Source organism: Rhinichthys klamathensis, unplaced genomic scaffold, assembly GCF_029890125.1.
Source record: "Rhinichthys klamathensis goyatoka isolate OS25496 unplaced genomic scaffold, OSU_Roscu_1.1 h1tg000235l_1, whole genome shotgun sequence".
Classification (NCBI taxonomy): Eukaryota; Metazoa; Chordata; class Actinopteri; order Cypriniformes; family Leuciscidae; genus Rhinichthys; species Rhinichthys klamathensis.
The window spans coordinates 189,774-478,131 of NW_026606758.1; the positions used below are offsets into that span (position 1 = coordinate 189,774).

General features: G+C 37.8%; 8 protein-coding genes and 1 long non-coding RNA gene across 10 annotated transcripts; 5 read left to right on the top strand and 4 right to left on the bottom strand.

The window, feature by feature from the left end:
- Positions 1–27,903: 27,903 nt before the first annotated feature.
- Positions 27,904–93,176, bottom strand: srbd1 (S1 RNA binding domain 1). The gene is made up of 20 exons (XM_056265521.1): positions 93,021–93,176; positions 92,474–92,762; positions 89,868–90,119; positions 89,526–89,692; positions 87,341–87,458; positions 87,095–87,233; positions 84,260–84,356; positions 83,925–84,087; positions 78,363–78,466; positions 77,086–77,193; positions 76,840–76,997; positions 74,956–75,046; positions 74,763–74,870; positions 64,161–64,252; positions 58,415–58,497; positions 41,366–41,472; positions 39,768–39,935; positions 38,886–39,032; positions 31,452–31,636; positions 27,904–28,440 (listed from the first exon to the last, which is right to left on the bottom strand). Exons 1-20 carry the CDS (start codon positions 93,086–93,088, stop codon positions 28,148–28,150), a joined length of 2,937 nt encoding a protein of 978 aa, XP_056121496.1. The 5' UTR covers positions 93,089–93,176; the 3' UTR covers positions 27,904–28,147.
- A 1,491-nt stretch (positions 93,177–94,667) lies between these two features.
- si:ch211-117n7.7 (Monoacylglycerol lipase ABHD12-like) lies at positions 94,668–101,887 on the top strand. The gene is made up of 13 exons (XM_056265517.1): positions 94,668–94,828; positions 95,574–95,659; positions 95,755–95,848; positions 95,976–96,095; positions 98,090–98,120; positions 98,201–98,246; positions 98,353–98,482; positions 98,628–98,665; positions 100,582–100,670; positions 100,968–101,050; positions 101,196–101,274; positions 101,366–101,499; positions 101,733–101,887. Exons 1-13 carry the CDS (start codon positions 94,743–94,745, stop codon positions 101,758–101,760), a joined length of 1,044 nt encoding a protein of 347 aa, XP_056121492.1. The 5' UTR covers positions 94,668–94,742; the 3' UTR covers positions 101,761–101,887.
- A 4,099-nt stretch (positions 101,888–105,986) lies between these two features.
- On the top strand, positions 105,987–121,469 carry tm9sf3 (transmembrane 9 superfamily member 3). Its single transcript, XM_056265516.1, has 15 exons — positions 105,987–106,208; positions 110,798–110,993; positions 111,316–111,438; positions 114,606–114,766; positions 114,927–115,004; positions 115,111–115,242; positions 115,484–115,650; positions 115,856–115,950; positions 116,103–116,233; positions 117,203–117,342; positions 117,500–117,568; positions 117,653–117,799; positions 118,019–118,102; positions 119,411–119,487; positions 119,616–121,469. Exons 1-15 carry the CDS (start codon positions 106,116–106,118, stop codon positions 119,681–119,683), a joined length of 1,761 nt encoding a protein of 586 aa, XP_056121491.1. The 5' UTR covers positions 105,987–106,115; the 3' UTR covers positions 119,684–121,469.
- Positions 121,470–122,530: 1,061 nt separating this feature from the next.
- Positions 122,531–127,459, bottom strand: prdx3 (peroxiredoxin 3). The gene is made up of 7 exons (XM_056265524.1): positions 127,360–127,459; positions 126,712–126,829; positions 126,483–126,624; positions 126,100–126,235; positions 125,746–125,849; positions 125,415–125,580; positions 122,531–122,854 (listed from the first exon to the last, which is right to left on the bottom strand). Exons 1-7 carry the CDS (start codon positions 127,393–127,395, stop codon positions 122,804–122,806), a joined length of 753 nt encoding a protein of 250 aa, XP_056121499.1. The 5' UTR covers positions 127,396–127,459; the 3' UTR covers positions 122,531–122,803.
- Positions 127,460–128,064: 605 nt separating this feature from the next.
- On the top strand, positions 128,065–132,569 carry sfxn4 (sideroflexin 4). The gene is made up of 14 exons (XM_056265523.1): positions 128,065–128,150; positions 128,265–128,330; positions 128,532–128,594; positions 128,697–128,723; positions 129,226–129,280; positions 129,425–129,450; positions 129,574–129,627; positions 129,707–129,769; positions 129,948–130,016; positions 130,419–130,509; positions 130,646–130,761; positions 132,037–132,122; positions 132,214–132,331; positions 132,446–132,569. Exons 1-14 carry the CDS (start codon positions 128,112–128,114, stop codon positions 132,521–132,523), a joined length of 951 nt encoding a protein of 316 aa, XP_056121498.1. The 5' UTR covers positions 128,065–128,111; the 3' UTR covers positions 132,524–132,569.
- A 1,800-nt stretch (positions 132,570–134,369) lies between these two features.
- Positions 134,370–138,036, bottom strand: dennd10 (DENN domain containing 10). The gene is made up of 9 exons (XM_056265522.1): positions 137,785–138,036; positions 137,272–137,468; positions 136,590–136,669; positions 136,233–136,381; positions 135,892–136,003; positions 135,361–135,461; positions 135,164–135,271; positions 134,991–135,085; positions 134,370–134,837 (listed from the first exon to the last, which is right to left on the bottom strand). Exons 1-9 carry the CDS (start codon positions 137,822–137,824, stop codon positions 134,670–134,672), a joined length of 1,050 nt encoding a protein of 349 aa, XP_056121497.1. The 5' UTR covers positions 137,825–138,036; the 3' UTR covers positions 134,370–134,669.
- Positions 138,037–139,370: 1,334 nt separating this feature from the next.
- eif3s10 (eukaryotic translation initiation factor 3, subunit 10 (theta)) lies at positions 139,371–168,902 on the top strand. Of its 2 annotated transcripts, none has more exons than XM_056265504.1 (22): positions 139,371–139,538; positions 140,256–140,446; positions 140,992–141,128; positions 141,339–141,502; positions 142,075–142,274; positions 142,533–142,741; positions 142,901–143,072; positions 144,585–144,689; positions 146,585–146,683; positions 146,794–146,910; positions 147,104–147,289; positions 147,378–147,725; positions 147,834–147,938; positions 148,091–148,204; positions 148,446–148,568; positions 148,757–148,910; positions 149,111–149,292; positions 166,027–166,106; positions 166,207–166,697; positions 167,042–167,174; positions 167,707–167,870; positions 168,246–168,902. In XM_056265504.1, exons 1-22 carry the CDS (start codon positions 139,490–139,492, stop codon positions 168,437–168,439), a joined length of 3,717 nt encoding a protein of 1,238 aa, XP_056121479.1. In that variant the 5' UTR covers positions 139,371–139,489; the 3' UTR covers positions 168,440–168,902. The 2 variants fall into 2 exon arrangements, with proteins under 2 accessions (XP_056121479.1, XP_056121478.1); XM_056265503.1 differs by having other exon boundaries at positions 139,372–139,538; positions 166,207–166,712.
- Positions 168,903–173,638: 4,736 nt separating this feature from the next.
- On the top strand, positions 173,639–178,876 carry emx2 (empty spiracles homeobox 2). The gene is made up of 3 exons (XM_056265525.1): positions 173,639–174,556; positions 175,928–176,112; positions 177,575–178,876. Exons 1-3 carry the CDS (start codon positions 174,166–174,168, stop codon positions 177,740–177,742), a joined length of 744 nt encoding a protein of 247 aa, XP_056121500.1. The 5' UTR covers positions 173,639–174,165; the 3' UTR covers positions 177,743–178,876.
- Positions 178,877–189,190: 10,314 nt separating this feature from the next.
- LOC130099729 (uncharacterized) lies at positions 189,191–258,107 on the bottom strand. Its single transcript, XR_008808443.1, has 3 exons — positions 257,976–258,107; positions 253,848–253,939; positions 189,191–189,580 (listed from the first exon to the last, which is right to left on the bottom strand). It is a non-coding gene; the product is annotated as an uncharacterized LOC130099729 (long non-coding RNA).
- Positions 258,108–288,358: the final 30,251 nt, after the last annotated feature.

A 288,358-nucleotide genomic window follows, 5' to 3' on the forward strand; every position in this document is an offset into this window, starting at 1 on the left:
AGATTTGCGCATAATTATAAATTACATTTTCGGTTTGTTTCTCGCCAAACTCTACCCTTTGCCTTCAGAACACTTGGAATATACAATTATTATTTGACAAGTTTGTATCCTCTTTTAAAAAAAACTTGATTAAAGTCACTATTCTCTTCCATTAAAAGAATAAGCAAGAGCAGGGCCGTGATAAAGCTTTAGATCAAAAAGGTGAGGAAATTACTATTGAACTTTCATTTTTGTGAGAACTATTATTTTTTTATTTAATTTTTAAAGTCATTTTCATCATTATGTCTTTTGCTGGTTTTCCAATCAATAATGCACCCTTTGTGGTCTGCTTTATACTTTTTTGAATTAAATAAATATTTTTATATTTATACAAATTAGCAGAAATTGTATTCTGTTCCTCACACATAGCTATTAGGCCTATATAGATTAAGAGCACTTGGAATATAATTCATGAATTGTATGGACTACATTGATGATACTTTCAAATGTCCTCTTTTGGAAGAAAACACTTTATTTAGAATGACAAGACATAATAATGAAGACAGCATTTTTTTAAGTGAAGTATCCCTTTAAAACAGACTCGAGCCTGATTTTGATTTTATGGCCTTATAGACAGAGGAAAGAGTAAACCATTAAAAGCTATTTTTGTTTTAGGATCCATCTGCTGTCTTGACCAGTATTCTCATGTGGAAGGGAAGCTTATGTGACTGAGGTTACATGGGTCGTGACACACAGTTGCAGGTGCATCTCAGCCCTCTGTGGTCAAAGGTCAAAGGTCAGAGAAACCAAAACCAGTTACACCAATTACTCTGTAAACCCATCAAATAGTCTTGCAAGTCTTGCTCTATGCCACCTAGGAATCTATGTAATTTAAGAATTAGTACATAATAGTTCCACTTTGTCTCTTTAAAGTGTCACTGAACACAAAAAGACCAATGGTATTACGCTAGCAATAAAGAAACCCATTAACACCCCATTAACATGGGATATCCTGTGGCGGTTAAGCACAATTGTCAACAACTGAAATCACATTTCTAACAATAGCAGATCTGCTTGGATTAGAACCGAGAATTCAAAGATTTCACCAAAATGTTATATTAAACTTGTTTATGAATGGATGAAATCACCTTAAACTCCATTTCAACAAGTCTTTCTGTTTATCAGAAAGAATTACACCGAAATTCCGACTGAAATGTTTATAGTTAAAGGGATAGTTCACTTTGAAATTAATTTTTGATATGTTTTAGCTTACCTCAAGGGCATCCAAGATGTAGGTGTCTTTGTGTACACAGTATTTTCAATTTTGATATTTTTAGGTCAAGCCGTTCTTGTCTGTCAGTCATATAATGCAGGTATATGGGGTCCACCTCAAAGAGCATACACAGAGAAGTCCAAATTAAACATGATTTAATGAGTCATAAATGTAAGTACTCATTGATGGCCTAAGACACGAAACGAGCGGTTTGTGTGAGAAAACGAACAGTATTTATATCGTTTTTACCTCTTGTAAACACAGCCAGGTCCAAGTGATCTGACGGCGCCGGCGGTTCGGTCTTTTCCGGAAAGCGCCAGAAGTGAAACATCGCGCGTGTACGTCACTCATTGTTTACACAGAACAGAGATTGTAGGTAAGACGGCTAATTAAAAGGGTACTAATTTGCGCTTATTCGGGATGTTTAAACCGTCGTAAAAGAAAACAATTCCAAAAAAATAAAAAATAAAACAATTGTATGAGTGACGTACACGCGCGAGAGATCACTTCCGGTGAAAAGACCGAACCGCCGGCGCCGTCAGATCACTTGGACCTGGCTGTGTTTACAAGAGGTAAAAACGATATAAATACTGTTCGTTTTCTCACACAAACCGCTTGTTTCGTGTCTTAGGCCATCAATGAGTACTTACATTTATGAGTCATTAAATCATGTTTAATTTGGACTTCTCTGTGTATGCTCTTTGAGGTGGACCCCATAGGACTGCATTATATGACTGACAGACAAGAACGGTTTGACCTAAAAATATCAAAATTGAAAATACTGTGGACACAAAGACACCTACATCTTGGATGCCCTTGAGGTAAGCTAAAACATATCAAAAATTAATTTCAAAGTTAACTATCCCTTTAATCACAGAATAAGGCTGTTATTCTTGAGCCAAATTTAAATCACATTAAGTCTTTAAATAACAATATAAGCAAGTTCATGCTAAATTCAAGCATATTTTTTGTAACATGTTCCTAAATAAGTTGCCAACATAGTCATTGCAACCACCTAAAAATACAAAGTCCTAATGATGTAATGCCATAGCTGAGTAATATTTTTGGCACAAGAGCAGAGTTCAAAAGCTTAAGCCTTTCGCTAACGTCCTCCAAGATAAATCTGTCAGCAGAGCAAAGCGAGCATGACTGTGTGCGAAAGGTCTACTGAAAGCCGTTTCCTTTTGAACAATAAGTAACTGTGTAGAGAGTCCCGTCTCTGGTACATCTAGCGGGTCCCTTTTTTCTCACCTACATCTGTAGATGCGTTTGACAACCCGCCAGTCTCTCATCACGCCCCTCCATCGTCCCTTTTTCTAGTTCTTCCCATCACTTTTACGTCTCTATTCTCCCTCACTGACCTGCCCTGCAGAACACTAGAGGATCCATTAAAGTGCATTTTTCACATTCCTGTGCTGTCATCCTCACCCTGCTGTTTACCTTGTCTTTCAGAGGAAGTTCTGGCCTATCAGCCTCTGCCCACCCTCCCATGAGAAGCTGTCAGTGAGAGTCTTCAGACTGGTTTCACAGTAGGTGCTGTTCTCACCTGAACAGGTAGTCATTAACTTCTCGCCATCACTCCAACACACGACAGAGCTCCGGCCTGTCAGCACCCTTAATTCGGGAGCCTAAAAGCTCTCTTAGCCTCTTTAAACTCTGAGATCCTCAAGTGCTTCTAATCCCGAGTGAAACTTTTGTAGACATATGGCAAGGTAATTAGATAAGCCTATCGTGTGTTTTTTTTCTACTCTCGAAACATTGTTGCCATTGTGCGTGTTCGACGAAAACATTTAATATGCCAATCATTTATGCCAAACATATTTAAAAACTCAGATACAAGCCAAACACAGACATTATTATTCATCTCGTGTAGACATTGTCTCTTGCTATGAAACAGACACCGGGTTTGAATAATTTGACTGGGAAACCTGAGAACAGCATGTACACACTCATATACAGTACCTTCATTGTACAAATATGTGTTTCCAGACGTACATGCGCTCTTTAAATGATTTGGCTTGACAAAAAGGAAACACTCTGTCTCGTTTCCTTGTTCCTAATCGGTGACAGTTAGGTCTAACAGGTCTTGCAGGCTTTGCTGGGTCTGTCTTATTAAGAATTGGTTGCCTTTTGTTCGTCTTTACTCAAAACGATCCACCTTCAGGCTCTCCTCTCACCTGCATTCAGTCGGTCACTGGTCTTGTGTGTGTGTGAATATGGATGCAGTCATGGTAGATGTTACACTCAGACTAATGTCAGCAAGAGTTCATCCAAGCCGATGAGAAAAGCTGCCAGAAGAGTCAAGTCTGAACACACTCTGATGCAGGAAGCTTCACACCCTGACATGCCGCTCAGACAGTCTTTCAGGTGCCCAACAGGACATCTAGTTTCCAAACACATGTTAGCGCAGACCTCCAGCAACTTATTTTCTCAAAGGCCTCTAGTTCAATGAAGAATGAGTGACCTTTGATTGACACGTCTCACTTTAGCACATATACAGTGTGCTGTTGAACTCCCTAGAGACTGCTTTCTTCATCTCCCTCTACTGGTGACAAAGCAAAGCACAAACACAATCATCTCCAATAAATTGTTCTATTTGTACAGCCACTGAAAGCGCACGCATTTTGTTTTTGCTAAATATCATATGCATTGCCAAACCAACCAAAAATCTAACACATCAACTCCTGGCCAACCCAAACATCATCATGTTGAAAGGTGAAAAATGTGCAGAATAGCATTGTAAAGCATGTAGTAAAAGCATTTCTAATAGGTTATAGGTTTAATTCCTAGGGGAAAATTTGCTGAATTCTGTGGAATTAAAATGTTACAAATGTTTTTTAAAAGAAGTCTCTTATGCTCACCAAAGCTGCTTTTTTTTGTTACAAAATACATAAAAAAAAATAGTAATAGAAATAGTAGAAATATTGTTACAATTTTAAAGAACTGTTTTCTATTTTAATATTTTTATTCACATGATGGCAAATCTGAATTTTCAGCATCATTACTTCAGTCTTCAATATCACATGATCCCTTCAGAAATCATTTTAATATATTGATTTGGAAAAGCAGTCGTGCTGCTTAATATGATGCAACTACCCAGACATCAACATAGTCAATCCAGATCCGGTGCCGTGCAATCCACGTGTCGTGCACCAGATCTGGGCCGGATCTGGGTCGACACTATGTTGCTGTCTGGATATGATGCATTGTTTCCAGGATTCTTTAATTATAATTTTACATAATTCTATAATTGTATTTATTTACTATCAATTTTGATCCATTAAATTAATAATAATAAATAAAAAAAATCTTATACTGACCACAAACTTTTGAACAGTCGAATGAACTAAAATGTGAAAAATGTATTTAAATCCTTTCTACCGAATTCAACAGAAAATGTGATAAAAATCCACAGATCGCACATCTGGGCCTGCTGAAGCACACTTTCCAGGGAAAAATATTAGTCAGATGTTATTGACATTACCACATAATGAAACATACTGAAAACAGCTATTTGAGTGTTCATTCAAAGACATAGGCCAGCTGTATGAAGTGAACTAAGAAGATAGTGACTTAAAACACTACATTTCACTCAATTTACTTTAAAATGATTTTAAAGTAAATGATGATTTTAAAAAAAATGTCTTGCTGTGTTCAACATGTTTGACGAGAAAGAAAACTATAGAGTTTGAGGGAAAAGGAAGCCAAAATACTATTCCAACAGCACACATGTTTAGCAAACTCTCATCCTCTCTGTTCTTCCTCTCCAACAATGGAAGTCTAACGAGTGGGAGGAATAGAGAAGGAAGAGATTTGCTAGTAAAAATAAACGGGTGAAATAAACTCTAGCTATATTGGTGTAGGGTTGCAGCGCTGAGAAACGGGAAGCTGCCTCGCAGAGGCTGCGGACGCTAAAGTGATGAGGATAATCACATTTCTTCTGAAATCAATCCACATAAAGACTGTAAACAGCAGCCAGAAGATGATCACAAAGGGTTTAGCTTAGTGGAGCATGTGTATAAAGCATCATCATGTGCTTTTTTTATGCAAAAAACAAAAAACAAAATCAAGATTGCCTGATTATATGCAAGAGTTTGTGATCTCATTGTCTCTCAATTAAAATGTAATAAAGATAATTAAATAAAACATAATTACTGACATTGAGAGTCAATTACATATTAAATATTAAAGGCTCAAATAAATTTAGCTTAAAAAAAACTTAGTTACAGTATATTGTCAGTATAAGTTACATTTTTATAGAACAGTTATGCTAAAGTTAACTATCTAATTTATTCACCCCCATGTCATTTCAAACCTGCATTACTTACTTTCTTCTTCAGAGCACAAAAGAAGATATTAATAAGAAAAAAGAAATGTTTTTATCCATACAATGCAAGCAAATGGGGTCCATAACAACACTGGACCCCATGGACTTTCATTGCATGGATAAAAAAAAAAAAAAAAGTACACAGACATTTTATTCAAAATATCTTTTGTGTTCCAAAGAATAAGTAAAGTCGTACACATTTGGAATGACGTGGCTGCATTTTCATTTCTGGGTGAACTCTTCCCTTTAAACCTGTGCCAAATAATATCTTTAACTATAAATACATGCGTCTGAGTAGAGCTAATCCGTGCATTGATGTTTTGGCAAGATGGTGTTCATGCGAAATGAGGCATGAGGGGATGTGGGACCAGAGGAAGTATCATGTATCTGTGTGTGCGTGAAGGTGAGGCAACACACCCCTCCTCACACCTGAATAAGCCTGAACGCCGCTCCATCCCCAGGTGAGCTCCTCAGCAAGGCGCCTCTGGTTTCACTTCTCTTTCTTTGTCCCTCACTCGCGCCAAATCTCAAGACCCACTCGCTCACCTGCCTGACTCATTGTGTGTGAATGTGTGTATGACAATAGCAGGCCTGGCTGCATCTCTCCTCAGTCACAAAGATTTACACTCCCTCTTTTGAGCCTGGGAAAGGAAGTACACCTGTAATTCTACCCCGAACTCTCAAGGTTACACGTTCAGTTAAACCACTTCATTTCTGCTCTGGATCCGTTCCTCTGCCCTGAGCCTAAACCAGGATCACTACAAACTGTACTCCAACTCATGGTACACAGCATACATAGCATATATGTTAAATAACAGTGTTTTAGACTAAAAACCACTCAGTATACAGCACAAAGCCATACAAAAGTTTTTTACACTAAATGTCTGATAAACACACGGCACACATCCACACAACGCAATGTCATACCAGGCATACTTATATATGACAGCATGTTTGACATATCTCATAAAGAATTTTCTTTTTCTTTTTTACACAAAATACTTAAGGTTCTTTGTGATTTCATTAAGTAAAAATTTATCTTCAGTGTTTAATTGTTTTTTGTTTTTGGGTACAGCCAACACTGATACTGAGATGTTGTTTGTCCACCTCAGGAGGTCAAGCTAAATAAGCCATTTTAGTTTATTTTAGGATTTACAACCCTTTTACCAAAATATAGCAACATGTCTAGATTAAAACAGTGTGTGATCTAATTATTTCTCACAATAAACATTAAATTAACATGAAAATTTAATAAAACATATTAATGATTTTTTTTATCTGTAAAATATTCTAATAACATTTAGGAAAACACAGCAGAATGGGTAACAGGGTTGCAGATTTAGCCTAAAATAAGTTTTTAACCAGTTGGAGTTTGGCCCACATGTTAGTATTTGATCTTTTTTCTTGCAATAAGTTTGATAACAGAGTTGATTTGTCAGGTTTGATTAATACAGTCTACACAATGCTTCACAATAAAAACAGATAAAATATGCAGGCTGCTTACTTCCTACCACGCTGTTGAAAGGGTCCCATGATGTCTCTACCTGGGGGTGTCACTGTATTTTATGGAATGCTCTTTTTTTTAAGGGGGATGCATATTTCAAGGTTTGGTAGGCCTACGTTTGCACGACAACGATGTACTAAAAACGGAAACGTTTTTCTTGTGCGTTTTTCGTATAGACGACAACGTTGTCAAAACGATCCCCCTTCACATGGATCCGCGAAAATTATTTAAAACGCTGTATTATGAATGCCATCCAGTAATTAGTGATGTCACTTTGTAAAAAAAAAAAAAACATCACCGCATCACTGACATCAATGATATCGCAAATTTACGTTTTTGTAGTTTGCACAGAGATAATAATGGTATCGCTTTCACAAAAAAAAAACTTGCACTTTGAAACCCGATTTCAAAGTTTGCGTTTTCAGTTTAAATGAATGTAATTCAATTGTAATTTTCCATACGACCGGCAGTTTGCAACAGAACAACCCTCAATTCCAACTTGTTTCCTTTAAAAACATCATGTTTATGTTTTACGCGGTGTGAGAAAGTGACATAAACCACGCAAAATCCGATTTGAGCGGTCAGACATTGAAAGGATTTCCAGAAATGCAATTTGAAAAGGATTTCAGACCACATGAATGTAGCTCAAAATGGCTTTTTAAAAACTGCATTTCATGTGATTTTTTTTTTGCTATTCACACCTACTAAACATGACCAGATTCCAATCGGATAGCCTATGCATAAAAATCAGATTTGGACTAAAAAAATCAACAACAAAAACCCGGAATTATTAATAAAAAAATATTTAAATATTGATTAAATTAACCTTTTGTTTTTTCCTTGAGTACTAGCCTATATAAGTAATTTTTATGTTTCATATAGGCTACTACTCTGGGTAAACTACATTTTCAACTGGCAAACAGTTGCATAATGTAATTTATCCTGAATATGAAACTGCATTCATGAATTTAAAAAAAAATATTCATGAGATACAAATCCATTAGATTACTAGACTCAAATTTCATACTCCTATGTTCTGTGAAAACTCAATAAATGTATTCCGTTTTCAGGGAAAACTCAGGTAATAGTAAACTACATTATATTATATCATATTATATTGAACATTTAAACTGCTCCCTCTTTCTGAATTTCTCACCTGTTGTATGTGGTTCTCTGTCATCTATACTTAAATATATGTCAACTATACTATGCTGTGGCACTGTAAGTATCCGCACAATCCTACAATCTAGTATTTCCTTTTATATGAAAAGTAAAAAGATATAAAGAAAACATGATGTAAAGGGAAGAGCGTGTGGGAGCAAAGGAAACTTTTTAGAGGGTGTAAATTGAAACTGCCATTTGGAGGCATTCATTTCCTGGAGTATTTGAGTAAATATTATGAAGATATTTCTCAGTGTTGGACAGTCAATTCATCATGGCTCAAAAAAGTTCAACTATTAGCTCACTTGATTCACTTTGTCATACTTAGTCATTTTGAGTTTTAAGGCGGACAGCTCTACTCCTTGCCAGCCAGTTCGGCTGCACAAAAGAAAAAAAACATTAACACCCTCAACTTTTCTCCATCACGGGCGGTTGCATGCCAGAGGCAAAGAGAAATAAATTAACGGCAAGATGAAAACATCTAGCATGACAGACACGGCTAACTTAAGCAGTCAAATCTCTAGCACACATTACACAGGTGCTGAGAATATTAGCATTGGCTACACACTGAACCTGCAGAGAGCCTATGGAACAAGGCCCGAGAACAGTAGGGTCTTCTTGACGGAGCTCTGGAATTACTAACATTGGTGGCTCAGTCAAGTGATTTTGTAGATGTAGTATTAAATTCAGAATATTATCTATTAAGTTCGATAAATCTGGAAATGAAAATCACATTCTCATAACACTCCAGTGGAAACGGATTCTTTAACTGTAATTCCAACAGCTAGATGTTCCATTTATAAAGTCTCTCATGGGAGTCTACAAGAAGCGATTCATTGACTGCACAGCGCATTACTAACCATCCATTGCACAGAAATATGTTTTATCTTTCTTTTTCAAATCTATTAAAGCCAATGACATTTACTATTCTATTAAAATAGTATTAAAGCCAATGACAATTGAATTGATAATAAATTATTTTTTTATTTAATTCTTTATATACTTCCAATTTAAGGAATTAAAATGAACTGAGATTTAAAGAAATTTCATGTAACTGAAATGTGTTTTTTAATTAGAAAGAAGAAGAAAAAACTTTCGGACAAGGCTTTGTCAAGCCATCATTTAAACCTTTTAAGGAAATTTAAAAAGTCTTGAAGTTTGAAGGTTTATAGAAATGTCTCCTATAGAATTATGTTTTTTTTTTTTTCTTGATTTATGAAAATTGTAATTCAGTTAATTATACTTCCTGTGTATCCAATTCAACTTCCTGTGGGTCATGGCCAATTCCATTTAAATTCAAACTCACAAAAAGTATATATGTACGTCTAACCATATGTGTAAACACTGAACCACTTGTAGGGCGACACTAGGAACGTTTCAGTAATAGACTTCGTGGCTCTCTTTCTAGCTGCGGGTAACACTACACTATTACTTTTCAGCTACAGCCCAGATCTGTAACAGGTGATAGATGAACTGCAGAATTCTTTTTGTCCTTCACATTTAAGTGCTTGTCAGATGGGATATGAGGCACAGAGCCCCATCCACACGAGGAACAGAAATGCCTCAGAGTCCATCTCAGACAAGTTTTTATGGAGCTCCAAGCCCGAGCGGGGCGAGGGAGATAATTGGCCGATGGATATTTCAGACGCTCAGCTCTCGAAGTTCCAGCTTTCCAGTTCTCGGCCAACCGGAAGTGAGGGCTTCTGGGATAGATTTATACGGGTTCTGGCCTAAATTGCACATGTCAGGGTCGACTCTCTCTAATATTAATATTAATTCCTTTTGGAATGGAAGCTGATTCTGGCAAGACTAGCACGTCTGGAGTTCTAAGTAGTTTTCCATGAGTCTAATGTAGAACTGAGGCTTTGGAGATATGATGACAAAAACCGCCCCTCTCTCTTTCCCTTATTCTTTTTTTTTTGTGTTTGTCTTTTTCCTTTCTCACTCTCAGTCTTTTCACTCCACTTCACATGCTTTTTATAAATGCCACAATTTCCTCAGTTTCTTCACAAGGGTCCACAAAACATTAATCTGGACTATTAGAAATAAGACTCAAATCTGCAGCTCTCGCTTGTTATTTTAGGAAAAATATACCTTTCAGAAGGAAGAAAAATAGCAATGGCCAGAAAACAGTGATCTGAAAAACAACGGTGTATTCCAAGATGTCTAAATGCGAGCAAGTCCTCAACATAACTAAAAATCCTAGGCTACACATAGTTACCATGCGGAATTTCCCTCATCACACAAATCTTGATATACTCCGGTATGTGGTGCTTTTTGTGTTGTTCAAGTCTGCAAAATTGGAGGTCCTCCAATTCCTATCATCACTAGGCTCAACTCTTCTGATAGATCATTCACTGCTTGGTCGGTTTTGACATTCCTTTTCATATAATTTTAGTTGAAAATATGAGATCAGTTGACTAAAAATATAACGTAACTCTAGCTTAAGCTACGGGCCTGCTTCTGATCTGTCCCCAAGCAGCCCGATCACTCATAAACACAAGCGCTTTGAGTTCGTTTACAGTGTACCGGCAGCCAAAGACATCATTATACCTGATCCCACGTGTGCCAAAAAGTGCTATTCAGGCTTAAGGAAGGAGGCCTGTACTATCGCAAGAAGCAGGACCGCACACTTACTTACCACACAGTGCGAAGATTTCACCAGGTCCCTTATAGGACAATTAACAGCATCAGCAAAGCACAGTGGCTGCTGCCAAAATTCAGTCCTTGTTTGCATTGGAAGCCATTTGAAAAATGCTCATTTCGTACTCTTGTTCTAAAGTGTCTAGACCACAGAACTCTTGGGGGTTACTTGTGTTTTGCATGCTCTAAATTATTTTCAGCACATTGAGAGCAAAACAGTTGCCTTTTGATCCATTATGTTTTGTCATCGCATATAAATTTGGAGGATATAGAGGGACTTTTTGGTCATATGTTAACAGCAATATCGATCTCAATTTTTAAACCAATTCCATGCACAATAGCTGTGTGTGACAAAATCCAAACATACATTGCGTCCAAACAGGTGATGCAAACAAGTTCTAAGTCTGACCTGAGCCAACTTCAGGAATCTGTTGCTTTAAAGGAATGCAAACAGCCTTGCTCTTTTAACAGAACAGTCAAATCCACTTTGGACTCGCATAGATCTTCATTAGGCTTCATTAAACTCTCCTGTTCTGGGGGAAAAAAGCCTTCTGCGCGCACATTCTTGTGTTGTCCCTTTTGCTTCCTTCGCAGGCAGGATGTGAGTTCAGCTGGGAGCTGATCCTTTGCAGAAACAATGGCTGAGATGCACGTCAGACTAGGCCAGCTGTGTCTCCAGCAAAGTACCAGGGGAAATGCAGGAAATGATGGGCTCCTGATATACAGAACTACTGTGCTCTACATTGAACATAGAGAGCAAATACACACCATAGATTCATGTGAGAAATGATCAGCAATCAATATCTCACATTACAGTTTATACTTTGTGTGGGCGTCTCTCACTTTGCTAAGACCAAGCACTGAAATTATATTTAATGAAATGATAGCTTAATGGGGTGCTGCCTTGTTTGTTTTGCTTAAATATTTGAACATCGATTTCAATATTTGAACATGGCCCTTACATCTGTCATATACTCCAAGAAAAATAAATTCCCTGGTATTCTTTGCCATTTTACAGGAATCAAGAGGACAAACAAAAACATCTGGAAATAGTCATGAGGTAAACAAATTACCCAACATTAAATATTGTATGCAGCAATATTTGTTTTTATCTCGAATGTCCTGTGCACGTCGAAAGCTTGAGAAACCTGTTCTCTCCAAGACTGCAAGTTTTCCATGGGAAAACTAATTAAGTAATTTAAAAGAAAATGGCAAAAGGAAATGGGAAACAAATTTGTAAAATGACACAAAAAAACATGATAGATTTGTGTCTCTTAAGAGTCATGAGTTTGAGAATTGCCATTTGCAAATGTATGAAGCCTTTTATGATCATTCATTCGTTTATGGATATGTGAATCATATTTTGTCAATAAATAAATTGAGATGCTACTTCAGCTCCATAGTATATGGTTGTCAGTCCGGTATTTAAGTGCTTAATTTGTGTTCACAGACAGCTCTTAGGAGAGTGACAAAAGCATTACTACCGCACTCACACCCGTAAATTAGAGAATTTTCACGCCTCATTCTCTATTACCTCATTTCCACCAAAAAAGAACTGGTTCAGAACTGGTGCTGGTTCAAAGTTGGTTAAACTTGTTTGTTTTTCCACTGACTAGAGAGCCCAGCGAACGACGTCGTTACGTCACTGTGTACGTCGCCATACGTCTTAGCTTTCCCATTCCCGTCGTGTTGTTGGTCACAATAACCTCGCCCCCAGCCCCCGACGTAAGCATGACGTGGTAAAAGAACGGTTCTAGTCTAGCAAAGAGTTGGTGCCGCTTTGGAACCAATTTTCCTGGCCCGAGAACAGGTTCTTTGGCTGTCGAAACACAAAGAACTGGTTCGAGAGCAGGCACCGGCTCCGAACCGGCTCTCAAAATGCTTTGGTGGAAAAGGGGTATGTGAAAACATACTGTGTAAAACTAAAGCCCCGTTTACACGAAGGGAAGATGCAGATATTTCCCTGCGGTTTGGCCTCTCATTTACACGAAAACCCAATTTTTATCACAGAAAACGATTATTTCTAAAAACTCCGGCCAAAGTGGAGATTTCTGATAACGCCGATTATGTGTTACCGTTTCAACTGGGAGCAGGGGCGGATCTACCGGGGTGGCATAGGGTGGCAAATGCCACCCTAAAAGAAAGCCTTGCCACCCCTGCTGCCACCCCAGTTGGCAGCAACGAATTAAAAGTTATGGCCAATTTGACAATTTACGAACGCGAATCTCCAATGTCCGACTGCAGTGAATTCGCTCCGTGCATAATATGACGACCGTTGACGTTCGTACTTTATTGTGTGGGCAAATACTTCCGGCGAAAACGTCCGCGGTGATCTGACCGCGAGAGCGGGAGACAGCGAGAGCAAGAGACAACAGCGACCGAGTTCCATTACCAGAGAGATAAGTTTTCAACCCGACCAAATTTTTAAATGCATATCATTTTCAGTGTATTTCACCTGTGCGTTTCTATGCTTTATATTACTGCATTTATTTTGTGCAAGTGAGATGAGTAAAGAACATCAGTTTCATATATCATTATCTGTCTGGTGTTTATAAGCAGTAGCCTACAGTATTTTACTACGTGTAAAATATACACAAACTTAGCTATATTAAGTTGTTTGTGTACAGTTAAAAATATAAATGTAAAATATGTGATAATAATATTGATCGAGCAATTGATGTAAGTAAGTAAAAATACATGCGCAGAATTAAGAAAATATTATTTAATATTTATGGAGATAAATTTTAGCCTATCATAAAGAAAACGTGTGAATGTTCACAGGGTATTTTATTTAACAACTCTAATCGTAGTTGTAACTCTATATTTACAGTAGGCATAATTGTCATTGCGTATGTATGCAGCATGAGTCCAATACAATCTTCTGTTCGTGAACAGTTGTTTTTCATTCATTAATCTGACTAACGTTATGCATCCGTGCATTTAATTGCCATTGGCTCGTGTGATAGTAATATGGATCTTAGAAGTATTTAAATGATATAATTGATTCTATAAATTATATATAAAAAAGGGAAAAAGGTCGGCACACCTTGGCTCCAAAAGTTAAACGCACCCCTGCCTTTATACTCACACAGCACAGGGCTGGACTGGCCATAATATTATAACTATTATTATATAGTAGTGTAATGTAGACAGACACTATCACAACTAAAAAGAGTTTTGAGTTTTTCTTTGTTCAATTTGCACACTGCATATGGGTTGGAGCTCTTTATTTTGAACTCTCAAAGTGCACCAGATTGATGAATTTAACATTAAAAAGCACAAAATTTTCTTACGGGGGAGCATGCCCCCGAACCCCCCTAGAGGGACAGAGGTGCACTCTGCACTCACCACAGATTTACCAAAATCCTATGGGAAAAAACGGTATTGCTATCCCAATGCAGCTTATAGCTTGTTTTAGGATTCATCACTGTGGAGTATAGTTCAACTTAGTAGTTGTTTCATCTATTAACTCTAACTCAGTGGTTTTTATAGGAGTTGGTATACATTCGGTTGTGTTTATGATTATATGTAGTGGGCCAGTCTGGGCCAAAATGCCCGGGCCGATTTTTTGTCCCAGTCCAGCCCTGTACTCACAAATTAAATTAAGTACATATACGTCTGCCATGTTGCCACCCCTCAAAAATTCCTGCCCCCCTCTTGCCACCCCATAAATATTTTTCTAGATCCGCCCCTGACTGGGAGAAATGGGGTTTTAGGTTCTCAAATGTCACATTCTGAGGTTTCTGATTGGCTTGCATGGCTTTATCCTTCTCCTTAATAAAAGCCCACAGGTTTGGCATAGTTATGATGAAAATTGTTTTTTTTAAAACGATGTTGTGTGCATAATGTTATTATTGAAAGCAGGGGGATATTCGTTTCTCTAAATACACGGCTATGTGTAAATGTGGCCAAATAGTAGTAGAGAATTAGTTGTCTGTCACATCATAGTCTCTGTGCTGCACACACGCTTGTCTTGTGTGTGTTTTAGTAACTTAAGGCCCGTTCACACCAAGAACGACAACTATAAAGAAAAATATATAGTTCTAAAAATCGTTCCACACCACGCACAGCTATAACGATAACGGCACCGAAAACGCTATCATTGGAATCCCTTTCAGAATGATTTTTTTCCCCCAGCTGATAAACGATAAAAACATTGACAGCCATCATGCTTTAACAAGCTTGAGCATTTAAAACGGCAGAGCGTGCTTAGCTTTGTCATCTTTGCCCGCATCAAATGCTGCACTCTTTGTGATTCACACACAGGTGTGAAAGCCATGGTGAAAGCTGCTGTCTTGCTGCGTCAACGTTCATTGTTATGGACGCCATCTTTGATATTCACTTGAGGGGCGTTTATAGACGTTTTCGTGGATCTGTGTGAACGGGATTGTTTTGACAACATTGTCGTCTGTACACAGAAAACAGCAAAGAATATATTTTTTTTGGTTTTAGTACATTGTTGTTGTGAAAACGTACACTTTGTCACTCTCACTAGGTTCCAATGTCCAAAGTTGTCCAATATTTCAAAAGCTGGACCCAAACCCGACTGTCACATGTTCCACACTAAATTGCTATTAACAAGTCAATAAACAAGTTGCGCAAAAAAAAAAAAAAAAAAAAAAAATGTCTTACCTAATTTTAGTAGGCTAGCTGTCGTCTCCCTTCCTTGTACCTGACTGATTGTGATGCATTTACAATCTTCAGACAAGAAACTTCTATCCATGTTATTCGTCTCGTTATTCCAAGCTTAATCCACTCATTATTTCAGCTTCAAAAGTCCACTTTATGTCACGGTGACGGATGACAAATGCGACTTTGCAGTTTGCATTTCGACTCGAGTTAACTCGCATAAAAACTTATTTCCCGGCTAACACTTTTCTTATCTTAATTTTACAAGTTGCAAGTTACAGAAAACACACAAGCAGTGCTGACTGACTCTGATCACGGCCGGGTGTTCTCCGAGCCAACCGAAAACACACTTCTTTGGTGACATATTGCAGCGCAGCCGATGCACAGCGCTTTGATGGGCATAGGTTACGGCTATCGCTCTACAGCTGCGCGCGCGCCCTTCCGAGAGAAGTGCCCTTTTAGGACCGTATGGAAATCCCGGCGCATCTGACGTCATACGCGCCCATACTCGAAAAAAACTTTCCGAAACTTGTGACAACCAGGAAGGAGTATTTTGACAACAGAAATACTAAATCAAACGTACAACTTAATTTTTGAAACTTTGTCCATGTTTAGCATGGGAATCCAACTCTATAACAGTGTAAAAAACTCACTATGCATGAATAGCATTTCACCCCCCTTTAACGTTACTCAATCTTATGCCGCGTTCCAGGCAACCTGTAACCCGTGTTTTTCCAACCTTATACCCGTGAAAGTGCACTGGAACGGCAGTCAAACCCGTGACTTCCCACCCGTGAACTCGTACTAGATCGATGTACTCCCAGTTACGAGTTCTGACGTCACATAGCCCGCAAAACCATACAAAACAACAATGGCAGCCCCTACGGATGCAGTGTTTCTGCAGGCGGTACACAGTGAGAATACACTTTAGGACAATATAACGTTGCAATCAAATTAATAATAATATAATAATAATGATAATAATACACACAAGATTATGTATTACAATGTTATGTGTCTGAAACAATAAGTATGTATATACACACACGATTATGTATTACAATGTTATGTGTCTGAAAAAATAAGTATACATGTATATTGCGTGACTGGCCTGGAATGCTACAAAGTCGTGAGTCGTGGTTTGAAGTCGTGATTTACGTGCTCAAAAACCTGCCTGGAACGCAGCATTAAACAGACCCAGGACCCGAAGTAATAGATCGCACCTGACCCGGCTGACCATTTAAAATATAGACCCTTAAGGGTCCCGGGTCCTCCGTGTATAGGCTACCTCTAGTTCCAAGTGATATTTAAAGCTAGCAACAAAAAAGCATTGACAGTAGTGTTAAGTAATAGTATATGTTATATCAGCTGCTGTGCAAACAGGACGGTTTGACAGTCACTCCTGCTTAAAAACAGAAGAAAAAAAATATTATTAAGTAGGCTATAGCGTCAGTTCTGGCAGGTCACGTTAGTCAAGCTCGCATCAGCTGACTCTCAGCTGATACACTCTACCAATAGGAATACTACTAGCCTATCACTGTATAGGCTAGTATCAGCAGCTATCGTGTTTTTCAGGAGCAATAACCCTTCTCCATCCCCAGCTCCTCCTCTCATCCAGTCACGATTTGGGATTCTGATTCCCCTTGAATCAGAATAAATTCTCAAATTATGTTGTAGGCTACTTTAAAATCTTGAATTAATGATATCTGCAATACAATCATGTTGGTTCTGTTCTGTTTACCCTAAGTAACCCTATTGCTGCTCTCATCCATGCTAGGCTGCATGGATGCGCAGGGAGTTCTTGCCCAGAACAGAACCATACCGCCAATCCAAACTGTCTGATAATTGTCGTTCGTATTTGACGATAGTGGTCCTGACAGAATTGTGGATATACACAGAAAAAAAAATATTTTGAAACAATTTTCACTCAGAATTAGCGAACTAAGTTTCTAATTAGTAGAAAGACTTGAAGTAGTAATTTCTTACCCCGATAGTTTATAACTTTATTTTTTACATTGTAGCCACTGACTCAAAGTCAGAAGTCTGCAGATTTGAGTCGATGGATTTTACATAAAATTGCATAGTGTATAATGGGCACTTATTGTAAAGTTTTATCTTCAGATTATGAATCCATCCAGTCCAGCCTTGCAATTACAAGTTAACACCAGTTACACCAAATCGGGTCCATCGGAGACGTCCGATAGATTTCTTAGGCGTGCCAAAAGAACACCACAGACAGTGTTATCACCATGGGGAAATCTCAGAGTAAAACTGGGAGTTGTGAAAAATATGATACACAACTCGCATAATAACTTTGACTTTTTGCCCTTTTGAACTATAATAACGATTGCTCGTTCAGTGCCATTGCCGCTGACGTTAGCAGCATTATTTATTTGCTATCATCAAATCATCAATGTTTTGCCAGATGAGAAGTTTATCTGTCTTTTGACTCTTTTAATTCATTTTATAACTGTATCATATATCTCTTTTCATTTCTTTTATAAATGTTTTAATTTTCCTTGCTTTTATTTTTTGTTTATTTTAATTTCTTTCTGTAAAGCACTTAGAATTGCCATAGTGTCTGAAATGTGCTATATAAATAAACTTGCCTCACTGCTGTTGAGTCTTAATATCTTAATATTGGCCCCCGTGAAAAGGCCCCAATGAGTCACCCTACGGCTTTGCAGTTTTTTAAACGTGTCATGCTCTTAAGATGCATTACAGTGTTGTGCTTGGCCCGAGACAAAATCAGCTATATGCGTTTAGTGTAAAACTCTGGCTCACTCAGAGCTCTGTTGAAGGCTCACTGGCCTAGAAACTTCTGGCCTCTGTCTTCGGTCCTGGAGAGCATGGACATCATACAGTACCTGGTGAGTGTTAGGTGGAGTTTCTAAAGTGTCATTACTTGGCCATGTTGATGGAACAAGCCAGGATAGAAGGACATAGACACAGGACACAAGCAAATACAAGAATCTTTGTCACCAAGACAGGCAAAAATAACCTGAACTCATTACAACTCACAATGTCTTCTGTTAAATTATTTTTAAGCAACATTAACCTTTCACTTGAGAACCATCAACAAACCAGTACCATAATATTTTTATTATTTAATATTTTTGTATGTTCATATATTAAAATATTTATCAAAACTAAAGGCTGGAATACACTTTGGAAATATGATTTTATCATACACTTGCCAAATAGAGTAAATGGTTACTACACTAAATGACTGAGGATAACACACTAACAGACTTTCAAGTTTTTATGAACAACAAACTCACATAAAAAAACATGAACCTTGTTGCAAGACGCCTGTAAAATAAAAGTAAAAACTGTTCTAAAAACTAGCTCAAAATATGTTTGATATCCTACGACTGGATGGAATCATAGTCTGAAAACAGAAAATATGAGTATGTGCCCTTCATACACACTACTATCTCTGACGTTTGCCAATTAGCATTGACTTATCCAGACTGTAAATCACAACAAAAAATTTGTATAGTCAGCCTTAAGCAGTGTTGGGGAAGTTACTTTTAAAAGTAATGCATTACAATATTGCATTACTCCCTAAAAAGTAACTAATGTTGTACTTTACTTCTTCTTACCAGGCCTTCTTCCAAGTCTTGCAGGTGTTTTTTTTTTTTTTTCCTGAGAAGTATTTTGTTAACGCACCAATGCATTCAACATCACATAGGCTATATAACATAAACCTTAATGTTCTTTTGAAATTTACATTTAGAATATTGCTATGCAATGTGACCCATACAAACCATCTCTTAACATTACAGGTTATATTATTTGAACTGTACAACTTTATTAAAAGTTGAAGGTAATGTGTTTTGTAACTATTTTTAGTCTGTTCACGAGCATAAGTGTGCCTGTCTAAATGACTGTTATGGAAAAGAGAAAGGATTTTAATTCAGTAGTTTAAAAAAATTATAAGCAAATTAATAATACATGTAAACATACGTTACTTTGTACAATGCATAAAAAAATATAGTAAATAGTAAATAATGCATTACTTGTTACATCAAAAAATCGGATTAAGTGAAAAAAATTACCTGAAAATGTCTTATTAAAAAAAAAAGACAACACGAATAAAAACTATAAACCTGTACTTGAAACATGTTCGGACTTGAGTATGAGGTGTTTTTTTTTGCCAAAGGGGTCAGCATGTTGTTCATCACACCTTGAAGTGTCACATACAGCCTGAACTCTGATCCCCACAAAAATGCTATATTATACCTGAAAGGTCCTTTCAACAAAATGAAATGTAAACAAGGCATGTAAATCATGTGACTGCTGATATAGTACATATTTTTGATGTCACTTGCTTTGAAAGGCAAGAGTCTGCCTAAAACTGACATCTTGCATCTATTTGACAGAGCAGAAACACCAACACTTGCTCTGAAAAAACACTTTCTTAAACCAGTTGCACAGCTAACTGTCAAAATGACTGAAAGCTTTCGATGACAGGCCTGTCTCCTCTTGTTCCTGAATTGCTGGCCATTGGGAAAAATAGATTATCATCAGCTGTCTTAAAGGTGTCAGGGCCAAGTAGCACTACAGTTAATAGACTACCTCCTTCCTTCCTACTTCCCTAAATGATCACACAGAGAAACAGACACCAACCCACATACACACCCACACTAAGAATTTCAAAAAATATATAATGTTCTTAGCCGATATAAATCACCAAATTAATCTAAAAGCTTCCCAAACTGTTAAGAAAACAGTATCAAATTTTACATTTAACCAAATCAAAATGGAGTTTATTGTGGGTGTCAAAGAGCTTTCATCCTGTCCTCAAATTTAAAATGAAACGGTCATAAATGCTTTAAGACTTATTTTATTTAAGAACAGTGCATTATGAGGTTTTGTGGAAGTGTGACATGGGTGGGAGTGTGCAGTGTGATGTAGTGACAGCATTGGAAGAGTGCAGACGGCTCGTCTCAGGGCAGGTCTGCTTTCGAGAGCCAGTGGTATTGTTTTAACAGTAAATCTGTCATAATGTGACAAGGCAGTCTGACATTGATAAGGTATTATTACTACTCATTGTTTAGAAGTCGAATATCTTAAATGAAAGGTAATTACTCAGCAGGTTTTATGTCCTGGCAGCCACCATCAGCATCTCAGAGACACGTCAGGACATGTCCTCCCCTGTCATTACCAATGCTTGCAATGAAGCTCATTGCGAACTTATTAAATAATGTCATATGTTAAAATATTATAGCGGTGACTTTAATAAATCAGGTCTCACCTAGGTCTTTAAGTGTTGATTAACAGTCATTTTAGAATCAAGTTAAATATGAATTTGTATGTGATTGTCAATTTGTTAGGAGTGAATCAAACATGCTTTTAGGCCATTAACATCAAACAAAATACATATTTTTTTATCTTGATGATTCAACATAAATCTCCTTAAGGCCTCTCTCATAATGGTAAATGATGAAAACTATTATGAGCAAATTAATAATACTAGGGTTAGGGTTAGTAGAATAAGTTGACACGTAGTTGCCAAGTTATAGTCAGTAGAATTGGAGGACCAACAAAATAAAGAGCTAGCAGATATTAAGCAGACATTCTACTAATACTCTAATGACAGTTAGTTTACATGTGGCTGCAAAGTTAATTACAGTAAGTAGAATGTCTAAAGTGGACTATCGAAATAAAGTGTTACCCTATTATGTAACAATAAGACACCTACTGTTATTTGATCAAAATTAATACCTTTCTATTTTTATACATTTTTAAATGTAATTTATTAATTTGATGTTAATGAATGAATTTTCAGCAGTCATTAATCGAGTCTTCAGTGTCACATGATCCTTCCGAAATTATTCTACTATGCTGATTTGGTGCTTAAAAAACATTCTGTATTATAATTATCAATGTTAGTGGAAACCGTGATACATTCTTTTCACAATTCTTTGATGAACAGAAAATGGAACATTTATTTGAAATGAAAATATGTTTGTAACAGTATACATCTTTACTATCACTTTTAATCAATATAATGCATCCTTGCTGAATAAAAATATGAATCTCCTTAAAAACAATAGTACTGACCTTTTTAACGGTAATGTAAAAGTATTGACGTAATTTTTCAGATTGTTTAAAATGTACTTGTTTGTTTACTTAGGAGAGCAGTTTAATTCCATGTAGATTCAATAAGTTAGAAACATAGGTGTAATAGAACAACAATAAAACAATAGGTTGGTCTTTTATTTTCTTATTTTTCATTGTTATAGTTGTAATGGTGTATGTTCAACTTTAGACCACAATATTGCATGTTTCTCTGGCCATTATAGTGTTTCCCCCCTCATGTGTACCTCTTTTCCTTCCGGTGGGTGAAAATGATCCGTGGATATGAAATATGCATATGAGTTGAGAGACGTGAAAAAGTCAGAAGGTCTACAAGAAAGTCTCACTGATAAAGGTTTCGCATATCATGGGACCAGTGAGGTGAGGGCGAGTGGAAACACAACTTCCTACTCAGGCCTGTCAATCACAGTGAGCAAGGGGCCTACACTGATGACCCAAGAAAAGGAAGAGGTCTACTGAGTCCACAAATATTTCTGATGGGGGATTTCACAGTATTGTTAGGAGGAAAGAGACAGCCTGGTAAATAATACTGAAGGCCAAGAGGCCTGAATCAACCAAACTTTAAACGATTTGTGTTGGTGGAAGTATTAAGGTTAAGTCTACATCAGTGCCAAAGTGTGTGTGTGTGTGTGTGTGTATGAACAAATATATATATATATATATATATATATATATTTGTTCATACACATATACACACACACACACACATATATATATATATATATATATATATGTGTGTGTGTGTGTATATATATATGTGTATTGTATTAAAATACGTTTTTTTTGTACGTTGTAGCTAACATTCTAAGTGAAATGTCTCTCCTCACATTTGCGTAAATCACGTTAGTGAGCCCACTTTTATACCCTCCCCCTCCTGAGAGTGAAACACCTGGACCGCTGTGAAAATATTTGGCCTGTAAAGGACTCACTGCTTCAGGGCCCCATCTCAATAGCATCCTTCACTCTCATAATCAGTCTAAAGACATTATCCACTTAGTGGAGATGAGCTGAGGGGCTACAGGGGATACCAGGGCTGGGTAACACAGTTAGTCTAATGGCCGCCAAAGAGGGAGCAAGATGACTTTCAGTTGGCTTGGAGGGCAGGGGGGCTCTGGGGAGACAGGGGCTTCTCATGGGCCTGCTAATCGAATGCTTGCGTTGAGGTTTTGATATCACTCTCATTTGGGGACAACAGTTTTTATAAGCTCTGTTGACAAGGTGCAGCCTAATGCAAACAGCCATTCGCTTGCCCTTAGGCATCCAGAGAAGAGCGAATGAGTACAAACTGGGTCTGAGAGAATGAAGTTGTTTTAATGGTCTGTGTGGCCAAAGCACTTGAAGTTTTTTAGAATTACTCTATGGGGCCGCAGGGAAAAATAATACTATATGCATATAATAATAATTATAAACTGACTATATAATCTTATGCCAGGATAGTTAAATAGGGTTAACTTTATTAAGAAGATTTAATTAGAAAATGACTATTAGCTACCTTGTTATGTACATGGTGTGTGTGTGTGTGTGTGTTACCTCGCTATATACTCTGTGGAGATATATATATATATTATATTCCTTACTCCCATTTCATCAGGAGACTCATCATTTACTTTTCACTGTCAACACTTTTAACAAGCTAAAACCTATTATCATTGAAGGCATCACATATACAAGTTTATGGCCATCCACTCTCATTTACAAAACTAGACAAGTACAAACCATCTTTCTCCCAACGGAGTGATGGAACTCATGCAAAAACTAACAGTGGGAACATAGCAAACTCTCTAAAGGGACATATAAACTCCCAGTCTCTCTTTTGCAGTAAAATTCCAATGCCCCTCTTGATGTTTTTCTTCCGTAGGATGGAAGGCTAATTAGATTTTACTACAGCCATACAGCAATATTGCCTTCATGGGAAATCCACACAACTAATATGAAGCTTTTACAAGGCTTTCAATGATTCAATCATGAAGTTGTACGGTCATTTGCTTGTACACCCACTTCATGTCATGACGGCAGCAGTGGGTGCAGTTGGAACACTTTTCAAGTATGGAAGTTGTGTGTGGTTGTGGAAGTTGTGGGATACGTCTTTGATTTACTGAAAAAGAGAGAAGTGTTCTGCTCTTGGCTGGAGGAGCTGTTATATGCAATTAAACAGTATGAGTCTCTTTGACACGTCTATTTAAATGGTTTTCATTCTCCAGTGTGGACTAAAATCCCTCAAATCCAAGTCCAAAGTTTAGGATGTTGAATGTTCAATCTGACTCAGCCATTTACATTTTTTTCATTTAGCAGACACTCTTATCCAAAGTGACTTACAATTGAGCAATACAACAAGCTCATCTTAAAGGAGAACTCCGGCGCAAAATGAACCTTTGGTCTAATAAAACATTGGTACCTAGTCAACCGTTCTCTGAGATTTGTTTTCATGATAATCGAATGTAAAGAGTTTTATCTCTAAAAACTGTTTAGCGTATAATGCTAGTAATGGGGGCATTTAATAAGTAAAAAGAAATCGCTAGTTTATACCACTAACAAGGCTCAAAATAGCCCCACACGAACACAGTTACATAATGAGGGTCCCTACATGCAAAACGAAGCATTGAGAACTTTGTAAGTGTACAGACCGTTTAATAAGAAGATAAAGATAAAGACAGTCCACTTTGTGTATACAGACAGGAGCCATCTTTGGAAAACAGTCTCGACTAATCAAACCTCGAACGCCATTCATACAGTTCAGAAGTTCACTGAACTTCATACAGTTCAGCTCACTTAGCACGTCGTTCGTGGTTTGATTAGTCGAGACTGTTTTCCAAAGATGGCTCCTGTCTGTATACACGAAGTGGACTGTCTTTATCTTTATCTTCTTATTAAACGGTCTGTACACTTACAAAGTTCTCAATGCTTCGTTTTGCATGTGGGACCCTCATTATGTTACTGTGTTCGTGTGGGGCTATTTTGAGCCTTGTTAGTGGTATTAACTAGCGATTTCTTTTTACTTATTAAATGCCCCCATTACTAGCGTTATACGCTAAACAGTTTTTAGAGATAAAACTCTTTACATTCGATTATCATGAAAACAAATCTCAGAGAACGGTTGACTAGGTACCAATGTTTTATTAGACCAAAGGTTCATTTTGCGCCGGAGTTCTCCTTTAAAGAGGCAATAAACACAATAAGTGCTAATAAAACAGAATTTCAGCCATCGTTCAGGCATTCATTTGTCTGGTTGCTAACATTTCTTCCCTAAAAAAGAGCAGATAACAAAGAGGTTTAACTGCTGGCATGCAAGTTACTTGTTCACACCGGAGAGACACTAAGTTTGCTATGGTTACCAATATGTCAATCATTGCAGTTTCAGGAATGACTCCAGAACTCTGTTCACACTCTAAATGATAATTCAGATCATAGGCCCCATATTCGATAGCTCCATGACTTGTGCAGTTGTTTGTGATTTACTGGATAAAGATTAAAGAGTTAGTTCACCCAAAAATTAAATTTCTGTTATTAACTACTCACCCTCATGTCGTTCCAAACCCGTAAGACCTTTGTTCATCTTCGGAACACAAATTAAGATATTTTTGATGTAATCCGAGAGCTTTCTGACCCCCCATTGACTGCAACTCGGATCTTCAAAGAAAAACAGTTGTTAAGGGGGTCAATAAAATAAGGAATATCTTGATTTTTAATTAGCTTATTTTAACGGTTATTGTCATTTTGAGGCTCCCTTGGACGTTTCCTGAGGCCCCCGGCTCCCTGATTAAGGAATCACTGATTTGGGGATTAACTTCCGCATTTAAATACTAATGTCACTCCCAAAACTCTCCAGTGTGTGGGCTTGGTCCAGTGGTACTTTGTCCTGGGTTTTTGCATTCATCACGTTATTAGTTTTGTAACACATTGTTCTCCACATATAATCATCGCCGAAGACATTGTGTGGTTAAACCAGATGTTTAAATGACATCTAAGCCCTATGCTTTTCTTAATTCAGCTAATGAAAAAACATGTAATAGGGAAAGATTGAGACATATTTTAACAAATAAAGTGCAGCACGTCCACATAAATCCACACGTTTGTTTTTTATCTAACTAAAACATTTATAAAACAATTTTTTAGCAAACCAGTTAAAAAATGATAGTGAAAAATAATTCAATGTTGCCCAATATTAGACAGAATTATTGAATAAAAACAATGTAAAATCCACTACACCTGATCATACACTGATGCTTCAATCCTTCCACTGCAGCTCAGTTCTGATGAAACTTCACTGTAATACAAAGCAATGTCCCCAATGCAAATATCACACACTCATTTGGAATTCGGTCCCTGTGGTTTGTTTTAAGTGCTCAGGGCACCTCAAGTTTCTTATTTATCAATTTTTTTAATTTGTGTCATATAAACACAAACAGATTAGATAATAGAGACGAGGGAGCGTGGGATTAATTTTGAAGGGGCTCATTAGCACGTGGCTAGTCTAGGATAATTAGCTTTCGTTTTTCCCCACGGCCTCTAGTCATATTGCAATGTGGCAGCTGCTTTTACACCCCACCCCCCCATTCTCTGCCTGATAAGTGGCTGTCAATCAAATAGGCCTGAGTTTAGCAACATCTGTGACTAGGGCTGCATCCTGAGTGGTTCATAGCAACAGCATCCATTTGCTATAATAGTGTCTGGATCACTGTCCTCTGAGACACCCTCTTCAGTCATCAATCATGTTGCACTAGAAAATAACTACAGTATAAAAGCAGGATAAAGAAACACACCAAAAGATTATGTAAAAAGAACAATATCGATAATATTTTAGTTGTAACTTAAGTAGTATTACAGTCGTGCTCAGAATTAATGGCACCCCTGGTAAATATGATCAAAACTGGCTGTAAACAATAAATCTGTATCGTTTATCCTTTTGATCTTTCATTCAAAAAATTGCCAAAAATCTAACCTTTCATTGAAGTAAAAGAATTGAAAGTGGGCGGGATATCACATTATGAAATAAATGTTTTTCTCCAAAACACGTTGGCCACAATTATTGGTACCCCTAGAATCTTTTACGAGTAAAATATCTCTGAAGTATATTCCCATTAATGTTTACTTTTTTAGCACACCAGGGTGACTAGGAACATGACATTGTCCAACCATGACTTCTTATTTCACAGGAGTTTAAATATGAGGAAACACAAAGGCCAAATTGAAATGAGTAAAACCAAAGAATATAGTTCTGATGTGCATCAAAAGATTGTTGAGCATCACAAAATAGAAAGTGGCTGTAAGAAAATAGCTAAAGAATTGAAAATCCCCATTTTGACCATCAGGGCAATAATTAAGAAGTTCCAATCAACTAAAGATGTTACGAATCTGCCAGGAAGAGGACGTGTGTCTATATTGCCTTAATGGACGGTGAGGAGGAGAGTTTGAGTGGCCAAAGACTCTTCAAGGATCACAGATGGAGAATTGCAAAGATTAGTTGAGTCTTGGGGTCAGTTATAAAAAAAAAACCTACATCCCCACATGTTGTGTGGGAGGGTTTCAATAAAAATCCTCCTCGCTCAAAAAATTCTAGGGCTATCAATAATTGTGGCCAACGTGTTTTGGAGAAAAACATTTATTTCTTAATGTGATTTCCCCCCCACTTTCAATTCTTTTACTTCAATGAAAGGTTAGATTTTTGGCAATTTTTTTAATGAAAGATCAAAAGGATAAACGATGCAGATTTATTTTTTACAGACAGTTTTGATCATATTTACCAGGGGTGCCATTAATTCTGAGCATGACTGTATATTAAATATTATTTTGATTATTATTATTAACTGCAGAAGAAATTCAGATCCATTATAACACAAGTTTTAAAACTTTAAACTAAATTTTAAATTTGAGAAAGAAAAGGTTACTGCATTTTTACACACACAACAAAAAGTATTTTAAGGACAAATTTAACTTGTTAAATTAAGATATTTATATGTTTCATTCTATTTTTACTAACTTAACGACTGTCAGCTTAAAATGAAGTAAATATTCTCCAGATAATATTTTAATTATTTGCTTTGGATTTAGTTCATAATGCAAACACCAATTTAATTTTGAAAACAACATGGCTCTATATTATCCATAATATATTTTTTAAATATATAACTGCCTTTATATTTTAGGAAGTGTCCCTTGCAGTTGGAATCATCATATTTGGGAATATCAAGACATTAATCTCAATTATAATCCTGTCATGTTTTATGAAACATAACATCTATTTTATTGAAGGTTTTGAAAACTATAGTAACAGCAGGTAAAAGAACAACAACAAAAACCCAGCATCTTTGTACAAGAACAAAAGATTGATCTAATATTATTATTTGCTGACTGATTAACAAACTTGCTAATGTGCAAATAAAAACATTTTCTAAGACATTTTCTCATTCAGCACAGTCAACACAATTTTAAATTTTCATTTTATTCCACACATGAATAAAATGACACATATAACACACATGAAAACAGTTAACTACACTTGACTACAGTAAATCCTCAATTATAGTTCCTATCTGAGAACCCTAATGAGGTCCAGACTGATCCGATTCCTCTGAAGATCCACATTCATGACCCGTACCTCTACCCGCTCACCTGGGCCGAGAGCTAGGCTTCTTCGCCTCTGGTCAACAGGAAGTTTTTCCGGCGTGATGAAACGCTTTGGGATGAGACCAGAACGGCCCACTCCGATGTCCACAAAGGCTCCAAATAAAGCAGTGTTTGTTACACGGCCTGTCAGCACCATGCCACCGTGCAGGTCATTCATGGACACAATTTCTCGCTTGAAGTCTGCCTGCTCAAAATCTATTGAGGGCAAAAAAAGAAAATAATTAGGGTAAGTTGCAGTCACATTACTAAAATTTGGGTAAAAAAAAGAATGATGCACAGTTCACACAAAAGTCAAACCAAGCGAACAACTTCATAGGGAACTTTTTCGCCCTCACGCGGAACACTTGATCACTTGCGAAATTCCGCAGAGCAACGGTAATACAACTGCCCCGTTAGAATCAAAGATGAAATTCAGGAGAGAGAGAATACAGATTTGGTCTATTTCCAATAACTAAAGGCCCGTTCACACCATGATAACTATTAGCGTCCACACCAGCGGATGATATCGTTATGTTTATTCTAAGTGTGTGCTTGTCTGCCGCTTTAAATGCTCAAGCTTGTTACAGCAGGATGGATTCTGATTGGCTGTCAATGTTTTTATCTTTCCAGCTGGATAAAATCTTTCTGAAAGTGATTCCAACGATATCGTTTCTCTGTGTCGTTATTCTTATAGCTGTGGTGTGAACTCTGCTATTCTTTAATATTGAGAATGATTTTTAAAACAACATCTTTATCATTATGGTCCTTGGTGTGACGGACCGGGCCTTAAGACTGACATAGCCTAGCCTTGCCCTTCTTCCCTGCTTCAAACTGATGAAAGAACTCCAAAGCTAGACATTAGAAACAAGCTTTGGTTAATAATGTAAAACAAACAATATTACCAAGCCTCTCAAACCTCTTCTTTCCAAGCCCATTTTGTCTGATTTTTGGGGTGAATTTCTTTGGGAGGTGCTTTTTACATAAACATGGCCTCTCAGCAGGCTCTGCAGTCCAGGAAACATTCATCTCTGATTATTCTTATCCACCTTACCTAGAGCACCGCTCACATGGCAGTTATTTATACAGCTGGCTACAGAGCAGAACCCATCAGGCTTCCAACCAGCGGAAGAGAGCCTGCAAGCCTTCTAATGAGAAAGCTAGCGTCCCATCTAGTGCACGACACAGACGAGATGACATCTCATCATCTGGAGTATCCTGCACTAATGGTCTCGATCAATAACGTTAAAAAACACTTTATTCAGATATGAGCAAAAGGTTGTTTTTTTTTAATGCATTTTCAGGTTAAATTATTTCTTAAAGGTCTACAAATAGATTTTTTCTTCCAGCAGAGTCTTAATTCAAATTCGACGAACATTGCCATCATCTTTTCAAGTATTGAAATAAAACCTCCTCCCCTTCAAGAAAACCTTTCTCTGAATATAATGAACTTTGTTCCCCTACCCTGAAAACGCGTTAAGACATTCATCTCAATTATAATCCTGTCACCTTTAATGAAACATAACATTTACTATCAACACCCGCAGAAGGAAAACAATGTCTTCTCAGATGTCTGAACTTAACATAAAAACCAGAAGAGGCATTTGTTGTTCGGTCGTTTTTATTCACTCGGAGAGTCACTGGGGGATTTTAGCGCTGGGATCAAGGCTACTCTGCTTTCCTCTTTACGCAGCTTTCTCTCTCATTAATGATATATATGTCGGCAGGTCTGCTTTAATAATGCGGGTCTTCCCCCAAATTACGCGGCAAGACTTCAAAAGCCTGGAGCGCCGCCCAGTCATCTCACAGACAAGAGACGGACTCAGGGGAGACGGGAGGGAAATTGTTAGATGGGAAGGAGGAAAAGAGAACGAGATGCCAGCATTGTCTATGATCTGCGTAGCGGCCATGTTGAGAAAGTACTTTGATACTGCGGTTTGTGTTGTGCTAAGTTAATTTCAAAACCTTCATCTGTGTGTTACCCTAAGGTACAGTCCATTTCTGTTTTAAAATGTTGCCACAGGCTATACGATACGAAAAACACAAGTTCAAAACATATGCATTGTGTTAAAAAGCCAACAGCTAATGTAACTCCATAAATTTCATAAAAACATATTTTGAACAACGATGAAATAAGATGCGCAAAAAAACTGATTGGTTTGTAGTTTTCAGCAATTTTACTAAAAACTTTAAAGGAACACTCCGACTTTTTGGGACTTTAGCCTATTCACCTTATCCCCCAGAGTTAGATAAGTCCATACATACCTTTTTCATCTCCGTGCGTGCTACAAGTCTGTTTGACGCACCCACCGCTAGCCTAGCTTAGCACAAAGACTGGATGTAAATGGTTGCAGCTAGCATACTAATCCAAATAAGTGACAAAATAACGCAAACATTTTCCTATTTACATGTTGTGATTTGTATAGTCACAGAGTGTACAAAAAACAAAGTCACATGAGACACAGACATATTTTAACCCATATAAATACTGGGAACTATATTCTCTGAAGGCGAAGCACTGCTACTTGGGCGGAGTGATAACCGCAGCACCTGAGATGCGCTCTCTGCTCCTCACCACGGCGCGTCTCAGGTGCTGCGGTTATCACTCCGCCCGAGTAGCAGTGCTTCGCCTTCAGAGAATATAGTTCCCAGTATTTATATGGGTTAAAATATGTCTGTGTCTCATGTGACTTTGTTTTTTGTACACTCTGTGACTATACAAATCACAACATGTAAATAGGAAAATGTTTGCGTTATTTTGTCACTTATTTGGATTAGTATGCTAGCTGCAACCATTTACATCCAGTCTTTGTGCTAAGCTAGGCTAGCGGTGGGTGCGTCAAACAGACTTGTAGCACGCACGGAGATGAAAAAGGTATGTATGGACTTATCTAACTCTGGGGGATAAGGTGAATAGGCTAAAGTCCCAAAAAGTCGGAGTGTTCCTTTAAGTAATTTTCGCAATTTCAACAAAAACTCATCTATGTCAGTGAGATAACATTATCTAGGTGACAAATCAGCAGTTTTCAAGACATAACAAATGAATGTACAAGATTAATAAATGTGACTGTGGCAACACAGCACTGACCCGGAAAGGGGTTAACTTACGTTAACTTGCTGGGCCAGTGGGTAATCTTTTTTTTTAGCCCTGCAAATATCTTTAGAGACATAGGTTATACTGTCCTCTATAGAGAGGAAACAGTGTGGGCACGTCACAGATTGATTCTTACCCTGACGAATGTCAAAGCCAGGTGGCTGAATGAGTCCATCCACAATGAGCTGTAGAGTCTCAGGTGTGGTGTCCAGAAATTTGCCCAAGACATCCAGACCACTGCTCTGAACACTGCTTTCAACACTCTGCCTGAGAACAGCACTGCCCATCTGATCCAAACTGCCCCCTATTTGAGACAAGAACCTGAATGAAGAGAGCAAGAATTGAAAATTACTCGCTTGACAAGTGAAGAAATAAATTACGTGCATTTTGTTTTTAAGGACATTTCATTTAAAACCTGTAAACTTTATATCTTATTCAGAAACAGTCCACATAGGAACACATACACTTGATTCAGATATTGTGGTAAGGCAGTGAGGTTTGTTGAGGTCCATGGGAGGTGGTGTCTTAATGAATGGCTTTTTAATAGCCCTTCCCAGAGCCCAGCACACGTGGAGGAACTCCCCCGACACCGGCAAGGAGCCTGAAGGTCGACACACGGAGTGGAGGAGAGCAAAGACTGGGAGAGGAGGTAGATATGGGAGGGGAGGTGAGACTAATTATACCCTAAATCTTGATTTCTAGAGTCCCAGAGATGAAGACTCCGTCTCCCTTAATAAATCTAACCGCCTTGTGAGCGCCATACATTAAAGGAAAAGGTTAGTAGCAGTGAAGCAGGAACACAGACCAAACACAGCCAGCGAAAACGATCCAGACATGGCCTATTACTTGGCACAACCCATAATCTCTAGCTCAGGATGAGCCAATATTTTCATAATGTGATCATGAACTGCAACACGGAGACAGTGCTCAAACTTCAGCTTCATACTGCGTTGCATAGTAGGTCAGTCTGTAAGGGCCATATACTCTAAATAGAAAACTGCTTATGTGTAAATGCACAACATATGTATGGGTGTGAATCTTTAGGCACATCATGATTTGGTTTAGGGAGTTGCATTCAAATTATTGATTACAAATAAATGCCCAGCGCTGACACTTCCAGGTTCTAAAGGTTTAGTTTGTGGTTCAAAGGCTACCCATATATAACAGTATTAACAAATATTATTAAATAATTTACAGATAATTTACAGAACATGCTTAACAGATTTAAAACCAAAGGTCTGCTTATAATAATCACTAAAAGACACATGCCGAAGAAACTGGAACAATCTGTAACTAAAAATATTGTGATTTTAAAAATTAAATTCATTGCAATTTTAGTGCCAGAATTTTCAGATCTCATAAAAATTATTATCTTCAATGTTCTGTCCTATGTATGCTTTTTCAATCAATAAATTGAATTAAATAATCAGATTAAAATTTGTATGCATCAATGCAGAATAATTTAAGATAATTCATAACCATAAGAAATGTTCCCACATTAAAATTCTGCCTTATACTGATTATGTTTGTGTTATGGCCAATAGCCAATAAATGGTCGATAATAAAATTCTATACAATGTTGTCTAAAAAAAAAAATAGTTCGGTCAAAAGTGAATTTAGTCATCACAACATTATGTCCCCTGTGTAATTTTCTTTTCATCATTGATTTACATGTAAATTTACGCATACTAAAAAAAGGCCAGTCCATAATTCCTCATATTGCCTTAATACAACCACTAAGTGCGTGCATGAATACTGCTCCCTTAGAGCATGATGCAAATGAGCTGTATAACCTCTACAGGGACACACATGTCCTGGAGTGAGCAACAAGCCTGTAGCCGGGGGGTCAAGCTGTCCAGAGGTGGCTGTGGAATGCTGGGGTCCTGGGCATTCCTGGAATGTGAGTTTTGGCAAGAGGAGGGGGCGGACCTGCTGAGCCAGCTTGCTGATGGATGGCCATCGTCGTGACAGCCTGACGCCAGCGCAGCTGTCCTCTGTGTGACTGACAGGGCAGGTGGGTTTAAGCCCCACCCATTTCCTGCTGCAGAGAGAGGGCTTGACAGCAACAGTGACAGGCAAATCTACCAGCACTCCTTCTTTTGTATGTACTCAGACAATTTCACAATTCGCACACAGATATACAACACTAATACTCATACATACAGATCATTGCTGCTCCTCGACTCACTCCTTTAAAAAAGTGTATGACTGACAGGAAGGATGCTGATAGCATGCAATTTTAGACTGTGTGTAGAGAGCATTATACTGTATGTTTGCTGAGAGTGGCGAAAGGTTGTGTAGAATATGGAGATGGTTTGGGTCTGTTGGCACAAGTTCTTTCAAGAATATTCATTAATGTTAGAACAAGGTTAAGAACATGTGTATGCGCATGTCTACATTTACATTTACATTTATTCATTTAGCTGACGCTTTTATCCAAAGCGACTTACAATTGCTATATACGTCAGAGGTCGCACGCCTCTGGAGCAACTAGGGGTTAAGTGTCTTGCTCAGGGACACATTGGTGTCTCGCAGTGGATTCGAACCCGGGTCTCTCACACCAAAGGCATGTGTCTTATCCACTGCGCCATCACCACCCATGTGTCTATCTACACAATTATTAGTGAATGATACCCAATGACAGGATGGTTGCCAGGGTGTTGCTAGGGAACTTTACATAGTTGCTAGGGCATTGCTATGCAGTTGCAAGGGTGTTCTGGGTACTTTTTAGGGATTTTACACCTGTTTTATCGTCCACCAGGCAAAAACCATACGTTTAACTTTAACAAGCTGCGAGATTTGAGTTATCATGGCTTAGCACAAACAGTGTTGGATGAGTTATGCACCAAGGTATACTAAGAGTTAAACCTGCTAAGAACGAACCCAAACCCTAAAAATTGCTGACCATATATTTTCAATACTGACCTGTGAAGACAGAAGTTCAGTGCCAAAAGAAGCCTTTCATGCTCACTTTGAAACACCTAACAGTTCTAGAGCAGAACTAGATCTAGTGAGACAAAAAATAATCATAGACTCTTTTGGGCCTTTGAGTAATGAGGTGATGAAAAAGCAAAGAGTAACAGACACGAACACACACTGTGGATGAATTCCAGCTTGTCTCTCAAGTAGAAGGTTTGATGAAAGAACTGCAGAACAGAGTCATTCATGTGGTATTGCATGTGGCATTGCATGTTCTGCAGCCTCCAGTCCAGAGCAACAACAGCACTAATGGTCAAACTTTGACCATTAAATTTCATAGAATTTATATACACTACTGTTTAGAAGTCGGTATGATTTTTGCTCAATGTTAAAAACCATACATAAAAAAAAAAAAAAAAAATTTCCAACGGAAAATTAATTTAAAATTCAGACTCTAGCTTATAGTGTCCTGCTTGTAAAGGACTTCACACATATACCTGTGCCCTGTACTTGAACCAATTTCAACAAATTACTCAAGCACTCATATTGCCCAACAGCAACTACCCATCATCCTCCACTAGTACTTTACAGATTTCCGTGATGTTGGTCAGGGACACTGTGCTTCCCTCCAGCTGTCCCTCTGGAACGCCAGAGTTGGCACAAGGACAGAATGGAGATGAAGAGAGAGAGAGGAGGGTGCAGTGCTGAACTCTGAGTGATTTATGAACAGTTACAGTGTGAGTGTGGCGGTGGTGGGCGATTGGCCCAAGGGCTCAGGTTTCTGGAGGGGGTCTCAGCTGGGCTTATGTTTCCCTCTGGTGTGTTAGTGTTTAGGGGGTACCAGGGCTTCTGCTCTTTTGGATCCAGAAGAGTGGAGTCGGCCTTATTCTCCGGACATAATGAAAAGCAGCTCTGCCGAGGAGCATTGTGGATGAGGCCTCTGTTCCCCACACCGTAAGCTACTGGGTGGGCCCAATGATAGAGGCTATCCAGACACAATGAGGCTGCTTTAGTGTGTGGTCCCCTTAGCAATAACCCTGAAGTTAATTCTTTATCATCAGTGAATGTGAGAAATTTGATATCAACCCTCAGATGATTCAGTGACTGAGAAAAATAAGTTACTAATGCTACATTGAAGAAGATGAAGAAGAGCTATTCACTTCTTCAGATTCATCTTGGCAATACTCATAACGGCAAAATGGATCTGTGTTGCTTGGTTGTTGAAGACAGAAAAGTACTCAACAGCCATAATTTACGTTAAACCTAATGCAATATCTAACCGCAACACATTTGCTATAGATTTTCAGAGGTCTGTTCTGCACACAAAGCTATCATATGACTTCAGAAAACTTGGAACGCTGTGCAACAGTCATATGGAGCACTTTTATGATTGTTTATAAATTTGGACCTTGACAGCATCTGTCCTCATTTACTTTTATTATATGAAAAAGAGTGGCCAGGATATTCTTCAAAATATATTATTTTGTGTTCCACAGAAGAAAGAGATAGGGCTTTGAAATGACATGAGGGTGAGTAAATGATGACAACATTTTTATATTTGGGTGAACTGTTCCAATACACCACTTCTGATGCTGTTACAAGATTTTTGGTACTTTCCTGTCGAGACTGTTTTCCAAAGATGGCTCCTGTCTGCATACACGAAGTGGACTGTCTTTATCTTTATCTTCTTATTAAACGGTCTGTACACTTACAGAGTTCTCAATGCTTCGTTTTGCATGTAGGGACCCTCATTATGTTAGTGTTCGTGTGGGGCTATTTTGAGCCTTGTTAGTGGTATTAACTAGCGATTTCTTTTTACTTATTAAATGCCCCCATTACTAGCGTTATACGCTAAACAGTTTTTAGAGATACAACTCTTTACATTCGATTATCATGAAAACAAATCTCAGAGAACGGTTGACTAGGTACCAATGTTTTATTAGACCAAAGGTTCATTTTGCGCCGGAGTTCTCCTTTAAGTCCACACCACAAATATAATGATAATGACACAAAGGAACGATATCATAGGAATCAATTTCAAAACAATTGTTTTGTGTGAACAGGATTTAAATGTATAAAAAAAATTACAAAAAGAACTTACTGTTGATAAGCACTTCCTGCGGACTGGGGTGTCAAACACACTTCTCTTTTTAACGTAATCAAAAAAAAAAAAAACTCCCACTTGCGAGCTAATTTATTTTAGGTGCGGGTAGAGTGTCTTGGTTTCATATGTTATCTCCTGAGAAACTATTTTGTGCGGCAGTAGTAGGGACACACTGCCTCGTCATTTCTTTTTTCCCACTTTATAACGGTTGGCAACCTGCGTTAAGGTGCAATGTAGAAGTGTCAACCAGATTTCTGGCGATGGATTATTTACAATATTATCATAGGTGTAGTATTAAGACATCATTGTTTGATTTTTCAATTATCATGCTTATTGCCAAAACCAGTGTTTTGTGACAGCCCTAATCACTACCTTCCTCTACGCTCTCGCAAAATGTAAGCACTCTCGGTTATTGGCTATAATAACATAAATATCAAGCCTTAACCAGTCTAGAGTGAAGTCAGAGCTTATTTTGTTATAATTTACATATCCAAACATTAAACTTTGTTTCACAGCTAATACATAAATACTACATACATAGATGGACAATCAGGGGGTCAGCGCTACATATTGTGTATGTGTTTTGTGTGTGTGTATGAGTGGGAATTGGTGGGGCTAAGGGTATCAAGTTCATCACATTAGAGCAACATGATCCGCCATTACCGTCCACTGGCCCATGCTTCACAAAGCGCCCAACGTGGAACAAAATCACTCACAAAATGGAGGAAGACAAGCTGCATGTTTTCACAAGCACAATGTGTGACTGATTTAAGCCACCTCCAGTCCCGACTTCACAAATATTAAGTGCAAACCAGTTACTGATGCTGAGAGGGGTGCATTTTTATTTAATTTCTATTCTCATTAACTGCTGCATTGATGTATAAACAGGGCCGTGAATGAGAATGAGAGGGGAAGTGAAAAAGAGATGTCCAATAATTCGCAATGGGAAAGCGAATGAGCTGGTGAAACAGAGGACAAGAGTGATGAACCCAGTTCAGAAATGGGTTACAGATTGTTGGGAATATGTCAAGCTTGTCATCATCATTATAAAGCCATCGCTCAGACGGTTCTGCTCGCATCATTAGCCTTATGATTCCAGCCCTGGCTGAAGCTCGCAACATATTTGATACAATTTATTAGCAATACCCAGAATTCCTCCCAAGCCCCCTAGAAACCCTTGTTTAAAGTCCGGTACATTAGCTGGGCGCTACATTTTCAACTCAGCACTGCTGGTGGCCATGTTTAATCAAATCTGTTACTCCAAGAAAAATATGCTTGCTCTCATGATGACAATTGGAGTGGAGAAACGTCCATTAGCACAGCATTTGGTAACGATAGAGAATGGTGATAATACAAGGGACTGCAAAGGGAGGCTTTTCTGCCTGGTTTAGTCGGAAATGAAGCCTAACGGAGAGAAATGAAAACAAACAGAAGAGGAGGAGAGGAGGGAGGATATGACAGGGTGATTATTCCCCCACTCCATACCCCTAAGTGGCTTTATTAGACCTCTGACCCCAAAAGGCGCCTCTGATGACAGATCAGGCAGAGAAAGAGTGGACAGACATTTACTCACACACGAGTCACACATGCATATACAGTGGGGTCCACAAGTCTCAGACCACCAGTGAAAATACGTCTATTTTAAATCTATTTAATTTATTATATTATGTTCTATTTATTATTATGCAATATAATTTGTACTGAAAGCATGTTAATTGAATTACAAAGATTAAATAAAATATCTGTAATAGAATTAAAACAGAATGACAATATAGATAAACTATACTATCTTATACTGTATATATATATATATATATATATATAAAGGTATATTTTTAAGTCATAACTTTATTTGTTTTATTTTCTTTGTTTATTTCCAGGTTTAAAAAAACAATCCCAGATTTTCAATGTGGTCTCAGAACGCAAATGCACACATACACAAACAAAGTGACACAAAGTGTAATTGCACTAGTAGTACACACACTGTGCTACACCTAATGCCAAAGTATGACATCAGCTATGGAGGAAATTAAAAAAGTGAGTAATAGGCAGTGAATGAATGTCTTGTTACTAAATTATAGTTGCCATTCACCAATAAATCCTCCAAATTCCACAGCCCTCGGATGCCATGCCCACGGTTCATATTCAATTTTAAAAAACCTCTTTCACATGCGTGCACTGATTTTGATTTAACTTGCAGCTGTCATGCACGCAAGCACATCCAAACCACAGAGCATCCGTGCACTGCGCACATCTTCTGGAAGCAACAGGCACAAGTGTCAGATTGGAGTAGTCTAAACAGACTTGAGCAGCACAGCTGTGGAGAGAGCGTCATTCACTGCCAGAGAGGCCAGAGAGTGCTGAGCACACGCTGAATGTGCTTTTCATATGAGCGGCAGCAGCTCGCACAACTCTCACACTGAGCAACCCCGATGCTCCCACTTGAGGTAAACACTCGCTACCACTTGGGTCAATCCTTAAGCAGATTCAATAATCATCTGCTGTAGTACAGTAATGTGATAGGTCAGTGCCATGCTCTTTTCTCACCTCAAAGCGATGCTGTATGATTCAGGGTGGATGCAGGTTTGGTCCAGAGGATTAAACCCGTTAGAGGTGCTATCAGAGCCCTTGACTTTTCTCTTCTTAGCTGTCTGTTTCTGAACCTCAAGGTCTTCGTTCCCTCTAGAGCAGATACTGTATAAAGCACAATTACAAAAACATTAGAGTAAAAAGGGAGATTGGGGTAAGATGTGCCACTATTTACTTGCTTTCAACAAGGAGAAATGAGATGTTTCTGATGACATCATTATAATACATAAGGATGAGATTAGAAGATTATCGACTGGGATTAGAACTGTCTATAACAAATTACCATAAAATTATAAGTAAAAAAATGTGAGACAACTTGACCCACTTTGCCCCAAATATATGAATTTAACTGAGAAAATAAGTAAAATAATTCACTAAACAATCACTTTCCAAAATCTTTTGTGTGGCACATTATTTGCATTTTCATCAATCAGCCAGAAAAAGGTTTAATATTCAGAAAATGTTAATGTAGTGAAAGGTTTTTTACATTATCTAATAACATTTGTGATATTAATAGTGTTTGTAATAGTGTTTTAAGTTCATAGCATTTGGAGGCAAAAGTCGTCATCATTATTAGCCACTGGCACATCTTAACCGAAGCATAAGACACATACATTTTTTTTATTTAATAATTCATGGCTAATGTTTAGACAAATAATTTACATCACTTTATACACAAGCCTTCGTGTTTATAAATATACTGTATGATCATGTGAGAAAAATAATGCATAATTATTTGTATTAAGGGGTGACATCTTATCCCATTCTCTCCTACAGGATATAAAGGTAGCTTGGTGCAAAAACATGTAGAAGTAGAAGTGGCATGGCCCAGCCGTATACCTGGGTACGGTCTCTGGGTTGATCCTGATGAAGCCGGCACACTGCTGAAAGCTCTTAGGACCGAGGCCTTTGACCAGTTTTAGCTGCTCTCTATTGAGAAAAGGTCCATTCTTTTCTTTCCACTCCATAATATTGCGTGCTCGCCCTGCATTCAGACCTGCTATGTGCCTAATAAAACAAAATAATACACAATTAAATTTGTTTTTATTACTTTTTGTCTGGCTAATATTGCTATTTTTCTCTGACATTCAGAAATGGCATCCTAAAATATATCTTATCTGTCACAATGAAGTTTAACCTGTCAGATATTACAGATATTTAGTTTAAAAAAGCCTACATTTAATCTCTCACAACTTCCTGCTTGAACGCCCGGTTCAATTACAGTTTGTTTTTAGAATTAGTCATTGCTTCATATGTCAATACCCAGCATTAACCACACATCCTGTATTAAGAACTTCACCTTAGAAGTCCACCCAAGGCTATGGAAATTATTTTTCATACTTATGTAATCCCTATATATTCACAAACAAGAAGTCAGATATTAGTAAAATATTGAGAACATTTTCCACCAGAATTACCAAATGGCTGCCTAAGATCTCATAATCTTTTTGACCTTTTCATACAAAACAGAAAGGCATTGAGAAGATTTTTTGTGACCCGGTATGGCCAATTCGAAGTGGCAGCTCCCCTAAAAGCAGCTATGTAAACATTGTATGTCATCACTTATAAATAACGGGCGAATAATGCTGGAGCCACGAACATGTCGTCTGGAGTTCTGGTACTGAGAGCTCATTTAAAGTCAGGTAAACAGATGACCTGTTCCCAGCCTACCTCACGAGCATTTAACCCTGCCTCTTAATGGGATCATATAGCTTTCTAGCTCAGAATAGTGATGTATGTGTGTCTAAGTACAGTATAGGTCATAGGCATAAGCCTACAGAATTAAATAGAGCAATCTGATCTTTGATAAATGTGTGCCTGTTTCATTCTAATGCTTACACGCATCTAAATTTAGCGTATTGATGAAATATGAAAGTCTACCTGCTTTCATCAAAATATTTTTTAAACTCGCTTAAGTACACATAACCTCTATAGTGTTGAAAGTATTTTTTTCCCCCAAGAATAAGCTGTGTAAATGAAAGCAAACGTTTCTAAGGCATGCCGAGGGGCATGTAGACATGATTCTTATTGTATTCTGGAAATATATTATTCCAAGCCACCTTTTTCCATAGTGCAAACAATTTGCAATTACTCACGAAATCCTACAAGGTATTAGACAGAGCGAGTGGATATAATGAATGTATACATTTCAGTGTTTCTGTAAGTTTATGTGACTAATATTCGAGGCTATATATCTCAATTTGTGTATATGTTAGGGAACAGCAATGTTTGTGTATGTAGATCACAATGTTTGTGTGTAGTGGGGAAGTGAAAAGATGTTACAGTTCGTGCGACTGAGTGTGTGTGTGTGTGTGTGTGTGTGTGTGCGCGTGCACAACGTGTAGGGTGTCAGACTAAACAGAGAGCTAAGCAATAGCGGGGAGGCGAGTGAGAAGTTGCCATGTTGTGACTCCTGCTGGAAAGTATTTGGTCTCTACCTCATCAGCGTCTCTGAACAGATGTTGATGTCCACTCCCACGAAGCTCACACACTCCTGCACCACCCCGTCCAACGCTGCCCTCAGCAAACTCTGCGACACGTCGTGCTGGAAAGAGTGACCAGTTTTAGAATGTGTGTTTGTTTAAGAAAGGAGAAGGAAGGGCTCTGTATTTGACCTGGGCTCTGAAATTAAAATCAAACACCTTGAAGGATGTTTTATCTAGTATGTTGAATTGAATCAAATCGCAATTTTGATGTATATTCAGAGTTCATTAAATCGCTACGGTTACTTTGAAAATAATTTAAACTTTTGACTCTGCGTCTTCTGAAATGTCAAGAAAGTCTACATCTATTAGATATCTCAGCAACAAATCATGCTGTCTCAGTCACTTTCCAAAAACAAGCCATTTCACAAGGCCAATGTTGTGTCACTGGCAATCAAACGGTAACCCTAAATACTTTGCGGTGTTCATGCTGGTATGAGGGGGAAAAGAGAGACGGCTGAATAAAAAAGCAGCCAGTGGATCGCTTTGCCTCAAGAGACACGGAGAGAAGGTCTGAGGCTGTTTTCATTGGAAAGCATCTGTGACACTTCAAAGTCCTCTCACAGGGGTTTTCCATTAAGTGCAGGGAATTGATAAAGTTAATCCAGCCGAACTTTTCACACTTTAGAGGCGGTTTTCTAAAATGGAGATGGAATTCAAAGCAAAGAAAACCGCAAGGCCAAATCCAAAACTGACCAAAATTAGGGGCAAGCAGGGAATTCCGACAAGCCTTTGTCTGTCTTGCATTGGGACCCATATCCATATGGAAGAAGTTATACCAGTGCTTTAGACCTTGTAAGACAAATGTGCAATACTTCATTTGGGAGAACTCATTACGATGAACACCTTCCCCAATTAGAACAAGATATGCATGTACTAGTTAAAGTCGACCATGGTGGCTTAGGGGAAAACTGGACAATTTCACTCAAATTGAAAGTTATGATGAAACCGAAGTAGCGACACTTTTCTTCCATATTGTGATGTGCATCAGAGTGAAACGGATTATCGAAAAAGAAAAAGAAATGTAGAGAGTTTGTTGACTGGATGGAGGCAAATCGGCTGAATGCGAGCTTAAGCAGACTAAGTCTGAATAAACTTTTTTTTTATGTTTAAAAAGTGAAACATGCATATAGATTTTTCACTTTATGCTGAATTTAAGAGGGCTAATCTGCCTAGTCATTCAATATGAAACTACATCATATAGGTAAAAAAAAAAGCAAAATGTAAACTTCATACTGTACATGTATGCCTCTTTAAACCTTTTCTTTTGAGTTCAACACACTGGAAAACACAAATGTAGTTAAACTACTGAAAAAGCTCATTGACTTCAATACCATCTACAATCTAATAGATTCAAAGCTCTTTTGTTGAATTGTTGATCATGTGGCTTGAATCACCTGCCCATTTTAAAAGAGTGATGAAAAACATGAAGAGCTCAGATACTGTATTCTCTCATTTTCTTTTTAATTAGGGAAAAACCCAACATTTAAAAGAGCAATGATAGTTTGTGGTGTTTTGGGAGTGTACAACATGTATTGTCAGTTCTGTGTACTTTTTCATGTGTAAATTTACAGTGTGAGCAAGTGCTAATACTTTCAAGTTGTTTTGCATGCGCTATTGTGTTATAGTGTTTGTGTGAATCTAAGAATCCCACAAGCCTCTTAAAACTAACTCAATAAGCACAATCAACCTACCAACAGTCACACACTAACACAAGAACAGGCAGAAATAACAAACAAAGACATAGACGATATATTTCCCTAATATTTGGACGCAGTGGTTTACCTTCAGAGAGTGTAAGTGTTTGAAATTGCAAAAACAATGGGGGAAAAGTAAAAGGTGAGTCTGAGATGGTGTGGATCGGGATACTTAATATCTTTTGCTTTAATCATTCTCTGACATATTATAAATGAACTAGCTTCATCAACAGACCAATTTAGGTGGTATTAGATAAACGTTTAGAGGATGACATTAAAGATATCCTTTTCTTTGGTTCCTATCTACATACATATATGGTGGATACTAGTCAGTCAATAAAGACTGACTGTTAGAATCCTTCCATGGCAATCATGTTTCACATTAAACACAAAGCAACACAATGTGCCAGCTGAAGAACTTATCCAATGTAAGAAAATACAGTACATTCAGACTGGGAAAATGTGGCTAAGAAAACAATGAGAATGTCAAAGAGGTCTGAGAAGCAGATGTTCAACACACACACAAAAGAAAAATCACCCTCAAAACAAATGTTGTTGCAGAGAGAAATCTGATCTTGTAAACTTATTAGCAGATCTGCCTGTTTGTCCACAAAACACATGTCCGTTGAGAGCAGGCACCAAAGCACTCTGAGAAAAGGTGCAATAAGATATACTACGAGATAAGAACACTTTCCTCCTCTTTGATGGCAGAATGAATTTTGTGGGCTGATTCTAAACAATTAATAAACAGGTAACATAATTAAAAAATAAAAGTTGAAATAAAAATAAAAAGGCAAGTATAAATGTAAAGGGTGAATAAAATAAATACCATTAAAATAACAAATTAATTGTACTCCTGCAAGGCAGGGTATCTCTTATAAAGATACTATACATCTTAAAGGGTGCATGTTTTCTTGCAGAGCACTGGTGATGATGAGGTTTTGATGCTTAGTCCTTCAAATGTCAAACAGAGTGATGGAATAGTATCGTATTAGATACAACTGAGTGAAGATAAATAGACATGGATTACACCAGCACAATGGTAACATCTAAGTGGGTTAAGGTTGAAAGAGATATTGAGTAACTGCTAGGTAGTGGAGTGGGTGAGCTGTGCGGGTTAAAGCAAAGAGAAGAATGCGTGTTTTGACCTGACAAGATCCGGATGACTGCCACTGGAAAAAGGATGTCTGTGTGATAAATACTGTCAGGCCGTATTCAATGGCGTAGTCTTATCCAAGCAAAGACATAAAATCATTCATCACAGTCTAAAAAAAGAATCACCCCATTCAATATCTTTATATTGCAATACCTAGTTATAATTCTGCACCATTTTCTTAATCTTTCAATAAACATCAATGGTAATGGTTTTAAACAACAGTAGCGGCATTGAGATCTTGAGCACTAAACATCCCCTGGGAGCAAGTGTTAGTGTGAAAAATGACAGATCCATCTTAAAGCTCTCACATGTCATGCACTCTTTTGCCTCTAGTGGTTAGTGCAGTTTATTGCAAAAAAACAAAAAAAGGATTTTATTTTAATATTACCTCCTAAATCTAGCCAGTGATACACAAAAGCTGGAAAAACAACTGTAATATTAGACAGCCAAAACATTTATTGCACAAAAACAGCCTTTATGTGGGAGAACACTATCGGCTGAAAAAGTCTGTCAAATTTTTTACTTTGTAACCCTAGAGAGGTGTGAAAATGCTGTACGCTATTGGAAGGCCTGTGTTGAATTGAAACGTGAAATCTAAACAATAAACATGAGAGCCTGAAGGCAGAAGCTGAGATATTCAAAAGCAGCCCAATCATTCCTAATGATCCTCATTTGCTCAGACACACACACGTTTGCAAACAGTTTAATGCATTTTTCCATGTGATGTTTATGGTGATTTCAAAACAGTAACTCATCAGACTTAACACATCACTGATGTACGCAAACAGATTATAATGCTAAAATCACAAACAGTTTGCTGATAATCAATAAATCAGTGCACGCTCAAGATACTTCTCACAAAGAACAACAAATAACTCCTACAAAACCTACTGCCGCATAATAGCCGGATGCAACCTGAGAAGTGTGTGGACAGGTTCCCATGTAGCTGCTCCCAAACCCTAAGGTTAGCTTTTGAGTATTTGGCAGCCGGTCGGCTGTATAAAGTGCCTTGAGCGCGGATGGAGCGAAAATTCTCACAGTCCTTGAGCAGCCTGAGAGAGAAAGACACCCAAAAAGTGTCGCCTCTGGGCAGTTTTGAGATCTGCTGATGGAATGCGCACTCATTAGAAAGCCATCAATCATCAAGCCCCCCCAGATCTATTTTTAAAGGATGTTCCATGAAGTTATGTGCTCGGGTACACTAATGTACGAGGTGGGGCGTCACCGCTGTGATATTAGCACTCACATACTGGGAGAAAAAGTCAAATGAACAGCATATAATGGAACAAGAGAGCGGCCAATGATCCGTATCAACTGTCGGGCCGTCTGGCACTGGAGGGTCAGGAGGGAGCGATTTAAAGGGATAGTTCACACAAAAATTTTGTCATCATTTGCTTACCCTCATGTCTTCCCAAACCTGTATGACTTTCTTATGTAGAACATAAAAGACTATATTTTGAGATATTACTTTTCTTTTCTTTTTTGAGTCCATAATATAATGGAAGTCAATGGGCATCAAACTGGTTTGGTTACCAACATTTTTCAGAATATCTTTGTGTTCTGCAGAAGAAAAAATGTCAGGAAAGAAAGAAAATTTGGAATGACATGCAGGTCAGCAAATAATGAAATAATTTTTGGGTGAATTAACACTTTTAGACTTTGAAGACACAACAATCACTGTGTACAAACAAAGCTGAAATTAAATATAAGCTGACGTAGTTGTGGACATAATAGAAATATCAGCCTAGACTCTTTCCAGTAGTTGCTGTTGAAAAAGGCTTCAGCTTTCACTCACATCATCTCTCCAATTTCCTGTCAATCCTACTGGATATATCGAAGACTACATAACCATTTCAATTAGTAAGTGTAAAACTGAGACGCGCTGAGCTGCATATACTAGAGCATACATAAAAGAAGACATTATCAGTGTCTCTTGTCCATACAATGGAAGTAAATTTTTCACCAAAACTGTTTGGTTATCAACATTCTTCAAAACATCATATTTTGTGTTTTGCTGAAGAAAGAAAGCCCTACAGATTTGGATTTCTCTTTTTTTTGTGAACTATCCATTTAAGGCTTTAAAAACATATCAAGCCTGTGGACAAATTGAACAAAGCTGAACACAAAAGTAAATATAAGTTGAGATTGTTGTGGTCAGATGTGAAAAATCAGCCTAGACACTTCAAATCCTTCCAGTAGTAGCAGTTGAAAAAGGCTTCGGCTTTCACCCACATCATCTCTCCAATCCCCTGTCAATCCTACTGGATATATCGAAGACTACATAACCATTTCAATTAGTGCAAAACTGAGATGCACTGAGCTGCATCTGGTAGAGCATACGTTAAGAATCAAACCAACATCTCCAGGAGGGCCTGAGAAAGACCACGCTTGCCTAGAGCCGATATTTAGCTTTCCATCTGTCTTCAAACGCGCACAAGCCGCACTCTCTGGTCTTCGTTCACAGTAGGAAGAGTGGCTGACAGCTGAGCTTTGACATGGCTTAGCGCTGTGTTAACCTTGAAGACAAAACAACCAAAACTCAATTAAAGCATTGGGGAATAGGTGAAGAAAAGTGGTGGGAGTTCACATAGTTTTTAAACCTGTTTGAACAGACACATATCCCGGACCCCAACACGCCAGGTATAGAGGAGGGGACGGGCCAATGGTAACACAAATACGCACTTACATTGCCTCACCAAGCCTAGCAGAGCCACGACGAGGTTTCCGACCCAAGCCATGCACACACGTTCGCACAAAAACATACTGGCTCCTCACACAAACCGCTGGATTAAATTCAGGTGCGAGGTCCTGTTTGTTTTGGATAGGCCCCAGCGCCAGAACAAAGTATGTCTGTCCACACTGAGCCCAGTTAACAGGTTTTTTTTTTTTTTTTTTTTACGAAATGCTGCCACTCTGAGATGTCAATCAGTTCTTCTCTTCTTTCCCCGCCCTCATGATCCAATGTAGATCTAACCAGCTGCAGGCTCTGAAAACACACTTCCCAGAGAGCTGAACACTCAAAGATGTTTGACTGAGGAGATTCCTTAACATACCTCCCAAAGCTCTGCCTCATGCGTAACCAGAGACCTACGTTTTCAGCAAAACACAAAAGCTCCAAACAAGGCATCTGAAAACAGTTGAAGACATACTGACAGCAGTGTAAGAGATGACAAAGACTGACAGAGCTGTTAAATCATCTTTGCATAATAGGTAGAAATTGAAGATATTTTTAAAAGAGCTGTCTTAACTGCAAGATCACATATATGTTCCTACTCTTTTTGACCAATGAATTTCCATCTTTCCGTCATTTGAAATAAATATTTTCTGATTCAGTCTGAGCCAGTTTGACAGATTCATAAGGCACTAATAGAAAACCATATGTTTAGGACTTTTCCATGATCTTTAGAGTTATTTAGACTATGGAATAACAGTTTTTAAATCCTTGTCATTCAATCCAATTAACTAACGAATAATTCAGAGATAAATCAGTCTACATATTTGACAGATTCATTGAAGCACTTGTAGAAAAATATATATTCCCATTAAGGGATTGGGGGTCAGTGAGATTTTGAAAAAAGTATCTTATGCTTACCAGGGGTGCGTTTATTTGAACAAAAATACTTAATACTACAAAATATAATTACAATTTACAATAGCCGTTTCGATTTTAAAACATATTAAAATGTAATTCATTCCTGTGATGGCAAAGCTGAATTTTCTGCATCATTACTCCAGTCTTCAATGTCACATGATCCTTCAGAAATCATTTTAATGTCCTGATTTGCTGCTCAAGAAACATTTTTTATTATGATCAATGTTGAAAACAGTTGTGCTGCTTATTATATTTCAGGATTCGTTGATGAATAGAAAGTTCAAAAGAACAATTTATTTGAAAATATTTTGTACATTATAGATGTCTTTAATGTCACATTTAATCAATTGAATGCATCCCGAAACAAGTATTAATTTCTTTAAAATAATAAACAGATCCCAAACTTTTGAACAGTAGTGTATCTTCACCATTGTAAATATCCTGGAAAAGTCAAGAAAATAATCAGTCGATTGTTATTACTGAATAGGTGTTTTCATTACGATTCAGACTGGTTTGCTAATGAATCAATCAGATCAATGTGTGAAGTGATTTGACAGATTAAAGAATAGACTACAAAAAATATAAATAACAAACGTCTATACAAGCTTAATATCTGGTCAATTAAATATTTTATAGTACAGCATTACTAGATCACTACAGAATATTCCATGACTTTTCCAGGAAGTAAAAAATATATATATTTACAATTCCCTGATGATTCCAGGTTGCCAAAACCTTGTGAACTACATAATAATTATTTAAAGCTTGCTTTGCTCCACTAAAAACATTGTGCATGAATTGAAAAAAGTGTTTTGGCAGCAAATAAGATGATGCAGTTTCCTGGCAGTGGGCTGACACTTTAACGACTAATTCTGACACTTTTCTCACCTACACTCTGTGCCATCTTTCCTTTACCTCAGGTGAAGCCTGAAGACCAGGTCTAGAGTCAGTAAACACCTGTCAAACAGAACATGAGCTGCACCCACACACATTGCAATACTGGACTCACCCACTAAAGTCATGAGAAAAAAACGTCTCGGGTTATGACTATAACCCTTGTTCCCTGAGAAGGGAACGAGACACTGCGTCGAGAATCGACTCTTTGGGGACGCTCCCTTAGCGTGCGCCTCTGAAGTATGAATGAAACTATTCCAATCCTGATTGGTGTTGCGTCATGACGTAACATGTGACGGCATAACCGGATGCATAAAAGCTACGCCGGAACAAACACAAACTAGCCTAGCGATGAAGCAAGCCGCTCTCAGGCCTTAAGAGGCGTGGCAGAACGACGCAGTGTCTCGTTTCCATTCTCAGGGAACAAGGGTTATAGTCATAACCCGAGACGTTCCCTTTCGAGGGAACTCTACACTGCGTCGAGAATCGACTCTTTGGGGAACGAGTGCCCACTAGGCCACGCACCGAAATAGGCCTGTCCCGGAGTGAAACTGTCTAGGCACTCAGCAAGGACTGAGCACGTGTGCACCAGGCGTACTAGGAAGGTGGAGACTGTAGAACCTAATAAAAGTATGTGGAGTAGCCCAACCGGCTGCCTCACAGATCTCCTGCAGAGGTACTCCCGAAAGAAGGGCCCTAGAGGAAGCCATGCCTCTAGTTGAATGAGCCCTCACGGCTAAAGGTGAAGGCAAATCGCGCACCTTGTAAGCCTCAGTAATAGCCTGAACAATCCAATTACTAATAGTCTGCTTGGATGCCGGGAACCCCTTCTTAGGTGACCCAAAACATACTAACAATTGGTCCGACCTTCTCCAAGAAGAGGACCTCTCAAGGTACACGCTCAGAGCTCTGACGGGGCAGAGCAAATGAAGCTTCTCTTCTTCTGCCGACACATGAAGTGGAGGATGGAATGCCTGAAGGACTGTAGACCGAGCCGTATTAGATGGAACTTTAGGCACATAGCCCGGACTCGGGTGCAAAAAAGCTTTTACTCTGCCAGGGGCAAACTCCAAGCAAGCTGGTGTCACTGCCAGGGCTTGGAGATCTCCCACCCTCTTAAGTGAGGTAATAGCCAAGAGAAATACCACTTTTAGCGTTAAGTCCTTAGGCGAAGCCGACTGCAAAGGTTCGAAGGGGGCCAGGGATAACCCTTCAAGAACTATTGCCAGGTCCCAGGCAGGAACCCTGGACCTAGTTGCCGGTCTCATCCTCCGAGTACCACGGAGAAACCGAATGACCAACTGGTGCCTCCCCAGAGGCCCATCACTCAATGGTGCATGGAAAGCCGCAATGGCAGCCACGTACACCTTAAGTGTGGAAGGGGAGAGACCCGCAGAGAAACGATTTTGAAGAAACTCCAGAACTGAAGCCACTGGGCAGTTAACTGGATCTAACTCCTGTTCTCTACACCAAGTGGAAAAAACATTCCACTTGAGGCCATATAATCTCCTAGTAGATGGAGCCCTAGAGCTAAGTATGGTTTCAACCACTCCGGCTGATAGACTAGCATCTAGGTACTGAACCCCCTCAGAGGCCAGACCCACAGCTTCCACAGCTCTGGGTGAGGGTGGAAGACTGTGCCCTCCGCTTGAGACAACAGATCCCTCCTCAGAGGAATCTGCCATGGCGGAGCTATCAGGAGTGATATGTCTGAAAACCATACTCGGGTCGGCCACCTCGGGGCAACCAGAAGTAAACTGATGCCCTCTTGACGGACCCTCTCCAGGACTCCCGGAAGCAGAGCGATCGGGGGAAATGCGTACAGGCGAAGCCTCGGCCAGGTCTGTACCATGGCATCCAACCCCAGTGGGGCTGGATGTGAGAGGGAGAACCAAAGTGGACAGTGGGACGTCTCTCGAGACGCAAACAGGTCCACTTCCATCGGTCCAAACCTCTCCCATATTAACTTCACCACCTCTGGGTGAAGTCTCCATTCCCCGGGCCTCAGCCCCTGCCTCGACAGGATGTCTGCTCCCTGATTCTGAACCCCCGGAATATACATTGCTCTGATAGACAGTATTTTCCCCTGGGACCAAAGAATAATCTGATGCGCCAGTCTGCACAGAGGGCGCGATCTGAGTCCCCCTTGTCGGTTCAGATAGGCTACCACTGACGTATTGTCTGATCGTACTAAGACATGGTGACCTTTGACGTCTGGGAGGAAGCTCCTCAGAGCCCTGAACACAGCCATCATCTCCAGGCAATTTATATGCCAAGAATGATGATGGTCCTGCCACAGACCCCTGGCAAAGCGGCCGTCCATGACCGCGCCCCAGCCAGTAAGGGAGGCGTCTGTCGAAACGGTTTTCCGGCGACATGACACTCCCAACACTAGCCCTTGGGATAGGAACCAAGGTTTCTTCCATATTTGTAGAGAACGAAGGCAACTGCGCGTTACTCTGATCATACGAAACGGATTTCCCTTGGGAGAAAACCCCTTGGTTTTTAACCACCACTGAAGGGGCCTCATGTGTAGAAGGCCCAAAGGAATGATGTTGGATGCCGCTGCCATGAGGCCCAGCCTTCTTTGAAATTGCTTTACAGTGATGGCCTGGCCTAGCTTTAACCTGGATACCATCGCCAGAATTGACTCGATACGTGCGGGAGACATTCGTGCCTGCATCGTAATCGAGTTCCACACGACTCCCAAAAACATCGTGCACTGGGATGGTTCTAGCACACTCTTCTTTGTATTGAGTCTCAACCCCAATTTCTGAATGTGGCCAAGGACGACATCTCGATGCCGAACTGCCATCTCCCGAGACTGAGGCAGAATGAGAGAGAGAGTGCTAGGCCGAACTGAAGAACCCGATATTGGTAAGCTTCGCCCCCGAAAGCGAACCTCAGGTATCTCCTGTGACATGGAAGGATGGAGATGTGAAAATAAGCGTCTTTTAGATCTATCGTGACAAACCAGTCCTCGGATCTGATCTGACTCACGATTGCAGGAATGGTTAGCATTTTGAACCTGAACCTCCTCAGAGACCGGTTCAAAACCCTGAGATCTAAAATTGGCCTTAACCCCCAATCCTTTTTTGGAACTATAAAGTACCGGCTGTAAAACACGGACTCCCTGTCCAAAGGAAGAACACCTTCTATGGCTTCCTTTAGCAGCAGAGTCTGCACCTCTTGTTCCATCACCTGAGCCTGCTCTGGAACCACTGTGGTCTGCACTACCCCCGAAATCCTGGGGGGGCAGCGCGCGAACTGCAGTCTGTACCCTGATTTTATTATATGCAGGACCCATGCAGATATGTTGGGAAGATGATACCATGCCTCTACAAAATCTACTAGGGGTACCAGCCTCTCGAGACTGGCCTCTGGTGTTTTTCGAGCATCTTTCTCGACTCCCTGAAGCGGAATACCGGCAGGGTGTAGTCGATACGGCTTTTGTGACCATAATTGATGCTTTTTCTTTATTAGAATATTTTCGCTGGAAAGAGATGCGGCCCGAAGCGTCGTTGACGGCGGGCAACATACATCGTTTCCTAGAGGGCTCCGCTGCAAGAACAACCTCGGTTGCCCTACAGCGGAGGGGACAGCCCTCAGAGGTCCTACCACTTCGGTTAGGACCTCTTCCCCGAAGCCCTCCTAGCCTGAATGACGTCCCTCAGGTCGCCTTTCTGGTTGGAGGACTTCGATTTTTGAGAGTGTTTCCTCTGTTGCCAAGCTCCAGGAGGAGGGGCTCTAGAGGAAACGCTCTCTCTCTGCTCTGCTCGGTGTGAGGAGCTGGCTGATGGCTGGGGCTGATCTTTTGGCCCCACCCTACTCGATTTAGATTTCGCCTTACGGGGGAGGTACTGCTGGAACGCCGCAGATTGTTTCTTTGCCTCCTGAAACCTGTCGACGACCGATGTAACGGCGTCGCCGAACAGGCCAAAAGGCGAAAGCGGCGCATCCAGCAGAAAGGATCTATCCTTCTCTTTCATACCGGATAGATTTAGCCACAGATGTCTCTCCGTGGCCACCATAGCTGCCATAGAGCGGCCAATGGCGCGGGCCGTCTCTTTTGTGGCCCGAAGAGACGGATCTGTGGCTCTCCTCAACTCCGCAATATCCTCAGGAGTTGGCCCCTCCCCCTCATCTAAATCTTTCAGGAGGTCGGCCTGGTATGCCTGCAAGAGTGCCATAGAGTGCAGACATGAACCAGCCCGACCTGCCGCCATGTAAGCCCTGCCTATTAATGCAGATGTATCTCTGCAGGGCTTACTAGGCAGCGCCGGGGTTTTTAGGGAAGATGCCGACTCAGGGGAAAGATAACCCGCTAGAGCCTCCTCCACTTTAGGCATCTTCCCATAACCCATATCCCGTGCCCCCATAACATTGCTATAATCCACCATACTGGGATTGGAGACACGGGATGAGTGCGGTTTATCCCACGATCTCGAGATCTCTTTGTGGAGATCGGGGAAAAACGGCAAACCCCGGCGCTGAGGTTGTGATCTGTGCTGCAGGAAACACTCATCAAGCTTGCTTCTCACTTGCGTTCCCTGCTCATCATGTGGCCAGCTGATGTTAAGTCTGGCCACAGCACGAGTCACAACCTCCACCAGCTCCTCATAACCTTGGCCGTGAACTGGCGCGCCTAGATCACGGTCATCCGCATCAATACTGAGCACATCTACTTCCTCGGAAGCAGAGAGCTCAAGCATTGGGACCTGATCATGGGCAGGAGAAGCCGCGATGCGGGCTCCTGCACCACTCTCAGGGGCTACGAGATCCTGAGATGAAGAGTGAGAAGGTGCCTCAGCAGTCTCAATCTCATCAACAAGATCCCGCTGCGAACCCCACGATCTCAATCGCCGCGCCGCCTCAACGGACGCGGGACCAGAACCATGGGGAACGCGAGCCTGACCGTGCTCAAAGCACGCCAGCCGGGAGCGCAGCACTCTAATGGGAAGTGCTTCACAGTCTACACAAGCAGCTCCCTCGAGAGCTGCTCGTGCATGCTGCGCTCCCAAACAATTCACACATAAAGCATGTGTGTCCCCACCCGTGATGAAACGAGGGCAAGGGTGCACACAAGCTTTAAATTGTTCGCTGGCCATAATATCAAACTTTCTGAGACAAACAACACCAAATAAGACAGACAGTTTTCAACACAGAGCGCTTGCTGAAGAGCGAAAGCTAGTTTGTGTTTGTTCCGGCGTAGCTTTTATGCATCCGGTTATGCCGTCACATGTTACGTCATGACGCAACACCAATCAGGATTGGAATAGTTTCATTCATACTTCAGAGGCGCACGCTAAGGGAGCGTCCCCAAAGAGTCGATTCTCGACGCAGTGTAGAGTTCCCTCGAAAGGGAACACACTTATTTTACTTTTCTTTCAAAGGTTTTCTTTGCTACGAGTGTGAACAGCCATAAGACGAGAAAGATAAAAATAATTGTTGACTTTACTCAGCAGAGGGAAAAGTCATATAGATAAAAGATGGAAAAATTAAAGCTAGATCAGACATGATCAGAATGAGTACATGTGTTCAGCAGAGCACATAACTTTTCCTTTTTCCCACGCGAAATTGGACTCAGCTATCAATCATCGTCAATCAGCTTCCTGTCAGTCAATACTTACACCTTCATTCACTCTCTTCCGTTTTACCCTGAGGGAACAGTCTCAGCAGGCTCATTAAAAAGAGAAGGCTGGAGTGACATCACTGGTGCTTTTTCTTTACACAACCTTCTAAACCATCAAAAACTTTTTTTAACCAATAGATTGCTTATTGCTGTTCTGAACACGCAATAAACAGTGTAAAAATACGATTATTTACTATATCTATGTAACCAACAGACTGGTCCCTGTGTGAACAAACATTCAAATGTAACCTTTTTTATAATTAAAAATTAAAGTACAACCTAACATGTGCATATTCCTGCAGGCGACCTGAAGAACATTTTTGATAAACACTGATTAACATAATAATATAATAATAAAAATGGTTTATTGCTGGTTTAAATGTTTGGACTTGAGAAACACAGAGGAAAGTGCACCAAGGAGAGTGACAGTTTCCTTAATATCTGGGGGTTTGTACGATGTTTTCTCTCACAGCTGGGTAAAATGGTAAAATGTGCCCTCTGGGACCTTTAAGTAGTTGGGAACCCTGAACACACTCCACCTATGTCTCAGTGATTGACAGTTAACTATATAAAGCTAAACTCTAGAGGTCCCACCCACTTTGACTAAATGGCATGTCATGAAAATACAAGCAACAATAGAGGGCGATGTGCAATCAAAAATAATGTGATGTGTTAAGGTGAAATCTTTAAAGGGATACTCCACCCCCTGCACTATTGTGCATTCCCACATGAAATGTAAAATGCTAAAAGAGAGGTAATACTGTGAAATGTGTGGGAACTTTTACTGTTAAATTGAAGTTGAATTGCTCACTTAAAGGGATACTCCACCCAAAAATGAAAATTCTGTCATCATTTACTCACCCTCAAGTTGTTGCAAACCTGTATGAGTTTCTTTCTTCTGCTGAACACAAAGGAAGATATTTTGAAGAACGATTGGAACCAAACAGTTGTTTGGCACCATTGACTTCCATAGTAGAAAAAAATATATACTATGGAAGTCAATGGTGCCAAAGTTCCAATCGTTCTTTAAAATAGCTTCCTTTTTGTTCAGCAGAAGAAAGAAACTCATACAGGTTTGCAACAGCTTGAGGGTGAGTAAATGATGACAGAATTTTCATTTTTGGGTGGAGTATCCCTTTAAGTGAGCAATTCAACTTCAATTTAACAGTAAAAGTTCCCACACATTTCACAGTATTACTTCTCTTTTAGCATTTTACATTTCATGTGGGAATGCACAATATATCTGTCCATATTTGTTGTTAGTTTTTTTTCTGTATTGGTCTATGTTATAAATACTATACAATATTAGATATTTAATTGTACATGCTCATTTCCCATATGTTTATATTTAAATAGCCTTTTCTGTCAACTAAATATATATTTATAAAAACACTAATAAATATTACTAATAATTAGTTAATCTCAAAATAAATATACATTTTTCACACTGTATCACCATTTGTAGCATATTAGAAATTTTATATCAGCAATACCATGAATTTAATTATGAGCGTATTGGTATCGACATAAGTGCTGAAAGACAATTAAGTGAACTTTAACATTTTATTTTTAAAGTAAAAAATATATATTTTTAATTGAATTCTAAACTGAGACACCCACTAAACAATCTAAAATACCTTTTTTCCTGTCACAATTAAATAGCTCTCAAAACATGTGAGATTATAACCTCATTTCCATTGAGGGATTGAGGGAAGTGGGTATATAATAACTCCCGTCAATGATTATAGTGCTTACGGCCCTACTTGAGATACGAAATAAGATCACTGTACATGGCCCAGTGTATTTGTCTACTCAACACAGATATACATACTGTAAACTTCTTTCTCTCTCTCTCTCTCTCACACACACTCTCTTATCACTCAGCATGTCAGTGTGGTGGAGAGGCATCTTGTGTTGCTCAGATTATGTGGCAGGGTAAATAAACGCTAAGTGCTGACAGACGTGCAGGGGGTCGCTGTGATGCAAACTAGACAACACTCACACTGTGCAAGGGGCAAGGTGAAGTGACCCTGATCCTCTGCTAACTTAAACCTTTGAGCATCAGCACATGTGCATGTTTTTTGGGTCAAAAAGTTGGCAGTGAGATGTATGTGATACGTGATATTGATCATTTTGCAAAGACGCAAGATGTTCTTTCCTCTCCTTATTTGGGAAATGGCTCCAAGGTTGCAGTGGAATTGATTTACAATTATTTTGTACAGTACTTTATAGTAATCTAAATTGCCCGCTCCCAGATTTAACAACAACTAAATTTAGGGTGCTTTCACACCAGAGCGTTTGTTTCAGACCCAGAATGCTGGCCCGATAAAGACTTGTTTCCTGCTCTAGCTGCATTATAACATTCGTAGTGTTTGCGTGTATCTTGACAGTTACAAATAAAGCGCCACAATAAGCTCATGAAGCGAATTTGTCAATCATCTTGATGGATGACGGAGAGGAAACTCTGACCAATAAGAGGACAATTTTACTCACATGTGACTTGCATAAATATTAATTTTATCAGCATTTATTAATCTTAGTTAATGTTAACCTCAACATTTACTAATATATTTTTAAGATCAAAAGTTGCATCTGTTAACATTATTAAATGCACTGTGAACTAACATGAACTTGAACATTTGTATTCACTAACATTATGCTGTAAGAATATATTGCTCATTGTTAATCTTAGTTAATTCATTAACCACTGTTAATGAGACCTTACTGCAAAGTGTTACCAAAATAAGGGTTTTATTTTTATTTATTTTAAAATGTTATTTATTCCTGTGATGGCAAAGCTGAATATTCAGCATCATTACTCCAGTCCTTAGTCACATGATCCTTCAAAAATCATTCTAATATGCTGATTTGCTGATCAAGAAACATGTCTTGATTATCAATGTTGAAATCAGTTGTGCTGCTTAATATTTTTGTGGAAACTGGTAGTGCAAATCATTTATTTCAACAAGAGGTTCTGCAGAGTTAAAGGGATACTCCACCCAAAAATGAAAATTCTGTCATCATTTACTCACCCTCAAGTTGTTGCAAACCTGTATGAGTTTCTTTCTTCTGCTGAACACAAAGGAAGATATTTTGAAGAACGATTGGAACCAAACAGTTGTTTGGCACCACTGACTCCAATATAATATTCAATAATATTATTGATCTGCCTTACTTAAGGTGGACGTTGACGCAATTTCTTTTAGAAACAAACTTTGTTATATTGTTTTCATGTTATCACTGTGAAGCGCTTTGATACAATCTGTATTGTAAAAAGCGCTATATAAATAAAGGTGACTTGACTTGACTTGACTTGACTTGACTTCCATAGTAGAAAAAAATATATACTATGGAAGTCAATGTTGCCAAAGTTCCAATCGTTCTTCAAAATATCTTCCCTTGTGTTCAGCAGAAGAAAGAAACTCATACAGGTTTGCAACAGCTTGAGGGTGAGTAAATGATGACAGAATTTTCATTTGTGTATCCCTTTAAATATCTTGATGTTTTAAAAAAAAAAGAGCAGCAGAGGGCAGGAGAGAGAAAACAAGTATGCAGGACAGCTAGTGAAAAAACGAAAGATGAAAAGTAAGAGTGAAAAGAAAAAAGAAAAAACTCAAATCAGGCCCAGCCTTGAGTCAACAAATGATGCTACTGGGAATCATAGTAGAATTAATTTCATGAGAAAAATGGATTACTCATAATATGAGACTGCAAAAGCAAACAGTCAGAGACAGGATTAGCTCACTAGTCCAGCTGACTTCTGTTTAAAACTGCTATTACTCAAAACTAAAAATCAGAGCCTGGCTTAGAAAGTTGGGAATGTGCCTACAATCACTTCGAACATTTGACTGCATCAAGAGCAGAGCCAGGTACAACATCATGTACACAGTATTATGTGAAAGGACACTCAGCTGTTGACAGTGTGTTTAATAAAGACACAATAAACATTACTGCAATAAAAACACTTAAATAATGAACTAACAATCCATTATTTTATTATAAAGCATGATTTTGAAGAGGAGATGTGACTCACCTGGTAGGTGCCAATACCAATGTGTTTGGGGTCAATTTTAATAAGCTCTGCTAAAGGGTCCTGAACACGCCTCCCAATAGACACTGAGGACAAAGAAAAGAATACAGGAAGAAAATGATCTCACCATTATGCAGTTAATGCTCAAATATAATAATGAATGCCTCAAGAGAACAGCAATATTTACACTTTAATAAACCCACAGACTCAATTAAGAATAAATTAAGCTCACATAAGCATACATCTATGCCAATTAGAGTATTTAAATCATGCAAAGGCCTGTGTGGAACATACTGCACTAATCACTTCACAGATTATATTAATAAACAAGATTTGCATTTACTGAAATATCAGGGCTTGCAACACACAACTGTGCTTGCAGTTTAAATGAGACCATATATGGTTAAATAGATGCGACAAAGGAAGGCCAATCACAAATGATTATGCAAATAGATGCAGAGAAAGACCTATCAGAAATTAATATACAAATTTTAACTTTTATCCATTATTATTGTTGATATCAATGTTGTTTATCAAATTATTGTTGATATCAAAGTTTTTTGGCTTTTAGTATGAATATGTTAGCCTTACTGCTATCTATAAGCATAGCCAAAAGAATGACAAAAATCACATTTTGAAGCATTCAAAACTTAGTAGGGGTGTGACGAGATCTCGTGCCACGAGATCTCGCGAGACTAAATATGACGAGATTTCTCGTCGAGTGAAAAAGCTGTCTCGCGATATCGCCATGAATATTTCACTGCTACACTCACATTCGCCTAAACTATCGTTTTGTTGTTTTTATATAAAAAAATAAAAACCATTATAATCTAATGTGAAAGTCTGCTCTGCTCATCCAGCACGAATTGCTGTTGCAATCAGTGCAGCACGAATCCCAGTTCACTGATCGCGTGACGATGGCGGAGCGGAGGATTCGTTGCGCAACAGACTAAACGTCTGATAAATGTCTTATCTTCTAGAATATGCGCGCTCAGCACCACTGCTCCCTATACGCGCGGTCACGAATTTGTAAGTGAAAGTAAAACACAAGCTCCCTGATGTGCATTGCGCACAAATTAGGCTGCATACATACAATAGTCCGTCTCCCAATACCCATCTCTGGACTGTTTATTTGCGGCTATGGTCTCTGTTTGCACTGCGAATATTGAGAGAGCACTGTAACGTATAAAGGACAACAGACAAGGGAGGCTCCGTTTCTGAACTTATAATCGGAACGCTGTAGAGACAAACGCACCAGCCTCGTTTCTCTCTACCCGGCCTTTTCCGAACTCACTGCATTAACCCTATAACTGCCGGTGCAAAATAAAACAGCAATTTCACAACAATTATAAAGAGTCTGTGTGCTAACTTTGATTATGGTTGCACTTATTGTTTGCACTTAATAAGACTAAGAGAAAACTGTTATTTATTTTTGTTATTTATACTGTTTTTATTTCTCTGTTAAATGTATGTAAAGGAGTTCAGTTAGGAGGTCCCACACAGCCTCAATCAGAAGTTCTGAAAACTCTTACATGTACAGTAAGGTCTGAAGAGACTCATGTGAAATCATACAGAAGAAAAGCCAGTCAATAAAAACCTTTTACAGTGCTTGAATATTGTTTTATTTCAATGCATTTGATAATTCATACTCATAAAGTAGACCTGAAATGACATGCATTAGAAGATTATTAGTTAAAACATTGAAAAATGCACCTGCATACTATTTTTCCAGTCATACATTTTGTCATTGAGGATTTCTGAAAAATTGTGCAAAAATCTCGTCTCGTCTCGTTCTCGTGAACCCAATCTCGTGTCTCGTCTCGTCTCGTGAGATAAGCGTCTCGTCACACCCCTAAAACTTAGTGTCTCTCACTTCCGCCAATATCAATGATTTTGATGACATCACTTGCACTTCAGCTACTCATCAGATTTTCTGTCCAATCAAATGCTCTCTAGAATCTGAAACGTCCCGCCCCCTACATTATAAATAGATGCTGAAGCTGCGGCTAAGATCAGGTCACTTGTTCACACATTTACTATTTTCTACATGGTATATTGCACATAGTGTGCTATATAGGGGATAGGGAACGATTGAGACAGTGTAAATATGCTTTCCATCGGGACGGAATGGCGAATGATGTCTGGTTTCATGTTAGTGTCATGCGACATCGCCGTATCGCGCACACAGTCTGCTCCGGTCCAGAGACCCGACAGAACAGAGCGGATCATATGAGTGAGTCGGCGCAGACCACAAAACATATCAGACCCATTTGAATTCTGCCCAGAATGCTATATTTTAAAGCAATATGGAGAAGATTAGGAGAAACGGTTAGAGATTAGGAGGAATCCCCTTTTCCTAGTAAATTGTCATACACAGGCAAAGACATGGGCAAACTAAGAGAGGTCAGGTCAAATAAGAATTCAATTAAAGACAAATAAAAACCCATTTCAGAAAAACTTGAATCTAACTTATACCAGGAAATGTGACCAGCCAAACACAATATTATAAAATGAAATGAACATAAGTAGTTTGGCGCACTTGTTCCATTAGCTTTATCTAGTCTTGCTGAAGGTCAGCAAATGAAAGTCAGATTTTCATCTTTACTCAACCATGTGTGCGAGAATCAGAGGGCGAGAAAGAAAGAGAGAGAGCGACTCAGACAGAAAACACAAGACAGAATGTGAGACATTGCGTGGTTTTCTGCCCAAGCACAACCTCCACATTACAGAGTCAGAGAGTGGAGAGAAGTGCTTTTGTGTGCGCTGTACAAGGCCTGAGCTGAAACTCCATCCCTTTCCAAATATTATTACAGGCAGCAATTTCCCACAGAGTTCAATGTGGAGACGCAGCGAGTGAGGCTTGGCGATCACGCTCCAGCAAGCCACCTCAAAACCTCCTTCAACAGTCACCTACTTCAGCGAGCACATACACCTTGATCTTTATAGAAAGCCAAACACTTCTGGAAACAACTGTCCTCAATCGAGATATGAACACCTTTCTCTACTGCAGGCATGACAGAGTAGGTCAGGAAGAGTCATATAATGAGAAATCAGTCAAAAACACAAATTCATTAACATATAAATGCCAACAATTACTCAATTATGACACAAGAAGTGCAAGAAGTTCACAAGAAGGAAGTATATTAAAGCCCCGTTCACAACGCCAACGACACACAGTGACAAAGCAACGTGATCCCATTCATTTTCAAAGAAGGGCTAGTGACTTCTGGTGACACGAGCGACAGTGACCTTTGGCGATAGAATGTAGGCATGTCAAGTGATGCAAGCCGCACGACAAAAGCTCCGAAATTTTTACTTTATGCAAATTAGCAGCGGATTTCACAAGCAACAACCAATAGGATTGAAGACTGTCAGTGGAGTCTCGAGTGCAGGTAAGACAGGACAGAGTTCTGGAGCGATTTCACGGTTTTATATTATTTGACTAACCACATACATGGACATAATAAAATGATGCATGTAAAAGAAATTGGCAGTCTTAGTGAGTTGGAATCATACATTGATTGTTTATGTTGTTAACTACATGATGCAGTGAACAGTTTAGCACTGCTGGAGTTCATATTACAGTTTTTCCCCTGCATTATGTTGATTATTAGGGACAAGATAATGGATTGAGTAAAATTCAAACTACGTTTTATTAATTTTTGACAGTATGAGTGAGTTGAATTCGTTGATTGATCAAATGTTAATCTGGTTAATAATTTAATGCACTGAGCACTGCTGTATTTTATATCACAACACTCTACAACTGCAGAATTTTAATTTCTTTTGCATTTTCTAAAGATATGGGAGTGGGAAAGCCCACACACCTTCACAGTACAGAGACTATAGCGACATACAGCGACAGTCGCTGGCAGTGTGAACAGGGCTGAAGAAGAAAGAAGGAAGTTACATGATTGCATGATCCTTTAGCAATCATTCTAATATGCTGATTTGGTGCTCAATAATGCCTAGTACACACTGCATGATTTTAGATTTTCACTCGCAGAGTTTTGTGGAAATCACAGATGAATGCTTGAAAGCGGAAGCAAATCGGTTATCATTCACGTGAGTGACAATCGAGTAGTGTGTGCTATCAAAGACGCAAACTTACAGAAGCACAGATGCGTCACTGAAATATTTCATGCCTGTGAAAAATGTAGCATGCCAAATATTTGGACCTGTCTGCGACTCTGAGTCCTGCAGTGTGCAGTGTGAAATGTGTTTTGACTGGAAATGACATTGGCCACGACCTACAGCCAATGAGAGAGTAAGGGCGAGGGAAATAAACCTCCCTTGTTATTATCAATCTTGAAAACAGTTGTGCTGCTTAATATTTTTGAAGAACCATGAAATTTAGAAAGTAAGCAGAAATCTTAAGAATTATTTTGTTATAAATATTATATATATACATTATTTATGCTAGTAATGTAGAATTGTGTTTAATGCGTAAAACACAAAGCACTGCACACATTGACACACATCCCACATAGGACGGTCCAATTTCTTACGCCTCTCATAAAAGCGATAAATATAGCTCCCTAGTTTGCGCTTGCATTTGACCAGAGGAAAATTTATGATTAATCCCATACTGATTTACTGCTTTTATAGAGGAAGTCTGGTATAATTCTCAGATCCTGTTTTTGAGAACATTTGAGTGATTTCCAAACTTTTCGCCTTGCTTTTTTATTTTTGTTAGAGTAGAGGGTGCTTGTGTGGTCTAAACACAGGCAAACCTTTTTACAGAAAGTTCTGTTTCATAGAAACAGATGGTTCTAGATGCTTTGATAGACTGTGAAAAACTATTGTTTCTTCTTCTGAAGCCCATGTATCGAAAACTGGAAAAATGAATGTGGCCTAAAGGAGACAGGGAGCCTGTTTCAGACTAAGGAGACAAGGTTGACTGAAATGGCACGTAAAGGTCTGGTTGAGTGGGAGCTGAGTTGGACTGACAGGTAAGGCGGTTGCCTTTGACGGGAGACTTGGAACTGGAGAATAAACAACCCCATCATTCAGAGGGACAGTTTTCATTCAGTGTTAGTACGTTAGTCCGAAAAACAAGACATATCCTGCCAGTGAAGCTTTGACTTTCATGTACACAAGTTTGTATGTTTGCAAAACCCTAAAACCAAAGCCTTGCATTTATATAAGCATCTTTACCATTAAATGTAAATAACTTAAAACACTAAACAAGAGATATTGTAAAATGTTAGGATTCTTTATTTAGTTTGAATTGTGTATATTGTGTTGCTCTGCATTGAATTTTGTCAAATGTGATTAGACAAAACTATTTTAATGTATAGTATAGGCTTTAAAAAATGTATTTTAATCTTTTTTACATCATAATTTTTTGTACTAATTTAAAAAAATATTTATTTATCGATTTGTTATATTTAATTATGTGTGTGTATAATATTTTTAATAATACTCTATTTATTTATTTATTTATTAGCACAAGCAGGCTTGGCAAATAATACAGAAAATGTTAAAGCCTTGTCTCATTTACAAAATCTGCCAATAACCTTGTCAACGGCTGATAAACATTTTCTGTTTTTAGTGTTTGTAGATAATCTTTTGCAAATACTATGTACAAACAAGTCTTTCTTTGATTTCTGTTTTTGTGTATGTCTCATTCGACATCTTTAAATTCCATTCCATAAATCTGCATTATATCAGACAAAAAAAAAACTAAAAAACTAAAATGGTCAATCACTAGTTTTGAGTGCGTGGAAAGAAGGAATATGTAAATTACCTGCACTCCTTAGGTTGGGATCCATGTCGGGCATCTCTTTAACAGCCTCAGGACTCACACTGTAGATGGACGCTCCTGCTTCATCTGTTATGCTGAAACAACAAAGACACACTGAAGCTGGCTTCCAAGGAAATCAGAGAGGTAACCTCATGAAGACCCCAGTGAACTTATGAAGCTCCCTCAGTACATCTAGGAGGCGTCAGACCAAAGAGTCCATTTAAATACATTTTCATAGAAAGCTTGTAGTTGATACAGCAGGAACCGAAGTTTAGAGAACACAGCAATGCATGGAAGAAATACTACAACACACAAACTCAGCCCTGTTTTCAATGGAAAATTAGATTATTTTTTTTTGACAAACTTTTTTCCCTGAGTTCAGAAGGTTATAACTGCATTTTTGAGGTTATAACTGATTTCTGTGCTGCCATCCTCATATAGAATGTTCTGTTACAAGTGTCATCCACACACATTTACAATCTGTACATGCATATTTTGAGGAATCTTTATTCCTTAGAGTAGTGCAAACATGATATTAATTACCAATGGTTATTTAAACCATCTGACAGCCCACATATTTAGCAAAGCACTAGCATCTTTCCAAGTACTCCCTTGGATGCACCTTGTTTTGAATCCCTGGTTTAGTGATTCTCACTTGGGTGTCAACTAGATTGACTCTCAACACATTTTCAGTAGCATGTGTATTGTTCTGCTTGCCACTCAAAGTGATTTATATTACACTAATTGCAGAGTGAGTCCCACCACAGGGAGCAGGGTGATGACCACATAGGCTCAAAGGTGAAAGAGTGCACTCGGTTATATTTCCATCAGTAAAGTTAACTCTACCTGAACCAACAAAAAGCCCATACCTGATAGGCACTAACAATAATTGCCACATAAACACAAGTTTAAAAAATGTAACCACTAACATACTGCAAAATACTACTGATGCACATATTAAGAGTTTTGAACCATTAATTTGGGCAATAAAATGTTCTAGTAATCTAACGGCCCAGGAAAATATGAAAATATGGGTAAATACTGCCATCTAGAGGACATAATGGTAAATGTGCTTGTCTACTATATTTATGAAAAACTAAATAAAATGTTAAACAGTCCTGCTGGAAAAGATTGATAATTCCCGGCTACTTTAATAACAATAATAATAATAATAATTGTTATTATTCAAATAATAATTCTGCAAATTGTTTAATACAATTAACAAAGAAATCTGAAAGACCTTTTTTTTTTACACAATTTTATTTTACATGCTATTATATAAGTTATCTTTTTTTCCCTTTTCTAAAACCTCAAAACCAGCCTTTCCTTCCTTTACAACTTAACTGCCTGGTTGGGCACATCATAAAACTGACCTCTCTCTGAAAACATCAGCAAGGATAAATGTCCTCCGCACATGATTATCACCGTGAATGACCATACAAATTAGGGCAGATCACCACTGCAGCCTCCATTACATTTTATTCCTCTCTATTGGTGCCTAAGGGCTCTTTGGGTAACTTTGCCAATTAGTGTCATCATACTTATGACAGGATGCAGAGGCTTTGTGACATGGACCACCAGTTTGACTGGTGTCCTCATTTTCCCAGATCCTTTCCTCTCCTCCCTCGTAGCCATGATGACAGGACTAACGAGCCCTGGCATATGACCTAGGGGTCACGGTGGAGCAGGTTATTAGAAAGATTATTAACTAATTAAGAAGGAAACGCATGCCAACCCTGATAAACATTCAAATACAACTCATAAATATAGAACCACGTTTTATTTAAAATACGATAAATAAACCATATAAATAAAACTAATTGTTCTTCATGAAATGAAAGGATGGAAAGTTATCTAAATGTCTCTTTCAGACATAGTAATAACGTCCACCGAGACAATGCATGGCCAATAAACATTCACCAAGTATTACGCCTCATAAGTTTTCTTTTTTAAATATAAGAATATAACCTTTTACACAATATGTTATTATAATTACATGAATTCTAATAATATATTAAGAATTATAAAAAAATTATAATAAACTTTCTAGTTTAAGAATTATAATATACAATGTATATTATACATTAAATAATAATACAAATTAAATTATAATGTTGTTATTATTATTATTACTAAGGTATTTCCTCTTGACTCGGGATGTTCACAGGTAATTAACTAGTCATTTTTGTTACATTTCTTTTTAAAATGTTTCTTTTTGATGCATATTGGGGTTTTTTTCCTGAAAAGAATATCAAATTAATACTCTTTTTCTTTTTTACTTTTCATGTAATAGATTACTTGGATTCACTTAATATGCCCATCTCTAATTTGAAGAACCTTCAAATAAATTAAATGTTCATTGAATATTCTATTAAATTCAGTTTATTTATAGTTTGTGGTTGATTCAGTTTATTAATTTCATGTCGGTCCTCATCAAACTAGAATTGTTTATTAAGTACTTAACGACGAGTGCTGAAAGACAGAAAAGGACAGAAAAGGAGAGAGCAGGTTTTTGATATTGAGAAAGAGAGGAACATGTCATGTTTGAATAAATCAGAAGGGCTGCAAGGGTTAATGGGTACGAGCCCTGAACCATTCTGACATGGATATGGATCACATCGACCAACCACATCTCTTTATTAAGGGGACGGCTGAACTTGTAAAAAGGCAGGCAGCAGAAGGCTGTGAGCACTCGGCCCAGCTCAAGTGGACACCACGACATAAGAACAAAGACAAAACCAGCCTGCAAGTGTAGCAGATGACTTGATGACCCTTGAGGTCTGACAGTCACTCACTTAGTCACACCCAATACACCCACACTTTGGGGACTATCATGTCTCTATGAGAGTCTCTGGGCAAAGTCATGGCCGGGCCCCCTCTAACTGGAAGTAATTGTGGTATTCTCTGTGTTTGTCATAATCCTCTAGGCTGGTCCATCTCCCCTCCCAATGTCCATGACCACTGGGTGACACCAAGAGATGGATACATACTTTGATACTTGCCCCCTAAACACATGTTCTAATTAAACGCATTCATCAGATCTGTCTGCGGGGTGAAAAAATATCATCACAGTATCTCCAAACCTGTAGATAGAAGTCCAATGCTCTTGATTTTACTGGTTACATTTGGAAAAATAAGACAAAATGTGCTGTTTTTATCTAAAAAGGTGAGAAAATTCTAAATGCTTCGACACAATGAAACTTTTTTCCCTGCAAATTATTAAGTAAATTAGCAAAACAAAAAAAGTAATTTATGCAGTAGAGTACAACATTTGCATACTACTTATTTTCAAATAAACTTTTCTGTTAAAAGTTTGCTTTTCAGGGCAAAAAGTTCAAAAACTACCCAGTCTTTATAGTTATGAGGTCTCTGTGAATAAATGTATCATTATGCATTTATCCTATGAAAGATAAACATTAAATTGGATACAAGAAAACAGTAATATTGTAAAATATTATTACAATTTATATTCATTTTTCAATTTTAATAAATTATAAAAATGAAATTTGATCCTGTGATAATAAAGCTGCATTTATCATTACTCAAGTATTCAGTGTCACATGACCCTTCAGAAATCCTTCTAACACGCTGAATTGCTGGTCAATCAACATTTCTTATCATCATCAATGTTGAAAACAGTGGTGCTGCTTAATATTTTTTTGTGGAAACCATGGTGATTTTTGTTTCCAGAATTCTTTGATGAACAAAGTTAAAAAAAACAAAAGTTATTTGAAATATACATTTTTGGAATATTATAAATGTCTTTGTCACTTTTGATCAATTTAATGCATCCTTTCTAAATAAAAATATGAATTTCTTTAAAAGAAAACACTTTTGAATGGTAGTGTATATTACTATAAAATTCTGTTTATTGTAATGTGCACTAAAGGGGATTTATTATTAGCAATATACCATTTTAAATAAAAAATAATTTAATCTCAATATATCATCTTCAAATGTGCGAAATTTACTAAAGCTGGTCTTTTGTCTTTCACGTAAGCTGAAACAAAAAAGGACATTCTTGTGAAAAAACATTATAAAAAAAATATGTTGGCCAATTACTCATAGCCAGCAGACCCAAGGGATTCCCAAAAGAGAAAAAACAATCATGAGATATCAGACCAATGCCAAGTCTAAACACTATGACATTTTTGGCCTAGAAAAGGGCCAAAATGGCAGGTGTCAAAGGCCGTCAGTCTCAGGCTCTGTGCTAGGGGGTAGCAAGTGCCTAGTCAGCGTGGAGGTGCAGTTAACAGCACATTCAAGCTGCCACCACCACACAAGTCTGAAAAGAGCAAAACCTCACAGTCACTCACGTCAAACTGGTGGCAGATGTTCATCACCCCCTCAACACCCCTTCCTCCTTTAAACACCCAAAGAACTGCGGCAGAGGGTGTCAGCTGTCCAGATTACTGGATGTTTTCCTGTGTGTAGCAGGCAGAAGCCAGTAGACAGGGTTTTGAATATGTTGGTGTCCAAGGCTTAAACTTAAGAACCTCATCTTAACCAAGAACATTTTAGAGATTCAATGGTTCACACTGTGGACTGGATCTAGCAATTCAAAGCACTCAAGTATAGCCCACAAAAAAGGATATTCCAGAGCTTTCCATATTATAATTATCAAGACCAGTTTCATTGGAAGCCTAGTTCATATATGCAGAAGTGGAATGGAGGTTTCTATGTTTTGATGTTGCTTGCGTTTTCTTTTTCTGTACTCCAAGGGCTATAAACTACAACCTAAAACAGCCTAACACAAGTAAATGAGGCATGAAATGTGCAACATGTCAAAAACTTTACTGGTGGGGATTGCTTCCAGTTGTTCTGACATCACAAGAGCACATTAGATTAGAAATTGACAAATGGGGATTTGGCATCGGAGTTTAAGGCAATGAAAACTTTCAAGCGGACGGCTTGCTTGATCTCACGCTTGGCTGCCACGGATCAATCAGCACTAGACGGATAGGGAGTGACATTGCAGTATTTATGTCCGTTCTTCTGGAAACTTCGTGTTAAATACAAGAAAGTATTCATAGTAAGCTAACGTGTCTGATAAACTCATAACATAGATGCCAAAATAATAAAATCTCTTAATATAAAACGTTTTTATAACATATATAAATGTAATCTCATTTATATGTATATTTTTTTTTATGTTCTTAGTCATTGTAGATAATACACTAGTGCTGAATAGGTTGGGGGTTTTTTTTAAAGAAATTAATATTTTTAATCAGCAAGAATGCATTAAATCAAAAGTGGCAGTAAAGCCATTTATGTTACAAATTATTTCTATTTCAAATCAATGCTGTTATTTTGAACTTTCAAATCAACAACAACAACAACAACAACAAAAAAACAGTGTTTCCACAAAAATATTAAGCAGCACAACCATTTTCAACATTGTTAATAATCAGAAATGCTTCTTGAGCGGCAAATCAGCATATTAAAACGATTTCCGGAGGATCATGTGACACTGAAGACTGAAGCAGTGGCTACTGAAAATGCAACTTAGCCCTCACAGGAATCAATTACATCTTAAAATATATTAAAATAGAAAACAGTTATTTTAAATTGTAATAACATTTTACAATATTACGGTATTTTTTGATAAAAAAAAAAAAAAAATCTAGCCTTGGTGAGACCTTTTTAAAAAAAAACACCACATATCAGTTAAATGCTATGTAACAAATTACTGTCATTTAGCAACCTTAAACAGCCCAGATTTAGGTAAACAAAGTATATTACTTGAAATATTTTGATTGTTTTTAATTCTGAACATGAAGTACCTGCAGCACATGTTCTGGCTTATAGCTTTATTATGAATTGGTCAATGTGTATTTTTTATATTCCAAAAATGATTGTATCTAGTTGGATATAATAGATCAAATAGAGATACTACTCATTTAAAAACCTGACTGCTTTACTTTTCGATGGCAAGATAAATCTAAGAGCAAATGTAAGATGGCATAAATAAAAGCCCCACCACTGCCAACCACACACAGACATTACCATACATTTCAATATATTAACATCAGTCAATCAAAATTCGGGAGGCTCAAAACAGTTGCTCATGAAGCCACTGGTTCTGGGTGTCCTCTGTGATGCGGACATCTATCCCTCAGTGAGCCATTAGCCGTGGGCCTGTGACTGGCAAATATTCCTCCTCATTCCTCACTGTCCTAATCACCCTACCCAGAATCCTCCTCAAAGGACAAACTTTCCTGATGCAAAATTCTAGTCATCCAAGACCTTACAGCAAAAAGTGATTTCACTTTACCAGGAGCAAGCTGGCAGTAAAGGGCAAGTATTAATATTATATATCTGGGCATATATATGAAATAAATATATAAATAAAAACATTAAATATATAAATATAAGCTATGCATAATAATAAACATAATAGATATTATATATTTTTTTCTTATATATGCCAATATATATAATATAATATACATACTTTACAGCAAGCTTGCACCAGATAAAGTGAAATAATAATAATAAAAATAATATTGTAATATTGTTGAATATTGTCCCTTCTAAAAGATTAAAATTTTAGAAAGCAAACGTTTCATTTAGACTGTTTCATCCATGCTGACATTGCATCTGCCAGTGTTAAGGAAATTGTAAAGATGTGACTATTCATAATTTACAGCAAGTGGTAGTTTCCTTCCTGTTAAGACTGAAGTGGTCATGCTTAACAACTGATCCCAGCAACAGAGTGTACTAAAAGAAAAATGAAAAAGGATAGATGAGAGAGAGCTCCTGTAATTCTGCTTTCTCCTGCAAAGTGAGTCTAATGACCAGAGACTGGCCGGCTGGTGGCAGAGAGCAAGCCTGAGGGGAGAAGGGTGGTCACTGCCACTGTCTTCAACCTTAAGAACTGACAGAGCTGTCCAATCAGTCTGTAGCTATAGCTCAGTATCAGGATCACTGTCCTGACAGTCGAAACACTACAGGCTCCCTCGTTAAGCAAGATACATGTCATTTTGTCCTTTAGGCGTGAGAAGCAAAGTCAGGGCCAAACAGCAGCAATGACCAGAGTCAGAGCAGCACCTTCTGAACATGTTTCTTAGAAAGGAAACACTATTTAGAATATAAAATTGACAAATAAGAGTGCAGTTGCTCTAAAATAAACATTTTAAAAACATATCAATTATGTATGGCACACAATACGCAATGAACCTCTAACCCAAATCTGTACAACATAACTATGACAAATCCATGACCAAACGTTTCTACCAGAAGCGTTAAGACACCATGTCAGCCAAGGTCAACTTTTATTGGGTCATCTTAGAGGCCCTTTGAGCATGTATTAGTCATGAGAATGCAGCATACACACACCAATATTGATAAAAAAAAAAAAACACACATACAGTGAGAGACAGTATTCCAGGAATCTCACACTCCCAAGTTCAAAGCTAATTATTTGTACCTTTAAACATAATGCAAACCAATTCAAATCATTGTAGCGGTCTAGAAGGATAAAAGCACCTGGCAGTAAAGAGTGCTGGGCCAGCGGAGGGCGCCACAGAGGGGTTCCAGGAGAGAGGTTCAAAGCATGGTGTAATCTCACAGCTAATTCATATTGGAGCGGACTCAACTGGGGCACAAACTACAGAGTGAAAGTTCAAAGAGAGGGCAACTCTTCGCCATTCGTGTGAGTTTCTCAGTGTACAACACAGGAATTAAGGCAAACTGTCACAAGAGACTAATAAAAAGACCTACACTATGTGTGCGGTGTACACAACATTTAAAACATTTGAAACTGATTTGGATATGGAAAATGTGTAAGCATTAACAAATTAGCCAAAATAATTAAGCAAGAACTGGGGATGTGTAGAACTTTGTGAATGATGGCTATTCAAATGCGGCCACAGATTGTGCTAGTATTTCTTAATTACTTATTAACAACATTAATAATAATATTGGTATCAAACAATATATAATTTATTTAAATGAAATATTATATTATGTATATTTAAAATTCACAATATTTATATTAGGCCTACATATTTTACCCATCTTATTTTGCAACAGAAATAAGTGCAAGATATTCTGTGAAAGACTCTGGTCCGATTCATTAGCCACTATTAGTAAATAACTAGAACAAGAACAACACAGTGCCGTAAATAGTACAACTATTAGCGCCATAAACCAGTGCGTTTATGATTATAATAATGAGTTAAAATAATATGATAACAAATACCAGTTTGCAACACCAAGCAGCATAACATGGCAGGTAAAATAACTGGAAGTGAATGACAGACGCATTCCGTTAAAAATAAAATAAAAATAAAGATAAAGATAAAACAACACTAATGCATTACTAACAGTAACGTCATTATACCACACGGTTAAATGCAAGTAAAGTCCGGTGTGAAGACAATTTGCCCAATTTCCTTAAAAGCACATCTAAGTTCCATTACAAATCACCAAAAAAAGGCCTTATTGTAGAAAGAACCAGAAGAAAATGTCAGGGAAGTCTGTGTTTATCCCAGTCTTACTCAAGTAACAACCCTACCAACTCAACAGGCAAGTGTCCCTTCATTTAAAGGGAGAGCACCAGGTCGCTGAGAGCCATGCAGCTCATCCCGCAGGCTCGTACCGCACACAGTCTGCCGGCACTGCCTGTCATTCCTCAGGAGCAGTCAGGCAAACGAAAGGAAAGGAGACGGCTAGCGGGGACTTCGGGACAGAAGGGAGGGAGCATGGGATGGTAGGGGTGGGGGCAACGGATGGTTTTATTTCTCAAGCTGAGGAGTAGGGAGACAGATAGCAGACGGTGCAAATGAAGCCGCTGATTTGATTGACTAGTGATGTACAAAGTGCACTGTGTGGAGACGAACTTTCAAAAGGGACTGAAAAAAAAAACAGTCCAATTACATATTCTCTAACAAACATAACACCTAAAACACAATAGCACAAGATGCATCTACACTTCTACAGTACCATTCAGAAGTTTGGTGTCAGTAAGATTTTTTTTTTTAGAAAGAAAGAAATTAATACTTCTATTCAGCAAGGACACATTAAATTGTTCAAAAGTAACAGTAAAGACATTTATATTGTTACAGAAATGTTTCTGTAAAAATGCTGTTCTTTTGAAATTTCTATTCATCAAAGAATCCTAAAATTTATATGGTTATTACAAAAATATGCAGCACAACTGTTTTCAACATTTGTACTGTAAATAAGAAATGTTTCTTGAGCTCCAAATCAGCATATCAGAGTGATTTCTAAAGGATCATGTGACACTGAAGACTGGAGGAATGACTGCTGAAAATCCAGCTTTCCCATCACAGGAATAAATTACATTTTAAAATATATTCGAATAGAATTAATAGTTATTTTAAATTGTAATAATATTTTACAATATTACTATTTTTAAATGCAGCCTTGGTGAGCAAGAGTCAAAAAAGTCAGTCAGGTCTATGTGTGTGTAAGTGTTCTATGGAATCATTCTTGTGTGTTAAGTCTCAAAGGCAAGTACCAAAAAAATGGGAAGTTTAGGGGTCAGAAAAGGGTGAAGTATTATCACAAAAATGTAATTATGAAAATATAAAGAAATAAAAATAAAAATAATTATACCATACACCACACTTGAGTTTGTAAAATGCGCAATAATGCTTTCATGTGTTTTTATACACGTGCAACCACTCCATGTTTCTTTTTCATTTACATTCATTCATTAAGTAGACCATTTTATCCAAAGCGACTTACAAATGAGAAATACAACAAGCCAGAATGCATGTCCTGTTTAAGCATTTCACGCAAAAACAGCAACTAGATCCATTTTTCCCCTTATTGAAACATTTAAGAGTGCAGTTTTAAAGTATTTATTTTAACTTGCACCCTGCTTCTACAAATACTTGGCTGTGTGACTACCAGGACAGGAAACAAAGTTCAAACTGTCTGGCACGCCCGTCGTAGCAGTCGGCGTTGCACTGCCAATTTTGAGATCTCAAATCTTCCACTTTCATTTTAGAATGGAGGTTGAAATAGAGCCACTTGTGGAGCGCCTTGGATGTCAATTTTGACGCATCATGCTTTGCTGAGAACTACTGAGGCAGACCTGGCAATCCATCTGAGCTGCACTGAGGGATGCGGAGAGCTGTAATGAAAACCACCATCAGTGTACACCATAAACGGCCACTTCAGAGCGGTTCTGGGCAGCTCTCCAGTCAGATCCAAAAGTCAACAAACACGAGTCTAGCTAGATGGAGAGAGAGACAATCCCAGATCCAGCCTTTATTTGGGTTGGAGGAAAACACGTCGGACTGGTTTGGTTTGAAGGGCGGTGAGAAATATTTGTTTTTAATTAGAGACAGTCAAACAAGGCCCAGATACCATTTAAAACCCGCAAGAGTAACACATTCCAGACCGGCACCATTTCCTTTGCTCCTTTTCTGCGTACCTTGCTTAAAAGTTGCTATTTTCACTCTTAGTATAGTTTATTGATGAACATTTTTCTAATTTAAATCTGAAATTGCACTAAGACTGTACAGGAGCCTGATGTGACCTCAAACAAATGCTGAGCTACTATCAGAAGAACAACATCTGCTGCTAATCTGGTCTGCTCTGTTTCTAAAAAAAAAAAGGGAAATGTCATACCAGTAGGAAACATCTATGGGGTTGAAAAAGCGGCGTTTAATTAGGTCTGTAAAGAAGGCTTCAGTCTCCCTGCATGCTTTGCCATTTCCTATGACAATGGTTTGACAGCTGTGGGAGAACAAAAATATCAAGTTAATCATAGATATTTAGAGTGCCTACAAATTACTCAATGTTATCATTATGATTGCGATACCTGTGTTTGAACATAAGATGGCGCAGTTTTTCTGCCTCTTTGTGTTTAGCAGGGCCATGGAGGTACACCACATCTGTGTGCAGGATCTGACCTGAGGAAAGAATAAAGAGTAGATATGTCAGGACAGTAGAGGACGTATGTGACTAGATTTTATGTGGAAATCAACTTAATACATCATCATCATCATGTAGGTACAGCAGACCCCCATTCATTTCCACTCCAATTTTTTGCCTCCACCTTGTTCCCCTCTCCTCTCAAGACAATACGGCTACCGTTTTCTGTCAGCCTGAGAGAGGCAGTCTAATCGCAATAGACACCTCAAGAGCCGGGCAGGTCATGTGACTACACACCCACAGACATGTCACAGTCAAGCTGGGTTTGCGTGTGGTGCTGCTGCAGGGCAGAGGGCAAATATGGCAATGCCACCTGACACACACCCGCCAGGCCGATCAGTCGCCTGGACGCGGGGCACACAGGGCACAGCGTGCAGCTCCACGCACCGAGAGGACACAATGGGCATTCTCATCACACCTGCCAATCAGACACTCTCCTTCATCAACTTTAAAATTATGCTGCACTAAACTAAAAGTAATTACAATTAACCGGCAAAAGTTCATTATGACTATATGGTCCATTTCAATACTAGACTATATTTGGTTGATTACAAAGATTTCAAAACATCAGCTCAAATTTACCATAACTATCCACTATTATTAGATTATTATTTGATTGTTAGTTGACAGCCAATAGAAAAACTAGAAAAATATTAGAAAAGATCAATTTAATAAACAACGATAAATTATAACAAAACATATCGATTACATTATTACAGTAAAAGCATCTTTCTTTCTTTTCTCCCAACACCTTTAGAACCAATTGACAAAAAGACATGCATGATATGGTATTGTTGTCAATTGTTCTGAAATATTGTATTATTGTGTAATAAAGTTTTTTTTTTTTTTTTTTTTTTTAGTTTTACTCTATCTTTTTTATATATATACATAATATATATATATATATACACACACAAATAAAGTTTGGAAGAATTATGATTCGTTATTTTTTTTTATTTGGGAAAGTCGTCTTCTATGCTCACCAAGGATTTTTGCATTTATTTGACCAAAAATACAGTAAAAACCATAAAATTGCAATATATGATTAGTTTAAAATAACTCTTTTCTATTTGAATACATTTTTATATATAATTTATTCCTGTGATGGGCAAGCTCAATTTTCAGCAGCTATTTCTCCAGTCTCCAGTCTGTCACATGATCTTTCAGAAATCATTGTAATATGTTGCTTTGCTACTCAAGGCTGCTTAATAAGTTTGTGGAAACAAAACCATTTAAAATGTTTTGTATAAGTTAGGTTTTTTTTATTATTATTATTCATCAAGGACACATTAACTTGACCAAAAGTGACAGTAAAACATTTATTTTGGTAAAAAAAAAGATTTCTACTTCAAATATATTCTGTTCTTTTGAATTATATATATCATGGTTAAAAAAAATATTTTTTAAATAATTCATTAAGAACAGTTCTAGAACAGAACAACAAGGACTGTTACTAATATGCAATATTATTGTGTGTGTGTGCGCATGGTCTTGTATATATGGTTTATGAGGACACAAATGTGTATAATGACATGGGTTTTACAATGTAGACATGGTTTATGGGACACTTCCCACTAAACTGTTTTTTTTTTTTTTTTTTTACGTTTTCAGTGATGGGCAGGTTTAGAGGTAGCGTTAGTGTATGGGGATCGAATATACAGATTGTACAGTATAAAAACAATTACGCCTATGGAGACTCCCTGTAAACCACATATACGCCCGCATATATCATTTATTCCAAGTTCATTCCACATTTAGTCAGGTGTCTTACTGGTAGGGGACAGGATTGCCAGTTTGCAGCCGTGGTGAAACCCTGGGTCCACTCCCATGATGACTTTCCCACGCACAGGACACATCAGAAGACGCTGACGCAGATTACGAACAAACATGGCAATGGACTCTTTTTCTGCACTAGCAGTCAACTTAGACCTGGGACAAGAAGAAAAAAAAAAAGAAGCAATGCATCTTTGTGTTCAGTATTAAAAAAAAGAAGCTTTACTATCTGGTGAGAACAAACCTGTAGCCTCGACTGAGAAAGGGCAGAATGAATCTTCTGTAGGAATCTTCACCAGCATTCTTCAAAATCGTCATCAGTTCTGGCTGTGCAAATCCCTGTGGCCTCCATCTGTAAGTCAAAAGGCAGATAAAGTCCTGATAGACAGTTTACACGCTCGTACAGCCTCCCCAAAAAACACTAATAAGTCTATTCGAAATCTGACATGATTGTGTACTTACTACATGGAAATAATGGTAACACTTTATTTTACAGTGTCCTTGTTACATATGTTACATGTACTTACCATAGTAATAACAGTAAGTTATGCATTATTACATGCAACTAACCTTCAACCAAATCCTAATCCTACCCAAACCCTATAGTAAGTACATGTAGTTGCTTAATATTACTCAGTACTTAAATATATAATTACACTGTAACAATGACCCCTTAAAATAAAGTGTAACCGAAATAATTACTTCTAAGTTTTAATGTGTAAGTTATCAAGGAGACAACTAATTATCTTTTTGAGAACAAGGTGTTTTTCATTGCAGCTGAAATATTCTTTTAATAAAAAAATCTATTTTGGCACAATGAATTTTCAATGTAAAATGTTTTAAAAATTATTAAAATAAATTAAATACAAATTCAATTAAAAAATGAACCCCTCAAATTGAAGTAATTACTTAAAAAAATTAGAAAAATGTTACATTACAATTAAAATATATATTTTTTAATTCGGTTATTCTAACTTATTAACTTGGAACTACATGTCAACTTACTCTCATTAGAGTATTAGCAGACTGTCAGGTTTGAGTTAGTAGAATAAGTTGACATGTAGTTGCAAAGTTAATTATAGAAACTAAAAAAAATTAAATGGACCATCGAAATAAAGTGTTACCATTTGTTCATGTAGTATGCTAAATGTTAATTATATTTAATGTAACTTCCAAAACCATAGAGCTTTTACATTTAGTTAATATTAGGTTGAGCTTACAATATAATCCTTTCTTTTTATATGGAGATAAGTGGGTTAATATTCACCAAATAAATTTAAACCAATCTTTTTTTCTTTACATTATCAAAAACATTATTTTTTAAGAAATGAGGTCTGAGGCATAGTGGAACGAGCTACATCAGTATCAAAACCTGTGTATAATCTTTAACACCTGGCAGCGTGAAAGTCACTTCCCAACCCATTGCCCATCAAGCAGGCAACGGCACTGGGCCAGACCACGAGGGAGAAAGTAAGAAGATGAGGCGTGGTACATGTATGAACACTGTGGGTGTGTGCTGACCTGACGTTGACGCACCACCTACAGAAGTCATTCTTCACCCAGTCGGGGATGTTGACCTTCACTGTCAGAATCTTCAGATTCTCCCCACGGTTAATGGCTAACGTCTGAAACAAGAGAGTAACCTGTAGAGACAGCCGACACAAGGCGAGGCACGGTAGTGCACCGTCGGTACCACCCCCTCCCGCTCTCTCCTAAAACAAGTCAGAGCGCACTAAGACGCACTCGTGTCGCACCGAAAAGCTCTGTGCCTCTCTCACTTTTCCCTTACTGATCTTCTAAGGGGAAGTGACATGCTGTGAAGCAAATAGTTTTAAGTATCTGACCTTTTCTGAGGAAAACCTTTTGAAAGGAAACAAGAGGGAAAAGATGACCCATCAATCTGGACTCCAAGCGGAAGAACCGAGCTGACAAATGCCACCAACCCCCTACACAAACACACACCCCACCACAGAGCAGGCATCCGCCCCCCCTCTGCACTGCTCAACAGCTAATGGCCCGATCAAGACGGGAATTAATGCAGCCAGAAATATGATGAAAATTATATTTCCATATTTTGGCATTTCAACACCCTAAGGCAGCTGTTTACTTGGGTTTTCTCATGCGATGTTTATCGCATTTGAAGTTTTGCATGTGATGAGGGAAATGTCAAAACAAATATCAAACTTTTCTCCATACTCTGTGTCATTTACGCCCTGTGTAGTTATTGAATATTTAATAATAATAATAATAATAATCTCATAATAATAGTAATGCATACATCAAATCATGAATCATGTGTACAATTACCACAGGACTACAATTAGAAAAAACATAAAAATACCCTACAATAAAAGCAAGCATAGCTTTTTATATTCATGGACAACATATTTCTACAAAAAAAAAAAAAACAGCTGTCAAAAACAGGCCGCACGCACAGATATCTACTAAAATACACTCTTGTTTGTCATATCACTCAGCCAGTATTAAAGCTTGTCACATACAAACAATGCTGATAAATTGGAAAAAAGAGAATGTGTGCAAAAATAAGGTTGTCACTGAAAAACCAAAAAACAGCCATTTCAAAAACCTATTTTTCACAGATTCAGTTTAGTGTCATATTTCTCCAGCTTTAAGACATGCTAGTCCAAGACGTGACATTTTCAAAACAGAGAAGGGGGAAAGTTTTAGTCTAAATATTCAACATATCATGTTCCTCAATAACAATGAAATCATAATTGGAAAAATATGAGGAATGTAAGCGACAGAAATGAATATTATTTTAAAGACTGAGCTATTCCGATTCAATATTTTTTCTCCAAATAAAGGCAAATACATTGCTATGGAAGAGAGCAAAGAGGATGGCCTCTACAAAAACAGAAAGAAAGGATGAACTTTTCACTTCCTATCTTTGCATGTACAGAAAAACAAACATACACAACATGGGGTTTAAAATACAACAATGATCATTCTCCATACAAAATAAACATGATCTCTTGCTTTACCGAGAGTTGCTTTGTTTTATAAAAACATCTGATTATTGTAGTCAATCTCTCATACGCTCAAAAAAACAAGCGTTTCTAAAAATGTGCAGTTCAAAAACATACAAATTTCCAGTTAGTAACAAATAAAAGGTGGTCTTACTTTTTATTTGTTACTAACTGGTGATTTGTAGATTTTTGACAGCACATTTTCGTGAATGTGCTGGAAGAAGAAATTCAGTTTGTATTTGTCTTTGTAAAAAACAAAAACAAAACAAATGTTTGGTTATTTTTTAACTCTAGAAATGCATGTTTATAGCATGCAAATTACTATTGGAAAAAATTATCAATCATTCATAAACAATCATTTTCATTACAGTTCATAAAAACTTTCAGCAAATTTGTTTTTGTTTAAAAAAAAAAAAATCTTTCAGAAATCATGTGATTTCTTAAAGATTTTTTTTTTTGTAAAAACAAAAACAAATTTGCTGAAAGTTTTTATCACAGAATCACCTAAAGTACAATCCCAAAAAACAGGACCTTCAGTTGAGGCAGAGTTGGACTAACAAGCCTCTGAAAAAAGTAGGCTAGACTTCTTGGATGAAACAATATTTTACATTTTCAGAAGGTAAAGAATGCCACTACAGTTATACAGTATATAAAGTATATAATTTGTCTCATTTGTTAACATTAATTAATGTATTAACTAACATTAATTTAACAATGTTATTTATTAATCTTTGTTAACAGTAGTTATTAAAAATACAACTGTTCATTGTTTGTTCATGTTAGTTCACAGTGCATTAACTAATGTTAACAAACACAACTTTTGTTCATTCTTAGTCCATGTTAAATAATGTAGTTAACTAATGTTAACAAATGAACCTTATTGTAAAGTGTTACCATATATACTGTATTTAAGTGTGTATATATATATATATATATATATATATATATATATATATATATATATATATATATAATATTTAAAGGATTAGTTCACCCCAAAATGAAAATTCTCACCCTCATGTTGTTCCAACCCCGTAAGACTTTCGTTCATCTTCGGAACACAAATTAAGATATTTTTGATTAAATCTGAGAGCTGTCTCACTCCATAGGCTTCTATTGTAATTGAAACCTGCCGGCCCAGAAAGTTAGTAAAAAAATTGTTAAAAAAGTCCAAGTGACTACAGTGGCTCAACCTTAAGTTTATCAAGTGATGAGAATACTTTTTGTGTGCAAAAAATCACAAAAATAACGACTTTATTCAACTATTCAACTTCTACTGTGTGGGCCTCAGAGCGAGTTCACGTAGTGTAACAGCGCAGCGCTACGTCAGAACGTAGGCTATTGGCCCGATGCTGGTCATGAGTGTGATGCTGGCCAATAGTGAGCCTACGTTCTGAGTAATTACTGACAGAATTTTCATTTTTGGGCGAATTAACCCTTTAAGTTAAAATAAAACGTTTTTAAGCTTAATTTGAAGTTATCTATTCTGAATGCTTCTGTCACCATCTTTTCATGTTTCGTCTTACAATATGTACAATTATTTATCTGATGATTGATTTGAATAAAAATGCATAAATTCTGCCTAATTTACACAAAGCACCAATGTACCCTCTGTTAATAATGGTGTCACTAAGACCAACAAAACCTTTCACCAACTGGTTCAACCTTTCGCTATGAACATGTGGAACCCACACGCACACACATTTGTCCTTAATACACTCTAACAACTGATGTGTTAAATTAAACAAGCAAGTATGTGTGTATACACATGCCTCCTGTCAAAACACATTCCACACTGTTCCTCAGCAAAACCACGAAAAGGTTCATTTTAGCCGGAGTGCGACAGCTCACAGATCACGGCAAACTCAAATTAACACTCACTGACAAACCACGTCAGCAGATTAACAACGGGTAAACTGTATGATTCACGGGAGATCTCGCCGGCACTCATTCACTCACTCATGCGGCCTCTCTTTCGCTCTTTGTCTCTCTCCCTCTCACCCTCACGCCCCGATCCCCCTCCTTCCTCACAGAGCCCATGAGCGTCTGTCATCATGAAGCAGTGTCTGTCAATCCAAGGCCTTTAATCCACAGGCACGTGGATGGGGACGTGTCACATATGTTAAGAGGGGGAGATAGGGAATGACTGGGGGACAGGGAACAGGGTGAGAGAGACGAATAGAGGGAGAAAAGGATGACTGAGTCACTCTGACATGTGGCCCACAACCAACTCTGAATAAGCGGGTAGCCATGAAATGAAAGAGGGGGAAGGGGACGCCATTGACACAAACATAAACAGTTAAACAGAGCTGACAGAAGAGCTTTGAAGAGTGGCACGAGGACTTGTGTATATGGAACAACACTGTCAGTGTGTGTGGACTGGAGGATAGCGTCCGAGTGTGTGCACATACACTAGCTGTCAAAGGTTTGGATACACCTACTCATCGTTTATTATGACTTTCGTACTATTTCAGTACATTTCAGCTTCTTCAAAGTGTCCACTCTTTGCAGAGACTTCATGAGCTGTGTCCTGGGATGCTTTTTACATAGTAGTGAAGTACATACAGGACACTTGTTAGCTCTTTACTATCCACTAACTCGTTCATTTACAGAGTGGAATTAAAATGTAGTTTTTCAAAGAAATTCAGATGCAGGCACAATTTAAATTGGTCTACAAAACTAGCAGAAGCATTTAGAAGAGAAGGAAGGTTTAAAAGATTTTTAAGATCACGAGAAACAACTGTAAGGGCTGGTTTCACAGACAGGTTAAGCCAGGACAAGGACTTAGTTCAAATAGGACATTTAAGAACCATTTATAAACGTGCCTTAGAAAAAAAACATTACTGGTGTGCATCTTGAGACAAAACAATGGCACTGATATATTTTAAGATATGTCAGTGCAAGTTGCTTTCAGTTAAAACAGCTCAAACTTGCATTTTAGTCTGAGACTAGCCTTAAGCCTAGTCTGTGAAACCAGAGGTAAATGTGGTTGTCCAAACTTTTGACTGGTAGTGTTAATAAATAGCCCTGGCATTTTAAGTCCTGGGCACCAATATTTTAATGATTCAGAATGAATCATTGTCTGGCCAACTAAGATTTTAGTATGGAGATGAATGTTATGATTGGTTTGGTGGTACGATTGGACACATGCCTTCTCCATCCAGAACACGCTTTCCTTTAACCCTTTACTGATAACTAATGTTATCTGGGTTACAACAGCACAACCCAAGTGTATTTTAGCCAGTGTTGTTATTGTTAAATAAAACTAAAATTAAGACTATTAAAAATCATCAAACAATGTCCAATGGTGCTTCATAGGTGGAATGTTAAGTGAAGGTGCTCTATGGTCACAAGTTCAACATAATTCAACAACAAAACACTAGATGACCATGGCAGACTTTTTCATTAAAAAGCCATTATTATTTCATGGCTACATGGAAAATAAGTTCTCTACGTACTTCGGCACAGGCCTTCACAACAAATAATTTTTGCTAATTAAAATGGGTAAAATCTAAAATATTTATATATAATAATATGTATAATAATAGTATATAATAATAAATAAATAAAGAATTCTAATGATACCAAAATAACACTGACATTAACATCGTTTGTTGTTTGCTTTTGGGATCTGAAGGATTATTTGGACCCGAAAACTGTTACTGTATGTGTGACTTATCAACCAGATGACAAATTAAATCATTTCCCCAGACCCACACAACTGCTTGCTATACCTATCATTTGCATCATCTTATCTCCACTATTCACATTGAAAAAAGTTAACAACAAGAGGACCAAAGAAAAACAAAACCACACCTTTGACCACGTGGCAAAAAATGTTGCTATCATATCTGACATTTTTTATTATTGAAAAAATATATCATAATGTTAATCATGCAGATAATGAAATAGCAGTTTTAGCATACAATTTTGGAACAGGCATTTGTGTAATTTGCCAAGAAAGAAATATCACTGCATGATATTTAAATCTCTGGATGAAAGGAAGATAAAAATAAAAAATTAAAAGTTTATAGATCTAAAAGTTTCCTATCTGCACAGTGAATCTGGTATGGCACAAGATAAGAGGTGACTATACCTGATGATGCTGGATACGCTGGACGTCACAGGTGAAGTCAGTATACAGGCTGAACTTGGCAATGTCCTTTGGTTTGCTCTTCTGATTTCCTTGCTGTGGCTGCTGTTCTTTCAGGGCTGTTTTAGACACTGATGAGTGAATGGTCACTGCACTCCTGTCACACCTGAGACCATACATGTATGCAGAGTCAAACATACACACATAATTGGGACTTGACAGGTTAGAAAATGTAAGGGGAGATGCATAAAAGAGCAAGACAAACACATAGATTAATAGGTAATAGAAAGATGATAATTAAGAGGGACTGGAGATATTGGGTTTGTTAAATGTCTCACAGTGACTGGACATAGGTGAGAGTCTCTTTGTCCTTTGCAATCATATCTGCCAGGATCTCCTGCACACCCGTGGCCACCTCATCCAGGGTCGACAACCCTACACACAGGAAGAGAAATAGCTGAAATCTCACATAACATTCACGGTTATCAGTGACCCTGCATTAACTTATGAGAACTGAATTTTTTTGGTGGAAAGTGTGGAATAGTTCCGACTCCTGCTAATTTATACAGCACAAATATTCCACAGTACAAATATTCCACATAGTTATATGGAAATATATGTAAAACTTGGAAATACATGTCACAATGCTTCTGATGTCACTCCCGTGATATGTCAATGTCAACTGCCCAAAAGCATGTGCAGACAACACACAGAAAAACTGAAGTCCTTTGCTGCCCTCTACTGACCCAATGTCTTTTATCATTCTTTTTATTTGATATAGAAATTAAGGAGGCAATGTTGTGACCATTAATCAGTTTCAAAAACTATTATTGTTAAATTAATGTACTGTACCCAAAAGCATTGTTAGCCAACTATGGTCGCAAGTTTTATTGAATTGTGTTTGTAACAATGGAACATGTGACCGACCACCATAGTTGGCTTTGGGAAACACACCCCTGCTTCGGAGCAGGTTTTATTCTGGGTTTGAGTGAGATTGCAAATCAAAACTGGACCAATCAGCTGTGAGCAAACGGACATACAGTATATTGGATGCAATAAAGCTAGTCCCCCTATATCTCTCGTTACAAACTAAAGCAGTTTATAGTGAAAAATTATGTAAAGGTCACTACAGTGGACAGCTATTAAAAAAGCATTTTCTTGAATTTGCATGGGTTTTGATGGCATAGTTGCACATCAATCTCTACAGTGGACCCTGGTGCATCATCCTATACATTGCAACCAAGTTGCAAGCCGTTGTGTGTCGATTAGCAAACGAAGATGGCAAAGGGTCAGTCAGAAATGCCAAGTTGCTCCGGAATATCCACCCATTCCTTCTATCCTAGGAGACTCTTGCAGGTAAAAAAAATATTGTAGCATCAAGCAATATCTAATGAGTCATATCACAGTTAAATTTTCCAAGTTTTGATTTTAGATTGGAAGAAAATTCTGATTAATCATCTGTCCACTATAGTATATTTGTTTGAAATATATTTCAGCTACAATTCATACTTATACTGTGAATGCTGTTTTTTTTAAATAAACAGCATTTTTTGACTGTAAATAAATGTATTTGTGTTTAGAATGTAAATTTCATTGACATCAGAACAGTAATGTAATAATGTATGTGACTTGTAATGCATTACTTTACTCATTTTATCAAAAACGTAATCTAATTATGTAATGCACGTTACTTGTAATGCATTACTTTACTTGTTAGATCAAAAATGAATCTGTTTACATAAGGCATGTTGCTTGTAATGCATTTCTTTACTCGTAACATCAAAAAGTAATTGATTACATAATGCACATTACTTGTTAGATTAAAAGTAATCTGATTACGTATTGCACGTTTCTTGTAATGCGTTTCTTAACATCAAAAAATAATCTGATTACGTAATGCACATTACTTGTAATTAATTACTTTACTTTTTAGATCAAAAATTAATCTGATTACGTAATGCATGTTACTTGTAATTAATTACTTTACTTTTTAGATCAAAAATTAATCTGATTACGTAATGCATGTTACTTGTAACGCATTACTTTACTCGTAACATCAAAAAAGTAATCTGATTGCGTTATGCATGTTACTTATAATGCGTTACCCCAAAACCGGTCATTTCAGATGAGATTGAAAAAAACATATCGCTAGGTTTTCTCAGAGGAGGGCTATGCTAGAAATGTGTCCATCTTGAACATAATCAGAATTATCAGCTACTAAGGGTAAATTGACATACTGGAACACTGGAGGCATCTGAGTGGTTTCCACAGTTGTAACTTGACAGACTAGAAATTTCTGATGGAAGCACGTCCTCATGTTCTGAAATCAAAGATACGCGAAGTCCAACTTGTATGAAGTTTAATTGCCTTTGCAATATTTCACTTTTTTTTTTGTATATATTTTATAGTTTTCACATGATTTTATATAATTGTATTAATTGGTTTGTTAAATACACACACTATATCTGTTTTATTATTGTATTGGGTTTAATACAGTATCTCTTCAGTTTAAACCATAAATGCATGCTGTCCACTCAAGTGGACATCTGAAAATCTCTTTGAAAAATGTGTAAAAAAGAAAAATTTAAATCTAGTTTTTCATGCCCTAAGAGCAATAAAAACACATAAGAAAAAAAAATCCTGACTGAGGTTATCATAATTCATGCATGAAAGGGTTAATTACTTATTATATTTATATTAAAGAAATTATAATTATGAATAATTTAAATAATATATTAATTTAATAATTACATTAATTGACAATTCATATAAAAATATTTAAATTAATATAAATATAGCCTATAAAAATACAAGCTTTAATATAAACTTTAATAACAGCGCCAGTTCTCTCGCAAGAAGTAAATCAAACTGATTCTCTCCATGTTCCGTGTGATTGGCAGTTCGATGCACTTCACACTTTTAGATGCATGGCATACACTTTTAGATGCATGGCATGCACTTCAGATTTAATCACAAACTCTGGATCAAACCCTGAGTTGACAGAGAATGTTTATACAGAGTGTACCTGATCTAAACCCGGCTGGATTTCTATGGTTTTGTCAACTCTAAACCTACTCTGAGTTTGTTCAACTAGCTTCATGCTACAGGCCTCTGGCGTACAAGCACCAAAATAACATGCTGCTTGCTGCAAGTAGTATACAGAAGACTGATACCCTTAGTGTTGGGCTGGATTGAGGAGTGCAGATCCAGTGTCTGAGGTGCCTGAAGCAGAGCCAGAGCAACAGGTTCCAGTCCTAGCTCCTTAGCTCGTCTGGCCTTGGACAGCTTACTGCCCTTTTTATAGGGGCCATACTAAAGACAACACAAAAGTAAATGCTATCATTACATCCCTCACAGTCAAAAACACACCAAATGATCAAAGTTTTAGTTAATAAGCTGAGAAGCTTGTTCTGTCTCACCACATGGTCTATTTCATCAGCTGTTGTGCAGTTCTTTAAAACCATTTCCAGGTCTAAAGTAAGAACTCCTTCCTTCTTTAGTGTTTGAGCCACAGATCTGCTCTTCTTGGCCACTGACCTAAGACATATGCATAAAATAAAGTTGATCCTGTTTGCTTTTCACTTTGCTTTCTCATTAGGAAAAGTGGCTAACTAATTGTCTATTACATTGTCAAGTTATACTACTGTTCATAAGTCAGTAAGATATTTTTTTTAAAGGGGTCATATAATGCCATTTTTGTACAAGCTAGTATGATTCTTTAGGGTCTAAATTAAAAGTTTGAAATATACTTTAATTAAAAATTCTCATTAGTATTGTAAGAAAACACTTATTTTACTTGGTCAAAAACAGCTCTGTTTTCAGCACGCCGTTTCAGTGCATATGACTGTAAATGATAATGAGCTTTGCTCACCCCGCCTCTCTGTTCTGCGCGTACACCGTTTGTAACTCAATAACACAATAACCATAACGCGTTGTTCAGTATAAACGTGGGATTATGAATTATATTGAGAACATCATACATAGAAAACATGCCGTAATGTACCCTAAGTGTAAACCTTAGACGCATTCATTGTGAAGCGTGCAGCTAGCGATTTGCAAAGATTATTATAAATATTAATATAAAGTTTAATAAAACGTTACACTCACTTCAGTTGTTCTAGAGGTTCAGCAGGAACACGAATATCTGGTACCGATCCTTTTTTCATGAGCAGCTTCTTAGCAAAACCAGCTCATACTGACCCTCGTTTATAAAGCAGTCTGGTGAGAAATGATTGGCGCAAACATGAAAGCATTGACGTTGCTCGTGTGGAATATTCCCTTCGAAAACAAACTCAGCCACTGCGTCTTCAGCGGTTCGGATTTAGGAACATTAAAATGACTGCTGTGTTCGTTATTACACCCAAGAACAGAACACCACAATCGCTTAGACGCCATTCTGCTCATAGACAGTGCTCCAGCATATCAACAATGACCGCGCCAGTCCGCGCAGACTATGATTGACAGCTGGGTCACGAGCGAGGGCGGGTCTGTGTTGAAACGATGCTGTCAATCAACAATCGTGGGAGGGGCTTCCGAGTGTGTGACGTCACAAAATCGAACGGCTCAATTTGAGGCAGGGGAAAACATATAAGGAGATTAAAACAAAACCACTGGATGGATTTTTATCATTATATGATGGTTGTGTACAGGCACTGCCAACACACATTTCAGTACAATCAACTTGTAAAAGTGCATGTACCATTATATGACCCCTTTAAATAGATGTTTTTGAAACATTTTATCTTATGCTAACCAAGGCTCCATTTTGTTGGTCAACAATACAATAATCAAAACAAATCAAGTAATAATGCAAGTTAAAATCGCTGTTTTCTTTTTTAATATATTAAGTGTAAATAGTTCCTGTAATGGCAGGACACTGTACTACATTCTTTAATCGTTTTTTATAATTACAATTTTTTATACATTTAATATTATTTATGAATGGTTCAAAAGAAAAGCATTTCTTTGAAATAGAAATATTTTGTACTATTGTTGTACATGTCTACTGTTTGACCAATTTAATGCACCCTTGCTGAATACGTTTTTTTTTTTTTGGGGGGGTTAGTCTCACTAACCCCAAACATTTGAACAACAGTTTATGAACAGAAAATGTCAAACTTAGTCAAATGAACCAAGTGTTAAAATAAGTTTTATTTCTGGCTGAAATTCTATAGAATCACCAGACTATTCCATGGAGAACAATTTTTTCCCATTTCGCAGCTTAATCTCTGCTGCCATCTACAGGTCACACTTGATTTCAGCAACCTAATCAAGGTAACTCAAGCCAAGTAATAGCCATATTCAAATATCAGCTTTTTGTGTCACTGGACTGGAGACAGACATCCATCTACTAAAAGCATTTTCATATAAATGAATTTGCAAGGAACCAGTCAGAACATACAAATAAAAAAAACCTCCGTCCAGTTTCTGCAAAATGATTAAATAAAAAGCTTTATCCAGCAACCACAAACCAAAACACTTATTCTATTTCCTTGAAAATCAAAAGTTTATTAAACTATATCAGATAAGTCTTAAAAATCAAACAAATATTTCCTTTCTGGTATCTCTCTTTTTTTTTTTGGACTTGTCCTTCCAGTGTCTTACCGTAACTCTTCAAGAGCCAGCTGCACATCTCGAACAGCATCTGCATCCATATGGTTAATCAGCTCCTTTCTATAGCGCACCATGAAGGGAATAGTGTTCTCATCCTGGAAGAGCTGTGCAATGTTCACACACACCCACTGCTCCACACCCGTCTTGTTAGCAAGAACCTAAATGGGATGAAAAAAAGAAATGGTCTTGAAATATTTGAGTTACTATTATTGTACTATGTGAGAAAAAAAAAGACTGGATTCACAAAATTGCAAATAATAATAATACCTTTAACAACACAAGAACAACACTGAGTCAATCGCTATTTCATGTTTCAAGAAAGTAATAACCCACCCGAATGGGATCCCAATTCATCTGTAAGTCTTCCACACAGGAATTGCCCGGTTTGAGTTTTATAGGTCTTCCCTGGGGCACGTTTGTGGTCTTCTGCTTCTTCAGAGCAGGTTCATCAAAGGTGAAGCTGTCATCTGGTTCCTCTTTTTTCATCTTGGGGAAATGTTGGCTGGAGGATGGACCCTCATCAGGCATATCTCTTGGGACAGCTGCATTATTACTGAACTCCCTGCTCAAGTTGATGGACAACCTCTAAAATAAGGCAACAGAATGAAGCAAGTAATTTGAGTACATTATATTAGAACTGCTAATTTGAAAAGTGCCTAACTAATGTCTTTAACTAATGCCAATGTCAAGCTACACTACCATACATCAGTCTTATGCTCACCAAGACGACATTTATTTGATTAACAATACAGTAAAACTATAATATTGTAAAATATTAATGCAATTTAAAATGACTGCTTTCTATATATTTAAAGTGTAATTAACTCCTGTAATTGCAGAGCTGAATATTCAGCAGCCATTACTCCAGTCTTCAGTGTCACATGATCCTTCAGAAATTCACAATTCTTAATATTATCAATGTTAAAAACAGTTGTGCTGCCCAGGGCTCTACAGTGCGACCATTTTGCTCGCATATGCCCCTAAAAATCGATACGTGCGAACCGGAAAAAAGATTTACGAGCACAATGTGCGAGTAACTACCTACCATAATCGAAAACGAGACGATAACTAAATAAAAACTAGTTTTGAATGACAAAAACTATGACGAAAATCTATTGACATTTTCGTCAACAAATAAAAACTAGACAAAAATGTTAGATAGTGACGATCCAGTAAGAACTGATGTCCTGCGTTTGTGGTAGATGCGCATATTTGTACTGTAACGTGCTGATCTACCCAGCGGCACACGGGTTGACATGCGCTGCATCTCATCGAACGTTAAAAAATGTAAATTTTACATTTTTTGAATAACTGTTCGTCTGTTATAGGACAACTTAGTTTGAATAAACAAGCAGACACTGATTAGCTACTGGCTCTACGTTGATTTAACATGAACAGCAAGACAACTAGAAGGGAATGTGCTTTCCATTAAATGTATCACACAGTAAACAAATCCTTAACTAACAAAACAAACAAACGTTGCAATGAACATGCTTTTTTTTAATAAATCACTCACAGTAAACAAAACCTTAACGAAAAAACTTTGGAATGAACTTTGCAATTTAGACGCGCAAACTGCGTGCCGGTGCGGTGAGACGTGCATGCTCGGGCAGATTCGGCTAAAGTCGGTCATCCTCGGACGCGGCGCCGCGCGCGCTGTTACAAAAAAAAGCCGTGCACACAGCCAAGCCAAATGGGGTCTTGCCGCCGGTCTTGCGCACCGAACGCGTCATTTTTGCCGCGCGCACCTTCGCGATCGTGCGGACGCGTCGAGTATAAACAAGGCTTTACTCCGTGTCAGCGCGCGCTCTGATCGGTAAAGGACGGTGCACAGACCTCTCCCGAATCATCTCCAGCAGTAGCAGCCTCCGTTTCCCTCTTAAGCTGATATTAGTATTTAAACATTCTCTATGATAAAACATGTTTGTAAAAAATATTTTAATAGCACGGTTTTGGCGGTTATAGAGTTCTAATGACGGTGTTCAACTATAACCGTCGGTCTCACGGTTATATAATAACCGTCACACCCCTACTGTATTGCATGTTCAAACTTTACAATCATTCATATTAACAGGTTAATAGATGTTTTCTCTGGGAGTATATGGGTTTGGACATTTTAGAGAAATTCTAAATGAATGCATTACAATTGAACTAAACCCATTATATTTTAGTCATCTGAATTGTGTTAGTTTTAGTCGACGAAATACAATAAGATTTTAGTCGACTAAATCTACAGTAGCCTTACTAAAGTGATTGTAAAGTGTGATTTATACTTCTGCATCAAATCGACGGTTTCACACTATAGTTGAACACAGAGAAGGAGCACACACGTAGTGTATATATAATAAATAGTTTGTTATTACTTGTTACTGTTTTTCACTGCGCTCCAAAATTTCTTTGTGTGCTCCTACATTTTTTCATTTAGGAGCACATGTGCTCCTTGGGAAAAACCTTAGCGTAGAACCCTGCTGCCTAATCTTTTTGTGGCTACATTATTATTATTTTTACAATAAAAAAAAAAAATAATAATAATAAAAACGTAAAAAAGACTTTTAAACTTTATAGTTTATACTTTACTGACACTATTGATCAATTTAATGCCTCCTTACTGAATTAAAATATTAATTTCATTCAACCCAAACTTTTGAATTGTAGTGCGTTTCTTATTTGTACAGAAAAAGTCAAATTTAGCCAAATTAACCAAGATATAAAATTATAGAACATAGAATATACTTAGATTTAGAATCACCAGACATACCAATGAAGTAAGTGATTTGAATAAATTATGTTTTTGTTGGTTAAATTATATTATAACTGCTGATGTGAGGGGGTAGATAGATAACATATAGTAATTAGTTATTTAGAAAAGCAGATGCTGTTATGCAGAGCAACTTACAGTACACTTATTACTGCTGCCGAGTCAAATACTAAAAACTTGCCTCTTCTTTGATTGTCACATGCTGGTGTGATTCAGGCTTCGGTAGAACTGCATCCTCAGTTTGATTCTCTGTATTAGTCTTCTCCTTCTTCGCTTTAGGAACTCGCGGAGCTCTTGGCTTCCTCTCCGCTTTAGGTTTTGGCTCTTTAGGTTTGGCCACCCTCTTGGTCACTTTTTTCTTTTCAGCGGTTTCATCTGTCCCCCTCTGGCGTCTTCCTTTAGTTTTGCCTTCATTTAAATTTGGCAACCATTCATCTAACTCCTCACTGTCATCTTTCTGATTGCCTGTTCTGTAACACGAAATTATTTATATTTCATCCAGCATTCAGGGAGAACAAGAAATAGAAGATCTTGTATTTTTACATAATTAAAAAAAAAATTCAATCAACATCAGTACCTAAAATTCAAGAGCATGTTTTCAACACTGTATATTGGCAGAGAGAGCCTAAAAACCGTTTTACTGCACAGTGTTGCATCTTAATTTTCTTGGAAGCTAATTTGAAGACAAAAAATGTGTTGGATTGTGAAAGCAAAGCAAAAGAACTCACATGTCATCAGAATCATCATCAGTCTCTGGCTCTTTATACACCTTTGCTGTTCTTGTTCTTCGAAGCATCTTTGTGTGGGAAAACTAAATTATGGACTAAATGACAGTAACAAATAAGAGTGTATGGGGAAATAAAAAGAATAACTTGGACGTGGATATGTTTTCAACCCAATCAATATTTCTATACATAATGGACGCTCATATATAGGAGTATAAAAATAATATGTTTCTCATATAACGACTTTCAGACAATTTGAGACAAAGTGATAAATATGAAAACCTGCCCGTCAGGTGTCACGTCAAAAATGTGCAAAGCAACGTTACTCAGCGCAATTCAAAAGCATGTTTACCGTTGTTGTGGTGATTGTTAACGTTAAATGTTAGAAACTGTCAGTAGAATCAGAAAGTCATTTTGAATTTAGCGCGCGAGCACGTACGTGTAATTTGTCTTAGCTAATGGTTCTCCAGATGACCAAATATTAAACCAGAGATGTTCACCTACAATAGACGCTTACAGAACTGTTAAAACTTACAATGTTTCTCTGACAGACATCAAACTATCACCCATTTCACGACTGAACGATGCTTTGTTTCCTCAGCGACGTCAGCAGCAGGAAGTGATGTAGTTAAGGCTCTCAAACGCTTAATATAATAAAGGTTCATCTTCATCCGTTTTTTCCATAGGTTTTTTCATCAAAAATTTTTCCATCAAAAATCTAAAATTTCATTAGAATTACAAGCTGTAAGCATTCTCTACTTTTAAATAAGCAATTTAATTAAATATACAAATTCACCATTTCAATTTGCTAAATGAATATAGGCTAACTTATTTGTCAATATATGAATGGCCTACTAGATATTTGATAACGTTACTTCTACACAAACATTGAAGTCCATTAAATGTGATGTGACTGTACATTTAATTTGTTCTTAGAACGTTCAAAATATCCAGATTATTTTAATGTTTTTAAAACGATTTATCTTGGATATGTGAACGCTAATGTGTAGCTAATTTTGTCAACGGAGCATTATTCAACTAAAATGTTTTAGAAATATAGCTGAAATATGTTTCAGAATGAATAAATATAATTTTTGTGCTAATGTTTTGAGAACATTGTTACTGGAAGAATGTTTGTTCATAACTTTGAGAGAACCTTGCCAGAACTTTAGCCAGCTGGCTGGTATGAAGAGAGGCAAGATATGTTTGATGAGTAGACTAGAGTGCTTTGTGCCAAAAATAAATAAATAAAAATGTAATATGAATAATGACACTGTAATCTTTTTACTGAGAATTTCAGCATTAAAATGACATTATAATGTAGGCTACCATGGTGCTATAAATCTAACCTAAACTGGGTTATTCTCCATAAAACACGCGTGTTTCGATATGTGTATAGTTTGCAAAGTAAAGCTATACAAACATGCACACTAAACATGCTTATTTGTTTTTGGACATTGATTTACACTGCGGAAATTTAATGATATCTTCTTCTGTTGCACTTTATTTTCATTACTGAACCAAGCATATCAAGAGCAGTGTATATTCATAAGTCACAAATGACTTGAGTAGGGGAAAAAAACCCGTTAAAAATCTGTGCACATAAGCCCAGTCTATGCTCTTTGCTCTTTACACCCATCCACTTCCGTGAGTTGCAGGGTTTGTTTGTCAATGATTGCCATAGTTGTGTAAAGTAACCATTGAGAGTGTTGCCTGCTCTGCAAAATGAAGAGAAGAATCAATAAATCTGAAAGAAAGTTTCAGTCTGCAGGAAGATTGACGAAACCTACGGATTTGAACGAGCATGCAAGGCAAGCCATATTTGTTGTTATTATGGAAGACATTTTCTGCCAATTTTAAATAAATCAATTAAATGATAAAAATGAAAACTAAAACCAGATTATCAATTTCATTATAAGAACACTGTATGCAAAATATGTGACAAAATTGACAATGAAATTAAATGATTTTCACTGATTTTACAGTGACAATGCATCATCCCTGTCAAATTGAAAAATAAAATGCAATTGGTGATTTGACGTTTCATTTTCACTACAATCTCGAGGCAAGACTGCCAATATTAAAATGAAAAGGCAAATGTAAAAGAGAAACTGACTTCTTCAAAAGTAATTCAGCGTAGACCTGTTTTTGTGACTACATAACAACTGCATAAAACTAACAGCAACAATATCAGGCAATGTCTAACAGTTTCATTAAATCCTGCTAATGCAATTGGTTGTAAAAGAGAATAACCTTTAAAATGTGCCACTATGAAAATTACTTTAATACGGCAATGTTATTTAAAAAAAATGTGTATAGGCAATACAAGACATTGTCGGGAATAAAACTAAGCTAAAACTTAGAAGGTTATTTGTGCAATTCATCAGACGTTCAGCAGAGTTCATACCATTGCAACACAAAACATTTAATATTTAACAACTACATAGTTGAGTTGAAAGCAAAAGCTAAATATTTGTCTAAATTTGTCTTCACCACATCTTGAATACAGCCCATTGGGTCAAAAATGACAGATTCTGTGAATGTTCTTTTCTTAAGATCTCAGTGGACTTGGACTAAAATGGGACTTCTTTTGATGTGCGTGCTTTCTGCAACAATACCATTTCTAATGCATCTCTTCTCTGGTATGCAATTACCCCCCACCAATATTGATGTGTTGTCATCTGTAGTGTTGTAGTTTATGGATTTTTCCTATAAATTCATTTGTTTATTTCTCCAGACTATGTTGACCTCAGCCAACCTTCAGATATAGGTCTCAATCACACTATAAATATCTATCTCAAACCCGAGGAGGGGGTGAGAGTGGGCGTGTGGTTAGTTTTAAGACACCTACATATCACATATATACTCAAAAACTATAAAACAACAATAACAACAAATATTGATGTTGTCAATATATTCTTTTTCTGTGTTTTTGCATTATACATAATTAATTTGTAGGTATACTGTACCTGAACATAGATGGAAGGAGGCACAGGGGCAGAATCTAGAGTGGTATGAGAAAGCTCTGGGGGATGGATCGCCAATTTTCATCTACCTCCATGGCAATGGGGGTAACAGGCAAGTCAAGTCAAGTCAAATATATTTATATAGCGCTTTTCACAATACAGATTGTATCAAAGCTGCTTCACAGTATCAATCAAAACAACTTAACAGTGTTTGTTTATTACTGGAAAAAGACATCCAAGTTTGGTAGAGCTGATCAGTGGTATGATGGGTCATTTAATTTGAATATCCCCAACTGAGCAAGCCAAAGGCAACAGTGGCAAGGAACCGAAAAACTCCATCAAGTGACCCGATGGTGTCCTAAAACTCCATCAGATGACCCAATGGAGAAAAAAAAAAAACCTTGGGAGAACCCAGGCTCAGTCGGGGCCAGTTTTCCTCTGGCATTTATGAAGTAGAGGCCGAATTTACAGTAACTGTAAGATAAAATTTATATGAATGCCTGGCTAAATAGATGCGTCTTTAGTCTAGTTTTAAACTGGGAGAACGAGTCTGAGCAACAAACAATATCAGGAAGGCTATTCCAGAGATTCGGAGCTAAATGTGAAAATGCTCTCCCTCCTTTGGTGGATCTGGATATGCTAGGAATGACCAGAAGCCTCGAATTTAGTGATCTTAAAGAACGCGATGGATTATAGGGCGATAGAAGATCCGTTAAATAGACTGGAGCTAAACCATTTAGAGCTTTATAAGTCAAAAGCAATACCTTGTAATTAATACGGAACTTTATAGGTAACCAATGAAGTGATGATAGAATCGGTGTTATATGATCATATTTTCTTGATCTAGTAGTAGCGGCTGCATTTTGGACTAACTGTAGCTTGTTTATTGAAGATGCAGGACAACCAGCTAATAAAGCATTACAGTAATCTAGTCTCGAGGTCATGAATGCATGAACTAACTTTTCGCATCAGAGACTGATAGCATATTACGTAGCTTAGCAATGTTTCTAAGGTGGAAAAAGGCTGTTTTTGTAACATATGAAATATGCTTTTCAAAAGACAGGTTGCAGTCTACTGTAACACCCAGGTCTTTTACTGTAGCGGATAAAGTAACAGGGCATCCTAATATGTTAAAGTCGTGCTGTGAAAGGTTTTGTGGACGGTTTTTAGAACCGATAAGTATTACCTCTGTCTTGTCTGGATTTAATAAAAGAAAATTACGCGTCATCCAATCTTTTATATCTTTAACACAATCTGTCAATTTGGATAATTTAGCGTATTCATCTGGCTGTGATGAAATATATATTTGAGTGTCATCGGCATAACAATGGAAACTAATTCCATGTTTCCTTAGAATATTACCAAGTGGCAGCATATACTGTATATTGAGAATAATAAAGGGCCTAACACAGATCCCTGCGGCACTCCATAGTTTGCCGAAGTTATGATCGATTTTTTTCCATTTAAGTAGACGAAATGGTAGCGGTCAGATAAGTATGACCTGAACCAGCTTAATGCTTGTCCTTGAACTTGGCAAGAAACCTTTAATCGACTTAAAACACAAGAGAACATCTTTTATTCTAAGACTTTTAATCTCTGTTCACTAAAGATTCCCTTTGATATGCTAACCATGCAGACACTATGCAATGTCTGCATAATTTCTCGACATTGATCAGTGGCCCTATACATATCTTTTACATACATTGAACTTGTGCATTGAACTTCACACTGCTTTGCACTTTACCTTAGTAAAAAACTGGGATGGGCAACTGCAGCATATCACTTAATGTCAACATTCAATCATTTTGCAACCTCACTATTTGAAAAAAAGAAGTCCAATGAAACCAAACATAAAAACTATAAGTGTGTAAACACTACCACAATATTATCAACTTTTTTACCTTAAATACAATTACCACACATGGATTTTGGCTAATACCACATTGAGTTCCTTTGTGATTTTTCGTATTTGATGAGGATATACTATTTAAAATTCTAAATAAATAGATTTTAAAAAGTGATACATTTTGCATTATATTGAAAATACATGTAAATAATTAGCTTTTGTCTTGATGCTGGCATGACCTTTGTATCCTCAATAAACAGATCTGCACCCCATCGTATTGGAATTTCAAACGTGAGTAAACTCACTTTTTTCATTATGTAGAAAGACTAAGAACTTATAGAGATAATGACTGAAGTGTCTTGGCCATACAGGTCTTGAGTGCTGTTGGATATCATGTCTTGGCGTTGGACTACAGAGGTGGGTTAAAATGTTGTCACTTCACTTAAGCCCACAATCATTGGAACTCATTTCAAATATGATTTTTCTATGGCAAGGCTTACTCAAATGTATTAAAATCTGTCAGGTTTTGGGGACTCCACTGGGGAACCTACAGAGGCCGGTCTGAGTACTGATGCCTTATACTTGTACAACTGGGTTAAGGCACGCAGTGGAAACAGCCTGGTGTGTGTGTGGGGGCACTCGCTTGGTAGTGGGTGTGTAGAATCTGCTTTTTTATTGACTTTTGCTAAGTTTCTACAAATCTATTAAAAAACAATAAAGACAATATAATATGACTAAATAAAATAGATGTATTTTCTACATATTCAGTATAACAGCTGTATGTTTCTTTTTCAATAGAGTAACAACTAATACTGCAGTGAAATTACTGGAGGAAGGTAAGAATTTGACTGATCGTATTTTTATGCTCTTATTTGTCTCAATGTCTTTTCAGTGTTTTTGTCTTGCTTTTTACTTTTCACTTGTCATTGTTGTATAGCTTAGTAAGCTTCATGTAGCTTTATGTGAGGCTGAAACGCAGATCTAAATGCGAGGGGTTTATTGAAAAAACATGAACAAGGCAAGAGCAGGATAACCAGGGAACACAGGTAGTAGAGACACAATATGTCAACATAAATCCACAGCAAACATCGGCTGACAAAGAACAAGGGAAACACAAGGGTTACAGTATACAAAAGGGGTAACAAGCTAAAAAGAAAAAACAATCAGGCAACTAATCAACATTAAAAACTACATGGCAAACAAACATGGCACCAAAACAGGAAGTAACACTAGTCTAAACAAGACATGGGGAACATAAAGCCCAACCCTCCCACCGGGAAGTCATGGACGGCCATGAGGTGGAGGTGGGCCTTGTAACCAAGGCAAAGCCAGCAGTTCAGGGAGCCAGGGCGGAGCAGGAAGAGCGGGGAGCCAGGGAGGAGCAGGAAGTGGGTGGAGCCAGGGCGGGGCAGGAAGTGGGGGGAGCCAGGGTGAAGCAGGAAGTGGGGGGAGCCAGGGCAGAGCAGGAAGAGCGGGGAGCCAGGGTGGAGCAGGAAGTGGGGGGAGCCAGGGCAGAGCAGGAAGTGGGGGAGCCAGGGTGGAGCAGGAAGTGGGGGGAGCCAGGGCAGAGCAGGAAGTGGGGGGAGCCAAGGTGGAGCAGGATGTGGGGGAGCCAGGGCGGAGCAGGAAGAGCGGGGAGCCAGGGAGGAGCAGGAAGTGGGGGAGCCAGGGTGGAGCAGGAAGAGCGGGGAGCCAGGGTGGAGTAGGAACTGGGTGGAGCCAGGGCGGAGCAGGATGTGGGGGGAGCCAGGGTGGAGCAGGAAGTGGGGGGAGCCAGGGCAGAGCAGGAAGAGCGGGGAGCCAGGGTGGAGCAGGAAGTGGGGGGAGCCAGGGCAGAGCAGGAAGAGCGGGGAGCCAGGGTGGAGCAGAAAGTGGGGGGAGCCAGGGCAGAGCAGAAAGAGCGGGGAGCCAGGGCGGAGCAGGAAGAGCGGGGAGCCAGGGAGGAGCAGGAAGTGGGGCAGCCAGGGCAGAGTAGGAAGAGCGGGGAGCCAGGGCGGAGCAGGAAGTGGGGGGAGCCAGGGCGGAGTAGGAAGAGCGGGGAGCCAGGGTGGAGCAGGAATTGGGGGGAGCCAGGGCAGAGCAGGAAGAGCGGGGAGCCAGGGCAGAGCAGGAAGAGTGGGGAGCCAGGGAGGAGCAGGAAGTGGGGGGAGCCAGGGCAGAGCAGGAAGAGTGGGAAGCCAGGGCGGAGCAGGAAGTGGGGGAAGCCAGGGCAGAGCAGGAAGAGTGGGAAGCCAGGGCGGAGCAGGAAGTGGGGGAAGCCAGGGCAGAGCAGGAAGAGCGGGGAGCCAGGGCGGAGCAGGAAGTGGGGGGAGCCAGGGCGGAGCAGGAAGTGGGGGGAGCCAGGGCGGAGCAGGAAGTGGGGGGAGCCAGGGCGGAGCAGGAAGTGGGGCCCAGAGAGTTGGCCTCAAGAATGGCTTCTCTTACCATAAGAGAGAGCACAGAGAGTTCTGAGACTAGGGAACATGAGGAGAAGAGACAAGATCCATCTACATTCATTCACAGCAAACATAAACTGACAAGGAACAAGGGAAAAACGAGGCCTATATCAGGGAATCAGCAATCAGGGAACTAATCAACATGAAAAACAAGGGACTACAAAAATGGCACAGAAACAGGAAGTAACACAAAAGTCAAAAGACATGGGGAACATAATTTACACACTTTTCTTGACTGCAAGAATGGAATGGTGTATTTTTCTTTATTTTGTATATGTAATTTTTTCTTGATTAAAAAACTGCACATTTATTGACAGGAAAACAGTTCGATGGAATAATACTTGAGGGTGCATTCCTAACCGGGGAAGTGGCACCTAATCAACTTTTTGAACACGCTTTTTCCTGGGTAAGTAACGTTGAGGATCTTAGAAATCATGGAAAAACAACTGGTCCTGACAAATGAGTTTCAGATGTTTTAATTTTAGATATTTTTATTAGGTATTTTATTGATCATTTTTAAAATGTTTTTAAAACCTACCTTTCACAACATTGTAATTGGGATTTTCTTACAAATTAAAATGTACTTAACTTGAACAATTTAATTATGATGATAATGAAGTTCATTCATACTTTACATGGACAAACCACACAAGATGATATGGGTCATTAATCTGTTTGGTCCATCTCTCTTTTTTCTCTCTAGTTTTATTGGAAGTTCCCATACATTCAGTTCTTCCTTTTCAATCCACTTAAAAACAACATTGTGGTCTTTCCAACTAATAAGAAGTATGTGACATTGTTTCACTAAAGTAATTAATATATATTTAACAATATGAGTAGAAATGTGATTGGAATAGAATGCCAGTGTAATGTTAAATATGAAAATTTGTTGTAAAATACTTATCTCGTTTTTCTTTTTCTTTTTTGATAGTTTGCAGAAAATTAGAACTCCTATTATGATTCTCCATGCTGAAGACGACCATTTAGTGCCATTCGCCTCGGCTCAAGAGGTTTGAGTTTACGTGTATGAAACTTAATTTACCTTATAAAAAATAATTTGGAAATACATATTTGTTTTAAATTACATTTATTCTGGTTCAGATTTACAGAATCGCAAAAAAGGCCCAGAACTCAGAGAACTCAGATGAGCGGGTCAAGCTGGTACCATTTGATGGATCGCTTGGATATCTTCATAATGGTCTCTATAAAGACCCTGGTTTGCCAAATATCATAAGGTGATGTCATGTTTTATTCATTTTTAAGATTTCAAAGCATTTTCATAGGAGATGCATGATACTAGGGGTAACATGTTACAAGTAAAGACAGCTCTGGAGAAATACTTTCTATAATAAGCAACTTATTATGAGTAAGCTATGCATTACTTTCTATAATGTTGAACATACATCACTTAATGACAGAAAATATTAGATAATGGCAGCAAAATTAATGCCTATGTTTATTATTACAGGGAGTTTGTGCAGTCGCTGAAGGCATGAGACAGACACACGAGGGGAAGGATTTACACCAAGAAAGAGCCAGCTAAAGCTGTAACTGGTTTTATAACTGTAAATTTAGAATTGTTGTAAACAATATGCATTTATTTGATAAAAACATTGTAATGTCGGAAGTATATTTTACAAAAGGACCCCCGTATTGGGTGAATTTACTGTCTTGTTATGAATAAGAAAATACAGCGCGGGAACTGTGTTAAAAAAGCGCAATGAACCGTTTTGACTGAATGAACCATTTTAGCGAATATTGACGTATAAACACAAGGAAAACAACGGGGAAAGAAATCAAATGTGTGCCAATGTCGTGCATTAGTTCTTATAGTGGCAGCAGCCTATAGCATACCTGCTGCTGTCTATCCTTAATGTTCATCAAACAACAAGAGAAAAAGAAAAAATCACTTTCTTCACTTTGATTGAATAACTTTAGTAGCTTTGAATCAATATTTAAATCATATTGTGAAGACTATGCAGTTTTTAATTTTTATTTCATTATTCAATTGCATTATTCATTATTCAATTAATTTTGAATAGGAGGCTATAGTGTCCACATTGTCACCAGTTGATTTTGAACTCTGGAGGACAGACTATTGTGCCTATAGAGGAAAGAGATGTTGTCTGCGGTTAAATACATTTCCACAGCAAGTTGACTATGGGATGCATTTCTATGAGTTCATTAATAAAGCAGTTCACAACACATAGGCTACCAATGAAGACTTTTAAGGCAGATTCCTTCATGAGCGCACCACACCCAAAGTCAATCAATTTGACCTCCATGGTGTCCTGGTTTACCAGCAGGTTCTTGTATTTGATGATCGACGGAAGCACCATGCTCGCAACAAACGTTAGCGTGATGATATGACGTGCTGTCTTTTCTTTAAGGCTTCCTCGGTGGAGCTCCATGAAGCTCAACAAGTCAATGCAAGACAAGGACTGTCGACCATGATGTAGTTGTCTGTGTTGTCCTGCCAGTCCTGGGGCCCTGGGAACGCTGGGGCCCTTATTGGTGATTAATGAGTCAATCTCCATGGGGAGGAGTTTGGGATAGCCAGCCTAAAAGAAAGAAATTATGACAGATTGAGGTGGTTTCCAAAATAAGGACTTAGCTCACAAAACAGTTTGCCTACTGAAAAATAATTTGTAGTATGTGATTAACATGAATAAGATGTTATAAATTAACTGTGAATCAATAACATAGCAGCTTACCACTTTGATGGCCCCTTCACTAAAATATCACGGCCACCTGATCAACAAAACAAAGAATTAACAATTAGCTTGTGCACAGAGGTCAGTCATACCATGCCAGTCATTGATCCGATATGGAAACAGATATGGAAGGTTTTGGCCAAATTTATAACACCACAACAAATTCCTAATGTGTTTGCACACTTGGTGAATAAAGCTCATTCTGATTCTGATGTCTGTTAAATGATAAACAATTGTAGTTAGCATGAAATACCCTTTTATATTTTTTTAATTTTATAATTTAGCTTTTTCTAATTCTCATAGATTTATTATTCTTATCCTTGTCGAAGACATCCTGCTCTAGCTGTTCCTTAGCAACAGGGACTATGACTTTAGATGTTGGATCTACATACTGTCAGGTGTCTGTCCTGTCTTGTATTGCACTTGGGTGTCTTTGTTATGTTGGGCCATGTGCTCTCGTTATTGTTTGATCCCTCCCCCTTGTTACCTGATTAGTGTTTGAGTTCTTCCACCTGTTCCCTCTTGATTTGTTCCCTTTTTAAGTCTCCTCTTGTTTGCAGTCTTTGTTGGATTGTTGTCATATGTTTTCCCAGTTTCTGTGTGATGGTCTTCGTGTTTAGAGTCAGTGTTTGTTCTTCAAGTTCAGTTTTGTTTAATGTCTCATTTATTGTGTTTTCCCCCTTGTGGGTTTTTGCTTTGTGCTTTGTTTTCTTTTGTTAATAAATCATCCGTTACTGCACTTGAGTCCTCCTTTCCACTTTTTGTAACTGTAACGTGACACATACCAAATAAATAAAATGAATAAAATATTGCATCCTTAAATTAGAGAGGTTCTTTATTTAGTGCCACTTTTGACTTGAAGAATCAACCAATAATCAAATACTTGTATCATGATGACATGTTTATGTGATTGATTTTTCCAACGATAATAAGTTTCAGATATAATCCACCCTCACTCTGGTAGTCCTTCTCAGCCTGAACCAGGTCGTTTTTAGAGGGAAGTGGAGAGTGGGCACTTCCAGTAACTCGTCTTGTTCTTTTTTTCCTCTCTCCCTCCATCAATCTCAGCAGCACCAACAGGCGTCTGATCAAGCCGATGAGGATGGTTCTCCACCATGTTGGTGGTTTAGTAGCAAGATTCGTACACACTCCATATCAAGCTCTTTGTTTGGTCGTGAACTTAGCTGTCCCATGATAAAACCGATAAAAACGTCATTTTGATATCAAATACTCGAAAACGTCAACCTACACAATGAGCAAGAGACTTTAATGGTTTTCAGAAGCTACTGAATATCTGCTCTGAATATGTTGTGAAATTTGATGTGTTGTTTAATGCCAAAAAGAGTGCTGTATTGATACTGTATGTAGGACAAAAGTGGACAAAGATCTTTGTTTTCCAGACTTTTATCTGTCAGGACAAGTGATGAGTGTTTGTAATAAAATGAAATACCTGGGTCATTACATTACAGATCAATTATCTGATGATGAGGATTTATACAGGCAGCGTCGCATATGCCCGAGCTAACATGCTGGTAAGAAAATTCCACAGGTGCACGGATGACGTCAAAATTAGACTGTTTAAAGCATATTGCACTCCTTTGTATACTGCTCCTTTATGGAATAAGTTTAAAAAGGCTAGTATGCAGAAGCTTAAGGTTGCTTATAATGACTGTATGAGGATACTGCTCAACAAACCTTGCTCTATAGTGCAAGTGACCTGTTTTGAAATGCAGGGGTCAGCACCTTTCAGGCATTATTGAGGAGACTCATCAACAAATTCATTTGTCGCCTGAATGATTCCCAGAACAGCATTGTTATGCTGCTAGTAAATCCTAGGTTTAGTGCCATACGATAACGATACCAATCATCACTATGGAAAGACTGGTATAAGTGTATTTTATAGAAATGCCGTATTGTAGTTTTTTTTGTAGCCTATATCTTTTTTTATCTTTTTGTATCTTTTTATCTCTTTGTATATGTATCTGTTTTATGTATGTTGCATGATATGTCTGTGCCTTCTGAATGGACCCAGAGTCTGGAAATAAAGTTGATGATGATGATGAATGCCATTAAAAACTGTAACATTTGTGACATCATAAAGGCTCGCGCAGTTGTGCTCTTTAAATGCTGTGTTGTTGTTGTTGTTGTTGTTGTTGTAAAAGGTTAGGCTATAGGAAAATCAACTCATCATCAAGTGAAAGTTGAGTTCTCAAAGAATCTCAACTACTTTGCAAGACAAATGCTTTTTTGTAATTAGGTCTTAGCCAACATGCTAATCTACCTGCCCCATTTCAAATAACAAACAAAAAAACAAACAAAACAAAACAAAAATACCTATAGGCCAGGCGCCAGGGTTTTCTGGGGGTTCACGAGGGAAAAGCAGGGGGTTGGTGAGTTAAAGCTAATAATAAATCCAGTAATAAAAATATAAAATTAAAATAAATCATTTTCAAATCGAAACATTCTAAACATAACACTTCATATTTCATTATTGTTATTTAGCCTACCTGTATGGCATGTGACCATTTGACATAAGAGAACCGTGAACATGCACATTTGTTGTTAAATTATTACCATTTTTTTGTTATAATTATTAACACAAATAATTGGGGGAAATTAGTTATTGTATTCATGTTAACTAAAGTTTTTGTTAAATGTTTTATTTTGACAGCTTGGTGAGGAATAACAAGGGTCTTGAATGAAGCGACGTTTAATAGCGATATGTTTACTGATTAGGCGTAACTTTCTAATACACTATTTGAAGTTCCTATCAATGAACATTCATCAGTGTTGGTTTTACATCCTGCTTAACAGCCTGCCTTTCCACCGCTTCTGTTTGCGCTCAGATGACGTGGCCATGGGTGGCGAACATAGACAGTAAAAGGTGGCGAAGCGGAGGGTTTTCTTCCTCAACTTTGACTCATCGCTCTCTCCAACGATAGGTCTAAGTTACCCATGTGATCTGTTCCCACCAATCAGCGGTGGACGCGCTGATCACTCGCCGAACAGTTTTACGACAAACTCGAATGTGAGCACCTCAAGACAACTACTGTCATAGAACCAGGAAGAAGGAAGGTGGGATAGCCCCCAAAAAAGATACCATTTCAAATCAGTCGCAGAATTTTCCCTAGAAAATCATGGGGCTCTGCAGGTGGACGATTGAAGTGGTTGTCTTGACGACTGTTTTTAGTTCATTGCTGCCAGTTCGAGCAGATGAACACGAACATAAGGTAAGATAAACTGCGGGCCGAGAAGCCCTCTGTGTTCGGTGTGTATAGTCTCGAGAGACGTTAGATATTGAGCTGGTTGTTCTGGCAAAAGTGCCTAACATCAAAGAACATAAATTAATCCAATAAACTTGATACGATGAATGATGTATTGTCCCGTGTCTATGTTAGAAATGCTAAGCACATCAGAAGCTACGTGGCTAGCTTAGCATCAGCTATCCTATTACATTATGCTGTTCAAACAGCAGGGCTGTGCTCGAAATCCTCGGTTTCGACTCCTCGTATGATGCATAACAAGTATAATGTTATTTTAGGCATAAGATATGTTTCGTGTGTTGTGTGCGTTTCTTTTGTGTATGTATGAGGTTATTCTGTAGGGTCTGCTAACCGTCGTTAGCTAAAATAAATATGTCCGTCTGTACACACACACATCCGGTTCGTCTAGGCTTTTATATGACCGATACATTGTAAAACATTGTTACATTTACATAAAAAGCAGCTTTGGTTGCAAGACTTTTACTCTGACGGAGTGGCTGTCTTTTCTCGGTGTCATGTTGGTGTCTGTATATTTTACAGTTCCTAACTATGTCATTAAATCAAAATATTTCAAAATAACAACCTATTTAAGCTAATGAAATCTGTCTGGTAACTTTCAATGGAAGGTTGTTTAAATTCATCACAATTATTGTAACGGTGTTATCACGTAACACACATGCCACTAACATAACTCAGAAATATTTAATAACATCTAAATATTTTTAGACTACAATTACATGGGTTAGGGAGATTATATAAGGCAGCTTGCAATTAACAAGTTTTTATTGTAGCATATTTGCACTTTTTACACTCTTTTAGTGTACAGCATTATAGTATAGTGATAATGTTTGATTTGGATTTGAGATGACTTAAAAGTCAGCATGAAATGAAAATTAACTTAATCTATTTTCTAAATGCGTCTTATTGTGAACAGTTCACATGTGCATGTTTAATAAAAAAATAAATAAAATAAAATACTTTGACCTCTTAATATATAATTAAAATGTCATAACTGGAACTCCGTTTTTCTGGTATCCTGAAGATGCTTACAAAATTCATCAGCATTTCGGACATTGGTAGGTATCACCATTGAATACAATATGAAAAGCATCTGTGGTATGACACTGATCAGTTTAGACAAGTTGATTTTGGGTGTTTACAGAGATCTAAATCTTCACTTTTATTGCAGCCCCTTAAACATCTTTCAGAATTTTACTGGTATTATTCAGCACTTCAGCACATTTCGTCTCAAGGGGGGTTTTTGGTGGATAATGTGCTGCTTTTTGTTCAAACCAGTGCCAATGGGAATACATCTGAGCATGGGAGACAGTGTTTAAGGTTTCATGGTTACAACCATGCAGTTGTCTTCGTCCTCTTATTCTCATTTTCATTATCCAGTGTCATGAGTGTTGCTGTATTACTCTTTTATTTGTTCTCTAGATTCAGATAGGATGGTGTAACACTACCTGATTTACTGGTTCACACCCTGTCTTTACTGTTTCTTTAGCCTTTTAATTCAAATAATTTAAGGGATAGTTCAGTATGAACCAACCACTTTCTTCTGTGGAACATAAAAGAAGATATTTTGAGAAATGTCTTTTTTTTTTTTTTTTCAATGAAAGTCAATGGTCTCCAAATCGGTTTAGTTACCAACATTCTTGAAAATATAATTTTCTGTCTTCCCACGAAGAAAGATACAGGTTTGGAACAACATGATGGTTTGTTTGATGACAATTTTTTGGTAAATCTTCTTTTAAGCATTCATTTCTCCATTCTTCAATCTGTATCAAGATTGTTTCCACACCAGAATCAATTACATTTCTATGATCTAATGATCTATTAGGCCTATGTCTAATCATATCTCCATTATTGTCATTTGCCTCAAAATAGGGTATTTCATTTATGAATTGGAAAACTTGTTAAAGATATAACAGGATATTAATAATAACCATCGAGAGGCAACAATAATCATTGCTTCCAATGGTCTGTGTCGTAAGGCTCTGCATGCTTTATCCTGTAAATGTATGGGAGCAAGCACATTTTAATCAAAACATTTTTTGTGCTGTTGCTTCTAGTACATCATATTGGTCACTAAACAAAATGTGCAGTATATTTTGTTTAATGTAGATTGAGTACGTAATACGTATAAATAACTTGAACGTTTTCTATGCTATTTATGTAGTTTTCGACACTGGAAATGTCTGGTATCTGCATTTTAGATAAATTGAGAATATTTTTTGGTTGTTTAAAATAGAGATTGCGATTGTCCTACGATTCTGAACAGACAACTAAACAAAATAACATGTAATTTACTAGAGGTTCTGATATAATGTTAATGGCTATAGTAGTCTATTTAAAAACGTTTAATTAATTTGAATGAAATTTTTTTTGTGATCAACTCTTTATTGTCTTTAGAAATAAAATAACATCCATTCAAACAAACAGACAGGGAAGGGGGAGCAACAGACATATTATCAATCATTTAACAATATGAAAGAAGAATTTTTTCTTTTATATATATATATATATATATATATATATATATATATATATAGTCATTCCTTTATATAATCCAATATGTTGGAAGAAAAACATTGCCATGCATCAATGGTACTAGGTTTAGCCTTGTTAATTTGTGCTGTTGTACTACAAGTCACTATTTTGTGGAGGTGAATCCAATATGTTTTTGCACACATGTGCGGAGTAAACCAGTTCTGTATTATTGTCGTCTTTGCAGCTGTACCAGCAAACAACAATGAACTTATACAAAAGTCTGAATCAATGAATTTTTTTTAATCGGTTTGAACGACTCGCTCATAAATACTTCACTTGTTTCATTACTGGATGAATTAGGATATTTTAACAAATCTCTTGAATGAATGATTCAGTGGCTACGTTTACATGCACAACTTTTGTTTCAATTGGACTGAATTGATGAATCTGAGTGTAGTGTTTACATGAATGTTAAACGTGATCGGGTTGATTTGCGCGTTTATTTGTCACAAGCTTCAAATCGGAATAGATTTTTTGACATGCGCACACTGCACGAATATACAGTGTTTCATGCTGTTTGCGCATAATAACTATTCTCCTTGGTTCTTTATTTGTTTTATACAGCAGACTTAATATTTATCCATTTCTGGTCATAATTTGGAGACCATGAACATATGAACCATTGGGCCGTGCTGCTTATATTTATAACGCTGTAAAAATGCTCCTCCCCGTGCCCAAAACCACCCGTCTGTGGATGAGAATCCGCTGAGTGAAAGGAGAATTTTAGAATGACGGGACACTCATTTATAATACACTTTATTCAACAGGAAGAAACAGCTCATCACGCTATTTCAACGTCATTGCACATGTGCAGTCCTTTCAGTTTCGATTTTCAATCCGATCAAGTGTTTACATGTCCTCTCGATCGGATTAGAAAAGGAATAAACCACCCCTTTCAATTGGATCGAAATTTCATTCGGATCGAGCTCAATCGGATCGATTAAGGTGTTTACATGAAAGCTTTTCAGTCCGATTGAGCCGTTAATCCGATTACTAACGGATTATTTGGTTGCATGTAAACGTAGCCAATGACAAATACATTTTTAACAGTCACTTGTTGTTGCCATCTAGTGGCGTAACAATGGAATTAATAGAGTCCTTTTGAAGCACCAAGTTACTTTCAAAATGTGATTTGTTCTATTTTTGATCGCTACCGTAGACCACAATGTTTACATCATCAGAGTTTTTAACTTTTATCCCAGTTCTTCTATGATAATATGAATATTTGTTACACAGAAATAATGATACTGTGTGGTTGAAAAGACTGTTTGTGAAGCTGTTTCATGATAACTGCTTTCTCTGGGTCAGCACTATGATTGTTCTTGTCAAAGGTTTCATAGACATGGCTGAATCGCTGTCATTTAGGAATAAGATCGATAACTCTAGATTCAACAGAGATTGATTAATTTGATTTTCAACTACCATGATTTTATTGTTGTGTTTTTACAGCATTGTATAAAAGTTGCTTACTTGTCCACTTGGAGGATGCATACATTTTATCTAAAGTCTTTGAACAGAAAAGTTTTAAATAGTGTAATATTTGGACAAATTAATTTTCTCTTTGTGAAGCATGTTTTTTTTTTATTATCTTGTTTTTCTTGAGGGTTTGGCAGCATCATCATTTTGTCAGTCTCACTTCTAAAACCTCTTCACTTCCAGCTGACTTCATCTTGCATTGAATGAACGGAGTAGGATCGTTTTTATGGGTGTGCTTGAGCCACACACGCATCCTGGACACCATAGAGAGTGTGTCTGTGGATTTAGACTGTTGTTGTTATTTACCCAGTTTTAATTAAAGGAATATGTTAGTTTGCAAAATGTTAAAAAAAATTTTAGGTGCAAAATACAAAAACAACAGAATCTGAGCCCTTGTAGTCTGAGGATGGAGCCCTCTTAGTCTGAGCTCTTTTAATTGGTGACATCCTGGAGTTGAATTAACATCACAAAGAATAGATGCTGATATTTGAAACAGGTAGCTAATGACTGTTCTCGTTCTTCTGCAGTACACTGATAAAGAGGAGGTGGTTCTATGGATGAATACAGTGGGCCCTTATCACAACCGACAGGAGACCTATAAGTACTTCTCCCTACCATTCTGTGTGGGCAGGAAGAAAACTATTAGTCATTATCATGAGACGTTAGGAGAGGCGCTACAGGGGGTTGAATTGGAGTTCAGCGGTCTAGAAATCAAGTATACAGGTATGGTCTTAATGCCTGTTCAACTGAACAACGGCCGAAATGCATAATTTTCCTGTTATCACTGTAAAGCTGCTTTGAAACACAATCTGTATTGTATTAAGCAGCACTATATAAATAAAGGTGACTTGACTATTGTGGCTAGCATGTTAACTTGTTCAAATGAAGCTTAAGGGCACAAGCATTAAATAGCATTAGATGTAAAGTACTCTGAATGTAATTTACATTATTTATATTTGTAGATCATTCATCCACATGTTTGATTAAGGAAGCTTATTGCTCTTGTGATGATTGTAAGAATGCAATGTGGATTTGTCTTTTATAGATGAGGTGTTGCAGACGACATACTGTGACATTGAACTAGACAAACCTAAAAAAGATGCGTTTGTCTATGCCATCAAGAACCACTACTGGTATCAAATGTACATAGATGACCTTCCCATCTGGGGTGAGTAAACCAGAAGCCAGAGTGATTGGCAAACCTAATTTTGAGATTTTATTCATTTTTTTATTTCTATAATCTTTCTATAATAATTTTTTTTATCTAATATCTATTTTATTTATATTATATTTTTATTTTCTGATAGAACAATATTCCTAATAGTTTTTGTTAACAATAACACTGTTCAGCTGAGACGGTATAAAAATGAGACCGCAATTGTGAAGGGTACAAATATATTTTTGAGACTAATCTGTTAGCACAAACAACAAAAACGACAAACAGTTTTCTGATGATCATTTTAATCATCAAAAAGTCTAGATGGGGTATTTGCTTGTGGGTGACCTTCACTGAAATGCGAGTGAAATCCTGCTGCGTTCATTGTGTTTAGATAAATTTTTTCTGTGCGAGTGTGCAGAGACAGGGTGACCAACTGCTCTCCAGGGTACTGTTAACTTTGTACACCTAGTTGATTAATCTTTGCAAAGAAATGAAAGTGGCATTTATGTATCTGGTCATTCTGGGACATCCTGTTCTGTGACAGTTTTTGATTGACAGAAAGCATCTAAAGAGTATTGATTTGTCCATTATGCAACATTTGAGGCTGCAGAGAAGGTCATGAAGATGCTTTATGTCATGTTACTCTGGCTGTGACTTTCAAGTCCATGTTCCATTACAAGCCCTATGAGGAGCATCAGGATGATTGAAAGAAGTGGTTTCAAAATCCAGAGAAAATGGTTATGGGTTATGTCAGCAGTGTATGTGCAGACTTGGAGCATGTCCACTCCCAAAAGAGACTTCAGATATAGCCACCATACTTATAGGTGCTCCAGAATAAGGCCTCTTTTTACATGGCATTTTGCACCCTACACATAATTCTTCACATCCAACAGCTTGTGTAAAGCCTGGAACACACCAAGCCGACGAACTAGCGCCGATGAAAGCCGACTGTGTTGTCGCCTCGCGTTGGGGTAAAAAGCTGCACTTGAACACACCGAGAGAACTACTGCCGACTGTTAGCTAGAATGCGCGTTCTGCGCCTGCGTGTAAATGAGACAACTGTCTATTTCTGCCAGTGTTGCCAACTTAGCGCCTTTGTTGCTATTTTTAGCGACTTTTCAGACCCCTTCAGCGACATGTTTTCAAAAAAGCGACTAGCGACAATTTTAGCGACTTTTTGGACAAACCTCAGTAACCTCCAAATGTTGCCAGTACTGTCCTGCGAGCGCGAGGTCTTGCTTTCTCCCTGTCGTCACTCTCTAGCTGCGTCTCCCCTGTTCAGTGAATGGCTGAGAGGAGCGCACGGCCGCTGACAGACGCGAATGAGCAGTGTTTTTCCACGGACTTATCACTTATCTGCTTTTCTTTTGTTTTATATTTAAATAATTTAGTTTGACCATTTTCATTTTATTTATTTTCTTGTGCTTATTACTTGTAACACTCACTATCACATAGCTTAGTTCATCCGGTTCCCTAACTCTCTCAATTCAGATAATGTTCCACATAGGCCTATAAAAAAATGTAATCATTCACTATATTATAGCTACTCGTTCTATTGTCTGACAACAACAAAATAGGAAATGAGAACAGCTTTATTTGACATTCGGCTATATTATATTAAATAGAGCATTAATTTAGAGAGAAAACGCACTAGGCTGACAGAACGCAAGTACGACGCGATGACGTAATTAATATGCTAATTGACGTATGACGTCATCTAGCGACATTTAGCGACTTTTAGGGAAGGCGTTAGCTACTTTCCTTTGAAAATAGTTGGCAACACTGATTTCTGCAGATATATTCGTCATTCAAAAAGGGAAACCGACGCTGCAGATACACATACCGTAAACAAAGCAGTGCGTGCTTACTGTTTTGAATATCAATCCTGCTAAACACTTTATTTATTCCACTCCGCTTATGTTAATATTGAAATATTCGCCAAGGAACACTCAGGTAAGATGACGTAACATAAGAACAGCCTTCTAATTGTACCGTTTTGACTTCTTTGCTCGCTGTTTTGCTATTATTCTCGTGCACTGACTCTTTCACTAAGCTGAACAGCCAATCAGAGTTTCCTCTTTCACCGACGGGCCGACGTCGATTCAACATGTCGAATCGGCCGAAACAAAGCCGACGAGGACCAATTTCAGCCGACAGTGCGGAACACACTGAGAAAACTTAGTCGGCCGACGCACAAAAACTGCCCGACGGCCGACCGTCGGCTTGGTGTGTTCCAGGCTTTAGGGCTTTTCCACAGCAGTTGGGAGACTCAAGTCAGCAGTCATCATTGTAGGGACGCTGGTACAGAAATGCCAGCAAGTTCTTTAAGATCCATTGTGAGCTGCCAAAATAGCTATATATTTTCTGGAAGCTTCCCATTTAATGACCATCTTCTCACTCCAAGATTTTCAAATGATATTGTACCTTAGATAATGCATGTTACAAAGCCATTACATTGTTCTAAAAAATAAAATAAAAAAGGAATAATAAACTGCCTGAAAGGGAAATCAGTTTATTAAAGTATTTTAAACACGTTTCCCACCAGGGGACATTTTAACAAACCATTATTATTCAACAGAACTAATGAAATTAAATTTCATTGTAAAACCATTTGTTCTGAAAGAGCAGTAGGGTTATTAAGTGTTCTAATAGTTGCTCATAAATTATTTAAGGAACTTTGATCATGGGAAGGGAAGAAAAGACATTGGGCTTTAACTGCCATTTGAGTGAGCTATATGTTTTTGAGGAGTATATGTTATATCTTTATTTTTGCAGATATTTATAAGAAGAGAAACTTTATAAGAAGTTTGTCTTGGTAGCTTGCTTGAGTGTTTTTCTTTTTGTTGGTTCTTCACTTGAAATGACAGCATGAAATGCCATTCACTCTGTACTTTGAAGCATTTCACATAAAACGATATTAAAGAGGAAATGATGTTCAACAGACTTGTCCGTTAGGGTTTGGTTGGATTGTAAAATGTTAGGCTGTGATATTAGTGGTTATTCCAGTAATTTTAGTAATTTTAATTTTAGAGTAAGTCATATTTTTGATAAAAGTATTATATTATTTGGATTTAATGTACTTGTTTATTTAAACTTATAACATACTGTTGACATACCGTAATGTGATATTTTTGCCTTCATTCTAAACTGAAGATTGTTTTGTGGGATTATTTAAGGTATTGTTGGTGAAGCTGATGAGAATGGAGAGGACTATTATCTCTGGACTTACAAAAAGCTGGAGATCGGATACAATGGGAATAGAATTGTGGATGTTAACCTGACCAGCGAGGGGAAGGTCAAGCTTGTGCCAAACACAAAAATTCCCATGTCATACTCTGTGAGTAAAGCTTTTCCTAAAACTCAGAAACCTGCTAATATTAACTAATACTAGGTTAATTAAATTGTCATTTAAAATCGAACTTTGTGTGGGAAATTAATACTAATGCTTATTGTGTGAAAGAATAATAATATTACAAACTTATTGCCAATCCTCACAGGTGAAGTGGAAGAAATCTGATGTGAAATTTGAGGATAGATTTGACAAATATCTTGATCCGTCCTTTTTTCAACACCGGGTAAATGGCACATATTGTTTGCTAACTCCTTCCCAGCTAATTTAAAATGTGCTGGGGGATAATGAATTTATGGAATGTTTTTTGTGTGTGGTTTTGCACCTGACAGATTCACTGGTTCTCAATATTCAACTCTTTCATGATGGTGATTTTCCTGGTGGGCCTTGTTTCAATGATCCTGATGAGGACATTAAGGAAAGACTACGCCAGATACAGCAAAGAAGAAGAAATGGATGATATGGTGATCACTTACAGAACATTTTTGTAATTCTTTATTACATGAGCCTTATTAATCCATCACCTTTTAAGTTACGCATTTGTTTTCTCTTGTATCTGTGATGAATTGGTTTATTCACAACCTCACAATGGCTGATGTTTTATAGCTTTGATAACAGCTCCAAGTGTAATGCTATGTTCCTCTCAGGGATGGCGTCTTCCTCTCTGCATTTTATCAAACTCAATGCACATTCTTTTTTCCTCAGGATCGTGATCTCGGTGATGAATATGGATGGAAGCAGGTTCATGGTGATGTGTTCAGACCGTCCAGCCACCCGCTGATATTCTCCTCCCTCATTGGCTCTGGGTGTCAGATCTTCTCTGTTTCCCTCATAGTCATCATTTTGGCCATGATTGAGGACTTGTATACAGAGTGAGTTTCACCCTTGATTAACAGGGCAATGATAAACTACGTGTATTGTTTAATTATTGTCTAATAATTAAATAAAGGCTACAATAAAAATTACATTGTTGTATAACCATTATATACATTTGGACATTTATGGAAAGGTGGGCTGTAAGGGATATTCACATTTTCTGAAGTGCTCATCATAGGAATTTCGTGTTTGCTTTTGTAGGAGAGGGTCCATGCTGAGTACAGCTATATTTGTCTATGCTGCCACGTCCCCAGTCAACGGCTACTTTGGTGGAAGCCTTTATGCAAAACAAGGAGGTATGCAAACTAATATTTGTAACATCTGCGATAAGGAAAGGTCCAAATGTCATTTGAACTGTATTAGCATTTAAGCTTTTATGGTAACGTATTGAAGGTGTTCTTGGTGTCTACAGACCTTTTTGTTTTTGTTTATTGCATTATTTTTGCAGGGAGGAGATGGATAAAGCAGATGTTCATAGGAGCTTTTCTGATCCCTGCCATGGTGTGTGGCACAGCATTCTTCATAAACTTTATTGCAATCTACTACCATGCCTCCAGAGCCATCCCATTCGGCACCATGGTGAGTTAGTCATCTGCCTTATACAGTGTGTAGTCTATACATGGCTATCTCAGGCAATAAGAAGTCAATCTCAGACTGATTTTACAACTGGGATCAACTGCTGAGTAGAAAAGACAGTCAACTGTTTTCACATCATGTGTGTTATTTTGGACAATTAAATTTGGTTGTGAACATGCTAGTGTCATCTAGTTTCAAGTCTGCTACATATTACACATGCAATTTGTTGAAAGTGGTTTATACCCCTATCATTCTCAAAATTATAGACCCAAAAATAAAAATTGTCAATAACTCACTTTCATATTGTTCCAAACCCATTAGACTTACCATAAGACTGGTATTCCAAGTCCTCTGAAGAGACATAATCGCTTTATATGGTGAACAGATTTAATTTATGCTTTTATTCACATATAAACATTGATCTTAGAGCACTCACATTTAATAACGGAATCTCAACAATACTTGATTGATTGCGCGAGGACAACCTCACTGGTTCTTGTGGAACCTCAAACATGTTGGTGTGACACGTGAGAATGAACCTCATTGGTTCTTGCGTGTCAAGCAAGCATACTTGAACTTCTGTTTAGTGTGCTAAGATCAATGTTTATATGTGAATAAAAGCATAAATTAAATCTGTTTATCATAATGGCGATTGTGTCTCTTCAGAAGACTTGGATTAAACTGCTTTATTCATAAGAATTTATTTTACGATCTCTTATTGAACATTTTGAACCATTCGAGATTTGGATGAATAGAAGGACAATGGAAGGACAGAAATCTCTCAGATTTCATTAAAAATATCTTGATTTGTGTTCTGAAAATGAATGAAAGTCTTGTGGGTTTGGAATGACATGAGCATTTTCATTTTTGGGTTAACTAACACTTTAAAGCATTAATTGCTTTGGTGCAATATTTGTTTCAAATATTATATATTATTCATATATTATGTCATTTATCTTCTTTTTTGATCAGGTTGCAGTGTGCTGCATCTGTTTCTTTGTAATTCTACCTCTGAACCTGGTGGGGACAATCCTGGGCAGGAACCTCTCCGGTCAGCCCAACTTTCCTTGTAGGGTCAATGCTGTACCCAGACCCATCCCAGAGAAGAAATGGTAACCTCAATCAGGATTCACACATTACAGAGTGTCTCAAACATGATCAAATTGATTTGAATGTAAATACTGTGAAGGTTTTCTATACATCAGATAAAATGATAGTTAGACTTTTATAAATACATTTGTCTTACTAAATGTTTCTCTGAATTGGCAGGTTTATGGAGCCAGCGGTTATTGTGTGTCTAGGTGGCATTCTTCCATTCGGGTCAATATTCATTGAGATGTAAGTCTGCACACTTCTGGGTACACACACACCCATAATGACTATGAATATCTGTAAGATTAAAAATCTTACATTTTCTTTCAGGTACTTCATTTTCACATCTTTCTGGGCCTACAAGATTTACTATGTGTATGGATTTATGATGCTGGTGCTGGTGATCTTGTGCATTGTTACAGTCTGTGTTACCATCGTCTGTACCTACTTCCTTCTCAATGCAGAAGACTACAGATGGTAAGGATCATTACATGCAATACTGTCTTTATGATGCTGTTTTGCTTATGTATTTTAATTTGTTTCCATCCTCCCAAGTATACTTGGGATCAGACCGCAGAGGCGTTTAAATTTGTAGGGACGTTTAATGCATCTAAACCAGATGACATCATGAGACTAAATGACAGTGCTTCTTTTAAGATTAATGTTATTTTCCTTTCTTTTTTTTCTTTTTTCCAGGCAGTGGACCAGCTTTCTCTCTGCAGCCTCAACAGCAGTTTACGTTTACATGTACTCCTTCTACTACTATTTCTTTAAAACAAAGTGAGTTTTAGTTTCTTTTCCTTAAATGTCATTGTATGAATGCTCAATTTAAATGTCTGTCATTTACTCACCCTCAGTCACTTGATTTCCTTTCTTTTATGGAACATAAAAAGATATTTTGCAGAATTTCCAAGCTGCTATTTTCTATAAAACATTAGCTATAAAGCGACAAGCTCCATAAAACTTGCAATACAATAAAAATGCTAGAAACTACATCCTAAATCTGTGTGTGAGGAACATACTGAAATTTAAGTATCTCTTTTTAGCATTTGGGTTACTTGTGTGCAATAGGTATGACCTGAAATTTCTGCTGAAAAGTTTACCCCCACCCCTCAGTGTTCAGCGCTCAGGTTTCACTCTCGCTCTAGCCGTTATTACTGCACGGTGTGACTCTCCGCTCAATATTCCTCTCTATGCACATGCGCTCTGCTCAGTTGCTCACAGCCCATGCGAAGGCTCCACTCATGTACAGCTCATGCTCATCAGAAAAGCAAAGTCCGCTCAAATAACGCATTGACATGAAATTTCTATGTAGTTGTACTATACCGGTACTTGTTTCGGTTTGCAATAGCCCTACTGTCCTGTAACATGGTGTGGTAGCCGTGCTGGGCAACGCTGGTAAAATGACGCTACCATCTCGTTCACTGATCCGCTTACATGCTCTGATAATAATAGCTTTGTAGGACTACACATTGTTTGGATAATTGGTCAAAAAATAAATCTATTAAATCTGATCCTGTTGCATAGAAATAATAAAGAATAATATATTGATATTTAATATTATTTTAATATTATATTTTCTGTCCAATTTTAGTGTGGTTATTTTATTTTATTGGCTTGCATTTTTTAAATTCAGTATCATTAAAATGATTTAATTTCATTTAAAAAATATTTAATATAAATATTAAAGCTAATTTAAAATAATAAAGAAATAATTTTTAAAACGCATTTTCGGTTTTCGGCCAAGTGCAGCCAGAATTTTCGATTTCGGCCCAGAATTTTCATTTTGGTGCATCCCTAAATTGCAAGCAAATTGTTTGAAAATTAGAAATTGTTTCTCATTTTCATTTAATGGATTTATTACCGTATCTTCCGAAAAATTTGTAGCACTTGAGTAGAAGTCGCACGGAGCAAAATTGTGCTGAGAAAAAAAACACAAGTAGTGCTTGAATTTAATAGCATTATATATGTTGCAGCATGTTTCATATGATAAAACTTATAGTCCAGAAAATATGGTAATTGTCTGTGTGTAGATCTAAATCTGTGGATCTGATACCAATGATTAGCATGTACTAATTTTATCTGCAGGATGTATGGCTTATTTCAGACGTCATTCTATTTTGGCTACATGGCTGTGTTCAGTACTGCTCTGGGAATCATGTGTGGTGAGTACAAGAAAACTGAAACACTTCTCTAGTACAGTGATTCTCCTTGTTAATCATAAGTGTTGCTATATGGGTAGGGGAGCGACATATTCTTATGATAACACAATGCATCATCTCTTGGTTTTTAGGAGCGGTAGGTTACATGGGAACAAGTGCCTTCGTGAGGAAGATCTACACAAATGTAAAAATCGACTAAAAACTCTGCAGCGACGCTGTGGATCAGCCGGCACTTCCTCCCGATTGACGCGGGCACAAAGTCTCCATTTATTTTGCAAGAAGAGATTGTGGTATCTTGTACAAAATCTAGTTTTCCATTTTCTCAATGAATTAAAAGTTGCGGCATGATGCGTACACAAGGGTAAAATGAGAGGTGTAATAAACAGGACTTTTTATTTTTTATTTTATCTGCTTTTTCGTTTTTCCCTTCAGAGGCAATGCAGGCAGTAAATGCAGATAAAGGGGAAAGAAAGTACACCTCAACGTTGCTCCTATTTCTTATAACTTTATCCCACCCCCCAAAACCATTGAACAGATCTTTATTGATGGAATAGTCTAGCTCTCTTCAGTGAAGAGGCCAAAGTGTATTGAGAGCCTTTGTTCTATTATATGAGAATATCAGAGATTGGGGTTTACGTCCATCCTCTTGCTTGTCTGTTTTGTATTAGTCGTACAATGCCTTCATTGTAGTATTGTTTTTCCAAAATACAGAAATTATTAAGAAAAAAATTCTTTCATAAATAGAAAAACCAATATGATGTGAAAAAGACAGGTTTTTTGCTCTACCTTTTCAGGGCATCTGTTGTCCTGTAGCTCAGATCCACAGACCCGCGCGGGACAGAGCTTAGCACATCAGATACAGTTCGCTATCCACAAGCATATTCTGGTGAGACCGGTGATCTGAAATGGTGGTTTGGTGGCAGATTGTTTTAATGGGATGTGTGATGTGATATTTCTTTTTCCAGTTCAGTTTTATGTTGTTGTTTGGGTTTGAATGAAGTCTCCTCGTAAAGATAATATATGGAGGGGGGTGGCCATGTATATAACCTTAATAATGTAACTGTAGATGTAGATCCCAAACGTATTTTGGTTGTACAGATTTATTAAAGGGTGTCTTTTCTTTCTTTTATGGACAGTCAGATTAGGTTTTTTGTTACTTTTTTTGAAGGTTGGGGTGGGCTTCGTGGCACAGTTACATCTTGCCTGATATTGCATGAATTTTTCACCAAATCAAATGATCAGATTCTATTTGTTTTTGTTGGTCATAATTACATTTTAAGTGACCCTCATCACTACCCTTTATTTGCATCTTGTAGAACGGTCTCAAAAATAAGTGCTTCATTGACTTTGTGCTGCTCATAGAGGAGATAGTCATCAGCTTTTTTTATTATTATTTTTTTATTTAAAGAGTTGAAAGGCTATTCATTGTCTTGGACAGCTGACTCGTGCTTATTTTTGTATCCATGATCTGAACCAAAATTGTGATTTGTCAGACACAATTTAGGCGCACATGCTAAATCTCTGCAGACATACTGTACAAAGTGAAGTTATTGTACACTTTACTAGATGTTTTCATGGTTACTAAGTGCAGACACACTTAGAGCTGTTGTTCTTATTTTTCTTGTTCCATTGTGTAAATACAGTATGTAACAAAAAAAAGTTTGAGAAGTGGCAAAGCCTTTTTCTAAAAATCATTCCTCCCAGTTTAAAAAAAATGATTTCTGGTTCTTCATGTCATGTTCCATGTGAAGTCTAAAGAGACATTTTAAACACAATATTAACTTGCTGTAAAAAAGGAGAAGAAAAAAAGAAATAAACATTGTTTTTGAGGTTATGTAGGCATGGTTTATATATGAAGGAAAAGTTGTCAATTAAAATTTTCTCCACAAGGACAGCTGAGTACTTGATGGAAGCTACAAGAATTACACACAGTCAGTATGTAATGATTGCACTTTTCAGTAGAATAAACAAATGGTGTGACGGCAGCTTCATCTGTCTTAAACATATTGTGTTTCTAAAAACTTGGTCAAGAATCAGTCAAACTCTAGAGTTTCTAAGATCAAAGTATTGCTGTATCGTTATTGTACAGTACCTTTTAGCAAGGACTGCAGTGAACGGCCCTTGAATCCTGTCTCCCTGTCTTTGAACAATAATATAAAGCAGGATTTCTCAACCTTTTTAGTAACAAATGCATCGTTTTAAACTCTTGCACTTACAAATGACAATTATTTGTTTTAACAAAAATTATGAACTCTACCATATCCTAGGATCATTGTTTTGCTGAGATACTTACAGGTACACTATGTAACTTTTTTGTTCAAAATTAACATAAATGATTTAACAAATGAACATTATTAAATTAATCAATACATCATCAATCCTTCTTCCAAAACGTGCTTTTTGTCTTACCCTGATTCACTATTTATATTAGAAGTATTTATATTTTAGTCCTGATGGGATGTTTTTTGTGGAAAATTGCGTATATACACGTCACTTTGTCATGTCTGTAAATAGAAAAACGTTGCTTCGGCTATTTGACGTGGGAGAGGGGGGAAAAAGCAGAACAGAGGAGAGTGCTGGCAAAAAGAGAACATGACAGCTCATAATAAAATGAGAATCAACACTTGGCTTTTCGGAGATGACAAGAACAGAGGGATTTGAAATGTTGTAAAAGCATGGAGATGGCGTTTTTGCTACTCAACATGATGTGAGTAAGGTATTTTAGTTAATAGATAAAATGCCATATGTAGCTCTCTAACAGAGTTCATTGTAAAGCAGTATCTATTGCAAAGGCTCATTCGTCTGCACAGTCACACAGAGCCGAAGCACAGCTAAAACAATGTTTTCCCCTGAAATGCACGCAGTTTTTTTTTTAAACTGCTAGAGAGCCAAAAGTTACATAGTGTACCTTTAAGGTATAATATTCTTTGAAAGCTGGCATGAAATCAAAATTGACCCTATTTATTTTCTTAATAATGCATGTTACTGGTTTGTTAACAGTTCATCCATGCATTTATTTTTATAAAAAAAATTTGACCACACAATATTTAAATGTCAACATTTCTTTGCTTATGTCAGAGAGTGAAGCACTTTGGATAGAAAGCATGTGCTATGGCAAAGAGACAAATTTAACAGAGCAGTTTTTAATAGGACATCTTAACAACATAAATCAAAACAGATTACACTCCCAATTAACTGCCAACATACTGATACATGATGTCTATAAATAATTATATTTATTTTGGATATGGATTATGAACTTGTTTCAGTTAAGTGCTAAGATCTGCAGGATCAGTCAGTACCAGTAGTTTTAGGGTTTTCAGTTGACTTTCTCAAAGTATTCCTTCGAGCCATCTGGAGTCGGCTTAATCTAAAATAAAAAAAATGTCAATTACATAATTTAAGTCAAAAGCAACAAACCTTACATTTCACACTATTATCTATGGTCATGATGACAGACCTGCGTAGTTCACATCTGGCCAAATACTACCCATTTACAATAATTAATGGACAAGTTTGCTGATTTTCAACCAGCTTTGTATTGTTACAGTGTCTGTAGTATATGTAAATGAACTATGCATACTTTTTCCTTCACGTAACCAGTACCCAGATCTATAATACATCTATAATGATAAATAAACGGAGATCTGGATGCAGAAAACATGAAGAAAGAGTTCATTTATGTATACTACTGACATTGTAACAGCAAACTTGTCCTTTAACTGCTTTAAAACTGTACACATTTAAAAAATGGTTTGATTTACTGGTTAAAGGTAAGGGTAGGCAATGTTTTTCATAAACACTTATTTTACTGGTTGAAACTCTTCACATGCTGATAACAATCAATAATAAAAGTGGTCTAAATATTAAATATCTTCTGTGGAAGTCTCAGGAGGACCAAAACATTTTCATCCAATGAATCATTGCATTCGGTCGGAATACAATAATAAGATGTTCTTCCTGCCGGTCAACATACAGTAGGCCTATGTGCAGGGGTTAAAGTGAAAAAAATTCCTGAGCCTGAACTTTTTTGGGGGGGGGGGGGCTTGTAGATGAACTTATCTTCAATGGCACCATTTATTTTCAAGTATTACAGCTGTATCTTAATGCCGTCTTTTTATGAATGAAAGCCAGTATCACTCATATCTACTGATGTCTCGATGAAAATGATTTCCGCCAAAATTTTAAACATTAGGCTTCAAAAAATATAAAAACCTTTAATTTAAGTGAACTTAAAACAATCCTCACTTAAACCCATAATAAATGTCATTTACCTGTACCATACAGAAATTGAATAAGGTTATAAAACAGTCCGCACATACATTTTAAATGAAATATAGATTAATCCTTATCAAAGCTACAAGCGTTCTTTAGTCGAGGGCAGTTAGTAATTTTCTCTGTTCTTTAGGTTAACTTTACTGACAGACAGAATTAATGGCTCCTGTCACTTTAAAATCTGTCGCTGCTGACAGGATCTCACGCATCTCATTCTCTCACTACTATTTACTTCCATTTAAGATTGTATTTAACTCATTTAAGACTGTTCTTGTGAGGATACTCGACAAAACTGACATTTTGGCATAAATGTGTGTGTTATTGTTCGTTCAAGCGCGAAAGAGAACTCGATACTGGCGCGCGTCTTTCTGTGCTTCTCGTGTGTGTGTGTGTGTGTGTGTGTGTGTGCGCGTGCGTCAGGAGGACATTCACTGAAAGCGCGTTCTCTTTTGTCTTGTCGCTCTCGCACATGAGTGGTTTAAAGCATTTGCGTGAATAAGAGCGTGATCATAACCCTAGCTAAAGGATGACTGAAAGAATGGATGCAGCGTTAATTGCTTAAATATTTTAACACAGCTGGACAAAAATGATTCGCATGCGAAAATAATAATTTTTTCCTCACGGCCGCACGCCGGAGATCCGGCACGGTGCCGGAATACTTTAAGCCCTGTATGTGTTTCCATACCTCCGCACACCCTGCTCTCGCGGACATCACACGTCACCGAGTGCCGCAAACAAACAGTAGCCGCCTTTTAGATTTCCTCCTGAACCAAAACAATGAGCTTATGCTGTGTTCACACCATAAATACCGTAATTAGGAGATGGCAACCCGTGACATTCTACTCGGGGTGGTTCACGTCCTCAGACTCGGATTTATGCATTTTTATGGCAACGCCGAAATGAATCCGCAACGGTCAGGTGGTACAAGTTAGCACTTTTTAAGTTGTTTACGTTCATTATTATTGTAATGTTATGTGCTTTGAGACATGAGGTAATTTAACTCTTGTCTCTTGTGACACTTTACAGACTGCTCTGGCTGTGCACGTTCATGTTTTGGAGGAGGAGTGGGTTTGGAGACGCTCTGAAGGGAGGGTGGGATCTTATGCTTTCAAAGTTAGCTTGCGAGTGAGGTTTACTCGCACAGCGACTACTAACTGGCCTCCGTTACACTCACCCCCCTAAACCTCACTCCCATCCGGGTCACGGCACCAATGTAACCCCTCCACCCGGGTCCTACTCGCCCCGCTCTGTGCGGGCCTCGAACCCGGGTCTCTGGTGTGAGAGTCAGGCGCTCTAACAAGGAGGCTAAAGACTGCAGCCTCTAGCGTCTGTCGCTAGAGCGCCTATTGAGATCAGAGGAGTGAGGTTTACTCGCACAGCGACTACTAGCCGTTACACTAGCCTCTCCGAAATTGCCAACCCTACCTTTAAATCTAGCTGGTTTAAGGAGTTGATGTACTATTTACATATACTAGCAACATTGTAACAATACAACACTGGTTTTAAAAAATCCTGTGTACAAATTTACCAAAAGTATCACTTACCCATTCAGAAGTTGAGGTATTTCAATTTTTAGAAGTCTTTTATGCACCAACCACATATTATGCAGTGTAATCATATCGTTCTTTGACACCAGTAAAACAGTAAAAGCTTACCGTGGGTGACTTTGGGGTCCAGCTGGCAGGACAGACTTCACCATGGGTTTCCACAAACTGGAAGGCCTTGACCAGACGGATGGTTTCCTCAACAGAACGTCCAACCGGCAGGTCATTTACACTCATGTGTCGGATCACTCCATTGGGATCAATAATGAAAAGACCCCTATAATGTGAAACATCATTTAGTGATGGATAATTTGCTAAAAAAGGCAAACTATCCAGCTTAGCAATGCATGAAAACAAACATACAGATACAGGAAATAAAACAAATGTTTGAGAATGTCTAAAATAAAGTAATCCAAGTACATGATTGATTAAATGACGTTACCTTAAAGCAATTCCAGGACCCTCAAGCAGGACCCCATAGTCTCTGGACACTTGCTTTGTGAGATCAGCCAACAGAGGAATGTGGATTTTCCCTAATCCTCCACTCTAGACAAACCAGACGTTAGTTGGCAAGCTTAACATTTGGCATGAATTTGATGCTAGTTTCCCAATCCCTTGATGCTATTTAGAGAACTGAGAATGTATAAACCGTAATGTGCACAATGTCAATCGTTGCACTGTCTGAACAGCCTGTATACGCTGTGTATGTTTAATTTCAGTCAACTAATCAATAGGGCCTGGTAAACAATGCAAAGTGACAACTGTATTTAGCTGCAGTGTGTACATAAGTATAAACCTTTCTCGGGGTGTTGGTCCAAGCCAGGTGGGTAAAGTGAGAGTCCACAGAAACACCGACTACTTGACAGTTTACATCACGAAACTCATTGGCTTTGTCACTGAAGGCGATGATCTCTGTGGGGCAAACAAAAGTGCTGCCGAGTGGGCAGAAAAAAAAGCAGCATTAAAAACAACAGTATATCGTTTAATCAATAATCCTAGAATGATGTAGAAATGTAATTACAATTGAGATATAAATAATGAGACAATCTTATGCATGAGTGAACGCTGTATTTCCACACTCCATAAAGGTTATTTAAAAATTATTAGTGTACTACACCAATGAACTTCCGTTAAATTGTTCCAGTTTATTGTGAAGAAAATGTACAATGAAAAACTTACAAATCTAGTGGGTAAAAGAAAAGGACCAGGTATTTGCCCTTGAAGTCTTCTAGGCTGATCTCCTTGAACTCTCCATTGAGAACAGCAGTGCCTTTGAAATGTGGGGCCTGTTGAGTGACTGATGGGGCCCATCTTGCAGTGGCTGATATTTACAAACATGCATGATAGATTAGCAAAGATAATACTATATTTAATTAAGGGCAAAAACTCAAACTCTTATAAGACTTACTGATTGAGAAGCAAGCTTTTTGTGCAGCAATGCAAGCAAGGGATTGTGGGGCCCTGATCACTGATGGTCCATTGTGAGGGACCAAGACATTCAGTCCATTAACTGCAGCTCTTCTTGCCTGTTGTGAAAAGGAGGGAGATAACGTTACACGAAAGAGTCGTTACACAAGTAAGTTAACTTATCGCTTTTCAACAGATAGCACCATCCCCTAACATCGTGCACATCGCGTACAAATATCTCAAACTATAAAGTCCTGCTTAATAAGAGGCGCTTTTCCACGAACACTGTAAAGTTACACTTAGGTAAACACATTTGTAGTGAGATTAGGTTTGTTTCAATTCTTTCATCTAACATAAATTGGATAATTTTCACGTTAGGTTAAAAATACATCAAGTAATTAAAAACAAAAAGATCTGCACAAGCTACATGTAACAATTGTTTATGTATTCTCCTGACAGGTATTTGACAGTGTACATTGTATAAGCTGTTTAAAGGTTAAATACCGTGAAACGTATCTGCTGACCAAACGACGACTAACAGAGTTTAACCAAATTACACTTGAACCTAAATGTAATTCAGCACTTGTTTCTCGTAATAATGTTTCGCAGCAGAAATCTTTTTTTATCGCTACTGCTAAATGAAACTTACAGAAGTCCTGAGAAGTCTCCCGATGGTGGCTGCCATCTTGCTAATGTGCTCAATGAATGCAGAGCGCAATAAAACACCTTGAGCATCAAAGTTGCGCACTAATTTTGCATTAGTTGCGCAGCACACGCACACCGATACAAGAAGTTGCTTAAATAATTGTTTAATAATACAAATATATAATAGATAAATTGGTGCCGACTGATAACTATAAAATCATGTAAAGCCTGACATAATAAATAAAAGTCCGAAAAATCTATTTTATAGGCTATAAGGTTTGCATACAGTGTCGTGTGGAAGATTGTGTACAAAACTTTTTTCAGCAAAGCCTAAACATGTTGATAATTTTGCCATATAAATTCATGTATCAAATATAAGATTTGTAGGGTTTATTATTCAAAACAAAGAAGTATTTAATTGAAATGGAATTAATTGAATTATTTAATAGGCAATTATGTGTCAAATAACAATACTTTCTGTCTTTTAACTTATATTTGATGGCTCTTTTACGGTGTTAGTGAAAAATTTGTCTTGGCCATAGACAGTAACAGTCTACTCTTGACGCGCTCCCTTTTTTTTCTTTCTTGACGCGCTCCCTGATCATGCCGGAGTGTAATTGGATGATGCCTGAGCACGTGACATGCGGAAGCGTCGCAGACTTTTAAGTATGTCTCATCTGCGTGACCTACACAAGTTAAGCTTTGTAAAATGAAATGAATTGATAATGCTTGTAGAGCCGTCATTAAAAAGCTAAAATGGACCCCAACTTGCAGTACTGGCAAACCAATGGACAGGTACTTTCTTGAATCTGTGTGTCGTTTAAAAATCACGTTTTGATTTATATTTGTCTTGTTCGTGAAAATGATGATATCAGCGACAAATAAATAAATAAATGAATCATTTTGCAGTCTTTTCTGAGCAGACTGCGTCTCTGGTTTAACATCCTTGACCCTCGTTATGTGTTGTCATCACAGGTGAGAACCAGCAGCATAATCAGCACATGTACATACTGTAACATCACATCAGTACTGTCAATTGCTTCTTATAGAATGCCTATATGAACAGTATCTCACGCAATATACAGGATGAAAAGAACGTTATGATATTTGTCCCTTACATATAACATTGTTTACATTTAATAGATGACAACATACATAATATGAATTTTCCTTTAGGCTGAAATTGAGGAGGCCCGGATACTTCTTCAGAAAGAGGGAAATAAACAGAGAAATGAAAAAGTAGGCTGCACAATATGTTTATTAATTAATTAATTAATTAATTCATTCATTCATTCATTCATTCATTCATTCATTTATAACACTATTCCTATCTCTTTCTAGGTTGCTAATGCCTGGTTACTGTCTCTTGTAAGTGAATGAATTTACATTTTTCAAGTAAACATGACAAACAAGTATAGATATTCACTGATTCTTCAGACACAGGACAAAAGAGGCTACAGAATTGAAATAATACATTATTTTGTATCAATATGTTCACTTCACATATTTTTAGTGTGATCTCTTGCTTCTTCTATTGTTTCACAAATGATAATGTGTATGTGAATGTGTAAAGAGTGCTCTGTGGATCACTTCAAAATGGAAATGTTTAAAAGTAATAGAGTACTTTTATGGTTTGATAGAGTTTTAGAGGCGGGAATTGATTGGATGGTTGAGGTTTGCTATTACTGTAATCTCATGTCGTCCCACCCTCGTGCTGAAAAACATGCCATCAGAGGGATATTATTTTGATTAAAGACTATGAGGACAAATACATTTTTAAAAGATAATAATGTGCACGGATAAATCATTTTTTGATTTCATGGTGACTTTAACATTTTTTGTCAATAATGTTGTTATACATTTTTTTTAGTCTTCTGTCCATGCTGATACTGGAGCTGTAATCTCACCAGTGTTTCGTCCTCAAGGTATAATAACACACTTGAGGTTTTGTGTTTTCTGTAATTTTGCTTTAGAGATATTTATTCATTTGTGTGAAGCAATTTGCATTCATTTGAATTGAAAATGTTCTTTTGCTTCTCTGATGACATCTACTTCTTGTTTGTTTTCAGGTTTTCTACCTATATCTGCTCCCTTGGTGAGTTTTTAATTTCAGAATGTGCTTACAATGTACTGGAGATGAGCAGCTTAAAATGTAAATTAGTGAGTTGTGAGTTTTTATAATCCACAAATGAATATACACATATTTTTGTTTCCACAGGTTGTTGCAAGTTTAATACCCCACAAAGGCATTAAACATGCTTTGTTTTGGCAAGTAAGTACATTATACATTTATGTCTTCATTTTAGTTTTTTCTTATCAACTATACATTTTTGTGACAGTTTTTGCTATAGTTTTTGCTTCAGGCATACTGTGCAGGATTCAACCATTCTAACAGAAATGCAACAGCAACTAAGGTAAAGAATTATATTTTAAATCAAATTAAAAACTGCTTTGCTTAGCAAACTATTTTAACCACAGTGTTAAATCCCAGGACGTATTTTCTTTTCTTTTGTGTAAGTGAGTAATAATAATAATAAGAGTGTTCTGATACAGGATTTGAATTGTTATATTTATTTAACTTTTTTTGCCTAGGATAACACAACATCAATGAAGCAGACAATTCTTATGGTTGGAACAGTTTCCTACTCAACATTTGCAGGGGTACGAGACATTTTTGTCACTGTCCTGTTTTCTCAGTCAATAAACCATATTCATCTGATGATTTTATGTTTGGAAAATTGTTGACACAGGTGTGTGAAACTCATGAAACCTGTCAAGGTTCAAGGGTCATGTCCGGGTAATATTTCACCCCCTGAAATTTAAAAGAAAGAAAAAAGATTATATTTAGTTTACAGAAAATTAAGCCTAATTTAGCACCATTCAGATTTTGAGCATTATTATTATTATTTTAATAATACACATTATTGTGTATGACAATTAGGCACACGGTTTCTCTAAATTTTAGTTTTTTTCGACACATCATTTGTTGTATTTTAATAGTACAGATAAATATTTTCTTTTGATTTTGGGGTGAAATGTGACCTGCATATGCTCTCTTTCCAGGCTCTTCCACAGATTATACTCCAGCGTTTTAGACTCTTCAGTGCTGTGATTGAGACCTTCTGTAGATCCGTGTTACCTATTCCTCTCTCAGGTAAGAACACCAATGTATATACACACAATACACCTTGCATAGTTACTCCATTTCATACATATTCCTGATCTAAAGTCTGCATTCTAGTGTCATAATAATACCATTGAAGGGTTTTGAGTCAAACGTGGTTTTCTAGCCTGTCTAGCTGCATTCAGTGTAATGGTGGTGAGAAGTGAAGAGTCCGACAATGGAATACAAGTGTTTGATTCTAATGGGAATGCTGTCGGAGTCTCAAAGGAAGCTGGTTCCAAGGTGAGACTGCAACAAAACCTTATTCCACCAAAGCTCCTTATCATTAAATTACTTAAATATATACTGATGAGCCAAAACATGACCAGTCACAGGTGAAGTGAATATCATTGATCATCTACTAACAAGGCCACATATTAAGGTCTGGGCAGATTAGATGGTAAGCAAACAATCAGTTCTCATTATCAATGTGTTGGATGCAGGAGAAATGGGTAGGAACTAGGAATAAAGAATTTGATGAGGGCTAAATTGTTATGACAAGGCGACTGGGTCAGAGTATCTTAAAAAATTCAAGGCTGGTGTGTTGCTCCTGGTCAGCAGTGGTGAGAATTTACTAACAGTGGCCAGAGGAGGGACAAACCACAAACAGGGTGTTGGGCGCCCTGGGCTCATCGCTGTGTGAGGGCAACGAAGGCTATCCCATCTAGTCTGGGCCAACAGAAGGTCTACTGTGCCACAAGTCACACAAAATTCGAATGATGTTTGCACTCTGCTGCGGATGGGACTGTGTAGCCGCAGACCAATCAGAGTGCCTATGATGACCCGAGCGTCAGAACTGGATCGCCTTGGGAAGGTCGCCGATGAGTCCCATTTTCTTTTACATCACGTGGCTGTGTACATGTGCACCGTTTACTTGGGGAAGTGATTGGACCAGGATACACTGTGGGATGATGACAACCTGGTGGAGGGAGTGTGGTGCTCTGGGGAATATTCTGCTGGGAAACCCTGGGTCTGGCCATTCACGTGGACGTAAATTTAACACATGCCACATACCTAAGCATCGTTTCAGACCAGGTACACCCCTTCATGACAATGGTGTTCCCCAGTGGAAGTGGCCTCTTTTAGCAGGATAATGCACCCTGCCCCACTGCACACATTTTTCTGGATTGGTTTGAGGAACATGATGAAGAATTCATGGTGTAGCCCTGGCCTCCAAATTCCCCAGATCTTAATCCAATTGAGCATCTGTGGGATGTGCTGGACCAACAAGTTCAAGCCACAACAGCTCCACCTCGCAACCTACAGGACTTAAAGGATCTGCTGCTAACATCTTGGTGCCAGATACTACAAGACATCTTCAAGAGTCTTGTAGAGTCCATGCCTCAGCAAGTTGGCGCTGTTTTGGCAGCACGTGGATGACCAACAGCATATTATGCAGGTGGTCATAATGTTTTGTCTCATCTGTGTATATTCTTCACATGTAATTGGTATTCGATGATGTCTCACATCTAATCATTCATGGATCATTTGGTTTCTACCATCATGTTTTGGTCTTAGGCCATAAAGGAAACAGCCATCTCAAGAGCGGCTCTCTTTGGCACCACTGCAGCTGCTCCCAGTTTTCTGCTGGCTCTCCTTAAAAGGTACAAGTCAAAACCATTTGCTTTCTGTTTTACAATTTGATTCTTAAAAGTTTTGATTGTCTAAATATGAAATCTTCTGTCAATGTTTCAGGGCAAAGTTTGTCCAAAGAAACCCCATGATAATCGCTCCTGTTCGGCATGTCAGTACTGCCATTATTTTTGGCCTGATGATTCCTGTGTCCTTTAGTCTTTTTCCACAGTTTGGCAAGGTAACACACATTAGATAACTGATGTTTGTTAAATGTTAATGCTGATTCATTATATACATTTACCATTTTATTTTGTAAATAAATTCAGACAAGCAACCTATTTTTTGTTTGCAGATAAAGAGGGAGAATTTAGAAGAGGAGTTTCAGTCACTTGAAAGTAATGGGGAACTGTTTTACCACAGAGGACTGTAATGTTGCTATTGAAAACTTGCTTATTTGAGGGCGACTGTTTGCTGACATGAAATGACAATGGAAACAATATAGAATATACTAAAAGTTCACTGCATTTCAACAAAAATTCTAAATGGTGTACATTAGAAGTATTAAAAACATGCACTCTTTTTTCCAAAGGATTTATTTAATTCTGTACTACTGCTTAATGACCACATTAAGAAGTACAGCTGTACAGGTTTGAATTCATATGAATTTAATAGCTAAATTCACTGCATTGAAATGGATTTGACTAAATAATAACACTTAAACAATTATACCTGTCCCTCACTCTGTTTGTTAGTGTCAATAAAGTTTCTGTCGCCACTCATGTATACTTTTTTTTGTATATTTAATGATCACACATGCATTTAAAAAAGTATCCAAGGAAACAGCATTTTACAACTCTCTGAAAATTATCACAATGTTTAAGAAATTAGAGATTAACAGTTTAAACATCCTCTTTTTTCAGTATATATTGCACACAACACATTATCAGAAAATCTTCTATGATCTATTATTTAGGCAGAGGATAGCCCTTGATAACAAGGGGTTTTCAGATTAAAGGGATAGTTCATCCAAAAATGAACATTCTGTCAGTAATTACTCACCCTCATGTTGGTCTAACCCCGTAAGACTTTCGTTCATCTTCGGAACACAAATAAGATATTTTTGATGAAATCTGAGAGCTGGATCACTCCTCCAGAGGCTTCTATTGTGATTGAAACCTGCCGGCCTAGAAAGTTAGTAAAAACATCGTTAAAATAGTCCAAGTGACTAAAGTGGCTCAACCTTAAGTTTATCAAGCGACGAATACTTTTTGTGCGCCAAAAAACTAAAATAATGACTTTATTCAACTATTCATTTTCTTCTGTGGGTCTTTGAGTGAGTTCACGTAGTGTAACAGTGCAGCGCTTCTGGGCTGTACGTCAGAACGTAGGCTCACTTTTGGCCAGCATCACACGCATCATACACATGACCAGCGTCGGCCAATAGTGAGCCTACGTTCTGCGCTGTTACACTACATGAACTCCCTCAGAGGCCCACACAGTAGAAAATGAATAATTGAATAAAATCGTTGATTTTTATTATTTTTTTGCACACAAAAATTATTCTCGTCGCTTGATGAACTTAAGGTTGAGCCACTGTAGTCACTTGGACTATTTTAACGATAGTTTTTACTAACTTTCTGGGCCGGCAGGTTTTAATTACAATAGAAGCCTATGGAGGAGTGAGACAGCTCTCAGATTTAATCAAAAATATATTAATTTGTGTTCCGAAGCTGAACGAAAGTCTTACGGGGTTAGACCAACATGAGGGTGAGTAATTACTGACAGAATTTTCATTTTTGGGTGAATTAAACCTTTAATAAGGAGATTAAACATAAAACATATAAAGGAATGCTCAAGTCAATATTATATGGAAATGCAAAATGTGGGAACAAACTTCCATCCCACAGGAATGACTTTGTATATTTAAATTAGAGTATATAATCATAAAAAGTACTCTTACAGGAATACACCTACAGATTGTTAATTAACATCCTGACTTTATGATTAGGTTTTGGCACTCAATAGTTCAGTAAAAAAGTTTTCAGTGGCTTTACATTCTGAATTTAATGGGACCCTCTAGAGCAATTCAATTTGTTTAACTGAACAATTACTATAACAGTATTATTATTTTACAGCTAAACAAATGTTAGGCATTAACTAGGCAACCGTCAGCCCTTTGATATTGGTGTGCAATTAAGAAATATTATAAAATTTCTAACAACCTGCCAATACCTTGAAAATACTTTCAGAGATATAAATATAAATTGTTCATTGGCTCAAGATCTAAATACTACCAAAAAGGTTTGATTAATAATAATTATTTACCTCAAACCTGTGTTATTACTTAGAAATGTCACATTCAACATTCGTAATTGCACCCATCATGTTATAGCTATGTGTTGTACTTCTATATCTTTATATTGTCCCAATAAAACTTATTTTCCCATTTACAACCCTGATATTAGAGATTATCCAAATGTTACAATTCATTTTGTGAATGATTCCACTTTGAAAGGCAAGTTCCTATCTCAGTGATTATTGTGAGGCATGCCAGTTGGACAGGATGCACTGATTGGTCAAATCTTCAAGAGTTGCTCAGCTGCAGCTAAGTGGAAGAGGAAGTTTTCAGTCGCTGGAGGGTAATGCCGCTGCTTCAGAGTCTCCAAAGTCAATTTGGAGTTGTCTGCTTCATCAGCAAGAGACATCAGATTACTGAGGATTTCTTTAGTTTTTACTGAAATATCCTGGAAACAGATTGAAAAAAAAAGGGTTGGATTAAATCTACAGTGTTGCAGGATTTCCAAGTCTTGTAAAATTGAAATGCTTCAAAAGTAGATTGTGCTACAGCTATATGACGTTTCTTTGCTAATACTTAGGACCTTCTTCTTATTACTTGCCTTAATAACCTGTGCATCTGTGCGATCAGTGTCCTCTGCAGCCTGGACAATGAAGTTGCCGATCTCTTTATGAAGTTTTCCCATAGCCATTGCCTCTGAAAAAACAAGGCATGGTAAGTGGTACATGACAATTCTACTTAGTCTCTATCAATCTGTAAAGCAAAATTTCTCACCTTTGGCATTTTGTGAGACCGTGATCTCACTGTCTGGTAGATTTACATACACATCAAACAGGTCTGATCGGTCTCTGACTTCAGCATCGACAAACCCTGCAACATACCCTACAGAGATAGTGAATAAGATCCATAAACATTGCAAGAGTGATAACAATAAATCTAGTTTTGGGAGAAGGACCTGTTTTCCCTCGTACCTGTACACAGCTTGAGGTTTTCCAGCTCATTATTATCCAGATGAACAAAAGGCTGGAGTATGGACCAGTCTTTTCTATGCCATACTAGGCCAGGAAGAGCTCTGGTTTTAAAAAGAAAAACACATTTACCACTTCCAGCCTTTTTAATGCATGACGGTTATCGTTAACATGCTCAAAAGTTTGGGGTCAGTACGATTTATTTTGGTTTTCTTCTTGAAATAAATTAATCAATCAATCTATGAGACCCCAATGGTTGACCGTTTATCCTTACATGATGTGCAGAAAGAAAGAAATAGAACCATAAGCACCTGCTGCTCTTTGTTACAGCACCACAGGACATAAACACTAAGATACTTAAATTCAATGTGACATGCAGTTTTCAACCTATTTTACTTCCATACTCTGACATTTCTAGTTTGAATTAATGTACATCAATGAATCATGCACAATGCGATTAGGAATGTACATAGTCAACTTTGATTTCATGTTAACTTAATGATCATGTTGTGCAATGAAAATGTCCATGGTTACCTTGTGAACTCCAGCAGCGCCTCAATCCGTGGGTGATAGACCACCACTCTTTTTTTCAGCATTAGTGCTGTGTAAAGGATGATGGTCTCCATACCAAATTGTGACACAACATCTAAAATAAAGATAAAAAAAATATAGCAAACTGGATACCATACATAAATGTCTTACAGAATTGAGATGCTTTCTTGAAAGATTTCTCAAATAACAACCATGAAGCCAATTGGACCAAATGGCTATGGTACCAAAAGTAAGTAAACATCAGATGATTTTAGCAGTTAATTTTTTTTTGCTTCATGTTGCCATAAGTGCTTGTAATGTTTATTTAAAGGTGCACCCCTAACCTTTTAAGGAGCCACCCAGGTAGGCCTTCCTGACGTCATAATCTTTGATAAGGAAGGAACCGTTCTCATCACTCTGGCATATCCCTTTGGTCAGAACAGCAATGTAGCCTTCCATCATCTTCACAGGACTTCCATGTTTAATATACATCCTGAGCAAAAACAATGTTAAAGATGCAACATCACAAACACACAAAAACTTGGTGTATGTCCTTAGAAATGATTTAATGACAAACAAAAGATGCTTAATGAAAGTAATAATGCTAAATGACCAATTATTGAAACTCAAAACAAAAATCTACACTCAAGTGGGAACCTCTACTTTGCGCACTAAATGGTTTTTACTTAAATTAAACCTACCTGTACAGAACTCTACTGAATGCAGCATATTTTTCAGGGTTGAAGTCCTTAGCTGTGACAACTATTGAGAAATGTGTCACCTTTGAATGAAATTGAGCAGTCAGTTAGCAAGCCGGCATGATTCTGATCATTTATTTAGATTAAAAATAAGTACCATCTGTCTACAAAGCATTCAGCACTTACGGTGAAAAGCATGTAATGAGACATACTAAGCTGTCAGATTTGTCACAAAAGAAGTTATAATTGCAATATATTATAGCATATAATATAGCAGTGCTTCTCCAAGGCCCCTTATTGTCCACAACAATATTCAAACAATATATACCCCTACCCCTAGTTTTGTTTTTTAAAAATATATAAAGGTTTTACAAGATTGGGAAAAGTTTTTAAAGGAAACAAACAGTTGTTGAGAGGGTAAATATTAGTGCTGACAAATCGATTAATCGCATCTAACATAACAGTTTGTGTTTACATAATATGTGTGTGTTTGTATATTTTTAAATTTATATATATAGGTGTTTGTGTGTGCATAACTGTCTATATGAAGAAAGAAAGTCATTCATTCAGGTTTGGAATGACATAAAAGTTGGGTAAATGAACAAATTGTTCATTTTTCGTTATTTGAGCACAGGTTTGATAGCTTTCAGGATGGCAGTGGTGTCCTAATTATGAAGTTTGGTACCTTTTTAAGCACAGTTGGCTCCTGAACCTCGACAGTGGTGATGTAGTACCAGGTTCTGCAGTACTGTCCGAATACAAACGTGTGCAGCACCCGATTGTCCAACGTCAGGCAACATTTTCTCAACAGAACCTCTCGCAGATCAGCACCAATGGAAGGATAGCACCAAACCCAAAGCGTGTCTGCATTTACATCTTTCTCTGTGTATGGGGGACAAATTCAATTACTGACGAAGTAATCAACTAAAGGGACAGTTTACCCAAAAATATTCTGTCATATGGCCTTTTTCTTTAGCAGAACACAAAATGAGATGTTAGACTCAGTCACCATTTACTTTCACTGAATCCTTTTTCCAATTTCCACTAAATGAAAGTGAATAGTGACTGACAAAAAAGTGCTGTCACTCTGCCTAACAACTCATTGTGTTTTCTTTAAGTTTTTTTTTTTTTGTGGGGGGTGAACTAATGCATACAATGTACATACAAATGTTATCTTGTCCCGTTATTTTAGTCTTACCAATAAGTCCAAGACTCAGCATCAGGTCAGATGTAGCCATATTCCATTCCTTGTCCACGTTAATCTGTTTCTAATAACTTACGTTAATGATTTGTGAGCAGTTATGTCTACAGCAGTTTGGAAAGCAGATGAAAAGGTTTTTCAGAGCGAACAGACACAACCCATTGTCAAATATGCCGGGACAGTCTATCCAGAAAACAATTAAAATGCCAAAACGGTTCTCCTTTCAAAATAGATGTTACTAGTGTTGAATCCAGAGTTTTCTTTTGATAGCCTAACGTTAGCGTTACGAATTATCAATTAGTTTCTAGTATATCAGTGTAGGTGAATCAGTTGTGGAATTGCAATAATTCCGGCAAGTATGTGTATCAAAGAAATATAAAAATAAAATGAAAACTTATCATGAACAGTGGCTCTCCACTACTGGTCAAGTGACCAACATGCCTTCTTCCGGGTTTTATTTCTCCGAGTTCAACCAAAATATTCAGAAACATACTGCCATCTAGTGTGTTGGTGCGTTTAAAGTTCAAACCATAGACTGTAAAAAAAAATAGGTTCAAACACTATAATAAATCCCAGCAGCATTGAAATAGAAATTATAGTAAACTATAGGCGTACTAAATTATACATTTTCAAATAATCAGAAAATATCACAAAACTAGGAGCAACTATACAGATGTTCCTTCAATGTCCAAATTAAACCTTACTCTTAAAAATTCACCACATGCATAAATATCATTGATTGATTTGAATTGAAGATTTTAGGTAACAAAGAGATTTAATATATCTAGTTCTAACTTTAATTGTGTCCGCTTTTTTAAACATTTATTTTAACAAGAAGAAAGAAGTGTTGTGAAATTTTACTAGTTTCCCTTGTTAAATTTTAAACAAAAGACAGAATTAGAGGTATACATGGCACGAAAAAAAAATCTGTATCATTTATCATTAGCTATGTTGTTCCAAACCTGTAAGACTTTCTTCTGTGAAACATAAAATAAGTTATGTAATGCTTGGCAGGCACATAATAAAAATTGTTCATAGAATAGTTTTAATTAATTAATACTTATACAATATACCATGCAGTATAATTGTTACTATGTGTTATTTAATTTAATTGTCATGCTTTAAAAAAAAATATATTTACTTTTTTTTTTACCCTTAAGTGTTTTGTATCCGATGGGGATACACAAATGTATTGAAAGGTCAAATTCAACAAAGTTCAACAGCCATCTTATGAATAATGTGAATAATGAATAATTTATAATCCTATAAATGTCTACAATAAAAGGCATCCGATTGAATTAGTCATAATGTGTCAAACTGTTCTTTCACATTCTGGAGGAAATTTATTTCCTTTTTTTAATGGTTGAAAATTTTACAGTTCCAAAGTTACACGGGCTTTCGTCAGATTCGTCTTGGGTAACATTTCAGTACTGATGAATTTATTTAGGCCTATATTTAATTAGCATGTTATTGCATCATGTCTGTCATCTGAACTGTAGATGAGCCCGTGGAGGAAGTGTGTGCGCGCGCACACACACACACACACACACATACGGGAACTCTCGTCTTCGTCGCCGGGGTGCAGTTCACGTGCGCTAGTCCTTTCTTGCTTGAGCGGCGAGAAGTCACAGCGCGGATGGGCAGGCAGAGTCAATAAAACAGCCTCGACAACCTGAAAACCGCCTGCTAGCAAGCTATAACAATGCCAGCCTATTTCCAGAGACCGGAGAACGCTCTTAAACGAGCAAACGGTGAGTGAATATTGTAACCTGCCGTCTCTTGGACTGTAGTCGTGAGTTAGCTGTTAGCTCGATATGGCGCGTGCTGGAGTAGCCATGTTTCTCACAGGCTCTGGTGAAGGCCGGATGTCACCGTTACTGGGCCCGTGTGTCACCTATGATGCAGCGTTTCAAATTTCCTGTATTCAATCATATCTACCTCGTCTTAGTGTACTCAAAGAGAGGACTGTATTAGAAATTAAGTGTAAATAATCGGCATACTTTTTAAGAACAGATGGGAGAGCGTTTTTGCGTGTTAGCAAGCTATTCCATTCCGCTAGCTTTTATCTCTGACAACTTTTGGTATCGAAGGATGAAGATAAATGACAATATGCGTGGAAAAAATCCTTACGACTGTAACACTGTAACAGTCTAACGCTTATTCATGAATAAAGAGCAAATACGTTTTCGTTTGGTCATAGTAACAAACAGATTGTGAGTGGAGTGGCACAGCACTGCGCAACCTGCCACCAGCTTGAACGTATATAATGGTTTATTTTCTCGGATATAGTCATATAGTCTTATAGTCAGCTGTAAATGTCATATTTGGGTTGAAGGCTATATTATACATAAATGAAATACTGCTGCAGTCCCAGTGATTCATTCCATTCTGGATGCAGTATATTTCATATTTAAACAAATTCCCAGAGGTTTGCAGGTCATGACAGTCTTTCTGTTTCTCTTTTCCAGAGTTTCTTGAAGTTGGTAAAAAGCAGCCAGCTTTGGATGTACTCTACGATGTCATCAAGAGCAAAAAACATCGAACATGGCAGAAGATACACGAGCCAATTATGCTCAAGTACTTGGAGCTCTGTGTGGACCTTCGCAAGAGCCACTTGGCAAAGGAGGGACTGTATCAGTACAAAAACATCTGTCAACAGGTTTGCACCCCTATTATACAAACAATATATTTTACTTCAGCTGAAAGTTATACATTTTAAAGTCGGAATGAAATTCACCCTATCAATTTTCTAATTGCATGTTAAAGATCTCATTGTGAACAATTCATCTTTGCACATCTTTCATTTTTTTTTAAATGCTTTGACCTCGATCTTCCAGTGAAAACGACAGACTATTCTCTGGTGATGCATATATGACTTCTCCAATCATTTAGTCTGCCTCCTTTAAAAATGCAAATGTTTTTTATTCCTTTTTCAATAATCTGTTACACTTGAATGTAATTCACAATATGGAATAAAAGATCTGTTGCTGCTTCTGTTTCATCGTGACTCTAAACTTTAGTTATTTTTGTCATAGTGCTCTTAGGTTATGTTTATACAATATTTCCAATCATGATGATTTTCAGTGAACTTTTTATTGTAGATTTAGTCTCAAATTTCTGTATAGATGAAAACAGACATGTAAATGATCAATTCCATCCTTCTTGAGGATGAAGTTACTGACTACTACTAATTATATGCTTCAGGTGAATATCAAATCTTTGGAAGATGTGGTCCGCGCTTACCTGAAACTCGCGGAAGAGAAGACCGAGACAGCGAAAGGGGAGTCTCAGCAGATGGTGCTGGACATTGAGGATCTGGACAACATTCAGACCCCAGAAAGGTACAGGAACCTAAAGGCCTAAACAGTTCCTTCCCACTGATGTCTCTATAAAGAATTTGTTGTTGTGTATTTTTACTTTTTTTGTGTAGTTTCAGAATTTCTTAACATCTAGAAATCATGTTAAATTTCAACATGCCGAAAGGACATCTACATTCTAATTCATTTTCATGAGTACAATCAAGTAAAAAAACAAAACCTTTTTACTTTTAGTGTTCTTTTGAGTGCTGTCAGTGGTGAAGACACTCAAGACCGCACTGACAGACTTTTGCTCACGCCTTGGGTCAAGTTCCTGTGGGAGTCGTACCGCCAGTGCCTGGACCTGCTAAGGAATAACTCCAAAGTTGAGCGCCTTTACCATGACATTGCTCAGCAAGGTCAGTGTACACTTCATATTATACAAAAACATATGTTTCTGGGAGTTTGAGCATATGGTACGGATAAGGGTTCATCATCTGTTGAGTTAGGGAATGTCGTTGCTTCCTATGGATGTAATTCAGGTTACTGTGGATAAATACATACACTACCATCCAAAATGGGATCGGCAAGATTATTTTAATGTTTCTGAAAGAAGTCTTTTATTCTCACCAAGGCTGCATTTATTTGATCAAGAATGCAGTAAGAACATTAATATTGAGAAATAGATTATTAACTATTAATCAAATATATTTTAAAGTAATGTATTCCTGTGATGTGACTCAGTGTCTAATATGCTGATTTGGTGCTCAAGAATTTTTTTTATGAATGCTTAAAAGGAGTTGTGCTGCTAAATATTTTTGTGGAAACGATGCATCTTTTTAAATTAAGATTCTTTGATGAATAAAAAGAACAGCATTTATTTAATATATAAAATTTTTTTAACATCATGAATGTCTTAACTGTCATTTTCAAAATTTACGTTTTGTTTGTACACTAATTTATAAAAAAATTTATAATTTTTCTCCCATAGCATTTAAGTTTTGCCTGCAGTACACCCGTAAAGCAGAGTTCCGTAAGCTGTGTGACAACCTGCGAATGCACCTGGGACAGATCCAACGTCATCACAACCAGAGCACCGCCATCAACCTGAACAACCCCGAGAGCCAGTCCATGCACCTTGAGACACGTCTGGTCCAGCTGGACAGCGCTATTAGCATGGAGCTGTGGCAGGTCTCTGTGCTCTATTGTAGGCACAAATGTTTCATAGAAATGTTAAATTCATAGAAATGTTGAATCTGATACATTCTAATATATTTAGTTGCATATAATTTCCATTTATACTGCTCCTTTAAACCTTTTATTTTTTTCAGTGCAAAGGAGAGATTACAGAAAAAGAAATAAAATACCAAAGAAATTTTGTTTTTGCTTGTTATATGTTGCACAAGCTTTGACTTGATGACTGATCACACTGGTTGCATTCAAACATAGGAAGCGTTCAAAGCAGTTGAAGACATCCATGGATTATTCGCCCTCTCAAAGAAGCCCCCTAAACCTCAGCTTATGGCCAACTACTACAACAAGGTGTCCACTGTATTCTGGAAGTCTGGCAATGCCTTATTCCATGCCTGTACCCTACACAGACTCTATCACCTCTCCCGAGAAATGCGCAAGAATCTCACCCAAGAAGAGATGCAGAGGTTAGCATCAAATAGGAGTGATTTTCAGCTTGAAGAAGAAATTGGATTAAATGCTTTGTTGAATTATTTTTCTGTCATTTTACTGTAGGGTAGTTTTCTCTTGTTCATTAAAACTTGAAAGTTTTTAATTGCTCTGTATATTGTACTCATTTCCCTCAGAATGTCCACTCGTGTGCTCTTGGCCACTCTGTCTATTCCCATCACCCCTGAGCGCACTGATATCGCACGTCTGTTGGACATGGATGGCATCATTGTGGAGAAACACCGCAGACTGGCTACTCTACTTGGCCTACAGTCTCCACCCACCCGTCAGAGTCTCATCAATGACATGGTAATAGCCCGTCTTAGGGCTGTGTTGAAAAAATCAATTCGCCAATTCTGAATCGTTTTTCATATTAATTTCTAAAGATCGATCCGTAACTCAGAGGATCGATTTAATAATAGCCTTACATTTTCGTCGGTGAACTTTAACTTGCCGCGACTGGAGATCCCTGTATGCGCATTGAAAGGCTTTCACTCAGCGCGCACATTGTTACGACAACGGGCTTTGAGTTAGTCATTAAACCGTTCATTCAACGAACACGTTCAAAAAAGCGGATTCATTAAAAGAGATGTAATGAAACAAGGTGTTAATTATTTTTAACTTTGAGTTCCACTTTTCAAGGCTCAGCTGAGCAGCAATGCGTCGCATGGGTAACGCTGAAGCTGATGCTTCACTCATTAGAGACCAATATGGCATTGATTCAATGCGTGACTCGCTGATTTTATTTCCTCGCGCTGTGGAATGCTGACCAGCGCTGCTGCTGACGCGCATTTATGGTAAATACCCGTGACGTGAACGCTAAAAGGATGATACGACAAATATTTCGCTTTCCTTTGACACGGCAACCTTTTTCACGAATACATATGACTTCAAAGACAGACGCAGGTAATCGCACGCGCTCTGCCGATCCCTCTCATTCACTGTCTGTGCGAAGCCTCTGTAGGCTACACATCACCACGATAAACAGTCTTGTTTGTTATCATTATGAACTTGTTTAACATTCAATACACATGCATGAAGTTCAAAACAAGAAGGGTATAGCCTTATAACAAAAAAACGTGAATATCACGGTTGCTGCGGTTACTTGCAATCCTCTGTGGTTGACTTGTCAGTAGCGCGGTACTACAAGATTGCGGTAATCGCGACAGCCCTAGTACTGCTGCTGATCATATACCTCTGCGTCCTCTGTCGTCTACACCAGTGCAAGTTTGTGAAAGCAGTTGTATCAACACTCTGGAAGGGGGATTGTTCTTTACAACCATCAATACTCCATTAATTTGCAGTTGAATGTCTATAATAATAGTATCAATATGTTGCATAACTACAGTCCTGTAATTCAGGTAACAGCTGAAAAAAGTCTTTTTTCAAAAACACTTATCTAAATCTCGAAGATCGAATCGAATAATAATCGATTCAAGATCTTGAGAATCGGAATCGAATCGATTCTTGAAATTTGAATCGAAACCCAGCCCAAGCCTGTCTATTGTCATACCTCAAAGGGATGGTTCACCCAAAAATATTTTTTTTTTTGTCATTTTCTCACCCTCATGTCACTCCAAACAATAACATCATAACATTTTGTTTATTTTTTTAAACACAAATTAAAATATTTGTAATCATATTTTTTTAACCAAAACTCTCAAGTTGAGTAAATGATGGCACAATTTTTATTTTTGGGTGAACTATCCCTTAAACGTTGTGGTTTCTTGATATTTGGTAGATCATGTGTGACAGTGTTGTTAAAAAAGATTTCAAATATTGCAAATTATACACTCTTTGTGGGTATTATTCTTGTCATAGGTGAGGTTCAACCTGCTTCAGTATATTGTCCCTGAAGTCAAAGAGCTCTACAACTGGTTGGAGATGGACTTCCACCCTCTTAAACTTTGTGGAAGAGTGACTAAGGTGAGTAGCACCTTAATGCATATTTGCTTTTGTGCCTTTAATTAAAGTAATGTGTTAGCTAGATTACATTTATATTGTGTGATTAAGTCTATTTTGGTTGTTTTTGTTTTTTTGATGATCTAAGAATTTACATTTCCAGAATAATGTTAACATGCATCCTTAAACCGATTTGGCTTATCACGATTATGAAATAGCAAAGGCTGCAAATTATTTATGCACAGTTTGTCATTGATGTACGGCTCTGTAAACTCTGCTCCATCTGAAAGCACTGAGTTTGATCACTTATACCGTGCAAAAAGCAACACGCGTCAAACACGAGAAGCATTTATAAACCTCATGTCCAACAAAAGACAACTTTTAATAACATGCTTTTTAGGGGTGTAACGATACACAAACCTGACGGTTCGGTTCGTCCCACGGTTTTGAGGTCTCGGTTCGGTTCGGTTCGGTTCTTTTCGGTGGGGTGGGGGGGTTTAGAAAGCTAAAATTGCTTTTATTTTTTATTAAACAGTGCTTTAATGAACAAATTGAGTCCTTGTCTTTAAATTAATTCAATTACAAGTAAACGTTTCTCGAAGGATAACAAAATTATCTGCTAATGCTGTAAACTACAGCCCTTACTTGCACATTACTATAACATTAAAGCTTAACAACAGAGCCTAGACTTTTAGTCTAAATGATATAATAATAATCAACACTCAAATAACAAATTGTATGAAAACATGTAAACTGCACATAAGGTAATTTTTGCATTAACATGTTTTTACTCTAATTTGTTATTGTTATATAATAATTTACACAGTTGCTGTTATTTTCATGACAACTATTTTAAACAAACATCATAAACAGGTTAAGTAAAATATAATATATAGGCTAATATATAGCATTTATTTAGTGAAAGAGTTAGCAAACCAGCAAGCTGTGGACACTGAATGACTTGCCTGAGGTAAATATAAAGCTATGTGAAAAACTAAGCGTTTTATTGACGTATTTCCGCTGTTGAAACACTGATTGAGTGTTTACACGAGTTATGATGCCTTTCAGTAAGTATACTGTATCTTTCAACATACCTTCGGGTGTCCATTCATGTTTATTCTGTAACTGAGGAAGAGATGATCGCGCTCTGCGCTGCCGCATGCATACAGTGACATCTGTCACGCCACATCTAAGAGCGCCAAAACGGCATTTATTGTTTGCATTTCGTGATCAAATAGACATAATTTGAAAGATTACACCTTGCTTATTATCAAAAGTAACAAAACACTGAGCTTATTGCGATTATATGTGGTTAATGGTGGTTAGGCAACAGCCCTGTATTCGTTGTGTACACATAACACATGAGGTGCAATGAGCCGGGGCTGGGCGGGGCAGCAGGGGGCGGGGCGTGTTCGGTTCGCCATGAGAGTATTGCGATACGTATCGTGAGTGGTGTATCGCGGTTTTTCGGTTCGGTTCAAATATCGTTACACCCCTAATGCTTTTACTCCAAACTCACTTCATAACGATAGTTGAGCATCCTTCTGTGAGATGATGCCCATAGGTATTTCCTGTAATGACGTGTGTTGTACTTCTACGGCTGGCATATTTGGTGTGTCTGCGTGAGAGAGCCCTCTGGCGTTCAGATGGAGCAGCATTTACTACCGATCATCCGTGCTGCACTGACAAACTGCAGCCTATCAAATCGTGTATGGTTTCATTGTGATTAATCGTGCAGCCCTAATTAAAACTAATAAGTGACACATTTTCATAAACTTAATTGTAGTTAAGAGGAAGAGTGATGCCCTTGTAAGACCATTTTGACACAGCAGTCTTCAATGTTGTAGTGTTCTTGAAATCAATGCACATTAAAGACATAATGTTCATGTAGTGTTTGTGTTCTTGCTGCTGATGCTTAGGTATTGAACTGGGTGAGGGATCAAGCTGAGAAGGAATCAGACCTGCAGCATTATGTTCCTCACTTGCAGAACAACACCATCCTTAGACTGCTACAGCAGGTTGGTGTGATTTATCTACCCCCAGACCTCAAATATCTACTTGAGGAATCATTGCATGCATTGGTCTTCTGCAAATCTTTAGTCTTGTCGTCTGTGTTTTAATGTATCAGGTGGCTCAGATCTACCAAAGCATTGAGTTCAGCAGGTTAGCCTCTCTGGTACCATTTGTTGATGCTTTCCAACTGGAGCGTTCCATTGTAGATGCAGCACGGCACTGTGACCTGCAGGTACAGTACATAAAGTTTTAGTCATCAAACAGTAATATCTGGCTTTCTTTTGTCTTTACATTTCTTAACAAGCATGTGAATATCTTTCACACTCAGCTTTTAATGCAAGAATATTAGTATAGGTGTTTAAATGTTAGAGGAGAATCTCCAAAATGTTGTAGTAACTTTCACTTTGTATTTATTAAACCTAAAGGTGCGCATTGATCATTCATCTCGCACTCTGAGTTTTGGCTCCGATCTGAACTACTCTACTAAAGAGGATTCTCCAGTAGGTCCATTCCTACAGAACATGCCCTCTGAACAGATACGAAATCAGCTCACTGCCATGTCATCCTCCTTGGCTAAAGCCATTGATGTCATCAAACCTGCCTCCATACTGGTAAGATAACCGTTAATTATCACAGAATATCTACCTGCTGGTCAGTTTCAGTTTTCAGTTTGATGATCAACTCCACCTTTTCCCCCAGCAAGAACATGAGGAACAGAGTCAACTGGCCATCACAGCCTACCTGAAGAATGCACGCAAAGAGCATCAGCGCATCCTCGCTCGACGACAAACAATTGAGGAACGCAAGGAGCGTCTGGAGAGCCTCAACATCCAGAGGGAGAAAGAGGAGCTGGAGCAGCGGGAGGCAGAGCTTCAGAAGGTGCGCAAAGCCGAGGAGGACCGTCTTAAACTGGAGGCCAAAGAGCGAGAGAAGGAGCGCATCATGCAAGAACATGAGCAGATCAAAAAGAAGACAGTGCGTGAGCGACTGGAGCAGATCAAGAAGACCGAGCTTGGAGCCAAGGCCTTCAAAGATATTGATATTGAGGTAATGAGTTTGTTAGGGAAGTGGCCATTGAGCCCAGAACAAACCAGAAAGTTTTATTGGCAAAATACCCTGGAAATTAAATAGTTATTTAAAAATTTTCTGTTGTAGGATCTGGAGGAGCTGGACCCTGACTTCATCATGGCCAAACAGGTTGAACAACTAGAAAAGGAGAAGAAAGAGCTTCAAGAGCGTCTGAAAAACCAGGAAAAGAAGGTACAGTTTCTTTACCCATTCATTAAGTCCTTTATTGCAAATAACTATGTTGGTAATTGTTTAAAATGTCAAAGAATTAGAGTTAATTCTGTGTAGGTGAGTAGATTACTGCCGAATATTACAGTGGTGTGGTGATATTATGCATATTCCAGATCGACTACTTTGAGAGGGCCAAGCGCCTTGAGGAGATTCCTCTGATCAAGAAAGCCTACGAGGAGCAGCGCATCAAAGACATGGAGTTATGGGAGCTGCAGGAGGAAGAGAGGGTAATAATCGCATACTGCTTTTTACACTTGAATATGATTTACCTTGCCCTCTCGTCAGTGTCTCAAATTCCCCGCTTACTGGAACATACTTTCACTTTAACTGTAATTTGAAGTATTTCTTAAGGCCCTACTTTTGTCATTGTCTGGTTTTAGTTTGATTCAGATATTATTAGCATCTATTATTATTATTATTATTTAGTGTAATTGAAGCTAAAGGTTGTTGTGCTCATCTGTTGCTCAGATAAGCAATATGAAGATGGAGCGTGAGAAGGCACTAGAACACAAACAGAGAATGTCCAGGATGATGGAAGACAAGGAGAACTTTCTGTCCAAAATTAAAGAAGCTCGAAGCTTCATCTATGAGGTAATTTTTTTTTTCATTTAAATCTCATTTATTCAGATAATGTTTTACAGATTATGTATTTGCTCTCAATGACTAGTACGGACAATGTCCAAAATGTATTAGATGAAAAGGTTTAGTTGCAGCATAAAGTTGTTGACGTTCAGGATATTGACACTTGGCTAAGCTTTGAGCAATTCTCATGTACCCAGGAAAAACTCAAGCATTTCCAAGAACGTATGGTTGAGGAGAGGAAGAAGCGTCTTGAGGAGCGAAAGAAGCAGCGCAAGGAGGACAGGCGAAATGCCTTCTATCTCCAGAAAGAGGAGGACGCTCAGAGAATCCACGAGGAACAGCTCAAAAAAGGTTCTTATCTGCCGTTCATCAACCTTCAGTTAACAATGATTCATTATAATTTAATGAAAAGTCTCTTTGCGGGTTCTTTTGTTTAATTTGCAAAAAATTATGGCTTCATAAAAAACATATCTTTGATGTCATGTTATGCATAAACTGTTTTTGCCACATGTGCTTGCTTTTGAATTGGTCTTTGATTTTGTGTGTTTTAGAGCGGGAAGAGCGGGAACGCTTGGAACAGGAGCAAAGAGAGGAGGAAGAACGCGAATACCAGGAGCGTCTGCGTAAGCTGGAGGAACAGGAAAGAAAGCAGCGTGCCCGACAACAGGAAATTGAGGAGCGTGAACGTCGTAAAGAGGAGGAGAGGAGGGCACCAGAAGAAAAACCCACCAAGGTAACTCATGTGAACCCTGCTTAAAATTTGCTTGTACGCCAGACACTACTAGGGCTGACACAATTCCTTGATTAAATTTGAGTGCTTGATTTATTTTAAAGAAAAGTCTTGATTTGCATTTTACGTGTCTATGAAAGGGCAGAATCCGTGAACTGCATTGTTAGACTATAGCATTGGGCTGGGCGATAAACTATATAATTGAGATCGCGATTCAAATTTACGTTGATGATAAGCTCTGGACATTTTTACTTGATATGATTAATCTAACAGCCTATCAAGACAGCAGAAATAAACTTTGTTGTGATTACACGCAATACAGGGAGCTTTGACCTCGCCACTAACGTGCTGCTTTAGCAAGGTTCCGTGAAAAAGTTATCAGCTTTTATTTTCCTTTTACGCCCCGAAGAAGATATTACGGGTCAGGGTTTCCGTTGTCCGGTAATTACCGGACATTGCCCGGGAAAAAAATGAAATGTCCGACAAAATTAAATCTCTCCGGTCAAATTGTCCGATTAAAATGGCCTAATAATCCCACCCCCTTAACACAATCGGAATTTGAGAATAAGCCTAAAATGTATAAAGCAAAAATACACCGACCGATCAGAAGGATTATTTGCCATTTTACAAGCATTGAGTCTGCAGACACCGCTCCTTATCGATGCCGTAAGCCTGCGACGTGATGCGCTCGCTGTCATGACAGCGCTCCGTGGCTATGGAGGATTGCATTTCTCCACAGCCCGCGAATGGAGGTCCTCATATGTGATTTTAACGAAATGTATCCAGTTCGGATGCTCATTTCGGTTAATTTTCCCGACCGACAACCACCGCTCGTTAATCGATTATTAACCGTTAACTGATAAGATTATAATATTGAATTGGCATTAAATAAGAATAAAATTAACGCGCAGGCCTATCTGTGACCCGTTAAAACTACAAACATTTTTATTTATTTATCAAAGGGTTTATTTTAACGTGCAAAGTGCAAACAGCAGCATACAGAACAGATCAACAACAGAACCTGGATTGAGATCAAATTTTCACACACCTGCAGCATTTCTAACAATGACAACAGAGAAAAACAGGATAAAATAGTAGGCTACAAATAAAAAATATAAAATTGGCCAACACTAAATATATTATTTTTCCCGTTAGACTAAGATTTTTCGTTAAATAAAAATAGCAGCCCTACCTCAGTCCTCACCGAGATGTTTTTATCTCGATGCGGCGCGGACACGGTTGGAAAAAACGAGCGCGTCGCTTCCATTATGAGCGCGCATACATGCGCGCCTACATTTGAAATGACGAACTTGAGCGCGCAAAAGACGCGATATGTGAAGTAATTTTTTAGGTTACATAGCCTGCTTCCAGTTTTCCTCAACTTGACTAATTAAGGGGCAATATTTGACCGGCATATCATCAAAATGTCCGTAAAACGAAAACTCTGTAAAACCATTTTTTTCTAGCGTAAACTCTGTTACGGGTTCATCAAGTTCGTTGAAATTATCGATCACTTTTAGTCAGTTTTGACAAAACTCCTCTCAGCTATCTCATCTTTTCGAAGTGACTAACAGCCTTTTCACCTGACCTGAATACTGCGTGGAGTGTGTGCTGATTCGATAAAACGGACTTATTAGGTTGTGTTAGGAGTGCTTCGGTTTCTGCTGTAAAACATGAACTCGCGATGCCTTGACAGTGGACAATACCGGCTTTTGTGACAAAACGTGTTTAAGGTTCAGTCAATCTTGACAGGCGTCTATTTCAGCTGAGAAAATTAACGTTATAAAGACACACCGGCAGACAGTATGGTGAGTAATAGGCCTGTCACGATAACGAATTTTGCTGGATGATAAATTGTCCAAGAAATTATTGCGATAAACAATAATATTGTCGTCCTGAGACCATTTACATCTAAAATAATGATAATGGCATAATAATGCAGGTACACCTTTTCCAAGATCAATAAACTTTTATTTCTAAAGACTATTTAACTCTTTAGGCGCCAAGGTTTTTTAGAAAAAATGCTGGATTTTGACATCAAAATTTCAAAACCTTGTGGCTTGAAAGGGCTTAAAGATAGAGATCTACTCAGGGTTCCCGCGGATCCTTAAAAAGTCTTAAAAAGTCTTAAATTAGATTTTTAAAATTTAAGACCATAAAAAGTCTTAAGTCTTATTTTTACTTATGAAAGGTCTTAAATTTTAGATGACACTTTGACTTAGACATATATAAAAGCTTTCCAAATTAAAACTATCTAATTAGCGTACGTATTTTTATTTATTTATTATTCTATCTTTGTGGATTTGCTAGTTCACGTGACATTTCGCGTCACTCGCGAGTCGCGGCAGCATAACTGTCTCCTGCACGCGAGAGGAGAGAAAGAGAAGAAAGGTCGTAAATGTCAGTTCAGTTGTAAGTTCATTCTTTATGTGCGTATGGTTTTAACTTTAACTGTTATGTCCCCAAATTAGTTTTTGTCTTATTTTTATATCATATTATGTTCTTATATTAGAATATCACATCAGAAAGAGTGCCGTTGTCCCGTGCACGATTCCAAGTGTGATATTTATGTTATACAACTGTTAAAGGAGTCATAATGTAGTATTAACTTTGAAACCCACGCTCTATTATAGTCATTTCATGCCCTTCTAAAAAAGAAAAATTGGAAAAAAATAAACAGAGAGCTCGTTTGACCCTTATTTCTGAATGCATTATTGTCTCGCGAGATCTGATGCGAGGTTTTGGCTGTCATGGACGGTCATTTTAATAATGCAAATGAGGGGCGCGTTGATTGGTGGCAGGAAGGAGGGGGCTTGACACCGCAGGTAACTTCAGCATATCATTCCAAAAAGAGATCATGGAGCAAGTTGTTAATGAACCCGATAGGGGTGGGGGAAAAAATCGATTCTTAGATGCATCGCGATGCGGATGTGGACGATTCTGAATCGATTCACAATTGTCAAAAATCGATTTTCAAAAAAAAATAAAAAAATTATATATATATTTATAATAACGTAATATTGACGGAACGCGAAAGACGGAACTCTGAAGCGCGGAAGTGCAGTGGCCGGACCGTCTGTGGCGTGCACATAACAGACGCGGACGCGATGGCTGAGCGCCAAATCCAAACACCCTCCTCGTTAAAAGCTGACGTGTGGAAATATTTTGGCTTCTGAAGTTGAAGGGGGAAAGGAGCTGGACAAGAGCCACACTAGTTGTAAGCTTTGTAGAGTAAAACTAAAATATTTCGGAAACAAGACACATATGAGAAGCCATATGACACGTTTCCAGCCAGAGGAGGAAAAACACTCGGCTGTAACGTTACCGGTCGTTGTTATATTATTAATTTACTACAAATATGCTGCTGCTAGTTCAGACACGCATGTATTTTCCTGTTGGTTCTTTGCAATGTTAATAAAATATATTGTACGTTAATTCTTTATGGGTCATTACTTTGTACTTTTAAAGCAAAGTAGCCTATTTATAGTCACACACACACAAAAAAAAGATTCTGATAATCGATTTAGCATCGAATCGCAGCCCTCTGAATCGTAATCGAATCGAATCGTGAGGTGCCTAGAGATTCCCACCCCTAGAACCCGACCTGGCCGCGACCTACGGGATTCAACCGTATATGTTTGAGCCAGACTCTGAACCAGAGCTGGAAACGGAAGAGGAACAACAGTCAATTGAAGGACGTCTACATCAACATGTCTCTGAATGGTAAAGACAATTTTTTTGACTGAGACATATACATTAACATCAGTAACGAGCTAAAACGTTTTTTTGCTATTTTCTCCCAAATAAGTTTAGCTTTAATTTAATGTAGATTACATTAACGGAGATGTAGTCTACTTTATTTTCAGCTTACAGTGGTTATAGAGATTAACGTTTGCCAAAATGTGTTTTTGCCTTTTTTGACGTTGTGGTTTTTTAGATATTTAATAATTTTCATCTGCAGACATGTAACGTTATGTTTTTCTTTGTTTATTAATTCTTGACTGTTTTTTAAATGTATCTAATATCTATCCTTATCTATTATATAAAAAAATCAATACAATGATATGTTGTCATTGTTATGTTGTATACGATTATATTAAATAATAGCTGTATCATTTTCTAGTCTGTTTAAAGTGGAAAGATGTGGCTAGCATTCGTAGAGTCCATTCCCCGTGTTTACATCACATACATTAACCGCATTAGTTAGCTGCTATTTACACAAAATATAGTAATAAAAACACAGTCTTACCGTTTCAAATTCAGGCAAGTCCCTGATTGTTGGAATGCCACCTTTTTCCAAACGTAGCTTTGATGCCAACTTCGCGTGATATTGCCCCAAATTTGTAAAAGATTCTTTTGTGAAATGTTTAGCGCAGACACCTAACGTTGAGCAAGTTGAGATGGTTGTTGGAACAGCGTCATTGAAAATAAATTTCATCCACTTGTCCCTTGTAGTTTGGTCAGTTTTGGGTAAAGAAAAAACATTAGAATGTGGATTATGACAGTCAACCACAGAGCAACTCACGTGTGCACTACGTTTCTGCATCTTTCTTGACTGAATATGATGGGGAGAGGGGCAGGGCGGGCCTCCTCTGCGGTGTCCATATATGGTATATCCGGCCCCGTCTTGACGTCAAGTCGGGGGAGAAATTGAAATCTCGTATTTGAGTGCGCGTGCACGTTGGCTAGTTTAAGAACCCTGGGGTAAACAAACGCTTCACTTTTGAATATCGGCATCCCGGCCAATGTATAATCGTTAGTCAATCATAACATACATTGATTCTCATGGAAAAGTGAAAATTGCACATTATGACTCCTTTAAATTAACAATAAGTTAACATTGAAACTACTTTTTAGACACAATATTGTTAATATTGTTTGTTTTCCCTTTATTTCGCCGACTATGATTTCAAAATGAAACCGTAGCAGAGTCTCAATGCAACCGACAGCGATGATTTCTTGACTGAAATCCGCGTTTTGAACGAATCACTTGCTTCTTTCCCGAATGAATCAGCCGTTTGAACGAATCGGTTGAATGAATGACTCCCTCAACTCACTTATTAAGACTGATTTGCCGCTGCGGTTTCATATTTAAAGTACCCTTTAAATAAAATGTTAAAATTAGAAATCATTTCATATTTAAATATTGAATATTGATTTAAAAATATATATCTCATAGCTTTATTTATGCAGTTGTAAATGGAGTGTAAATATATTAATGCCACTTCTGATGCAGCTTCTGTCACCTCTGCACTGCAAAGATGGATTTTGATTGAATGATTTAATTTGACTGGTAACAGTGGTACTGTATGATTATTATATAATTAAGTATTATTGTATAATTACTGTATAATTTAATTTGAATGATAGTATTTGACATTAAAGGTGATGCATAACTCTAAATAAGTTTAGAAAAAATGTCCATATATAGGTGAAAATGCCCCTGAAAAAATCAATTTAAGGTGGCAAATATTGCCCCTTAATCAAAATATTAATTTCTGTCACTGCTGTGAACCGACCACTGCATAGAATATGAAAAATATGAATACCTTCGTGAGTCAGCTGTCAACAACAGACCTAAACCAGCCATGGCACCAGCACAAAAACACAATCAGTAAAATATCATCTAGTTATTATCAACAAAACGTTGAAAATATCAAGATATATTTGTCAATACTGCACAGCCGTAATGTACGGTATTAATTTTGATTTCTTAAGGTCTTAAAAAGGTCTTAAAAAGCCTTAAATTTGACTTTCAAAAGTGTGCAGGAACCCTGCTACTGTAAATTAGAAAAATGTTGGGGATGACTGAAAGTTTATTTGGGGTGTAAATATACTCATCTAATTTGCATATTATGACTTCACCAGGGGGCGGCCCTCTTGGATTTCATAATATTCAGGAAATAGTAGATATTGAACTGATGTTTGAACTTATTTGCATGTTTTATTTTTTTTATCCTCATTCCAAATGATGAGAAAAGAGGAAACCAACAATAACAGGAGGAAGTACTAAATTATTACTATACTATATAGTAGTAAAACACATGTGAACAGTAGTCTAATTTTTGATCAGTTCATCAGTAATATTCAGGAAATAGTAGATATTGAATTGATGTTGGAATTTATTTACATGCTTTTTTTTTTCTTTTCTTTTTTTATCCTCATTCCAAATGATCGGAAAAGAGGAAACCAACAATAAAATAGGGGAAAGTACTAAATTATGACTATATTACAATACTTTAGTAGTAAAACACATGTGAGCAGTAACCTAATTTTTGATCAGTTCATCAGTAATATTCAGGAAAAGACCACGTCCACCCCTGCCACCCCCATCCCCGTTGGGCAAATGGTCAAAATGATCTGTTTGTGCTTCGTGAACACTCTCGCCTTGCACGGCGGCACCATTGCACGGCAAAGTCTAATGGTCTAATGTACCGGGAGAAGCGCGCGCGGCAAAGATGTACTGAGAGAAGCGCGCGTGGCACCATTGCGCGTCAAAGATGTACCGACAGAAGCGCTCGCGGCACCATTGCGCGTCAAAGATGTACCGACAGAAGCGCTCGCGGCACCATTGCGCGTCAAAGATGTACCGAGAGAGGCGCGGGCGGCACCATTGCACGGCAAAGATGTACCGGGAGAAGCGCGATCATTAGACGGCCGATCGTCATTTACAAAAGGCAAATATTCCCCTTCAGAGTCAGAATCGGCGAATAACATTTGCAACACATCCTCACGGACGTCACGGTACAAGTTTTTATTAGCCATTTGATGATTTTCTCTCACAAATCTCACAATTTACTCAGACGCTCTGAACTGAACTGCTTCTGCATCAATGACACGATCGCTCACTTGCTCTGCTGTTTCCTCCAACACTTTGAATAGGAACATGACGTCATTTTGATCTTGAATAGAAGTTTTACATGTCTGCCATCTAGTGGTAGGGAATACAATTTAGATATTACACCATATTAGGATCTACAGCCTGTTTTATTAAGTATGACGTCTTGTCGCAATTTTGCGACTTTGGCGCTTAAAGGGTTAACACTGAAAATTAAATCATTAACACACAAACTACTGTTAATTTACCACAAAAGCAAGCAGGCTACTGCATGCATGGTCTGGCATGACTGAATGCGCGCAAAGTGCGCTCCCTTAATAATTCCTAAAAAGCTGACAGTTCATCGCGATTTCACACATCTCCATTATTATCAATGAGGATGACTGCACAATGAATCTTTCATAATATCCACACTAGTGTTGTCAAAATATTCGGTACTTCGGTACCAAGTCGGTACTAAAAAAATGTAAACGTCACGGTACCAAGTCCCGGTGGTACCGAGTACCCAGTCAAACCCGGTTCTGGATGCGCATGCACGAAGGGCGTGAAGTTGCATCCTCTTCATGAAAGCGCTGAGACATAGCGACCGGCGGTGCTGCTGATGTGGTGTCTGTGTATATTAACCCTCTAGGCGCCACGGTCGAGTTTACTCGACAAGATGAGGCACTGAATAAAACGGCCGATTTTGTCAAATTGGGTGTCAAATTTCGTTCGACCTCCCCTCCACTGGATGGCAGACATGTCATACTTCATCCCCGAATCAAAAAAACGTCATGTTTCTATACAAAATGTTCGAGTTAGAGTGCATTGAATCAGTGAGATCAAAAGCGGAGCTAGTGTGCGAGTGAGCCATGTTATCAGATCCTCTCCGCAATCGCGGCGACAGTATTGTGGTGGAGACTTTGTCTAATGCCACTGGGTATGTTAGACGAGGTCGAAGTATTCATAGGACAGTTAGGAGACAACGTGGAGGCAGGGTGAGGAGTCGCAATGACAATGACAGTAGTCCGAGCTGTGCACACTCGGCGCGCGAGGCAGATCTGGCCGCGCTGCTCATCATCTCACTCATGATCTGTTTGAGTGAGCGTTTGAACTAAACAGGTCTTGTCTACTTGTGTTTGTATGTCATATGAATAATATATATGTGCCCCATACATGGAATCAGAGTGTCTACTGTATTTAGTAAATGGAAAATCTCTACAGCAAAAGGCAACCACTACATGCATTCGGTTTGTTTCTACCTTTTATTAGTAATAATTTACACAGTTTGTTTACTACTTACTATATACCTGAGCATTCAGTATTGTGCAATATAACATACAGAAGGTGATGGACATTTTGGGGGGAAAGAAGTGCTGCATTTTATCATTAAAACATGTGACTTTTCATGAAAATTCTATAATCCAAGATTGCCGCCACCATATGACGTCATAATATGCAAATTAGATGGGAAGATGTAATCCCTACATAAACTTTGGGTCATCCTTAATATTTCTCTAATTTACAGAAAGTCTCTATCTTTTATCACTGTTAAGATATAGCCTTTTGAAATTGAGATGTCAAAATCGAACGTTTTAGGAAAAAACCCTAAAGGGTTAAACTGCAAAACGACTATTTAAATATTAACCCTTCATGTTCTGCTTGTCTCTGTGTGAATGAACGGCGCAGACGCGCGGTTTCATTGAACGTTACCTCACACACACACACTGAAGCACGACGTGACGCTCGCGCTGTTTTCAGTCTCTGCTGCCTCACGATATGATGACATGATTTATGATTCCATTCATCTCCGAGAGTCACTTCATGAGCATTTTACTTAACCGTTTCATTTGAGAAAAACTATCGTCATATCATACACGCACAGAAACTCAAAGGTCTTAACGGCAACCCGTCAAAATAAAAGTCTGGTTTAACTTAAATAAATTGACAGAAATAATTATATTAGGCTACTGTACAATAGATTTAACTACGTCTCAATTAATTAAAGATGCTACTACTAATAATAATAATGTGTGCATAGAAGGTTGCTTATTTTTCACCTGACTTTTTTTATAAGCAATATTTCTCAATATAATCAATATTTTCGTTTAAACAGCATGTAGCCTTCAATCCCTTCATAAATTTACCATCATAAATAATGAAGTCATTGAATCGAATTGAATTGAATTTAATATATATATATATATTTTTTTTCAAATAGTTAAATAAATTATTAAAAAAAAGTTCAAACTGATTTTGCTGTGGTAGTACCGAAATTGGTACCGAGAACTAGAGCCTGACCGATAAATTGGAGGGCCGATATTATCGGCCGATTTTAGGCATTTTCCTAACTATCGGTATCGGCATTTATAATGGCCGATAAATGAATATTTAAAAAAATGCGGGTGCGGTGATTCATGTAAGGGTGGCGCTGCCAATAAAGCACCTAAAAGCTGTCACAAGAACTGGCAAAAGTAATGATTATGAATACAACAAATATAGCAAGGAGACATTTTAATTTTTTATTAATAAACAAGTGTTTTCAGTCAGTGTCAGCCAAAGATGAAGTTGACGATGCTGACTCGCGATCTTCAGTGAACGCGTGCCAGAGAGAAATGCACATTTCATTCGATTACATGAGTCTGTCTGTCTTTCGTTTTGAATTGTTCTGTTTAAAAGCAGACATTTCAATATAGATATATTTCAATTCTCAGGTCTATACGCTGAGTTTCGGTTCATGAGACGAGCTCCAGTTCACCCGCAGGCGCCTCCGTGTCGAGATTATCTATCGTCTGCTATTTACTTCTTATAAATTAAATCCAGACAAATGGTTGATGAAACATTGATTAAAATTAAGATACAATTAATACAAAACGAAATTCACTTTGAAACGAAAGGTTTTGTGCTTTCTGTTTGATGTCTATGTGAAAGTTTCAAAGCATATTTTAGTGCCGCTTTCAGAGCGCTCACGTCCGTGCTGAACTGTCGCGTCTGTAACATTGTTTTTCCTTAATGCGAACACGAAAAATAAATAAAATGAATATTTTATGTAGCCTGTGGAGACTGAGAGCCAACCCTTCTTCATCCGGTGGGTAGTAGCCTACTTGTGATTTGCGCAGTGTAATTCACAGAATTGATTTCTCTGCTACAGCCTCTGTCACGTATTGTGTGAGCTTGTGACTATTGCAAGCGCGCAGCTGAGAAGTCCTGATTATATTGTCTGCTATATTTAGGCCTACTTCTTATTTATTAAGGCAATTGGTTGATGAAACATTGATTAAAATGCGTGGCGCGAGCGATCTCCGACAGTAAACTGATTCTGCTTTGTCTAGGGTAAACAGCTCTTGCGACGCGAGCAATAACGGCCGCGTCCGGTGTAGACACCGTGTTAAAGCTCATTCTGCCTGATAACGCTACGTTACAACATCAAGCAATATTCCAATAATTTATATAATTATAACACTTTATATAGGGCCATTTTGCATTAAGAGTAGCCTAGTTTCACGTTTAGTACATTTTGCTTACTAATTATTTAAAATAGTATAAAAGTTCTGTACATATGTAATTAAAAACGTTTTCATTATGATATTAATAATTTTACTTTAGTAAAAAGATCTGAGTTCTTCCTCCACTGGTAGAGATTAGAGGAATTAAGAGTAAAAATAGAAGATAATAAGGTTTTGTCAGTGACACTTTTTATATATTTATTGATACAAGTTATGACTAAATTAAAAGACAAAGTCGTTAGTGAAGATTATGCAACAGTATTTAGAATATAATATAATATAATATAACATGCAATGCACACTAGTTTGGTTACAGCTCAGCTGTATAATTCTCATTCTATCATTCCCCCTGCATCCATTACATATCTGTGTCACACAAGTGTTTGATCACCACATTTGAGTGATCATTGCAAAACGTGTTTATAAAATCTATTTATTCTGTTTATACTGTGTAAAGTACCCATCAAAAGTTTGTACACACCAATAGGAAAGTGTCCAAACTTTTGACTGGGATACTGTACTATAATACACATAAATAATATTGCTACTGTATTATAATATACACATAAATAATATCGGCCGATATATCGGTATCGGGCTTTTTTTACTCCCTAATATCGGTATCGGCCCCCAAAAATCCATATCGGTCGGGCTCTACCGAGAACCGTAACATTTTAATGGTATCGGTACCGACTACTGGAATTTTGGTACCGTGACATCCGTAATCCACACTTTGTTTGTTATAATTAGAGGATTTGCCAGCATACAGAATTCAGCACTGAACAAAAAGTCCGTTTTGAGCGTCTATTAGTTTTTGTTTTATTCATAGATATTAGGGGTGTCACGATTCTCCAAATCTTCGATTCGATTGAATTTTCGATTCTAAGGTCATTCGATTCTCGATTTTTACATTTATTTTTTTAAATATAATTTTTAGAATATACTTTTATGCAATATAATATCTAACCTTTTTTCGAAATGTACTACACTACATTGTCAAATTTAAAACATTTATTGACAACAGTGTTTCCTCTAGGATTTTTTCCAGCCGTGGTGGCAGGACCATTTCGCATGGGGGAGGGGGCGTGGCCCATGAGTGATATTCCCATTGACCACGCCCCCTTACCCCAGGTGTTTAAACCTTTATCTCGCTATAAACTCCAGCAAGATAAAGTCATTTTATGCAAACTATAGACCTTTTATCTACAAATAAAGTATAATAATGGGAACAATGATCTTGAAGAGAGTGTCATTGTGTTACTGTCGTAACCGAACGTGACGCACTGTTTGAATGCTGAATGGATAATGACTGAGGAGAGATGAGTTTCCATTATCTTCAACTTAACGACTTAAATATTCATTTTTACCTCACATTAGGAAGCAAAAATATAAACTTGCATTGTACCTGCATAATGGATATGAATAAAACACGCAAAATTTACAATCAATAAAAAACAAATATTCCATAACAGAATGTAACCAAATGAGAACATTTTAAGGCAGAACTGCACTATGGAAGTTCGATTAATGGATGAGATTCAGAGTCATTGTTATTTGACGCTTAAGAAATGTAAAATGCTGTGGTGCAGTGTCAGTGATTAGTTGTGAAATCTTACTGCATAAATTTAATCAATTTAATCCTCCATATGAAAGTTTATGTGCTCGAATTATTTCCATTTATTAAACAATAGTTTAAAACAAGACTTTTGTAGTACTGATTGTTGGAGTCCATTAATCGAACTTTCATGCCTCTTATATAGTAATTATATATTACTATAGCCTGGTTAAAACCAGACCATTCTCAGTTGTAACTGAGTTATGGTCTGGCAAAGCGTCATAGACAAATCATTTCCAGAGGGGCGTCACCAACGGACGTCGCGGATAGACCTAAAACCAATTAGAGCGATGAAGGAGATGACGTATGCAGAGCGGTGGAGAAACATCTCCGAGTGTTGTTCTTTGCTCGGTTTTTAAGAAAAAGGAAACGTTCAAATCGCTTAAAACAGACGCGATAGCTGATTCGAACGAGTGATGTTCGACGGCGGCATCCATCTTTGAAATGTAGGCTACAAAATCTGCTTCAAAATCCCAGCGCTGTCGTCATCGTGTAAAGCCCGCCCCAACGTTTCTGATTGGTGCCTCGATTTCGGCGGATTGGAAATGAGCTTGAATGAGCTCTTTGCCAGACTAACTTTCAGAGCAAATCTAAATTTGCCGGAAGTTGTCTGGGTTTTCCCAGGCTTATATTACTATGTAGTATGTTCCAATTTACTAATGCTCACACTCGGTTTCTCTCGCGCGCTGTCGCTCGCACGCAGACACAATCTTTATCGAGCGCGCTCTTGGACACTCGGTCTCTCTCGAGAGCGCTAGATTGGTTTTACAAAAAAAAAAACTTTGAACGGAATGACGCATTTTAAATAACGCTCGATCGCGCGAATTTGATCGTGGGAAGCCAAAATCGTGATCGTGATTAAAATTCGATTAATCGTGCAGCCCTAATTACCACAAAAAAATATTATCCGATTAATCAAGTAAAAAAAATCCATCTTTGATAAAATATCCGTCAAAAAAAATCGACCGATTACTCGATTGCCAAAATAATTGTTAGTGACAGCCCTATATACCACTGTTCAAGCGTTGGCAAGATTTTTTTGGTTTGTTTTTGAAAGGTCTTATGTTGACTGAGGCTACATTTTTTTTTTTTGTCAAACAAGTTTAAAATAACTTGTATAAAATGTAATTTATTCCTGTGATGGCAAAGTTGAATTTTCACCAACTATTACTCCAGTCTTCAGTGTCACATGATACTTAATAAGAAATGTTTCTTTAGTACCAAATCAGCATATTAGAATAATTTTTTATAAATGTTGAAAAGTTGTGCTGCTTAATATTTTTTTCAGGATTCTTTGATTTAAAATCTTTTTTTAAAGAACAACTAGGGCTGCACGATACTGGGGAAATATATGCAATATGCGATATTGTTGTTGAGTATCACGATAACGATATTTCTTGCGATATAAAATTTCCCTAGAGAAATGCTATTTTTATTAAGGTTTTTTTTTTAAATCATTTATATGTAATGATCAGACTAAAATAAACAGGTAGGCTAAAATATATTCTTCTAATCTTCAGATATTCTTCTAATCCTCTTGTCTTTGAGACACTGTTATTGTTACGTGGCATTTCGTTAGCAGTTTTGATAGATGTGGGCTTACACTTTTTGAAGTCTTCATAGCCCTAAGGGTGCATTTCAGATGAGATGACTGAAGATTAGTTTCCTCTCGACGTGGCCACAATTTTTCCGCACGACTTATTGACACCGTCACTTATGTTCACATATCGCGTTTTTTGCACATGCACATTCGTTATTTCAAATGCAGGCGCGCGGCAAGCACGCTCAAAATGGAAGCACATTTTTCCATGCCTGCCTATGCCGCAATGAGATGAGAACATCTCAACTTTTCAGAATGCCGCAAGCTCAGCGCAGGTCATGAGACAAAAACCAACAATCAGCTTCGGCCTTTCCGAAACAATATCAAAAGCTCGGCCCAAACAGCTGATCATAGCTGTACAGGGTGGGTTTTTATTTCTCATCTCCATAAATATATCCAGAAGTAAAGCCTAATACAAGGGCTAGAAATCAATTAATCCTTTGCTGATACTTCTCGTCATCATGGAAAGCCCTCAGCGCAGTTCATGGTTGCATAGCAACGACAGACGCAAGAGCTTGTGGAAAGGAGAGCGGCGCGGCCGCACTTTCCAGGCGTTTTTAGACGGGATATGTGAACGGCCCCTTACACAGTACCTGCATTTGTGACACTCCTCTATTGAAGCCAAAATATTGCCATATTTCTGACGTACTGGCCAATCAGGATGTTCTCTGTCTTATGAGGCACAGACAAGGTCTCTCGCTCTCTCCCTCACTGCCGTGCGTGCGCTACACGACACGGTTGGAGCACAGTATACTAGAGATGCACCGATTGATCGGCTGGTGACCGGAATCGGCCGATTTTCACGTGATCGGCCATGATCTGCGACCGGCCGGTCAGTCTGACGTAATCTGATTTTATGCTGGTCAAATGCACTCGGGCGCCGCATGATTAACATCGCGCAACATCAGCATCACACGTGCACACGAAACGCGCACAAGTAGGAAACCTCATGAATTACGTCCGTTTCACACCGCAAGCGGGAGCAGCGCGTTTTATTTTTGTTTGGCGTGCATGTTAATCAATGAGTGCATTCACACCAGGAGCAGGAGCAGCGCGTGAGCGTCGAGCAGGGGCGTCGCCTGAGCAGCAGTTAAGCGCGGGTTTCGGGCGCCGATCGAGTCCATTTGTGCTGCACTCAATTTAAGTGAAAGCACACTTTTGATGGACAAAATAAATATGATTTCATCCAAAAAGTGCCCAAAATGCACAGAATTTGCATGTCTGGTGTGTTTTAACAAGAACTGAAGTAGGCCAGGCTATGTCAGAAAGAAAATGAAGAGACAAAAATATTTATAGAAAATTTACCCATTTAAACTTGTTTTTATTATTTCCCAATCGTTTCCCTGCACATGCTCCACTTGTCCTGTTTATGTTCATGTGGCTGGACATGTGTCAGATGAGAGAAGAACTGTTTGAGAAATATAACTTGCTATTGATGTACAAGTGATTGCAATAGGCCTGTGTGTGTGTGTGAGAGAGAGAGAGAAATATCTTTATACTGCAAGGCAATATTTATTTTATTTTTATTTGTTATTTATATATTTTATTGTCATTACCTGTTTTCATACAGAAGTTTAGTTTGCTAAATATCAAATTTGTTTTAGTTGGATATTGGATGTGAAAAGGAAATGGTTCTTCCATAACACTGCACTTTAGATGTGTGTGAATTTCCCACACCAGGAGTAATTTATATAATTCTATTTTATAGCGATTATCTGTTTTAAAAAAATGTTCTATGCAAAATGTTCTATTAAAGAGAAGATAAAAAATAAATATTTGTGTGTGCTGTAAAGTGGTTTAAAAAATGAAATCGGAATCGGCTAAAATCGGTATCGGCAGGTCAAACTCAAGGAAAAATCGGAATCGGGATCGGCCTAGAAAATTGTAATCGGTGCATCTCTACAGTATACGTGTTCTGTCTCGCATTCGCGCTCTTGTTCGCTCGCTCTAGATTCCGGGAGATTTTAACTAATTTGTGGGCATCAGGGAGCCGCTATCAATCTGCGGGAGACTCCCGGAACTTCCGGGAGACTTGGGATGTCTGAAATTAAATAAAGTAATTATCTAATTTATCGCACCTCTCTGCGATATGGATTAGGGCTGCAATTGTCGACAAAAATCGATAATAGAAATAGTCGACAATGAATTTCATTGTCGAAGTTGTCGCCAGACATGTTTTTTCCGACCGAGGCATCTCTCTTCATTACAATCTCTGCCGAGAGTCGCACATGCGCATTAGCTTCTCTGCTGAGCGATAACATACAGAAATGGCATCTAAAGTGTGGGAGCATTTTAGCCTGGATACGGCGAATAAAAAGATTAAGTTACCTGCATGGTTTGCACAGCAGTCCTTGCGTATCACGCCAGCACCTCGGTGATGCACGAACATTTAAAGAGAAAGCACGTCGGACAGTTGAATGAAACGGAGTTTGACTCGCCTCGGTAAGATTTAAATAACATGGAAGCCAATGCGCTTTGTTTTGGATGTACATTGTACATTTTATAAGCGTGTTTTCGGTAAAAAAAAAAAAGGATTTAACGTTATGCCTGACTGTGCCTGACAAAAGTATTTTAAATTACTGTTTTATTGCTGCTAATGTGCCTGCCCCTGGTTTACAGGAAGAAAATGTTTACTTGATTTTAATTTATTTTTTCTTATAAAACAAATGTGCCTGTCCTTTATAAAAATGATAGTTTCTTTATTTTTGTATTTATGTCTATACTGACCGAGCACTGTGCCTAATTGGTTTTAGACGGGGCATTTTTATTTACTTTTAGTATGAATCGGCCTATCAGCAGCAAAGTTCAATAAAATATGCATTTTTCATTGAAGTACCCCCTTCTTTCTTGTGTTTACTATCATTTTCCACAGAATTAAAGAAATCTCATGCTAAATTTGAGAAAAATTTAATAATTATTCGATTAGTCGACTAATCGTTTCGATAGTTGGTGACTAGTCGACTATTAAAATAGTCGTTAGTTGCAGCCCTAATACGGATATCGCATGTACTATTATCGCGATGACGATAATTTTGATACATCGTGCAGCCCTAAGAGCAACATTAATTTGAGAAAGTCTTTATCATTATAAATGTCTTTTGTGTATATTTCTATTTTAACCAGATGATGACAGAGGTGTCGATCAGATATAACACAAATGTTTAAATCTTGGGTAAATTTTTTAAATTATTTTCTTCAGGAATTGCCTGAACGGGAAGAAAGTGGCTGGAGGAAACGCGGTGAGGGCGAGTCAGAGTGGCGACGTCCTGTTGGTGACAAGTAAGTGATACCAATTTAATTGATAAGTTGATGCAGAAAAACAAGCTTAAAAAAATATGCCACGTATGGAGATTCAGTGTCTTTTTTTTTTTTCTCCCAGGGACTGGCGTCAGGATGGACGTGAAGGTCGTGAAGAGCCTGAACGAGAAGAACGTGAGCGTGAACTGCCCTTCCGGAGAGGCGTAGAAAGTTCTCGTCGTGGCGGCTCAGATGACAAAGTACTCCGACGTGGCTTTGATGATGAACGAGGTCCACGCCGGGATGGTGACGATGACCGTGGACCCAGAAGGGTCTTTGATGATGACCGTGGGCCAAGGAGGGGCTTTGACGACCGTGGACCAAGGCGTGGAATGGACGATGACCGTGGCCCCAGACGAGCTGAGGACGATCGTGGCCCAAGAAGAGGCTTTGATGATGACCGTGGGCCCCGTAGAGGCATGGATGAACCCAGAGTGCCTCGTCGTGGGGCAGATGATGACTGGGGCCCCAGAAGAGGTGGCGATGATGATCGGGGAGGCCGCAGGGGTATGGATGACTCTGGCCCACGTCGTGGAGATGACCCTCGACCCTGGAAACCTCTTGGGAGGCCAGGTGTGAGCCCAAATGGTATTTGCGTTTATTTTCTTGCTGAAGGCAGATTGACAAATATTTGTGTTAAAGGGGTCATATCACAAGGAATCTAATCTTCCTCACATGATACAATGGAATTCAATGTGAATGCAATCTTCTGTTATTGGAGGATGGGGCAGTTTAAACCCACAACTCATAATTAAGTGCAGCAAAGTGTCGTTTCATTGGCGAATATGACCTCTTTAACCATTTTGTGTTTGATCTGTGAATTTACAGTTACTATTTGTTAACTGTGGTCAGTTCAGTTTCAACAAACATAAAAAAAATATATATATATTTGTGCAATTACTTCATGCAAACTTTAGCAGGTGGATGGAGAGAGCGAGAGAAGGCTCGGGAGGAAAGCTGGGCACCTCCTCGTGATACTGACCGTGATGATGATGGTGAGCCCGAGGGAGATGACCGTACTGAGGGATTTAGAGATCGCCATCCTCCCAGGTGAAAATATCATGCAACTTTACATTTTATAAAATGTAATCTATATGAATAATAAACCTTTGTCTAAAAGCTTTTCTGTTTTGAACTCTGATGCAGGCTCTCCGCTGGTCTTTAAAAAGTCTTAAATTTGATAAAACTGAATTTAAGACATTTCAAGGTCATAACAGTTCTTACATGGTATGACAAAAGTCTTATCATTTTTAAGAGGACTTGAATTTGGAGACAGTGTAGTCCTTATGGTGATCTCTGTTTTCCTGTTTATTAAACAGTTCAAAATCTTAAATATGAGACCAGTTCTGCACATGTATGGCTAGCAATTGCTGATCTACTGTTAATGAATTGAAAATGTTTACTTGCTGGTTTTTTGATTGAAATATGTTGTAGATGGTTGTTAAGGATGCAGGTTTTCTTTTTGAATGAGCAGCTGAAATTAGTAAAGCATAGATATTTCAGCATAAGAGTCCTGGTGTATTTAGGCTTTTTTGTATTTAAAAGTCCAATATGTTTAATATGAATGTGTGTGCATGTGCAGGGAAGAAGCGAGTGTCTGGAGAAGAGGTGGTGATGAGCCGAGCAGTTGGCGTGATTCTCGTCGAGAAGACTCTGACCGTGGTGAACGCCGCGACCTAGGGGGGCGCAGAGATGACCGAGACCGTGAACGTGATGTTAGAGCCCCCCAAAGAGACCAAGATGAAGGTTAGAGTCTTATGATCTGTCTTAAATACACCTTTAATAGTGCAGTTTGAATTAAGAACTTGAACTTTTTGACAGATTTTATTTAAAATGTACACTTGCCTGAGATGAAGACACTTATCAGTGGCCCAGAAAAAGCTGTTTAATAGAGTTGGATCATGAGTGACCAGAGTTACTAATAGCAATGATGACAATAAATTTACTGTGAAATTGCTGGTTTGGCAGATGTAAAAAAAAAAAAGAAGAAAAAAAGAAAATAAGTCAGACTTAATGCATCCACAACAGTAGATGTCAGTATAAAGTCATGGACCTGTCAGTGAAACGTGCTTGGGGCACATTTAAGAGGTCAGTTTTATCTTTTTTTCTCCTAATGCAAAGGTGGTTCATGGCGTCGTGGTGGAGAGGAGCGACGAGAGGAGCGCAAGGAGGAAAGAGATGCTCCTCCCAGACCACGTGAACGGGACCGTGAGGGCGGTGAGAAGAGCACCTGGCGCTCTGACAAAGATAAGGAAATCCAGCGTCGGACCAAGAACGAGGCGGATGATGATGGCTGGACCACTGTCCGCCGCTAATACTAAAGCATCAATTTTTTTTGCTTGATGTTCTAAGCCTTGATGTGTCCTCTAATCAGTACAGGTCACTGCTTACATTAACATGAAATGCATAAAGCTTTGCCATAGAATTACTACACTTACAGTGGGTTTTCAAACATGGCAATTTATATTTCATCCCTTTTTAAAAACTTCAACTTACATTTGAAAAGTAGCTCATTCCTTTTTGTTATGCATGCTTAGAGGATTAAATTGGTCACACAAAATTAAGAAGACTTTTTTTTTTTTCTTTGAGGTGCTGGTGTTGTAGAACATAACGTTTTTGCAGACATGACCTCAGAGGTGTAGTGCTGAGGTTTTGAGATGAAATCATCAGGTTATCCTTACAGCTGTGTCCTTGCTGTAGTTGCTGCTTATGCTGTGGTTGTATGCCCTCAAGAAATATGAAAAAAAATCTTTATTAATAAAGTAATTTGCTCATTAAGTGACTAATTTCAGTTATTATCATACAGATGACAATATCATGCTTTTTTGTGTCATAAATGGAACTGGCTGGAATAAGAATCGATGATTGAGAAGGACCCTTGCATGATTTTCAATGGTTGATTTTTTTTTTGCCACTAGGTGTCACCTAAATGTCAAGAAATCAATAAACCAAGTAATATTAATTTGATCCCTATAATCTATTCACTTATGTTAATTAACTTTGCAGTCTATTGTGGCAAATGGGTAAAAAAAAATGCAGGCAATTATTCTAACAGTAGAGAGATTATACAAAAAACAACAATGGTATAATCTAGTCTCAATCTCGATTAGGATGGCCTTTTTCTTTCAGGAAAGTTTTTGGTGGTACGTCCCCCTTTTTTTAAGACGTACTAACTAACTTGGTTAAACTAACTGGGGTAGGAAAGACCACACGCACACGTTGACGAGGTAATCCTCGGTAAACCTCATCAATGCGAGTTCTTAGTTTCATGCTAGGGCTTCTTTGGATCGTGATTCTTCACGCTGCGAGGGTGATAAACTTTTGCTCGCATTATAACATTATGCAGAAAAAAAACTAGAAAGAAAGAGAGAAACAATTATGGTAGAGGTCTTTGTTGCATTCTAGTGGAAAATCCACAATTAAGGCCAATAATCCCACAATTGGAGCCTCAAATTCCCACGCAAGAGGTTATGAACTCCCAAACTAGATTAGACCCTTATATTTGCTAAGACCTGCTTTGTGAAGTTTGACCACGGGTCACCGTGTGTAAACTCCCCGGATCTCGAGCTGGAGGGGTGCTGCTTGTGACTGTGTGATATAGCCTATGCCCTTTTTACACGACACGTAACGTTATCTCTGCATCTGCCACCCAATGCCATCTATCAATGTCCTGAGATTGTCATTTGAACGGATTATTTTCTGACAGAATTGAATTGATAAATTTGTTTGAACGACACTCCGTAGGCTCGGCTACTCTTATAGTAAACAAAACAAAACAGTCGTATTGCGTAGCCTATACGAACATTTTTGTTCCAGGCCATGCATTTATCTCAAAATCATGTTTAATAGTTTACTTATAAACATTTTTATAAGTTTAGTCTCGCAGAACCAAATCGATTTTTAAAAATCGATAAAATACATGACTCTTTCCGAACATATCACTGGCAGCAAGAGTTTAGAAACGAATCTTATTCGCAAATACAAAAAAATGACGGCCGTTAATGACGCATGCCAAACTGGAATGTTAATAATGAACATGAGATCAAGAAACAATGTTTAATAGTGGGCTTCTTGTAAAGTCTTTCAGTTGCTGTACTTAATTGTCTAGGACAATATTTTATAGGCTATGGCTTGTAGGCTATTTTACACGTCGTAATATTCAAACTGATCAATGCTTGCTGTCAAATGCGTCATCTAGTTTGGCGTTCCAAATGATTATAACAGGTGATCAAATAGCATAATATTTCGTAGACTATTAATTTGCGTGTTTAAGTTATGGCAAGCGAATTTCATGTTGTTGTTTTTATCATTCAGACAAACGTGTTATGTGCAGGCCTATACTCAATAGAATTAATGAACTATGTTGATATAGATATAAATTAGCAAGTAGCCTATAGGGCTACAATTTCTGAATTAATTTGCTTTTGGCCCACTACAATGCTATTTAATGCGCTTTAAGTGTGAATACAATTCTTGAATTCAAATAATTAAAAACAAAAACCTGAGTAGACTAATAGTACTATTTTGTAAAAAAAAAGGAAGAAAAACTTACTTGTGGAAAGATTAATATAAATGCCAGAATAATTCCTTTCGATATCTGTGCTTTAAGTTATGCATGTGAAAGGAACAGCTCTGAGGTAATTCTTGAATTGGAATTGATAGGTCTTGCACACTAGCCTACATGATTGTGAAGCCTGCAGTTTGACGATATAACATAATTCAGCTGACATTTCTATTGCAATGCTCTTCGAAAAGCTGTTCATGGGCGTCAGTTACATTTCATAACATCTTTTCAAAAGCAATCCACATAATTATTGCATATCCGGCACATTTTTGAAGGATGGATCCAATAAATTGTCGAAAAAAGCAATGCGCTTTTGTCTTTTGATTAGGTCTACGTCACCGGCAACTTTTTAACATTTTTCTTTATACTTACAGAAGAAAAATTACTAGGTGTTGTAGATTAAAACGATGTGCTGATATTGATCAAGTGTTAGTGTTTTTGATAGCATGTACAAATTAACGATATAGGCCTATTGCACTGGGAACAAATTATTCTTTTGAACCCTTAAATATTAGCCTCCTTTCGACAGAGTTCAAGATCAATTGAACTGCTTACGTATAGCCTACATGAAGAGGAAATGGAGAGACTTGAAAAGTAAACCAGCTGACAATCATTTAGGCATAAGGCATAGGCCTACTATTAATAATAATAATAATATTTTGTTTGTTGTAGGCTATGCGATTTATTTACGTTTTTTTAGGCCCGTAAAGTGTTACAAATGTTTAGGCTATAGTAACCTATACAAATTCTGGGTTGATTTCGAGTGAATTTAATTTCGGGATTTGAATGTCTTCGTCATACAGTCAAAGCATGTCATGAGCTTGTCATTCTTTGTCCACTGGAGACCGGTAGAACTAGGCTTTAGAAACATGGACGATGAAGGAAGACTTTCGATGTCGTTGAACGTCATCGAAAGGTGTTGTAAACATGCGCTAACGATAAATGTCCTGACAGTCATTTTCCTGGAAAAAACAAACGAAGTTAGCAATGTAGACAAGCGAGACAGTAAAAATGTGCTTCCCATTGCTGCGACCGACTGTGAATCCTACGTCCAAGAAATGTCGGAAAGTGCATTTAGTTAAAGTACCAGTTGGTGTCGCACTATCCTTACACTTAGCCTACACACAGTGCCAGATCGAAGAGCAGCAGATCTTCATTTCCAGCACATTCCTTTTTTTCTTTATGTGCAAAGCTGAAATTATAATGTAAAATATCCTAATCGATTTTAAAAGCCTCTATATGCCTTATTTAGCAAATTCACAAAAGACAGAGATGTAAAAAAATTGTGTCACAATTTCTTTTGCCGTTTTCTCCAAACGTTTGTGCTTTATTTACATCAGCAAACGATAAATTCATAATAAAAATCGAAATGTAGTGTCTTATTTATGTGTGGCCGAGGAAATAAAAGTTAAAGTAAATTTGCGGGGGCTAGGCCTATCAGCTGTGTGGAGTCAAAAAGTGCGATAGCAAATTGCCACATTTACTGCACGGAAGAGCAGGCTATAACAAAAACTAAGAGTGACCTTAACTCATGCTAAAAAATAGCCTCGTACGATTTAAATATTTAATTGATAGCTAATTGTTGATATCTGTCTGCTCTACGCATGAAGATTGTATTCTTTTAGAATCAAGAACTTGAATATTTGAGTAAGGATTAGAAAAACAAAGTTTATTTTTGAATCCGACACGCCGACAACAGCATTTGCTAATACATTAGACGTAAGCAAAATAGACCGACATAATAATAAATAGGCTATAGCCTAGGCATTTATATATTCATATTTAGCCTAATAATAATTATGATAATAATATTAATAATAATGTAATATAATTCAAACTAAAGTTAACTACTCTATAAACTCACTTTGCGTTAACACAAGGGAAAGGATAATTCTAAAAAGATTCCTCTGTTTTATGCAGCATATGAATCGTGTACCACTTCCCATTATCATGCTGCGTCCGGGTTAAACTATAGCTGACCAATTGTTCATTTATTTTTTACAAATGTGGGGTGTTGAGAGCAATAGGGAAAATTATTAAAGTTAACAATGACTTTTAGTATTTAGTAAACATTTAGGCTATATTTCATTCCCACGTTGCACACTGGGTGCAATGCCGTGCCATAAAACACACTTGTAAAAATTGGCCTACATCAAACACGAGTTTTTAACATGGAAAAATTCAGAAGAATAGTTTATTTTTTATTTTTTTTTACTGTTATAGCCTATATAACGATAGAAATTGAGGTGTAGAATTTGTGCTACATGCCTGCAGTTTCCGTATGTTTATAGGTTAGCTACTAATATGGCCTTAATTTGCACCCAATAATAGTTAAGCTATTGTAGTGCTGTATGATATTTATGTAAAGTAAACAGAATAAAACATTACTAAGATATCACCGAACTACCTCACACCCTGCAAAACAGACTCTAACCCCAAGAGATATCGCGTTGTCAACTGTGCATACCTGAACTTTCGAGATGCAGAATGCACATTAGTAACCCATAATGGGATTGAACTCAGCTAATTTAATGAGTAGTTAGAGGGTAATGGACTCTTGTAGTCATACGACAAACAAACAGGGCTGAAAATATTGTCTGTGTCTAATAAGCCTCATCCTTGTCTCCTGGCCAATTGAGAAAGAGAGTCTCTCATCCCTAAACTAATCACAAACCCATCGGAGAAAATGAAAACGCGGAGAGACAATACAGAGGTGGGCGTTAGACAGGCCCACCGAACTGACAGAAAAGTAGAACCTTCAAAAGTTTGATATAGCCTAGTCTATACGCAGAGATTGTCATTTGAACTGATTCTTTTCTGACTGAATTGCATTGATTACAGTCGTTTGTTTAAACGACGCTTCGCATTGATACTTTTGTAGTCAAGTAGGCTACAAATCAGCATGTGTAGTTATGCATCTAAACGTGCACTGATTAAGAACTGAGGCACAGCGTGTGTAAAAGCTTCGTTATGCCCTGTGTGCAACACAAATACATGCTGAAGTACCTTGAGTCTCTCAATGGGATCAGCTGCGTATGTAAATTGCTCCACAGCTCTGTTTCTGGGCGAATCCGTTCCGTTTTGCTTGAATCCGCCTCTCCGTGCTCGTTCAGTATTGACGCACTTAAAGACTCTTCCCTCAACCTTAAGGCGAGCGGCAGCGACCAATCACCAAGCCATTACAGGCTTCAGAGGAAACTGTTTATGTGACTCCAGAGCTAATTAGGCTCATGAACTAACAAATCGCTAGCACAACTGGTGAGGAACCGATCACATTCATGGATTGTCTGGAGAAGTCGGCCACCTCTCTCACGATGTGTTGAGCTGTGTGCTTTTGAAAGATTTTTTTTTACCCTTTCTTTAGCTGCCACTAACTTGTCTCTTGCTGACAAAACTTTGGTCTTGGGTGTGGAGTATTTTTTAGTGCTAACGCGTGTACCGTTTTCACTTAAACTGGGGAATCCTGCCTGGTGAACCATGTTTCAACCTACACCGAAGAGGTGTTTTACCATAGAGTCTTTGGTAGCGAAGGATAATCCTTTGCCAGCGTCGAGATCCGAGGAGCCCATACGACCAGCGGCGCTCAGCTATGCAAACTCAAGCCAGATGAACCCATTTTTAAACGGCTTTCATTCCAGCGGCAGGGGCGTCTACTCAAACCCGGACTTGGTGTTCGCAGAGGCTGTTTCACATCCTCAAAACTCCGCCGTCCCAGTCCATTCAGTACCTCCTCCTCATGCTTTGGCTGCTCACCCACTGTCGTCCTCGCACAGTCCGCACCCTCTTTTCGCGAGCCAGCAAAGGGACCCTTCAACTTTTTACCCGTGGTTGATACATAGATATAGATACTTGGGTCACAGATTTCAAGGTAAGTTCCTACAAAATATTGTATTCGCCAATTATTTTGACCAGTCGTCCAGAAAGAAAAAAGGCCACACGGCCCAAGGACACGGCAGTTTTTCATTGATAATTAGCCAAATGTCACTTTTGTGCTTTATATTAGAAATCCTAAAATTAATGCTATCGAAAAAAAAGTATAACCATTTTATTGCATCGAAATATTGGCTAATGTTGTGGAGTGAAGTATGGCATTATACAACGGTGCTCAGTACATTTCTGGAAGAAAGGAACCCGGCTTTATTACTATTATAATAAGCTGGTTCAAAACTCACAAGTAAAGTATTTAAAACTTTCTAATTTTATATTTTAGTAATTAAAAAGTAATTAAGTAATTATTTTAACAGGTTTAAATAGCCTATTTATTTGATCGTAGCCTAAATGGTTTCAATTCTTTAAAATTGATTAATATGATAAAACATATCGAATGCAGTTGAATAGGCTATATGTGAAACATTTATATAGGCTATAATACGCATTCATATCACTATGAAAAAAACTTAAAGGCTACAAATTCATTTATGAATAGACAGAAGTAGCCTATATTTTCCGTTCGACTGTTTTTTTCCCCTTCAAGTAAATTATAATTTCGCCTTTATTTTAAAGTGCGTTTTGTCTGGTTCCTAGATGTTGTAAAACCGTTCCCTTAAAAACGAACGTTAATATTATTAAACGTTAATAAGTGTGATAATATCGTATTAATAGACTACATATCATACTACAATTACACATACATGTTATAGCAAATGTCTAACTCTTTTATTTTGCTTTTGTAATATTAAATATTGGGGAACATTTGTCATCCCATGCTGCTGACCGAAACACTCCTATGGAAATCTTTATTTACCACTGTTCAAGATACTCAAGGCCATTGAATTAGTTCGAGAATGTTTCAGTTCTGAAATAAAAACAGTCGTAGCCTATATTTCCGTTTGTTTAATTTACAAGTGTTGGAAAATAATATTGTGAGCATTATATTTTGAATGATTAACGGTAGGCCTAAATTAACATTATTTTGTCTCTCATTTGAATTTGCAACAAAACTTTAATTAGCCACTGAAAACATTAGCACTATCACTATGTGCCGATAACATCAGAAAATAAAAAAACTCTTTCTTATTTTTATTTGAGATGACCGGAAAATTTTAATATTATTGCAGGCTATATTTTTAGTAAGATGTTGCATTCTATATAATGATTTAAAACTTCATGCCCTCAATTAATTCATGAGAACAGAATGATTGTAGTCTAACAATTATATTTTGATATAGGCTAATTATAAAATTAATGCTAATATAATGGGAGACTATATGGGTTTTGATTATCATCATTTTCATTACAGGAAACGAAACGAGTCCGGAAAGCTTCCTATTGCACAATGCACTGGCAAGAAAGCCCAAAAGGATTCGTACAGCTTTTTCACCATCACAGCTACTACGGCTTGAACATGCTTTCGAAAAAAATCATTACGTCGTCGGTGCGGAACGAAAACAGCTCGCTCACAGCCTTAGCCTCACAGAAACTCAGGTAAGAAGATGTTTACCTGTCTTCATTAGCGCGGATGTGCGCATGGTGCTGTGGATATAATACGGCCTAAATTACAACTGAAATCAATAGGCTCGTCCTTGAAACGGCTAAATATTATGGTTATAGGCTACATTAAATGTAATCATATATGCAATGTTTGCGTCACAAAAATGCAATTCTAAATTATGTAATTAACAATTAAAGCTTTTAATTTTTTTATGTAGGGCCTAGGCCTTAATATTTTTTTAACGTTTATTCGTTCTCTTTGCCAGCATATTTGCATGCTAGTCGCAATGAGTTGTCACAAGTAAGTGGCCATAGACTACTATATATTTATTAACCTATTTGTACAGATTTCGCGACATGATGTTGTTGTTTTGTTTAGCGTTTTGTTGGCAACCACATGCGGAAAGATCTAAGCATTGTTCTTAAAGCTGAATGATCTGGAGTGAGTTAAATCCACCATTTCGAATTCACCCCTGTTTTTGGTGAGGTTGAACGATTCCGATTGAGGCAGAGGGCTCTTGTGGGAAATGTGTGGCAATTAACCAGTTAACCGTTTTAAATGGACACTTAAAAGAATGAGGCGGATTCTATGAATTTCCCTAACCATATTTAAGATCGTATTTGCGCGTATCGTTCAGTGGCCCGGTCGGAGTCTATTGTCGGAGTGACAGCACCGGCCCTTTTCTAAACGGCGCCTTTTCTGAAGAGCAAGAGAGAGAAACGGACGACGAGCCACTTCAATGCTTCAATTAGCTCACTGAATGCACATTAAATGTGCCTCACTTGCCAAGTTGTCATCTGAGAGCTTTACGGATGATATGAATGATAAAGGTGATGAATTAAGGGAAAGACTGAACTTTACCAATGTATGCTAATAGAAAAGGTTTACGGGGATGTTGGCTATAATGAGGGGGTGAATTGTAAATAGGCCAGCTAACATATCCGTGATAAAAAGCCACAGTTACGGTGAAGTTTCACTGGTATAACACTATTCTGTACACTCACATGCTGCTTCTATTGTAGCCTATACGGAGTTGATCTCCTCTCGTCATGAGTTTGAGTTTGAAGTAGCAGCAGGGTATGGTATAGTGAGGATTCAACCTGTCGTTAGTAAACAGGTCAGGTGCACTTTAAAAGGAAAGCCATGCCTAAATCTCATCCTCACATATCAGTAATATTGTATTTAATAGGCTACCTCATTTTAATTCTTTATGTTGCTTTAATTTATTCAGACCGAAGACACTAAATGAAAGTCGACCAATGCTCTCGCGACTAGATTGACTGTGAGATACCTGGCAGTTCTTTGTCCGTCTAGACCTAGTTATTCTTAAGGCACGTTAGTGATACTTTCTGTCAGGCCAACTCTCTTTGTTTAATTGTTTTTATTCAGAGACCAGCGAAAAGCTGTTGTAGCCTATTTTACGCTGATTATTTTCCTTTTTCTCTCTCGCCCCAGGTAAAAGTTTGGTTTCAGAATCGAAGGACGAAGTTCAAGCGTCAGAAACTGGAGGAAGAAGGGTCGGATTCACAACAGAAAAAGAAAGGAACTCATCACATAAACCGATGGAGAATGGCCACAAAACAAGGAAGCCCTGAGGAAATTGACGTCACCTCAGACGATTAAAAGACTTGAACTGTTCGAACGGGACAGCGGCGTGGCTTGAAGGATGTCACGGATAAGGATGCTGTGTACTGACTGAGGGAGAGGGTAAAGCCAATATCACATTTTGATTCTTCGAGATCGGCAGCTTGAGGGTGAGAGATCCTGTTGGTGGCACTGCTGTCACTACAAGGGAACTGTCAATAATTTTCACGTTGCCAAGGCAAGGTGATTGACAGGTATTACATGCAGCCCCCGCCCCCATCACCACACTACCCGCACCACCTCATCACCACTATTACAAAACATAGCTCAAATGCGCATAGGACATTTGCACTTCTGAGGGGTTTTTTCCTCTCGTTTTATTTTTTCAAGACGTGAACCTTCCCCATCAAGATATACCAAAATATACAGCTGTTTTTGTAAAACTTGAATTGCATGGTAGAGCAATGAATTTTTGGTAGGTTAATTAATTTGTCCTTTTTCGAAGTAAATTTGTTTTGATTCGATTTTTTAATCTGAGAAATGTTGTGTGCTTTTTTTCCTTTTTTTTTTTTTTTACAACAGTGTGCAGTCTTTGAATTTATGATTCTCGTGTTAAAGTGATTGTGAAAACAATATGAAGTAGCAGTGCTGCGTTATAGTGTTTTTAAGGAGTAAAACAAATTTAAAACCAGAATATATTAAATAAAAAAAAGTTTACCACATACAATAGTAAAATTTTCCATGACATTCCTTAAAAATGTAAGCTTTACCATGACTCCGTAATCTTGGTGCGAATATATGATCGGGACTCGCCCCTCCTCTAAAGAGTTGCCTCGAAGGATTAATGCAAGAATTGACGGCCGCCTAGGCAGCAAAACTTCAAGCACTGAGCGTATTCCATGTATAGAGATACTAAAAGCTAATGTTTATGTTAAATCGTCTTTTACAAGAATGTAAATAATTTTGTGTTTGTGTTAAGTTTGCTACAATTTTAACACAAAGTATACTTCCAAGAAGTATGTAATTGTCAATATTTTGTCAATAAAGTTTTATCAATATGTTGCTCAGAATAGAAGTAAAGCCTTTTTGTTTTTACAAAAAGAGGCCAAAATGAAACGTTTGCCCTGTATAGTAAATGGTTTAGGATACATTGTATTATATGTTTTGGAAAAACATTATAGGACAGTATTGAATGGGTTGCACTGACAGTTCTCTTTTTTTTATTCTGTCCCTTGGTGTCATTGTCATTTAGGACTAACAAGCGAGTTATAGTTATCACTTTTCAATGGAGTTATCAATGGAATATACCACCAGCTGCGTAATTAATCTGAGCATATAAAGTATGTAACGGGGACACGGACTGGTTAAAATGTAACACAAATAGAATGCTAACAACGGTCTTGAGCTCGGTTTTTCCAGAGCGAAGTGCTTGTTTTTTTCTTGCCTCATTTGCCGCTCAGTCTGATAGACTGGCATTAACCAGTTTTATTTCCATTGGTAGACGAGCAGCGTCTGGTCTGTTCAAGCTACAAAGAGCCCTGAGAGCTTTTGTGAAAGTGCAAATCAGTTTAGGCAATTATCATACGAGTAATATGTGGGGGAAAGGGGATGCATTGCCCAGTGGTCCACTTTAATCTGTTAATCCGTGGATCCAATGGGGCCTGGTTGGACATAATTTAGTACAATCTGACTACCTCTCACAGTGCGATAAGAGAAGGTTTGCAATGTGCCGCAAAATAGGAGCTTTGTTTAAAATCTTGTCGGCAGCAACGGATGGAATGTATCTAGCCTTCGTTTTCAGTTCTTGTTATTATTTTTTTTCATATATGAATAATAGGCTATAGAAAGCTAATATTAATTTACACGTCAATTCATCCATTACCTTGTATTTTGCATCCATTTAAAAAATACAGTATAAGTAAAATTGCTTAAAAATAGGCTACTATAGGCTATTGGTCTATTTACGTGACAAAATTTTCCGAAATGCAAAGAAAGACAATTGCTGAGCGTTTTCGTGTTGTCCCCAAAACTTTTAATTGTAGTTTGATAAAGGTTAAAATTTTCAGAGGTCTATACATACACATTCTATATAAGGGGATTTTTGAACGTGGACTATAACGGTAATAAAAAAAAAATCTGCGGAGAATACTATTAGCTTTGAAAAACCCCTAAAAGCTTTATTACAAACCCAGCTTTGAAATAGAGGGATTAGAAGGCTGAAAGGGTCCCACAATAGTTAGAAGAAAAGGTTTCATGCTAATGAGGTTAATGCCCTTTGTATCTCCGGACTCCACAACTTCATTACTCCTATCTCGGGCAACACCGAGCGGCTCAGAGCCCACAATCCACTCGAGCTGTTCCCTACCCTGCCTAAAGAAGGATTTGATAGCAGCCCTGTTCAAACTAGATAATTATATCTTTTCAAGTTGGAATTAAGATAAAGAAAGTGCAGTGAAGGCGGTGAGCCTTGATCCGCTGCAAACAAATTTGGCGCACTTTCTCCCTCCGTTGTGCCTCAAAAGACAGGACACCCCTTCGTTACCGCTTGCTCCCCTTTATTAATTTTGCATTGCCGATTTAAATGCGACTGGTGCTTTGCATTTAATAGTGGACAATTAGCTGGATTTAAAGGAGGGAAATTATATTTCACTAAACAGAACAGGCTTAGAAACTTTTTATTATTTGTTAACGTTGAGAAGACTAAATTAATTTTAAAGTCTCAGCGTGCAAAATAAAGAGTAAAATAAGGTCATTAGAGAGCCGAGGCTATTCTTAATGTAGGCCTATTCTATTCTATACAAGCCGGTTTTCAAAGTGTTTAATTCGATAATGTGTCGAACTAATTATTCACATTATAATCAACTCATGTGTTTAAATTAATAATTCAAATATTTTAGAAAGATACAATCCCACAAAAATGTCATTATTGACAAAAAGTGAGTGGTGGACTATGACTTCGACCTTGTATAGGCTATGCATATTAATCGATTTGCTTTTCTAAACAAACATACGGGCCATGGGACTCGCTGTATTGAGAACCTCCTGACCCGCTTAAGTTACCCCGTGCTGCGATAACTTGTTTCAGAAGCAACATTAACTTTATGTTCAACAACGCCACGCTTGTGCAGAGGGAAAACGATCAATCACAGAGGGCCATTGCCATGATTCATCATACAGTGAGAGAAAAAAAAAGTTGGTGTAACTTGCTTGCAGTGGTTTCTAATATTGAGGTCTGGATTTTAAACAGGTGAAAAACCTGCGCCATACGAGTGATGTTAAATAATTACCCGTCATTTAAAACAGCCTATCAAATAACCCCAATGACCCAAAACCTCTAATCTGCAATTACTATAGCTTTAATTACGTCCGTTGATCCCACTAAAGAAGGTTTTACAGTACGGTGGACGGTCTGGGCTGCTGTGCAAAATAAAGTTATGCCTTGATTTAAAACAAATACTACCTAGCATCTTATAAATGTATTGCACCACATTGATGTAAGATTACCCTTGAACAATTTAAAAAAAAAATGGAGATTGATGAAGCCTACAGTAGACAGCCAGTCCTCCGTTCCAGTTCAACTTCAATTTTTTGACAGTTGACAAAAAACAACAACAACAACAAATAGGCTATAAAAAAACATAATAGGCTATTTGTCTTTTGATCAAAGGTCCTGCACCGTCTTAAATTATTTGCAGGCTTTTTCTTTATAGTTTCGTTGGACTTTGTATTTGATGAGGGCCGCATTCCAGTTGCAACTGGCCACTAATGTTGGTTTGAGGTGATATTTATAGCATGGACTGAAATGTGACGTCACGACAAACACAATCTATCCAGTTTCACAAATTGCTTTTGAAACTGATCCTTGTAATGGGAGAATCAACCCCCTGCACAATTCCCGCGGCCTTGCCATAAGGTACAGCGATAAATATACAAGACTAATGAGCAATTACAAAATAATCACCCTTCAAAATAGTTTACGTTACAAATTAAATATCATCATCTTAGATTGAGTTTCTCATTTTATTATTAACGAAGAAGAGGCCTATGAGTTTCCATTCTTAAAACGATTTAAGAAGGACTGTGAATTCCGCCGTAGCCTAATTGAGGAAATTTAGGCACAACTTCTAAAAGACAGATAGCTGGGTTAAATGCAGATAATGAAAGTGCGGTGAGAATTTAAACCTGTTGTAGGCCTTAATTTTTGTATCCTTGGTCAAGTGCATTGTACTTATCTTTTGGCAGCTGTCAAATCCTCTAACCCTTGCATGAAGGCTCAATCCCCGCCCCTCCACTAAACACACAAATATCAATGGATCAAAGGTAAAACACGGGTGACAGCGGTGTCACTGCTGAGACTTTATCGAGCCTGCAGCGTGAGATCCAGGGCTTACCTTTGCTTTGTTATGGCTTTCACCTGCAGTAGTAGGCTACTATAATGGCACAAAGCGTCATTTCATTGACAATTTTATTAACATCATTACATTTTCCGGGTTTTTCATCCGCATTGAAAATTTCGGATCTCATTTACAGAATATGCTTAAAAATCTATATCGCGTCGACTTATTATTAATTGCCTATATAATGGACATTTTTGGCACGATTATTAGGTGAATGCATTAGTCTTGCAATGGTAAAATGCATTTATGTTAAGCTATTTGTGTAAAATTACCATATTTTTATTTATTTATGGTGACGTTGGAAACGAAAATGATCCTGGGACGAAAACCTTTAAGTCGCTCAACAGACACGCTATGGAAAAGTTTACGACGTAAACTGGGTTTCCCTAATTCAAACGCTCTTTAGATCATATAAAGACAATTGTGACCATAGATCATATTAAGTAGAACATAAACCTATAGGCCTACATTGTGTCTACAGCTGCCAGGTAAAGGTGGCCGCAACTTTCGCCAGTAGCCTATGTGTCCGATTACCTAGGCTAGCGTGAAAATATTGCCAAACATCAAAATCGCACATAATCAAAGTAAACTTTCTGGATATCCAATAGGCTAATGAAGAAATGATTTGAGCTTTCGGAAGAATTTTTTTAAAGACAAAGAGTAAGAAATACAAGACAGCTTAACTGCGTGGAGATAATACACGTGATAAAATATAACAAGATAGCACGGATTGTTAATCATTTTAAGGGACCCTGAATTTTTTTAAGCTATTCCTTTGTGCTGTTTTAGTCGACAACTTTACAGATCCAATGCATTTATAATTGCAATCAATCACCAACGTCCAATGTGCCTGCCATCGTAGAATGTGGTGGAGGAGGAGGAAGAGCAAGTGAAAATAGCAATAGCTCTCTCAAATTCTCTTTGTTATTGGTAAAATATAATTGAAGGGTCATTTTTTAATGAAATCACTATTCTTATCAAGGTAGGACTATAAAGTTAAGTCTTGTCATCTGTCATGTAAATTTGGACCTATCATGTGGCATGCACAGACTGGACCATTGTTTTAAAGGGGATTTTTGCCAGCACTTTTTAGATTACTTCTAAATTTATATTAAAAGTGGTTTTTGTTTTTGTTTTTTTTTATTGTAAAGTGCTATGGCCATGCAATTATGATAGTAATTTATTTATTAATAATCATTTAAAGTTTCACGCAACAGACTTGTTTCGTTTTAATTTAGGAAATTTTTTTAGGTGCTGGAGATATGCTTTTGGTAAACGTTATCTGGATGGATCAAGTACAGCCTATAAGTACAACTAGCGTTCTACCTTTAAAGCCTATACTGCTTCTTGGAAAGTAAAAGTAGAGACAACTGTAACACCTGTAAACTCTGGATGATATAAGACATAATTCACTTAACAGAACTAAAATCTATAACTTTAGCTTTAAATTAATCCATCTCTATATCTCCCCATTGGTCTATGGATTGATCTCACAGACAGCACACTTCTATATATTTTGGTGTCTGAAGACATACAGAGCGAGTGAGCGAGCAAAATTGCGCACGCATGAGACCACAAATATTGTAGGCCTAGACACAGACCTGTAGCTCTTATACCTAGTGCCTAAATAACGGATTTTTAACAGTAGCCTACTGTAAATGCATAGTAAATGCCGGTCCGTTTGTCAGGCAGCTTGCAGCTTGGATCTCCTGCAGAGCCACTTGGTGGACTGGCCACCTCACATATATGATTGAAACTAAATTAACAATGGAATTCGTCCCAAGTAGCCTACACTGCTTGCGGAGCCTATTTTATACGTTTGAAAGTATCACATTAGTGTTGTAGACAATAAAGCTGATTTAGCTTCTCTCTCAAATGAAATTATATTTGAGCCTTTTACGGAGGAGTAAGCCGAGCGTGCAAGTGCAAATTTAAAGTTTGTTTCTGAGTTTAGACTTTGTGATATTAATAATAATAATAATATAAAAACAACAATAATATTAATAATAATTAAAAAATGTCATTCCATTTAAAGTAGCCTACTAATGTATTCCACATGTCAGGACTGTACACCTGATAAAATATCTCTGAGGCCTCGCTGTTTGGAAAATCCTCGATTCGTTCACTAAATAAAATAAACAATGGCCTCACTAAATATATCACATGTGTTGCCGTATGATTCGCCTCGTCTGCTTTTGTGGTCACTCCTCTCATATGTTGTCTAAGTTAATGGTATGCTAACACTATTCATCGAGTGTGTGTTTTGAAAGACATTGGTCAGCTTTGATTAACACAACACACTTTGTGGCGAACTGAAATAATTTTGTCCATCTTTAAGCTAAAACAATTGCAATGGCAATTTTATTTGCAGATTTTTTTTGTCTATAGAAGAATAGAATGTATTTGTGACAATTAATGAGTGGTTGATGTTAAACACATCTTCAGGCTGAAATTCCATTAGGCTACCACAAGGACAAAAAAATAGTTAGATTCAGTCAATGTCTTAAACTAGACATTCAAGTTATACGATTATGCATTTCATTCTGTCTTGACAGTTTTAAAAGTTATTTTTCAAGACTATGGCCAACTTGGTATTATATCTAAAATGTTTGGTATCTTGCTCTATGTGCACTCAAATTGCTTGTAAAGTCTTGATATAAGAACACACACACACACACACACACACACACACACACACACACACACACACACACACACACACACACACACACACACACACACACACACACACACACACACACACACACACACACACACACACACACACACACACACACACACACACACACACACACACACACACACAGTGGTCTGGAATTCTCACAGACTCATTTCATTTTCAGTTTGGGACTTATGTCAATCCTTTGACATTTCTCATGCAGACAGAAAACACTAAACCACTTGACATAACTCACTGTCATTGCCAACCTCTGAAAGTCAAAGACTCAATCCCTGATTCAAACTGGAATCAGTCCCATATTAACTGGTGTGTTGCTTACAGACCAAACATTGTCCAACAGTTGCAGCTGCATGCAACACAAAGAAAAATGTTCTTAAAGGGGGGGAAAAATGCTAATGATCCATGTTTGGCAAATGGAATATAGTTGGAAAGATTGGAGCAGAGAGGAGTGTGCACGAGATCCAAACGTTTGGTTAGAGGAATTCTGTTCACTGTCTTATCTAAGAATGACTCCAGTTTGGGTAAGTAGCCTATTATGAATATTGTTTTGAACTGAATAATTGATAGAACTAATAACTGGACGGTGCGTTTCTCAAAATCATCACGGGCATTCTGTATTTACTATATAGACCTTATGTAGCCACGCCCCTTTTCCGCGCTGAGCTCATTGTCTTTTGACTTCCGGTCTGTATTTTCACAGCGATCTTGCCTATTTATGAATGAACGGCTCGTTAAAAAAATTTCCCAAGGTCCATTTGTTAAGATATGCTTTACAATGCTTATCATAAGCATTACAATGCTCATGATAACTTTACAATAAGTAAATCAACTTCACCAGCTAATTACTCCTGGACAGCGATGCCATAGAAATATACAGAGCAACCGCAAAAACGGAAGTTCAAAGACAATATTCTAAAGATGGCGGTGCCCTCGTTTCTCTGGTGCATAAGGTCTATAGTTGAACGATTTGGCGTTTCCAAAAACCATAGTTCCAACTTCCAACGAACATTCGCAAACAGCGTCGCAAATTCAAGTGGTTGGAACTACAGCTCTCGGGCTGTAGTTAGAAGTTTCTTAATAAAATAACACGTGGCCTTAAATAGATCACGCCCTTGGACAAAACAAGCAAGCTAACATTCAGTACATGTTATGTCTTTATTCCCTTTTAAATATTTTTTCAGCACGTCATCAATCAGCGCCATTTGCGGGAATTTCGACGGAACCCCCGATAAATCAAACATCAAATAAAGCAAAACGACAGGAAACAAAAACAAAAAAGTATAGTCCTCAAGTTCGTTACAGCAGTATGTCAGAAAAATTATCTTAAAAAATTATCTTACGTAAAAATACGTTAGGCTATGTGGACGAAGAAAGCTCGTCACTGAATGAACCGCATCAATAGGCTACGGATAAAGTGTAGTCTAGGCCTACCTCAAATACTGAATGTTAACGTGATTAAAAATGAACGGCTTTCTGTTGTTTATGTAGGCTAAATGAACTATAATAATATTTAATACATTATTTGCGATCTCGAGTCGATTCATTAGCAGAAGTTATTACTGACGTCACAGTCATATTGTTGAACTAACGGGGTTCAAACCACAGAGATGGGACCGGTCTCGGAAACAGTCGTGACTAGCATCTACAGCGATGCAAGTTACGTCCTTACGGGAAACGCACCCCTGGACAGTTATGCGCAAAGCCTGACAAACAAACCCAGGACCACAGTTTCAACATTTTGACCTTATGTTTTGATAGCCCACAGTTTTAGGAAAGCTCACTAGATATCCATCAACAGCAGAGCACTGTGAGAAGAGCAGAAACTGCTAAATAAAATAATGAAATCATGGTATTTGGGGCTAATAATGAAGGATTAAGATAATGTAGGCTACTTTTCTATCTAAGAAAAGTTCCCTCTCAAATAGGCTAGGCCTATATCATCATATAAACTATTCACATAATTATTGTATTATTTTTAATATCAAGGATCCTCAAACATTGTGTAAGCCATATTTTGGGGCAATATGAACACAATTTTGGATTACATTGCATTTTCAAACTGATAATTATATTTGATATTAAATAAAACTACATTTAGAATTAAGTACTTTGGACCTTTTCATAGTCTTACGGTTTGTGTTCACTAGAGGTTGCTTTTTAATCTAAGTGAGAGAAAAGAGTAAAGCAGGCCACTTCACACGTGAAAGGTGGTGTGTACATGTGTGATTGTGAGAAGCTCTTCTTCTCTCCTGCCCAGTCACTTGCTGTCCTTTTAGGGACTCCAGAGGCTAGTTAAAAGGTGTCTGATTCTCACCATGAATCTAATTAGATCCTTGACTGAGGTCTTAACATTTCCTCAGAGAGAGAGAGAGAGAGAGAGAGAGAGAGAGAGAGAGAGAAAAGAATTGTTCAGAAAGGGGAGAAAAGGTGCTAAAGCAGCAACTCGTTTCTCCTTCCTACGAGCCTCCACCCCCATCCTACTGGCCCCCTCTGAAGAAAAACAAAGACCAGCAAGCTAATGAAGTTGGTAATTAAGAGGCTTCTGTCAAGCACAATGGGTAATTAGGAACTTGCTTCCCTTGGGTGTTAGTGGTCCAGTCTCATCAGTGCTATGGCCTGCGGTCTGACCACAGACACTAGGCTCTCAGACCCTTCAGAAAAACGGAGAGAAATGTTAATTTTCACCTCAGTCTGACCCGAATCTGTTATATCTCCCCCGCCTGCTTTTCAGCTGTTTTTCCCACATTTTGAATCTCAGTTTGCCGAGATGTAAACTTGTTAACGGGCAAATGGAGGAAGATGCGGTGCGTAAAAGAGCAGGTGTGGTTCACTCGGACCTGTTCATTGTGCCTCTGTTTACATGCTAGATGTAATTTGTTTGTGAATGATCCCCATAATTTTTGATTATACAACAGTAAGTGATCTGCAATAACACACACTAGTTTTCTTACCCAGATGGTGGAGATTTTAAAACATTAATTTGACCAAGTAACACAGCAATTGCATATTATCTAGCACACCTATGATGTTGTGCAATGCATTTGTATGCGAACCTCCCCATGTTAATAGCTGAGCCGTAGAGAAGCATCTTTGGAGCAGCCCGGCCCCGGCCCACTCAGCATTCTGCAGGAACAGAGCTTTGCTCTAATTAGCACGTTTACTTTAGATTGCTTGACTGTGGTGCGGATAGAGAAAGTTCACTTGGCCTCAATTAAGCATATTTATCTCCGATTATCTGTCGGTAAGATTTCTGCCTGGGCAAAGAGATTATTTTAAAGAGGTGGCGATATGCGAGAAGGATGAAATATTCTGAAGGCGTGATGTCTTTCAGAGTGGAAAATAGGAAATGAAAGATTTAGAAATTGAATCAGCTAAAAAAAAAAAAAAAGAGTTTAAAGTGAAGCTAATTTGAGGTTTCGAGACTCTGATGTGTGCACTTACACAATCATATTTTTTATAAGATGCCTTGCATTTTAAAAGATATTAATCCAAATGGAGCCTAAATATTAGAGAATGCCAGGAATTTATTGAAGAAAGAAGAGACATTTTGTTCATAAGTTGCTCAATGGCCCATTGAGTATATTTGTATGCCTTTGTGTTATTGTGGTGCCCCCCTTTTTTAACAGCTAGATATGCTACACCTGCTCCACTGATGTGTTATTTGCCACTAAAGGGTGTGAGGCAGTCGTAGGGCAGAGCTTTTACCACCTGAGGCACAAAGTAATGGTGAAAAACACTCACTGGTTATGTGACATGGGTTGCAACATAATGCAGAAATCTCCTGATTAATAGGCTCTAAATGGGTGAGGACAACAAGCAAAGTCACTTATGCCGTTTTAACTAATTAGACACGTAGTTGTGAGCAGGCAAACAACAACAAAGGGCACAAGTTAATTTAAAGTCACCATTAAATTTAAATGTTTTAATGGAATATTGCAGTATTTATTATCCATGCACCTCATTATTTGTTTTTAAAATTCACATGCTCTCGAAATCTTTAATCAAAATAACTTACATGATGAGGTTTACTGGCGCGAAGGCGTCACTCACATGAGATCACAGCAATAGCAAACCACAATGATCCAACCATCCAATCAATTCCTGATGAACAAAACCAAGTCCCGCCCCACTATTTTTTTGTTTGGTTTGAGAAGCCGTTTCACTCGGATATACATCACAATAGGGAAAAGAAGGCTAACGCAACTTCCGTTTCATGTTGACTAGGTCAAGAGTGCTTAGCTTGAGTGTATAGTCTGTGCAACAAAGGTCAAACATTTTATATATATATATATATATATCCCTTTTTTGAATGCACAAGATAACCTGTCCCTGGACATCAGTTATGATGGTGATATCATTTGTAGATTTCACCCCAAATCTCAGCTCTTTATGTTTACCTCATAACACTGAGACAAGCCAGCTAATAACACAGCTTACATCTTCGTCACAGCTCAGCACTTAAACCAGGATGGCTCAACCAAAGACTTTCTAAAAGATACAGTGTAAACAGGATCCTGATTGGCTGGCTCCTTTGATCCAGTCGTGCACTTTCACATTCCTGAAAACCGTTTACACTGTTTAGACTGGAAGTGTCCTGCTGCAGGGCACGACACCTGTGGTTTGAACCCGTGACCCTCTCATCTAAGTGCGGCTGTGTGAAGTTCCCTCTGCCTCCCGGTCAGCGCAGGATCAGCATGGACAGACAGCTGCATATCTCCTCATATCCTGTTAGGCTCTCTGTCATCTTGGACGGTGTATCCAGCCCTGAAGATATGTCACCTGTGCTCAGGTAAAGAAAGTGAAGACTCTCAGTATCAAAACATGAATGTATGTATATACTACAATACAACATAATTCTTTATAAATATTACCACTAAAATATATGGGTACATAAATATGTACATAATGAAAGTAAAAATATTTGTTTTAGTGTCGAATATAGAGGTCTCAAGCTCTAAATACAACGCAGAGTGCGTTAGTGATCAATTGATATGAATAAAGGTGGAATTGGGGTGTCTTTAACAACATTGTTTACATGAATAAATTTGACTGTTGGTTCCATATGAATAAGAAATCGTTCAGGTAACGTCGGTTTCCTTCAGAGCAGTTAAAGTGACATCTGCAGAAAAAAAACAGAGACTTTACGAGAAACTTTTTGCTCTGCCCAAATGACGCGTGTCAATCGAAAGACAAACTGTTTGCATGCTCATGCGCTACCGCTACCATAGTTTTCCCAAGGGCATGAAGAAGTTTTCGTGCGTGCTAACATGCTTTGTGTGCACAATTTAATGACTACATTATTTTTTACTACAAGTTCAGATTTGACATGCTGTTCGAAATGGAGGAGCTCCATTCGGTGGAGTCACATGAGTGTGGTTTATTTTATGATTTACAGATTAGATTACCATGATAAACAAATATTAAAATAATTAATAATAATGATAAAGAAGACTGAGTGTTTGTGTAGGTTTTTTGAAACAGCACATGACCCCGGATGTACACGCGATAGCTTTGTAAAGGAGAGTAAATGTGGAACAGTTAACCTTCAAATGATAATGTTGTGATACATATTAGTGAATAGCTGCCCATGTGAACACAGGAAAATGTTAGAATGAAGACCATAGAATAAAGGCTGGTCTTGACTCCTATATGACAGATTAAAACTAGAGCCTATGATGGGAAGTCTGTCTGTTTCTCAGCAGGCACCTGACAGATGCCTCAAGCACCCTCTAACTTCCTCCTCTCGCTTCACTCTGTCCGAAATTGCTTTGATTGAGGGAGTTAGAGCATTGGTTTCGTGGGGGTTCATCCCTCATCGTCCGGCCTCGACCCTGCACCTCTCAGCGCCACAGGCAGGGGGGAAGATTAAGAGTCCCGGCCTGCCTGGCTGTAGGAATCCTAAATATTAGTGGCAGTAAATCAGGCCTCTATGGCCCTATGGGTAGCTATTATCTTTTTCTCACTAATAAATCCCTCTCCATCACTGATAAGCTGGTTTGCCTCCCTAACCTTGCAGAAGAAGAAAAAAGAGGTGTTTTTAACGAAGAGGGAGGAAGAGAAGAGACAGAGGAGGCCTGGGCGAGTTGGTGGTGTTGAGCTAGTTGGTACTTTGGTCTGGTGTCTAAGATTACATTAATCTTAGAGTTTGTTTAATGTTCGTGCCCCATTAGTTTAGTATTAGTGGAACATCAGAATTTTCATAGCTAAATTACATGTATGGTTCTCAGATACAGAAGGGTCAATGAAATGACACTCAATTCTTTGTCCTGTGATTTTATTCAAAAGTACATTAAATGCAATCAATAAAAATGCACAACATAAACCACTCATATATCATAATGAAGAAAAAATATTAAATGAAATGAAAACCATATTAAATAGTTTTAACTGTATAAAAAACAGCTTTATTGCATATAAATATTTGGAAAAAGTTGTGTATGCAAAATCAAACACATGTGGTGCAACCAACATGCAGACCCCCGATATGATATCATAGGACCCCTGCAGACCCTCATAACTGTTTCCAATAAGTCCCCCTAGTCAATCATTTTAGCCTTTAAAACTCATCTTTGATCACCAAAATTACATATTTAAATTAAAATAGCTTTAATGTAACTCAACATCCTTGCCTCATTTAGTATGTGGTTTTATGAATATGCAAAATAGCCCCGCCCCGCCAGGTCACACGTTGACCTGATTGGTCACAAGGTAGTTTCTGTCATCAGAATCACCAGCTATTACAAACCGCATTTTTGAGACTTATTTTCTCTGCAGTTTTAAGGAGAAAATACTCAGCAATGGTGTTGACATGAATTTGTACATGGTTTGTCTTAAAGCATTTTAAAAACACCACATAGACATATAAACAAACAACATTAAAAACTTGATTTTCACCACAGGGGGACATTACATTGAATTGTACTTTTTGAAAACCTTTTGGAAAACAATGATGTGTACACAAAAATGTCACTTTTTACCTGGTTACACCACATGACATTTTTATTAAATGTAAACCTTTCTTGAAAACAGTATAAAGGTTTTTTATTTATTTTATTTTATCTGGGATTTAAATGATTAAAACAAAAAATTGTCCAGTAATTTATTGCAGGTGCAGACTGTATCCTTAACCACACGAATTTAACAGCAAAAGTAATTTTAAGATTTCTGTGATTTTTACTGGACTGATATTTAAACCCAAGCAAGCTGTGAAAGCTCTGATAATACAGATACCAACAAACATCAACACAGTGATTGATCTGGTAACCTTCAGTTGAGTGGTGATTCAACAGTTTCAGCTTCTTGAGACAAGGTTAGAGAGGTTGTGCGATGACAGGATGCCATCTATTTGATAAGAGTGTTCTTTGATTGTATCTCCTACAGGTCAGAGTGTTTAAATGGCTTTAGGTGAGTTGTGGAGCAGGATCGGGTTGTTTAAAGCAGAGATCTTTACATGCACTTTGCTCAGTGATAAGCTACTGTGATAGCAGATATGGAGCGACATCCTAGTGCAAAACAGTGCTGTATTATTGTACATTTGTATACGTTGCGTTAATATTCTCGGAACTGAGTGGTGAGCTCTAATTACAAAAGTGATTACTAACATGTGCATATATCAAAAGGGCAGTATTATTTTCAAGCCTATTTGCCACCTTATTAAACGTAATAATAGTGTACGGCGAACAAACAGCAATTATAGAAAAAGGCAGCGTATACCACTGAGAACTACACTTTTTTTCACGTACTGGAAAGACTGGACCCCCATTCAGTGCAAGACTTAAGTTTAACCTCATTAGGAGAGCACACACTAGATACATAATTATTCCTCTGAGAATAGGCTTCACTAATACAAATTAGAGTGATAATAAAGCCACTGAGACTGGTCATTGCTGCTCCCTGAGCATCATGTGCAGTGAACTATTATCTAGAATTAGAGCGTTTGTTTACACTCACAGCTAAAAGCCTTTTTGCCAATGTCCACTCATTTATGAACACAGACTGCAGTGTGCACTTTACAAGGTATGAGTTTAAAAATATAGCTTGAATTGAGGAGCTAGTGTTCAAATCCTGGGAAACAGAAATGCTGTGTAGAATCAAAACACTTGTTTGAGTAAAAATCTACGAGCAAAGTTCCTTACTTGGAAAAGACCTAAAAACCTGAACTCATAAAAGTTCAAACTAAGTGAAAATGTACCTGCACTATTAAACATGCATCTTGTCTTCACAAAACTAGTTGGTTTACTGTGGTACTTCAAAAGATGTCTAAATGTCTCCTTGAGGGAAGTGAATTGTTTGACGTTGCAAATACCGTCTACATGGACCATACATCTGTGTTATTTCTGCATTCCTTTTCAGTTCAAGTGACATCACAAGGTTTCTCAATCATGTCATATGTGAAACACTTCAGCCTTTACTAATCAACACTCGTACAGAAACCTAAGCCTATACCTTACAACACTAGAAAAATAGAGGTTTACAGTATTAACACTATTAATTATTTATTAAAAATCTAATTTATTCCCGTGCTGCAAAGCAGAATTTTCAGCAGCCATTACTTCAGTCTTCAGAAGTCCTTTAGAAATAATTTGAATGTGCTGATTGTGCTCAAGAAACATGTCTTGTTATTTCAATGTTAAAACTGTTTGTGCTGCTTAATATTTCTGTGGAAACCATGACATGTTCTTTTAGGATTTTATGTCTTTACTGTCACTTTTGATAAGATTGTGTAATTTGTGTTTTTGCTAAACAAAAGTATTTTCTTTTGAACAGAAGCTATATACGATTATGAAAATGTCATGTTTTAATGAGGCTTTTCTCACTTTAATATGGCACCCAAACACTTGTATTTCCCTGACAATTTTTACTGTATGTCCATAAAATATATCAAAATTAATTTTAATTCAAATGAAGGACATGCTCCTGTGTCAATGCATGGACAATGCATGTGTGACTTTTTTTTAAACTAAATAAATAGATATACTTTTAGAACCATACTTTTGAAAAACCTCAGAGACAAAGCAATCATAACCCAGTCATACAGCATGTAGACCAAATAACCTCTTCACAATCTCATGCCATAAATCACACCTTCTATTGCACTCCTGCAGCCAGTGCTGACGTTTTTCCCTCTGTATGTAAAGGCTTGACCAGGTGCCAAAACTTTCTTCCGCGATTTCACACATAACAACATTGCATTACTCAAAAAAAAAAAAGAGAGAATTATTTTAAAAGGGTTCTTCTCTTGGCTGCATCTCAGGCAAAACAAATCTCTCTGTTTTGATAGCCATGTTGAGCCGGCTGCACCTGGCTGTTGTGCGCAGAGCATGCTCAGAGCGTTCTCAGGGGCCACACTCTTAGGTCACGGCCTCTTATAAAACAGTACATCAGGAGAATTAGGAACCTGACATGAGAGACAACCCACAAAGGTTTTAATCCTTTGAAGGAGCTTGACATTTTTACCCAAAGGTTGATCAACCCCAAAGGGTGCTAATAAACTACAGTGACGAGTGACGAATGACGAATGAAAATTGGGTTCTGGATCCACAATTCTGCTGAAAAACACAACAGATTAAAAGGATAAAGGCCATTAACACTCCAAAAAGGGTTCGTCACATTTAAAAATAACAGGGCATCTTTGCTTGTTCAAGAAGAAACAGATAATACTTTGCTTGTGTGGGCCGAACAAGTTAAAACAACATAAACCAAATGGAATCCTTCACCATTATATTAACAGAGCAATTAAATGCATCATCTGACCAGTTGTATGTTTCTCTGGAAGCCACAAACCCCTGGTTCCTGTGCAGGGAAACTCCCACATCTGATACTATCTCTCAGCTCCTCAGAGAAGGTGAGTGCTACATTAAGTGGGTTATATATTTTCTCTGGACAGCTCTTTCTAAGTGAAGAGGAGTAAAGGAGCTGATTTTGGCCAAAGGCAAAGATAAGCACTATAAGGGTGTGTGCAGGTTTGAAGCGTGTATTTGAACGTGTGTGGACGACGAGTCAGGCCCAGCAATCAGTGAGCAATCTCGGGTGGCTTTTAGTGGCCTCTAAGATCTATTAAACTGGCCCTAATTTCCCCTGTCGGGGGGGGGGGATGTGTGAGCAGGGTAGAAAAAGGCTAGAGGGGTAGGATGTGCTCTGAAGATAGTTCAAGTCGTAGCCCAGACAGCACCCTCTACTGCAGGGGAAGAATAGATGGAAAGAAAAGGGAAAAGAAGAGAAAAAAGACAGGAAGGGGGTGGAGGAAGAACAATCACTCACACCTGTGAAGCCCTGCTGAGAGGAACAACTTGCTCAGTGAGGGGTTTGGCAGAGGTCGGCTGGATCCGGAATCGCATACTTCCCTTCTATATAGTAGATGAAAAACAGTTTTCAAAAACAGAGTATGTCCGAACTCACAGTAGACAAAAAGTACCCGGATGACCTGCGAGATTCTGAAGTGTGCTTATGATGGACACTTAACTATCCCATCAGGCCATGGGAGTGGATTTGTGAATGGCAGTGATGCGACGTAACTGACACCGGCAGGTGTCAGTAATACATGAACATATTTTTTTGGTGGTCGCAAAGTAAGTACTTATTCAAAAAAGTACATACACTCAAGAGAGTATGCACAACAGTTGTCTGTCTCTAGTTAATAAAGAAAAAAGAAAAACAATATTTAAACCAACTGTATTTCAGAAAACACCAAAAAATTTCAAATCAAATTACAATTTTCAAAAACACACCATATACTGTGCAGTATATACAGTATATAGTTCATATATACTGCAAAAGTTTTAGGGTTTGTAAGATAAAAAAAAAAATTATAGGCTACTTTTATTCAGCAAAGACAAATAAATTAATAAGAAGTGACAGTAAAGACATTTATAATGTTACAAAAAAAATGACTATTTCATGAAAATGCTTTTGAATTTTCTGTTCATCAAAGAATCCTAAAAAAAAAAGTATCATGGTTTCCACAAAAATATTAAGGAGCAAAACTGTTTTCAACATTAATAATAACTAGTCCAATGTCCGTGCAAAATCAGTTTTTGTGTGTTTTTAGTAATGGTTGGTTTGGTATGTTTGAGTATGAGTTGCTGAATAGCCTAGGCTACTATTACACAGGAGCCTAAACTCTGAGAAAACGATAACGTTAAGCGCACCAGAATAAAATATAATATTCATAATTAAACAGTGTAGATGACTTACAGATTAAGTTAAATTGCTACTAATTTAAAAAAAAAATTATCGCTACTTTTTCAAAAATGAATCGCTACTTTTTCAAAAGTGAATCGATACTTTTTCGAAAGTAGTGAATCGCTACTTTTTCAAAAATGAATCGCGACTTTTTCAAAAATGAATCGTTCCTTTTTCAAAAATGAATCGATCCTTTTTCGAAAAGAATCGCTACTTTTTCCAAAAAAAGAATCGCTACTTTTTCAAAAAAGAATCGATACTTTTTCAAAAAGAATCGCTACTTTTAAAAAATGAATAATGTAACAAAATAATAATGTAACAAGTGTATAATAATAATAATGTAACAAATGTATAATAACACTGTAATAAATGTATAATTACATTGTAATAAACGTATAATAACAATTTATAATTGCATTGTAATAAACATATAATAACACTAATGTATAATTACATTGTAATAAACGTATAATTACATTGTAATGTATAATAACACTAATAAATGTATAATTACATTGTAAAAAACATATAATTACATTGTAATAAACGTATAATTACATTGTAATAAATGTATAATAAGACTGTAACAAATGTATGATTACATTATTTTACACTATTTAAAAAAAAGAATCTCTACTTTTTGAATCGCTACTTTTTTCAAAAAGAATCGCTACTTTTTCAAAAAGAATCGCTACTTTTTCAAAAAGAATCACTATTTAAAAAAAGAATCGCTACTTTTTCATAGTTCTATACATAGTTTTTCATAGTTCTATACAGTTTTTAAACCATGTATAGTTACATTGTAATAAACGTATAATTACATTGTAATAAACATATAATTACATTGTATTAATGTATAATTACATTGTAATAAATGTATAATAAGACTACAACAAATGTATAATTATATTTTTTACACTACTTTTTTCAAAAAGAATTATCGCTACGTTTTCAAAAAAGAATCGCTACTTTTTCAAAAAGAATCGCTACTTTTTCAAAAAGAATCGCTACTTTTTCAAAAGTAGTGAATCGCTACTTTTTTCAAAAGTAGTGAATCGCTACTTTTTCAATAGTGAATCGCTACTTTTTCGAAAAGAATCGCTACTTTTTTCAAAAAAAAGAATCGCTACTTTTTTCAAAAAAAGAATCGCTACTTTTTCAAAAAGAATCGATACTTTTCCAAAAAAGAATCGCTACTTTTTCAAAAAGACTCGCTACTTTTTCAAAAGTTAATCGATAGTTTTTCAAAAATGAATTGCTACTTTTTCAAAACTGAATCGCTACTTTTTCGAAAAGAATCGACTTAAAAAAAAAAAGAATCACTACCTTTTCAAAAAAGAATCGCTACTTTTTCAAAAAGAATCGATACTTTTTCAAAAATGAATCGCTACTTTTTCGAAAAGAATCGATTTTTTTTCAAAAAAGAATTGCTAGTTTTTCGAAAAGAATCGCTACTTTTTAAAAAATGAATCACTACTTTTACAAAAGTGAATTGATACTTTTTCAAAAAAGAATCGATACTTTTTCGAAAGTGAATCCCTACTTTTTCAAAAATTAATTGCTACTTTTTCAAGTGAATCGATACTTTTTCAAAAAAGAATCGATACTTTTTCGAAAGTGAATCGCTACTTTTTCAAAAATGAATCGATACTTTTTCATAGTTCTATACAGTTTTTAAACTATGTAGTTACATTGTAATAAACGTATAATTACATTGTAATAAACATATAATTACATTGTATTAAATATATAATTACATTGTAAATGTATAATAAGACTGTAGCAAATGTATAATTACATTTTTACACTACTTTTTCAAAAAGAATCGCTACTTTTTCAAAAAGAAACACTACTTTTTTCAAGAATCGCTACTTTTTCAGAAAAGAATCGCTACTTTTTAAAAAAGAATAATGTAACAAAATAATAATGTAACAAATGTATAATAATAATAATGTAACAAATGTATAATAACACTGTAATAAATGTATAATTACATTGTAATAAACATATAATTACATTGTATTAAATATATAATTACATTGTAAATGTATAATAAGACTGTAGCAAATGTATAATTACATTTTTTTCACTACTTTTTCAAAAAGAATCGCTACTTTTTCAAAAAGAATCACTACTTTTTTCAAGAATCGCTACTTTTTCAGAAAAGAATCGCTACTTTTTTAAAAAGAATAATGTAACAAAATAATAATGTAACAAATGTATAATAATAATAATGTAACAAATGTATAATAACACTGTAATAAATGTATAATTACATTGTAATAAACGGATGATAACACTAATGTATAATTACATTGTAATAAACGTACAATTACATTGTAATAAATGTATAATAACACTGTAATAAATGTATAATTAAATTGTAATAAACGTATAATTACATTGTAATAATCATATAATTACATTGTATTAAACGTATAATTACATTGTAATAAATGTATAAGACTAACAAATGTATAATTACATTATTTTACACTACTTTTTCAAAAAGAATCACTACTTTTTCAGAAAATAATCGCTACTTTTAAAAAAAGAATAATGTAACAAAATAATAATGTAACAAATGTATAATAATAATAATAATATAACAAATGTATTATTACACTGTAATAAATGTATAATTACATTGTAACAAAAGTATAACACTAATGTATAATTACATTGTAATAAACGTATAATTACATTGTAGAAATGTATAATTACATTGTATTAAATGTATAATTACATTGTAATAAATGTATAATAAGACTAACAAATGTATAATTACATTATTTTACACTACTTTTTTTTCAAAAAGAATCGCTACTTTTTCAAAAAGAATCGCTACTTTTTTACAAAAAGAATAATGTAACAAAATAATAATGTAACAAATGTATAATAATAATGTAATAAATGTTGAATTACATTGTAATAAACGTATAATAACACTGTAATATATAATTACATTGTAATAAATGTATAATAACACTGTAATAAATGTATAATTACATTGTAATAAATGTATAATTACATTGTAATAAATGTATAATTACATTGTAATAAACGTATAATTACATTGTAATAAATGTATAATAACAACCTTGAAAGAAGCGCTACATTTCTCGAAAAGAATCGATACTTTTTTTACTTCAGAAGTAAACAGTGTAGCTGACTTAATGTTTAGCTGACAGAATGTTTATTTTTAAATCACAATTTTTAAACCACAACCCTCTCTAATGTCAGAATGTTTATTTTTAAACCACAACTTCAATGTGTGCTTCTTTTACAGATATATTTAACGATATCTTTTGCATTTCTAATCCAAACAATGTCAAACTCGGCACTGCACTTACTTGTGCCCGTAGCAAATGCCTGTCAAGTTTGAAATCCATCGGACTAACGGTTCGAGAGATATTCGATTAACAGACAGACAGACACACACACAGACAGACAGATGTTCCTGTAATTTATAGATAGATAGATAGATAGATAGATAGATAGATAGATAGATAGATAGATAGATAGATAGATAGATAGATAGATAGATAAGAAATGTTTCTTGAGCTCCAAATCAACATAATATAATGATTTCTGAAGGATCATGTGACACTGAAGACTCGAGTAATGTCTGATGCAATTTATTTACATTTTAAAATCTATTTTAAAAGTAGAAAAGTTATTTTAAATTAATGATTTAATTAATTAGGCTTTAGCTGTATTTCTGGTCAAATAAATATATTATATATATATTATAAAATCTTACAGACCCCAAACTTTTAAACTGTAGTGTATGCTTCAATTCCAGCGTCTGTAATATTGCCATATAACATCTCAAAAGTTATGTTTTGGTTTTTCTTTATCTCATTAGATGTATGCAATAAATATTTCAATGCTACATGTTGTCGATTAATTTTAGTTACATTAATTCAGTGTAGTAAGTCAGTGCTCAGATGACAGATATGATATGCCATAGTTTAACTACTGCATGTACCTGTTTTTTAAATTCATAGATAACTACATTCATCTATTAAGCACTGAACTAGAAATACAACTGGTTTTTATTCCAGAAATCTTGTCACCTTACATCTCCACACAGGTGCAAGGGAAAATTGAAATGAAACGGGACAGTTTGGCAGAGTGTAAGAGAGGTTGTAGAAATGGACATGTAGCACATTTGCACTTGTCTCTCTAGACTCGGGTAGCAATGAAGAGCTCCCAGGGTGAACTGCCAATAAAGACATCAAGGAGAAAAAAATCTCTCTCTTTACTATCTCTGTATATACATCTATCTTCATACCTTCTTCTCTTTCCCCCTATGCTTCATTACTCTCTGTCTCCATTGGTTCTCTTTCATCTGTCTGTCTCTTCTTGCCAGGACGGCTCTCTTGCCTCTGCTGGCAGACAGACTGGGCTGAAAGCAAAGGACATCTGGATCTAGGTCTGTGTGTGAGAGAGAAAGGATAAGCATGTGAAATCAAACAATCACTAAACAAGGTTTGTGGTTTTGTTTGTTCTGATATATGTCAGAGTTTGTATGTGTTTGTAACATAAGAGTGTTTATATTTATTAAAGAGAGTTACCATTTAGTTTCTATTTGGTTACAGGATTCTTGTACCAAACCTGGATTTATGTCTGAGGCAGACAGATAGTTTACGCAGAATGATTTAGACCTGCTTAACAGCACCCGACAGAGATTGTCACAATTAGGGTTACTGTAAAGCGATGGGTGCAATAAAAACAGTGCTGTATCTAAATAAGTAGGCCAAGTTACTGGACAAGTTAAAACAGTTGAAATACAGTCAAAATACAGTCACTATTGTTTAAGTAAGAAGTGTTGTTTTAGTCTTTTATTTAGTTAGATAACTGTATCTTCAAAAAGCTTGAAATATTTGCAATGGAGAAATCCAAAGTTCGCGGTCATCAACATGCATATTCATATAACATGCATCAACTCTGCTATTATGAGGCTTTACGATGACAAGACGCCCACTAAAACACTGCTAAATACAGGGGTGGGGGCCTATGCATGACAACTTTGTCCCAAACCCAGAGAATTCAAGCTAATTCTGGGTTTACCTCTAAACTTTCATTAATAGCTGTGCCAGATCTGATGTGGAAGTGGCTCGGGAGCGTAGACCATTGAAGTCCAGCCTGGAATGTGATGGGGAATGCAGTTGGTTTCACATTACTTTCACTTTTAAATCTGCATATACTTTTCCATACACTCTCAGAAAAAAAGGTACAAATGTTGTCACTGGGAAGGTTCCCTTTAAAAAGGTTCTATGTACCTACATTTAGGTACTAATATGTACACTTTTGGTACCAATATGTACCTTTGAGGTACTTATGCACTCTTTTGGCACAAAGGTGTACCACAAAGGTGTAGCTTTTAAAAGGGTACTGCCCCAGAGACAACTTTTGTACCTTTGTTTCTGAGAGTGTATAGACAGCCCGTCTGAAGTCAAGTTGACAATGGAGGATAATGCTCCATCCTGACTGTACTCTCCAAGAGAACTAGACTTAGATCAAGTATTTATTAGTTATTATAAATGAGATAATATTTTAGCATTTTTTATTATTTGAAATTTTATATTAAAACATTTTATTTCATTTGGCGCCTAAATTATTTAAAACTAGCCTGCATTTCTCACTCATCTTTTCACAGACTTGATCATTACACAAGAAGTACCTTAATCAAAAGATAAACTAAAAGCCAAGAGGGATACAATCCAATTAATTTCCATTAAGCTATGGAAACATTTTCTTCTGAATGTTCTCTGAACATTCAAAACGTCCAATTAATTTTTTTTTTTTTAAACGTTTTCTTCTTGGTTATGCAAATGTTAGAGAAAACATTAAGGGAACGGTCCGTTTTATAATTTCGCAAACGTTATGGGAACACTACTTTTGTAATGTTCTCTGAACGGCCTGAAACAAGTAGCAACATTTAAAAAGCTTTAGAGGAAGGTCCAACTAAAACGTTTCAGTAAAGACATCTGTACGATGTACTGTATGATTAACATTTTTGCGCTGTTGGTGCAATGCAATAGCCTCGTGGGCAGCACACCGACATATAGCGCAGTTGCACTTCGGGCGTCCCGAGTTCAAGTCCCGGCTCGTGGACTTTTCCCGATCCCACCGTCGTGGCACTCTCATGAACTCACTCAGAGGCCCACACAGAAGAAGTTGAATAGTCGTTATTTTTGTTTGTTTTTGCGCACAAAAAGTATTCTCGGTGCTTGATAAACTTAAGGTTGAGCCACTGTAGTCACTTGGACTATTTTAACAATGTTTTTACTAACTTTTCTGGGCCGGCAGAATGAAATTACATAGAAGCCTATGAAGGAGTGAGCCAGCTCTCAGATTTCATCAAAAATATCTTAATTTGTGTTCCGAAGATGAACGAAAGTCTTACGGGGTTGGAACAACATGAGGGTGAGTAATTACTGAAAGAATTTTTGGGTGAACTAACCCTTTAATCTTTCCTCAAAGTAGTGAGAACGACAGACAATCTGCATTAATAGACATAGTTTTAGGTAATAGTGGCCCACAACTGATTAGCAGAAGTATTTCAAGTAAGACAGTAATAATATGAGTCAACCAACCAGTTAGCAGGAGACCTAACTGTTACACAATATAAAACTCATAACTAAGTATTTTGAACACCATCTTTCAAGAGCAAGCGGTTTGCAAATCCTGCATTGAACTCAGCTGAAGTGTTCGAGGGGGTTCAAGGTTTCCCTGGTGTCTGGGCGCGCAATAAGTGGGCGGGCAATATGCTAATGTTTCGTCTTAGCGTTACAACGAAGCGGCTTATGACTCATTTGAAAAACGATTCATTTCATTGACTCAGAGTCGACTCTTACTTTTGAAAGACAATAACTTTATATACGGTGCACTTTCAGATTTAAAACTTTGCAGTATGTTTTCATTCACTTCATTTTATATATATACATTATATTCATATTACAGGAGGAACATTTCTCCACAACGTTGAGAGAACCTTGCCAGAATGTTAGCCAAAGTTCTGAGAACGCTCCCTGTTAGCTGAGATGCTATTGCAATATCATGTATTTTATTATTTGCAGAATAGAATTTTATATTTGCATCTAAAAAAGTGTTCTTAATATTCCCACAACTGTCTGAATCCATCTAGCTCCGCATTCAAGAACAGACTGTATGTTGTAGCCTGTGCCCTGACTGAGAAGCAGCTCAGGCCCAGGGTAGGTGTTGCTGGGATATTTCACCATACAAGGGTGAAAACCAATTGTTTCGCTGGCATAGTCGCCTTAGGGATTAGCAATGTCATTAGCATCCATGAATTGCAGAAGCCGTCCATTGCTTATTGACTCACACTTTGCTCATTAAAAAAGAGTCAGCCTTTAGCTCTGCCCTCTCTCTTTCCTTCCCACTTTCTTCCTCTCATTAAACAGCATTCGGCTAATGGGCCAAAACCCCACTATCCCCACCATTGCTGGCCACCGCTGTGCCGGGGGGAGAGGAGTGAACTAGAGCACTCACACCCATATCCAACTGTCAAGCACTTCTCCCATCTTCTCCCTCCCAAAGGAAACACCTCTGTGACCAGAGCACACCTGAAGTCCTTTAAAAACGGTCATTTAATGATGCTCCACAACTGCAACTGTGTTTTTTTTAAGGAGTTTGAGTTTGTGGTGGAATAAGTGTATTCTCGAGAGATGCTCTGGTGAATAGAGGGACAATTACTGGTGTTTTGGAGTGCAGTGAAAGCAACAGAAGTCATGCAATAACAAAGCTTCTTCAAGTAAAACCTGTGGGACCATCTTCTGAGTGCAGAATGGCTTTCTGTCTGATCAGAGAGATCATAATTTATAGCCATTTAATTGATAGCAATTAAACAGATAACTGACCACCATACACCATATCCTAAAAGCCAAGTTAGATTGTTGTCCATACTCTGAGCCTACTGTTATTTGCAGAATGAAGTGTTTGTGAGGGAAAATCAGAGGATTTTTTTTCTCTTCTCTGGCATTACTCCATGACTAAGTGTGTGTAAGGAGGCAGATGGTAATTACTGCAGGGATCAGTCGTTCTACAGTGCAGTTCATTAAGACATCGAGTGTGTTTACATGTACAACAAAAGCTGATAACTATCAACAACCCATTCATTACAAGAACCCACCAACACAAGAAAAATGTGTGAGATTTTGACATTTGGAGTTTTCTCCAGTCTTGACATCAATACCAAAACAAACGTTTACATACAAAGTGAAATTGAGGTAATGGGCAAAACAGGTGTAAAAACGGGTTATGCTTAAACTATTTAAATCTTTCCCACAAAACAACATAAAACAAAACATTGTTTGCACTTTAAATTTAAAATAGTTACATTTGTGTAACATTTTCCACTCAGGTCACAAAAATTGTTTACATTTTTCATGAAGATCATGATCATATTTCAAGTAGTAGAGATGTTTTAACACAACATCTTATCTCTAAACTTATTAGCATATGGCTTTGACCACAACTTGATGGAGATTTATGTCACAATAATGTGTCATTGCATTGCATTTCAATACAATTCAAAGATTTTTTGAAGGATTTAGAGAAAATGATAAAGCACGTGTAAGTGAGGAAATCTCATGTACTATGCACAGACTTTAGACAGCAAGATTTTCATGAGTGGACCTGTTTATTCAGTGGTCACATTCCCAGAGTTTAGTACCACTCGAAGGAATATCACGATACAACCAACAACTACCTGGATGACCATCTGGAACAACACTACTATCAAACCCATCCCGGACCCTATACTATGCAATATCATTTACTCAAGGAAAGTTAAAATTCATTATTTGGCCTTTTTTAAATATTCATATTTAAATATTCAACATTCAAATTTCACTTAAGTACAATGACAATGTGTATTTTGATCCATCAATAAATTTCCCAAATGGTAATTCAGCTCTTTGTATGTGATGGTGAGCTTTATTGAAAGTGCAAGGAAAGCAAAGGCTTTGTTATTACCTCTAGAGGGAGTGGATTTCTGTGAGCTGTGTTTGATTTTTTAAATGTAATATGCATGTTACCGCTTTTGCGGCAGCATCCATTGAAAAGAACAATGTGCTCATCATATTCATCACGCTAACATTAATTGATGCGATGAAAGCATTCTATAAAGTCTATTCCTAAGCTACAAAAATGTTAATAATATAAACAAAATAATTTTCTAATTTTAATCTATTCACATTTAGCCTTTAACCTTTTCTGTGCTATAATAGAAATATCTACATGTTCAAAAATATGCAAGCTGCACACAATAGCGCGTGCGCATTTGTCGAGACCCATGGTCTGTCCACTGCTTTAATGTTTTCATTGCTTTCATCTGAAGCATTGTGTTGGGACGGAGGGGCGTTCCTGAACATTCATCGTACAGCTGCTGGTTGGTTGGGGGGCAGGTTCAGACACACCCCCAGGGAAAGAGGAAATGAGGGGTTGGTCTGAACACACTGACATACTCACTCATTCACCCCTGAAATCACCTAATCGTCCTTATTAGTTCAGTGAATGTTCTGCCAAAGGCTCTGCGAAGCAATTTCATCTCACTTACTAATATATCTGCGTCCTGCTCTGATGTGTTTATTTCCTTACACTAAAATGAAGGAATGAGTGTAAAAACACCTGGCAGACTTTCATTGACCCAGAATAGCACTGATAATCATCAGCATGTGTCAAAAGTGCAGTGCAGGAAAGCATGAAAAGTGAATGTAGTGCAGCAGACAGAAAGCCAGCAGGTCTTACATGTGTCAGTGTGAGTATTTACATGAGCGTGTTAAATATCCTGTCTAATGCATGATTTGTGAGCTTTTGTTTTACACCTAAAGGCAATGAAGGGGAAATTGAGTTGGCCTGACCTACACAACAGGCCCAGCAGGTATAAAACATTTCTGTATGTGTGAAAATGTGATATAAATGATTGTATTTTACACCCAAAATGGTGTAATCTGTTTAAATGCATATTCAATGATCTGGTCAGTAGTTATGAATCACGTCTCATAAATTCTGTTGGAAGAATTGTGAGGTATGTGTTTAAGGAGACAAACTTCTCAGCACTGCCATATGGCTCATATACTCTGAGATGAACAGACATAATTTCAATTATGATCATGAAATTAAATGATTTCTCTTCCCAGCAAATCGATAACAAATCCATTTCATTTTACATCATTGATAAGACAACAAATGCATGACAGCATAACCAGTGATACCATCATCTGTTTCTCATTTCAAGGTAATTAAGTGCATTTCAGCCCTCTTTATTGATTTTCGCTTTCCACATCATGCTGTCCTCGTAACGATAATTTCAATAATAAGGTAATTTTATCAGCCTATGAATGTTTTGAATGATTCATTTTATCTAAAGAAAAATTGAATTATGTGTATGTATTTATTATATCAGTAAGTGATCTTAACATGTAGGGAAAAACATTTTAGTGGAAAAATTACCAAAATGATCACATTATCCACCTTTATGGACACTCAGTGGATGTGGTTAGTCTGATACATTCATGATAAGTGGTTGCGTATATTGTAAGTTTGCTTCAGAGGTGTTTTTACAAACAGTCAGATCTTTGTCACTGAGACAAGTAGCCTGGAGTAACAAAATAGCTGGAACAATAGAGATGGCTATCCTAGGTGGACATATCTGATCAAAGGGGTTTAAAGATCAAATGCTCACCAACTGTTTGGCATTCCTTGTCCAGCTCCTTTTGAAGTCTTTTACCGTCCACCTTCAAGGCAATTGTTTTCGTATTGCCATAAAATGTAAAAAATACTATTGACAAACAACTTATTTATTTAGATGGCGTTCTTCAGCAGTCATGTCTGGAATGGACAGCATTTTTGGTTTCATTTGGAATTGACAGATGGTAATAAGTATGGGATCACAGACTGTTTGCGGCTTTGTGTATATAATAGAGTTGAAAAGGTCACTGATTATTGTTCTTTTCCGTGAATAAAACTGACGGTCATGGTTGTTTTCATGACTGCTACAGATCTCCACGTCTATGAATATTGCAGTGATTTCACTCCAGTTATCCATGACACTAAAGTTTTCATTCAGGCCTCTAAACTAGTATCAGGAACTTATCAGTGCATGCAGAATTGTCTAGACAATCTTAGTTAAAGTGATAGTTTAATAATTAAAATTATTCTTTAACATCGTTCCAAACACAAATGAGGATATTTGGAAAAGTTCTGGTAATACTTTACTTGGAGCCCTTATGTTTAATGCATTATATAAATATTCATAATATACATTGTAATGTATTATATCTTTTCATAAATAATTGTAACAAAAGTTAAAATGCATTGTAATATTTGCAGATTTCTTGTTACATCTTGGTTGTTTGTCATGTGTTTTTATACTTTCTAAAATTGTATAAAATGAATAGATATAATGTATTATAACTGTGGTCACAATTATGCATGGTATCATGCATTATAAGATGCATTAGAAGGCATAACTAATGCAAAAAAATACTTTCATAATGCATTACACATAAAGGCTTAAAGTAAAGTGTGTCGAATTGTTTTTGTTCAATGTACAATGGAAGTCCAGTGTTGTTTCAGACCCCATTGACTTTCATTGTGCAAAAATACTTGAAACATAATTGAAGTAAATGATGACAGATTTTTTAAGATTCTTTAAGCCTTTGAGCCGGTCTTTCCAACCTTTGCTCCAAAAAGATACAAAACATAAAACTGAAATCAGCATCTACACTAGATAATAATTCCATAGTTTCCAAATATGAATGGTCTCTATTTATCATATTTATTTGGTTTGGTTAGATGAAGCACTTTCTGAGAAATATTTTGACTTGGCTTACAGTACGATGCTCATCGCCATTAATTTATTATAGCGAAAATATAACTACAGACAGCAATGATAAACCCAGTCTATGCTGAATCACAATACACAAGCAGTGATGATTGTGATTATTAAGCCGAGTTAAATCACTTTTCCTTCTGAATGTTTGTCATGGGTGGTCAGCTGTAATCAGTTTACCTCCTGATTTTCCACGGATGTTAAGACGGCTGGCATGCATTTGCAAACAGTTCTGACACTCGTTCTGTTTAATCTGCCTGTAAAACTATTCTCATGGCTTCCATACAGAAGAAAACAAAACATTCAGTTTTAATCCACAAGGCCTCAGCTCCCTCCTCATGCGATTTACCCACAACTCCACACACACACGGTATAAGATTTATGAACCTAAAGCTCTTCCAATACTCGAAAATACCAGATAAACTTTTTCTCATTTGGCTCTAATTTGGTCACGCAAGATAACACTGACATCCGAAAGCCTTTAAAATGCATTCCTGTAAGGAGTTGGCATCAGCGTTTCAGCACCTTGTGCAATAATTATTTCCAATCTGGAGCTGTTCCCAATGCACTGATCAATTCAGTATTCTTGACTAGCTAGGATGCATTACACTTTTTTAATGTTTTAAAAATGTCTCTTCCTCCCTTCCTTTCTGAGGGTCCTGCCAATCCCTGGAAAGAGAAAGAGAGAGAGAGAGAGAGAGAGAGAGAGAGAGAGAGAGAGAGAGAGAGAGAGAGAGAGAGAGAGAGAGAGAGAGAGAGAGAGAGAGAGAGAGAGAGAGAGAGAGAGAGAGAGAGAGAGAGAGAGAGAGAGAGAGAGAGAGAGAGAGAGATATGAGAAGTCTGTGCCTCTCCAGGACTGGCACGGGCCCGGTTCTGGCACAGACCCCTCTCATTTGCTTTTATGCCAGTAATTTGCATCTCCAGTGTGCCAGCAGCTGGGCCTGACATCCTTCAAAGCTGGGAAACCATCTCTCAAGCACAAATAAGAATTAGAAGGGCGAATAAACATATACACATATCATTGATAATTACATTATAACACTAAAACAATACATTTGATTGCATTGCTGCATAAATATGTAAATAATTTACTAACACTCTGCCAAAGTATCTGTATTCATTGACTCGGATGACTTTTCTTCATTACAAACATTACATGGCAAGTTAGAAATTCACGTGAATAGATATTCTTTACAAATATGAAAAATTCCCAATTGTCATAAACTGTTTTTGTATGCTTGTTTGACACAGGTAAGTTTCAAACACCTACATAAATAAGGATAATATTTGTGATGTTAATGTGTAATGGTCCCGCTAATGGTCAATGTGTTACATAAATATATTTCCGTAACGCTTTAGAATACTGTTCCTTCATTAATGAATGACACAGGAACAAATGAGTAACACACTATTAACATTCTAGTAACTAACTAACAAGAAACTCAGATTAACGAATTAGTAGCACTCAAATGTGGTAGTTTACTATTAGCTAATCAGTAACTACTATTATTCATACCTCACTGAAGACTACTAAGAACTATATACAGGTTTATAATTAATATTAATAATGCATAATGTATAATATAAGGTAATGGTAACCCATTAGTAATGATTCAAGTGTTACTACATCCTTCTAAAGGAACTACGGATAATTTGGACCAGTATAAAAAGTGAAAAGCTTGATAAATTGACTGAAGTCATTGTACGTTTTTGAGGTTTTTGTAAGGTTTTGGATAGTAATAACTCAAGTGTTACTACATCTTTCTAAAGGAAGGAACTACTAATTATTTGGATCAGTATTCTAAAGTGAAGATCAAGGGAACACATTAGTAATGACTAAAGTGTTGCCAAATCCATCTGAAGGAATTACTATTACTATTCAAAATCTTACAAAAATCTCAAAAGGTTTCAATGACTTCAGTCAATATTAGGTATATGTTTTTCACTTTAGAATACTGATCCAAATAATTAGTAGTTCCTTTAGAAGGATGTAGTAACACTTGAGTCATTACTAGTGGGTTACCGTAAATTATGCATCATTCATGTTAATTATGAACCTGTAGTAGTTCTCTGGGAGGTATGAAAAAAATAGTAGTTGATTAGCTAATAGTATAGCTAAAACTACCACGTTCAACTAAGCGCTATTACTTACTAATTTGTTAATCAGAGTTTATTGTTAGTTAATAGTAGTTACTAGAATGTTAATAGTGCGTTACTCATTTGTTCCTGTGTAGTTATTCATTAATGAAGGAACAGTATTCTAAAGTGTTACCCGCATATTTCCTTTGTCCTGGGCTATAATGGAGGAAATGTTCAATAGATTTGAGGTATATGCCTATATGCAGAACCTGATTTCACCATGTGCAACATGCTCCTGGATCAACATCTGAATAACATTCCAATCAACCAATCAGATTTGAGGGACAAGTTTACAGTTTATGTCAAGTTTAGGCTTACAACCAGGGTTAGGTGCTTCTACGTCGGTGTTATTCACCAATCATTTCCTTCTGATTTTAGGGATAACTTAGGGTTAGGTTTAGGGGTAGGGATATGGTCAGGATTTTTGGACTAGAATGTTGTTCCAGAATCAACCAAATATGTTGACCACTGGCAAAATCAGGACGTGCACGCCCATACTATATTTTAACAAAAAAAAAATTCACAGTAAAGCAGCCGCATAGTAGATCTGGCAGTTTGAGGTGTGTGCAGTGTTAGATTTGGACCACATTTTAATTAGTGCTCCTAAAGACTGAAATCTCTATCACGACCTGAGTGTTAAAGTTTTTTTTAACTACCGAGAAAAATGTGGTAGTTATTTTAATGATTCACAGGTAAAGGCCAATTATAAGGCAATTGAGTCCTCATTAGGGCAATTTCATCTGTGCAAGCTTCTGCAATCTCAGGGACTGTGCAAAATAATTAATTTCTGCACTTAGAAATAAAAATATCTACATTTTAATGTAGGTTAAGCAGTTAAATGAGAGAATGGTTAAGGTCCAAATCATTTTGCAAAGAACTACATCTCCTTACTTATGCCCTAAGAGTCTTTGACCTTTGTGGATTTATCGAATAATTATAACAAATGTCACACATAATGCTGTTAAATGTCCCCTTACCGATCTGTGAACTAAGGTGGATACAGTCCTAAACTATTATGTGTTGAACTTAGTAGAATATAATAATGATGTAGACAAATTTAAAGGAATAGTTGACAAAATGTTTAATTCTTATTTATTCGCCTGCGTGTTCTTTAAAAATGTCAAGAAAATGATTAAGTGATGATGACAGAGTTTTCACTTTACCTTTGCCCTAAAAAAATAAAATAAAATTGGAATCACATAGCCTATCTGCAACAGAATTTACTCTTTCCAGCCCTTACATTTTATTCTATGCTGCAATATCCCACATGCTTTGTAGAGTGAAAAGTGAAAGAAAGATGCAGAACGAGTGGTTGAAAAAGATGAGAGAAACAGAGAGCACATAATGCCTTCTAAGAGGCTGCCAGCTCCTTCCCCTGTGATAAGCTCAGTTTGAAATCACAATGGTGTCTCCAGACCGTTGCGTTAACCCCTCTACAGGCATCTACGTATGTCTGCACTCTTATCAAGGCTGGCTGGCTATATCACACTCCAGCTCATTATCGACACACTCTCGAAAATGTGTTTATATATCCGACGCTCAGGAACCTCCTGCTGGTGTTTAGAACAGCCTCATGTAGATGAGAATATGTGCGAGTGTGCCAGAGAATGCAATTTGATACAGAGCGCTGAGGCTTTTTCCTGAATCATGAAATCGATCTAGTGAATGTCCAGAAACACCAAAACTTGTGTTTTGTGCTGTAGCTGTACATGTAATCTGTACTGTTGAAACTATGCTCTGTGGTCCGAAAATGATTTTCAAGCATACACGGACAATAAATTGTCAGTTCCCCACATTTCTGTGCTTATATAACAAACAAACTAACTTTGTGTAGACATAAACGGGATGCTCATAGACACCTGGTTGGAATATTATAATTCTGGGATATAATAATGGAATGAGGGTTTTAAGGATGTCAGAAATCTGTTTATTACCGATAAGGGGAGTGTTGTTTATTCCGAGTGAGTTTAAGCGCAGCAGAGACAAAGTGAAGCTTCATTTATGTGCTAATGTGGGGAGAGAGAGATAAAAGAGTGGAGAGTGATCACTCTATATGCCAGCCACAGCCTTTTGAACATCTGAAAGAGCAGGAGTTCAACTACAGCACCTGCCACACAGCCACAGGTTTACCACAAACTTCAACTGTAAACATCCTGGATTTCAGAAAGTAGCGCGAGTAAGGAAATAATGACTTTGGCAATGTGTGTGTATGTGACATCCAGATTGTTTGACAGCCCCGCAAACTGTACTGAAATAACACATATTAAACAAAAAACTAGAGCCATGCCCATTAAAGATTTCCAAATGCATACGTAATCGTTACAATAGTAAGTACCCGGTACATGTTATTTAATATTACTCAGTACTTATTTGAGTATATGTCACCTTAAAATAAAGTGTAACCGAAAAGTTTATAATTTATTCACCCTCATGAGGTTTCAGACTTAAATGAGAATATTTAATACACTACTGTTAAAATGTTTGGGGTATGTACGATTTTTAAAAATAAAAAAAATAAAAAAGAATTTAATAGTTTTATACAGCAATAAGTATCATGGTTTCCACAAAAATATTAAGCCGGAACAACTGTTTTCCACATTGATAATAATAATAAATGTTTTTTGAGGAGAAAATCAGCATATTAAAATATTTTTTTTAAGGATCATGTGACACTGAAGACTGGACATCACAGGAATTATTTATATTTTTTAAATATATTTGAATAGAAAACAGTTTTTTTTTTTTTTATATTATTACTTTTTTAGTGAATTTTTGGTAATAAGAGACAAAAACATTTCGAAATATTACCGACCTCAAACATTTGAATGATAGTGTACATTTTGAAGAATGTTACAACTGTTTTTTTTTACGTTCCACTGAAGAAAGTAAGTCATACCAACGCTATCTCACGACCAATTCGTCAGAATTTGACGAGTGATTAAAAGATGGCTAATTCGTACGAATTCGTATGACCTCACTCGTACGAATTTGTACGATTTGTCTAAACCCACGTGATGGGTAGGTTTAGGGGCGGGGTCAGGGGTAGGTCATTCGTAGGGCAACTCGTCAAATATGTACGTTTTAGCTAAAATCGTACTAATTCGTACGAGTGAGGTCGTACGAATTGTTACGAATTAGCCATCTTTTAATCACTCGTCAAATTCGGACGAATTGGTCGTGAGATCGGGTTGGTCATACAGGCTTGATATAATATGAAGATGAGTAAATGATGATAGGTTTATCATTTTCGGATGAACTGTCCCTTTAAGTTGCACTATGATTTTAGGTTAAAAAGTGTTTGTCTACAATAATGTGGCAGAAATCACCTGTTCACATGTCTAGATTTGATCAGTCCAATCAATTTACTTTTGTTTTGCTTTAAACTGAATAAAAAAATCAAAAAAGTCTTGACCCTTATGTCACTTGAAACCGTCAAACAAATCAGTTATCATAAAAATCTTCTGCTTCTACTTCCCAGGTCCCCTTGTGTGCCAAGCAAACCTATACCACTAGACTGTCATGCACTTTAAAATAGAATTAATATATAAACCTAGGGCATCAAGAGAGCCAGGCCGGTCAGTGAACAGCACCAAAAATAGGTTAATGTTGCCCCTGAATAGTGTGTTATGCCATCTATTTAAACCTCTATTAATCTTTGTGATTTCAGTTCTCAACCCTATGAATTCTGTAGACGTATATGAGTAAAGTGATGTCATATTTATTGCTAATCGCTAACCGTAATATGGCAGGGGCCCCTTCAGCCAATCAGTGTAGTGGTCCCACAGGGAATTCAGCTCAAGCTAGTGTGTGTAATACAGTCATACCTCATTACCTGTGTTGGTCATCAGAGCATTCCCTGCAATGAATGTACCTACAAGCTCATAAATACACATGCAGGTCTTTGCTTCAGAAGTTTAGCAAATCCAGCCTTTAGTTGTGTCCAACGTTTCCAGCTAATCGCGACAAACCCTTCTGATGTAAGAGTCTATATTAAGAGGATAGTACAAATGCTCTCTGAACAACTTCCATATGCTGTTGAAGTACTAAAACAATCCATCTATGGTTTTCCTCGTCTTGCAAACGCAATAAGCTTTCAAGACATTAGTAGCTCAGTTTTCCTTCCCCATGTACAGTTTGACTCAAAATGACAGCTTTGACAAATAGATGTTTTCACAACTTTTATATACCAGTATTAATCGTAAACCAGCGCACTTTGCACTGTGACAGTAATTGACTAGGTATTAGGTTCAGAGGGTTTTCCTGAGTGATCAGTTTTCTGTGCAGCATAATTCCCTCAGATTAGGGAATTAGAGGTGGATGATTCATTTAAATGTTTCTGTTTGAAGCCATGGCAACCATCATTGCTTTCTTACTGCTCTGAACTTAGCCTAAAAATTGTCAAGTTTTGCTCAGACTCTAAGTCAAAGCGAAGGGTTTATCACAGTACTGGAATACTTGATTCTTGACAAAATTATTTACATTTATATATATTTCAGTCACAAAAAGACAGCGGAAAGAAACCAGATGGAAAAAACAACCAATTCTTGCTATTGCTCTAATAGTTCCCATATTAGGGTTGTTATAAAAAATAAATAAAAAGAACCTGTTTAGTGGCTGAAGTTCAGAGAAGGGGCAGTCCAAGTCACAGCGCAATGGCTAAGAGTAGTGCATAGGCATTGCAAGAATTTTTTAATTTCCTGTTACTCAATAATTCAGTTCTCGTTAGGGCCAGGGGACAGCATCCTGTGCGGTATGCTTTTGTGATCAGCTCAATCCATCCGACAGACACTGCCCCAAACCAGCTTTCATTCACAGCCATGAGTCCATCCGCCCCTCGGCTCTCCGTGACCTCTCTACCACACTGGGAAAGAATGTGTCTGTGTGTTCGGTTTCCTCAGCTGACTTCCCTCTCACTAAATTGTCATTAGTACATCCTCCTGGACATTTATGAGCTTATTGTGATGAGCTGAATTGGTTCGGCTAGCATGTTTCTTTGTTTTCTTTATATTTCAGTAGATAATGACAGCAGAATCAGCTTGAATGCGCAAGCGAAGTCTGGACTCCTGACGACTCTGCTAATGTTCCCTCTTTCTTTTCCTGTGCTCGTGGCTGTTTAAGGTCAGATGAATCACTCTCCATCCCAGGTGTTTAACCGATGGTTATTGCTTTTAACCTCAGGCTAAACTGGGAAAATGTAGGTTTAAAACAGTTGTCTTATGTTGTAAGATAATGGTGGATACGAATAGTCTTGAAAGATCACACATATGACAATAAGGATCAGAATTTGTAGTAATTTAAATCCTTTCTTCAGTCTTGATGGCTTTGTGACTGTCCAAACAGATGTAACATGGAAATAGTAATGGACATTGTGAACTTGAGTGGAGCTGGAATCTTTTAAATGAATCTTTTAAAGAAGATGAGAGATGGTTTTACAGCTAAATTAACTAAATTTTAGCACTGTTGCTCTGTTAGTGTTGACATACTTGCAATACTCGGGAACAGACCAACCGACAGGAACAAGCAGGATTTAGATCAGATCTTTGTACTTCGGCAGCTGCAGAAAGAAATAATTAAATGTGGACAACGAACCAACCATCATTGTCTTTATTGACTTTAAGTTGGGATATTACTGTATCTACTGCCAGCACTGTGGAAGACACTGGAGACTGAATTCATTCCCCAGAAGATCATTAAACATCCTATTATGGATCAACAAGCCAAAAACGGATACGGAACGAATTATCAAAGTTTATAATCAAGTCTGGAGCTCAACAAGGGGACGTTGTCTCCCCGTTGTTATTTAAAATATCGATGCCATCATGAGAAAGGCTTTCCAGGGTATATGTGGAGTCCAGTACGATAAAGATCCCTTTTTAACATGATGTTTGCCGACGATAGCGCCATATACACAGACATCGATGCTGAAGCTACGAATATACTGCACATTATCGTTTGCATTGCTCATTCATGTGGCTTGAAAATAAATGCAGCCAAAACCAAAGAGATGGCAATGGATGGCTCGCAGGTCATTGTCTACCTCGAGGACACCCAGATTGAACATGTCCAGGAATTTAAATACATAGTGTCGCTATTAGTCCAGTTGAAGAAAGTGTAATCCACTGTAGAGATTCATAGCAGAATTGGACAGGCAGCCGTAGGATTCGCTTGTCTCAAATGGCGCCTGAGGAAGAATAACCAACATCTCCACTAAAATCAAGATTAGTCTCTTCTGGACCCATGTTATGCCAATTATTCTTTACGGATCAGAAAACCCTAAACCAGGCCTGAACAAGCTCGAAGAGTTTCAGATGCGATGCCTGCGACAGATACTGCGAGTATCACTTCGCGATCGTATCCGGAATGAAGTCGCCCATCAGGAACAGATACAGCAACGGTTGCTATAGTTTGGCTACGTCTCCAGAATGGCCGATAACAGATTACCATACCGATTCCTCTGAAGAAAACAACCTTCTCAATGGAAAGTCCAGTGAATGGCACCAAAGAAAACGTGGGTGAGACAAGTAGAAGAGGATTTAAGGAACCGCCGTAACGACCTCAATCAAGCAAGGTACATCGCCATGGACTGTAAAGCCTGAAAAAGCATTGTGCAGCAGGTCCGAAATGCTATGGCACCCACAGCAGCGTACTGGTTCTGTGATCAACCACACCCAGCCGCTAGCTAGGAATCGAAGAAGAAGAAGAGATACTTGCAATAATATTTACTGTCGTACCATCTGCCATGAAAGAAAGCTGGGCATGTCAATTGTCACATTTGTAACCTAATGACCAAACAAAAGCTAGACTCAGTCAACAATACACTTTCCAGCTCTCTAATCTCCATCTACATGTCACTGTCACACAAAAGTTTTGATGCAACTTTGCCTGTGTGAAGATTGACAGTTAGAACAGATCTTTATTTATGTAATTAGATCATCCTTTTAGAGAGAGACTCAGCTGTCTAAAGCAAGACGGCAATAAAGTTGAACGAGTGCAAGCCTAGGCATGGCAGCTTCACACACTCCAACAATCTGAGTCAACTCCATCTGAAAGCAAGTCAACCTTAAATTTTTTTAAATTACAATAATGACTGTCTAAACATTTATCCTTACTGAGTTCTTGTGTACATACACTTTGTCTAGACGCCGGGTTCCACCAGAGCAGAAAAAATAGCATTAGCTGGCAAGTGCAGTGCATAATATCGGTATCAAATGCCGTCATCTTCCCATACAATGTAAAGCTGATTTTGAGGGCGATCAATTAGGGTTTGCGCTGGAGCAGAAAATAACTTATGACAGTGCTAAGCTTGAGGAATGTAAGAGGGAAAATAAAAATGACACACTCACACTCTCTACAAGGCGTTGGGCATGTAATGTGGTTAAACCTGTAATGTGAAAAAGGTTGAGTAAATTCAGTTTATATGAGAATAAAACAACTGATTTTTATTTAAACAACTGAAAAATGATTCGGCCTAAACCTTAAAGTTCACAGGTAAATATCAAATTCAATTATTTCCTAAGTTTGTGAGATCACAAATATGAATGCCGTTTTTGCTTCTGAGTTGAAAACTGCCACTTTTTATTTTATTCTCTGAAGCAGAAACTGGCTTAAAATAGAAATCAAATTACTATTACCTGTACTTGGAAATGGGCCTGATTAATCTGAATATACACAATAGGTGCGTCCCAATTTGCATAATTATGCACTATTCTATGCCATTTTCTAGTTTAAATAGAGTAGTTGTTCACACTGAAAAAGTGCTCTTCAAATACCCAGGTGGTGCATGTTGGACATCTCATCCTTTCAACTTTCGCAGCTTTCCCCATGTAGCATAATATATAATAGTAAAAGTAATATATAATAGTTAGACAAGAAATGTCAAAACGTCAGTTAAGAAGGGCAAGCGACTTTCTGAGGATTTTGAGAAAATATCTCAACTTAATAAACAAAAAGTAATATTCCCAAAATGATAGAATAGCAATCCATCCATCCAAACCGCTTGTCCTATGTCGGGTCACATAAAAACTCACATAAACGTACCATGTGCAAGTATCCCTTAGATTCTCACCCATCCATTATGAACTTTAGACACAAGATTCTTGGCCTTCCTGGCATTTCCTGTAGAAGAGCTGTATAGCTTGAACCAAAATAATAAAACAACATGGCCGTCAGACACATGAAAGGAATACTACAAATCTCACCCCAATTTCCTACTAGCTTCATATCCTATGAGCACACTGCAGGGGGAGGAAGCAGCAATGACATGCTTCTATCATTACGCACAGCCAACGCCACTGGCTACAAACCACCATGTCTTTGGTCATTAGTGGACATGTCTCAACCTGAGAAAAGGAAATTATCAAAAAAGACAAAGTCCTGCAGCTTTGATCCTGGATTTATGTCATTTTAAATGCTTTATAGCATCTTACTGTCACTGCAATAGACTGATAACATACACAATGCACATTTTTACAAGTAAACACTTGATTTTACTGTCCACAAATTTGCACACACACAATCAGTCAGACAGATAGACACAAATCACGTCAACTTAAGTGTACATGTTTGTGTCAATGAAGATTCACCCCGAGCGCAGTCTGAAAGCCCTGACATGTTTGTTGTTGGACAGGTGTAGAGGCCTACAGGGTTGATGGGCAGGTTTAATCAAGTTTTGAGTTGAGATGTCAACCACAGGTGCTGCCTCAGGCCAGAACGTCCCTCTGGGCCGGAAGAAAATTCCTCATAATGTGGTTCTTTGTTTGGGGTGTAGTAGAGAATTGAGAAATATGTTCAAGCTTGATGTTTCTATGTAATCCGAATATAACAAGTGTCAGATCTAAAAAAAAAAGAAAAAAAAAAAAAGCTTTTGAATTTCGTAGTCACTTTCCTGTTGGTTGTAAACGCCATGCTGTTGTGTCCTGAACGGTTATGACAAGATCCACACAGAATGGACTTTTTTATGCTGATTTCTGCAGAATTCTGGAATGTATTAAATACAGTCAAGTCAAGTCACATTTATTTATATAGCGCTTCTTACAATACTTGTTTCAAAGCAGCTTTATAGAGATACCACAAAAATGTGTTATACTGACAACATACTGAGATTAGCCAAAATATTTAATACGCCAACATTTATTTTTTTCCAACACAATGTTTTTGACATGGTTACAAATTAAAAGTTTGATGTAATGTAATCTATGTCCAGGAATTAATATTATGTTTTCAACATTGATAATAATAAGACATGTTTCTTGAGCAGCAAATCCGAATATTAGAATGATTTCTAAAGAATCATGTGACAGAAGATTGGAGAATAATGACTGCTGAAAATTCAGCTTAGTCATTATAGGAATAAATTACATTTTAAAATGTATTAAAATAAAACGGTTATGTTAAATTGTAATAATATTTCACAATATTACTGTTTTTTTGATCAAATAAATCCAGCTTTGGTGACCATAAGCATGTTTTTTTCTGAAACTATGACCAATAAATAAATGACTTTACTGAGGCTCACAACACATACACGATTGATGAGAAACTAAAGGAACCCTTTAACCTCTAACCCTATTTTAGTAAAAATATTCTTAAAAAAAAAAAAAAAAAAAAAAAAAAAAATAGGGTCAATTTGACCCACTGTTTATTCATTAAGTGTTAAAGAACTTAGCTTTAACAGCTGTGACAAAAAAGCTTATGTATTATGTATTTATGATGCATTTTTGACTTAATTAAAAGTAACCGTTTGTCTCTCAATAAAATATTTCACACCACAAAGCAAGTTATGGTGATATTTATCAAAACCACAGAAAAGACAAATCCACATTGACGGGAATTAACTCTATAATAATAATAATAATAATAAAAAAAAAGGCATTTTCTTAAACAAATGATAGACAAACAAGTCACAGAACCTCTCATGGCTTTGTCAACCCAGTGTTTATTGAACACCTTAATTGTTCCTTGAAGCAAACAAAAGCACATTTATTCTTCTTTAAAGTTCTTTATTTCACTGAATGCTGCTTAGGCATGCGTAGGTCACTATTTATGGTCAGGTTCAGGCCATTGTGTCAAGTTCACCTGAGATGTGAGGCTCAGGCCTAACAATGTATTTGTTTAACGCATGGCCAACAGATATCAGTGCTGGCCACAGAGCCTGACCAACCCCAGTAATGGAGACCGTAGTGACTAGCCTTTGAATTTTGATTATGTTTTATGACTCTTAATTGGACCAGGGTGACCTGTCTCTGTTTTATTGGTTCAGAGGAGGGGTAAAGGGGTGTCCTCTCTCTCTGATTGCAGCTGATTGGACAATCCTCCTGACCTCCACCTCTAAGAGACGGTGAAGACACGTCTCAAGTTCATCCTGAACCTGGGTGGCACCTGGATCGGTTTACCTACACCTGTCCAGTGGACTGAGGCTCCCTCTTCACCCTGCTCACCCCACAGCTTTTAGTCCTCACCGCACAGACTACTTAACATATCCGCATATCCCAAACACAGGTCCTCTTACCACTCTTAAACAAAACAGCAGCGTATGCTCTTTTAATGGTAAAAAGAATTTGTAAAGAAAAGTTACTGATCCAATTTTGGTGCTTATTGGGTCGGATAACAAAATCTCATTGTAGTGAGATTATAGCTTAGGTTTAGAATAAAGTATGTACGCAGCTAACAAAAATATGTTCCAGGAATGTTTTGAAACCATGTCCCATTAAGTTATGAAAACATTATTTTTCGGAATGTTCTCTGAACGTTCAAAATGTCCAGTTTTTAAAATGTTTTAAATTTTTTCTATAAACATTCCAAATCAAGTAGCAACATTTAAAAAATGACAGACGTCCAATTAAAATGTTTCTGAAAAAAACATTCCATGATCGATGTATAAATAGTAATTTTGTTTTTATGTTTTGAGAACCTTATTAAAGACCAGATAATGAACATTCTTTCAATGTTATTGGAAGTTCATAACTTTGAGAGAACCTAGCAAAACGTTCTGAGAAGGTTCCCTGCTAGCAGGATATAATTTGGCCATATGATTTTGTTGTACATTTAAAATGCTTTCTGATGGAGTTGACTCAGATTGTTGGAGTGTGTGAAGCTGCCATGCTTGCACTCGTTCAACTTTATTGCCGTCTTGCTTTAGACAGCTGAGTCTCTCTCTAAAAGGATGATCAAAGAGAGTGACGTCATGGGTGTCTATCCGCTGGTATTTTAAAGCTATGAATAGCCCCTTATTGCACTGCAGATTCTATATAGTTTAAGTACGCTTACTAAACTATAATCCATATCTTTGATTTTAGGTCTCACGTGTGCTGTGCAAAATTCTTGCTTTCTTTGAAGATGCAATGAAAACTAATGACTGTAACTCAATAACTTATCACTACAACTACATAACTGGAAATTCTGGAGTATACTACAGGTGAGTGTGAGAACATGTCTGTCAGCACTTTCATACCACAGCAATGATGGTGACTTGAGCAGTCGAAAGAATGTGCAAGCCAGGTAATGGGCATCAACCATTTCCAGACTGCAACAGTGCATGGCCACATTTAAAGGGATAGTTCACCCAAAAATTAAAATTCTACTCATCCTCAAGTTGTTGCAAACCTGTATGAATTTCTAACTTCTGCTGAACACAAAAGATGATATTTTGAAGAATTTTGATAACCAAACAGTTGATGGTCCCCATTAACTTCCATGTATATTATGGAAGTTAATAGGGCCCATCAACTGTTTGATTACCGAAATTCTTCAAAATATCTTCAGCAATATGGTTCAGCAGAAGAAAGATATTTATACAGGTTTGGAACAACTTGAGGGGGTGAGTAAATTACAGAATTTTCATTTTTGGGTGAACTATCCCTTTAAAGTTCCTAATTACATAGGAATTTAAAAAATAAAATCTTAATTAAAGCTGCAGTCCGTAGCTTTTTTTGGGTTAAAAATTATCCAAAATACATATTTGAGAAAATACATAACCAGCCAGTGTTCAAAACTCTCTGCTTGCCTTAGCTTGATTCAAATCGGTAAGCTTGTAATAATGTTTTTAATTCCAGTGGTACTGGTGGATTTCCACGGGAGATTCGAGCATGTCTTTGCGTCATTACGTCACATCTGTACACATAAAGAAGGAGTCTCGGCTAGTAGGCAATATTGAGTCATTACGTCACATCTGTACACATAAAGAAGGAGTCTCGGCTAGTAGGCTATATTGAGTCATTACGTCACATCTGTACACATGAAGAAGGAGTCTCGGCTAGTAGGCTATGTTGCGTGTGAGGATGTTGGAGGTGGAGATTTATAGCCTTTTCTCACAGCACTTGATATAATTAAACTTATCAATTTGATGGCGCATCCAGAAAGGATCAAACGACAATCACCAGTGACAACAGATTCACCCGCTGTAAAATGCAAAAGACTTCGTTCGGACTTCGGAGTGGCTACAGAAAAAAAGAGACTGCAACCGGACCCATGCGAAAACAAGGATAATATCGGAAGGACATTAATACATGTAGTCACGCAATGCTGATGTTGTTAACATTAACAATTTGAGAACAAAGTATAATTTGCACGGTTTTGCGTGATATGATAACTTATAAGCGATTGTTAGATTTAATCAGCGCGATTTACTACAATGTCAGAACCAGAACAAAGGTGGATGTTTCTTACTAGTTCAGATGACATTTTCCGGTGAAAATTCTTATGTTGGTCATACTTCCAAAAAGAATGATCTGTGATTCTGAATGCCAGTCTCCACACCGGCGCGGTGATTGACAGCTGCATACTCTCCTCAAACACTGTGTTCATCCGCGCTGTGCCGTGTCGAGGGTGTGGAAGTACAACTCACGTAAAGTTGATAATTCCGCGAATGACTGCAATTGCAGATTTCGAACAGAGATGGCGACAAAGAGGAAAAACGCCGGACTGCAGCTTTAAAGAGTTCTAAAATATTAACTACATTACAAACTTTGAGTTGAAGCAAAAATGTATTGTTTTGGACAACAACAACAACAAAAAAAACATTGCAAATGACCAATTGGAACTGCACTGATAAACACGATTTAAAACAAAATAAATAACGTTGAAACGACATGGACTGATGGCTTCAACAGAAGCATTTATTATCCATTAACAATTTCGAAGCTCACAAAGGTCTTTAAAAGTTCCTCTATGGAGAAAATGAATGGTATTTTTACTTCCAGAACCTGACTGTTGCTCTCTATGGCCTCTATGGCTGGATTCTGTTGATGGAAAGACCTTGTGGACAGAAGAAACCCTTTCCCCCCTCCTTTCCCTTTATGCTCTCAACCCCTCTGTAGATGTGATTGGTAATGGCATGCGTTTATCCTCTCTTTTATGTTGCGAACGTGATGCTAGCGTAATGTAGCATTACCTGTTGTTCTCACATGCAGAGCGGCATCTCTCTCTGTCTGTATAATAACCCTCCCTTAGGAGAGTGAAGGTTTAATGCGGCCTTATCACGTTGGGTTGTCTGGCTTGCAGTCAAGTTGAGGTTCACAAGGTGAAATGAGTTTGGCAACCTCGCCGGGCGGCGCGAGCCGCGAACACACATCCTGGTGCAGTAAGAGGGATAAAGAATGGGGAAATTGACTGCATAAGCAGGACAGATAGAGTTGTACCTCTCCTCTCTCTTGCTCTTTCTCTCTATCAAATGCTGGTCCATAGCAGATTTCAAGCCCTTAATCGCCAATCATTTCTCAATGAAACCCAAAGGAGCAGGTTTTTAATGATGCCCACTTTGTCCCCCCATAATCCCTCGCTGTTATGCACCATGAGAGAGGGATCCGTTTAAGTGGGACCGGTGTGAACACATGAGGTACCCTGCTCTGTGTCTAGACTGGTCCCTTTCTCTTTTTTCCAGTCTGTCTTGGATAATCTATATTAAATAGGAGATCATTTTTCTATTCAGGGAAGTTCAAAATAGCATGGTGCTTTGATCTTAATTGGACATATTGACTGTGATTGATACCTGATATCATAAGCGAGTCTCTCTTTTGCCTCATTAGGAACTCTGAAGTAGACTGAAAGCACATACGCACACACAACAGACCGATTCGTGACTAATAACCACCCTGAGATGGCCAGCCATGTCTCGGAGCCTCTTCACCTCCCCCTCCCCCTCTTTCGCATTCTCATTTTCTCAAACATGCACTCCCACTTTTCTAACTGGTCTCATTAATGGGAGATGATGAGCATCACTCTTGCCTCAATTAAAGAGTCAATCTCCTGCATTAGCCCCACAGAGCCGCGACCACACACGAGGGGTTCGCTCTGCACGGCCTCCCCCCGTCCAACTCCTTGCTCTGAGGCACTCAGGTGAGGAGAAGAGGGATGGACCCAGTATCATTGCTGGGTTTGAGTAAATGAGTGCTTCTCTCCTTCCCCTGTCCACCTGGTGAAACTTAAACCTGGGCCTTGATAATGATTTCAGGATCAGAGAAGTGGGGGAGGCTGAGCATAATTATGTCCTTAACTTGAGTTAAGAGAGTGGTTTATTGAATACTACGTGTAAATGAATGCAGAGTGATTGTCAAATGACTGACTTGGGCAAGATGGAAGATTGCTAATGCCAGATATATCTTTGTGTTGTTACAGGTGTTTTACCTGTAGTCAGGGTTATTATAGTTAACTAAAACCATAAAAAAATAAACGTTAACTGAAATAAAATATAAAAAAAATGTAAGCTTGTTCTATTTCAGGTTTTTTCATTTTTATTTAGCCACTAAAACTGAGATTTTTTTTTATAAAAACTATATCGACATATGAGCAAATGAGAACACGAAAAATATATTGAATGTAGTCTCTCATTCAGCTATTGAAGTTTACCCAACTATGACGACTTCCGCTTCTGCGAATCCCGGAAATGTGAAAAGGGTAAATTACTATAAAAATAAAAACTAATCCAATATATATATATATATATATATATATATACATATAAATTATAATGGCATCTCAGTAATACTAAAATAACCCTGACCCATTGTTTTTTTAATCACTTTAGCTGTGAAACTTTTTATCAAAATATTTGCATGTTACATGCTAATCAATTCATTAATCAAATTGTTAAATCAATTTAATTATTCACATATATCAAAAGCAAAGGAAAACATGTTATGCTATTGTGACAGATGATTAAATCTATGAATGGACATTACAAAAAGAAGCCACTAAATACTTTAATATATTATATTAATATATGTGTATATTTTATATATGTATGTATATATACGGTATATATATATATATATATATATAAAAAACATCAGTTAAATTGGGAGCCATATCATTTCTTCATTCAAGTAGATGGAATTGCACACACTCAACCTGATTTCATTTACATGATCTTTTCCTCAAGAACATTTTAAAGTATATGGACATGTTTGTATTGCTGATTAGCTTTAGGCGCAGTCCTCAGCCTAATCACGTAAGATTTTCCTCATGCTTTCTGGCTAACACATCACACATAAAAGCGCACTTTGGAGCCTCTCTTTCCACGCTTGGAATGGTAAACATCATTAGGTGTGCTAAGTGCAACATTTATCGACTTAGATTGGCGCAGCTATCAAAAGGAACTGAATGGTAGCCGGGGTTGGCTGGGTCTCTGCTCGCTGGCAGCAACGTTTTCAAAGAAAGGACAGAGGAATCGTTAGAAAAATAGGATGCTTCAGAAAATAAATAAAAAATCCGATAAACACTGCACAAACATGAAAGCAGACGCATTTAAAGAAGCATTCAAGAGTTGTCACAGCAGGATAAACTGTTTCCTATAGGGCCAGCGATGGCACACCATGTATTCATCATTAGGACTAAAGCGAAGTGTGTGTGTGAGTGATTGTGCAGCAAGAGAGGAAGATGGAGGATGGGAAGCGAACCAAAATGAATGACATATTGTGAAATCTTTACCTACAAAGCAGAGTCTTCCTCCATGCAAATGAGTCTTCTGCTCCCTCTTGATAAGGATCTGTTTGATGGGACACATGCGGAATATGAGGCGACTAATTCCCTTATTAGTATTCAACACGGCTGATTGGCAAAAACCAGGGAGAGCCAGGCGCAGAGCTCTTGCTGCAAAACCCAATATTGATTTGTTTAATGGTGTCAGCGAGTCAAAAATCACAAATCTCCAGTCAATTGTTTATGAGGCTGTTAGCGGGGCAATGAATGCCCCTGGTTTAATTAATAACTCATTACAGAGATGTGATTATATGCTTGAGCTCCTAATGGACCCTGTCTGTTTCACAGATTCCGGGAAAGGTGTTTTGACAGAGCCAAGGGAAGAGAATGAGGCATCTGATGCACTCAAATCTCTGTTTGTCTTCCGTGACGTCTTTGTTTGTTTTGCCTCATGACTGGTCTAGCGTCACATGCATCTCTAAATTTCACGCTTTAACAAACTCTTCAGTATGGGGATTTGGGCTCTGCAGCCCTACCCACAACAGGATGAAAATAGTAAAACAATTTAAAAAAAAAAATGCTGTTAAAGGGGTAGTTCACCCAAAAAATGTTTTTGTCATTAACCCCATAAGGCCTACTGTACCATATTTGATATGCACATTTCTAAGGCCTCTGAAAGATCAAATGATTAAAACTTTGCTGAAAAACATGTTGTACACAATCTGCATGCCTTCTGCCATCGGACTGATAGTTTATACTTTTTAGCAAGTAAAATACCTTTTTGTATAATTTAAAAAATGTCCTTCTCAGGTCGTGGTACTTTTTTCTGTGAAATGTAAGAATAACTTTTATATTGTTAGATGAACATTTGGTAAAACTTTAATTCTGATGGTCCACTTTAGACATTCTACCAACTATAAGTAACTTTGTATGTTAGCAGTCAGACTGTCTGCTTGATATCTGCTAACACTTTATTTTGATGGTCCGCAAACAGACGTTCTACTGACTATACACAGTTGTGGTCAGAATTAATGGCAACCCTGGTAAATATGATAAAAAATTGCTGTAAAAAATAAATCTGCATTGTTTATCCTTTTGATCTTTCTTTAAAAAAATTAGCAAAAATCTAACCTTTCATTTAAGTAAAAGAATTGAAAATGGGCGGGAAATCATATTATTAAATAAATGTTTTTCTCCAAAACACGTTGACCACAATTATTGGTACCCCTAGAATTTTTTACGAGTAAAATATCTCTGAACTATATTCCCATTAATATTTACTCTTTTTTTTTTTTTGCACACCAGGGTGACTAGGAACATGAAATTGTCTAGCTATGACTTCTTGTTTCACAGGAGTTTAAATATGAGGAAACACAAAGGCCAAATTCCCTTAATCATCCATCCATGAGTAAAACCAAAGAATATAGTTCTGATGTGCATCAAAAGATTGTTGAGCATCACAAAATAGAAAGTGGCTGTAAGAAAATAGCTAAAGAATTGAAAATCCCCATTTTGACCATCAGGGCAATAATTAAGAAGTTCCAATCAACTAAAGATGTTACGAATCTGCCAGGAAGAGGACGTGTGTCTATATTGCCTTAATGGACGGTGAGGAGGAGAGTTTGAGTGGCCAAAGACTCTCCAAGGATCACAGATTTGCAGAGATTACTTGAGTCTTGGGGTCAGAAAGCCAAAAAAATATATATCAAACAACCCCTACATCACCACATGTTGTTTGGGAGGGTTTTAAGAACAATCCTCCTTGGTTCTCCAAAAATAAACTCCAGCATATTCAGTTGTCAGACATGACTGGAACTTCATGGTCAGATGAAACAAAAAAAGGGCTTTTTGGCAGCAAACCCACCAGATGTGTTTGGTGCAAACAGGGATAAAAAAGTTCCCCATGCCTACGGTTAAATATACTGCTGGATCTTCTATGTTGTGGGCCTATTTTTTAGCTGGAGGTCCTGGACATCTTGTTCAGATCCATGGTATTATGGACTCTATATAGCAAATAATGCCAACAGATAAAAAATCAAAACCTGACTGAAGAAATCTTATAACGGGCCGTGGTTGGATCTTCCAACAGGACAACGTCCCAAACGACTGTAAAAGGAAAAGTTACCTATATGTTTTTCCCCCACAACAAAAAATTACAGAACTTTGATCATAAAACTAAGAATTCAAATTTCTAAGACATATTATTGAGAGATGCCAACTGATATTTAAATGAATATTATGTAATCAGTCTGCTATACTGTTATAAAGATCTCATTGGTTTACATTGGAATTTCATCTTACTTTTTGGTTATAAAAATATCAACAACTGCACCAAATTGCATTTTTTTTTTTTTTATCAATTTGGGTCTCTGAATAAAATTTATGTGTTTTTTCCTCCTCGAGAATAAGCAACAAGTTCTTCCATATCATAATATTTGAGCCATAAAAGCTTGATGTATCAAATATAATACTCAACAAAAATTACATATGTAAACTTTAGTATTTAAAGTATTTTTTTATTTATTTATTTTTAAATCCATAAAAAATATTGATTTTTTTTTGACGATTATTTAATATATCAGGCTTTACAGGGTTAAAAATCATAAAACAATTATAATTCTGTCATTATTAACTCATGTCATTCCAAACCTGTAACACAAAAGAAGAAAGTATATTTTAACTGGTTTTGTCCATAAAATGAAAGTCAGTGGTATCCAACACTGGACAACATTGAACCCCATTTAATTTCATTAAATGGACAACAAAATACATTTTTCAAAATATCTTCTTTTGTGTTCCACGGAACAAAAGAATATCATACAGCTTTGGAGCGGCATTAAGGTGAGTAAATAATGACAGAATTTTCATTCTTGGGTAAACTATTCCTTTACCTAAGGTCAGCAAGAGTGTATTGCTCGAACAGAATTGCAGAACTAAGAAGTTCTTAAAGTAACACGTCTTATCAAAATGACTTCTATGATAGAGATGTCCATTACCCCAGTTCTTTTCTGCCTTTTTAAAGTAAACACACACTTAAATTTCAGATTTGTACTCATGTCTCTTTGCAAGAATATTACACAGAGTTTCAGATATGCTTTACAGAGCCTGACAGAGGAGGTCTCTATTTAGAGGCAGAATAAGAGCAGTCATTACAGGCATATTTCAGTCCACTGTGAGCTGCCGGCCTGCCCCTGCTGTTATTGTTATTTTCTCTATTCCTTGATGGCCACTAAAGCGGAAAAATGGATCCGCACTTGGGCAGAAATATGAGGCTTCGTGGAGTTAAACATTCAAATCCATGATGCAGCTTACACACACACACACACACACACACCATCCGTCCAACATCCACACACACACACATACACCCTCCTTCCATTTTATTCTCTCTGACAGGATTAGCTGGTCTGCGGTGTTAGAAATACATTAAGTGGACCTTTGCAGGCCACTTATTATGCTTGATTATGCAGCTGGAATGGGGAAGGTAGGCGTTGTTTGTAGTTAAATAACTTCTGAGATGCTCCCCCCCCCCCCCCCCCCCACCCACCCCCTTGCTTTTTCCTCTTCCCTCCCTTTCTTTTTTTTAAAGTGATCGTCTTCAAAGCATAAACGGGTCAGCAGCTCCGCCACAAGACTAAGATTGATTTCCACCCTCCTACTCCTTTGTTCCCGCAGTTTTAAAGCAGACAGGATCTGGTAAATTAGTTTGTCTATTAATGAAACAGCCAATGAAACTCCCATAAAAGTTCAATCTAGCAAAACAATGGCAAAGCACCTCGTGGGTGAAGATACAGGCCAAAAAGCAGGAGGCTGCAGTGTTCTTGGGCTAATGAAATGGTTAACTCGTGTTGGAGAACAGATAGGATTATGTTCCATCTGGGCTGTGGGCCAGCCTATAGGTATGATGTAAATTAACTTGAATTACAATAAATAGTCTCACCAGCTGTCCATCTCCCCACTGTTCGCTGCCTGATTAGAGTGTGCTACGCTGTAATGCATTCTGGGATGTATTGGGGTCAGAAAGAAATATAACACATCGTCATCAGACTGAGCCGCCCTCTCTTCAACCCCCTAAACTACCATCATCATCTCAGCCTCTTATGTTTGGACAGCTGGCACCAAACAAGCAGAGAGTGTTTCGACTTAAAACAAGTGGACAATTCAACCGCTTTTCCCAAACTTTGCATAAAAATCAAGTGTTTGACGGGTGGGTGTGAGAATCAGAGAGACAGGCGCAGAAGGAGACACAAAGAAACAGACAGAAAAACAAACAGATAGATAGACAGTCTGACAAATTACAATTATGAGATAATTTATTAGCCTGCATAGCTGATATCACTAAAAGGGGAAACGGTTTAATTTGTCTGAAGCTCTTTAGAGGGATTTAACTTTGAGGGCCTCTAAGTCAACAACATTAAAAAGAGGCCATTAAGATATTACAGAAACAAGAACATGATTTCATTTTGATTTCAGTTAGGTATTCAGTATTATAGAAACATTAACATTTTTTTTAATGTTCAGTTTTAAAAGATTATTCAGAGACTTTGTGGTTGTCAAACATTAGTGGAAACATGTTCATAGTTAATGTGATGAACTACATCTGCTTGGACATCTACATCTGCTAGGACACCTGCGTGAACTTGAGGGGAACTGACTTCATATATCCACCAAAATCACTTTGAGACCACCAAGTTAGCTTTGACAAAAGGTCTTGTATCATTTGTTGGCAAATGGCACATGCTGATATTCTGTTATCAAACGCAATAACATTCAGAATTTAATCTCTAAATTCTTTTTGGGGCTACTGTATATTAAAAACATGCTAAATATGTAAAACTATTCATATTAACACAAAAATTGTTGGTCACTTTACTAATAATTAAAACACTGTATGTGTGTGTGTTATTTATACATTTCGCAGCAGTGTCATTTTAGTATTATGTGCTATTTTAGTTTTGACTAATATTTTGACCATTATATTTTGTTTTATTTTTTATTTTAATGTTTAGTAATTTTGTGCTTTTGTTTGTTTTAGTTTAAGAACTTAATCACTTTTATTTTAGTTAGTAATTTTAGTACTTCATCTTTAAATTTATTTCAGTCTCTTTATTTCAATTAACAGAAATGTTTCACAGTAGCAAATTATGATTGTCAAATGTAAGAATTGAAACATGTATAAACTGCTGAAGGTGCACTAAACACTGAATTCACAATGAATAAATGAAGTGAAGGGAATAAATAAAAAAAGAATAATGTCAATAGCTATTTCAGTAATATCTTGACATAATTATCTCACATTCTGCAATACCATAGGCACAAGTGGCTAAAGGGATCAGGGTAACCAACAAAAGCAGGAGCATGCAGCTCATGGAGAGAAGAGTATTTATTTGAACAGTAGTAAAGCTCTCCGAAAGCTGCAGCGATCAACACAGTCCAGGCCTTCGGGTCAAAGGTGTAAAGCCTGCAGACTTCTAAACCATTTCACTCCCAGATTGACACCTCATCTCTGCCCTGACACATCTGATCCCACAGACCAGGAACCCCTTTCCATCCCGATTAAAAAACATGCACCAGCAGTTACCATTTAACACCTGTTCGCTCTAATTTCCATTCTGGGGTACGCAATGGATTTCAAATCATTTATCACTTCCTAAAATGCTTCCACATGTGAGTTCCCTCCTCCCTTTTTCTGGAAAGCCCTTTCCCACCTCCGGCCAACCTTTTCCAAATGTATTAAAATTCATTTGGGCCCAAAGAAGTTCAGACACTGATGTTTCATTGTGGTGATGTCTGGTAATTATTAGACCAAATTACGGGGTCCTGCTTGTGACTTGACAAGGTAGACTTCATGTTAAAGTAGGGTGGGGGTGAGGGGGATAAGGTTTAAATTTGGAGGGGTGGTCTGTGGGGCTTTGTAGACTTTAAATGGGCTCTCCTGTACTGGGGTGTCAGTCATTGGCCCAACAGATCGCCACTGTGGAAACACGTTGGCAGTAGACTGCGGGAGTCCCACAGGGGCCTGTACTGGGGCCATTTGAGAAGTCAATGTCAGATGTGTAGAACTAAGAATCAGCCAGGTCAATCTGGTGTAGTTTTTATAGCAAACATATATACAGTACAGTATTTGATTACAAATTCCACCACACAATCATGGCAATCATAGAAATTCTGGTTAATTTATGTTCTCAAGGAACTGCGGTATTTCTAAAGATCACAGATCATCTATGTGCATATGAGGTCTGAGACAAATTGCCCACTACATAGGCTACTTTTCCAGACCTAGAGTGATAATGCGGTCATCAATACAATGCAAAATTGCACATAGTATTAATATAATTGGTGGAAATGTCTCCTAAAGGTCTTCTAATGTCATAAATACAGTGATGCAAAATTCATATTGTTTAAGCAATTTATAGAGATAGTGTGATTTAGTAGGCTATTAATAAAAAGTTTAAATTAAGTTTCAGTGTGACTAAATATCAAAAGAAGCAAACACTTCTGTTAATTTCTGGAGAACTGCTGCCACACTATAATGTAATGAGAGGGTGTGGAGGGAAATCACACTTTAACTTAATTAAAACTCTGAACTGCTACAATTATTGTTTACCAAATAGGTTTTTAACATATTTGCTCCATCTTTGAAACAAGAATTGTTAGAAACCATACAGTAAGTGTTCTTAATTAGAGCTGTGCTGTAAAAATGTGCACTAATCAGATATGCTTAATAACAAAGTCCATGAAATTACTAATTAGAATTTCATTTAAAGGTACTGCTTTATCGTCAAAGGAAATCGTAACCTTTAAAATGCTTTCAGGAAGGCACACGCCTCTTCAAATGAGAAAAAAAGGAGGAAATTGATGGCTTTTGATGTAATATCTCATTTAGGATTCAAGCTAAATTGGGCTATTTAAACATGTCATTGTTTTGAGCGTAATTTATCAGACTAATTAACACGCGTTATTACTTGGGTTGGGCATCTGACAGCATATTGTGCTTCTCCAGCTTCCTAAATTGTCAAGCATCTCAAAACACACACACAAGTTTGTGATCATTTCCTTACAACAACCCCTCACAAAATAGGAAAAGATTACTTCAACTAGTGAGTAAAACAACTTTGTTTTTTTGCTGTCACATGCTGCATCACCTATTTGTGCCAAAATAAATTACTATACTGATATGTCCTTAAAGGGTACAAAATGGTTGAAAAAAAAAAAAAAAAAAAAAAAAAAAAAAAAAAAAAAAAAACTTTAAAAAACTGTTAGTTCTTTCATTGGCTGGAACTGTTAATCTGCAAGATGAGAAGGCATTTCAGAATAAAGCTATGATATATCACACCTCTTTATCTGATAGCATGGCAAACATTAGCATGAGACTCAGTTATTTGTTGATGACAATTAATGTGCATATGCCTATCAGTTTTTATATCTTATATTGGAATGCTTCTGTCGCAAGCAACAATGCAGGTGGCAATAGGATACAGAAATATAGTGGCTGGCTGGCATAGTTCATGTTTGTTGGTTGGATTCCCGGCGACGTTCTTTTTAGCCACTGGAGGTTGTTGAATGATGAACAAAGATTTGATAACACATGATGACCAAGAGTGCCACAGTCACGACATTTCAAAATTATTCTTTCCCACTGCTGTGAGATTCATTAGCATTTGTCTTTAACAAGACAGCAAGTGGTTGTTTAGGCCAGTGGGGGAGCATCAACACATGCCATGAATCAGTCGTCCACTATAATTAAAGGCCTCTATTAAGTTAATTACCAGTATCTCACACAGCAGTGCATGCTGGGAAGGCAGCCATTTGATTTGCCCTGTGGGCATCTTATGCAGTTTTTTCCTCATCATTTTTCAGCCATGCCTACATCTCATCAGTCCCATAACAAAATTACTGCAAAAATATAAATAGCCAGAAAACAATTTGAGCCAAGAAAAAATGTATGGCTGTCATTCCCTAAGCATACGTTCGCACAAATTTGTGCACAAAATCGGCGTACTTACGTTTTCACAAACATATCATGATTTAATCAAAAACTTTTGTACTAAAATGTAATTTATGGGGGGAAAAAAACTTATAGGAAGTTGGAACAACTGAAACTGAACCTACGCAAAAAGCAACACTTTATAATGAGTATACAGTAATAAAGTATTTATAAATCATTTGCAAACTACTAGTTTATAGTTAATTAATAGTTTATAAACTGTAGTTAATACAGTAATAGACTACAAAACAGTGATTTATTCATTCATTTTCACAATATTAAGTTATTATTGTTTAATTAGTTCGTACATAAGTTATGTATAAATGTATTAGATAATGCTTTGTTAACAACCTATTAACCATTTATTTTTCTCACTTTTAGGTCGCGGAATATCGAAAAATGTCATTAATTATGTGCTTTAAACCAACCTTTATATAACATTAGTACTAAGAGTTCATTAAAATGTTTACAAATACATTAAGCCTCCAAAGCTAAACATAACCACTTAAAAAAAATTAATGGTATGAAATACCATAATACTGTGAATAGGAAATACATACAAATATTCATTAGGTCGCATTGTTAAAAAACATCAGTTTGTACAGTATAAAAAAACGTATTTCTCTGGAAAGTCCCCATAAAACATGGAAACCCAATGTGTGTGTGTGTGTGTGCTTAATGCATTCATAAAAATTTTAAGGAACTCTTAATACTAATGTATAATAATTGTGTTAAGAAGTTATATTTCAACTTAACATGACTTTAATTATATTACATTATAAAATGAATAAATAATAACATTTTATTTTACCTTAAATATATTTCATCATATACAGTAAAATAGTAAGAGAAGCTGCATTATAGCTTAAGCTTAGAGGTGGGAGAAAAAATCGATACAGCATATCGCGATATTTTCTGTGGCAAAACTGGCAATACTGTATCGATACACGGGCGCCAAGTATCGATCTTTTATTATTTAAATTAGCTACATGAGAATTTAACTTTGGTAGTAGGCTAGAGTGCGTGTCTGCGTGAGTGTTCAGCGGTGCCGCGTCTTCTATCTCTCTTCTCTCAAAATGTGTTGTGCAATGAGCGCAAACATTTAGGCGATATAAATGTAATAATTTTGTTTGGAAAAAATGCAAAAATTGAAGTTGAAAAAAGGTAATAAATTGCAATATATTGCAGAATATCGCAATATGTTTAAAATCGCAATAATATCGTATCGTGACCTAAGTATCGGGATAATATCGTATCGTGGTGCCTCTGGTGATTCCCACCCCTAGGCTGCGAGGTTTCTCTGAATAAAGATTTACGTGAATGTACAGCTGGCTAAAGAGAGGTCTGTAATCTAGGGGTGCGCCAAAATATCGATATGGCGATATATCACGATATTTACTCCCGCGATCGATTCTCGATGCGCTCTTGCCAAGTATCGATCTTAAAAGCCGTTATAAAACGCTCTATTCATTATCCGAGTTGACTGGATTTGACTAGCTTTCATGAGGCACACACGCAAAGTCTCTCGCTCTCTCCCGTGCTATGTATGCTATGCGCGCAGGCTGTTCTGTCTCGCATGCGCGCTCTAGATTCCGGGAGATTTGAACTAATTTGCGGGCATCAGGGAGACGCTATCATTATGCGGGAGACTCCCTGAACTTCCGTGAGACTTGGGATGTCTGGCTTTGCAAAAGTCCGCAAAACGGGAAACACGACCACATGTACAGACACCTCACGCGGCATCACCCGGAGCTCTGTGAGAAAGCCGTGGTTGGTGCTGGCTCGAAGCCGACACACCCCGGCGTAAACATTTTTATTACTACTGATTGCAGCAATGTTACACTAAAATAGTGTCTGTGACTGTTTTGTTGCAACTGATAAGACACAAGTTGTTTTTGTTATTGTGTTTCATCCCAAAAAATAAATGGAGATTAATTTTCCTAATTTAAAAATGTTTTGTATTTTTTAAAACATGATATATTGTGAGTTATTACTGATAATATGTCGATTATCACAGTATCGCCATATCGTGATATTATCGGTATCGTGAACAATGTATCGCATATCGTATCATATCGTGAAGTACCCAGCGATTCCCAGCCCTACTGTAATCTGGGTCTGTATAAAAGGTGTTTAATGTGTTTGAACTGGTTTTGAGAATGGCACACTTGGCATTGCTCGAGGATCTGGTGAGAGCGGCATATGTTTGACAAGAGTGACACAAGGCTGTACAGGAAAGGTTGTGTGGAAAGCCCTTATATGGAGATGGTTTGGTGTGTGTTTTATGCAAATGACTAACCTTGTGCACACGGTTGCTCATTTAAAGGTGCCCTAGAATGTTTTTTTATTTTATTTTATAATGTTTCCTGGGTTACCCTTATAATGTTAGTATGTTTTTTAGATAAAAAATAATCATAATTTAGAAATAAATAGCATTTTTCCTAGCCTGCTTTTAGCCTCTGATTTGAACACTCTGTTTGAAGGGCGTGTCTGCTGTGGGATTCAGTGTAACCACGGCCACTGCTGTGATTGGCTGACATGCTTGCATATGAAATAGCTACGCATTACATGTGAAACTCTCTCCCGAATACTTTTACTACTGCTATTATACGTTTTTACTATAACAGCTATCGAGATTAACGAATCGTGAGATGTTTTTAAAGTATTTAGATCTATTCCCATCACATAAAATGTTGCCGTGATGAGCATTGAGCAGATGACAGTGTGTTGATCGCGAGAATGAAGATCTTATCATTGCAAAGCAGTTTCTGCACTCTCTCTGCTTTCACCAATGCAAATACGATGATGTAAATACAGTAAGAGCTTCGTTGTGCAGTAACGTGCGTCATTGATTTCATAACGAGTTTGGCAAGTGTCCAGATAAACTCGCGCTGTGTGGAAAGATTGTTCTTTGATCGCTTTCTGTATATAATTTGTTCACAATTTAAATACGATTATTTTCATCCTACTAAAAGAAACGGTGTGAAGCTGATATTTTAGTCACTGGCTTGACTTACTGATGCATAAACAGTATTGAACGATTTTGAGAGAAAGATTACCTCTGTCTGAACTTGAACAATTACACATCAGAAAGTGTTGCTTGGTAGCTCGATCCGAGGCCAGCTCTGTATTGGCCCAAGTTGAGGAAACAGTCGGTGAAATGTTTGGAAATTTCCAGAGAAAATGAAATTAACCCATTGTTTCTTCAGAGGCTCAGATGAAGGAACTAAAAAATACTTTTGTGTTCATGTGTACATCCACACTGAGCAACTGCCATGCTTCGGCTGCGCAGTTCCACCTGGCATTGAGGGCTGGCATTATGCAAATATTTGGAGGCGTACATATTAATGATCCCGACTATTGCGTCACAGTCGGTATTGTGTGGAGAACCGACCGTTTTTCAGGGGTGTTTTTCATAAACGTGAATTAAATGAGAACGCGAAAACAGTCCAGTTTGAGATTCACTCTTTGTCATGTCCATGCACTGAACTCTTGTTATTTGACTATACCAAGGTAAATTCAATTTTGAATTATAGGTCACCTTTAAAATAGTCCAAATTCACTAACATTAGAAGGAGATCAAGTTCAAATTCACGTGCGTACAAACCTGTTGTTAATTAGGCGGAATTTGTTTTTGTGAGAAATTCTCTTTGCGTACAAATACGAAATAATCCATGCAATTCTTAGTGAATGAGACCATGGGTTCTGTATTACCTTTTATCCATTAGAAAATATCAACATCATTTTGGCAATAAATATTGCTTTTAATTTTTATTCTGGTCTGATTTTATATTCCATTGAATATAATTATATATATATATAAACATTTACACACACACACACAATCCATGTGTCAGATCGGACCTATAAAAAAGGGACTAATTTGTATATTGGTTGGAAACATATTTGCACCAAAGTAATGGTGACACCTTCTCTTACCTCACAACTGTGAAAGTGCCTGGCTGAAATTAAGACAGATGGCCATATGTACCTGTCAGCCCTACAACCATATGATGTCAATGCTTTGTAATTCTCTTCCTGTTTTAAAAGTAAAGATCAGACATACCTCTGTTACCCAGCTTTTATTCCCCTAACAGGTCATTACAGACCTGTTGCTAACACCAGGACCCATGTCCCTCCTCACTATGGCTGTGGGTACAATTAAGGAGAACAGTAAATGCAGCTGGGGGATTAACAAAGAGCAGGACTTTACTTACAAATGTGTCGTCAGGTGGCTTCAGAGAGAAAGATGGTTTCAGGAATTGACAAATGGTTGCGTGCTCGCCAAGCACTGATCCCCTAATAAGGCTATGGTTCTTTAGAGTTTGATTAGCCTATGAACGCCCAGTTAGAGGCTCATAAATGGACCTCCAAAAATGTGTTACTTCGAGAACAACCTTCATACCAGAAAAAGACTAATGAGGCGTTTTAATGAACTAGTTGTCTTGCTGCTGTCTTCCCGAGGAGGGTAAAGGGTAGGGGGTCAAGACCATTACCAGCCTTTATGCAGACGCAAGGCTGTTGGGAAATCTATAGACAGCCACTAAGCAATTCAAGTGCACTGAGACTTAATTAGAATTACATGTTTGAGATTGACTCTGAGATCTGTTGGTAAGTTTCTGCACTACAACTGTTATAATGAAGCATTGTGATTTATCCATTCTTCTATCCTAGTTTAATATGCAACTACATTGTAAAAAATAATAATTGTTGGCTTAACTTGAAGATGAGTTATCTGGTTGTGTAAAAACTTTAAGTTCATTGAAATTAAATTTTTTTAATAAAATGTTTTGGTCCAAACAATGGAATACCAGGAAAGTATTCAGCACTATACAAAATATACTGTAAAAAACTGTACCATGCTATTTGTGCTTTGTACTTTTAAATGTACTGATAACCACCATGATAATAGGTGCATTACAAAGTCACATCAGAGTTTATCACAAGTGTTTATCATAAGTGGCCTGTCTAAAAAAAACATGGTCAATACTTGTATATAGATAGTACACAGCATCATACACACAAAACAAGACGAAATCAGGGTACGGTACGTGACACTTATGCAATATTGCAACAAGACTATTTAAAGAAAATATAATCAGGTGTTTTTTTCACTGTTTTACACAAAAAGTATAGTTTTTAATTGCAAAAACCATATATTTGACAGAATTGAAGAGTACAATTACATACATTGTGATGTTAAACCTTTTACAAATTTCAACTAAGGTATCTTGCAGTTAACATATTAACAGGCTTTTGCAGTATTTTTTGTTGTTGTTGCTGTTTTAGTGCGGGAAAACTATTTGAAAAGTCAATATTTTTGATATTTCATTTGGTGATGCTAGTTGCGTAGATGCTAATTGCTCACTTTTATGATCTTTAAAAACACAAAACTAATAACTCATTATGATCTAATTTAGTCCATCAGAGTAACACTTACAATAACATGATCAAATCAAACCAGACTTTCTGGGAAAACGCCATGATTTCATCAATTCAGGAAAATTAAATAGAGAGTTCCTTTCCAGAACACAACTGAGAAGCCACTTTTGTTGTTTCATATGTGCATACAGTGAGGTTACACAATCTGAACAAACATAGTACAGTGCCAGCAATGCTGTTGTAGGCCAGCTAATAATCTCAAAACACCGTAAACGAGTCTCCAACATCTAACCAGAGATGGGAAGGAGGGGTTGTGGGGGGTGAGAGAGGGAGAGATAGAAACAGAGACATGGAAAGAGGAAAGAAAAGCGGGAGACAGAGGAACTAAGAGCGAAAAAACATTAATTATTAGCCCCAGTGGGATCTTTTATATTCTGTCGAGCTTGGACAACACCAATTAATACAGCAATTATTATCCTGGCCTATAGCGAGGGGTTGACTAAGCTGCCTTGCCATCTGACGATCGCGTGAAGAGGGGAGCGCGCCGGGAGAGGCATGCTGGAACCAGATTACTCATCTCACCAGAAGCCTCTTATTATGCATGGAAGATGGAGAGAGAGACACAAACAGAGGGTAATTATTTAGTCTGTGAATTTCCACCCAACAATCACTAATACACAGCCTTTCATGAGATAATAAGCAGTTTGCTTTCACCTTCTGGGGCTTGGAACGGGGCTAATGAGATGAATTACGACTAAAGATGGTGGAAATATACTGTTCTTCTAGCTTGGCAAAGAGCACTTTAGTGTGCTCGGACCTATTCCATATTCGGTTTCCTTTTATCACGTACGTGCTCCTCTCACCACTTCTTCTGGTCTCTTCTTACGGCTCTCCTCTCAACTTATTCTGCTAGAGACACTCATATATCCAGTTTATTGACAGATACTTGCTTACTCTGCTTACAATGGTCTAGAGCCAATACATACCCCGATATGGCTTTTGGTGTCAGCAGTCCACCTTTTTGACCGGGATGGGACGTTAAGTTTACTTAGTTTCGTTATGGCCACGACATATTATCACGTCCCCTCCCGGTCACTCAAAGAAAAAACTGTTCACATGAAGGTTTTTTGGGGAACCCAAAATGGTTCTATTATGGCATTTCTGCGAAAACCTTGAACCTTTATTTTTGAGAGTGTTTCAAACCTTTATTTTTGAGGTTCATAAAACCGGTTTCTCAGTTTAATGTCTCTTTCTCTGTTGCTCTCACTTTCTTTTCCTTCCTGTCTCTCTCTTTCGCTCTCATCCCCATCCCATCTATTTCTTTCTTTCTCTTTTCAGGTGCTATTTTAAGTCGCCTGTCCCTGCCTGGGAAACATAGGCTCCGTTTCCTCAAGGCCACTGTAAAATCTCATCTGACAGGCAATGAATGCCCACTAGATGCTTGCATGTTATCTTGACATGGCCATGTTAAGCTGGCTTCACTGATGCTAAATGGATGTCATAAACCTTTTAGGAGACATTCCGCCTAATGTGTACTTGTGTAAAAGTGTTTGCCGGTGTAATACATTCATGTTTTTATTTAGACCGAGGGGGAACTTACGGCATAACAATGGTTTTAGGGTTCGTACTCGTCAAACTGATCACGCAGGCTGCGATTTATTCGAGCCTCCTGTGGCTTACAAAACGCAAATAGCGCAGGATACAAATTGCATAAATGTAATGCGAATTAACGGATTCACACAATTGTCAGAATTTGCAACATCTCAGAGATGTATAACATACGCATTTGCTCAATATTAATGTCTATGCTTGTGCCAAAGTAACCTCTCAGTTCTTCCAGGCTGATATAATGTATTTCAAAGAGAATTTGTCTTTGAATTAGTGATGATTAGCAAAGCAAGAATTTATGAAAAAGAAGTTTGGGTTCAAAGTTTAGTCAAGCTTGGTCATGTTTGGAATATGCCGCAATACAGTTTGATGGTGAATGATGATTCTTGGACTTTCTATGTGTTTGCTGCCTCTGAATATAGTTTATGTTCAGCTAATGGTAACAGCGAATACTTAAAGACCAAAGTAATTTTGATCAATTAAGACCAATTAAAATAGCAAATATGCAGTTTATTTGAACTGTTAATAGGTGAAATTATGCCCTGCCTTCTCAACTTGTCTAGTCAAGTTCTTTTCTCTCTGTTTTGTTCCTTGGCTGGCCTAAGAACAAGAGAAGCTTCATTTATTTAAAACGGTGTTGTGTTGCACCCCGCGCCCCGTTACACAAAAGCAAAGACGAGCAAGGGACAGAGGTGCTGTCATTGTCACCGGCAGGTGTAGAATAACATCTCTTGAGCAGCTTGTAATTAGAGTGGCTGCTGTGTAATGAGGGTGCAAGATTCCTCCCTCTGTTGTTTGTGCCAAACTGGACCTGGCTGTAGATGCCCATCATGGGGGAGACTGCAACGGCCAAAAGCAACAAAAATGATCAAATTGAATGGAATGACCGTTCTGCTAAATTTCAATCACTTTGAACAGTCAGGATGATTCATCTCTAGATAAACTGTCAAGAAATACTTCCAGAAAGATCTAAGGAATGATATATGATAAGTATTAAAATGCATGCATACTTCTCTGACATTCGTTCTAAAAAATTTCAGGGCACAAAAGTGTCTGATGGTTTAACAACATTGTTTATTTTTGCTTACAACATAAAAAGTTTGATGGAACAAGTTTTAATTAGGGCTGCACGATTTGGGGAAAATGTCAAATTGTGATTATTGAGGTCAACAATGCGATTGCGATATAATAAACAAATAGTTTCATGAGTCAACTTGCTTAGTTCTCAAGAAAAATGCACACACAGATTAGTGATAATGCTGAAATGTGTATTTCTCAAAATTAAAATAATATTTTTTACAAAATAAAATAATGACATCTTTGCATTACTGCAAACTTGTTATTGTCTCAATAGTACAATAGTATAAAATAAATAGAACATTTGTATGCTCATGAAAATAAGATATTTTGAACATTCTGTCCAGACAAACAGGGACATTTAAGCAGGATGTGTATTGTGATTGTCAAAACATTTGGTAACTAAACAGAATTTTGTTAAGTTTAGTGACAATATGTTACAATGTTTACATGGTACAATGACTGGTAGGCTACTAGGATATTGTGATTTGATTCCGATCTTGATTCAATATCGATTAATTTGGATAAATATTAGGTAGAGTAGATACATGTTAATTTTTCTAAAGAAAAAGAAAATCTCACCTAATGCTGTAAAACAGAGAGCCCTGTCAGCTGGTATTTTTATGAAAGGTTAAAAAAACCCAACTCAAAATAAATATAATTTGGTTTTTACTAGGCTATAATAACAACGTTACAATATTTTAATGATATAAGTAAAAAATATAAAAAATATTTAATATAGTGCACATATTTAGCAAAATACTCCTATCTATATATAATTTGTCTAGCCAACTAATCTGCTATCAAATGGCTTTCCTGAGGTAAATGTAACTGTGACATAGCCTATTGTTCTCCAGCTGTTTTATTGACCTCTTTCCGCGGTTAAAAAACTGATTGATCGATATTATGTATGAGGCATAAACATTTCGGTAAGTTGAACTGTATCTTTCAACACACCTATTGTTCATTAGTGTTTATTTGCTATTAACTAAAGCGTAAGAGATATTCGGTTCACGGCGACGATCATATTTACAAGCGCCAAAACGCTATTGTTTGAATTTCGTAATAAAATTGACAGAATCTGAGAGCTGATGATTTGTTTCATATCAAAAGTAACCTGCTCTGTCTAGTCTGTTGATGTCAGTGACCACTTTGCTTCGCGATTTTTCTCTGCGTTAGAAAATGTGACCATACGCGCCACACGTGCCACTGCCTAAACTGAAACTGACTGGTCTTCTTTTCATTAGTGGTGTAGAAAATGGGCAAACAGCTCTCAGAGAGAATGGGTTGTCATGTCCACACATGCATTTTTTTTTTTTTTTTAAATCGCAGCATTTTGCGCCATATAATCGCATAGGCTTGACATCACGATTGCCATATGATTAATCATGCAGCACTAGTTTTAATATTTTAAAAGTTCCAGACATTCATAAATATTATAAGTCACTACTTAGCTGTGCAGATCAATTTAATTGTAAAAATCTCATTCGGGGATCCATAAAAACCCTTCACTCCCAATGTTAAAGCTACTGCTTGTATCCACATAATGTGTATATGGTCTCTCCCCTTAACTCTTTTTGCACTCTTGGCAAAATGAAAACTTCTGTCAGAGTCAGATTGAAATTTATATCAGTTTGTCAGGCACAAGCCAAAAACGATCTTACTCAACATTATTGTGATAAGTTTGGTGCCAGAGATAGAGGAGAAAGGGAGGGAAGAGGGAGAGAAGTGCCTCACGCTTCGCTCACCAGATAAATCCAGAAGCCAAGATTCTCCACTCTCTCCTCCATCAGAAAGCTCCCCAACCTGACCCTTCAAACAAGAAAAAAAAACCCTCTTTTGTTGGGTTACTGCCTCTTTGCATAATGTTCAGCCTCGAGCTACACTGTGGTTCCAATTGCACACAATTTTCTCAGGAAAATATAATCGATCCTCCTCAAAATAGACTTGAACTGTCTGACAGTAGAGCAGCGCAGTGTTAAGCAATCTGGCGGTACCACAGATCAAACGTAGGCGTGCTGGGAATGCCTTGCCCCTCGTTTTTGTTTTTTCACTTTTTTTTTCTTTCCAGCAGCAAGGAACACTCGAGCGGAGTTTGTAATTACAGAAACACAAACCGCCTTGTCATGAACAAAACCCCAACATTAGTAGTAGCTGATATGTAGATATCATCTTACACATAATGATGTCTGAAACCAACATTGAATCCATATCATTTTTGATGGTGAGCCAGCCAGTCACTAATTAAGATTAAATTAATTAACGGGTGCCATTGTGTTTGAATCCGAGATGCGAACAATTGACAAATAATTTCTCTAATTGCCTAATAATTGTGCCTGATTTCCCAGGCATCTTCAGGCAAGTAAGAATGATTTGGATTTGTTAAGTGGCCAAGACACTATGGCATGTCTCTGAAAAATAATGACAATATCCTAGAAAGTGGGTTGAGGGGTTATTCACAGCTGCATCTGTAATCAAACAAAAGGACCTAAACAATATATATATAGTAATATAATAATGTATATGTAATGAAATTATATTATAAATTATATATGCATTGCACACACGGTTTATGGGGATTTTCCATAGACATAATGATTTTTATACTGTAAAAAGTGTATATTATATCCCCTTATACTAACCCTATCCCCTTAACCTACCAATCAAAGAAAACTCTTTTCTGTGCATTTTTACATTTTCAAAAAACATCACACAAAAAACATCACTCGAGTACAAAATTTCGGATATTGTGTGTGGTTTAGGTATACCCTATGATATGGGGATAAAATGTCCCCACAATGTGGGGTATACCTGAACACTACACACTACACTAGTATGCATATATACCGTTAAAAATGTTGGGGTCAGTAAAACATTTTTAGATATTTTTTTCAGCAAGGATGATTTAAATGTATCAAAAGTGACAGTAAACATAAAATATTTATTTTTCAAATAAATAATGGTCATTTGAGCTCTGTATTCAGCAAAGAATTAAAAAAAAATTAAGCAGCTAAACTGTTTTCAACATTGATAATAAGTAATGTTATTACATTTGAATATATATATTTATTATATATATATATATATATATATATATATATATATATATATATATATAGCTTCCTTAAAACCTACGAAGTGGAGTGCAGAAACTCCATATCCCCTACCCAGGAGTAGCAGAATGTCACTGAGCAGTAAAGAATGTCTGGGTAAAATGTCAAAGGGATTTATAAACACCTGGAAACCCTGGACAAGGATTTACAAATGGCAGCAGGACTTAAATAATAACAAGAACATTATCTATGCTAAATAAATGCACATACAGATGTTGATTTAATTGACTTGCATTCATTCCTTCTATATATTATATCTGTATGTCTGTCTTGCTCTCTCTCTATAGGCTATATATATTATATATCTTTTTTTAAATTATTATATATCTTTTTTTACAGAAGACTAAATTACAAAGCATTTTGCATTTACAAAGCATCAGATGTGTTAATACAGTACACTGAGACTAATTGGGCTTCAGTGTCTGTCTACAGCCAGATAAACAGTGCCAACTATTGGTGATTTACTATAAAAGCCTGACGGATAATTCACTACATATTCTGTAAATTCCCTTTTCATCTTAATAGTTCTGCATATTAAGCATCAACATGCAAACCACATACACACGTTGTTTTGAAAGCACTGTGACGGTACAGTATGGTAGAACACGACAGATTCCCATGACCTCTTTACTTGGCTGGATATTATCCCATGGTAACCTGTAGTAATTGACCTTTGAGACCTGCACTAAGTTGACCTCTCTATAGCCTCTGTTGAAAGCCAGGTCTCTTGTGAAGGGAAAGGAGGACGTCTCTCCCTTGTTCCTAAAGCAAGGTGCATTCAAGACTTCGTCACTGCCCACCTCCCTCATTGCTTGCACCTGCTAAAACATTCGAGTTATTTGCACGGCAGGGCAACACATTTGCTTTTCATTTAACCTGCCTGGCTAGATCTTTGAAGTGCAAAATGGCAGAGCCGCAAAGGTTTCTCTCGCTCTCTCTCTCTATCTGTAGCTCTCTCTCTCTCTTTCTCTCCCTCCTTAATCATTTACCTCGTCGAGGCGCATTCTCTGCCGCTAACCCATCAAGCGGAAAACGAGGTTGGCCCACTGTTTTTCCCTCCCTCCTGCTCTCTGCCTTTCATTCTGACATTCTCTTTGTGGGAGACTTCATACTCAATCACAAAGAGGGGTTAGAGAGAAAGAGAGACAGAGAGAGAGAGAGAGAGAGAGAGAGAGAGAGAGAGAGAGAGAGAGAGAGAGAGAGAGAGAGAGAGAGAGAGAGAGAGAGAGAGAGAGAGAGAGAGAGAGAGAGAGAGAGAGAGAGAGAGAGAGAGAGAGAGAGAGAGAGAGAAAAGAAACAGATATGTGGTTTTGGCTGAATATGAATGTTGAAGCAGACAGCAGGACCGAAGTGCCATTGATCAGGTTGGGATAATTATCTGATCCATCCCGGACATCCAGGTTCATTAGTGTTCTCGTCATACACCATCACATCACCATCTTTGAACATAACATGCTAATGGACCTAAGTGATGATAAAATGCTTCATAAAACTGATTACCTTTGATTTGCTTGTGATGTTAATCATTCGTAAGTCACTTTGGATAAAAGCGTTTGCTAAATGACTCAATGTAAATGTATCTCATAAGGATCTCATAAGGGGGAAATGCCAACTTTATGTTTAAGTAGACTTCCAAAACCAAACACACAAGAATTATGAATTATTTACTGCTGTTTTGCATTTATTACTTAGGCAATTAAAATTAAATGACAGCAAGCCAGAAAACAATATTTATCTAAGGTTCTTTATTTATATTTTAGCTTTTTATTTTGTATTTAACAATAATTTTTATTATTACAATTATTTACATTTGGTAGTTTAACAATTTATATTTAAAATATGGTATGCTCTATTGCCATTTTGTGCCTAAATAGATAATCAATTTGAAGAGATGTTATTTTCCTTAAATACTGTCTGCAGTTTATGAAAAATGTATGTGGGAACATTCATCATTACTATAATATAATATAATAATTATATTATTAAAACTGTTAATAATATAAAAGCATCAAAGAGTCATGGTGATGATTAATTTCATTAATATAATTTCATAATTTGTTGAAACTATCAATTATGAGGCTACCATACATTTCTGAAAACATCTGCTTAATAACTATCCCAGCATGCATTTTTTTCTCTTGTAGATGTGACACACTCCACACAAACATATTACCTGAGCTTTAACATGCTAAATTTGCATGCTCAATTTAATGCAATCACTGCACAAGTGGACCACATTAGACCAGGCTATGGTAAAGAATTATAAATCTCTCTCTCTCTCTTGCTCTCTAACACTTTTCTTTGGTTTTAGATGAACACTACTTGACCATGTAAAGACCCCCGGGGCTCGAGTACAGGAGGAAATAGCTGGATTGATTCCCTCAGTGGAGGCTGTCCCCTGTCCCCTGCTGCTATTTATTTACTGCTGTTATGCTTCTCCTGCTCGCTCTCTGCGTTTCCTCTGCTATTTATCTTACCTCTAGTCATGTCAACCGTAGCTGAAGTTACCTGTTAATATGGTCAAATCTTCCCGTTACCTATAAATCCTGAATAATGCAAACAGTGGTCAGCTGAGAGTTGGGGGATGGTGAAAATCAGATGGAAAAAAGAAAGTGGGCTTAAAATCAAATAAATCACACCTGCCGGCTGGTGGAAACTGGCACAGCGTTCCTTATATTACACTCAAAATTACTCCATTTGTTCCTCTAGATATTTTAATCCGCCCTGACCTCAAACTTCCCGTGAACCAGCGCCCGAACAAAAGGCCGCCCACTGTCTTCGCAGTAAATCTGTTGTCTCCTTTCTGGGCTCTGGACTGGGGCTCATAGATCACCACTGCGCCACAGCTTGCTTCAATTTACTCAATTAACTCGGGTAAAGCACTTGTAAGTTCTGCAGATGTTGGTTTATTATCAAGGACTAAAATGTACAAGTGAGTTCAGGAGCCTGGGGTTATGGTAAGGTTGACAGAGGGGGGGGGGGGAAGGGTGACCCTCGCTCTCACACTCAGATGCTGCAGCTGAGAGGATGGGAAATAATAAGGGAGAGAGATAGATAGCATCTTAAAAATCTAGAATCCCAAATTGCTGACATCAAGAAGAACATCTCAAAGAAATGCTGGCAGAGTATGTGACTATTCTGTGTCCTACGGAAGAGTTGGTGATTAACCAGTTTTAATTGCTCTATCTCTCGGAGTCTGACAGAGAACTGGGCAAAAGACACTAGCGGGCCCGGCTAATCATTTCCGTCGTCGCAGCTGTTAGACTCGCAGCCTGGTGTTGCTTTATGAAACGTGCCTCTGCAGATTTTACACACATGAAATGGCTTAGTCGCTGAACCTGAATCACTCACAGATGACAAACTTGCAGAGAGTGTTCGTTAATCATTAAGGGAACATCTCGCCTGTGCTTAAAGTTGACTTTGTTTAGCACCTTGCGTGTCCTCAAAACAAACTGTGCATTGAGACAAAGCCAGCATCTGAAAAATCAATGACTCAGTGTTTATACGAGTACGAATAAGCCATCTTATCTCTGCTTGACCTCCCTCGGATAAATCAAAGTCGGAGCCACGTATGGAATGTAAAATATACTGTAAGGGGGGGTTTGCTAATATTAAGCAGGTGTTGCTAGTATCGCCATAAAACATGCTGGCTGAGACTAGCTATATTTCCTCAGTTGGCGGACTACATTTCAATTAAGAACGGCAACACATTTTGACATTCATGGAGCTTTAAAATAAGCTTTTGATACATGATTTTCCTGTGTTGGTCTAACATGCTACCAGCAGGTTAGCATGTTTGGATATAGCTGCTTTTCTTCATAAGCGAGAGGGTGAATTTTGCTGGTAGGGTTGGTGAAACAGCTTAATGACATCGTTGATTCTGATTGGCTGCCTGTTCACACATCTTTAATAAAATTCGAGGGGCAGTACAGCAACAGGTTCATTAGGCTTGAGGCAGCTTTACTGCTGAGATTACATGGGATCATAATCCATAGAAACCGCAATTAACAGCTCAGAAATTGGCAGCAGAAGGAAAAATTATGACACAAGTTTATGATTCAGGCTTAAAAATGTATCTGAAAGTAACCAGATTTGAATTTCCTGAAGAAAATACCAGTACTTGCAAGGTGGCAAAATATAATGTTAAAGTTTTAGGTAAGCTATGATTTTTTTAATCTTAAAAAAAGAAAAGAAAAAGTAAATTAAATTACATAAATGCATTTGGCAGAAGCTTTTATCCAAAGTGGCCTACAATACATTGAAGGCTGACTATACATTTAATCAGCTTATGCATTACCTGGGAATCGAACTGCTGACGTTGGTGCCATGCTCTACTGTTCTGCATAAAGACATATGCAAAAGGTTTGAATAGAGTGAGTCTGTATATTTAGGCAGGATTAATAGCAAAAATTAATTACTTCAGGCTCGAAGTGTATAGGAACAAACAACCAGACTGTTTGAAGTTCATTCCAATACAAGCTAATGTCGCTGTGCTATGATGCTACTACGATCATTATGTCAACTCAACACTTGTAGTATCAACCATTGTAAATTACATGCTAAATTAATCTAAAGCCATGGATTAATAGATTCCGTCATACGGCAAGAACAGTGAGCTGCAGTGTGCCAAGAAAAGCATATGCAACTGATAAATATGAAACACTTCCACTTTACAAATGACAGAAAAGTGAAACCAAATAATTTAGGAAGCAATAATTAGCAATTCCCTGCTAATGGCATTGCCTGAAAAGCTTTAATTTATGCAAACAACTGCTTAATTTAGAGTCTGAGGTGTATATGACACTTCATGATGAAACAAATTCAATTGTTCATCTACATGCATGACAAACAGCATCTTGTTCATTATGCTCTGAGTCAGCTTGATCCAATTAGACTAGAACAGAGGCATTTGTAATCACTTCTCTTCCTACAAACCTCCACCCTCTGTTCATTTTGTTAGTCAGAGGAAAAATAAAAGTTGTGCTTGGGGACAACTTAGGAATACAAATGTTTAAGCTGTACTGGAAGAAAAAGGGCGACCTTTTGAGGAGGGGTCGAGGATGTGGGGGTAGGATAGTAGATGGCCCTCTCACCCTTGGGCCTCTGCTAATAGGTTTTGAAGAACAAGACCTAGCTCTCGCATTTCTTCAATGTCTTCCCTGTCTGCTCCTAAGGGAGTGATGGGGAAGTGGAGAAAAGTATAATGAACTCGTTTGCCTTTTTTGCCCCCTCCTTTAACTGTCATCTAAATCTCCCGTGTAGCCTAGTATGTCACTAGTCCAACATCCAACACACATTGCACATCTTTCAGCACCCTCTCAGGTCAGGGTAAACAGGCTAATTCACTTCATCACAGACTTGAACCTCACTAAGCTTCTGGTCCAGACCATGATTGGAATCTGTTTGAACCGTCACACATCTTCAGTGGTAGTTTAACAGTAAAAAAAAAAAAATCACTTGCTTTTCACTTGCTACTAAACTGTGCACTGTAAATATATTCACACTATCGTTCAAAAGTCAGGAGTTGGTAAGACATTTTAATGTTTTTAAAATAAATCTCTTACGCTTGCCAAGGCTAAATTATTTTTAATCAAAAATATACAGCAAAAAAAGTCATATTGTGAAATAATATTATAATTTAAAACAACTGTTTTTAATTTGAATATGTTTAAAAATGTATTCATGTGATGGTAAAACAGAATTGTCACTTTTTTAGCATCATTACTCCAGTCTTCAGTGTCACATGATCCTTTAGAAATCATTCTAATATGCTGATTTGCTGCTCAAGAAACATTTCTTATTATTATCAATGTTAAAAACAGTCGTGCTGCTTAATATTTTTTGTGGAAACACTGATAATTGTTTTTCATTATTCTTTGATGAATAGAAAGTTCAAAAGAACAGCATTTATTTGTAATAGCAATCTCAGAGTAATATTAAATATGTATATATATGAACATATTAAATTATTTCTAGTCAAGCTTTCAATATAATCACACATTTGAATAATTCTATGGTAAATGTTATCTATACCCAGATATCGATATGATATGTCTGTTATTGAAGACTGAGCCAATGTTTTATCACAGCCACTGTGAGCGCTCTCTAACATACTGGTGAACTAAATGAATGACAGTGAGAGAGAGGAAGAGAGAAAGTTTGACACGTGGTCACAAAGTGTGGACAAGCGTGTCTGTTTCTGATTAGCAGTACAGATCTTCATCAAGTGTCCTCGGCATCCTACAACGATTGATTGGAAACGTTCCATCTCTCCTCCCCCTCTGTAATGATGTAATGGAATCAATTAGCCTCCATTAATTTACCAAAAACAAATAAGCACCTCTGCCCTCTCACTCAGGTTTCATATGTGCTCACAGGTGGCTCTGATTTTCAGTGCTTTATCAGGGGCTGCCGTTGGGGGTAATCTGAAGGCTAAAGAGTCCAGGCCGGTAGAGGCCATGACCTTTTCCTCCCTTTCCCTGGACATTTGTCCTGAAGTCTGCAGCTGAACCTGGGTCACCTACCCTCAACAAATTCTTTTTGCATATACATATATATATAGCCACAGTGAAGTAACATTATGAATTTAAGCTGATCCAAACCCAATTGAAGTTGAATGATTGAAGGAGCATAAGTATATAAATAATACATTACACACATTTAAAAGGGCATAATCTGCAGAAAATGGCTTAATAGCTGCAACAACGAACAATGACACATAAAAGACTATTTTCTCTTAGATATCTTCCATTAGAACTTTTTGAATCCCAGTGCCTGTATTCAGTACTGAAATCTCATAGGAGGCCTTGGACTACTTTATCTCAGTCAAGCAAGCCAGTAGCACAAATGGATCCTAGACCATGGCTCCATACAGAAGAACAATGAGTGGAAAGCTGAAGTGGTCAGATTAGGGGAATGTGTAGTGACTGGATCACAAGGTATGGTTCACAACGCCCAGAAATTTACCCACCCTCTGCGTGGTGGCGCACTGATAAAGAGCCTAGCAATCATTTGATTCTGGCGTGCACTCAAAATACTAACCTAACAATCTCCACTCAAGACCCGTTGGCGGTTTAGTCAGTACATATGTTTGAAGTTTGCCTTTGTGATACAGAGTTAGCCAGGCTTTCAACTGGATACAAGTTTTTTTTTTTCACCAATTTCACTGACAAACGATACACAGTAAATCACAATCATCACCTTTGGATCAGGATTCATAATGATTCTTCATATTGATTTCCTATCAGACAAATTCAGAAAAAAAAAATCGGAAAAAAGTACACAAAAGCTGTTACTGGGGCGGTACCCGTTTAAAAGGTAAACCCTTGTACCTTATTTACCTCTAAAGGGTGCATACAAGTACCTTAAAGGTACATATTAGTACCTTTCAAAGGGAACAACCCCAGAGACTTTATTAATTGTCGATTCAAGGCAAAACATTTATCTCGTTTAATTTTGACCCGGGTAGTTATAGGAAATTAGTTATAGGAACTAGCCACCAGGGCAATTCCACGAGAACTAAATTTTCCCCTAGGGCCATTTTCCTGGTTGCATTCACCACCAGTAGGAGCTCTGAAGTGGCGGAAGCTAGCCCAGGCCCCAGTCCAACAGCGTGGCATTCAACAACATCAACAACTGGAGAATGGAGGACACTGTGATCGGAGCTGTGTTATTGTTGTGAGTCGTGGGATTCGTAATAAAAGAGATGGAATGTAGACGTATAAGTTATGTGATGGAAAGAGCAAAAACGAACTAAGAGACGAAATCTCCAACAACTTGCGGTGCTACATATCATCGAGGTTGAGAAAAGAACACAACACCACAGACAAAGGCAACAGGTAAATACAGTTAACATTAGCTTTCTGTATATGTTCGTGGAGAAAACTGTGTGTGTTTTACATGGCTTTTTAAAAATGGCAGGTGCTGTTTCATATGGCATATGTTTGACCAATCAATGTACACTTACGCCAATGGTAGTTCCTATTGTGCTAAGTTAGACCCTACTCTGAAGTAGGAGCTAATTTAGTTTCCCCAAAAGGCAATCCTAGAACTAAATTTGTTTCCAGGTCCTGCGGTGAGAACATGCCAAAAAGTGGGTACTTCCGCCATTAGTTCTAGGAACTATGAAAAGGTTCCTTTGGTGCGAAAACCCCTTATCTCAGAGGTTTTTGTAAATAAAATTCACATTGGAACATCTATGCATGATCAAAACTATGAAGAAAAGGCCTAAAACATTTAAAATAGCGCAGTCCTACAGCATCAACCTCAGGGCGCACACACACACACACACACACACACACACACACACACACACACACACACACACACACACACACACACACACACACACACACACACACACACACACACACACACACACACACACACACACACACACACACACACACAATCTCCTCTAGTTTCACAGAATAAAGATCAGTGGAAAAGCCAAGAGAGCTAGTGTGTGACTCTATAGCACTCTGATTGAAGTTGTTTATCACGACCTAGCCATCGGGAGAGGGCTCGACCAAGGAGTTTATCTGTAGCACGATTCAATTAAACAGCAATGATTTCACTCATGACAAAATCTTAATCTAGACTCCTGTGTTTTCTCGATAGGGGAGCATATGTTGGTTATATGATTGCTTTTCCTGCCTATCATATTTACTTTGGTCTGAGAGAACAGCAAATCTCTAACCCTCTGTCTCGCCTTTCTCACTCTCTGCTAGAAAGCAATTCCGGATACAGAAGTCAAGCACCCTGAAGCGTGTTAATACTCACATATTGAAGTCTTACAGCAGGGTTTAGATGCAGTTCCTGCCGACATGAGCGCTGATAACAGTCTCACAACAGCAGTGTAAAGTTTCTCTGGCCTGTGAAAGAGGAACACTGCACTTAAATAAAATGTTGTTAATCTAGAAATGTGCTTAAATGTTATTAAAAATTGAGTTAATGTGCATGAAAATTATTTTGTATTTGCTGAAAGTTTGCTTACTGGTGATATTTGGAAAAAGCTTTATATTTAGTTTTAGTCATTCATAAGGGAAAGTTTTCTCAGTAACTATAAGGTTTTGTATATCGATTTCAAGAGCCTTGTTTAAACCAAAAAAATAACGTTTTTTTTATAAAAAATAAACTTGTGTAAACAAAACACAGACACGCACACACACACACACACACACACACACACACACACACACACACACACACACACACACACACACACACTGTAATTAAGGTACAAATTTTAACTGTTCATTGTGACAACTTACCTAATATATCTGGACAACAAGTTCTTGTTAATCTTTCAACAAAGGAAATTTACCATGAAAACTTAAGTTGTTGTTGTTTTTTTACACTTTACAATTAAGGTCTCATTTGTTATAGTCTCAGCATCAGACATCAATGGACTGTTGGCTGAACATTTGATGCATATGGCCAACCAAATTGGAAACACTTTAGTGAGCTAATATCACAAACTATACATAATATAATATCTGTTTTTAACCTAGCCATTATAAATAAATAATATAATGTTTTTTATAATTTAATCTATATTGATTATATGAAAAGTGAACAGCATGAATCATGAGTAAGATAGGATCATTAGATACGCAATATACTGGGAGACATATGGAGTGGGTCAGACATGAATTTGACTACTTCATTAAGTTTTGTTTTGTATAAAGCCTTTCTTTAAAGTGAATTTTGTTTTGTATAAATTGTATCTTAATTTTAATCGATGTTTTATCAACCAATTGCCTAGATTTAATAAATGAGAAGCAAATATAGCAGACAATATAATCAAGCCATGGAGGCACTGACGCGATATTGCATTGCACTGCACGTGAACTGGAGCGTGTCTCATAAATAAACCGAAACTCAGCGTATAGGCTACTTCACAAGCATGATATATATTATATATACACTCACCGGCCACTTTATTAGGTACACCTGTCCAACTGCTCGTTAACACTTAATTTCTAAGCAGCCAATCACATGGCGGCAACTCAGTGCATTTAGGCATGTAGACATGGTCAAGACAATCTCCTGCAGTTCAAACCGAGCATCAGTATGGGGAAGAAAGTTGATTTGAGTGACTTTGAACGTGGCATGATTGTTGGTGCCAGAAGGGCTGGTCTGAGTATTTCAGAAACTGCTAATCTACTGGGATTTTCACGCACAACCATCTCTAGGGTTTACAGAGAATGGTCCGAAAAAGAAAAAACATCCAGTGAGCGGCAGTTCTGTGGGCGGAAATGCCTTGTTGATGCCAGAGGTCAGAGGAGAATGGCCAGACTGGTTCGAGCTGATAGAAGGGCAACAGTGACTGAAATAACCACTCGTTACAACCGAGGTATGCAGCAAAGCATTTGTGAAGCCACAACACGCACAACCTTGAGGCGGATGGGCTACAACAGCAGAAGACTCCACCGGGTACCACTCATCTCCACTACAAATAGGAAAAAGAGGCTACAATTTGCAAGAGCTCACCAAAATTGAACAGTTGAAGACTGGAAAAATGTTGCCTGGTCTGATGAGTCTCGATTTCTGTTGAGACATTCAGATGTAAGAGTCAGAATTTGGCGTAAACAGAATGAGAACATGGAACCATCATGCCTTGTTACCACTGTGCAGGCTGGTGGTGGTGGTGTAATGATGTGGGGGATGTTTTCCTGGCACACTTTAGGCCCCTTAGTGCCAATTGGGCATCGTTTAAATGCCACGGCCTACCTGAGCATTGTTTCTGACCATGTCCATCCCTTTATGGCCACCATGTACCCATCCTCTGATGGCTACTTCCACCATTTCACAAAGCTCTAATCATTTCAAATTGGTTTCTTGAACATGACAATGAGTTCACTGTACTAAAATGGCCTCCACAGTCACCAGATCTCAACCCAATAGAGCATCTTTGGGATGTGGTGGAACGGGAGATTCGCATCATGGATGTGCAGCCGACAAATCTGCGGCAACTGTGTGATGCCATCATGTCAATATGGACCAAACTCCCTGAGGAATGCTTCCAGCACCTTGTTGAATCTATGCCACGAAGAATTGAGGCAGTTCTGAAGGCAAAAGGGGGTCCAACCCGTTACTAGCATGGGGTACCTAATAAAGTGGCCGGTGAGTGTATATATATATATATATATATATATATAAAGCTTGAAATGTCTACTTTTATGCAAAACAATTCAAAACAAATAGAAACAGACTACTCTCCTATGTAATCCGTATAAAATGTGCATTTCTCTCTATAGGCACGTTCACTACACTCCAGGCTTTGATCACATCCCCCTCAGCAGGGTGAATACACCTCATCTTTCCTTAATTTAAAGGGTTAGTTCACCCAAAAATGAAAACTCTGTCAGTAATTACTCACCTTCATGTTGTTCCAATCCCGTAAAACTTTCGCTCATCTTCGGAAAAAAAATTAAGATATTTTTGATTAAATCTAAGAGCTAGCTCACTCCTTCATAGGCTGCTAGGTAATCGATATCTGCTATCCCAGAAAAGTTAGTAAAGACATTGTTAAAGTAGTCCAAGTGACTACAGTGGCTCAACCTTAAAGGGTTAGTTCACCCAAAAATGAAGACCAAGACCTCCGTTCATCTTCGGAACACAGTTTAAGATATTTTAGATTTAGTCCAAGAGCTTTCTGTCCCTCCATTGAAAATGTATAGCCTAGGCCTACATGGTATACTGTCCTTGTCCAGAAAGGAAATAAAAACATCATCAAAGTAGTCCATGTGACATCAGTGGGTTAGTTAGAATTTTTTGAAGCATCGAAAATACATTTTGGTCCAAAAATAACAAAAACTACGACTTTATTCAGCATTGTATTCTCTTCCGGTTCTGTTGTGAAGCCGCGTTCAGTGACGCTGATGACGTAAGACTCTGCTGACGTGTTATCTGGTTCGCCCGTGTATTCGTGTTCAAATAAATATGGCTGGGCAAAAAAATGCAAGTCTTCCTCTGTGTCGAAATCCTTAGACATGTTTGCGAAGATTGTTTTGTTTACAGCGTGCGTCTCCCTCAGACTGTAAACGAAGCTCGTGCGCACCAGATACACGTCAGCACCGTCTTACGTCAGCAGCGTCACTGAACGCGGCTTCACAACAGAACCGGAAGAGAATACAATGCTGAATAAAGTCGTAGTTTTTGTTATTTTTGGACCAAAATGTATTTTCGATGCTTCAAAAAATTCGAACTAACCCACTGATGTCACATGGACTACTTTGATGATGTCTTTATTTCCTTTCTGGACAAGGACAGTATACCGTGTAGGCCTATACATTTTCAATGGAGGGACAGAAAGCTCTCGGACTAAATCTAAAATATCTTAAACTGTGTTCCGAAGATGAACGGGTCTTACGGGCTTGGAACGACATGAGGGTGAGTCATTAATGACATAATTTTTGGGTGAACTAACCCTTTAAGTTTATCAAGCGACGAGAATACTTTCTGTGCGCAAAAAAAAACTTTATTCAACTATTCATTTTCTTCTGTGGGCCTCTGAGTGAGTTCATGGAGTGGAACAGCGCAGCGCTTCTGGGTTGTACATCAGAACGTAGGCTCACTATTGGCCAGGATCACACATGACCAGCGTCGACCAATAGTGAGCCTAGTGAGCCTACGTTCTGACGTACAACCCAGATTTCAGCTCTCAGATTTCATCAAAAATATCTTAATTTGTGTTCCGAAGATAAATGAAAGTCTTACAGGGTTGGAACTTGGAACAACATGAGCCTCGCTTTCGATTTCAAAATGGCGGCTGCGTGAAATCAGCGTATAGTTCCCACACGAGCATCTATACAACAGATTAACATGACGGTACAGGCTAGTCGATTAAATGATCAACGTAACTCCACAACAACTAAGTTACATAAATGTAACGTATCCACTAACCATTCAGAAACGTCCATGTACAGTCGCAGCCTCTTCCTGAGTCTCTCTGTCTGTGTCTGACTCCGGTTCAAACATGTAAGGCTGCACTCAGCTACTGAGTATTATTGACATTTTGCCTGAGAGAAATTCGGCTGTTATGTTGTTCCCATATCCAAGCTCATGCAAAGGATCGGCCGTCGTCTGAATGGGGGGTGGGGGTGGGGGTGGCCTGGGAGGGATTTGCATTTAAAGGGACACACACATAAAATGGAGCTTTTTCCCTCATACCCAAAAAGGGGCAACTTTGACATGCTATAATAAAAAAATCTGTCCGGTATTTTGAGCTGAAACTTCACAGACACATTCTGAGGACATCAGAGATTTTTTTTTTACATCATGTGAAATGCCGGTCTGTTATTGTAGGGACACTGACTTTACATTTGCCCACCGCTATACATAATGCTGAAAAAAAACACAAAAAAAACTGTGATTGGTTGAAAAGACATATACGGGCGGCACCTTATAAATGTCCTACTGCCCAGGTGCTTAGAATGACACTGTTAGCATTAACTTATGCTAATGAAATTCAATGGTCTTGTAGACTTTTATTGTACTCTGTTGTGTAGACAGAGATAGTTACAAATGTATCTGTCTCACAAGGCCGAAATCATACGTCCAGTCACTCACTTGATATTTCTCTCATGTGTGATCATGTACTGCTGACCTCTGGGCAGATGGAGATGGAGGAAGTGAAGTTCAGATGAGGTCAAATGCTAGTCCTCCTGATGGATTCCACCACAGGACAGTAATGTCACTCTCAGATTATTCATCATGCTGCCAATGAAAAAGAGGCTTATTGGAAAAAAGATCTAAAATACCTTATAATAACATCATAATAGTCTATACAATATTATAATAGTGTATTTACTATACAATTTTTTCATGTTTTTGAAAGAAGTCTCTAAGGCTGCTCACAAAGTGCTTACTAAGGCTGCATTTATTTGTTAAAAAATACAGTAAAAACAGTGCTATTGTCATTTCTTTCAGGATTCTTTGATGAAAAATGTTGAAGTAAACTAAAATAGTGCTGGCAAGTTCAATTTTAAACTCACAGATCTATTATTTTTGAATATTTAAATGAAAACAAAATGAATAATTTTGTTACCATCACTGCATATGAAAGATGATTTTACCCAAGTTTTAATAGAAAACATAACTTTAAAAATGGATATAAAGCAATGTGATTATTTGTTTCAATAAAGATTCATTAAAATATTGCATGCATGTAATTGCATCTCTTCACAGCAATATGTTAATGTTTTTTTTGTTGGTACAGTCGTATTCAAGTATCATACTGAATTTATCTTTACAATTAATGATGTATATTAGAGACTTCAATGTATGTATGACTGTATATAGTCATGCCAGATGGAGACTCTAGTGCCCTGATTTCTTGGATATTTAGTTTTCCATTTCAGCCTAAATCTGGACACTTGGTAGCACAGAGTGAGTGACTGAGTGTGTGTGTGAGTGTATGTGAGCGTGAGCTGTGTGGATAAGGAAGGTGAAAATGTGGAAATAAATAATATGGATTAGGTGCTGCGGAAACCTCATGTTTGTCCACGGCCGAATGAGTTTTTATCCTCTCTCTCTGTATGATAATACTTTTGTCAGGGCTCATGACCTAGTTGGTACAAATAGGCGAAAATTACGTCATTTGCAAATGTGCTTTCATTTCACGATAGTGCATAATTGTCTGAATGAAAGGAGATTACCTCTCTAGCCCTCTATAAACAGTAATACCACAGTAGAGGGGGGGAGGCAGGGAAGGAGGGGATGATAATTTGCCAAAAAACCCAAAGCATGGAAGCATGTTCTCAACCCAGGGTCCAGGTTATTCTGAGGGAGCCAATCTTTGATCAGCCAAGCTGAAATGGCCAAGATAAGTAGGAGCTACAACTCACGCCGGGACCCACACACAAGTCTGTTATTGCGATTTCCTCTCTAGTTTCTCAAGAGAGGTAAATAGCTGCTTCGCTCACCCCCCTCGCACCATTTCCCCTACCTTCAGCGAGCACTTTCACCTCACCAACCCCTCCCTTATCTACTCCCCACTTTCTTCTGGAGATCTCTGTCACTTTAATCCAGCCAGTCTGTGGCTGGTTAACAAGGAAATCCTGTGTCAATTATCACCAGGCACTTCCTGCTGGGAGAGCAATGGCGAATCAAAGTGGTCTGAGAGTCTTTCACACCAGAGGGAAGCAGCAGGCCTAATTAAATGGACCCTGTGTCCTGCCAGCAACCCGTAGCCTTAGCTACAGATAGCTCGCCCCTCGATAACCCCCACCTCTCGCCGAGCGATTGTTTTGATTGGGTGGAGCTGGCCGTTCAGTTTCCCCCACAGGCTTTTAAGGAGGGTGATACTAGACTAAGGGAAAGTGATGGATGAATATTTAGATGTGGAGGAGGCATGTGTGAAAGGGAGATCAGGACAATTTGTCCACGGTGATATGGATGGTGACAGAGAGGAGGGGGCAACATGCTTGACTTGTTCTCCCATTTTTTTAGGCTCCTGTGTCGGCTCACTTCCTCTTTCCACTTTGATGATCATTTTTGGTGTCGTTACTTATCCTACCTTATTTTAAAATGCATTTTATTAGACATATTTATTTAAAGACTATATCATTTAGTCTAAAAAAACCCCAACATAACTTTTTTTATGGTATTTTTTTTGGGACATAGAGCCGAATATTCAAGTCAATAAAAAATGGAATGCGCCTTCTGATGGCCCTGTTTGCTTGTGTTGTTTTAGTGCCCGATTCATTAAAAGGAATTGTGTAAATCATGTAACACGGCCACAAAATCTACAGAGTACAATTTGAATGCCGCACATATTCTAAGGTTGCAGAGGCTACAGCAGACTACTGCAATTTGGTTGTCTTTGCTGGACTGTTAGCATCACTCTACTGCTACAATCCGTTTACTGAGGGACGCTTTTTAAAATGTCAGAAGTGTGCTTTTCAACACCATACATTTAGATATATGACTGGTTATAATACTCTTCTCAATTTTGTGATGACTTACTGCTGCCATGATCACTACAAAAGTCTCCAATACTCTTCTCCCATATTGTGATGTACATCCGAGTGAAACAGATTATCCCAAAGAAAAACATTGTAGGGCAGGGACTTGGTTCAATCCATTGGTTGTTGGTTGGATGAAGGCAGCTCTAAATGTGAGCTTACAGTCAATTATAAGAAAGGTCCAGAATTTAAGCAGACTGAAATAAAGATGCTATGTGTGGATGAACCATTCACAATAAGATCAACAACATGCATTTAGAAAATAGATGGGGTGAATTTTCATTTCATACTGACTGTAAATTGGATTAAGGGTGCTTATAATGAATAAGTCTCAAGTTACTGTGGTGAAATACCATGCATCAATGGTGCTACTAGTGAATTCGCCAAATAATTTTCTAAATATTAATACCCCATGATTTACTTAAAGACTACTTAGAACCTTTCTTTGACGCATTAAAAACCAGCAAATAATATCTGGATTTGTGTGTATATAAATATGCCTCTGGCAGTATAACACTCCAATATGCAGAAAATAGGAATTCTTAGATACGTTTCAAGTGGCTGTTTATGAACCTTTGACTTCAGGTTCAAACCAGTATTTATCATCCTATCAGTCTGAGGGGGTCAGAATGTGTCCCATTGCCTTTACTTGTAGCAGTCGCTTCACTGAAGGCTGTCATTTACAGAAATAGAGTCGGCTGCATAATGTCAGATTATGCTGTCCCCCTCGTGTCACCACTCGAAAAGCTCTATTTATGACTCCATGAATCTATTTATGAGCCCATCTGAAAGTTTAAACTGTTGAAATGAATCATTTAAATGGTGCCAACATCTCGGCCCGATAGAAAGCGAAGCGGGAACTATATCTCCAATGCAGTTGAACCATTAGAAGTGTTGGAGTTGAAATTGAAAACTGTAAAAGAAGGCTTATATCCGCATTCTCGCACTGTATAACTTGTTCAAAAAGAACTTGCCCCGTGTTCCCGAGACACATTTTCCATAAATGAATCGAGCTCTAAAAATTCAGACATGCTAGAAACTTTCATGATCTAAACAGTGACAGAAAATCTGAAAAAGACCATATATATAAATGTATAAAAAGACTATTCTGCCTGGAGTGCTCACACACTTCTCTCAGTATATCCACAATTCCATATTCTGTCATCTCCTTGCCGTCCACCTCATCCACCTTTTACATTTCCATATGGAGAAGCAAAGACAGGGGAGTGGGAAAACCAATTTACCCACAGAGCGACATCATCTGCTGGGGCGTTTATCTCTGACACACCACCCCTCGGTCCACTGTTGACAGTACATGATATTCCATTAATCTGCCTAATGAAAATTTAACCAGTGTTATAAACAAATAATTGGCCATTATCCTCTCAAAGATCCCGAATAAATTACTTGGGCCTCTCTTTTTTCCTGCCGACTAGCAGGAGGAGGAGGGAGAGAGAGCTTTAGAGAGTGAGACGCGGAGAGAGACACTGAAAGCTAGAGAGAGAGACGGCCTTCCTGATTGATGTCGGAATAAACGCATAGGGTTCCCTCCGCCGCTGTGAGTGGGCTTCGGCTAAGCCTGTGATTGACTTAATGAGAGTCTTTGGGGTGAGTAAATGTTCCAAATTGCTCAGTCATTAGCTTTTGCGCGGCTGTCTGAAGATACCCCCGATCTGCTGCGCTGGGTCGACTCCTCTTGTACCATTCCGCCTGCAATTACATTTTCATTTAGAGCAAACCTCTGAAGTCCGATAGCCAGGCCCCCTTTTCATTATGCTGGCCTCCTTTTTCTTTTTTTATCTAAATGGTGTGAAATGTCTCTTCATTTAGACCAATTAAAGTTGAAAAAGACGCCACTGTAATGAATTATCATACAAATTATTTACTTAATGCTACGATCTCGCTCGCTCTCTCGCTTTCGCGTCCTCTCATCTCGTCCTGCGCTTCCCATCAGGGATGCGGGGCATGGATGGAGAGAGGGAAGGAAAGAGAGGACGGCGATAAGAGAGAAGTGCATTTGGCCTGCTGAGACCACATTAACATCTCTCGGCCTTTTAGCGAATGCTCTTTGCAGCCTATGTGTTTTATGACAACGTGGAAAACGAAGGCGATGAATATTATTCTACCATTCGAGAGGTGATGAGGATGGGGCATCCTATGAGCTGGGGAATATGAGGACATTAAAACTCATTTCAGGAATTTGATTTCAGTGCTCAACTAACCTCCTTTAATTAAGTAGCTTATGCTTTTAAATTAACTCCACTTGATTGATGGAGACAGACGTTGGCTGTCGGAGGCAGGGGAGAGGATATTCCTATATCTTCGGAGGCTGTCGGGCGTTCGCAAACACTGTGACAGTTTGAGACTATTACAGTCTCCACGTCACATCCTTCGGGAATGTATTTTTTTTTCTGGTCGTTCTTTTTCTTCTCACTGTATTGGCCTCGTCGTTTCGACCTTCGAGCTTGACGTTCTTTAAACACCGCTAGCCCTTGTGATCTGTTTGGGGACCTGAAGAGAGACCCAAAAGCCTATTTAATAGCTTGAAGTATGATATCGATAGGGCTGCAAGATATATCGAAATATCGCAAATGGGAAATGTATATATCACGATATGCATATCGCAATGGCTTGCGATAACTGCTTGAATTTTAATACTCCAAAAGATTACAAAAAGTCCAAGTTTTAGGTTGACGCAGACAGCAGAGAGTAGACTGGACACATGGCCGTTACATACGTGTGACATGGTTAACGTTATTAAATGCAATAAGCGATGTACTCACGCACACAGAAAGCTGCGTCTCAGATAACGTGTGATCGCAAATTCAGTTATCTTCTGCAGCTTATATGGCCATATACAGACAAAATGATGTCAAAATGCCTATCTTGTTGAGAATTCACATAAACAGTCAGTTATGCCTTAAGTGGACTAAACAGTTGAGAAAGAAAGCATGTGTGAAACATATTGCAGCTCTTAAAGGGTCATGAAACCCTAAACCAAATTTTCTGAGATTTTAACAGAGGTATGTGTGTTGAACAACATTGAAGACAATGTTAGCATCTGTTAGATTTAATAGTAGGGCGAAAATGGTTAAATTTGAGTTTTTTCCAGCTATTTTCGTCTTCCGGGTTTAAAATCTTCATCGCAGGCTGTGACGTGGCAGTGCACAGTGTAGTGCGTTGATGACTCATCGGTCTCTCATAATTATTAATGAGACTGAGTTTTTATATCCTATGAGAAGACACGGTCTCTTAATTATTCATGACACCACGTGGATCTTTCCACAGACATGTCAAACTGTGATATCGCGTAGTAAAGGAGAGAGACCATCATGGGACGCAAGTGCCGCAAACATTTTACCCGAGAGAGCTTCGAGAATTGGAGAATGGTGGACTTCGGCTTTGTCGATGACCAATGCAAGTTACGTCTTGCGAGTAATGCGGTACCAAGTCCTGAGGACTTTTCTATCCCTTCAGAGTGTGTGTCTAAAATGTAACCCTGGTCATTTTACTTGTCTTTTGTTAAATAAGCGGTCGTTATGAACATTTTAGATATTTCGATAATATATCAATTGTATGCTTAATGCGGGAGACTTGTGAATGTGTAGTGTTGACGTGCGGGCCGGGCGACACCGTGTTGTGTGTGTGTGTACGTGCAGGCAGGCGAGCCTGCGAAATGATTCGGGGTCAGAGAGAGAAGCGGTAGGATGTGTGTTTGGACGAACGACTGAAAACTCTGAGATTATTGTTCATTATTGATCGTACATTGTACAGAGGTCAAAATTATTGTACAAATACGATAATTATCGTCCATCTGGCAACACTGCTGGCTGATGACAGTTCCCCCTCTCCCCTGCCGTGCCACACCCACTCCCTCCCTTCTTCTCACAGCCATCCACGCCCATTTAAGTTGCATTTTTCAAAAAGATTATGAGCTAGACTTGAGCTGATAGAGGGGGGTTTCATGACCCTTTAAAGTGACAACAGCCTAATAAACCTGATTCTGTCTGTGTGCTTAATGTTAATCAAACAACAAAAGACAAAGAGAAAATCACTCACTACTGAATAACTTTTGTAGTTTTAATAAGAATCAGTATATATTTTTAATTCAAACAGTGAAGACTAAGTCATGTTTTACTTGTACATTTGATTATTCAATTTCTGTCGTTAAATAAACCTAATGTAGGCCTACCTGAAACCCTAATCCCCCCCTGATTTACACTGACGTTAAAATGATACTTGTAATGCTACAGTAAAACATTGCTGTTCACTTTTAGAAGTTGTAGGGATGCTTTCTTCTTACAAAAGGAAAGTAAAACATGTATGCTGGTTCATTTTCAGCTTTTAAATATAATTTAAATTTATTTTACACACTTAAAGCATTATCGGATCACATATCGAATATCACATTATTTAAAGAGTTATATTGTTTTTTCTTCAATATCGTGCAGCCCTACTTGAAGACCTTTCCTAATAAAATGATAAACAAAAACGTAACTTGATAATTGACTTCATCCATAAAAAAACCTTGATCTCTTCAGATATAAAAATTAATAAATGCAGTTTTCACAATTTACATTCATAACATAAGAAGCCTCATTCATTTTGTCGGTGAAACCTAACGTATTCAGTTTGGTTCAGTGTTTTCAAATTGACTTCATCCAATCAAACCATTCAGATTTTCTATTATTTTTTAAATAAGAAAATTTGCATTTCATAACTGCCTACTAAGTTCTCATTACGTCAGAGGAACACTAAAAGAATTTCAAAGGATAATACGTTTTATTTTATTTATAATAAGAAGGATTTTTACAATTGGATCAAATGGATCTGGACCTCGAACAATGAAAAAAACAGTAACGTTAACCTTACATGAAAATAATTACAATATAATTATTTATTCATCATAATTCACAATGTCCATCAAACATACAGTAATTATTGTGACCCATAAACCCAACAGTTAAATGCTTCTATTCTTTCAAATTCAGTTTGATTCAAAGCTTGTTAACACTGGGCACTGATTGAACTGAAGTGGCTTGTCACCATGGCGACAGCAGCTTCTGTGGCATGCCAAGCCTCTGTATACTGGGGGGGTTTAGGGAGGGCGCCACCAACGTTTCCCTGTAAACCCCTAAATACTCCCATTCTACAGCTTAGAACTTTATTCCAAACAAACCGCCTGCCTAATTTTTTTTTTACACACTGATGCGTATAATTTGTGACTGGGGTTCTTATCAAATTTAACCACAAAAAAAATATCATAATAAACTTGGGAAAGTGGCACATCGCAAATTTTACACGAGGTGTCAAGCTGCTATTAGCCCTTCTGGGCAATAACGTTAAGTGCTGGGTGATTTGCACTAATCGCTATGAAATCAGCCACAGTGCTAAAGTGCCACTTCCGCCACTGCTTCAGCACAGCGTCTGTTCAGCATCAGCCCGTATTCATTCTGACAGCTAATAACACAAATGCCAGATCACTCCTAAAGTGAACACCCAACAGGGGGACCATTTCTCCATTGGTAAAAACAGATCCCAGGTCACCAATCAGACTCTTTGCAGTTCCCCAAAGCATTTTTTGAATATAAGGTAGCCTATTTCTTTTAAAGGGTAAGTTCACCCAAAAATGAAAATTCTGTCATTAATTACCCACCTTCATGTCATTCCAAATCCGTAAGACTTTCATACATCTTTGGAACACAATAAAGATCTTTTTGATGAAATCAAATCTTTCTGTCCCTCCATTGACAGCTACGCAATTACCACTCTGACGCTTCAAAAAGTTCATAGATCCATATGAATTGAATGGTTTAGTGCAAATTTTCTGAAGAAACACAATTGCTTTATATGATGAACAGATTTAATTTAGGCTTTTATTCACATTTAAACATTGATCAGCGAACATAAACAGAAGCTCAACCGAACCTGCTTGACGCACGAGAACCTCATAAACCTTATTCAGAGTAACGCCATGATATGAAAGCGAGCCTGTGAGGGATAGATTAATCATGTTTTCAATGGCATCCATTGTAAAAAGCTCCTAGATCACTTGTTTTCCACAGCTCATGTTGTTTAGAGTTTTTTGTCTACTGAAATTTCTTGGAAAGATATTTTTGCAGTGTTTCGTCATCAGAGCAATCCAAAAACAAATTAAATAACAGTACAACCAATGAAGAGATGTATTTCTATATCCCTCACAGCCTCGCTTTCATTCCCATCATTCCCAAAGATGGCGCTGCTGTAAATAAGGTCTATAGGTTCTTGCGGAAGCTCAAAGGTGCTGCATAGCACGAGAATGAACCTCATTGGTTCTTGTGGAAGCTCAAAGGTGCTGCGTAACACGTGAATAAACCTCATTGGTTCTCGCACGTCAAGCAAACATACTTGAGCTTCCGTTTACCACAAATGCTGTGTGAGTGAGATGATGAATGTTTAAATGTGAATAAAAGCCTAAATTCAACCTGTTCATCATATAAAGCGATCATGTCTCTACTGAAATTTTTTTTCTATCTTTTTATGAACTTTTTGAAGTGTAAAAGTGGTAGCTGCATATAGCTGTCAATGGAGGGACAGAAAGCTCTCAGATTTCATCAAAAAGATCTTCATTTGTCTTACTGGTATGGAATGACATGAGGGTGGCTAACTAATGAAAGAATTTTCACTATCCCTCATGGAGTAAATGATGAAGAAATTTTTTTTTTAGTGAACTATCCCTTTAAAAGACAAAAACTTAATTTGTGATGTCAAAAATGTAAGGTTTGTAGTCTAATCTGGAAAAATGTGCAGTGGAAAAATGATGTTATGACCAAATAATGTTCTATTGCTCTGGTTAAACTGCTTGATAAGGAAAGGTGGAGTTTGATGTCAAAAAAGGATTCTGTGAAGTTGCTGGTAATCAAGGCTAAGTCCCACCTAAACACTGTGTAATTAAATTGTTGACATGCATAATTGCTCACCAATTAGAAGTCTGATGCACTTGACTCTGCTTTCAGGGTCACTCGGTAGGGTGGCTAGCATCCAGTCAAGCAGACACGTGTTTGCACACTACAGCACCGAGCTGCCTGCAAGGGGTCTTGATAGCAGTGTACATAAAGCAAGGCTGCATGCTGTCTGCAGCAGATGTATGCTAATTGTTAGCCGAATGTGGACAACTGATCCAAAAGCAAACATCAGTCACACCGATGAACAAACACAATGCTAGCTGTCTAGGAAGCATGCTAAGATTGCCTTCACTGTTGTCATTTACATTGAGGAGTGGTTAGGCTTTATTTGGGACTGTCTGTTCAGATTAGAAATACTTTACGGTAGAGGTTTTGCTAATAACCCACACATTTGCTTTAAATTAGCATAAAATGAAAATTCACCCTACATTGAAAAATTTTTGGTGTAGAAACAATTTGCACTCAAAAATTTCTAGTAAATTTCACAAACAATTACGAAACAGCAATGAACACATTGAATTAATCAGGAAATTTTGAAGTACAAAATATGAAACAGTATTTTCTTGTAAAATGTACTCCAGTAATCTAGAATTTGAGTGTATGTTACTGTGAATGATTTATTCATTTATATGCTTCATTCATTCATATTGTATATTATACATACACACATACAGTATATTATTATATTTATATATTATATATATATATGTGTGTGTGTATACATATACACACATATATATATATATAAATATAAATATATGTTTGTGTGTACAGTGCACAGACACTGCCGTTCAAAAGGTTGGGATCGGTTGGAAAAGATTTTTAATGTTTTTGAAAAAAAAAAAAGTCTCCTATGCTCACCAAGGCTGCATTTATTTGATTAAAAATACAACAACAACAAAAACCTGTAATATTGTTAAAATTTAAATGAACTGTTTTCTATTTGAATCTATTTTAAAATGTAATTTATTCCTGTGATGCAAAGCTGAGTTTTCAGCATCATTACTCCAGTCTTCAGTGTCACATGATCCTTCAGAAATCATTCTAATATGCCGATTTGATGCTCAAGAAACATGAGTTATTATTATTAATGTTGAAAACAGTTGTGTACTATTTTTTTTTCAGGATTCTTTGATGAATAGAGAAAAGAGACTTGTTTTTAAAAGCATAAAAAAGCTTACCGATCCCAAACTTTAAGGCAGTGTGTGTGTGTGTGTGTATATATATATACTGTATATATATATATATATGTGTGTGTGTATATATATATACATATACATATGCACACACACACACGCACACACCTATTACATATTTACAAACTCAAAATATAATGGCCGAATCTTCCAGTGAAAAAGTCTGACTTCTCTCTGCTGCCATATGCAGCCCTTCTCCAATCATTTAGTCTGCTTAAACCCCATACTCACAAGCTCCATTTTCGAGTGCCATGCCCACATCTCAACATCCAATCAACTGGGATCATAGAACCAAGTCCCAGCCCTAATTTTTTTCTTATTCACTGATCCATTACACTCAGATTTACGTCACAATACAGAAGAAAAGGTCTGTTGCTACTTCTGTCTCATCACGACTAAGATACATTCATAATTAACTGCCAGAAGAGCTTCCCGAGTAGGCTACATCATGACTTGAGTCGACGTGAGTTTTGAGTAGGCTATTTATAATTACGAGCAGTAGAGTTACGTAATTTCGGTTGGCAGATCACATCAGAATTAAAAGCTTTTGTAAACCTGTGTGATCAAATTACTCCCCTGCAATCCTAGAACAATGCTTTTGTTTTTCCCCGTGCTAATGAGCAAGCTCACCTCCGGAATCAATTTAAAAGTCTGCCGTAGCCTTTGAATGAAGAAGAGTAGAACCATTAATTAAAAGTGGAACAGGTTCTTATTTTAGTGGAAAGTGGAAAAATCGTGAGCCTTTGTTGAGGAAAGCCCAGGAGCCAGGCTTTCATTAGCCTACATGCATGGCAGAAGCAATTCATCAACCGTAATTTTCTCTCAATGGGGAAAAAAGAAGGGGATGAACCTCAGTACGCTATTTATGGTGTTTTACGGAAGTGGGAAAACAGTAATGTGATTAACAGTTATCTACAACATGTTTGAAATGGCCCCTCCTGCAAGTGTTTGGGTCTAGATTAAAAAATAGACTGCAGCAGAAAGAGAGAGGAAGAGCGGGAGGGAGGAAGATAGGTTGATATAAAAAATCTGCTTTGCTGTGCGGCACTGTAGCACATTGATGGAGATTTTCTTTCTCGCTTTTTAGCCGAATTCTGTGTCACATTAAAAGCGGATTTTTTTTGCGCCCCATCCACCCCACTTCTCTAAATATCTGTATTTAAATGTGTCTGTCCCTTTGACGAAGGCGCGACGAGCCGAGTGTCTGCCTTTGTCCTGCGCGAGAGTATCTCCACGACATATGAACTGCTTTTAGGATTAGCTGAGTGCAGATTTATTTAATGCAACCTCGTGGAGTATTGTTGAAAATCTATTTTGGGAAACATAGGGCTTGCCAAGCTCTAAGCCTGGTAATATATGCCAGCTACAGTTTAAGAGACTAGGTTCAGGCACCCTCTTTATGCTGGGATCATGTGGTTCATGCATACCAATTTATGAAAATATCGCGGTGGCTGATAGGACACTATGCGAAATAACCCCCTAATACAATCCCTCCGGTCACTTGTTTGTCCGGCCTGTTTAAATATTTGGTATTCTGAAAATGTTTGAGATATTCCATTGATACGATACTGTGCATGCATATGCGTGGAGTGCTTAAGAGACATGGCTATATGGCTAACAATGGAGGAGAAGATGTGAGGGAAAACAAAAGCCAAATTGCTTTATGAAAAATGTGACATTTGAAGCGAAATGCTCAATATTTGACATGTAATTATTAGTATTAGTACATTTAATATAAACTCATTTAACTTATTCATGAAACCCTTCCTGTAGCCTATACAATTTCCTCATTGTTCTTCACAGTATATGGTTTTCATATGATGAAAAATAATCTAATTTGAACTCAAATCTAGCCTGAAAAGGCTAAATATACACAGCAACAGCAAGGGTCAAACACAAAAACAAATGGAATAAAATAACCCACAAAACTATTCCCCCAACTACATCTCCCATGAAGCCTCGGGATAAGGCTTTGGGCCCATTCTCCACACAGTGTAATGTGGGCATGGTGACAGGCGAGCAGACAATAGAGGGGAGCCAGGGGGAGTGCAGGCAAGGGGAAGAGAGCGTCAGACAAAGGGGGAGGACATGGGCTTTGCACGGAAGACACGCTAAACCCGACGGCTTTATCAGAAGTGTGAAAGACAGGGGCCAGACTTCAAACATGATTTTCTTCAGCGTGACAAAAGCACTCTTCAAACATAGCCTACCTCTCTATCCGAGAGGCTGCAGTCGATGTGGAGAGCCGCATATTCTCTGCTACGAGGAAAATGGATGATTTGGGCTATAAATAAGCGGTTGTGATTGACATTGAGGAAACCAGTGTAAAATAAGTAGAGTGATTTTATTTTAGTCATTTTAAAACATTAAAAAGAGTGTTCAGTGTACATTATTGCTAAATGTATGTCTGCCTTGTTCATCCTAAAAATGAAAATTCTGTCATCATTAACTCACCCTCATGTCGTTTCAAACATGTATTCAAACCTTTTTCCCAGTGGAACACACATTATATACAGAATAGGCCTATATATACTGTATATATATATATATATATATTTTTTTTTTTTTTTGAAGGATGCTTCAACTGTCAATGGGATCCAACACTGCACTATGTTGAACCCCACTTATTGTCAAAAACAAACCCATAGACATTTTTCAAAATATCTTCCTTTGTCTTCTACAGAAAAAAAAAAGTCATACAGGTTTAGGACAAAATGAGGGTGAGTGTTCCTTTAATAATGAAATGCTCAGTTGTCCTCCATTGAAAAATAAGGAATATGCATTTTTAGCGGCACGCAAAGTATAAGTAAGTATATAAATATTTTGGCTCACTAACATATATTTCTGTCTATTTTAAACATGACTGGGTGCATAGTTCTCAGACTCTTGGGAAAGAAATAAGTTCAAATATTTCTTCTGTATTTCTTCTTCTTCTTCTACTCATTACTTTAGCAAACAAAAGGTATTCAACAAGCAATTTCCATGATCATCAGAACCTCATCCTTAAAAACAAGTGGTCTAAGCATCCCTCATTATATTAGCTTTAATTCTACAGACTTCAAGGGGAGCTCTAGGCTTGTCAAAATATCTACTCTCTGGCTAGGAAGCACACAAAGTTCAATCAATTAGTCCGTGATTATTATTACTACTGTTGTTATTACTAGTCCCACTAGCCAGACTGTTATGGTAACCCCAGACACAGCCCATAATACTAATCCTCACCCTCTCAATGACCCTAACCTTTACACCTTTTAATCAAAATCATATTTTGTGGAGAAGGGCAAAATATTGACATGTTATTTCTTAATGTGTTCACCGAGAGGATCATGGGCAATGTTCTGGGAATTAAGTTTTTTTTGTCTTGTGAAGCTCTCTCTCTCTCTTTTTTTTTTTTCCTCTCAGCATTTTTTCCCCTTTTGTAGCATTTTTCCTGCGCTGTAGCGTCTGTAGTCACAAGGCCATTAGGTTTGGAGCAAATTAGAACAACAAAGAGAGTGGTTAGATGGGCTGTTTTGGGTGTGTGGCTCGATGTTTTATTGGAATCAGTCACACAGCTGTCTATAAAGGGCTGTTTAGCATTGTCTAGCTCTCAAAACTTGCGGTATGAAATCCAATATTACTATTATAGAGAAACAGAAAAGGAAATGCTGGGTTTTACCACAGCTGAAGCAGACAAAGCAGTGAACTGTTTCTTGTTCTTCTGTTTTAATATTTGACCCATTTTTGGGGAAAAATACACAAATATAGACAATAAATATAGACCGGGCGCCATGATAAAGACAGCAGCAAGAAGCTTCCCGGCGAGCAAACACAACAGAGAAGACAAAGATATTTCCTATGCAAAGCTCGCACACAATGTCATGTGTGATAGCGAACGAGGTTGTCCAAGTCACATGAGGAGTGGGGGTCTGGATGGCAGGGGGGATGTGCCGAATCGAGGTCGGCTGGGCTGCATCTTGCGCCGATTGGAACTCCTCGCTTTGATTCGGTTGATCCCGGATCTCAGAGTATTCCGGGTGACACAAAGCAGAGCTAGGCTTTGGGGTAATCTCATTACAAAACTTACCAACAGATGAAAAAAATGAGGAGAGAGAGAAAGGGAAAAGCCTCACAAACTACACCATGCCAAAGCGGTGGCTCACAGAGGCAGGTGTAATGTTACCAAATTAGCCTCTAAATGGTAAAAAGGAGATTATTGCATATGCACCAGCTAGCCAGAGCTTGGAGCCCCCTGGGGCAGCCCAAATTAGAGGCGCTGAGGACTCCCTCAGGACTTTGGCCCAGAGCAGACAGTACTGGCTGGAGGATGAATGGAAGGGGATACAGTTTGAGTACAGTGTGATGGTCTTGATTTCGACAGACAGACGGACGGACGGACGGATGGATGGATAGATAGATACTTCATGGACACCTCAGATACACTCAAGTAAACTTAGATCTCAGGTGTTGTCTCAACTTTTTCCTAAGATGTTATTTCATAAATAAATAAATGTTTTTAGAAAAATATGGATTGTAAAAAATCATTGATAACATAAAATCTCTTTAATATCTAAGTTGTTCCTTTTAGGCAGCAGTGAGAATAAACAGAGAGATTCTCAGATGGAATGAGCTTCTCAGATGTTTATCCTAAGAAAAGACTCCCCAGTAATCTCATATATGTTGCGCATTTGCGTTTTAGAAAAGATCTCAACAGTTTCTCAAACTGTGCTCATCAGGTAAATATTTCAAAATAAAATGTAAAATTTATCATCAAATTCTCATCTACGTATGTCTCTATGTATCAGTGTGTGTGTGTGTATGTGTATATATAAATATATATGTTTTTTTTTTCAGGTGAAAAACAATTACAATGCACATAGCCAATAATTCACTTTTAAGTCTGAGGGATCAAACTCTCATATGCATTTTTTTCCAAACTCGAACCCATGTGGTCTTAAATTACAGCACCCTGCAAATCAACAACTGTTGTTACTCATGATGTTGGGGCTAAGATGACGCTGCTGGAGGTAGATTCCCCACCACTGGCAAATGATTCTGTCAGCCACCACTTAAGGCTGCTGGCTATGTTCTTCTCATAAAAACGGTGCATAAAGATGTGATGGAGTGTGCATGATCTAGGGAGCCCGAACCCGAAGTCATCTAATCTCTGGCTGGATTAGTGTGGCAGATTGTTGCCATATGTGGCACGGCGCTCAGCTTCCACCATGACAATGATCAAGTGCGGTGTGCAGAGTTTTCATCTCTTAGAGCGACTTAAGTGCTATTACTGGAGTTTAAAACCCACCTAAAAGGGCTTCCATGAATAAAAAAGGGAGAAAATGACTACTGAGCTGTCTGGAAAATGTGGCAATGGGGCACTGGATTTAAGATATTCATCCAAAACAGATAAACCAGAGGCTATAAGTGAAAAGTCCAGGTCTCATTTAACATTCAAGAGGGAGAAGAGGAGAGACGAAGGATGAGTGCACATACATTCCTATGTTGCTAGAACTTCCTACCCCCTTTTTCCTCTCAGACACACAGAGGTTTCAGCTCATTGTTACATAAAGTTGTGTAACAAATGAGCCGTGCTGCTTTGAACTGGTTGACCACACCAGGCTGGAGGAACCGCTTGGAGAGGGACCTCAACATGTGGCAGCAATAAGATGGCCCCCTCCCTGCCCGGGACATGTGGGAGACAGAGCATTCCTGCCAAGCTCATTAAAGCTGAAAACACTCATCCCACAAACACTGTAGCACTCTCATGCATGGGGTGACGAGACATGTGTCTTTATTTTCCCACTAAGACGATATTTGCTAGTGGAGGGTCAGCTGAGGAATCTGTGCTCCGTGGAACAAGTTGTCAGGCCTCTGACATTTATTTCTATTATTATTGGGTTTCAATACAGGATTAATTGGCAGCACTTGTGGCATAATGATGATTAGCACAAAAATGTATTTCTACTTGTCCCTCATTTTCTTTTAATAAAGCAAACATTTGGATTAGGGCGATGCCTTTACAATGGAAGGGTATGAGGGCCAATCCATAAAAATGAAAATACTAACTGTTTTAGTAGCATAGTTACAAGTCAAATAATATGTATGATGACATGAGTTTAGTGTGAAAAAAAAAATATATACACACACACACACACACACACACACACACACACACACACACACACACACACACACACACACACACACACACACACACACACACACACACACACACACACACACACACATGAGTTTAGTGTGAAAATATATACACACACACACACACACACACACATTTTATTTCTTGTAATCAACATTATGCCTCATATGCTATCAATTGAAATTAATTTGTATTGTACCTGAAATATTCCTTTAATAGGATGTTCTTAAACTCTATATTGAACTAACCTTTGTTACAGGGATTAAGAAAAGAAATACGTTTAAAAAGAAAAGAAGCTTAGTGTCCAGTCGTTTACATTCTCCCGTAAGCTACTCACTTTAGACCACTAAAACGTTTAAGGCAGTTAATTGAACAGCCTTAAATTATAAATCAAAGAAGAAAAGTCCAGTAAAAGCGTATTAGTTAATTTAACAACGTGACAGAAGCGACAACGCCCCTCTGTAATGAAAATGAACATGCTATTAAAGTTCTCAGCACTTTAAACTAATTTCTCTGCTGTTTATTCTTCTGCCTATTGTCCAGTTTATTTGTACGCAATTTTCAACAAAAGAGGCATTTCGGGTTTCTGCTCAGACAAGTACCACTACAAACAACAGTAATGAATAAATCTGGTAATGTTGTAAAACTTGACAGACATAAGAGGACTCGAATTTGCATTCACAACATCTTGACATGAGATTTAGCATGTCTAAAGGCCCCGAAATGTTTTCACTTAAAAGTGATATGGCAAAAAAAAAGAAAAGGATAAAAACAAAATGGCCACCGGGGAGGCTCTTTCTCTGGATGTAAGGAGACATCTGGCATGATTATTTTTGAGCTCTTCTGCTAATCCGCTAGAAATGTAAACTGGTGAGGGGACGTGCCAAATGGCTTTGGAGCAAGACTGCCTTTTGGACTTGTGGAAGATTCAAATGAGTTTTCATAGAAGCGTTTGCGGCATTATTGGAAAACGCAGTGAAACAATTGTAATTAGTTTTCATGCTGTCACATTTATCATCATTATCCTAGTTTTTAGACATGCCAAATTTACTCCACCATTTAATGCCACTGCCATATGCACGGAAGCCTCAAAATATGCTGTAGCGTATCTGTTGTTTTTTCCCCCATCTTCCTTTCCTTTCTTTTTTGCAAACACCGAGCATTGTCAGATGTATGATATGTGGCACTGATGCTCGGCGATGCTCGTCGCCATGGCTGCAAGTCGTGTGGGTACCATTCAGAGGTGGCCTTGCCTCCACTAATCCACTTGTCAGCGTTGACTGCCAAGCAAGTCGTCCCACACACTCAACAATGTGAGTTTATTCAGTGATCTGGGACAGAGACTGCATCTGCCCACTGCTAAGGCCAGAAGAGCCATTGAAAAACGCCCACGAGCCTAAACTCATAGCCATCCATAGCTCGCTTAAAAAAGGATCATGTAAAACTCTTTAGCTTAAACGCCGTAGCTTCATTTCCAAATGTTTTCGAGTAAACTTTACATTCTGCCAACTGAGCCCATACTGTTTTTTCACGGTGGATGCAGAAGATGCTGTGTTTAGTCTATGTGTCCGTATAAGCTCATGAAAAACTATTGCTATGGTACATCCTTTTTGTCTAAATTACAGTGTAAGAGCATACAAGTAAATGACAAATGAAGTTAAGTAACAATATTTATAACAAATAATAATACTTTAACAAATCTGCTTCACTTAAACTAACAAAGCCATGTGGTAAAAAAAAGCCTTGCAGACAAAAATTTGTTTCAAGGTCAATAAATATTTAAAATATCAGATAATTTGACCTTTGACTGGGCAACGTTAGTTCAGTGCGTAAAACGTCATTTGGTGTGACTACCCCAAAACGCAATGGTGTGTGGTATGCATATATATATATTAGTGCTGTCAAATCGATGAACCGCATCTAACATAAAAGTCTTTGTTTACATAATACGTGTATATATATATCGGTATATTATTTTATTTATATATATTATATATTTCTGATGTTTGTGTGTGTGTATACTGTATATACACACAACATATATTTATACATACATTATACATATATATATATATGTGTGTGTGTGTGTGTGTGTGTGTGTGTGTGTGTGTGTGTGTGTGTGCATGTACAGTATATATACACAGACACACACACACACACACACACAATATCATATATAGACGCATATGTAAACTATTTTTGGTGCGATTAATCGATTTGACAGCACACACATATATATATAGGCTATATATATACACACACACACACACACACACATAAAATATAAAATAACTTATACTTTCATATGATGGCAAAACTGAATTTTCAGCAGTTTTTAGTGTCTGAAGTATTAATAAAAAAAAACTTTGAAAAACCAAGATGTCTACAAGATGTTATGTGTTATTAAAAATATTTACTTGATAGCAAAAAAACTAGGGCTGTCAAATGATTAATCGTGATTAATCACATCCAAAATAAAAGTTTTTTTTAACATAATATATGTGGGTGCACTGTGTATAATTATTTTATATATATAAATACACACACATGCTTGTATATATTTAAGAAATATTTTCATGTATATACTGTATATAGATTTATAATTTATATTATATATAAATATAAATATTTTATATATAAATAATATTTTTTTCTTAAATATACATGCATGTGTGTGTATTTATATATATACAAAATAATTATACACAGTGCACCCACATATATTATGTAAAAAAAAACTTTTATTTTGGATGTGATTAATCGTGATTAATCATTTGACAGCCCTAAAAAAAACATTAACAGTTTTTCTTACAGATAGTTTAATCTTATCCTGAACAGGCTTATTTCATTGATCCTTGTAGTTTCAAAATGCAAACACATTCACACTACTGATCTTCGAATACTGTCCCACTTTATACTCAGTGATATAAAGAGTCCTAAAGAGACCGTAATACACTGGGTTACCAAAACAATTAGGCTTATTCATCCACTTGCTTTGACATATAGAGGAACATGTTCTGCATTACACAGTGGAAGTTTAGATGAAGCTTTTTCATACTGAGAAAGAGGGATGGGCTCAATCCACTGAAGTGTGCCGTCTACACTGATCTTTGAATCCCCTTTTGACTTCAAACAAACTTCCACAATTTACAGAGAGTGATGCATTTGATGGAGGTTATAACGGCGGAGTCACAACAATGCTAGAACAGCGTGGCGTGATAGATTGGGCTTCTGTAATCGTTCTCAGTTGCCGTTTCATAAATCTTCAATGGGCCGCTGACCTCAGTCCCAAACACTTCATAAATCAACATATTCAACATTCAGCGATGGAAGGGGGAAAAGGGGGAAAACGCAGCAGGGAATATGTTTAATCTAACTTTGCAGCTATTTAAAGCATGCTTCAAGTTCACAAAGGCAAGGTTCACAGATGCACAGGGAGCCACCTGTTGAACAATCATTTAGGAAGTAATAAATTGTGAGTCTTGATAAAGAAGAACCGAGGCAGGCATCTGCTGCTGATTACAATCGCACAAATTAACCAAAAGGAGGATGCGTTTGATGTCAATTAAGCAAAAGGTTTACGGTTGTTTCAGTATAGCTTTCACTTGTTCATAAGGTGTGCAATTCATTTAAGGTGCTAAATTTCCCATTCTAAGTCAACATGCTGTAGGAGCTAAATTCCCTGAAAACAGTTTGCTTGTATGGGGCATGTTTGTGAATGTCAGAATATTGTTGCTTGGTACCTGGCCGGACTTATATATGGATGAGTGCTTGTGCGCCCAGCTGAGCAAGATTGCTTGCTGAACTGAAGATTCAAATACCAAAAAGGTTTTGAGTGTCTATGAATAGTGGAACATTTGTTGTTAAAGTAGTGTTTCTAATGTGCCATCTGCAATAAAAAGGGTAAGAGGCCATACAAAATGTTACATTTAATTTTCTATGGTTGGGATATAAAACTTAAGCGTGGTTAATGGTTAAGAGCTGCACTTGGGGTAATACACACCTTTTCTATTTAAACTGCCAAATTCAGATTCCATGGCTAAAACAGTAGCACCTGGACTGAAGAATTATCTGCATACTTTGGCTTTTAAATGTCAGGTTCTAAGCAGACCATGAACCAGCACTGTCTGAAGAAATAACAATTATTAAACAGGATTTTATCATAAGCGTGTTCAAAGAGCATAACTGGCCATGCAGTGCAAAAAATGAGATAATATAATGAGACCATACTATTTCCTCTTACTCAAGGCAGTAAACAGAGTATGTGTGTAATTCAGTTCCTCCCCAGCAGGGGCACTGCATGTGTTATACATTTTCTATTGAAAAAAAAAAAAAGTAAAAAAAAAAGTTTCATAAGTTGCCAGCAGGACATTACCACAAATATTTGTTTTGGAGAGGCATGTTTTAAAAAAAAATCTTAAAAATAAATTTAGTCGTGGATCAAAACTGGATGTTACATGCAATCTGAATAAAAACATTTTGGCTAATTAAAAGCAAAAAAAAAAAAAAAAAGGTTCTTACATGATTATTTTGGTTTAAATTAATGTAGAATAATTTGTCTAAAAATGCTACCTGGTTCACAAAGTGAGAAAGGACTGCCAGGTACATGATGCCCCTCTAGTAACGGTGTGTTAAAGGTGCATTTCAAGGCCTTATGGAAATTTTCATCAACATATTGCTCGAACAGGAATGGGTCTGTTATTCATCCCAGCTGTGCATCCCTACACTTCAATATCCTTTGCACTCACCAGCCCCCATTAATCCTATTGTCTAAGTTATTTCGCTCCGGCAGTATCTACAACTAAATTAATATTCTCTGCGAGAGGGAGAGGGAGGGAGAGAGAGAGAGAGAGAGAGAGAGAGGGAGAGAGAGAGAGAGAGAGAGAGAGAGAGGGGGGGGGGGGGGGGGGGAGAGAGAGAAGGAAGGCCAGCCTGTCATATGCAGCACAGTCTTAATCATTGCATCAAAGTATTATTGTACAGCACAGAATCGAGGCTGCCCGTGGAGAGCTTTCTCTGGATTCTTCATGTCAGATGGACTATTAATATGAAATACGAGCTGGTTGAAGAGACTAATATTCAAACCTGCTGTGATGCTCGGGGGGCAAAGATACTGAAACATGACTAATGTTCAGCAGACAATAGCAGCGTTTAGCTGTCAGTGACAAAAACTACCACATCACAATGTCGGACAACCACAGTACATGCTGTGTCATTGTGAATCAGTTTTGAACATTTTAAAATGTCATTCAATAAATTAAAATGCTGATAGTTTTCATGAAAAACATAGCTTTAAAAACTCTGAACGTGCAGCAAACACTACAAATTTCATTAAAATGTACTATGATAGTACATAGTAGAAAGTCATATCTAAGAACAATTACTTAAAAGTACATTATGCAACTTTTGGCTCTCTAGCGGTTTTAAAACAAAACTGCATGCGTTTTGCGGAAAAACTTCTCGGGTTACGACTGTAACCCTTGTTCCCCGAGAAGGGAACGAGACACTGCGTCATCGTTGTGACACTTTGGGGAACGCCCCCAGCGTATCGCATCTGAAGCATGAATGAAATCTGTCCAATCCTGATTGGTGCTGCGTCATGACGTAGTAGATGACGGCATAACCGGAAGATACAAAGGTACGCTTGGCAAACACAAACACTAGCTCTTCGCGATGAAGCTAGCGCTCTGCCTGTGATAGGTGTGGCGACGAGACGCAGTGTCTCGTTCCCTTCTCGGGGAACAAGGGTTACAGTCGTAACCCGAGAGGTTCCCCTTCGAGGGAACTCGAACTGCGTCATCGTTGTGACACTTTGGGGAACGAAATACCCACTATGCCACACCGTAATCACGCCCGCCCCTAGTGTGAAGCTGGAAGACCAGGCACACTTAGGACGCGAGCACTCTGGCGCCAGACGTCACGGGGAGTTGCAGACTGTAAAAACGTATGAAGGAGTGCGGGGTGGCCCACCCGGCCGCCTCGCAGATCTCCTGAAGCGAGACGCCAGAAAGGAGGGCCACCGAGGAGGCCATGCTCCTGGTGGAATGTGCCCTCACGGCCATAGGTGAAGGCAAATTGCGCACCTGATAAGCCGTGGCTATAGCCTGGACAATCCAGTTACTGATTGTCTGTTTAGATGCAGGCAGCCCTTTCTTGGGTGAACCAAAGCACACCAGCAACTGGTCTGACTTCCTCCACTGAGAAGACTTCTCCAAGTAAACCCTTAGGGCTCTGACTGGGCAGAGCAGGTGAAGTCTCCCCTCTTCCGCCGTCCCATGAGGTGGAGGATGGAAGGCCTGAAGAACCACTGACCGTGCCGCACTAGACGGCACCTTGGGCACATAGCCCGGTCTAGGATGTAAGATGGCCCTAACTCCGCCAGGGGCAAACTCCAGGCAAGTTGGCGATATAGCCAAGTCCTGGAGATCCCCCACTCTCCTCAGAGAAGTGATGGCAAGGAGAAAGGCCACCTTGAAGGTCAGGTTCTTTGCCTCAGCCGACTCCAGTGGTTCAAAGGGGGCCTCAGCCAACCCTTCGAGAACCACCGCCAGGTCCCAAGTTGGGACTCTGGAGCGAGCCGCAGGCCTAATCCTCCGAGCCCCACGGAGGAAACGTACAACCATATGGTGCCTTCCCAAAGGCCCAGCACCTATAGGTGAGTGGAAAGCCGCAATGGCAGCCACATACACCTTAAGTGTGGATGGGGAAAGACCGGCGGAGAAACGATCTTGGAGGAACTCCAGCACTGAAGCCACTGGGCAGTTAACTGGGTCCACCTCACGCTCTCTACACCAAGTGGAAAACACATTCCACTTTAGGCTGTACAGTCTCCTAGTGGAAGGAGCCCTGGAGCTAAGTAGGGTCTCGACAACACCTGCTGACAGACCAGCCTCTAAGTACCGAGCCCCCTCAGGGGCCAGACCCAGAGGTTCCACAGCTCTGGCCGGGGGTGAAATATTGTGCCCCCTGCCTGAGACAGCAGATCCCTCCTCAGAGGGACCTGCCATGGGAGGCCGTCTAGCAGTGCTACAATGTCCGAGAACCATATCCGGGTCGGCCAGCGGGGTGCTACTAAAAGTAGGCTGATCCCTTCCCGGCGGACCCACTCCAAGACTCCCGGGAGCAGAGCGATCGGGGGAAATGCGTACAGACGCAGCCTCGGCCACGTCTGTGTCATAGCGTCCAGCCCCAACGGAGCTGGATACCTGAGAGAGAACCACAGTGGACAGTGGGACGTCTCTCGAGACGCGAACAGATCCACTTCCACTGGGCCGAATCTCACGCACATGGCCTCCACCACCTCGGGGTGGAGTCGCCACTCCCCGGGCCTCAGCCCCTGCCTCGACAGGACGTCTGCTCCCTGATTTTGGTCCCTGGGGATATACATCGCTCTGAGAGACGACAGTTTCCCCTGGGACCACAGAAGGATCTGGTGTGCCAGTCTGCATAGAGGGCGCGACCTCAGACCTCCCTGGTGATTCAGATACGCAACTACGGACATGTTGTCCGAGCGTATCAGGACATGGTGACCGCAGAGGTCCGGGAAAAAACTCCTCAGAGCTTTGTAGACCGCCAGCATTTCCAGGCAATTGATGTGCCAGGAAGAATGCCGGGTCTCCCACAGACCTCTCGCAAAGCGGCCGTCCATGACCGCGCCCCAACCAGTGAGGGAGGCATCTGTTGAAACGGCTTTCCGGCAACATGATGCTCCCAGCACCGGTCCCTGGGACAGGAACCAAGGTTTCCTCCATATGACGAGGGAACGAAGGCATCTGCGCGTTACCCTGATCATACGGAACGGATTTCCCCTCGGGGAAAATCTCTTGGTTCTCAACCACCACTGTAGGGGTCTCATGTGTAGCAGGCCAAAAGGTATAACACTGGACGCTGCTGCCATGAGCCCCAGCAGTCTCTGAAACTGCTTCACAGTGAGGTTGTGGCCTAGCTTCGCTCTGGAGACCATCGCCCGTATGGACTCCACGCGTGCGGGAGACATTTGTGCCCGCATCGTCGTGGAGTCCCATACAACTCCCAGGAACGTAGTCCTCTGGGAGGGCGTCAACACTCTGGATGTGGGCGAGGACGACACCTCGATGCCGAATCGCCAGCTCTCGCGACTGGGCCAGTATCAGCCAGTCGTGGATGTAGTTGAGCACCCTGACGCCCTCGAGCCTCAGGGGTGCTAGAGCTGCATCCATGCATTTTGTAAAAGTGCGAGGGGAGAGAGCTAGGCCGAACGGAAGAACCCGATATTGGTACGCTTCGCCCCCAAAAGCGAACCTCAGGAACCTCCTGTGACATAGAAGGATGGAAATATGGAAGTATGCGTCCTTCAGATCTATCGTGACGAACCAGTCCTCGAACTGGATCTGACTCACGATGGCTGGAATTGTGAGCATTTTGAACCTGAATCTCCTCAGAGACCAATTCAAGTGCCTGAGATCTATTATTGGACGCAACCCCCCATCCTTCTTGGGAACTATGAAGTACCGGCTGTAGAACCCGGACTCCCTGTCTGGCAGAGGAACACGTTCTATGGCCTCCTTAACCAACAGGGATTGAACTTCCTGTTCCATAACCCGAACCTGCTCTGGGCCGACCACAGTCCAGACCACCCCGTTGAACTTCGGGGGAGGGGAGCTGATCTGCAGCCTGTAACCCAGCTCTACAGTACGCAGGGCCCACGCAGATATATTCGGAAGGCATGACCATGCGCCGAGATAATCTACTAAGGGAACCAGCCTCTCGAGGCTGGCTTCGGGTATTAATCGGGATTCGTTCTCGACCCCCTGAAGCGGATCTCCGGCAGGGTTCGACCGAAAACGATTCTCGATGGGCGGACGCGATTGCTGCCTGGCCGCAAGCCTGTGGGGCAGACAGAGCAGCGTGCGTTCGCTGGAAACCGATGTGTCCCGAAGCGCACTTAACGGCGGGATACAGACATCGACTTCCTGAGGGCTTCCCTGAAGGGAGGCTCTTTCGGTTTCGTTCTCGACACCCTGAAGCGGAGGACCGGCAGGGAATAATCGAAAACCGTTCCCTATGGGCGAACACGAGCACTGCCTGGCCGCAAGCCCTTGGGGCGGACACTGCAGCGTGCATTCGCTGAAAACCGATGTGTCCCGAAGCGCACTTGACGCTGGATACAAGCATCGATTTCCTGAGGGTCCCCCCGGAGGAGCGATTCTCGCTCGGCCCTCCACGGGGGGGATAGCCCTGCTATTTTTAACTCGTTTTCGACCCTGAAGCGGAGGACCGGCAGGGAAAAATCGAAAAACGATTTTTGATGTGCAGAAGGAGCACTGCATGTGAAACACGGTCTGAGTGGTAGGCTGAATTAAAATATCTAACTTCCTTAAAGTCAGATAATATTTCATCATTTTAATTTCTTAAAATTAAATGCAGCCATAATTACCAGAGAATACTGTTTTGTGTTATATGATCTCATACACGCTGCTTCGGCAAACGCGAGATTCGAGTCATTACAATATATTTGGCTTTCATCCCTCAAGAAGAAAGTCAATAGGTGCGAGGCTGAAACAGCCGACAGCGCACAGATATACGCGTCGAGATATTTCTCAATGAACAGCTGCCAGCACCCTCAGGAGCGGACTGTGAATGCCTCGCACCCAAACAGTATTATTTCACAGATCGCGTGTGTACCCTTCATTGCAGACCCGTATTCTACGCGCTGCCTCGGCAAACGCGAGATTCGAGTTGTTCACAATATTTGGTTTTCATCTCTCGAGAAGAAAATCAACGGCCGCGAGGCTGAAACACCCGAAAACGCACGGCTGTGCGCGTCGAGATATTTCTCAATGAACACAGCCAGCACCCTCAGGAGCTGACTGTTCATGCCTCGCACACACACAGAATCTTTAATGCAAAGTAGACCCGTAATCTACGCGCTGCCTCGGCAAACGCGAGATCCGAGCCACTAGATTCTGTATTGCAATGTACGACCTTTAATCTACGCGCTGCCTCGACAACGCGAGATCAGGTCACAGAATCTTTATTGCAGAGTAGACCCGTAATCAACGCGCTGCCTCGGCAAACGCGAGATCCGAGCCACTATAGATTCTGTATTGCAATGCAGACCTTTAATCTGCGCGCTGCCTCGACAACGCGAGATCAAGCCACAGAATCTTATTTGCAGAGTAGACCCGTAATCAACGCGCTGCCTCGGCAAACGCGAGATCCGAGCCACTATAGATTCTGTATTGCAATGCAGACCTTTAATCTGCGCGCTGCCTCGACAACGCGAGATCCCATTCACAGAATCGTTATTGCAGAGTAGCCCGTAATCAACGCGCTGCCTCGGCAAACGCGAGATCCGAGCCACTATAGATTCTATATTGCAATTCTTATGGGACAAACAACACCAAATAAGACAGACAGTTTGACACAGAGCGCTTGCTGAAGAGCGAAAAAGCTAGTGTTTGTGTTTGCCAAGCGTACCTTTGTATCTTCCGGTTATGCCGTCATCTACTACGTCATGACGCAGCACCAATCAGGATTGGACAGATTTCATTCATGCTTCAGATGCGCTACGCTGGGGGCGTTCCCCAAAGTGTCACAACGATGACGCAGTTCGAGTTCCCTCGAAGGGGAACATTGTTTTGATTGTGCTTTGGCTCTGCATGACTGTGCAGACAAATATGACCCTTCACAAGAGAGAACACATGAGGCAATTTACAACTCACCGTCCTGTTGAGTAATGAAACGCCATCTCTGCGTTGCTTTTACAACATTTCAAATCCAGTGTTTCCCCTAGGATTTTTTTCAGGGGGGGTGGTAGACACCCCGAAACTACTAGTGTCGCGGAGCGGGCGTTTTGAGGATACGTGATGTTGTAGACATGGTGCACAGTAGGCGGTTGTTGGTATCGGTGCATTTCTAGAGTCAGCTATTATAATATAACAATATGTAACGACAAAGTTTAAAGTGGCTTCATAAATTAATTAAAAACATAAAAAAGCAAAACACACCTGATGCACATTTAGGGCCCTATGAAATCAGTTTTATTTTTTCCCAAATTCCATTTTTTCTGTTTTAATTTTTTAGTAATCAAAAAGCATGTCTAATTAATTGAAATCATGAAACTTATACAATTATTAAACTTATTTAACATTTAAAAAAAAATCTATGAAATGTTTTTTTTCCACACAAATTCGGTGTTGTGTTTTTTCTAGTAATCAAATGAAGACAAAACATTAATTTAATTTATTTTAATCATATGAAATTAAACAAACGTTTTGTCAAACAACGTGCCGCACAATGAGCTTTACTGTTAAAAATTAAAACATGGAAGAAAAATTGTGATTATTTCTTAAAAAATAAAGTTTTGATTAGTGTTAGTATTATTATTACACTGAGACATATCTAAATTCTACCTTACAAAAGTAATATATTTCTGTCAAGTTCAACCAAACTTTTATTTTGACGGGTTGCCGTGAAGACCTTTAAGTTTCTGTGTGTTTATGACATGACGATAGTTTTTCTCAAATGAAGCGGTTAAATGCTCACGAAGTGACTTTCAGAGTGGATCTAGAGAGACTGGAGATGAAGTTCATGCATTCGTGCAAAAAACAGCGCGAGCGTCACACATGCTTCAGCGTGTGTGGTAAATGAAACTGGGCGTCTGCACCATTCATTCACACAGAACATGCAGGATTCGTATTTAAATAGTCTTTTTGCGGTTTAATATTCTGATATATAATTAAGATTTTGTTGCTTTTAAGAAATAAAAACAAATGTTTGCCTTTTTAAGATTGTCATTTCCGTTCCTCTTCGACATTTTTACTGCAACAAAGTTACTACATGCATGGAGAAAATATTTTTGTCATTCTTTAATTAAAGGGACAATGTGTACTTTTTTATGTATTTTATTATTTAAAATCAATATTTTTATTCATAAATATGTCCTCAATGGTGTACAAATACCTCTGCCAATTATCTGACTTATAAGAATTTATTATCTTTATATACATGGGACGGGTAGGTCCACGGAGGCTTCCATGGAGTCCACACTTCGGTGACGTCATGTAGTGCAGACCTATAGGGCCCTTAGCGCGAGTCCGTGAGGGCGCAGTGAGAGGTATTTTTGGGACAGACTCGATCGTCACGCCGGAAACAGGAAGACGGTCTGATTGTTGTTATGGACAGGAGCTACAGGTTCGGGGAAATATGCTGCCTATTGTTCTTGTGTTTACATATGACTCAGTAAAGCCCTGACATTCTGTTCTATTTATTTAACGAATCATAATGCGATCGTATTATTCAGCTCGCTATTATTAGCCTATGTTTGAGACATCAACCACTGGTCGATGATCATAATGTTTGTATAAACTTGTCATAAAAACCGTAATGATAATTACACTTAAATATTTTCTTCTCAGCCATGTTAACAATTGTCCGTGAGCGAAATCTCCTCCCATCCGTTGTCTGATTGGAATTCGCAAGGATTCCTGGGTAGTTAAAGTGTGTGGAGCCTGCATCTATGCGGGCTTTGCGGAAGACCGCTTCAAGGGTACAAAGGGGGCGCTGCTGAGCACACTTCAGAGCGTTAAAATGCTAAATGGGACGGCCTACGGACTCGTAGACTCGGCGAGCACGCGCAATTTAAGTCCACGAGAACGAAAGTCCGCATGAAGTGCGCCATTTGGGACAGGGCCCATGTAGTTCCGCCATCTTGAAAAACTATAATAGCAGAGAGGGTCAAAAAGTACTAGGCCAACGCGTTTCCACAACGCGTTTTCGTTCAGAGCCAGCGTGACGTAACTAAAAGCAGCAGAAACGGACGAGCAGAGCAGTGAGAGGCGCTTGTCACTGCCCCGGCAAGTTTAGAAGGCTGCATTGCAAATCCTCGTCGCCAGAAAAGTCCAATAGATCGTAAAAGGAAACGTGACCGGAGATTACAAAAAACACGAGTTAATGTCGGGATAGCTTTTTCCAGGTGGATAGAGCTAATGCAGGAGAAAGATTTCAAAAGAGACACTGAAGTCCTGCTTTCTTCTCGACAGGTAAGTCAATGTTACAGTCT

Bases quoted from the DNA above. Each gene is read 5' to 3' on its own strand.
- dennd10 (XM_056265522.1), bottom strand. From the start codon at position 137,824: ATGGCTACATCTGACCTGATGCTGAGTCTTGGACTTATTG. The intron at 136,004-136,232 runs GTTAGGGGTGCA...TCTTTATTTTAG, and splicing joins CCTGGGTGGCTCCTTAAAAG to ATGTTGTGTCACAATTTGGT. The intron at 134,838-134,990 runs GCAAGTAATAAG...ATCTGTTTCCAG, and splicing joins CAGATGCACAGGTTATTAAG to GATATTTCAGTAAAAACTAA.
- eif3s10 (XM_056265503.1), top strand. From the start codon at position 139,490: ATGCCAGCCTATTTCCAGAGACCGGAGAACGCTCTTAAACGAGCAAAC. The intron at 140,447-140,991 runs GTTTGCACCCCT...TATATGCTTCAG, and splicing joins ACAAAAACATCTGTCAACAG to GTGAATATCAAATCTTTGGA. The intron at 166,713-167,041 runs GTATTTGCGTTT...TGCAAACTTTAG, and splicing joins GCCAGGTGTGAGCCCAAATG to CAGGTGGATGGAGAGAGCGA.
- sfxn4 (XM_056265523.1), top strand. From the start codon at position 128,112: ATGGACCCCAACTTGCAGTACTGGCAAACCAATGGACAG. The intron at 130,510-130,645 runs GTAAGAACACCA...GTGGTTTTCTAG, and splicing joins GTTACCTATTCCTCTCTCAG to CCTGTCTAGCTGCATTCAGT. The intron at 130,762-132,036 runs GTGAGACTGCAA...TTTTGGTCTTAG, and splicing joins CAAAGGAAGCTGGTTCCAAG to GCCATAAAGGAAACAGCCAT.
- prdx3 (XM_056265524.1), bottom strand. From the start codon at position 127,395: ATGGCAGCCACCATCGGGAGACTTCTCAGGACTTCT. The intron at 126,830-127,359 runs GTAAGTTTCATT...TTTTCACAACAG, and splicing joins GGAGACTTCTCAGGACTTCT to GCAAGAAGAGCTGCAGTTAA. The intron at 126,625-126,711 runs GTAAGTCTTATA...TGTAAATATCAG, and splicing joins AAAAGCTTGCTTCTCAATCA to CCACTGCAAGATGGGCCCCA.
- tm9sf3 (XM_056265516.1), top strand. From the start codon at position 106,116: ATGGGGCTCTGCAGGTGGACGATTGAAGTGGTTGTCTTGACGACTGTT. The intron at 114,767-114,926 runs GTGAGTAAAGCT...CAATCCTCACAG, and splicing joins AAATTCCCATGTCATACTCT to GTGAAGTGGAAGAAATCTGA. The intron at 115,243-115,483 runs GTGATCACTTAC...TTTTTTCCTCAG, and splicing joins AAGAAGAAATGGATGATATG to GATCGTGATCTCGGTGATGA.
- srbd1 (XM_056265521.1), bottom strand. From the start codon at position 93,088: ATGCTTCGAAGAACAAGAACAGCAAAGGTGTATAAAGAGCCAGAGACT. The intron at 90,120-92,473 runs GCAAGTTTTTAG...GCCTTATTTTAG, and splicing joins ATGTGACAATCAAAGAAGAG to AGGTTGTCCATCAACTTGAG. The intron at 84,357-87,094 runs GTATCAGTCTTC...TCCTGTGTGTAG, and splicing joins AATCCAGCCCAACACTAAGG to GGTTGTCGACCCTGGATGAG.
- si:ch211-117n7.7 (XM_056265517.1), top strand. From the start codon at position 94,743: ATGAAGAGAAGAATCAATAAATCTGAAAGAAAGTTTCAGTCTGCAGGA. The intron at 98,483-98,627 runs GTGTGTAGAATC...CTTTTTCAATAG, and splicing joins GGGCACTCGCTTGGTAGTGG to AGTAACAACTAATACTGCAG. The intron at 101,275-101,365 runs GTTTGAGTTTAC...ATTCTGGTTCAG, and splicing joins CATTCGCCTCGGCTCAAGAG to ATTTACAGAATCGCAAAAAA.
- emx2 (XM_056265525.1), top strand. From the start codon at position 174,166: ATGTTTCAACCTACACCGAAGAGGTGTTTTACCATAGAGTCTTTGGTA. The intron at 174,557-175,927 runs GTAAGTTCCTAC...TTTTCATTACAG, and splicing joins CTTGGGTCACAGATTTCAAG to GAAACGAAACGAGTCCGGAA. The intron at 176,113-177,574 runs GTAAGAAGATGT...CTCTCGCCCCAG, and splicing joins TTAGCCTCACAGAAACTCAG to GTAAAAGTTTGGTTTCAGAA.